This window comes from Staurois parvus, unplaced genomic scaffold (genome assembly GCF_062004578.1).
Source record: "Staurois parvus isolate SC_StPar_1 unplaced genomic scaffold, SC_StPar_1.0 ptg000437l, whole genome shotgun sequence".
In the NCBI taxonomy this organism is placed as follows: domain Eukaryota; kingdom Metazoa; phylum Chordata; class Amphibia; order Anura; family Ranidae; genus Staurois; species Staurois parvus.
In genome coordinates, this window is record NW_028318233.1 from 1,400,651 (window position 1) to 1,627,085 (window position 226,435).

The window sequence follows — 226,435 nt, forward strand, 5'->3', positions numbered from 1 at the left end:
AGTATAGCCTCATCAGTGCAGCCTATCAGTGCCCATCAGTGCAGCCTCATCAGTGTGCATCAGCAGAGAAGAAAAATTACTTATTTGCAAACTTGTACAACAGAAACAAAGAAAACTTTTTTTTCAAAATGTTTGATCTTTTTTTTTAAGCAAAAAATATAAACCCAGTGGTGATTAAATACCACCAAAAGAAAGCTTTATTTGCGTGGAAAAAAATGATAAAAAAATCATATGGATACAGTGTTGCATGACCGCGCAATTATCATTTAACGTGCGACAGCCCTGAAAACTGAAGATTGGCCTGGGCAGGAAGGGGGTAAAGTGCCCTGTATTGAGGTGGTTAATGTGCATTAAAAAAAATACAGCATGTTGCATTTTATGAATATAAATGTACTGGAACGCAGATAAACACACATGTGAAGCTGCACACTGCAGTTTAAATACGCCCTATTTGTGGTGGTTGCATTGGTTTTCTTTTTTTCGCCATTTTGTTTCCACCTGGTGATCCAGTCAGTAACACACTTCCTGTTTATGGGTGTGTTCAGTATGTAACAGGGGCGGACTGACAACTCATGGGGCCCTTGGGCAATAGGGGATCATGGGGCCCCTGTGTCCTTGCCCAAACTCAAAAAAGCCTATGAAAAAGGTATCAGGGGCATCTCATGGGGCCCCCTACTGACCCCGGGCCCTCGGACAGTGCCCGAGTACCCAAATGGTCAGTCCGCCCCTGGTATGGAAGGAGGCGCAATGCAGACACCCCTGAAGAGCAGTATTGTCAGTCTGGGGAGAGGGTAGTGTAAAGCTCACTAAACACATTGCAGTCTGATTGTACAATCAAAGGTAGATCTACCGACAACTATGTAGGGCAAGACTCTGTCTGATTGGACACAAATTGGTTAGATTATCCTCATATTACATAGTTGTGGTCAGGGACGGACTGACAACTCATGGGGCCCCCAGGCAATAGGGGATCATGGGGCCCCTTTGTCCTTGCCCAAACTCAAAAAAGCCTATGAAAAAGGTACCAGGGGCATCTCATGGGGCCCCCTACTGACCCTGGGCCCTCGGGCAGTGCCCGAGTTTCTAAATGGTCAGTCCGCCCCTGGTTGTGGTAGATTTAAGGCTGATTGTATAGACATGGTATGGACAGATTGTAACATGTATGATGACCCTTAAGCTGGCCATACATGGATGGAAATTTTGATCCAAGCATGGGCTAGCCGACTGTACACAAGTTGATCAATCAATTAACTGTACAACCAGCCTGTTGTGTTTTTCCAGAACGATCTATGGCTGGCAGCTCTGATCATTGTATTCTGCCAGTGGGAAAGGCTCCACAGAAGAGCACAGCAGGAGTGATTCCCTCATCCACTTCAAATCTTTTTTTTTTCTTTCAAACCCTTAGTTGAGCTGAAAAAAACAATCAATCATGTATGGCCTGCCTTAGATACAGTAACAGATTTAGGTGGACTTGACTAAAAAATGAAAGCTGAAATCCAGATAAATATGGCCATACACTACACAATTTGATTGTACAATCTCTGTACAATATCTTTTACCAGCACTAATGTGTGGACACACTTAAACAATTCATTCAAATAGCATCCTATCAAGCAGACCCCTGCACCACATAGCTGATGATAGATATAAAGGAGATTCTACAATCAGATTGTATAGTGTATGGATAGCCTAAAACTCTTTTTTTTTTTTTTTACAGCAATAGTGTTTTTTCCTTGTGGGATACGGTTTTATAAAAATGAATACAAGCTGATCATTGTAAGCACCCCTGTCAGTGGGAAATGGTGTGTCTCATCCCTTAACTGACACTCTAGCTGGACAGCTTAGTCTGTTAAACGAAGTTGAGAAATAACAGACTTACTAACTGGATCACCAGATGAGTAATAAAAAAAAACTAAAAACATCCAAGAAGTAAGCTGCAATAAATTTTGTTTTTTGGTTTTATAGTCACTATACACATTAAAATCTGCCCATACAATCTCTGTACAATCAACCTTAAATCTACCACGATGATGTAATATGAGGACCTACCTAAACAATCCAATCGTTTTGTATCCAATCAGGCAGTCCCTTGTATAACATTGTTATGGTAGATTTAAGGGCTCACTGGCCATACACTATACAATCTGCTTGTACAATCTCCTTTAGCCGCTTCCCGACCGCCCTATAGCAGAACTACTGCTACAGGGCGACAGGGCTGCGCAAAATCACATATAATTATATGTATGTGTGTGATTTTGTATTTATGGGTAGGGGTAGTGTGCGCACTCTACCCACTCCGCCATTGGCAGCTTCAACTGTCGATCATCAGGTCTCAGCCAGTGATTCCCCACCGGCACCCGACAATCACTGAGTATCACTGACGGGGGAGAGGTCTGTATGTAAACAACACAGATCTCTCCCCCTTTAGCTCCAGCATGCTGCTTTGTATGGCTCTGCCTAGCAGAGCCATACAAAGCAGTGTGCTTACAGTGGAAAACATACACAGTACACAGTGAAACAGCACACAGTTAACCCTTTGATTGCCCCAGATATTAACCCCTTCCTGCCCAGTGCCATTAGTACAGTGTCAGTGCTTTTTATTAGCACTGATCACCTATTGCGCTATCCTGATGATATCGTGGAGTAACGCGTAGAGCGCAGTGATGTACTTCTGGTTAAACATTTCCGGCAGACGCCATCATTGAACACCCAGCACCTTGCAGTACACCCACAGCACATGGGAGACCAGCTGTATGAGATCTGCTATACTGTGAGTGTTCTCTTTTGGCTTGTTTTTATCTGCTATATGGAATAAACGGCATTTCACTATGGAGGCTCTCTTCATCTACCTCTCTATGGCCTTGTGATTATCCCGGGGGTATTACCATCTGAGGGCATAAGTGAACTGGCAGAGGAGATCGAGTGGTACTACAGGAGTATTATTACAGAGATCCCCAGTCTGGTGGAGCTATATTACCTAAAGCATTGTGGCCCTTAGGGGTCGCATGGTTAAGGTGAGGAGGCACTTTAGCCATTTTTGGATTACGATATACACGTGTGGCATGCTAACACGCATCATGTTTGGAGTGGAGAATTGAAGCACTGACATCGCAGTGTTTATTTGCACATGAAATGTCAAGCACTTTGTTATTGCACTGTATTGTGGATTTTACTTTTTACCATTATTTATACTCCTACTGAGCACCTGTCACTTTCAGTTAGAATGTGCAATGTTATTGTGTATTATTTCACTGTGCATATATTGTATTTTGGCACGATTTAGTCAGCAAACGCATGACCTGTTTTGCACTTTATTGTGGATTTTACTTTAACCAATATTCATACTCCTACTAAGCACTTTTTACTTTCAGTTAGAGTGTGCAATGTTGTTGTGTATTATGTATACTGTGCATATATTGCATTTTGGCACGGTCTAGTCAGCAAACGCATGACCTGTTTTGCACTTTATTGTGGATTTTACTTTTAACCAATATTCATACTCCTACTAAGCACTTTTTACTTTCAGTTAGAGTGTGCAATGTTGTTGTGTATTATGTATACTGTGCATATATTGCATTTTGGCACGGTCTAGTCAGCAAACGCATGACCTGTTTTGCACTTTATTGTGGATTTTACTTTTAACCTATATTCATACCCATACTGAGCACGTTCCACTTTCAGTTAGAGTGTGTAATGTTATTGTGTATTATGTTTACTGTGCATATATTTTATTTTGGCACGATCTAGTCAGCAAACGCATGACCTCTTTTGCACTCCCAGCACTTTGCACTTATATATTTTTTTGGGGGGATTGTTTAGCATTAGTTATCAATACCTTTCAATACAGTGTGGTCACTTTATATGTATTTTTATATCATTGCACCTACTTATTTAGTTTTTCATGTGAAGCGCTTCACCAATATTGTTTTTTTAAGCCACATTTTTAGCACCCCCATAAGCTTCAAAGGCAGCGAATTGGGCATTTACATGTCGCTGTCCCAATGCTTTGCTTTGTGCCCATATAAAACTATCACTCCCCCACTACATGGTTGTGGAATGTGGACGTGGCACTTACCTGGTTAAAACAGCTAGAGAGGAGGTGTCACATTGCCTGCTTACTGCCTATCAAACGCCTCTAAAAAGTAATCCGAACGCAGATCACTTTTCAGTGGTGTAGTGGTTTAGATGCAAGTCTAAATGTAGCCTAACCACTTGCCCTCTAAAGGATTTACCCCCCTTCATGACCAGGTCATTTTTTTGCGATACGGCACTGCGTTATTTTACCTGACATTTTCAATGCTGCACCCAAATTACATTTTTGTCCCTTTCTCCCCCAAGAATTGAGATTTCTTTTGGTGGTATTTGATCACCTGTGCGTTTTCTTACTTTTTGCACTATAAACAAAAAAAGACTGACAATTTTGAAAAAAAAACCACCTATATTTTTGACTTTTTGCTATAAAACATGTCCAGTAAAATTAAAAAAAAAAAATCAAATTTCATCATAAATTTAGAACAAAATGTATTCTGCTACATGTCTTTGCTTAAAAAAATCCCAATATGTGTACATTCATTGGTTTTCATGAAAGTTATAGCGTCTACAAATGACAGTATAGATACTGGAATTTCAAGTTATTTTTTTTATACTAGTAATGGCGGCAATCAGCGACTTATAGCGGGACTGCGGCGGGCATTCTGACACTGGGGGGAACTGACTTGGTGTCACTGACATCCCCAGTGACACCAATACAGTGATCAGTGCTAATAATAAGCATTGACACGGCACTGGGCAGGAAGGGGTTAACATCTGTGGCGATCAAAGGGTTACCTGTGTGCTGTTTCACTGTACATTGTGTGTGCTTTCCACTGTAAGCACACTGCTTTGTATGGCTCTGGCAGAGCCATACAAAGCAGCATGCTGGAGCTGAAGGGCGAGAGATCTGTGTTGTTTACATACAGACCTCTCCCCCGTCAGTGATACTCGGTGATTGTCGGGTGCCGGCGGGGAATCACTGGCCCGAGACATGATGATCGACAGCTGAAGCTGCCAATGGCGGAGTGGGTAGGGTGCGCGCCAGGGGCGGACTGACCATTTGGGAACTCAGGCACTGCCCGAGGGCCCTTGGTCAGTAGGGGGCCCCATGAGATGCTCCTGGTACCTTTTTCATAGGCTTTTTTGGGTGTGGGTGAGGACACAGGGGCCCCATGATCCCCTATTGCCCGGGGGCCCCATGAGTTGTCAGTCCGCCCAGAAATACCAGAAATACAAAATCACACACATACATATATATATGTATATATTTGTGATTTTGTGCAGCCCTGCCACCCTGTAGCAGTAGTTCTGCTATAGGGTGGCCGGGAAGCGACTAAAGGAGATTGTACAAGCAGATTGTATAGTGTATGGCCAGCTTAATACGGCTTTAACTAATAAGTGATTTACTGCTTACTCATCAGCTATGGCAAATTCTAAAGTCCGCAGAGCAACAACGCTACAGATAATGACCTCAGTCACTTTGGGGGCATTTGAATAATTGTTCCCAACTTCTAAGTGAGAATATCAAAGCAGCCAAGCCCAAGGCTTCCCCTGAATGAAGACAGCTCCTTGTGATATAAGCAAACACAAATAAGGATGACAAGGATGTGTTGTGATATTAGTAATTGACTGGACTTGGACATGATCTAGATTGCTACTTGGAGTATGTAGGTCCCCAGCATCTGATTAATGACCTCAATTGAACATCTGTCACGCTGGAGTCAATTATTTCTCAAGTGCATCCTATTGTTGGAGGATTATGAAGCTTCATTTCTCATGTCTCTGCCTCTGTAGGGCTAATGATCTGTTGTCCAAACTCCAGAGCATCAATAATTGTTCTGATGGCTTCATTAACTCCAGGTCCTGCCTACAGTCCACTGCTAATATGCCTAAGACATGGCAAGTCCATAGAGCAGCCTGCGAGGAAGGACATCTGTGATTACATTTATTCATGTGAACATTAGAAATGGTTGATGGATTGTCTGAAAATAAGGGTCGATCTTGTATAGAAGTGATCTCCGGTGTGGGGTGATCCTGGTCCAGGACAATACAAGTCCTAGAGCTGGACAGGAGATGGTGTTCTGCTGCAAGTTTACTTATTAATGAGATTGCACAGAGTGTGCTGCAGAACAGATGGCTGAGCCCTGCCTGGGCAGCATCACATAAACGTTCCAGCAGATCCATGCTGTATCCTTCCAGATTTGATAGATTTCCCAGAATCCTAGCATATAGGTCCCAGGGTGGTAATGAGCTGGTATGGGAGCTTAGGGACGCCTGCCCACCTGCCACCATCTGCTGAGCCCCAACATGCACAATATAAATAGTGGACACAATAGTCAACCATTGAGGTGTTCAGTCCAGTGCTGGGATCACAGCATATACCACGCTACTGCCTGTGTTAGAGACATCGCTGACTGTGCCAGAGACATCTATACCAGGGGCATCTATACTACCTATATGATGTTCTAGAAGTTCACAGCTACCTTTGGAGATATCCCAGGACTGCTGGAGACATGAAATCTGATGCATCATCTCCTCCTATGGATCCCACTTCTGGGTGCCAGGGACAGTCCAAGGGGGCATCGAGGTGCCTACTGAGGTGTATGCCAACCAGAGTGGAAGGGTCAACTAAGAGGAGGCTGGCAGCCAATGCCAGGGAAAGGAGGAGGATGCAAGGACTTAACACAGCGTTTGACAGTCTGAGAAAAGTGGTCCCTCAATGGGGAGAGGACAAGAAGCTGTCCAAATACGAGACCCTACAGATGGCACTGAGTTACATCATGGCACTAAACAGGATCCTAACAGAGGCAGAGAGATACAGGGACGGAGGGGACTGGTCTGCTACCCATCACTATGAACACTTTCATCAGGACTGTCAGAGCTACCTGGAACTGGCTTCTCCAAATGACTGTGATCACCTCATTTCACAGACCTTTCCCCACTAGGGAAGGTGGCAGGAACTGTCCATGTACTCAACAGGACTGGTACATTACCTGCACCCCTCTATATGCAGTGCTTCCTATAGAGACTGTTAGGAAGATCAGATATGATCAAGTGTGATCTATAGACTATAGAAACTGAATATATCTAATATAGACCTCTGGTTGAGAATATCGATGCTTTGGGTTATTGTAACATTTATCTTTGCAAGATAACAATCAGTGTAGCATTCTGTGTTGGGACAGAAGGTGTTTATGGGTTAATTCTTCTTATTTCTGGCTTAATTCTTATTATTGCTGGGTTAATTCTTCTTATAACTGTGATCACTTCATTTCACAGACCATTCCCTAATGGGGAAGCTGTCAGGATGTTCTATGTATTAAATAGGACTGGTACAACACCTGCACCCCTCTGTTCTAAGAATATAGATGATAGGAGCTGATTTATAAATGTAGGTCACATGCAATAGAATGTATCTATTATAGATCATTGGTTGAGAATATTGATTCTTTTGATGATTGAAATATTTATGTTTGCAGGGTAACAATCATCATTGTAGCATTCTGTGTTGGGATGGAAAATATTTCTGTGTCAGTTCTTCTGATGACTGTGATGACTTTACTGTACAAACATTTTCCTACTTGGGAGGGTGTCAGGACTTTCCATTTACTCAACAGGACTATTACAACACCTGCACCTCTCTATATGAAGAATATAATTGATGGGGGCTGATTTATAAATGTAGGTCACATGCAATAGAATGTATCTATTATAGATCATTGGTTGAGAATATTGATTCTTTTGATGATTGAAACATTTATGTTTGCAGGGTAACAATCATCATTGTAGCATTCTGTGTTGGGATGGAATGTATTTCTGTGTCAGTTCTTCTGATGACTGTGATGACTTTACTGCACAAACCTTTTCCTACTTGGGAGGGTGTCAGGACTTTCCATATACGCAACAGGACTGGCAAAATACCTGCACCTCTCTATATGAAGAATATAAATGATGGGGGCTGATTTATAGACTATTACATTACATGACAATGTATCAGGGGTGGACTGACCATTTGAAAACTCGGGCACTGCCCGAGGGCCCGGGGTCAGTAGGGGGCCCCATGAGATGCCCCTGGTACCTTTTTCATAGGCTTTTTTGAGTTTTGATCCCCTATTGCCCAGGGACCCCATGAGTTGTCAGTCCGCCCCATAATGTATATATCTATTATAGACCTAGATTATTGGTTGAGAATAATCATGCTTTGGGTTATTGTAGCATTTATCTTTGAAGCATAACAATCATTGTAGCATTCTGTTTTTGGACAGAAGGTATTTATGGGTTAATTCTTCATTTGATTACATAGACCTTTTCCTACTAGGAAAGGTGTCAGAACTTCCCATGTACTCAACAGAACTGATATAACACCTGCACCCCTCTATATAAAGAATATAACTGATGGGTGGGGGGGGGGGGGATTTTATATACTATCAAATCACATGAGATTGAATATATCTATTATGGACCATTGGTTGAGAATATTAATGCTTTGGATTAATGTAACAGTTACCTTTGCAGTATAACAATCATTGTGCATTATGTGTTAAGACAAAAGTATTTCTGGGTTAATTCTTCTTATTGTGATCATTTAATTACACAGACCTTTTCCTACCAGAGAGGGTTTCAGGACTGTCCATGTACTCAGCAGGACTGATATAACACCACCAGCCCTCTATATAAAGAATATAAATAATGGGTACTGATTAATAGGCTATTACATCAGATGTATCTATTATAGGCCATTGGTTGAGGATGTTGATGCTTTGAGTTATTGTAACATTTATCTTTGCAAGATAACAATCAATGTAACATTCTGTGCTGGGACGGAAGGCACTGTATTTCTGGGATAATCCTTCTCATTGCACTGACATGTAGCCATGTCCAGCCTGTTACTTCAGTCACAGAGAGTTAGAATGTAGCGTTTGCTGGTGAAGAAAGGATTTCAGTTTGTAATTGCATAATAAAAGAAGTGCTTTATAGAATGGAAGAAAATAAAGGTGTCATTATAGTTCATACTTTGGTATCTATTAGCCATTAAAGAAAAGTTTTCTTTTTTTAAAAAGCACTTGTCAGAATTATTTATGTTACTAAGGCAGCCCATACACTGATAGTACAATTTCCTTTCGATTTCCCATCACCTGTAGTACAAGAGCCTACCTACGACTGATTGAATGGATTGTTTAGGTTTGTCCCCATATCGGGGGTGTATTTACCACAAGGCACTTGCCTAGTGCAGCATTTTTCAGGGGGGCAGCACCTCCCCTCAGAAGAAGGGATGAAAGAAGGGACATGCGTGCCATGAGAACTAGGTGGGATCTGAGAGAGGCTGTGGGTTGCTTGATGGTGTATGTAGAGCCTGACTCTCGTTCCCAGGGATGTCTGGAGCTGTGAAGATGAGTGTCTTTCTATCGCCGAGGGGGGTAGTGGAAGGCTGTCCCAGTTGGGGGGCAGGGGTGTTGGTCAGTGTCCATGGCCCTATGTATGAATGGACACTAAAAGAAGCGGCTCAGGAGCGAGCCTGCTTCGGTGCCCCCATAGCAAACTGCTTGCTCTGAGGGCACTTGGCAGGAGGATGAAGCCAGTGCCACTAGCAGAAGACCAGAAAAGAGCAGGATTGGGTCTGCTCTGTGCAAAACCACTGCACAGAGTAGGTAAGTATTACATGTTTTTTATTTTCTTTTTATAATGATGCCTTTAATATCACTTTAAGAGGCGTAGTTCTCAATCAACCAGACCAGCCATTCTCAACAAGGACTTCTCTTGTGCAATGGCTAAATGATCTCCTGCTTACACTGACCACCAGTCTAAGGTGGTACTTCTGCAGTGACCAATAATGTAGGAGGACCAGGGGCGGACTGACCATTTGGGAACTCAGGCACTGCCCGAGGGCCCGGGGTCAGTAAGGAGCCCCATGAGATGCCCCTGGTACCTTTCATAGGCTTTTTTGGGTGTGGTTTGAGTGTGGGTGAGGACACAGGGACCCATAATCCCCTATTGCCCGGGGGCCCCATGAGTTGTCAGTCCGCCCCTGAGGAGGACATCAACATTTTTGATTGTGGTTTTGTAGAGCAGGGAGTTACAAAAGGATCTACCCTGGGTGTCAAATAACCTAGGTAAGTCATATTCTTTTTCTTTTAATTAACACTTTCTACAACTTACTGATCATATTAATGTTCCGTGAGATGAAGGTTTATTCATTATTAGATTGGGTTCCCCTAGACTTGAACATTATTTAAATGGTTCCTCCACAGTGAAAAGGCTGAGAAAGGTTGATTTAGACAAATACCACAAAGAGTATATGTATAAATATGGCTGTATACCTTTCACTCTATACTGCACATAAAAGCTAACCACAACACAGTGAAATGCATGCACTTTCAAGTACATTTAACATGCATTTTAATGCGCATTGTGTTGCGTTTTTATGTCCATCAGCATGGGTTTTATGGCATCTGTTGTGAAGTGACAGGTCCCTGGAAGGGTGAAAATACTTAGGCTAGGTTCGCAATAGTCTGTACAATAAAATGCAGCATTGTACCATGTAGGCTAGTGCCAGTGTTGGCTGCAGTAGAGAGCAGTGCGGTAAATGTTTCAGCGCGTCACGCTGCTGACTTGCTTTTTTCTTTTTCTTTCTTACTTTAACCTAGTGACACTTCATAATGTCACTGCACAACAGTGTGGTGCATCATGCTGCTGTGCGGTGATATATTGTGCCATCCAGTGCACTGTGGAAAAATGTAGACATGCTGCATTTTTTTCCTGCTGCACCGCCCTGCACATCACACAAGTGGGTTAGCGTGAACAGGACACATAGAAAACAATTATTTTTTGACTTCCATCTATCAGCTGAGGCAATTTTTAACTCAGGCTGCAGAGTTTGACAGGAAGCACCTACTGAGTTCAATGGGAGCACACGGCAACCACAAGCCACAAGCTCAGATTTTTTTTTACTACAAAATCCTCCTTGGAATAAAAAAAAAGAAAAAGAAAAGTAGACATTCAGGAGGCAGCAGGATAATCTCCTGAACCCTCTGAAAAGTGATCCACTGCAATGTTTCAGAGGATGCTAAGTATTGCCACCCATTTGAAAGAAGCCTAAGAGAGTTAAAGTGTACCTACCCCCTGAAAAAAGTAATAAATTGCAGAACACCAGTGCTTAGATGTGGTGACTTCAATAGTTCTCTTTAGTCAAGGCTTTTTATAACCTAGTGATCATGTACTATATAGAGAAGCAGCATTGTCACCCTAGGACAGGAATTGTGTTAGCCCTGCAGGATCAGCAACCCCACCACCACCACCACCACATTTCAGCTTTATTATAAGCTTACCTGCAGGTAAAATATACAAAGTGACTTTACTACCACTTTAAGGGTACAGGGTCTATATATGGAGGGGGTGGAGCTATCAATGAACTGTCCATCCTCCATTCATAAATCCTGTTGCATTCATTGGAGCTATAGTATAATTTCTGTAGATGGAGCAGCTGGGTGGAAAGGGAAGACAGGGTCGGGTTCTCTGGATGAGAGCTTGTGACAGCCTGTTAGTTGTATTAACCCCTCGCTGATCCGGAGGATTACGATGGGGGTGGATTTGGGGGGGTGGATAGGCTCAGGACACAGGAAGACTTTCACTAAGAAAAGAGGAATCAGCACAAGGGGCACATCCTACTGACTGTAGGTCCCTTGTGCTAATATTTCTGTTTGTCATTTTGCTGCCCCTAGGCTTTAATGGAACAACTCCAGCCAAATATTTTTGTTCCAATTTGCAGGCAGGGTCAAAGTTTAACCAGTCCAAAAAGTGAAGAAAAATCCCATTGCTGACCATTGCCGCCAGTAAAGGAGGTGAAAGGACATCGCCTGATAAGGACATCATGATTTCACCATCACATTGTTGAGATTTCCTCTCAATTACTGTAACAATTCTATAAATTTCAGTGTGGACACTATTATTAAAAAAAAAACTGACTAAGGTTCTACCCTTACCCACTATTAAAAAAAAGTTCTGGCTGGAATTCTACTTAGTTTTAATTTGTGATATTATCATTTCATACCCAGTGCAGTTATGTGCCAAAAGGTGTGCTAAGTCTTACAGTTTTTTTTAAATCAGCCATATCTTGAGTAGAAAAGCCTGTCCCCTTCCACAAAGCTGAAGATTGGGTCCCTCACTCTCTGTGAAGAAGCACTGATCTCCTTGCACAAGTCTGACATGCCTGCTTCTATGAATAAAAACATGTATATGTACTCCCCCCTAGGCGTTGTAATAGATTTGGGTCCCCCTATAGTCCTGCACAGCCAGGCAACACACATTTTCATTCAGACTTGCAGCCTGGAGACGGTAACCAGTCCTTGAACTTGTTTTGATGTTTTATTAGGGGATATTAAAACTTGGATGGGGTAAGGGGTGTATGGGATGCCCAATGGAACTCGAACTGAGAACAAACTTCCTGAAACTATTTACAAGTCTGCACAGCAAAAAAAATCATTTTCTGAAGAACTAGCCAGCCTCTCCTGATGTACCATGCCAGACCCCAGACTCTCCTTAATCCATCAGCTCTAGGTGAATCCCTGGGCAGGAGATCCAGTGTTTGCCACTACAGTGTGAACAGTCCCTGATAAAAAGCTAATCCAGTTTCCCACCAGAGTGCTCCTTTCCTTTTACTGGCCCAGGAAGTGCAGTTTTACTCATGTGGTCTCTCTCCTGCGCTGCCGGTGGGTCAGTGGCTGCTACTAGGCCTTCTAGCTGGGCCGTTCCTTCCCTACCACACAGGTGGTTCTCTCTCAGGGGGCTGGTGAAGTCCCAAGTTTTCAGCCTTACAAGGTCCCCAGCTTGCAGGTGAATCCCTCTCCATTTGGACCTCCTCACGGGCTCATGCCTCCAGGTTCACATCCTCTCTTTCTCCCTCTCCAACCACCACACTCCTTCTCCTCTGCTGAGCAGGCTCACTTACTCTTAAAGGTTGTCCTGGCCCCTTTCCAAGCCTCCTCTTGGGATTGGCCAGGATGTTCCAAGAGTACAAACCAGCCACTCCTCAGATCTGCCCACTGTTTCTAGACCTTTCTCCAAATTTCTAGAGTAGGAGGAAATTCCAGAGGGCTGGTCTGCAGATCCTCTCAGCTCTAACCCAATTTTGACCCCTGCTAGCTATTAATCCCAGGCTGCTACTCAGCCCTAACAACAGGAGTGTAGCTCTTCCTAGCTAACTAGGAGGGCGCTACATATAAATGGAGGCCAGGTGGATGACTGAAAAATCTTCTCCTTCCATTCATTGATTAGGATGGGTTGTGTTGTCTCTCCTCCAGCTCCTCCTTCTGCCACTGCAGCTCTCCTGTATTGGGACTGCCGAATTGCCACTGTGCAGTGTTTATAAAACCTAACACTCAGTGCCTGATGATCTATAGAAAAATTCCCAGCAGCTGAATATAAACTGCCCCATGGGCAGACCCAAATCAACAGTACACAAAAATTAGTATATGAATGTTTTCTTTTTGGGGGGGATTTCATCAAATGCGGAGATCAACGTGTGAAGGATATTGGAAGGATTATTACAGTGCCTTGAAAAAGTATTCATACCCCTTGAAATGTTTCACTTTTTGTTATGTTACAACCAAAAACGTAAATGTATTTTATTGGGATTTTATGGGATAGACCAAAACAAAGTGGCACATAATTGTGAAGTGGAAGGAAAATGAGAAATGGTTTTCAGCATTTTTTACAAATAAATATCTGAAAAGTGTGGAGTGCATTTGTATTCAGCCCCCGAGTCAATACTTTGTAGAACCACCTTTCACTGCAATTAGAGCTGCAAGTCTTTTTCGGTATGTCTCTACCCGCTTTCCACATCTAGAGAGTGAAATTTTGCCCATTCTTCTTTGCAAAATAGCTCAAGCTCTGTCAGATTGGATGGAGTCTGTGGACAGCAATTTTCAAGTCTTGCTACATGAATATGCTTTGATCTAAACCATTCCATTGTATCTCTGGCTGTATGTTTAGGATCGTTGTCCTGCTCAAAGGTGAACCTCCGCGCCAGTCCCAAGTCTTTTGCAGATTTTAACAGGTTTTCTTCTAAGATTTCCCTGTATATGGCTCCATCCATTTTCCCATCAACTCTGGCCAGCTTCCCTGTCCCTGCTGAAAAAAAGCATCCCCACAACATGATGCTGCCACCACCATGTTTCATAATGGGGATGGTGTGTTCAGGGTGATGTGCAGTGTTATTTTTCCGCTACACATAGCGTTTTGTTTTTAGGCCCAAAAGTTCAATTTTAGTTCCATTTGATCAGGGCACCTTCTTCCACATGCTTGCTGTGTCCCCTACATTGCTTCTCGCAATCTGCAAATGGGACTTCTTATGGCTTTCTTTCAACAATGGCTTTCTTCTTGTCACTCTTCCATAAAGGTCAGATTTGTGGAGTGCACGACTAATAGTTGTCCTGTGGACAGATCCGTTCACCTGAGCTGTGGATCTCTGCAGCTCTTCCAGAGTTACCATGGGCCTCTTGGCTGCTTCTCTGATTAATGCTATCCTTGCCCGGCCTGTCAGTTTAAGTGGATGGCCATGTCTTGGTAGGTTTGCGATTGTGCCATACTCTTTCCATTTTCAGATGATGGATCGAACAGTGCTCCATGAGATGTTCAAAGCTTGGGATATTGATTTATAACCTAACCCAGCTTTAAACTTCTCCACAACTTTATCCCTGACCTGTCTGGTGTGTTCCTTGGCCTTCATGATGCTGTTTGTTCACTAATGTTCTCTAACAAACCCCTGAGGGCTTCACAGAACAGCTGTATTTATACCGAGATTACATTAACACAGGTGGCTAATTAGGTGACTTCTGAAGGCAATTGTTTCCACTAGATTTTAATTACGGGTATCAGAGTAAAGGGGGTGAATACAAATGGATGCAACACTTTTCAGATATTTACTTGTAAAAAATTCTGAAAACCATTTAGCATTTTCCTTCCACTTCACAATTATGTGCTGATGGTCTATCGCATAAAATCCCAATAAAATACATTTTTGGTTGTAACATGACAAAATATGGAAAATTTCAAGGGGTATGAATACTTTTTCTAGGCACTGTTTTTGTATAACTGCAAGAATCTTTTGAATTAAGGCTAAGGGTAGATATGGTAAATGGCCACATATCTTTTAATTTTCATTTGAGTATGCCAATTTAGTTTATTTATTAGTTCACATATTTTAAACTACTACACTATATGCGATTTGTTTTTTTTTACATGGTGGGAGAGGAGCATAGTGGGATCACATTGAACACTGACACTCAAGAGAAGACAAGTTGAATGATTGAAAGACTTTATTTCTTTGTTGTCTGGTGAGAGCATGAGAAGAACACAATAATTCTTATATGGAAGTTTGATTTTTTTTTATTTTTATTTTTGATTGATTTTAAAGAGATCGTGGACTTTATAAGAAGTGCTGGTTTTTGTGCACTGTTTGTTTACCCTCTCCCATCTCCTCCCAGCAAAGAATGTGGGCAGGGGGCAGGTAAGCAAACAGCGCAGTGGCAATGTGACAGCCGGTGGCATCTTTAGTGTGGGCCCCAAATGCTGCAATCCTATAGCCCTCTATAGCCCCCCTATAGTGCTTGCATTTATTTGGGGAGTCGGAGGGAAGAGATTTTTGCTGACACATAATGCTCATACATTTTGTTGGGGGCACTATTTGGCATCTTTGCCCTGGATGCTAGATGACCGTGTCCCAGCATTGCCCCTGTCAGAACATAATAGCTCAACGAGGGAGATTGTGGCACTAACATTACTTAGTTAGCATGGCGACTGCTCAGTTTTTTTCCCTTCAGCCTGCTGGGTTGAACGAAAAAAAGAAACTTCTCGTGTGCACCCAGCATTAGGCTTTAGGGGATTCTTGGGAAAAGCTAAAGAGTAATCAAAGGGCTATCTTTACAGAAACAGTGTAAACAGAAGGTCTTAATATATTCCTTTTAGTCCTTTTAGTGGTTTTCTATATGTTCTATAGGGGTCAGGAAATACATAGGAAATACAAGTGTTTCACTTCTGGGTTTATGTAAAGTATAACGAAAGGCAAAACTTTAAAAAAATTTGATAGAGTGGAGAGGGATTAGATCTCCTATCAGTTTTTATTGCTCTCTGTGCCCCCGTTAGGCAAATTCACCTTCTCTATTTTTCCTGTTTACCATGATCATTGAAAGTAAAGAAAATCCCAAATTTTGGGTTATCCCAAGAAAAGTAATAGAGGGGAAATCTTTCAATAGGGACATTAGTCATGGTGATTTGGGGGTCCCCAAGGGATTCCTTTAATTTGCAGGGATTTTTTCTTCCTGTTTGGCTGTGGGACAGGAAGTGAAGGGAAATGTCCAAAATGGGACACAGATGGCGAAAAAACCTCTGACAGAGGTTATAACCCTCCCTTACTCTATCCAAAATGAACAAAAAAAAGTTTTGCCTATAGTTATAGTCAAAAAAGAAAAAAGAAATACAAATGGGCTTTAAAGGCACAGAAACTGGTGGGCTTTGGGATATTGTCTGCGGGGATATTGTACAATGATCTTTTAATTGAATGATGTTTTTGTGATGCGTTGTCAAATAAAGTAATTTGGATTTTATCTATGTGTATGTAGTTTCTGTGCCTTTAAAGTCCATTTGTATTCCTTTTTCCTTTTTGACTAGCCAATTTAGGACATGGCACTAGTGTATATATACTGTGGCAGTGACCCAGTACCCGAGGGTCCCCCAATCCCCCTTTTTTCACTTTTTGCCTATAGTTCTACTTTAAGAAAGAAGAAATAAAGAAATATGAGGGGTGCCATTGCTCACCTCCTGAAACTGCTATTTTCCTGTCTGTCTGCTTCAAGTCTTGCTGACCAGAGACAAGTATGCAATTGGCCACTGGCATATCACTGCACCTTTTTTAAAAAGTCAAAATTTTCTGTTTGATGGTAAATATAGTTAATTGATGGTATAGGATATTTGCACAGGTGAAAAATTTTGCACAAGAATCTGTGCAAAATAATTGGAGTGTACAATAAGACAAAAATAAGACAAACAACTGATGATAAAACAAGTCTAAAAATATGCAGTATGTTGCCGCTTTATTTCATAATACATCTGTTTTTCCATTTCATATGGACAAACTTTCCAGGACTTAAATAGTGGGAGATGGCACGGTTAACTGAAAGCATCTACAGTGTCAGTCTCACTACAAGAACAATGTAAATATCTGTTAGATACAAATGATACACATCTTCATATTAATAGAACATCTATTGATCTTTATTCTGCCTAATAACATAAATAATTAAATAAGGTAAATACACAGCATTACCATGTTAAAACAGATCCCACTGTCAGTGACACAGCGACACAAATCTGTGTATATTTCTGGTGCGCTCAGCTTGTAGAAAAGATAAATTCATTTTATATGGGTGAACAATGGTGCCTATAAGCCCCATTTAGGTTAAACGTTTAAATACTTTTAGACTATTTAACACGGGCAATAAACTAAATCCATATTTTAAAAAAATAGAAAAATTGACTTTTGTAAACTTTCCGCTGTAATTTTCTTCACAGTTTTAGTGTTACTGTAGCCAGCTGAATTCACAGCTCATCGCTCTCTACCACATCACGGACTGGAGACATAAAGCTCAGCGGGGTTTCTGCAATTGGGTACGGGTTCAGAATATCCAGGTTTGGCATGGAGAATGTTGAGTAGCGGTTTGAAGGAGGTCGTATTTTTTTAATTGGCTGAGGAATCTGCTGGTGCCACTGAGCTGCAAACAATTATGGAAAATACTGTATTACTTTCAGTTTCAATACACTAGCTATTACAAAGAGCAACACATTGGGGTTATTTACCAAAACTGGAGAGTGCAAAATCTGGTGCAACTCTGCATAAAATCCAGCTTCCAGGTTTTATTGTCAAAGCTTAATTGAACAAGCTGAAGTTAGAAGCTGATTGGCTACCATGCACAGCTGCATCAGATTCTGAGTGCTCCAGTGTTAGTAAATCTCACCCATATTGTTAGGCTATGGTCCCGCAGGATCTGACCGTGTGGAAGGGTGAAAGGCAGGGGCGGACTGACAACTCATGGGGCCCTCGGGCAATAGGGGATCATGGGGCCCCTGTGTCCTTGCCCAAACTCAAAAAAGCCTATGAAAAAGGTACCAGGCAGGGGCGGACTGACAACTCATGGGGCCCCTGGGCAATAGGGGATCATGGGGCCCCTGTGTCCTTGCCCAAACTCAAAAAAGCCTATGAAAAAGGTACCAGGGGCATCTCATGGCGCCCCCTACTGACCCCGGGCCCTCTGGCAGTGCCCGAGTTTCCAAATGGTCAGTCTGCCCCTGGTGAAAGGTGTCAATCTGCAACACATAGATTTCTTCTATATTACTTTAAGCCCACCTTTAGCCATGCCAAGTTTTGGTTATAGTGAGCAAAATTTAGAGCTCATGTTAAATTGTTATTGCAGTTTGTGTCCTCATTGGGGAATCTTCTTTTACTTCTAGTCCTAGCAGACAAGAATAGGCAGATCCTGGTGTTACTAGGAAAGGAAGATTCCGAGAACAATATAAACTGGATAAACTTTCTAACCTGCCCTCAATCTACTTAATAATTTTGTTTTTGCAGTTGTGTCTGTCCTTATCAGAGATATCCAGTGAGTAAATGAAGGTAAATCTCCCCAAAAAAGGGCACAGCAATAAAACAGAGTTTCTCACCCATCATCTGCACTTTATAGATAAACTAAAATAAATATAATGGCTGGGAATGGGCTTTAAGAGAGACACTCCGATAAACTCTCCACACAATGAAATACATAAGAAGTCACTACATGAAATTTAATTTAATTTGATATGTAAATATATCCCAGGTGACAGTAAAATTTATAGTACAGTGAAGATATGAACATATACACAGTGAACATATGAATAGACCAAGTAGCTCTCTCTCTATCCAGCTTTTATGGCAATATCTAATAAAATGTTCACCTATCATACAACTCTCTGTGGTTAGGTACAGTTCCCATACCACTCTTCTTGGTAACATGCATCTCTTATATTACATTATCACATAACATGCAGGTCTCATAACACTCTTTATGGTACATTTTTACCGGTCCAAAAAATTACTGCATTTTTGTTAATATAACTTAGTTATACTCTGTTATTTTCATATATTATGTACTTAAACCTACCATATATGTCAAGTCTAGCAGTACAGGACACAATCCCTGCTTCATTCTTTGCCGACAATGTATACCACCCTGCGTCCTCTTTTTTAGCTGGCTGGATCAGAAGGCACACATACCCTGTGGCATCCTGGTGCATACTACAAGAACAAGACATATCTTTCTCAAAATATTGAAAAAAAAATATTACTAATTAATGTAGGGCAAATATAGATGGGAATTTATAATCCCCATTTATCATATGTCATAACCCTGTTGAATAATATTTAGCAGACCACAGGACCTCAGTACTGTCAAGTAAAGTAAAAGGTGTAAAGTTTTACACCTTTTGGTCAGGAGAATGTTGAGTGAATCATCTTTTGATCCCCAGGAATGATAATAAGAAATCTCAGGAAAAAATAGATCCCAACCATGATATCTCTCTTGATCATTATTTTGATCACATAGTATATGGAAGTAATTAAACAGATGTCTGTTGTAGTATTATACACAATGACAGTGAATAGAACATTTAATTTCAAAACTGCATTTAGGAGTAAAATATATCCCCCTTAGAAATAAGTATACTTGTCTAAACGTTGCTATGTATATTGGTACCAGCACACACCCTTAAGTAGTGTTGTTCAACCAACAGGTGGATGGAGGAATCCTCCTGCTGAGCTATTGCAATCTGACAGTGGGGAGATTTCCCCACTGTCAGTATACACTGAGCAGAGCTGCTGGCTATAGCCGGCAGTGCTGATCAAGCAGAAAATTTCTAACTTGGCAGTTGTACAGAAGTCAATCAGTAGAACAACCACCCTTTGAATTCTGATTAATGTATGGCCAGCTTTAGTGATTCTTTCCTGGGGGTGAAAAGTTATTGTGACATTTTGTTAGCCAGTCTATTGTTGTTGTTGCAATGGTTTCCAGGTACGCATGACTCCCTGGCATCAGAAGTGCCGATAAACTATCTTCCTTTCATAACATGTGTGATGGGAGTCACTTTGGGTGGGGGGCCCATGGAACCCAGCTCACTTTGGAGAGGTGGGGAGACCCCTGTCTCAGCTCATCATATCCCTCTTATGTGTAAATCACCCTGTGCCTGTTAGGGGTACAGGGTGATCTGTCCTAATATTGTGTGGGGGCTGTTGATTGTTTAATGGGATGTATGTGTTTATGTGTATTAGCTTAGTGGGGGGGGGGTGTCTCCAGCAGCCCTCCCTCCTGATGGGACTGTCTGCTGGTGTGAAGTTTGAATACCTGTGTGTCTCTTGTCATTATGCAGGGAGGGGGGACTGTCCCCTGAGTGTATCTTGCATCTGTGTTCAAATAAACTAGTCTATCTTCTGGTTTACTTCAAGACTGGTGTCGTCTAGTCTTGTATGGTCGGCTGTGGTGTCTGTTGTCAGTGTTCGGACGGGGAAGCAGTATTCTAATGGAAGTACTCAAGCGCAGTCTGGGTCGGTTCCATTACAACATGCATGCTAAAGATATATTGGGCTATATAATTATGAAACAGTCACATGTAAAAATGATTAACTGCTGGTTAGACTGCATCCTTTTATGAATTTGTGGCTTACTTTAATCCCACCCAAAAGCTTTATTACAAAAGTATATTTGTATTAACACATGACAGCCAAGTTAACACAGATAGTCATGATAATGAACAGTGTCAGTACATACCTTATCCTATGTTTGTAGGCTGGAATGGTTTCATTGTCTTTCTTCCAGTAGAAGACAGGGGGAGGCATCCCAATAACTCGACTCTCTAACCTAACTGGATGACCCTCTGGCACCCCAGAGTTCTGCAGCTTTTCCAAAAATATGGGTGGTCTCTGCACTTCCTTTGCTGAGAGAAATTGGGAAAATTGCAGGAAGGTAAAACAGGTGTATTTTTTTACGAGAAATGACTCATTTATAGGAAATGTCTATTTTCATACTTGTAAAATAAATATAATCTATAATAAGTAATTTTATACAAGCCATTTTGTAATACGAAGGCATAGGGATGACCATCACCCTCAGTGCTGGGAACACTGTGCCAACAACTACCAGTGTTAAATGCCCAGTACTAATACCTACTATAATATTAAAACTACTAAAGAGACACTGCCATTTTCCTCTGAGCCTATGATATTCTCCTCTCCAGCCACTACTTTTGTCCTAGCCAGTAAAAATGTAGTGCTTTCTGGCATGGTGGGGCCAATGACCTCCACTCATGGTGCAGTACAGTCAATAGTTAGGCCTAGTATTGTCACATGTCAGATGGGGTGATGTCACCTGACACCAGTCAACACCAAGTTTTTGGTGGTGGTTATGACAGGTAATTGAGGTAGCTGTACACAGGCGCTGTGACCTAATGGGCAAAGTGATAGTGCCACTTTAATTTAATTTTAGTAATTTTGTAGAACATTATGCTCTGGGAAATACAACTCTCAGGATAATTATCAGTAAGTACTACAGGTCTGTCTGTGCTTGCAGTACTGATTTCAAATAGAAACAGATACAAGCCACAGTTACTGCATTTTGTAATACACTGGTTAAAATTTGACCTGCAGTTATCAATGATTTTAGTTTTTTTAGCAAGTGACTGGTAAAGCCAATCAGTGCTTACCTACTATTCACTCTAGATATAAAATAACATATCACATGCAGTCTTACCCATCACACTCAGCTCTAAGCTGAATGAGTTTTGTCCTGTCTTATTGGTGGCAATGCAGGTGTATGTCCCGGCATCAGCTTGTGAAAGAGGATCGATGAGAAGTGAGTGAATTCCATTCTCTCTGACCAACATTTTGTGAGTGGCATCTGATGAGACGGGTATTCCATTAAGAAGCCACATAATGTCTGGTGGCGGTAGACCACTCACCTGTTAAAACAAGTCACTTTGGAATTCCTTTCTTTGAATTAGTATAGGAAAGACATTTACTAGAATACCATTTAGTAGACCTCTATATTTCTTACCTTGCAGTCTAACCTGCATAACCGCCCTTCATGTGCCACCATATCTCCAGGAGCTTGGAGAAAGTATGGCCGGAAGAATCTCTCCTGTACAGATTCACTTTCCACTTCTGCCTGACGTGGCCGCACCCTAAGCAAGCGATATGTAAGTATAGTAAAATAGATGCATGCATTGCTTGATAACAAGACAAAATGTAGCAAAATGTGTAGAGATTCTTCGACCACTTAGGATTCTATTTATAATGGAAAGAGGAATCTGCTCTCCACAGGTCAATGCTCTAATTACTTCACATTGCACTTGCTTTTTTTTGTTTCATTCACAAAATACACGGGATAGAGTCATGCCTGCAGTGTCCTTCAGAGTGTTCTCTGCATAGCAATGACACCAAAAATTGACAAGGTTCTAACCCTCCTTACTTTAAGATGTGGATGGTTGAAGAGAGCAAATATGGCAGTCAATATGCTTGCTGAGATGCCAGATATTGTTAAGGGACTGCGAGAAAAGAACATTTTTAAATTGTGCAGCTAAATGATTGATTGCATTTTCTTCCAACCTTCCTGGCAACTATGTAGGCCTTTCTGAGCATTCTCCACACATGATCTATAAGTACATCATCTCCTTTATGTATTGGAACAGAAATATGGTAGCTGCCATTGCTGACTTGTTTTTAAAGTTATGTGTTTTAGGATTGTCGATCTGATTCTGGCTTCACTATGTAATTAATTACTCAGCAGAGCAAAACTGTGCTTTGCAAGGGTTTTCACCTTCAAAAGCAGGTCAGAGAGTGCAGGTTCCATATTACTGTCCTGTGTAAACGAAGTATTAATATATGTACCAGCAAAGTAGCACAGACTGCAGTTATGCATGGCAGCCAATCGTATTTCATCTCTTTCCTCTTTTGACTCTAGTCGACTGAAGTCTGAGTGTTTGTTCTTCATTCCAGAACTTTACACAGAATCAAAGCACTTTACACATTATCACTACATTTGTGTTTTCTTTAATATGTAAGCCTATTAATACTCATATACAGAAACAAATATCAGACCCTATTCAGTCACATGACTGTTGCTCTGCAGGAGGGGAAATCTTTCAGTAGGGACACTTCCAGTAAAAGCTGCCTGAGAGATTTGAAAAGCAACAAGTCCGATACCAAGTTAGCTCAATGTCTTCCCCAAGTTGACCTTTTGCACAAAACCCACCCACCTCAAGCAACTAAATAGCTCACTAAACAACAATCCTCCCCAAATTTTCCAAGCACATACTGTATGTCACCCATATACAGTAAACAACATTCTTTTAACCACCCTAAGGCCACCACGGTTTTTCCAAGATTGCACTACCAACAATTGCACAAGTGCTCAGAGATGATTTAGAGGCAGATATTACTTCAAAGGAAATTCAAAATCCTATCAAGTTTTTTATGCTTAATAAACAACTCTCACCTGTGGAGTCCACCATAACTTTGTGGAAGAAATTCTTCTGTATCCTTTGCTTTATGTCCTATCTGACAGCCACATTTAACAGCTTGCTCAAAGGCAAACCTTTCTGCACAAGTTTCCTAACAGCAGCCATGTGCATGATCCCCAAGCCATCTACTGATTTCTCTAATTGATCAAATCCCCCCACCTCCCATCTCACTACTGAATTTAGATGTCAAACTATTAGCCAAAACATTGACCTCTTGCCTCAGTACAGGTCTGCCCACCCTCATTTTCAAAGACCAAGTCAGCTACAGTATATTCCTGGCCAAAAGGCTAATGACCATATTTACAGAATCCTACAGCTTATTCAACAGTCTAAGTCACACTAATTACCCTCTATGTTACCTCCCCTCAATATTTTCAAGTTATTTGACTCCCTCTCTTGTGACTATTTTTTCTATTTCTTAGAACAATAGGGCTTTAGAGCTTATGGCTTGGAGTCCTATATCATAATCTACCAACTCTTATTCTGGGTGTTGGCCATCCCATTCTCCTACTCTTGGTGGAGCATGCCAGGTTGAAGGAAAGAAAAAATTGCATAATGTAAGGCATGCCTTAGTCTGGGAGCCTATATGACTGCACCTATTTCATTTAACAATCTACTAAGGCTCCACCCAGCCATGAGAAAATATTCTCCAAAGAAATCCTATTTCATTACCTGAAAGTCTGGAACAATATTAACCATGCCTTTTATATACATGGGCCAGACGGGAGCAGTGCAGGGGCGGGTGGCCATTTATAAACGTGCCCCTTGCTTCTCTGCTTGTGCGCTCTCCCTGGGAGCATGCAGCACCACGATCCTCTGTGTGAGGTCCCGATCATGTGATCACCGATTGGCCAATCAGTGATCACATGAATAGTAGTAAACAAGATGCCACTTCCTGACATCATTGCTTACTACTAGTGAAATCTGTGAATGATCACAGAGATCACATGGTACAGGGCTATTGACAACAGCCTTGCACCATGTAACAAACTGTGACCAATCACAGCTCGCACAGTATTTCTCAGTGGCTGCAAGAATGCAGCCAGAGAGAAAGAGAAATTATTGCTTTCACAGCCTTTATGGGTGTAAAAGCAATCAGTGTAAAAAAAAAAAAATTTTCATCACCCCCCACAAGTAATACAGTGTCACTATGGTGACACTGCACTACTAGGGTGACAGTATGTAAAAAAAACAAAAACCATAAATAATAATATAAAAAAAAATAAAAATGTAAAAATATTTTTTCAAAAATTATAATTTTTGGTTATAAACTGATTTGGGTTATTTTATTTCACTAAAAAGATAACTGAGTACATTTTGGCCAAGATTTATGAAGAAAGATTATTTATTTGCAAAATTTTATAAGAAAAACACTTTTTTTTCAAAAATTTTTGACTTTTTCATTTATATAGCAAAAAAATAAAAATCCCAGTGGTGAATAAATACCACCAAAATAAAGTTTTATCTGTCTTAAAAAAAATGCTAAAAAAGTCTAATGGATACAGTGTTGCATGACCACGCAATTGTCATTCAAAGTGTGATAGCGCTGAAAGATGAAAATTGGCCTGGACAGGAAGAGGGTAAAAGTGTCCGGACTTGAAGTGGTTAAATGCTCCAGTAAATGAATATCCCCAGTTTGCCTCTATCCTCAATTCTAGGTAATCCTCTTTTTTTTTTCCTTAATATGACTCCCCTGTTAGCTTCTGTTTTTGGCACAGTGGCTAAATGGTTAGCACTTCCACCTGGCAGTACTAGGGTCATTGGTTCAAATCCCAACCATGGCACCACCTTCCTGGAGTTTCCTGTCTAAATTGGCCTAGTATGTGCATGTATGAATGTGAGTTAGGGACCTTAGATTGTACACCCCTTGAGGGTAAGGGACTGATGTGAATGTACAATATATATATGTAAAGCGCTGCGTAAATTGACGACGCTATATAAGTGCCTGAAATAAAAAATAAATAAAATAAGATGCATAACCCCTAACCTTGGGACAGTGCTGATTGGCCCTGTAATAATCACATGCACTCTCCCAAGAAATAAAAACCTCTCTAGCAATACACACCAAACTGAGCATGTGCAGAGTGACTCCACACAATATGTCTTATCAGGTGATAAGAGGGGGACACTGGAAGAAGGGGAGGATCAGAGAAGTCAGGATCAAACAGCATTTTTACACAATGCAGAGGATTAACCCCTTAGGTTCCACAGTGAGTATAACAAGCATGCTTTACTGCATATACAGACTGATTTTACGGTTTTGGGTTTATTAACACTTTAAAATTGTCTCCTGGATCTACAGCCTAATGATGTCACACAGTTTTTCCCTCCCTAACATATGTCTCAAGCTAGGAAAAGGAGCTTAGTTACCTCTCCCCAGTGAGAGCTGAAGTAAAATCTGGGCCTCCACAAACAAATGAACTTTAGATTCATCTGTTATGGAAACTAAATTTTAATGTATCAAGTTGATGGTACTTTGTCCTGGTGCAAATCTCTCACTCTGTACCCGGCTTATTGTCTGCTTGTTTTAGAGGTTGCCAGTCTCATGGTTCCTTTATGCACACATGGTGGGACTGCCCTATTAGCGGAAGGTTCTGGGCCCTTGTTTACATTCTCTTAGCAACACTGCTGGGTTGTCCCTTTAGCAGACACTCAGTGAAGGCACTTCTAAAAAAGAAACCTTTGAGAAGCTTAGCCTCGGAAACCCATCTAATTAGATATGCTTTTAGCAGCCTAGAAAGAAATAGGCCATCCCATTTCCAGGCTTCCAGTACACCTATATGTGCCCCACAAAACTAACAGCAATATGAACAGATAAAATAGCACATTGTCCCCTATATGTGACCCTCCTTCCTGTACTTTCAACTTCCTACCCCACTCTCTTCCTTGGCCCTATCTTCCATGCCATTCCTGTGTACATAACACTCTACTGCCCCAATACTTGCCCCCCCACTTCTTTTTAGGTTTGAGCCTTTCCTTACACTTTTCTACAACCCCTTAGCCTGTTGATTCTCATTCTATAATCCTTCCATGCTCTGTTGCCTGTGTTTAAGCCCCACTGCCCCCATTTTTAATGCTCACTCCCTCCATTCCCACACACACCATTTATGCCGACCTCCTTACACCAGCACTATCCCTGTTAATGCACTTCCAGTCTGAGGTTTTGTAAATCATAATGGTCCTCCTTAGCTCTCTCCTATTTGTACTTGGAGTCTGTTTCTGCTCCTTCAGTTTATCTGAAATGATTTCTGTGGATTTCTTTTTATATATAATCTTGTACTCGGGGCGGACTGACAACTCATGGGGCCCCCAGGCAATAGGGGATCATGGGGCCCCTGTGTCCTTGCCCAAACTCAAAAAAGCCTATGAAAAAGGCACCAGGGGCATCTCACGGGGCCCCCTACTGACCCCGGGCCCTCGGGCAGTGCCCGAGTTTTCAAATGGTGAGTCCGCCTCTGCTTGTACTATATATGTATACAATGTTTAAATGTAAAAACAAAACCTTAAAGTTGTTGTAAACGTACATTTAAAAAAAAATTACAACCCCTAACAAACAAGTTCATACATACCTGCTCTTTGCAATGGAATTGCACAGAGAGGCCCTGAACCTCCTCTTCTCTGGTTCCCCACTGGCATTCCTGGCTCCTCCTCTCTATCCAGTGCCCCCATAGGAAGCCACTTCCTAAGGGGGCACTTGTGAGGGCTCGCTCATGAGCCCTGCTGTCTACGTCCATTGATACAGACTCGGCCCTGGCCCCTGCTCCCTCACACTGGCTTTGATTGACAGCAGCAGGAGCCAATGGTGCCCCAGAAAAGCCTGTGAGAACTGAGTGGAGAGAAGAGCTCTAGATGTGCACAGCGCTGGATCAAAAGATGGCTCAGGTAAGTAAAAGGGGGAGTGAGAGGGGATACTGATGTGTAAACATTTTTTTACCTTAATGCAAGGAATGCATTAAGGTAAAAAATGGTTAGGCTTTATAACCACTTTAATAAAAAAGAAAATCTGTCATTGCATTATTTTGGAGAGATTTTCTTGTATCTTGGGGAAGTAAATGCAATTCTTTCCAGTAGGACACATATACCAAAATGAACTATGACAGTGGTTTTATCCATTCCTTACTCTCTCCATAACTAAAAAAAGATTGGGTAGTCTACAGATGGCTGAACCTAGATGAACAGCAGTAGATGGAGTATCTGGGTTTCCTTCCAGTCCTTGTGCCAGTGCCTCCAACAAGCTTTCAATGCATTCTTTTATAGTACCTCTAATGGGTCCTCGTGTTTTGGATGCCCCTCTGTAAATAGCAGCACAAACTACACAGGTAAAACATAAGTCCCTGCACTTGGGAACCATGAGTATTCCACTCTTATAGGTCAGTATGAAAAGTGATAATCAATGTTAGGAGTATGTAATAAAGACATTACCTGTGGGCCAGTACAGTAGGAATTGAACGAGGACGTAGTGGAGCTGACTGTACAAGTAAATGTCCAGAGCAGCTGATTCTTCCCTGAAAAATAAAATATAATCTATATTAGTATTGGTGAAGGATAACATAAGAAAGTGTTAAGGTTGTACTTGATACTGAGTACGACATTTAAGGGCATAGTTGTTACGCAGTTATCTGCTCATCTATGGGCACCCTTTCAACACTACGCAAATCTGTGTTGAGTACTTCTGATATAACAGAAGGCTGCCAATTTTATTTATGAATTCCCAAAATAAAGCTGTGGTCTTTATTATAAAACTTTGCTTAACCACTTGCCTACCAGGCACTTATACCCCCTTATTTACCAGGCCAATTTTCAGCTTTCAGCGCTGCCGCACTTTGACAATTGCGCGGTCATGCAACATTGTACCCATATGAAATTTTGATCATTTTTTTTCTCACAAATAGAGCTTTCTTTTGGTGGTATTTAATCGCCACTGGGCGCTTTACTTTTTGCGCTAAAAATAAAAAAAGTGTAAAAAATTTGAAAAAAAAAAAAGTTTCTTTGTTTCTATTATAAAATTTTTCAAACAGGTATTTTTTCTCCTTCACTGATGTGCGTTGATGAGGCAGCACTGATGGGCACTGATAGGCGGCACTGATGGGCACTGATAGGCAGCACTAAAGGGCACTGATAGGCAGTACTAATGAGGTGGCACGAATAGGCGGCACTGATAGACAGCACTAATGAGGTGTCACGGATAGGCGGCACTAATATGCAGCACTGATAGGCGGCACTGATAGGTGATACTGATGATGGGTACTGATAGACGGCACTGACTGGCATCACTGCTGGGCACTGACTGGCGGCACTGACTGGCACAACCCCTGGGCACTGACTGGTGGCACTGACTGGCAGCACTGCTGGGCTGCACTGGTGGGCAGCACTGGTGGGCAGCACTGGTGGGTGGGCACGGGTGGGTGGCACTGGTGGGCACAGGTGGGTGGGCTCAGGTGGGTGGCACTGCTGGGCACAGGTAGGTGGCACTTCTGGGCACAGGTAGGTGGCACTGCAGAGTGGCACAGGTGGGTGCACTGCTGGGCACAGGTGGGTGCACTGCTGGGCACAGATGGGCGGAGCTAGTGGGCGCACTGCTGGGCACAGGTGGGCGGAACTTGCGGGCGGCACTGCTGGGCACCGATCATCAGGGCACTGATCATCAGTGCCCTGATGATTGGTGCCGATCCCCGCTCTGACAACTGCCGGTTCTCGGCAGTACTTTCCTCACGATCTGACAGCGTGAGGAAAGTGCAGCCGAGAACCGGCACTTGCATTTTCCTCTGATCAGCGTGTCATTGGACACCTCTGATCACGTGGTAAAAGGCTGCTGTGATTGGCCTTTTACCACATCACGTGATCAGCTGTGTCCGTAGGACACAGAGATCACGGAGATCGCCGGGTGCGCGCCCCCTGGGGCGGGCAGGAGAGCGCGTTCTGGGAGGACGTCATATGACGTCCACCCAGAACTGGCCGGCCGCAGTGCAGCCGTCATTCGGCTATCTGCGGTCGGCTACTAGTTAATGTGTCAAACTGTAATTTCAGTATAAAATAACATTCCCCTTGTTAGTTGTTTTATATGGTCAGTTTTAATTATTACATCCGAAGACTAAATATACGAGGGCTGTTGAAGTCAAACTGGTACTTTTGAGTTTATATAATAAAAGAACAAATTTCAAGTGGAAACTGCATTTATTTTCCAACATAGTCCCCTGCTACATTTATACACTTATCCCAGCGTTTAAAGCAGAACTCCACCCAAAAGGAGAAGTTACGCTTGTCTGCCTCCCCCCTTCCACTGCCACACTTGGCACTTTTTTGGGGGGAGCGGGTACCTGGTTTTGACAGGTAACCGCTCCCACTTCCGAGTCAGATCGCTATGGTGATGTAAGTTTGGCCCCCCTCCTAACCTAGCAGTCTTGTGGGACACTTCACAGGTCCTAGAAGACTGTGACCCATTCAGAAGGCACAGTATGCTTTGCGCATGTGCAGTAGGAAACTTCTGGTTTCTCTTATTGAAGAATCGGCTCAGTTGAGGACATCACTGGACCCCTGGACAAGTAAATGCCCTTATATTAAAAGTCAGCAGCTACAGTATTTGTAGCTACTGACTTTTAATGTTTTTTGGGGGGGGGGGGCTCGGAGCTTTGTTTTAACTAATGCCTGGGAAGCTTCAACATAGAAAGATTTGTCAGTACTCCGGAACCATCCTTGGACTCCCTGCTTCACTTCGTCATCATTGTGTTCACCAGTCTCACAGAAAGTCTCTTGTGCAATTTCACAACAGGCTATGCACTGATTATCCAGGATCAAGTGTTCTACATGCTGAATGCTCACAGGATGACTGCTGTAAGCTGGGAACCACCATGGCTGGGATCATCACTGACTGACGTACGGCCATCTTTGAAACATTTACATTATCAAACTGCGGCTCAGCGTCTGATCACTGTACTGTGCTTGAAGTCTTCTGTAGATATCCACCGGTTTTACGCCTTCGTTCACAAGAATCCTCATAACCACGCGCTTTTCCATACATGCTCTAACACTGTTGTCTGCCATCTCAATTAACGGTCAATGGACTGGCCTGCGACATGTGCGCTGCCTATCAGTAACAGGACACATTTGCCACCTACTACTGTGTGTAGTAGTGCCATGCTAGCATCCCTTTTTATACTTGTAAAATGAAAAGTCCCAGTTTGACTTGAACACCCCTCGTATTATTCAGCCTGTGCCTGGCATTGCAAGTAACAACCTTGCCATCTTGTGGCCATAATGACTTGTGATTTGTCTTTGGCTTCATTTACACAGCCATCTAAATTTCAGAGTTTAGCTAAGTTCAGAAGACCTTTCTAAAACCAGCTGGACTCACACAATGCAAAGTAATCCTATTCATACGTTATTCATACATCATGATTAGCAGCGTTTATGCTGGCCATACATTCTACAATTTTCCTATTCAATTTCGTTTAGACTTACCATCAACTATGTAGTGCAAGGGCCTGTCTGATTGTATACAAATTGAAAGTGTTCAAGTTTGACCTCATATGATATGACATTGGTAAATCTAAAGGAAAATTGTACAAGAATGTTGTATAATGTACGACCAGACTTAGTTGCATACAGTTTAGTTGTGTTTAAAAGAAGGAAAGTGATACGTCCAGGGTTGACTATCTGTAGCTATTTAGAGGTATTATTATTATTATACAGGATTTATATTTGCAGCCCATTGCTCATTGTGTTTATCTGCAGATAGCTGCCGTGCGTTTAGCAGCAGAAAACGACACACTTCCCCTTTTCTTTATGAAATGTGCTGGGTTTGCAAACAGGTTGTGAGTTTGCAGCCATTTTTCTGTGTACATAGAGGAGAAAAGGCAGCTTGTGGTTACCTGTGCCTGTGCTGACATTCCCAGCAGGATCACTGATTACCTGCAGCAGCTGACATCACCCCTCTCTGACACAATGGTAAGCGCCAGCTTTGCTCTGCACTCCATTTCAATTCCACAGCTCCATCAAATTGATCAGAAAACTTCCCACAAAGTGGAAGAGGAGGTGCTTACATCCCCTCAAGAATGGGGTATTTGGAAAAAAAAGGACATAAAAAAACCATACTGATGCACCTAAACACAGCTGAACTCATTTACAAGCCGCAACTATTTGCAGGAAATATTTCAACTTTGTCAAGTGCAGCTTACTGGCTTTTAACTGCTGTCAGATACAAAAGTCCATGTGAATGCAGCCTTGTATTCAAATGTTCATATGGTTTGCCTAACATTTTCCCCCTAAAGAGTTAAGATTATAATGTAAATTAACATAAAATGATACAAATGAACCACTATTTTACTGTTTGTTTTGTTTTTATACAAGGTTCAAGCAAAACAGAACAATAATAAATGCAATAAATGTACGAAATCTATTTAATGTATATAGCAGGTAACAGTAGTATGCTATAGTATGTACAAAATTACTGGACCAATGTTTTGTAACTAGTTTAGATGTAAATAATACTTAGGGTTAAATTAATGAAAAATGAATTTGTATATAGAATCTAATAATCTGGAAAAAAATGTTTTTTTCTTAGAAATGCTAAAAAATTTGCATAATATTTAAATTTCACATAAAAACTGTTCTTATTACCTGAGGATTTGCAGCCATGATTGTATAATTTCCGTCATCATCATTATTGGCATATTCTATATGTAAAGAGCAGGATCCATCTGCTTCTCTCCTCATTTTACAGTGAACATTTTTCTTTGAAATCTGTTTTCCATCTTTAAACCAGTATACCTAAAACAGTTACAATATCAAAAACATAATATAAAATTAGCTTTAGCCTGTTACAATTAAAAACTAGTATAGGTGCTCAAAGATTTGTAAATTTGGTGCTGTGACCTCTAGCTCAGTATAGTGCTGGGAGCTCAGGCTGTAGTGGATTTTGCCATATCTGTAGCACTACCCCCATAGGAGTTGCTGAATTTTTGGGTCCCCCTATAGTCCTGCACAGCCAGGCAACATGCATTTTGCACATACTTGCATTCTGTAGACAGTAAACAGTCCTTGAGCTTGTTTTTTTAGTTTATTAGGGGTATTGAACTTGGATGGGTTGTATGGGATGCCCAAGGAACAGTGAACTAAGGACAAACTCCTTAGCAAATATGTACAAGTCTTCACACAGCAGAAACTCTTCTTGGAGAGCTCTCCAGCCTCTCCGGGTGTACCACCCCATATCCCAGATAATCCTCTTATTCAGCTGCCAGAGGAAATTCCTGGGCAAGGGGATCCAGTGCCTGCCACTTTAAGATGAAACAGTCCTGGGTAAGGAGCTAATCAGATTTCCCACCAGAGTGCTCTTTTCCCTACTCACTCAGTCTCTGTCCTGCAAGCTGATTTAGGTAGGTGGCTGCCTTCAGGCTGGCCCCTTTCCTGGCTATACAGGTGCTCCTTGCTCTGGGGGCCGGTGAGCCTGAGCTATCCTACTTTCCAGCTTCCTGCCTGTAGGTAGAACCTTTCCCACTAGGCCCCCTCCCAGGCTCCTGCATCTCAGCTTTCCTCACATCTTTCACCCGAACTCTCCTGCTGCTGAGCAGGCTCAGTCATACTTATGGATTGCTTTGGTCCCATTCCAAGCCTCCTGCTTGGAGATTGGCCAGAGTCCCTTGAGCATGCAGACCAGATCCTCCTCACCTCCACCCACTGCTTCTAGGATCTTCTCCAAGATTCTAGAGCAGGGGAAAATATCAAAGGACTGATCTACAGAGCGTCTCAGCCCTGACCTGAATTTGACTGAGCTGACTATTATCCAGGCTGCTACTCAGCCCTTCTGACATAAAAATAATCAGCTAGCTCCCCCTAGCTAACTAGGAGGGTGCTACATATTTATTTATGGTTAGTGTATACAAAGCTGGTCTTGTTTTTGGTAGATGCTTGAGAGTTAAACCACTTAGTAGTGTGGGAATGTTTGAGCACTACAATAAAATCCTGGATCTGCACATCTGCTGCATTATCAGGTATATGTTTGATGAATATTTCATTTATTTTATATCATGGAAAAAGCAACACAGATTTTTTCTGTTGAATATCCAAGACCTACAGTATATGAAACCAAGAGCTGACTCTGCAAACCAGGATCTGGCTCTTTAAAACTAAAGGATAAGTTCACCTTTTTACCAAAAATAGTAAACGCACACTTTTTTGCAGGTAAAAAAATGTGCATTTATTATTTTTGGTTGTAGTAGCCTGGAAACCATTGCACCACTGATCAACAGACAACTGGTGCCATGCAGGTCTCCTGCAAATCTGTCAGTATATCTGCTTGCCGGTACGGGATGTACGAGCAAGCAGATATACTGACAGGTAGACTCAATTAACTACCATGCGCTCCACAGCGCCATGGTAGTTCATTGAAAACTACAAGCTGATAGCCGCTAAGGCTGTCTCAGAGGACTGTGAATGAGTGAAGCGGCCGGAGCCCCGCATGGCCATTTTTTAAAAATTTGACAGATAATGAGGGGGTGGGGAGAGAAGATCCCCTGCCAGTTATCAAAGTGGGGGAGCGGGGGGAGCTGGGCTAGTGTATTCATAACCATGAACTGAATATGGGTGTAACACTTAACATGTTATGAAAGATGAATTCATCCTTTAAGCAGATGGAGGCTGTACAGCTAGCACTAGACCATAATTACAATTAAATCCCAGTTTTCTGAATGGCATGAGGCCTGCTTCTATGGCTCATGTCCAGTGATTGCTATAAAGGCACCTCTGAAGTCCTAAAGCGTACCTAAAAGCATTTTTTTTTACTTTTGGATAGAGTGGAAAGGGATTACAAACTTTGTCAGGTTTTTACTGCTGCCCCAGTTAGGGAGATTCACCCTCTCTATTTGTCTTGTTTACCATTAATACTGAGAGTGACAGCAAAAACAAAATCCTTGGGTTATCACCAGAACCAGAATAGAGAGGAATCTTCCAATGGGGACATTAGTCTTGTGACCCTGGTGACAACCAGGATTTTCCTCATTTTGAAGAGATTATCTTTCACTTTCTGTTTTGGCTATGTGACAGGACGGAAAGGGAAACCTTCCAATGGAACATGGATGGCAGGAAACAACTCTAACAGTATATCCAAAATAAACAAGAAGTTCTGCTTTAGATCTACTTTATTTCACACACTATTGCTATACATGTCTGGCATTTATACCAACAGTTTCTGTTTAGTTGTGATGATACAGATACTGAAGATATTCTAGGTTTGGTTCTTAATGCTGAGGTAAAAGATTGGTCTAATTTAACAGATATTCACAGATGTAGATACATCTATGCTATACTTTTACACTGGTGTAATGGTAACAGTCAAAGGGCAGCTTATCCATTCATTTAAAAAGAAACTACAGTGGTTTTAGGTTAACTGTATGGGTACAAGCTAATAAACATATTGTATATCACTATTCTCATTTGTGTAAAATCTCCATTTTAAACTTAAACATTGGATTTAGGTTGTTTTTATTCTTTCATGAGTGCAGTGCATGTTTTGCTGTCTTAGAAAGCCCAGCACTAGCTTGCTCTTGTCTATTGCTCTTGCAGAAAGGAGATCCAGAGGAGGCTGTGCAGGAGAGGAGGAGATGGTGCGCCTCTCCTCTGAGCCTTTAAGGTCTATGTGTGTCCAGAGATTCTGGTATTCTGTACAATACAACAGAAAATCATCAATCTGAAATTCAGGAGCATCAGATTTGAACTTTCCACTAGTTTGCTACAAAAGGGTAACATTTATATGCAGTTATATCTGACTATATGGATATAAATAAAACATATCTTCCATTCCTGAACATATTAAATTAGAGAAAACATATGTAAAACACCATTCTCGTTAAGTGCTCCAAACCATTTCACTTACTTTAGGTATAGGTATCCCAACAACTTTACACATAAATGTGACTGATGCACCTTCTACAACACGGAAGTGTTTCAGTCTACGATCGAAGATAGGTGCAATGCATTTTCCTGTCGGGATCTCATCATGTTCTACTTCATCATCTGATTCATCTACCGGGGTGCGCTCCAAGCGAAACTCTATCTCATTCATCAGCCTCTGTTCGAAACTGGATATTTTATATTCCTAAAAGTATGGAAATTCAACACCATTCAGTTTCCTTAAAGCATTCTACCTTCTTTTTATTATAAATACAAAGATACGCTTTATTTGGAAGGATTACATTCCAAACATCACTAACAATCCCAGACAAAAAAAGAATGTCCTACACCAAGGTGTCTTTCTGCCAGTCTGCCTCACGTAGAATCACCAATGAACTGAAAATCCTCTACTTTTAAAAATGCTACTTGCCTGACTTTTGTACTGATTAATAGTCTTTAATTTTTGCAGAGTCACCGACCTGAAACCATAATGAAGATATGACTTTTCTAGTACTTTCCTCATATGCATACTTATTCTGAACCACTCAAAGAAAATGGGACTTAAGGTATCAGAATAAAGCCGACCATATATGGTTCGAATATCAGTCAGTTCAGCAGGGACAGGCTGAGATTTGAACCATCTATGGGCAGACTGACTGTACCTGTACAATACAATAAACATTGATACATATACACTATACATTTATTGACTTAGGTACAATCAGCATGTCAGATTTTTACATGCAATTATCTGCAGCAGCTATAGCCACTAGCAATAATTACTGTGCTCACTGCACCCCCTCTCCCACCAGCAGAACACAAAAGCTCCGCAGGAGGGATTCCCCCATCAACACTGACCTGGGGTTGCAGGAAAGAAAATTGCATCATCTATGGCCTGCCTTACAGCCAAGCAAATATTACCAATAAAGTTTTCCCTGCAATGGCAACTCCTATATTTTTCTCATGATAGGTTAATTTTAAAATAATACCTGGTGATCCTACCATGAATTCCTTGTTCAGGCACTTCCTGTTATAAAGTGTTGATTTGTCCCTGTCTCCTAATTGTGTGCCTGCATTTTATCCCTGTCTTATGCACCTCGGATTGAGACTATAAGTGGTCATGCTGATATACAGGCATTGTCCACTGCTGTCATTATCAGGAAGCCAGTCTAGAGGAGCTGACACTAGAGCGAGTGCATGAAGATAGGAAGTGGCTACACGAATCTAGGGGTGGGATCATCAAGTTAGGGTTTAAATCAACTTTAAAGCAATAAAGCAGAGCTTGACAAATTTTGCTAAAAAAATTAGGAGCTGGGAAGGGGGGGGCAGTGTGACAGGTGGGGTGCAGTGTCACACACACCTTGGGAAGCACCAGTCCTCCCAGCTCTCACCTGTTCAGCAGCGGCTCTTTCAGATGGTGTCAGTGGAGAGGGTCTGGTATCAGGAGGTTAGCTGAGACTGTATCCCTTCTCCACCAGGATCTCCAGAGGCAGTTGCAACAAAGAGCACCCTGACCTCCTCCTCCTTCGTGGGACCCTCCGCTGGCACCCCCCTGTCCTCACCCACCCTGCACCGCCCGGCACACACTGCCACTCCTCATCGGAGCCTGCCTGACAGCAGGCCCAGACCGCTCCCTGCACATAACTGGGATCCGCCACCTCTCCAACCTCCTCTGCACCCCAGTCTGTGTGTGGCTGCCCCTGTTCGGAATAGACAAGTAAGAAAACTTTTGTTGATCAGTGGCTGCAGCCACTGATCAATGTATTTGTACAGTGTAGGGTCCCTCTGTCAGAGTACAATATCGTAGTAGGGAAATTCATCCATCTACATCTTTTTTTCTGTTCAGCTTGTTCGGCCTGTCTATGGCCAGCTTTACACAGAAAAAAACAGAAATACAGAAACAAGCACCAGAACAAAACTGGATAAAAGAGTCCAAGGTAATTTTAACTGTAGGTAAATAAATCAAATAAAAACAGTCAATGTGTTTCAGGGTCAACAACACTCCCCATTCATCTGCGTTCAACACAGGATCGGGGGTGGACTGACCATTTGGAAACTCGGGCACTGCCCGAGGGCCCAGGGTCAGTAGGGGGCCCCATGAGACGCCCCTGGTACCTTTTTCATAGGCTTTTTTGAGTTTGGGCAAGGACACAGGGGCCCCATGATCCCCTATTGTCCGGGGGCCCTATGAGTTGTCAGTCCGCCCCTGCACAGGATACAACTTGGCTGGACTGGAGAAAACAGTGACTTCACATATCTATATTAGAACCAGTACTGAACTGTCCTCCTGGGATAATATCTTGACAGCAGTTGCTAAACCCTGATGAAGGGGAATGTTGCTGCCCCTAACATTTTATATGACGTATGTACCAATAATGATCTTGGAACTCTTTCATCTGGTTTTGGTCTGATGCTCCTTTCTGTATTTTCTCTGTTTTAGCTACTGTTGGGTGCCCATTAAGGGAAGCCTTGCTGCGTGAGACCTTCCTTGCCAAAGTTTTACATGCAATTATGAAAGTTCCCTGTATCTCTTTGAGTATGTTATTCTGGACTCATACAGTCGTGCCAGCTTTTGTATATTTAAGCAGAATTCCGGCAATTAAGTTATTTGTAAGGATTGCTGAGATTAGCACTCACCACAGTTATGTCATAAATACCAATACTTTTCCAAGCTGCGCTCTATGAAATGTTAGTCTCATGTGTGAATAGGAGGTACACTTTAATGTCTAATGGCTATATATTAGATTTACATTACACACCTGTTGCCGAGGGGGTGCTTCGTCTCTAAAAGAGAGTTTCTTTTCTAACTCCCGTACCACCAAATCCTTAGTTTCCCGAATTTGATCATGAGGTGTAAATCTTAAAGGATTCAAATTTTTCTTTAGAGTAGTTTGAAGAGGCCTGGGATTAAACAGACATTGTATTGTTACAATAGTATTACCTGCTACTTGAATCACATCTAGTTCAAGGCACAGAACAAAATGGTTCAAATCTGCATTCTGGTGACTAAAGATATTAGACATCAACCAATACAGGGGTTTAGACATGACTATTTGATCAAATTTTGTTTTTTTATCTAAATTTGTATTTGTTTTTTTGCATAGCAGGGAAAAGAGAAACATTCAACACTGATAACAAAAAAAAAAAGTACATGCTCATGTAAATTATAATATAGTTTATTTGACGTCTTCATATATTAAATTTTTGTATACCCATGAAGAAAGATGCTGTTTTGTAAAGACTAAAAAAATAACATTTGTGTGCATTCTTGTATTTAGTTTGAAGAGTATAGTCAAACGGTAGTTTGCCCCATGTTCTGCTATTTAGGGTGCTTAAAGGGGGAAAGTGGGTGTTTATGTTAAGGATAGGAAAAGGAGGTTAAAGTAAACTATGTAAGAGCAAGATAAGTATGAGTCTGATGTTCTATAGATCATCTGCATATTTAAAATGTAGTTAAAGCTAAAACTTTTTTTTAGTGTTGGAAAGCATTAGAACACCTTTCAGGTTTAATGCTATCCGGTGCTCTGTTAGAGAGATCTCCCCTAACTCACTGTCCCAGGACAACCTTTTCCTTAGACAGGAGGTAAAGGAAACACTCCAATAGCAGCAAAGACAGAAGTAAAATGCTTTTTTAAAGTTAAAGTGTTAATAAAGAATGCTTTTTTAAAATTAACAATAAACATGTTATTCTCACCTGCTCTGGGCAGTGGTATTGCACATCTATGGGGGCACATCGTGTCTGCTCGCTCCAGAGCTGTGTGTCTATGGAGTCGCACTCCATAGACTCACACTGCAGGGGTTAGCCCCACCCCCCACTTTCTTCTGAATGCATTTGATTGACAGCAACAGAAGGCCAATGGTTCCTGCTGCTGTTCGAGTCCCTGTGTGATCTGTTAGATAGTAATAACTGATGTATAGTTGAAAACCCTTTTGATTGATATGCCGCACACAAGGAAGTGGATTTCAGTCGATAGTAAAATTACAATTGTAACTTCCAATCATAAATTATCCATCACATCTCTGTTTCCACCATGTAATTTCATTACTTTATCATTTAGAAATACAATCATATTTATGAGCAAAGTATCTCAGTAATGTCGACTGATGCAAAACAATTAATAATATTCTGTCCAATCTACTCAGTTTTATTGAATCTGATCCAAAATTGAGTCTAAATTGATGAGAAGGAAAGTTATGACTACGTCGTTGTTTGTGAATTTGTTTTGATCAAAATGCATTATTTATAGGTAAAGTTGATCCAGGGGATATCCGATTGCCTCTCAGGGGATCTGGAAGGAATTTTTTTCCCTGCAGGAACAAATTGGATCGTGCTTTGCTGGGTTTTTTTGCCTTCCTCTGGATCAACTGTGGGTATAGGATTATAACTTTTTTTTTTCTGTGGTTGAACTGGATGGACTTTTGTCTTTTTTCAGCCAGGCTATGTAACTATGCAAATCAATTGGATTAAAAATTCAAAATGCATGTAGCCTCCATTACAGAGCCCTGGATAGCAGTTATCCCTGATAGGGCTTCTACCCTTTCTCCATTTTATTAGTGCAAAAAAAAAAAGCTTTGAGATAGATACAATTTAATTGCATTCAATAAATAATTCACAATATGGTGGAGATACTAAAGGAATAAAGTGTGTAGCGCCCTCTAGTGTACATAGTTTGTAACTGTAGTTAGAGGCTTGCTGGAAGCCTAGGTGTGAGTCAGAGAGTTTACTTTCGGGCCGACTGAAGGGCTCTACAAGTCAGTCCTCTGGAACCTCCCCCTGCTCTAGAAGCTTGGAGAAGTTTCCAGAAGCCAGTAGATGGAGGCCAGGAGGAGCTGATCTGCATATTAATGAGAGTATGACCAATCCCAGGCAGGAGGCTTGGCAGTGTGGCAGACTGGCCCATAAATATGAGAGAGCCTGGCCAGCAAGGGAGTTGGGTGGAAGATGGATTACTGAGGATTGTTGCTGTTATTCTATTAGGGGACGCCGGAGGAGGGGGGCTCTGCCTCCAGGCTGGAGGTCAAAAGGAAGCTGACAGATGGAGCTCCATTGCCTTACAGTTCATTAAAGAAGGACAGCCTGTTAGCCTAGAAGGGAATCAGCCCAGCAAAAGCCTGAAAGCAGTTCATCCAAAGCTGCAGAACACAAGGACAGAGTGAGTACCTCTATACCCAGGGCCTACAGGAGAGAGGACTACTAGGTGCAATATTTAACCAGTTCTCCCAGGGACAGTGCTGCAAGCCTGTTTCGGAATCTCTTGCTTCGGGATACTCTTCAAAAGACAGCCAGGTGGATGGATAATTCTAGCTGGGGTCTGAAGAGGTTCATTTAGAGAGGACCAAGTGCTCCTCACAGAGCCTGTGTTACTGATCCGTGAAGAGACTTTTGTCACTCTGGAGGGAGTAGAGAGTCCAAGATGCTACAGTTTTGTTAATTTTGTCCACAGAGTTACTGTTCTAGTCACGTTGGGCATCCCATATACCCATAGCCCCTCTCCAAGTTGTTTATCCCCAAATAAAACAACAAAAACAAGCCAATGGACTGGTTACTGACTCTGAATGCAAGTTGGAAAATGCGTGTCGCCTGGCTGTGCAGGACAAAAGGGGGATCCAAAACCAGCGTCTCTCAAGGGGGTAGCATGACAAGTGAATGGTCACTGAGCTTTGTGAATAAGATGAAGCAGTGTTCACTTCCATACAAAAATAATATTCTAGTAAAAATCCTGTTTTTTATATCTTCCCTGCATGTGGGTATCAAAGGTGAAAATAGGTTAACTTTATTTAATAACATTAACTTTGAAGGGTGGAAAAACCCATTGCTAAGTGAACAGCCTCTTGTCTACTCCTTTAGTAAATTAAAGTCAATGACCTTTGGTAGTCATCGTCATTCAAAAAATTTGTTTAACCTGCCTGGAAATTATGACAGCTGTATTTGTGCGTTCCAAAGTTGGTGGACAAACCTTGTCTAATGGCTTTGGCCATCATTCTACATACAGTTCATGCAATCTCTCTGTGTCTGTAGGGTGTGATGAGTTTTTTTTATTATTACAGCTAAACTCCATATAAACAGCTAAATACACCCTACAAAGCAAAGCAGGGCTTACATTTACTGTACCTTCAAAATGCAAAAGGAATTTTATAGGTGAAAACAATTAAATCTCATTCTTTTTTACATTGTATCTATCTCGTTGAGAATTAAGAGCTGCAAATATAAATTTCCCATTGGATTCCAACCTCATTTATCCTTTGGCAGATATTAACAGACAAAGAATTTATAGTGAGAGACAACCTGGAATACTTACGTGGAAGTACTCTTTGGCAGGCCCATTGAATTTGTTGGAACTGGTGTTGGAGGTAATGAAGGAAGAACAGAACTAAGAAAGGCAACAGGGTTTTGAATGCGTGGAGGAGAGACAGGAGATTGTAATATAGTCTGTGCTTGGAATTGGTTCTTGCTTGGCAGTGTAGAAGGTGATGAAGATAATGTTGAATCTGTAGCATTGAATGGAGAGGACAATAGTGTTGCTACCTCAGGGTAAGTGTTGGTGGTATTCTGAGTGCCAGCTGTCCATGGCCTTATAGGTGCAACAGTGTTAGCTGTAGGCACTGGATATACATTTACTAGATCTTGATTTGACAGATGCTGCTGAGGACGAGCAAACATGTAAGGTGATGTAGAATTTTGGAGAGCTGAATTCACAGGGGCATCTCTTGCTGTGGAATTGGAGCTTGCAGGTTGAAATTGCTGCTCACTGACAACCTGATTATGCAGCTGCTGTAATTTCATCGGGTCTCTGTAAAATACACATTGATTGATATTTAATAGCAAACTCTTACTTGGATACTGATAGTACAACTGTTCTGAAAAGAATACTTCTTAGCTAAGTATTTATTTTGCATAGGGTACATTCTATTCCCCTTTAGTAAATAAATGCTATTCTCTTTATTACTCAAGAATTGACACTTTTCTCTTTATCATTCATGGGCCAAGTAGGCAGGGCTGAGTCCAAAAACTGGACATAGAATGGGGATGGTGGCTTAGAGATTTCAATCCCAACTTTTAAAGTGTATGTAACAATGAATTTTTCCCATGTGGGTACTTTTGGGGCACATGTTAGATATGCCATTGAAAGTGTTTTGTTACAAGTTGAAAATAAAATATACCTGTTGATCTTCCGGCAGATCTTGTGAGCAGATAACTTCCTGTAAACTCTACCTGTGTTCACTATTATCAATTACATTGTTCTCTTTGGACTACAGAACTACACCTCTCTATGTTTTGGAAAATAATGTAGGGTTGGGTTCCATAGCCATATTTTATATCTGTTGTCCTGATACAGAAGGGTGAGTAAGCATTTTCATCCTTGGACAAGAAGTGTTTTACTGACAAAATCACCAGGTGAAAATTGAGGGAAAAAAGCTTGAAGGTAAACTATGCAACCACCAGATCTAGGGACTACAATATATAATTTTTTTCTTTTGGGTTTAGATATGCTTTAGTTGAAAACACTGTCAAATGCCCTATTTTTTCTAAAAATTGGGACATGGTTTATTCTTTCTAAAATTGGGGCATTTTATGGTTTCTAAGGTGATCATATTTAATGTTACATTTTGTTATCACACGTGACTTTGTATATTCATGTAGATATCTACATTACAGATCAAACATTTTGGAACAACCCATTTCCCATTTTTATTTAAGAGCCAGTTCACACCACATGCAGTCCAGTGTGATCTTGTTTCTGCATAAAAAACGCATTGATAGTAGGTTACATGGCATTTCCAATGGCATAGTTCACACCAGTGAAAAAGAAACACAAGGATGCGCCTCTAAGTGCAGGATTAAAAGATAATTTAATAATCCATACATGGAGCACTCACATGTGTGAAGAAGTTAAAAAGCCTTAAATGACAGGGATCATCGCCACTCCCCTGGTAGCGTGATTGCCTCAGTATCCAGAGCCAGATGGAGCCTGAGATCAGAAGGACATCCACTTTGCATGAAAGCCTTAAATGACAGGGACCATCTCCACTCCGCTGGTAGTATGATTGCTTCGGCATCCAGAGCCAGATGGAGCCTGAGATCAGAGGGACATCCAGAAAATGGTCCCATTTTACAAGGCCACTTACAGGAATAGGGGATGCCCAAAAAATGTGATAAGGTGTGGCAAGTCTGGCTGGATAGCCCTTCCTCCTTTGCCTGAATTGGGTCTCTCTTAAACTTCCTATACTTTACAGTCTATTATTTGACAAGTATTTGGAAGCCCCCTTTGACAATTTGCAAAAATGTTTTTTTCTTTATCTTTGGCCCGGGCATATAGTACATTAGAATTCCCTTATTTCAAGGATGACACTATATATGAGTATCTAACCTCTTGAGGTATTTTTTTTCTTGTTTTATCCTTAGTGTACAGGTAGTTTATTGCTGACATCTCTTCTAATTGTGGCTCATGAAGATTCCGGTATCCAATATAGCTATTGCATGGCTGGTTGGGGTAGTCTGGTTTGAGGGGTGGGGGGGTGGGTTCAGTTTTGTATCAGTTTTCTATAGGTTTTGTTCTGTTAATTGGCCCTGTGTCTCCCCTGACTTCAATTGAAGATGTTTTCTGTTGTTTTACGGGTTTTGTACGTGTTGTTGTATGTATACGTAAAATTCAATAAAAATTATTTTATAAAAAAATGCACAGGAACACGTCAAAAATGCGCATACAGAAAAGCATCTAGACTGCGTTTCTATGGTGTGAGCCGACCCTAAAATTAAATTATAAAACAAATAAACAACTGTAAATAAAATTAAATTATGGTATATTTTGGTTTACCAAAATGTAATTAAAATGTTTGACTTGCCAAAGTAGATACTTTGTGCAGATACTGCAGCCAAACATCCTTGTGGCATTCTTTCTACAATGGAAATCAAATATTGGGTGCAAAAGAGCCCTGGACTGGACCATAGAACTCCCTCCTTCATTTTTGACAGTGGGTGTTACACAATGAGGAACTATTGTTTTGCCTTTTTAACAGACCACAAGAACCTTGTTAGATTAACCGAAGAGTGAGAAATTTTGATTTCTTGGTCCAAAAGACCTTCTTCCTATATTCGGTAAACCCCTGGCTATGGCTAAAGACCCAGATAGCCTTTTTTTCTTATTTTGCCATTTTAGTAATTAATTTTTTTTCTCTCCCAGAAACTTGTCTGTGGATTCAGCTGTAGTTTTGGGTCTGCCAGACCTGTTTCTCCATTTTCCAAATACATTTAATTATGTAGAAAGCATTTTGTATAACTCTAAAAAATGTCATTATATTTCAGTTTTTGGTAACCTTTGACAGTTTTTTGCTGACCCTTATACCATTACAGGTTATTGATTGAATTGCTTATATTTCTATAAAAAAAATTGGAAAAATGTTGTTTTGATCAGCAGTGAATGTACTTTTTAAAGTGGCAAACACCACTGACTTTATCTACCTCTGAACATGGTGGCTACCATTAATAATAGAGATCCTAGAAGAGTAACACAACAACCGTATTAACTGGAGAAGATGGTTGTTAGTTATGGTCAACAAAGACAGTATGAGGATCAAGACCACATGCTATCAGATGATTGCATACTCTGACATACAGAACAGCATTTCAGAATGAAAATGAGTACATATGTAGTGTATGTAATACAAAATTACTTACAGTTTAGGCTTAGCAAATACTGGTGGAGGTTCCTTTAAAGATGCTGCAAAGGCTGCATATGACTGACCATTTAACATATCCTGATTATTTGACCCATAGTTCTGTGCAGTATTGAAACCATCTTCAGATGAGCTTTCACTTCCTTTGTCATCTTCTGGTAGATTAAAATGAACTCTTAAGCCAATTTTAGAACTTGGTCTTGGTTCATTGTGGTTCACTAGAACTCCCTCCAACTTGGGTTTTGGGGGTGATTCAACCACAGGTGGTAGTGGTGGTAGCGGTGGTAGCGGTGGTGGCGGTGGTGGTGGTGGAGGTGGTGGAGTTGCTGGCAAAAGTTCCCGCTTAAAGGCATCAATGTTGATTGTGCTAATTGTTATTGGAGATTTATTTGTATTGTCATTGGAACCTGCAACAGAAATATATTATCAGAAATGCATGCAATATAGCACATAACAGATAAATTTTAAATACTCTACAATAACAGACATGGCAGTTTGACTGTCATTATTTATTTATGTAATGTTCTTTAGGGCCTGGGTCAATGGGCTGTTTGCTTGTTTGATTCAAATGAGTTAGCATTCCCATTCAAGCTTTTGGGAATACAAAGATCCCTTGAAACGTGTACACTGAAGGTCAGAAGAAGGTGAATGTGATGAACTGCCTGGCACTCCGCTTGAGTGCCTCTGTCAGGATATAATAGAAGTCTATGGCTAGGCATAGCAAGCCCACAGGAGAACTGAAGGTACATTGCACTGGGTAAACCGCAGCACATCAGTGTGAAAGCAGCCCTATACTATTATGCAGAGCTGGGACCAGGGGTGGACAGGATGGGCAGATGCCCTGGGCACAGCAGAACAAGGGGGGCAGAGAATGAACGTAGGGCAGGACACCCATTCTACAACATGCATTAGTAGAGGGGGTAAAGTTCTGCATCCTTGCCCTGGGTGCTGGATGGACCTGTCCCGGTACTGCTATTATGCCCAGTGTATTGCTTCACACAGACCTGAAGATCTCTTCTTGCCTGTTGCTGGCACCATTCTGGAGACCACTGGGATAAGAGGTGGAGTGCAGTTGGTATCACTCCGCATGTGACAGGAGCCAGCACTACAGAGGAGGCATCGGCTTATGCTGCTCCTGCTCCCTACTACAGCTCCAACTTCACAAGTAGTCCCTCTGCATTGTACTCTATCTGATGCTCTGGGGTGGTTGGTCCGCAAGTCCAGACCGTGATCTAATGGTCACCTGGCCGCAATCTACTGGTAGATTGGGATCCATTGGTTGCTGACAGTGTTATATACAGTGTTATATGACCAAACAATTGCCAATTAAAGTAGCACAGTGCTGAATAGCAAAAAATTGCATTGGTAATGAACAGGATAAAACCTTCTGGAGGTCAAGTGGGTAGTCATTGATGTGCAAACTAAAATCCTGTCTTTTAATTTCCCTTGTACATGATTGGATATTCAAAGGAAACACAGTTTCCCCTTATTTACAACGCAAATGGAACATACTGTACAACCTGCAAAATTAAAACTCGCTTTGTTAAGTGAACAGCTTCTGCGTCTTTAGTAAACCACCCTACTACCCTCATGTGAGAAAAACCCTGATGAGACAAAAAAAACTTGCTTTTCACATTAATGGAATTAATGGCGGCATAAATCTTTCCTTGTTTTAAAAAGTCAATGCTGTGCATTGCTGTACGTCACAGCAGAGATCAAACAATAATGTTATGGAAGCTGTATGCAAAGGAATGTTGGTATAATTACAGTGAAATGTAGGGAATCCAAGATGAGGGGCTGTGCAGCAGATGGTTCTATAATCAGGAATAGTGACTGATATATGAGGAGCATGCCAGCCTAGTGCAGAAGACAAACATGATAATGAATTATGCATTTGGGTACAGCCTGAGTCAGCAAGCAGTGTGACACAGCAATAGATCAAGCAGAGTAAATCTATACGTTTTAACATGTTATTAATCTTTAATCCAGCCATAAATTGATACTTTCATTATGGTTGGATGCTGGTGATCTGGACTGAATATTTTATTGAAGATTCCAGCTCTGAGATGTAACTGGAGGGTCTCCAAACCAAGGGGTTTATTTACTAAAGCTGGTTCACTCACAATCTTGTGCACTTCTACATAGAAACCAATCAGTTTATGGATTTTATTGCTAAAGCTTCATTGAACAACCTGACGTTAGAAGCTGATTGGCTACCATGCACAGGTGCACTAGATTCTGAGTAACATAAACCCCTAAGTCTCCCTGCTGCTTTTTTCTCATGGAGAACATAAATAAAATCCTAAAGATGGAATACTTTGGCATGTGGAAAGTCGAGAAAATGCTAGTTCTGTATTACTTAATAATAGGTGTGGTAGTACGCCAATAGGCCCAACAACAACTGTCCAAAACGGAAATATGGGTTTTGAACAGAAAGACTTTTGGAAGAAACATTTAACTTTCATATCTATAATCATTTAATCACTATCCAACTCGAGGCCAACAAGATTATATTATCTTACCCATCATTGGATGTGGAGGTGGCAGAGGCGGACTGACCATTCAAACAGTCGGGCACTGCCCGAGAGTCTGTGGGTCAGTAGGGGGCCCCATGAGATGCCCCTGATACCTTTCATAGGCTTTTTTGGGTGTGGTTTGAGTGTTGGCGAGGACACAGGGGCCCCATGATTTCCAATTTCCCAGGGGCCCCATGAGTTGCCAGTCTGCCCCTGGGAGGTGGCATTCATTTTTTCACCTGATGATCCTGCTAGAAACATGCTTAACGTCCTTTCATGGCTACGTTCCTTCCTTCACTGTATGTATGCATTAGTCATGGTTACTATTCAGACTATACTACAAACATGTCTTCCTCTTGTGATTTCCATCACATGCAGATGATGGGACAAGCAGTGTATCAAAGGAAGATTTCAGTGTTTGTGCTTTCAGTTCATTTTACAGAAAGAGACATGGACACTGTATTTGTGGCAAGAACATTAGGTATTTTTCTGTATTTGCTGAAAATGTTCATAGCCTAAAAAAATGAAAACGAATGCAACAACCACATTGACTGGTAAGTTTCAATATACAATTTGTATTCTTGGGTTTAGATATCCTTTAAGTCAGGGTCCCTGACACTCTTGAGAAGAGGTAAACTGGAAATTACTTCTCCCTTTCTATAAACTTACTCACCTTAGCAGAAAGTGTCTTTTGTCAAAAGTTTGACAAGATTTGGTCTAGTTGGTTAAATGCACATTTGACTGTTTAGACTAGCTGGAGGCTCTGACTGGATCTGATACCAATTTCTCAATTTCCCCCCTCTTTTTCTGACCTCCTGTTTCCTCTCTCCTTGCCCCTCTGTCAATTTTCATCCTATTCCTGCCCCCCCCCTTCCTCCTATGTCCCCTGCTTTACCCTCCCCCCAAGAATTATTGAGCTGACTGTAACATTCTCATCCGTCTGATATTGCTCCTTGAACGTATGTCTGCATTGTAATTCTGCCAGTCACTCCTGCCTGGACTCCTTGTAGTACACCTGAATTTGAACTACTGTGCCTCTTACTGCATTGTACCTGGAATTATCTTTGCCATTCTACACACCCCGGTCACTTTATTAAGCACACCTTGCTAGTGCCAGAGAAAGTCTCCCCCACACCATTACACCACCACCACCAGCCGGAACCATTGATACAAGGCAGGATGGATCCATGCTTTCATGTTTATGCCAAATTCTGACCCTACCATCTTAATGTCGCAGCAACTAGTCTGCCCATTCTCCTCTGATCTCTGACACCAACAAGGCATTATTTGTCCACACAACTGCCACTCACTGGATATGTTCTCTTTTTCAGACCATTCTCAGTAAACCCTAGAGATGGTTGTGCATGAAAATCAAAGTAGAACAGTAGTCTTTGAAATACTCAGACCAGCCCTTCTGGCATTAACAACCATGACACGTTCAAAGTCACTTAAATTCTCTTTCTTTCCCATTCTGATGCTCGTGTTGAACTTCAGCAAGTAATTTTCACCATGTCTACATGCCTAAATGCATTGAGTTGCTGCCATGTGATTGGCTGATTAGCGATTAGCAATTGAAAAGGTGTACCTAATAAAGTGGCCGCTGAGTGTATGTACCATATACACTGTATGGTTCGATTTTATGTTGTTTATTGTTTGTTGCATAATTTTTGTACCTGTGCAATCTCTCTGCAATAATAATTATTTGTTTAAAAAAACCTGGAAATTACATTCTTATCAATATACAAAAAGAGCTTATTTGTGTAAAAAATTGGCTTGGTTCATTACTGCTGGAGAAAAGAGAACAAGCACAACATTTTGTTGCCAATAGCTACCAATCAAGATACAACTGCATCAAGTTTTAATGTAAACTCATTTTTATAACACTTTTACCTTTCACAGTCAAATAGGCAGTGCTTGAAGTGGTTCCATATTTGTTGCTTGCTGTACATGTAAACATGCCAGAATCTTCAGAGAAGACTTCTGCAATGACTAAAGTGCATATCTCTTCTGTGGACAGAAACATAATCAGTTTTGTATCACTCACAGTTTCTATATTTGATGTATTAGCAAATGAATATCTAGTCACACACTAGCAGCGTTTTCATAGAGCTTCATTTTATGCATGCTCTGTAACATTGGAATACACACAAGAATGATCAGTAAGTGTATTCTACGGCAACGTGTGGAACCCTGATAAATATAAGGGGGTAGCTGTGATGAGGGCAGAAAGGGGAAGACATGGGTCAATTTTAATAGGAATTTTACAGACCTGACACTCCAAGTTATAAGAAATATATCCCATTCCAGCTATTTCAAATGACAGATTCCATTCCGACACAGAGTAAGCAGAGTAAAACAGTCTGTGCTGATCTTATTTTATTATAGGGACAGTGCTAGAGAAAAAAGATTACTGGATTTAGCAAATACTAATCCTAATAAGCCTATTTTCCCTCCAGCAATCTTCCAATAGTCATTTCCACCTTGGATATTTTTAAGCTTTGTTAAAGTGGCAGCAAAGAAAAGACATGCATGTTGATAAATGGCCCTTGCATGACTTTGGGAAGAAAAAGGACAGGGAAACAAATAGGCAACTAATAAAAAGGACTAAAAAAGGGTTAACCAAGGGCCTTAACAGCCGATATAGGAGGGATTAATTCAGAATCACCCTGTATTAATATCGGCTACCATACGATTGCCGACTCACCCGTAAACATAAATGAAATGGGTGGGTGTGGTCACCGAAACTCATGCTCAAGACATAGGTGCATAGAGCAAGGGTTATGCAAAAAGGTAGTTTCATATGAGACCATGCAGCTTTATCAAAGGGCTTTATTGAAAAAAACAAGACAAATGTGCATTGCACAAATATACATACAGAAGCTGAGCACATCACTACCGTAGCTTCACCAAACTAAAAAGACAACGTTGGCTCATCACCTTAGCAGCTGCTCATACAACTTCCAACATATACACTATAAAGGAGGGGGTGAGAAGGCTAAAGATGCAATTAGTGAACATGTGGGGCAATAAACCAGGTATTAAATATAAGGGTTAGATGATAGTCATTCAATAGTGTCCCATGTAACGGAGATAGGAGTCAGGTTGGGACCGGTTGTCCTATAGCCATATATAATGAGCAATTTATAGGACGCCTGAGAGTCCAGTTACATTTTGCAAATAAGGCTTGTTTTTTTCAATAAAGCCCTTTGATAAAGCTGCATGGTCCCATATAAAACAACATTTTTGGGGAACCCTTTCCCTGTGCACCTAAACAAATAAGCAAGCTGCAATCAGATACAAATCAAGCAATAGAAAATGAAAGAAATGAAAAGTCACATGATAAACCATTCTTTGTTTTCCCTTTCTTTTAAATGATCAAACCTACCAAAAATTATATTTTAGCTATAGCTGGAGCCTGGCATCAGCCCCTTGCTTCTCATGTGTCTTGGACCTTCAAACAGTGTAAAATGCCATAATTTCATGGTTACTGAATACCTGAGCGTTTTTTGGTGTTCCTACTCGCCTTTAGTTATTCAAGATACTCCTGCTGCATTCTCAATAATATACAGTAGATACAGAAAATCCAACAGACAGAGTGGGATTCCATATAATGGGAATAACGTGTACACACCCAGGAAATTGCTGACCTACGTAACGTGGCACCTCCTAGTGGTGGAGGCAACACTACCAGTGACTAGGTCCTTTCTCATAGGCTCCAAAGGCAGGAGAACTCACAGGGTTGGTGAGGGGAACGATGCCCAAGAATATAATGAACAGGAAAAAATGTCTGGTCCCCAGGGGATCTTGGCTCATAGAGGAAGAGATGTTTGGACCCAGGACTGACGAGTAAAGAAAATGATGCACAAAGCAATGTTTAAATTTCATTTTTAGAGTCCCTGAGAGACATATTAGATCTTTTACCCTCCAGCAACTACCAAAAAATTATATCAGCTATGGGTAGACTGACCCTTTATTATTGAAGAAGCTGTTTTTTTTTAACCACTTCCTGTCTATAGACATACCCGTACATCCTTGGATTGGAAGGATGATATCTCGGTCTTCACTGCAGCTGCAACATTTATCAAGGTATAATTTTTATAGGGTCAGTGACTTCCTACAAAGTAAAAGTAATCCAAGCTGCTATAGAGGTGCTGGCTTACTTTTATAGGTGGCAAAAGGGTGTCCCCCCCTTCCCCGCTGCCACCTTTACTGGGCTCACTCATTCGATTGGGAAGCTCAGTAAGGATGCAACCAACAGCATTCATTTCCTGGGGCACAGTGAGAGGAACTGATGTTTTTCCTCCCACTGTGTGACATCAGAAACCAGAAGCGACAAGGATTTCATCACTTCTGATTTTGGTACAAATCGATATCAGATACTTTGGAGGCCAGGGGAGAGATATGGTGTCTAATAGATGAAAAGGAACTGTCATGGCCCATGCTATCACAGTGGATGTTGTTCAAGATAGAAATAAAAGTGATACAAGAAAATTAAAGGGACAGTATAAAAAAAAATAAAATAAACAATAAATTTAAAAAATGTAAAGCGCCCCGGTTCTCACATGCAAATGCACAGATTGGTCCCGAAACATATGTATATGAAGATTACAAGTGAGGTATCTATACAAATGTCAGAGCGAGAGCAATAATTTTAGTGCCAGATTTCCTTTGTACCTCTAAAATGCTTTTAAAGCGCCAACTATGGAAATTTTTAGGTACCGTAGTTGGGTGCTGTTCCACAAGCATACACAATTTTGAGGCATGACACGTTTGGCATCTATTTATTCAGCGTAACATTATCTTTTCTATTTTACCAAAAAATTGGGTATTATATTGTGTTTTTGTGCAATAAAATTCATTAAAGTGTATTTTTTTTAAAATTTGCATTTGAAAAAACACAGCACAAATATCATGTGACATAAAAATATGCAGCACCCATTTTATTCTCTAGGGCCTATGCTTAAAAAATATATAATGTAGTTTTCTAGCAAAAAAATGCTGATTTTTACATGTAGAAGAGGAATGTCTGAATTGGCACAGACTGGAACTGGTTAAATAGGTTGGCATAAAGAATGCCTCACACAAAATATTGGTTTGTCAGTATATCCAGGCAGTCAATCACTAATAAAACATCAATATGTGTGTCATGTAAATATGAATATATAAGACCTTTTAAGGATCATAGGGGATTGCTTTTCAAGGTTCAAGCTATTACCTGGTTCCGCCATAGATCGAGGCTCTGGAAAGAGACAAAAATGTAAAAAAAAAAGCATTTATTCTTATCTAGGTTAGGTTAGGTTGTCAATGAGAGCGAATGGGCTAATGATACAAACAATTTTAGCCAAACTTTTAACTCAGACCACTATTCTATACTAAATGGTCAACAAAATTAAAATTAATAAAACGTTTGTGAATACCTGGCAATCACACCTATATGAGGCTATGGATGTTCCATAATCCGTTTCCAATTATAGGGAATCTGTGCCAATTTAGGCAGAAAAATTGTAAGTTTAGGTACTGATGTTGAACAAAAAGACTTGGCTTGCAACGGCATTCCTATCAATCCAAAGGTATTCAAATAGGGTTAATGTCTGGGCTCCATACAGGCTATTTGAGTTTCTTCACAGAAAACTTGTTAAACCATGGCTTTGTAGGCCTAGGTTTCTGCAAATTCAGTTCAATAATTAGGACTGTCTACATCTTTTTGGCCATATAAGATTGTACAGGTCAATATAGTTATGGTAATTAGGCTGACACATTGTTTGTTTTTGCAATATGTTTGTAATTTAAGCTTCAAACTTACTAGATAAGTAGTCTAAATGCTGTAGCTTATAAGTATGGGATGAACAACATCACTAAACATCCTATGCAAACCAACCAAGAGGCTGAAAGTAGTAGAAAATAAAGACAGTATTTTGAATTACATACTTTTTTGCAAAATTCGAAAATCTGGAGAATCTTCAATCAGAGTTCCTTCCCTGTACCATTCCACCTTTGGAGATGGAGATCCTTTCACTCTGCTCTCAAACACAACTAACTGACCCTCAGAGGCTGTTATGTCCTGCAGTGTCTGTTAAATGGGGAACAAACGGAAATAACAAACAAAGGACCATGTGTAGGGTGTCTAAATATTTTTTAGTAACACAAAATATAAAATAAGACAATGACACTAGAATACGGTATTCACATATTTCAACAGAGATGCATAAACCTGCCATTCCAGATAATAAAACATTAGTAAAATACACTCTTGGGATAATATTGTACAGACAAGACTATTACATGTCTGGAAGAATAGGATTAATATCTCTTTTTCTGTTTTACTGTGGAAACAGGCAGATGATGGATGCTCATTAGGATGGGAACTTTTGGGCCTATTGATGATAAATGCTCTTTAGTTTAGGTGGGTGGCAATGCTTTCTGGGAACATACCAACTACACCTAGCAGATAAAATGGATAACGTATCAGTAGTATGCCAGTCTGGGTGTTATATATAACTTAATATTTTAACAAAACAAAATATGTATTGCTTGTGTCAAGCATTTGCCTATATTTTATGTCTATTTACAGCAGATTATACATTTACCTTGGTGAAAACAGGAGCAGCCATTAACGGTCTTCCATCCAGCCCTTGTAGGTATGTATTCGGGCCCTATGAAATAATCAGAAAGGAAAATAAATAAAATATACCAGTTGCTTTTCCCAAAATACATTTTATATAGTGTAGGGAAAGGTTAAATCCCTGCTAGGGTTTTATTGCTGTGTGTCTCTATTGAGGGTATTCACCATCTCCTTTTGCCTTGGTGGTCATTATTTTCAGAACTTAATATCTACCCAACAAGCTGGACAATTAGCTATGATGGCTGGATCTTTCATGTTTAAAAATGTATGAGCTTGTTAACTATTTGCATATCTAAGTCCAGAGCAGGCTGAATTATTGTGTATTTTATAATCAAGGATACCCACTGCATTTACATGAGTTGTATGCTTAAAGTGTTACTAAACCCACAACAGTAAAATCAGTCTGTATATGCAGCAAAGCATGCTTGTAATACTCACTGTGGAACCTAAGGGGTTAATCCTCTGCATTGTGTAAAAAGGCCATTTGATCTTGTTTTCTCTGCTCCTCCTCTTGTTCAGATGTCCACCTGATAAGACAGACTGAACCCGTAGCCACATGCACATGCTCAGTTTAGTGTGTATTGCTAGAGAGGGGTTTTTTTTCTTGGGAGAGTGCATGTGATCAGCACAGAGTCAGCACTGTCCAGACAGAGGGTCAGGGGTTTTGCATCCTCCTAGAGCAGAAAGGAAACTCCTCCTACAAGCTTTAACCAGTACTTTGTTGAAGTCACAAGACTGCTCTAACTGCTATTGAGAAAAGGTATTTAGCAGTTTATATTTTTCTAAAATAATTGCATTTCTATGTTCTGTGTACTGTGGGAGACCAGATATAGTGAATGCAGGGTCCTGGGATTAGTAACACTTTAACCAATCCAAAATCACTAGATTTAATCTTCACCAAAGGAAAATGTGTGTAATAGGATGTAAATTTTATGTGAATTATGTAATTTGCTAAACCTGGGACTATACCAAACTAATGAGATTTTGTACAAGTCATTTTCCTGACTGGTGCTAATGACAAATAGGGAAGCTTTAGAGGCAGAAAGGGGTGTTGCAAGACTTAACCACCTAGTGACTGAGGGTAAAACAAATGTTAATGCCTGAAGGCAATTTTGCAACTTTCACACGTGTTAGTAAAACCGTACATTTCATCACAACTACTTTGTGTATCCATTTGGATTATGCCTTGTTTTTTTTTCAGAACAAATTGGACTTTCTTTTGGTGGTAAATGGTAATGGATATCTCCTGATTTTTTTTTTATTATCAAAGGAAAACTGTCCCAAAATAGTAAAAAAAAAATCATTTTTTAAAATTTAGCTGTATATTTCTTGCTATTACAATAATTTACCACCAAAAACAAGACAGAATAAATTCTCCTGTTCCTGATGATCGCAGCGATACCATAAATATGTATGTTAGTTGTTTGTAGTATAGCCTAGAAACAATAGTGCACATTTTGCTTTTTTTATCCTACCTAAAACTCACTGACACTAACTGACCTGATACTAATTTATATTTTGGACCTGAGCTTTGACCCTTACTTGACCTAAACACTAGACCTGGCACTGACATATATCAAAATTTGATCTAGCTAATTTTTTCTTTATTTTTACATATTGTTATTATTTTTTTTTTTGCACACTTTTGTTTATTTATATCTTTTTCCCTAGAAGGAGAGAGAGAGACCCTCCAATTAGAGAGAAAGAAAATGCAGACGAGGGCTGCACAGTGACTGATCACTGCGACAGCCAATAAGAAGCTATCATAGCAATCAGGTGATCTGGAAATGGTAGTCCTGGGTCCCCATTGTTAGTACGGGACCCAGAGCTCCTGGTTAGAGCTGAGTCTCTGTGCTGGGAATGTGCTGTGAAGTGTGCTTTCAACACAAAGACAGATACGTGTATATATGAAGCCCCACAGATTAAGACCCACTTCTGTGAGGCTGCATATATGCATACAGTCAGCGGGAAGGGGTTAAGGAGTAAACCCAACATTTAATTTTCCTGGTATGTGCCATGCACTTTTATGAAAAAGTATTCTGCTCTTTTTGTATTGCTTCCTTTGGGTGACATACTTGGTGTTCCTGCTAGTCCCTCTGTTTTCCAATTAAAAACTGACTACACAAGGCAGGATAGAACAGCATGGTTAGTTCTCTATCTGAGCTGGGAGTTAATCCAATGGTCAGGCTTTTGCTGACATGCCCCCCCCCCCCCCCACCGTAGAGCCATTCATCTGGAGGATCAGTGCCCTGTTGTTTCTCCTTCCCTAGCGCTAAGCTCCTGCTGCAGCTGAGGCATGTGATCACTTATAAAAAAGGGAAACAAAGGTATCTATAATATATATACAGTATATATATATATAATATATATATATATATGTGTATATACACGCACACATACAAATGTTTTGCCATTCATTTCTATCTTAAACTGAATGGGTTGTTTTATAAGGTAAGGGTTCACATATACTTTAACTTTTACAGCAACGATTCAGTTATGCATGTACCCTCCCTCAACTTCCTATATGTGTGACTCGTAATTTACTCATTTAAAATAGACCATATTTTTCTATTATTAACTGCTATATTTGAACATATCACATACAATTTACCTGCTGCATCATTGTTGGTGGTACGTTCTGTACAACTGTGATAGGAACATTTATCTCCTGATGAACAGCTTCCTTTGGCATCTCTGGAGTAACTGATGACAGATGTTCAGCCTGTGACCTTCACAACAATACAGCAAAGTCAGTGACATGTTGGTATACATTCATCTGAATATTTTGGTTCAAAATGTACTAACAAAAAGACATAAATAGACAAAAAAGTTAAAGCTAACAGATCACAATTATAAGCACAGCTGCCAATGTGAGACATATTAGAATGACTGCAGTGACAGTTTGTGTAGGCTATAAATGCGGTGGGCCAATTTACAGTTAAACATTTTTAAAACAAAAATGGAAAATGTTAAGATTTCCAAAGTTGTCAGGGGCACCATCTGTGTGAAAATCACAGGAGAATTGTTTAAAAAACATGTAAATTTAATTAAATGAAAGTCTCAAAATAATAGTAATGGCAATTTCCAAAAGTGGCCAAGCTACAATGGTAAGGAAAAAGAGTAATTGGATGTGAAAGCTCACCAAGGTAAAAACTGAAACTAACAGGACAATGTCAATGTCACAAAAGTCCAACCTCTAAAATAACCACAGAGACAGATCAGCACTTGAGCAGGGCTAATCATCAATAAAGATACTTTATAAGTGTACATTTGTATGTGTGTATATACCATGATCAGTCTTAATTTCATAACAGTTAAATGTTTATTGAAAAATAAAATACATTTTACTTTATTATATAACTTAAATGTTAAACTTATATACGGTAACTTAAATGTTTTTTTCCATTAACAAGTAAGATACACAATATAAAGACATGTGAGTGGGTAAGGGTAACTTAATGCATTTAAGTCAAGGAAAATATAAATGAATGTATTTAAACATATAGAGTAACAAAATATGAAACTGCTTAGATTTTGATGTACTGCAAATAGTAGGTGGTATATGTATTTTTCTTATGTTGGCAAAATATTTTATTTGGGTGCACACATTGAAATATATGGACAGAGGTGCATGTTCCAGGTCTGACAGTATTGCCCTCTGAAGGCAGGTTGTAGACAGACACATGCCTAAAAGGGATAGGTAGTAAGATATGTACCCATCTTCTCTCACACTGTTGGAATGCCAGAACTCACCTCAGTGTTCTTAGCAACTCTGATAACCTGTAAGTTAAAGTGAAGCTCTACCCAAAAGGGGAAGTTCCACTTTAAGACATCCTCCCCCGCTCCTCTGATTAACTTGACATGTAATTTTGGAGGAGGGAGAGCAGGTACCTAGTTTTGACAGGTACATGCTCCCTCTTCCATTCAGATTGCCTAGGCGATCAGAGCGGAAGTTATCTTTAACAGCTCCCCGAAGTCTTCTGGGACACATGACTGACTGGTCCTAGAAGATTGTGGGACCATTCACAAAGTGCAGCGCAACTTGCGCATGCACAGTGGGCACCCAGGTGTGAAGCCGAAAGCTGTACAGCCGGTTCCCCACAGTTAGGATGCCAGCACCCGGAGACTGGTGAAGAAGTAGACCGAGTGAGGACAATGCTGGATCCTGGAACAAGTAAATGTCCATTTATTAAAGTCAGCAGCTACAGGATTTGCAGCTGCTGACTTTTGCTTTTTTTTTTACAGACTGAACCTCCACTTTAAGAGTTTCCTTTGATCCATTGAAAAGGGATCCGTTTTTGTTTGCACATATTGGAAAATCTTTCTGTGCAGTAGCAAATTTTTCTAATGCTCAGATGTACATAACACCCCTTAGTAAACATCTACATAACTATGGCTCACTTGCACAAAAATATTGAAACATGCTGGAAATTCTCTGTGAGCAAAAATGAGTGCTTATAATGCTCAGAAGTGCTCAATATCCTTACCAATTAAACTTCTACATGACCTAACAGTTGTTGTTCTTCAAGTGCAGCGAAAATGATATATACCGCTTGCAGCTATCACGTTATGTATTTATTTAGGGGCACACATGATTTTCATTTTTTCTGGGGCTGTCGACTGGAAAATGTCCCATTCCGAAGCTGCCTAGGAGAGGATCCATTCTGAGGCTTCTGGCGAGGGGTGGTCACATTCTGTTGCTGCTGTTAGGGGAAACCTCATACTGGTGCTGCAGACTGGAAGAGATCTCATTTTGGAGCAGCTGATTGGGAGAGACTGTATTCTGGTGCTGTTGCTTTGGAAAGATCCTATTCTGGAGCAGCTGACTGGGAGAGATACCATTCTGTAGATGCTGACTGGGAGAGATCAAGTCTGGTATGACTGACTGGGAGAGGTTCCATTCTGGTGCTGCTGATTGGGAGAGACACCATTCTGGATCTGTTGACTTGGAGAGATCACACTTTCGAGTTGCTGATTAGGAAAGATCCCATTGTGGATCTGCTGACTGAAAGGAGTATACCATTTTGAAGTTGCTGACTGGGAAAGAGCCCATTCTGGAGTTTCTGTTTTAGAGAGGACCTAGTCTGGTGCTGCTGACCTGGAAAGGTCTCATTTTGGAGAGGTGTTGGTGAAATGCACATTTTTGAGTATTATCACCTAGTCAGCTGACTTTGTAACATGTAAATGATACGAGTTTCTGATAAATGGAGTGATCCGTCCACCCTATTTTGTACACTTATCTCCTGTCCAAACGACACCTAACATCCTAATAATTGCTGCCTCCTATTGTAAGAAAGAGGCCCCAAGAAATATCCTTCCAAGTCTATGTCAAGAGATATCAGCCTTGAAGGGAACCTATAGTGGATAAATATGGAGTCTGCCATTGCTGAGCTCCCTTTGTGAAAATGCTCTAGCCGTTGTGCTTGTCCAATAGCTTTAAAACTTTAAAAAGACTCTGTAACTACAGGCAAGGGGGTGAACTGAACTAATAAAGGTATAAAGTACAGGCATTAGAGGTGGACATATCTGCAGCATGCTCTCAAACTTATCTGTCATGGTCAAATCTCAGGCCATACTGACTTCCTATTAGTGCTGAAGCTTGCCCACCCCTTACTGCCTCCTGCTCATTCCATAGTTCTTACCAATAGGGGTATGCAGGAACAAAGCTTAGCAGCAAGCTCTAACATATCCCTAATGTGTCAGAACAGCCCAGGCTTCAGCTGTGACAGGAAACTTTGGAAAGCCGCCACAGGTATATAGTACCGCCAGGTGCCTGAAATTTATACCTGCAGCACTTTGCCCACCTTGCCCTCAGTGATAGAGTAACTGTAAGTCCCCTGCCTACAATACAATAAATATGCAGATTAGAAATTCTAACCTCACTGACTTTCCTGATTTGCATGCTTTTTCCAAGTCAGTCAGCCAGGTAACTCTCATTTTCAGAAGGTCAGTAATGGCAGCCACTACATATCTCTAGATACATGCTTTTTTTTTATAAAAAGAGAATATATTAAGAAATAACTGAACACCACATACGTACTGATCCATGTCAGTCTTGCTCGTGTCACCTTCAGAATCAGAGGATGACGCTCCTAAGCAAAAAAAATAAAAAGAGAGAATTGTGTTACATTTATTATTAGTATATACAAGTACCATTAAATGAAAATGCTGTACAAGACATGCACGATTGTTTCAAACTGAAATATTATCTAGGAGCTTTTTTGTAAGCCAGTGAACCAGTTAGGCCCCATTCACACTTGCGATTAGGGACAGAGTGCAAATATCTGTGGGAGACTCAGCCGATTGTATGCGCACAGCCATGGGTGGAAGCTCTTATATAAAGCAATGAGGAGTTGACAGTGCCAGCAGCCCTTTACATATAATTGGACATACAACAATTACCTGCATCTAGATATCTACCCCTAGGATGCACAGTTTGAGGCGAACAACTGTGGCTAAAAACTCTAGGCAAGGCAATGAGAGGCTGACAGTACCCCTAGCTATTCACTTGTTATCAGACATGCAGCGATTACCTACAGATGATTGCTCCTGGATGAAAACAGAGGCCGATTATCCTCAGGTAATCTGTGATTGTACAATTCAAACATCATGCAAGCCTCCTGTCTGCAGCTATTTGCATACACCCTGCTTTATCTAATTTACAAGTAAACCTAAATGCACTGTTTAATTGGGCAAATATATGGCAAATGAGTTATATTGTTGATAAATGTAAAGTTCTGTGACTGTGAGGCTAAAAACCTGTAGGCATCATACATTCTAGGAGGAGTGCAACTGAAAGAGTCAATCATGGAGAAGGATCTGAGTGTTCCAGTAGATCATAGACTTAATAATAGCATGCCATGCCAAGCTGCAGTTTCAAAAGCTAGCAAAATATTTTATTGGTTTAATTGAAGCATGGACCCCAGAAAGAGCGAAACATAATTTTTCCCCTGTATAAAGCATTAGTAAGAACTCATCTGAAATATGCAATTCAGTTTTGGCCATCTGTTCACAAACAGGATATCAGAAAACTGGAGAAAGTGCAGAGATGGGCCACCAAACTAATCAGAAGTATGGAAGATGTTGGCTTTGAGGAAAGATTAGCATAACTGAATTTATTAAAGGGGGTGGGGTATGACCACCACATATAAATACATAAGTAGTCTATATAGTGAACTTGGTGCAGAGCCATTCACTTTAAGGTCATTACAAAGAACAAGGGGGCACGCTTTATATCTGGACAGTGAGAGCTGTGAAAATGTGGAATAGAATCCATAAAAAAACTAGTTCTGGCCAAATCAGTAGATTGTTTTTAAAAAAATAGATGGATGCTTTTCTAAATGCACAAAATATAACTGGATATTAACATTTATAGGCAATAACACTAGAGACTGTTGGTTTAGGGAAAATCCCATTGGAGGCATCAGGATTTTTTTCTAAAGCAAATTGAACCATGCTTTATAGTTTTATTGCCTTCCCCTGGATAAATAGTGTGCATAGGATTCCATATATGGAAGTTTTCTAGTTTTGCAAGTTATTTATTATTAATTTAGTTATTCTATTTTTTTCTATTGGTTGACCTGGTTGGACTTGTGTCTTTTCTTTCAACCTGACTAACTATATAACTATGTAAAACTCTTCAGACTTCCCTGACTGAAGCATTTCAGGTCAGTGACTTGTTAGGTATTAAGAAGATATCATAGAGCCTTCACCTTTAAAATATGTAAGTAGTAGTAGCAGCTCCTATAATCCTCACACATTCTATAGCCATTCGTTAGCTCTTCCACATTCTGTTTCCATTTATAAAGGCATTTCAGCTTATAGGCACAATGAAGAGGACCATGGAGTATGCAGAGAGGGAGTATTTATACAATATACATTGGGTCATTGTTAAATTATTGTATGGAAAGTGAAACCTGAGATTAGATGGAGAATTGCGTCACTAGCTTGCCTGGTCAACCTTGTCTACTATTTGCGTTCATCTGAATCATGTTTCCCCATTGTCTATATTTAATCTGTTCTGGAAAATGAGCATGGAATTATGGAGTGTCATGTCTAATACAACAGCAAAGATGCTAGATCTTCTACAAATGAAATGATTCATTTTTACATTGATTACCTTCTACATAAATCTCTGCAGAGGTTGAATCTGTTCCATAAATATTTGATGCAAAACAAGAGTAACGTCCAGTGTCCTCTTCAAAGGCCTCAGTAATAACTAAAGTATTCAGATTCCCGTTTTTCTGTATTTGGATATATGGAGAGTTTTCAAGTTCTTTCCCTTCACAGTACCACCTGCAAAAGTGAAAAAAGTAATGCAGTATTTTTTTGGTTTTATGAAAGCAACAATAAACAACCATCACAAAAGAAAAAAAGGATAAAAGTAATGGGTCAGTCTGCCCAAAACTTCACAAGGTGGGCAGGAAGCAAGTCAGATCCTATTCTGGGAACATCTTTGGGCTGAAAATAACAAGAGATTGAAGAAGACACTGGTTGACTTAGCCCACAAGATTCAATACTTCAGTCATAATTCAATAATAATTTTAGGTGAGCTTAAAGATAAAAAGTGGATCAACATACAGTCATGGCCAAAAATATTGGCACCCCTGCAGTTCTGCCAGATAAGTCACCACTTCACCCACAAAATTGTTGCAATTATAAATGTTTAGACATTCTCATATTTATTTATTTTGTTTGTGTTGGTATGACACAAAAAAGTGGAGAAACAAAAAGCCAAATCTGACACATTCCACGCAAAACCCACATAAAACACATTCCACGTTATACTAATACAAACAAAAGAAATAAACATGAGATCATCTAAACATTTGTAATTGCAACAATTTTGTGGAAAAGTGGTGCATTATCTGACAGTAATGCAGGGCTGCCAATATTTTTGGCCATGACTGTATGTATTGTTGTGCTATAACTAAGAGAACATCTGCAATATGTACAGTACCCATTAATGCTATTTTTGTTTTGTTCTGTTAATGGCTCTCGTGCATTATAGATGGTTTATATTTCTAATAAAGGAAAATATCACAGTTTCTGATTATAAACCTTAGCCTACCTCAGGAGAAAAATGCTGGGAAAAACCTACATTTTGCCTTTTCATTTAATTAAGTAACCAAAGCAGGACATCCCACTGTCAGTGTGATCTGAAATATCCACTTGTAAATATATGATGTTACCAGAAATTACTATTTACTATGACAATTACAGTTAATCACACCACTGACCCAGTTTCAAAAACAATTAAGTTTAAAAACCACAGTTGATATACTCTCTATCTATCTATCTATCTATCTATCTATCTATCTATCTATCTATCTATCTATCCTATATTTGAGAGTTCTTTAAATGGATAGACCCACACCAGCCTGCTACTGGACAGTGAAAAGAGAAGCAGCCCAGTTAGTGCCTCAGTGGGCTCATCTCTCTGGCACTCTGCTTTCCATTCCTATCAGCATTCTTTGTGTAGGCAAATGAACTGATTGGATATTTGGCAGCTTCTTCCTCTTATACACCCTCCCTCATGTATAATAGCTACTGTAAGAAGCTGATATCAGGTCAAATTCAGGAATTCAGGTACTAACACTTCTTGCATTTAAAAAAATAAATTTACTGATGTGTTAATAATGACTGAGCTGCATTCATTTGTGTACTTTATATGAGCCTAGATAGTCTTCCAGACAATTATCACCATTAAACAATATCAGATGATCACAGACTGGCTCTCCAGACTGAAGAGATAGTATGACTCAAACTTACTCTTCTATATTGGCGTGTCAAGGAGAGCTGAAAGATATACATTAGAAAATTGGATCACTGAACACAGAAACTGTTTATTTACACATTTTTGTATTACAACGTAGAATCAAAAGCCTTCAATAGTATTACCTTTTTAAGCATTTTTTTTATTTTGTATGCTGCTATTTCTTAATGGAGACTCTGGGTGGTCACACTGGGACAGCCGTGTTATTGAGCTGTACTATCTTCTTCTAACTGTGCCTGATACAGCATTCAGGGGTCTGCAGTGCTACAACACCATATGAACCATACGAACTGCAAAATTACGTTTGCCTGCCTTTGGGGTGGACAAGTTACAGATCTCTGAATAACAGCAAACACCAGCAGAGCAAGTGTCTATGACATGATAGTAATTATAGTGATAAGTGTGCTTAAATAACTGCAATGTGACAGACTGCTGCATCAACAAGAGACTGAACACAAATAAATCAAACTGTGCCGTAATTAGATCCTAATTCAAATATGAAAAGCATGGAGAGTCTTCAAATAACATCTCAAAATATTCCTAGGGCCATTGCTAGGGCCAAAGGTGTGAAATAAGGAATTAGATTGTTGTATAAAAATATTAATGATAATAAATCAGTTGCACTCACCGATACATACATAAAAGTTGTGTTGAATATGCCAGAAGCCTGTTTGTATGAAGCTTAGTTTGTGTCCTAATAACTGTATTAGTCTTCTGGGTAATTGACCTCCACAGAGAGACCTATTGTCTTTCTAAGGACAGTCTCTGCACCTAGAGGCATTAAGAACACAGCTGCTTGAAGAACCCTGAACCCTGCAGAAAAATCTTGTGTTGACAGCATGTGAGTAACAATGGAGTAATAATATTTTTATATGCTTCCATCTTCCAGGGACCCAAAATCTCCATCTACTGCTACGGAAGCATTGATATTAGATCCTTTGAAATCCTTTGACTATATGGCATAGATGAGATAGACAACTAGGTTTTCAGAGATAAGAAATGAGCAGAAGACAATTGGGCACCACTTCCCATTTTGAAATGGTATGGTTGACACATCACACCAAAACAGCATTTCAGGTTGCCAGATTGTGGTTATATTTAGAGTCCACTTACAATTGTGTGGTACATTAATTCAAGTGTATTAATACGTAATGACATTTGTTAACACAAAAACAACTCAATTATCGGGCATGCCACAACATTTTTGCCACAGCAACTTTTTCTGTTTGCCATCTCACTTATCGCACTAATTTTATGCACTGTTATTCTTTATTCCAGGAAAAGGCCTGAAAAAAATGATTCTTTATCTTCAATTTGTTGTGAGTTTGGCAGAATATAAGTGCACCATAACCTTTCCAAACGTTTTTTGTAACTTTATAAAATATTAGGTTCTTAGATGTAGTCCTGTATTCTTTGTTTGATGTTAATTTTTTAACAATGGTAGAAACCACTAGTAAAATGTTTTAGTTACCATACAAATTGTGTAGTGTTACCCTGGAAGGAGCCACTTGGTAATTTTGGTTCTCTGTTCTGCGTCTCAATTCCAAGAACAACCTCGTCCCCTCTGATACACCTGGTTGAATGGAAGTTACTGCAAGCATGTATAAGAACGCAAGTACAGATACCTTTAACTCAGCTGTAAATTAGCACTAGTAAATAGACACAAGACTGTTTAGTGGTAGATGAACTCAATGTATTGGTACGTGTTCTGTATATCATATATCATCATTGTGCTGAGTAGGGAGCCATCTACTTGGCATCCGCTACAACCGCACCTTTTTTAGTTCCTCTTCAACAAGAACAGGAAGAGTTTGTTAAAAATAAATATTGCTCATCCACCATTGCAGGTCCATTTAGCTTCCAGAAGGAAACCAGTGAAGGCCTCCATTCTCCCTTCAATACAGATATGCCTGTAAGTATTTTCATTGTGCTTGTTAAACTCGCATACATAGCTAGATCGCATTTAAATATATTCAATGTGATTTTTGGGGAGCTGTTTGTAAGAAATGTGTTCTTTGTACGCATTTGTAAGAGACATGTATACAAACATATTGTAATTTCAGTTTATGTGATTGTATTGCGGTTTTACAGAACTATTCACAGAAGTAAATTCAGTTTTGGAATGAAACACAACACTGTTTCTGTCAGTTTTGTTAGCTAGCTATCGGCTAACCGTTAGTAGGACAGCATGGTACAGGTTAGAATAAATGGTGGTTCAAGCATAAATGAGCATACAGAAGGTAGGTTCAGACACAGCACACTACACAGTGTAATCACTATGCCAAAGTAACTTAAAATAGAATTCTGTACCACTAGACTGCAATCAACTCATCAGGTCAGCAATAAACAACACTTCAATGTGAATCAGAGCATCAGAGCTAGAACAATAATTCTAGCACTATACCTCTGTAACTCTAAACTGGTAACCTGTAAAATTTTTTATAGCGTCTCATATGGAGATTTTTAAGTACTGTACTTTGGCGCCATTCCACGAGTGAGCACAACTCATGGAATGGTCCCAAAAAAGTATGACATGTTAGTATCCATTTACTCAGCGTTACATCATCTTTCATACAAAATACAAAATAATTACAAAAAAATTGCAATGACTACCATTTTATTCTCTAGGGCCTATTCTAAAAAATATATAATGTTTGGGTGTTCTAAGTAATTTTCTAGCAAAAAAATGATTTTTTTTAAGGAGAGAAGTGTCAGAATAGCCTGGTCCTTAAGTGCCTAGGAGAAAGGCTAGGACATAATACAATGTGCCCTGAGAGGTAAATCTTAGCATAAACAATTGGTAAGGGTCTCCATGTTGCAGCTATAAAGGGGCAGTCTTTAGTCCTAACTCTTCAGCTGGCTGGTGGTGGGGCCCAGTTGTACCATTGGTGCACATGAAAATAGTCCCAGTCAAACCTGCAAGCAGCAATAGGGCTACTAGATGGCTGTATTGTCAGTTCTTAAAGGGCTCAGTTACTCTAACAGCCGATAATAAATTCCTACAGCAGCAGATAACCAGTCTCAGCGATATTGCCGCTGACCATTCAGTCACACAAAACAATCAGTTCACTCTCTGTTCAGCACTAGGGTGACTCTGGTTCTCGGCACCCCAAACTCAGCACTCCGGATCCTGCTCAGGCCGCTGATATGAAGCAGTGGTAGAAGCACAATGGACAGCGATGTGCTCTCTCTCATTACCCTCATGGCAAGAGAAAATATGTCCTGTATAGCCTGCAACTCTTTCCTCTCTTACTGGCAATCTCCTGTCTGAGGAATGTAGTTCACAAACTTTTGATCATAACAGCATAGTCTCTCCTTTATACTACAGTTCCCACAGTGTATTGCTGCCTGATTCAGTCTACTGAACACTTCCTGCTCAGCAGCTACCTCCTCTTGATGAAACAGCAGTTAACCAGTTCAGCACTGCAGTTCAGCAGCTGTAGAGAGCAGCTGCAGCTAGTGCTTCTCTCATTGTCCCCAGAAATCTGAATTTGAAATGTACCCGCTCCCAGTTCGTTGCGATCACCTAGGCGATTGGAAGTGGAAGTTGTCCTCCCTCCCTCCCTCTCCACAGTCTTATGGGACATGTGACAGGAACCAGAAGACTACGGGACCATTCACAAAGCGCAGAGCTACTCACGCATGTGCACTGGTCACCCAACTGTGAAGTCGCAAGTTGTCACAGCTGGGTGCCCACACTGAAGATGCCGGTGCTGGGGACACAGGACAGCCGTTGAACCCAGCTGCGGTGAGGACACTGCTGGATCAAGGGACAGGTGAATGTCTGTTTTTTAAAAGTCAGCAGCTAGGTTGGAGCTTCATGAGTCATTTGAGTGGCAACAATGGCTTCAGGACATTCACCTAAAGTATCGTAAGTCGTTTTTTTGGGGGGGTTGAATTGTTCACTTTTCTTTCTGTTCTTTGGTTTCGGAAGGTCCTTCCCAAATTGGCTCTTCCTCTTGTTCTATATGTGGTTGATAAATATCTGTATCCTCTGTAATCAGGGAAGTTGGAGCATCTTATTGACTTTCCAGTGATTGATGCTGGGTTATAAATTCTGGGGTCTTAGGCCTTAGGGTTCCAGTATCTGTTTAACTGGGAGGAGGAGTGGCAGTCTCTGACAGAATAGATGGCCACATCCAGTCCATCTTAACATCCTTGCTGTTTTCCCCTTCATCTGCAGGGCTTTTTTTTCAGAGAATAGGTGCAGGAACTCTCCCTTTCCGAGTCACCCCTTGTCTCCGTCCCGCACTGTCCCTTGGTTCCACCCCTTACCTATGTGCCAGTACCACCCTTTTAGACAATACAGACCCAATTATCAATTTGTATTGAATGTGTTCATGACAACAAGAACAGCAGTAAAATTGATTGACCTACAGCCAGTACTAAAAGACCCCCCCCCCCCGAAACAATGGAACACCTGCAACAAAATAGCCTCCCAGCAACAATAGACCCCCTGGTAACAACAGATCTCCCCAGACCCAGCAACAATTGACTCTCCAGCCGATAGCAACAATAGATCCCTCCCGGCAACAGTTGACCACACAGCAACATAAGACCTGTGCAAAAATAGACACCCTCCCGCGGCAATAGATCCCCCAGCAGCCAGCATCAATGGACCCTGCAGTACATCTCACCACCCCTTGCCATTACATACATTTAGTGCTGGAAGTACCGGAACTGTGTTCCCCCACGTTCCCAGTGAAAAAAAGCCCTGTTCATCTGTATTTGGTGGCAAAGACTGAGATTTGGTCACTGAACCTAGTCCTCGAGAGACAGTCTGAGTGGGCAATGGATCTGGTTGATGAGGCACGCAAACTGTGTCTGCTAATGGTAAGAGGTGGTTGTTACGCCAGGTCTTTAAAAAGCCTGTACTTCCTTTCTAGGCAAACCTGGTATACCGGCAACTGCTTACAGATGACATAGATCTGAGACTTTCACCAGTCAGCTAGCTCATGCTTCCCAGTGATGCCCTGATTCCTCAACAGCACTCTATCGCCGGGTTGTAGGTCCAACATCCCTACATTCAGATCAAAGTTTCTTTTGTTTCACTGCCCTCAAGTGCCTAAGGCATCTCTTATGCCATTTTCAGATTATTTCTTAATTGGTCCACTATGGGATTCCATCGATGTTTGGTCTGAGAATGTGCCAAATACTAGGTCAATTGACATTTAAACCTCCCTCCTAATCATGAGCATATAGGGGGAGTACCCTGTGGCATTGTTCTGTATTGTTATAGACATGTACGACTGCTAAAATATGCCAGCTCCAGTGCTGTCTCATCTCTTCAGCATCCTGAGCACATCTAACAGAGTGCGACTGAATTGTTCCGGGTTAGGGTCTCCTTGCAGGTGGTATGGAGTTGTTCTGGATTTCTGAATGCTTATTAGGTTCAACAGTCTCTTAATGAGCCTACTCTCAAAGTCTCTCCTTTGGTCAGAGTGACTACATTGAGGAAGGTCATAGTGGACTGAGAACTTCTCTACCAGAACTTTGGCTACGGTAGATGCTTGCTGGACATCAGTTGGGAACACCTGAGTATACCGGGTGAAGCAGTCGGTCACCACCAGAACATTTCCCTGTCCACTCAAATCAGGTTCCAGACACAGAAAGTCAATGCACATCAATTCCATTGCTCCCTGGCTTTGGAGATGGCCTCTGGGGCAGCTCTGTTGGATAAAGCTTTCCACTGTATACATTGTAAGCAAGCGTGACAGTGTCCTTCGATTTCAGCCCATATGCAGGGCCAATAGAAACAGTCTCTCACTATTTTGAAAGTTTGTTTGGGCCCTAAGCGACTATGATTATCATGCAGAGTAGTCAACACAGTCTATATATGCTTTCCTGGCAAGAACAATTGTGAATTATTCAAGGGGCTCCTTCGGTAGGCCACCCTGTCGTGTAACTGCAGTCAGTCCCATTCATTGTGAACTAGATTTGCTTCCTTTGGAGAGTCTGTTAGCAGCAGATCTGGACAGTGACCTTTCAGGTCCTTTGATGTTAAGCCACAGAGGGGGTACTCTTTCTTTGAAAGTTTGGGTAGGCCTTCATCTCTTATTTGGAAAGGTCACAGTAGTACTTGGGGACACCTGCAAATGAAACTCCAATGGCTTCAGTCACACTTGCTCTTCTGGCCTGATTCTCTACTCCTTGAAACAAGGCTTGTATCCCTTTCAATGTCAGCTGAGTCCGCTCTTCAGTGGAAGTCCCTGATTCATAGAATCTCCTTGATATTTTAAACCAAAGCAGAACCTCAATGGGGCAGCCAACCACCTTTACCCACATTACCTGTTTAGATCTATGGGCAATTATATTACTATTTATTGGTGCTTGTTATCAGCCATTATTGCAATGTATGCAATGTATGCTATGCCTATATGGTACAATTTTTTGATACACCTCCTGCATGGTGGTGTAACCAATGTGTCGGTGCTGCAAATAAATTAGACTCTTGTCACTATGTCTGCAGCACATTACTATTAAGACCGGTCCTGACGTTGTTTTTATGTGATTTTTGGTCTGTTCTTGTATTATCTCATACTGAGGTGATGGTGAACCACTGTATTTACCTTAATTGTCCACATGTCTATTGTGTAATAAAGCATAATTTTTGGAACTACTTCTAGTGTTGCATTCTGTCCATAATGTAACCACTTTTTGTGAATCTCTTTTCATGCTCCCCCCTTTTTTTTCAGCCAACCACCTATGCCTGGCAGCATCCAGCTTGGCTGTCATAAGTATATATGTGACTGGGTTATTGTCCATTTTGACCATGAAATCTGCACCATACAATGTTTCAGTTTATCCACCACTGCCCACTAAGGGCAAAGAACTGTAGCTTGTGGGTGAGATAGTTCTTCTCAGAGGGGCAAGGCATTGGCTCATTGGCTCACATAGGTAACAAGGCACAGGCGTCCATCATGCTCTTGGTACAACATCCCATCTAGCCCATCGTGACTGGCGTTAACATGTTGTTTGGATTGGCATAGGCCAGAACAGGGGCATTCATTAAGCTCCTCTTCAGCTGACAGAAGGCATGCTAACACTGATCAGTCCACTGGTCTTTAATTGATTCCTGAGACTTCCTGGGTCCTCCAGTTTGTTTGGCTAGTTTCCGTAAGTCTGGGTCTGTCATCCTCACCCTCACTCTTCGACAACTCTTTGAGGGGTCAAGCTACCTTAGTGAATCCCTCAATGAATTATTGATAGTATGAGCAGAGCCCCAGGAAATACCTAAACTTGGTCACATAGGTAGGTCCTGGCCAGGAGGTGACAACTTCCAGTTTTTTGGGGTCAATGGCCACTCCCTCTGTCAAATTTGAAGAAGCCCAGCAGATGGATGAAGGCAATCTTCTCTCTGCTTTCCAGATGCATTGGGATCTGGTAGTATCTACCCTTCAGGTCTGCTACACTGAACCACTTTGCCCCTACCAGACATTGTAAGGCATCCTGTATCCAAGGTGTGGTGTACTGGTTCGGGTTGGTTCTCCTATTGAATTTGCAGTAGTCAATACACATCCTCAGAAAACCATTCTTCTTTTGTGACTCTCAAATGATGCCCATCCTCTTCAACTCCATCAGTAGCTCAAAGAGGTCTTCCAAACAACCCAGTGGAATCTTTTGGGATCTTTCTCTCAATGGCTTGTCTTCCTGGTGAATTTGGTGCTGTGCACTTTTTGTACACCCCACAAATCTAAATCAATCTTCTAGAACATTTTTCACCATCTCAGGAGTTGGGCTTTGGCTTTTTCTTCCCACACAGGTGAGAGCAGGGTGTTCTGTGGGTAGAACCTCTCTATGGGAATCTCATCTTCTGCTTCCCCCACCAAATCAGAGGGCGAGATTGGGGTGGCTGGATTCACTTGTCCTATCAGCATTCAGTAAACTAAAGGGAGAATCTCTGTGATTGAAACTAATATATGAGATAGACTCATTACATGCAAAGCAAGATAGTTCAAGCTGTGATTTGTCATAATTGTGATGATTATGGCTTACAGCTCATGAAAACCCCAAATCCACAATCGCAGAAAATTAGAATATTGTGAAAAGGTTCAATATTCTAGGCTCAAAGTGTCCCACTCTAATCAGCTAATTAAGCCATAACACCTGCAAAGGGTTCCTGAGTCTTTAAATGGTCTCTCAGTCTGGTTCAGTAGGAATCACAATCATGGGAAAGACTGCTGACCTGACAGTTGTGCAGAAAACCATCATTGACACCCTCCATAAGGAGGGAAAGCCTCAAAAGGTAATTGCAAAAGAAGCTGGATGTTCCCAAAGTGCTGTATCAAAGCACATTAATAGAAAGTTATGTGGAAGGGAAAAGTGTGGAAGAAAAAGGTGCAGAAGCAGCAGAGATGACCGCAGCCTGGAGAGGATTGTAAGGCAAAGGCCATTCAAAAGTGTTGGGGACTTTCACAAGGAGTGGACTGAGGCTGGAGTCAGTGCATCAAGAGCCACCACAAACAGACGGATCCTGGACATGGGCTTCAAATGTCGTATTCCTCTTGTCAAGCCTCTCCTGAACAACAAACAATGTCAGAAGCGTCTTACCTGAGCTAAAGAAGAACAGACCTGGTCTGTTGCTCAGTGGTCCAAAGTCCTCTTTTCTGATGAGAGCAACTTTTGTATCTCATTTGGAAACCAAGGACCCAGAGTATGGAGGAAGAATGGAGAGGCACACACTGCAAGATGCTTGAAGTCCAGTGTGAAGTTTCCACAGTCTGTGTTGATTTGGGGAGCCATGTCATCTGCTGGTGTTGGTCCACTGTGCTTCATTAAGTCCAGGGTCAACGCAGCTGTCTACCAGGAGATTTTCATGCTTCCTTCCACAGACAAGCTTTATGGGGATGCTTACTTCATTTTTCAGCAGGACTTGGCACCTGCCCACACTGCCAAAAGCACCAAAACCTGGTTCAATGAGCGTGGGATTACTGTGCTTGATTGGCCAGCAAACTCGCCTGACCTGAACCCCATAGAGAATCTATGGGACATTGCCAAGAGAAAGATGAGAGACATGAGACCGAACAATGCAGAAGAGCTGAAGGCTGCTATTGAAGCATCCTGGTCTTCCATAATACCTCAGCAGTGCCACAGGCTGATAGCTTCCATGCCACGCCGCATTGAGGCAGTAACTGCTGCAAAAGGGGCCCAAACCAAGTACTGAGTACATATGCATGCTTATACTTTTCAGAGGTCCGATATTGTTCTATGTACAATCCTTGTTTTATTGATCGCATGTAATATTCTAATTTTCTGAGATTGTGGATTTGGGGTTTTCATGAGCTGTAAGCCATAATCATCACAATTATGACAAATCACAGCTTGAACTATCTTGCTTTGCATGTAATGAGTCTATTTGATATATTAGTTTCACCTTTTAAGTTGCATAACTGAAATAAATGAACTTTTGCACGATATTCTAATTTTTCGAGTTTCACCTGTATATGAGCAGCTGACACTAACATTTGTGACACCAAATTCAAACAAAAGAGCAAGTAATTTATGATAACAACAGATAAGTGGAAAAATACTCTAATCAGAAATCCTTGCAGAAATAAATACAAATCTGATAAATCAAGATCAAATAAAATATTATGTTCCAAAGCCATCAACATAATGGGGTTGATTTACTAAAACTGGAGAGCGCAAAATCTGGTCCAGCTGTGCATGGTAGCCAATCAGCTTTCTAAATTCAGCTTGTTCAATTAAGCTTTGGCAATAAAACCTGGAAGCTGGCTGGTTTATATGCTGAGCTGCACCAGATTTTGCACTCTGCAGTTTTAGTAAATCAACCCCATAGTGTCCAATAGTGTGCATACAAAATTCCAATAAACATGATAAGCCTGTGATACTTCACTCTATAATGCAAAGTCCCTTCTAAGAAATAGCATCAAAGGATCCAATTCCTGCTGTAAGGTGACTTGAAATAGAAAAGCACCCACCAACCAGTGCTCACCACAAGTGAGTATAAACACTTTCCAAACTGATATGACCATCATATTAAAAATGATCAAACGTGTTAAAAATCCCCGGTCTCATGTACTCCAATATACAGTGAATGGAATAAGTATTTGATCCCTGCTGATTTTGAATGTTTGTCCACTCACAAAGAAATGATCAGTCTAAAAATCGAATGGTAGGTGTATTGTAATACTGAGAGACAGAACAGCAACAAAAAATTAAAAAGAAATACATGTCTAACAAATTATGCACTGATTTGCATGTTCATGAGGGAAATAAGTATTTGATCCCCTTCACAAAACATGACTTAGTACTTGGTGGCAAATCCCTTGTTGACAATCGCAGAGGTCAGACGTTTTCTGTAGTTGGCCACCACATTTCCCCACACATCTCAGGAGGGATTTTGGCCCACTCCTCTTGGCAGATCCTCTCCAAGTAATTAAGGTTTGGTGGCTGACGTTTGGTAACTCGAACTTTCAGATCCCTCCACAGGTTTTGAATCGGATTAAGATCTGGAGATTGGCTAGGCCACTCCTTAATGTGCTTCTTCTTGAGCCACTCCTTTGTTCACTTGGCCGTGTGTTTTGGGTCACTATCATGCTGGAACACCCATCGACGACCCATTTTCACTGCCCTGGCTGAGGGAAGAAGGTTCTCACCCAAGATTTGACGATACATTGCCCCGTCCATCGTCCCTTTGTTGCGGTGCAGTTGTCCTGTCCAATTAGCAGAAAAAAACCCCCAAAGCAGAATGTTTCCACCACCATGTTTGACAGTTGGTATGGTGTTCTTGGGGTCATAGGCAGCATTCCTCCTTCTCCAAACATGGCGAGTTGAGTTGAGGCCAAAGAACTCAATTATGGTCTCATCTGACCACAACACTTTCAACCAGTCCTCCTCTGCATCATTCAGATTTTCAGTGGCAAACTTCAAACGGGCCTGGACATGTGCTTTCTTCAGCAGAGAGACCTTGCGGGCACTGCAGGATTTCAATCCCTGTCCACGTAGTGTGTTACCAATTGTTTTCTTGGTGACTGTGGTCCCAACTGCCTGGAGTTCATTGACAAGATCCTCACGTGTAGTTCTGCGATGATTCCTCACTGTTCTCATGATCATCGACACTGCACGAGGTGAGATCTTGCATGGTGCACCAGACCTAGGGAGACTGACAGTTGTTTTGTGTTTCTTCCATTTGCAAATGATTGCACCAACTGTTGTCACCTTCTCACCAAGCTGCTTGGCGATAGTTTGGTAGCCCAGTCCAGCCTTGTGGTCTACAATCTTGTCCCTGACATCCTTGGACAGCTCTTTGGTCTTTGCCATGGTGGAGAGTTTGGAATCTGATTGTTTGATTGCTCCTGTGGACAGGTGTCTTTTATACAGGTAACAAAATGAGATTAGCAGCACTCCCTTTAAAAGACTGCTTATAATCTCAGCTTGTTACCTGTATGAAAGACACATGGTAGCCAGAAATCCTGCTGAATGATAGGGGATCAAATACTTATTTCCCTCATGAAAATCAGTGCATAATTTGTTAGATATGCATTTCTTTTGAATTTGTTGTTGCTATTCTGTCTCTCAGTGTTACAATACACATACCATTAAATTTTTCGACTGATCATTTCTTTGTGAGTGGGCAAACATTCAAAATCAGCAGGGGATCAAATACTTATTTCCTTCACTTTCTGCTTTGTGCTTGCACATAATAATCATCCTTATTCATGGAATTTCTTCTGATGCTTTGAAATTGACTCTAAGGAACTGACTTCAGCCAAAAGGGGTGGTGACAACTACCAAGAGGAATAAAAGTATTCCTATCAGTGTCCTTGAAGTGCGTTGTGGTAATACTGTCCACAATATTAATGTTAATATCTAAGAAATGGACCTCCCCAGAACTGGCCTGAATATCCAAATTAAGTTTTCCAAGAAACACGTCACCATCCCATTCAAGAATGATGGTTTTTGAACATAATCCCAAGGATCTAGGCCTGTAATTTTGGTGGTGAGTCAGTGATGTTGCAAACACTGACTGAAATCTTCCCGTGACTTTGTTGCAAGGCCCTAGTCAACACTACTTCAGGGATTACCTCCACCCTGGTTTCCTTTCCCTGAGACTCTCCATGATATCCCAATGGAGGCCATGGTAATATGGGGATTTTTGTGTGCCAAAATATCATACAAGACTGAAAAAAACATTAACAAAAGCACATTTTTATTTCCTCATTACAAGATTAGTAAAAAAAATGTTGCCATCAATGGTATTTATAAAGCCAAAATGTACAATAAGACATGCATAAGGTAGAACGTATGGTTCGACATTTAGTAGTTTGTTCATTATGACAATATAGCTGACAAATAACAAAACACATATAACACATATAATAATACATATATACACACATATATAATGAATCACTTTTTGATACGCCAAATGATGAAAATAGTACTGTACGTCCAAAACAAGTGAAAGAGGGTTGGCGCTAGGGAGAAAGGAAAAAAAAAAGGGAAATGTAACAACATAAGTCTGAGGTGATCCAACAGGGAGGTTGTGGAACCAATAATCTGGGGGGAAATTATTTTTTTTCTCTTTTTTGTGTTGTTTCTTTGTTCTGGGTTGATCCTGGGCAAGTTTCTGTCCAACATTACTATTTTGATCGCAAACACTTTCTATTTACTTTTAAAACTGATCCTCTAATGAAGAAATAAAAAGTGCATTTATTGATGTTTTTTTTCAGTCTTGATTGATATTTTGACACATAAAAATTCCCATATTACAATGGCCTCCATTTGGGTATCATGGTGATTCTGCATCTTTTTACTAATCATCTGATGTTCTCGGAGAGACATTCACCCTGGCATTGGACAGCATGCTCAGACTGGTAGATCAAATCTGAACCCATTTCCATTTGCCCAACTTCCTCTTGTAGCAAGGCAAGATTATCATAAGCTAAACAAGTCTGTTGACTGAACTTAAGATTTCTGCCTCAACAGCTCCTCTCCAGCTCTCGGTGATGTGCTATTTCTTTTGCACTTCTGGGACATCCCATTCTTCCAGGAGCTGCATGGCCTGCTCCATCCAATTTTCATACTCTTCTTCCTAAGGAGGCACCGGTCGTGTCCTCTAAACTTTCTTTAACCTGCCCTTAAATGGACGACATTAGTCTGATTGCACTTGGTTATAAAGTTCTCTAGGGGGGTGAAGAAGTCTGCCGCTATGGTAACTGAGGTCACTGGCATAGAAGCTCCTTTGGTAGGCGTGGCATGGCTTGAGCTCTCTGGACTTGGATCTGAAACTCTCATCTGAACCAGGAATGCTTCAATGTCATTAGTCAGCTGAAGACTAGCCCCCTGGAAACAGGAAGGGATCCACTCCAACAGCAAAAGGCCATCTTGACCCATTTTCATATCTAGTATGAATACTGTCTGATCAGAAAATAGAGCTGGTACTGCTTGGCAGTATTTCTGGAGATTTCCAGAAATAACTACCGGTGGCCATTTTGCTCCTCACAACACTGGATTGCAGTAGCAGGGTCAATATTAGCTTTTTTGGCTCGTTGTTTTGGTAACTTGCTTGTAGAACACAGGTAACCCATGCGAGCCTCCATGTGTAGCGCTACCTATAGGAGCTGCTTGGTCATTTGGGTTCTCTGCTCTGCACCTGGAACCTGGTTGAATGAAAGTTACTACAAGCACTTATAAGTACACAAGTATAGATACCTTTACCTCAGCTGTGAATTAGCACCAGGAAATAGACACAAGACTGTTTAGCGGTAAGTGAGCCCTATGTATTGGTATGGATTAGAATGAATGGTGGTTCAAGCATAAAAGAGCATACAGAAGGTAGGTTCGAAACAGTCCGCTAGACCGTATAATCACTATGTCAAAGTAATTTAGAATAAAGTTCTGTACCAGTGACTGGAATCAACTCATAACTAAGAAAGTCAGCAATAAACAATGTATATAACCATAACTCTGTGTAGCAGCTGTAAAGGGGTAGTCTTTAGTCCTAAATCATCAGCCGGCTAGCGTTGGGGCCCAGTTGTACCATTGGTGCACATGAATATAGTCCCAGTCAAGCATGCAGGCAGCAATAGGACTAATAAATAAATTCCCACAACAGCAGCTCACCAGTCCCAGTGATATTGTCGCTGACCATTCAGTCACACACACAGCAATCACTCCACTCTCTGCTCTGCACTCAGGTGACTCTGACTTTAGGCACCCCAAAGTCAGAACTCCAGATCCCGTTCAGGCCGCTGATATGCAGCAGTGTTGGTGCACGCAGGACAGCAAAGTGCAATCTCTGGACCCCCTCACAGCAAGAGGAAGCTATGTCCTATATAGTCCAGGAAAATGCAACTCTTTCCATTCCTCCTGGCAATCTCCTCTCTGTATATCACAATCTTTTGATCACCACAGCATAGTACACACTCCAGACTACAGCTCATACAGTGCTTTGCTGCCTGATTCAGTTAGTTGAACTCTTCCTGCTCAGCAGCTCCCTCCTCTTGCTGAAACAGCTGTTAACCAATTCAGCACTGCAGGGAAGCAGCTACAGAGAGCAGCTGCATCCAGTGTTTCTCTCACTCTCATTCTTAGCCAAGCACCTGGCTACAATTACAAATTACAGTGGAAAGAACAATAGATAGGAATAGAGTACAGAAAATCCACAACCTTTCCATTCTGTAACTTGGACAGAATATTTCTTTATCTGACTTGCTTTTTGCTAAGCATTGCCCAACGTTAAATTGCAGTCAGCTACTGCAGAGAAACCACAGCAAACACAGAATTATCATATACAACAATTAGTCCTGTTTGTAACTGAACTGTGGTGTTCTGCAGAAAACGTAACAAGCATGGATTTTACTTGTTAACATGCAGTTTGGTGGTACATACACATACACTATATTGCCAAAAGTATTGGGACACTCCTTCAAATCATTGGATTCAGGTGTTCCTATTGCCTCCATGGCCACAGTTGTATCAAGCACCTAGGCATGCGAATTGCTTCTACAAACATTTGTGAAAAAAATGGGTCGCTCTCAGGAGCTCAGTGAATTCAAGCGTGGTACCGTGATAGGTTGTCACCTGTGCAATAAGTCCATCTGTCAAATTTCCTTGCTACTAAACATTCCACAGTCAACTGTTAGTGGTATCATAACAAAGTGGAAGCTACTGGGAACAACAGCAACTTGAACGATGTGGTACCTCCAAACTCCATATGGCCTTCAGATTAGCACAACAGTGCATAGAGAGCTTCATAGAATGGCTTTCCATGCCCAAGCTGCTGCATCCAATCCTTACATCACCAAGCGCAATGAAAAGCATTGGATGCAGTGGTGTAAAGCACACCACCACTGGACTCTACAGCGGTGGAGATGTGTTCTCTGGACTGGCAAATGATGCTTCTCTGTCTGGCAATCCAATGGACGTGTCAGGGTTTGGCGGTTGCCAGGAGAACGTTACTTACCTGACTGTATTGTGCCAAGTGTAAAGTTTGGTGGAGGGGGGATTATGGTGTGGAGTTTTTTTTCAGGGGTTGGGGTTGGGCTTGGCCCCTTAGTTCCAGTGAAGGGAACTCTTAAGATTTCAGCATACCAAGACATTTTGGACAATTTCATGTGGGAACAGAGTGGGAATGTCCCCTTCCTGTTCCAACATGACTACGCACCAGTGCACAAAGCAAAGTCCATATAGACATGGATGAGCGAGTTTGGGGTGATGGAACTTAACTGGGCGGCTCAAAGTCCTGACCTCAACCCGATAAAACACCTTTGGGATGAATTAGAGCAGAGACGAGCCAGGCCTTCTCATCCAACATCAGTGCCTGACCTCACAAATGCGCTTCTGGAAGAATGGTCAAACATTCCCATAGACACACTCCTAAACCTTGTGGACAGCCTTTCCAGAAGAGTTGAAGATGTTATAGCTGCAAAGGGTGGGCCAACTCAATATTGAACCCTACAGACTAAGACTAAGATTCCATTAAAGTTCATGAGCATGTAAAGGCAGGTGTCCCAATACTTTTGATAATATAGTGTATATGATAATGCAGTCAATGTAGTGTTTAACACACCTTATTATATAAACTGGAGATATATTTTTCTTTTTGTCATGCAAAAACAAGCAAAAGCACACAGTGAAGTACCGTATACATACATCGGTGTGTGCTAAAAACATTTGTCAACCTGCAGAAACACGCATCATGGTACTTATTAACACTCACAGTGACTACATGCATTTTTACTAAACAAAAACTGATAAAAGTGATTTAACTCTCCTGCATACCCCTGCTACTGTCCCTGTTTTCTTCATTTATTTGTAGTTGCACAGTGGAATTAACAAAAAATGAGCAAAGAGTGGTGCAAGCACAAGCTTGCACTACTCTTCTAAACATAAAAAATGGAGCCAATGCTGCTTCTAATTAATAAAAGGGTCACAATCCCTTTTGTTAATTAGGAGAGATCAGTTCTCTGTTCTGCTGTGTCGGTCAGCACAGAGAACGAAGAACTAGAGATGCATGCTTTGATATCTCTGATGTCTGAGCCCCCTACTTGGCTCAGAGCAGGAAGGTGTTGGAGGGTTGTTTACTCTGTAAGCTCTGCTTGTGTTGTGTAATCACTAAACAGGCAGAGTGAGGGATGTGTGCTGTCAATCACACCTGAAAGGAATCTGCAGCAGTTTCTATATGGAAAACTGCTCTATTTCCTCTGTTAATATGGGAAGACCTGTGCTAGTTTCTATTTCACTCTGATATAGAAACTGGCAAAGGTGGTTCAGATAGACCTGGAACAGGCCTATTTCCTATGTAGGCCATACATGGGTCGAATTCCGAACAAATTTTCTTTCGAAAATCGTAACTAAGAATTTTCTTTTGTATTTCGCACCGTTAGTAGGATGCAGCATCAACGTTTTTTTTTGCTGCCATCAAATTTGAGTGATCAGGCATGTTGGAAATGTTTTGAAAAACTAACAAGTCTCTAATCAATGTTGGGAGAATCGTGTGAGAAATATAATAAAGAAACAAAATAAGTTGTGACCTGGAAAGAAAAGAATATTCCCAGCCATGAAAATTATTTTCTGCAACATGAGGTGAAATTGAAGATTTGTCGAATTTTGAAATCAATGGTGGCACCATTGCATTACAAAATGCACTAAATTTCCGATTTTCTAAAGAAAACTCCTGACAGTAAACACCACTCCTGACAGTTTTCTGCACCATAATAATGTTCAGGAAGCTTAGTTAATTCCCTTGGTTGTTTTACCTGTGATTCTGTGAAAGCATCTAAAAAGAATGGACTATTTTTAGCTCTGGAGTATTAGATTGAGAAACATTTGTCAACCATGCATTTTCCTACATACAGTAATATTTTAGTACAACCTTAATAATATACAACACTGCATATCTAAAGTTCAATTGCTTCTTAGATAGATCTAAATAAACCACTCATTTTACTAGCAAGATTTACTAGCAAGAACAGCTGTCAGAAAGCATCCGTCCTGGAAAACCACAAATACACTGCTGTTAAAAATAATAATATAAGAATATAAACTAAGTTCACATTGACGGACATCCTTTTGAGCCTAAACTGATCTTAATACAGTCATAATCAAGTGTCAGTCTTATTACTTTAAAAAGTACACCCTATTCATATATATATATATTTATTGTACAACTAGATTCACGCTGTTCTGTGCACACAAAGTGAGCATAGTAACACACACGTGTAGGTATGAATGGCCCCTTATAGTTTACCTTTGCCTTTCACGTAAAACTGCTGCACATAGATATGAACCATGAACGGACAAATTATAGAAACATATTTTTTCATTCATGGAACATCCTTCATTAGTTATAAGTGCAAAAGATGTTTTTTTGTTGCCTGTTCAAGTACTTTAACCTCCCTGGCGGTATGATTATTTCAGATTTTTGGTGCTGAAAGCGGTACCATTATTTTGCATGGAAATATGTAGTTTTTTTATTGTAGGCTGTAATATTTAGGAATAACTCACTGAAATCTGTCCGAACAAGAGTCTATTAAACATCCCGGGTATGATAAAATTTGAAACACAAAATCATAAATTATAATTTAATAAATAATCATTAAAAATAATAATATAATAATAATACATTTAATTCAATAATATAATCAAACCAAAAACATTGAAATTTGAAATATAGCGCCAAGTTCGCACATCACTGAGCAAAGTCGCAAAATTGTTTTCAGTGTCTGATGACGAATTTCTCCACGAATCATTATCACTCAATTCTGCAAGTGGTTCTGATTTACTATCACTGTTCTCTAGCCGGTCTAAAACCGCTTTTGACATTTTTTTTAAAATTTTCAAATTTCCCCCACGCCGCCGGCGGCCGTAAGTCCTGACGTCACAGGGACCTGAACACAGAAGCCGGATGCCGGCATCAGCCAGAGGAGATGGCCGGGGACGCTGCAGGGGGGACATTGCGGGAACGAAGGACAAGGTAAGCTCTGCAGGGACTCCCTATGCAGCGCCACATGGTAAGCCCAAATGTAGCTCGGGGTTACCGCTTTTGGTACAGAAACTTTACCCCGAGCTACACTAGGGAATACCGCCAGGGAGGTTAAAGAGTAATTCCCCTTTTGTTTAGAAAAAAAACCTTCCCTTCTGGGCAGTGGATGTATGTAAGATTTATGCTGCCCTAGGCAACACAAAAATTGACGCTCCCCCCCCCCCCTGCAGAAAGAGCCTGACATTAACCAAGAGCATCCCTGCCCTCCACCCAAACCTTCCACTACCACTGCCCCCCACACCATCCCCCATGGCGAGAGAGAGAAAGGAACTCACCTTCACAGCTCCAGACATCCCCAGGAATGAGAGTCGGGCTGTACATACACTGTCACGAAACCCACAACATCTCTCAGAACCCACCAGGTCCCCATGCCATGTGTGTTCCTTCGTCCATCCCTTCTTCCAAGGGGCAGTGCTGCCCCCCCTGAAAAATGCCGCCCTAGGCAAATGCCTTGTGTGCCTTGTAGTAAATACACCCCTGCTTCTGGGGGATCTATGTACATTGCAACAAACTTTGTTGCAGATTCCTACCTTTTGTTATTTTGAAGATAGAGCTGTTTGTTTGTCTGTGTCCATGTGGAAAGTGAAGCTATTGGGCGTGATTTCCTAATTATCAATCAGCTGCTGCACCTGCAGGGTTCTAATGAGGAAAATTGCAGGGTCAGCATCCCTTTGGATGTGATATCCTATTGGGAGCATCTCAACAAAAATGACATTTTTTGTTGCAGGGGATGCCTGAAATCTGACTTGTATCTTGTGTCATAATTGTATATGCTATATTATTTTTTTTTAAATTTGCTATTTTTTCCCACAAAAGTGGAGTTACCCTTTAAAGTATATGGAAGGAAACAGAAAGGTGCTTCTAAATGCAGTATTCCACTTGCTTTATTAGAACAGGACAACGGTTAAAAACACTTGCAGAATTAAGGGTGTAAATAGGCTCATCAGAATATTACTCCTGTGCGGTGTTCCTGTCACTACATGTCTTCTCTCTCATGCTGTGCTGGCCAGCAACTGCAGGGGGAGCAGAGAGCACAGGTCGCTGCTCTTCCAGGATCACTTGTGGAACGCACAACGTCTGCATGGAATGCATCGGTCAGAAGTGACGTCAGGAGGGGGTAGTGATGCATTTTGTAGCATGCATGGAAGGCTCCTTCATTAAGAGGGTGAGGTCTTGATGAAGGAACCTTCCGTGCATGCTCTGAAGCGCATCACCGCCGCTCCTGACCTTCCACGAGTGATCCCAGAAGAGTGGCAGACATCTTGGATCTGTGCTCTCTGCTCCTCCTGCAGGTTCTGTCCAGCACAGCATGGTAGAGACATGCAGTGACAGGAACCCCGCACAGGAGTAATACTCTGATGAGCCTGTTTACACCCTTGATTCCATAAGTGTTTTAAGTATTCTCCTTAAATAAAGCAAGTGGAATACTGCACTTAGAAGTGCCTTTCTGTCTCCTTCTATATACATATAGAGTTCTGCTTCTACTCTTAAGAGCTTATGATCTCCAGCAAGCTATGGGTCTGTCTGAGCAGAGGTGCCCTCTGATTTCTCCTTGTTTGAACCCTTTTAAAGTATATAGTTTTGCACTGATTATTGCAGAATGCCTATTTCCTATTTATTTTTACAAATTGTTTATTTATCTAAAAGGCAGTCTCCAACATTTAAAGAAGACAATGCAAAATTCAATACACCTTTTAACATGGAGTGACCATATATATATGTATGATAAATAAAGAACTGCAATGCAACACAACAGCATAAGGTCCAAAGCCTATATAGGTTCTACAAGTCATTTAAAAATGATACAAATCCAAAGCTGACCAGAGGTACATCCCGATTGATAAAGATTATGTGGAACCCATATTAGCAAAACTGATGTATATGTAAAGTCCTTAGGACAACTATCTTAATTTTAGTGTGTTATATGGAAAGAAAGAAAGAAAGAAAGAAAGAAAGTAAGAGCAAAAGAAGAAAAAGATGATAGATGAAAAGAAGAGAGACAGGTAAAGAAAAAAAAAGAGGGGGGGAGAGGGAGAAAGGGAAGGGGGGAATGGGTTTTTTTTTGGGGGGGGGGAGTTGGGGAGCTCTGGGGAAGACTATCCCCGGCTCTCTCAACTGGCAGAGCTTGTGTCAAGAAGAGCCTTACCTTCTTTGCAGTAGACAAACATGTTCCACAATGTCCAGGTTTTGGTATATGATGTGCTGAGAGAGCCAGATCTTCCATAAGATTCAGTTTTTCTACCTTAGGACAATGGTCGGTGGTTGGGTGCATTTCCGGGTAAGGAAAATACATGATTTACCTGCATTGACAAAAAGACGAAGTACGGACTTCTTATAAATTTTGGCAGAGACATGAAGGAGAAAGAAAGTTCTCCGAGACCTTATAGTCAGTAAATTTTTGGGCAATCTTCTGGATCTCTTCAAAATAATGATGCAATTTGGGGCAAGACCAAAAGATGTGGAGCATCATCACCCATTTCTCCTGGAATTGCCAGCAATAATCAGAAGTATTTGGAAAGAGTTTATGTAAAAGTGATGGTGTGTGATACCACTGGGTCAGAATTTTGAAGTTGGTTTCCTGAATTCTCATACAAATCAAAGATTTTAAGGCAAATCTTATAATATTAGTCTGTTGAACTGTTTTGAACGTTCCACCCAGATTCCAATTTTCCAATGGAGGGCAGGTGTTGGTCTTCGGAGGGCATCACCAATAGAGAATAAACCTTTGAGAGCGCATGAGGGAGAGTTTCCTGATCGGAACAGTACTCCTCTTATGTGGTGAGTTGGCGACAAAAAGTGTGTGGGGGTGGAAGAGATTGCAAAAAGTGATGTAGCTGTAAAACCTTAGAAAAGTCCAAACAGAAGGGACCTGTGGAGTTCATCAGCAGTCGAAGGGAAGGCCAGTCTTCTGCTGTCAGAAAGTGGGATGCCTGGAACTGCCCAGATACCAGCAAGGTATGAAAACATCCAGCTTGAAGGCTGGGTAGAAAGTGTGGATTGCCCAGGATAGAAAAAGTGTAGAATCAGTGGATGTCAGCTTAGCAGAAGAGAAAAGCCGAGTTGTGGTTCCTAGGGTGTGATTTGAAAGCCGGAGACAAGGCTCCATAACACTATGGTGCTCTATGTAAAGGGACATTGGTTTGTGCCTGCTCCAGTTTGGGCCAGAGCTTAAGGTCCGAATGCTGACACCATTCAACTAATCTGTTTAAGTGAGCTGCTTGGTAGTATTTTTGTAGATCTGGGAAGGCCAGTCCACCGTGGCGTTTTGGCCATGTCAATAGGTGGCGGTGGATTCGAGGTTGTTTGTGGGCCCAGATGAACTCAGCAAAAATTGATTGGATTTGTGTAAAATATTGAAGGGGTATAGCGATAGGCAGGATCTGGAAGAGGTATTATTATTATTATTATTATTATTATTACGAGTTTATATGCCACATCCTCAAGATAGTGTGAACCCTGCAGATGGGAGGGTATAAATGTACCAAGATTTTTCAGAGCTGAGTCTGTCCACTTAAAGCAGAAGTTAAGCTGCAAGATCCGAAGGAGAGAAGGTGGTATCGCCACTCCCATTGCCTCTGGTTTGGTGAAGTTAATTTTGAAGTTGGACAAAGTTACATAGAATTCAGATTCACAGAGAAGGTTAGGGAGCGCTATCACAGGGTTGGTGAGGGAGAAAAGCGTGTCATATGGATATGCTGATATCTTGTGTTGGAAGTTCCCTACAGTAAGGCCTGTGACATCAGGATTCATGCAGATCTCACAAAGGAAGCGCCCTAGTGTAAACACAAAGATAGGAGAAGAGAGGGGGCATGCCTGTCGAGTCCCATTGGTGATAGGGAAAAGGTCTGACAGAACTCGGCCCTGACCGATGCCATCTGTGAAGAGTAAACATTAGATATCCAATTAAGCATTGTGTCCCCAAGTCCTATGTGACACAAAACTGCAAACAAAAATCGCCAATTAAAAGGCCTTCTTGGCAACAACGCCCAAAAATACACAAAGTGTATGAGTTTGGTTGGCTATGTGGATCAAGTTCAGAACCTTTACTGTATTGTGCAGCACCTCATGCATTGGAATGAACCCAACTTGACCAAAATTAATCAGATCTGGGAGGTGCTTTTGAAGACAGAAGGCCAAAAGTTTAGTAAACAACCTTGAATCAACATTCAGCCACGTTGTCGGACTGTAGTTGCCACATGAGGAAGGGTTTTTACCCTCTTTGGGGGGGACCGAAATGTGAGCTTTTAGGGTTTTGGGTAAAAAGGAGGTTGCAGAACATAATGCATTAAACATTTTGACCATGTTGGGGCCTAAGGAGGGGAATAAGAGTCTGTAATATTGTAATGTAAGGCCTGGAAGATTTGCCCATTTTGGTGGCGTTCACTGCAATTTGAAGTTCCTCTAATGTAATGGGAGATTCAAGATCGACCTGAATAGGAGAGGTTAACCTGGTAGACAAGGGGCAGTCAAGTAGGACTAGAATACCTATTTCTGTGATACAAATTTTGCAAAATTGCTTCCACTTGTAAACAAGTGTGGACCGATAGATACCCATGTCTTTTTTCCGCTGTAATTCGTTCCAGTTGAATAAGCTTCAATAACTCCCCTTCTAAGGTCCTCTAAAAAAATTTTCACCAAGGTATATGGCAAATTCATAGCATACAGCACAGCAGGTTCAATCCATGCTTGACTCATTGATTGGGACATCTGACTCCCATTAGTCTGTTTTCCAGGTGTCACTATACTAGAGATTAAAGTGCAATGTCTCAACAAGGGTTTGTCAACCAACCATTCTCAATCAGGGTTCCATGGAATCCGAGGGTTCCGCTAGGATTTGCTAGGGGTTTTCTGAGCTTTGGCTGATTAACCTCTCACCTGATGGTGCTTGCATAGTTCCAGGACTAACGCCACTTGGCAGAGCAAATGATCTTTTTAGCTGTCTGCAAATGTGGGATTCTGACCACCACTGAAAAGGGGATATTTTTCCCAATGACCATCAATGTATGTAGTGGACATTTACTCAACATCCCCAGTGATTTTTTTTAGCAGGGGCTCCATGAGACCTTAAAATTATTTTAAGGGAATCCTTTGGGCTAAAAAGGTTGAGAAAGGTTGACTTTCTTGATTAAACAATTTAACATGCAATAAAGCAATGTAACATGTGTGTGTTCACTATTTTTATATATTGACTTAAATAAAGATAAGATCACATTTTAGAACCCATAATTACAGGAATCCACAGAGTTACAAACTTTTTTTCACAACTGTAAAATACTGTCATAGTATCATGTATTTAATTATTTTCTCCTGCTCTTGAAGATTTTGTCACAATCTGCAATGAATTTTTGGGGATTTGGGCATATAATTGGCTTTTGATGTAAAAACACAAATTATTATGCCCTATGATAAATGTTTGGTGCCTACCAGGTGGCGGCTTCTTTGAGCCATCCAGTACAGTGTTTCTTTCCTTGCCACATGGACTGCCTGGATGGACTACTGCAGGGAGAGGAGAGCAAGAGGGACAGTAAAGGCTGCTACTGCAGCCAAGGAACTGGACCAACCACTATAAAATGGGCACGAGAGACTGGTGATTGGCAGGCTGCCACCATGGATGTGTGGGTTAAATCTGTCCACTCTATGGATGGACAGTTTGGGAGCCTGGGGAGCAGGTGTGTACTGAAACAGGGAAGAGGGACCTACACAATACAGCAGCTCCACCGGGGATTCGTTTTACAAATATAATGTTTTATGCATCACCAATGGACCCTCAGCAAACAGTAATAGAGCAGCAAAAAGACAAAGCAAATATGTAACAATTTATATGCAAATAGAAACTGTAACAACGTTTATGCAAATGAAAATATCTACAGCAATCACATATATGCCAAGAAAACAGCATAAACAGGTTGTGAACAGTTATCTATTTTTGTTGAAGAATCACTTAAAAATCAAGTAACATCACAATACAAAACAGATGCTGTCTTCTGAAGCATAATATGTACTATTTAAATTTTGTAATAAGAGTTGTTTCACACTCCCACTGATGAAGGGTCTACATCTACATGCATGAAGTATTCTGCTCGTTTAAAATCATTAATTCAAAGACAGATATTGCAAAACTTTCCTCCCTACATCAGCCAATACAGTTGTTTTTTTTCTGACACAAGAAAGCAAATTTGTGATTTAGGTGATCCATGGGCAAATTATGATACTCACCAGTCTTATGGTCAGTTTCTAAATCATACAGAAAATTGGATGAAATATAGTTCCATGAAATGTAAACTATTCTTAAAATATGTGAGAAAATATAGAAACAATAATTCAAGCTAGTGGAACTAAGCATAAGTATTGTGTGCAACTGTTCAATTACCATAATTCCAAAATACTGTATACATTTTTTCTTTACGCAGGCATCAATTTCAGAAGATTTTTGTAAACTACTGGCAACATTTTTAAGCCATACTAAGAGAAGGAAAGGTTAAATAAAGGAAGGTGGCCCTGTGATGTTTTTCTTTTTTTGTACACTGCAGTTTTCTTAACAGCCTGTGCTCCACAGGGTATTGCAACATTGCTTTTCCATAAAAGTCTAGGGAAATCCTAATACCATGTGACAGAAGTGAGTGTTCTGCCAAAAATAATACAATTTTTTGGCAAAACATCTACCTATGTAACATGGGGGAGCAGAACTGAACAAATCCTTCGAGCCAAGTATCTGATAGGCTTTCAAAGGAAAAAAACAAACTGCTGATGCCTTCAAGTAGAGTCAAAGGCAAAATGTTTGGTTTTTTTTTCATTTTGGAAAGGGTAGTAGAGGGTTATAAGCCCTGTCAGTTTTTGCCCATTGTGTCCTATTCAGGAGATTTCCCTTCACTACTTGCCTCATAGCCAATTAGGAAGTGGGAAGAAATCCCAACAAAGTGAGGGAATCCTTTCTCACCAGGGTCAACAAAACTAGTGCCCCCATTTGAAGATATCCCTGCTGTTCCTGTTCTGGTGATTGGTAAAAGGACAAGTAGGGTGAGATTTACTAAAACTGGTGCACACAGAATCTGGGGCAGTTGTGCATGGTCGCCAATCAGCATCTAACTTTAGCTTGTTCAATTAAGTTTTCACAATAATATTTGGAAGCTGATTATTTTCTATGCAATGCTGCACCAGATTTTCAACCATGAAGTTTTAGTAAATATCCCCCATAGAGAGGATGGCTCTCCCTAACAGAGACACAAACATCAATAGAAATCTGACAGGTGTTCTAGTCCAGCTTCACTCTATCCAAAACTAAAAAAAAGTTTGTCTTTAGTTACACTTTAATGTTGGATCCTTTTTGGTAGTTGTGTGAATTAACAGAAATCCATATTCACAAGATCACTAAAAATCCCTTCAGGCTTCTAGATTTGGCAAACTGGAAATTACTTTTCATAAACGCATTTAAACGACTAAGAAACAGTGATTCTCAAAAGACCTCCATGGTAAGTGATATTGTGAAATTCTACAAAGCATAGGGAAATGGGTCACCTTACTAACTAGATAACATTACCTACCCTACAGAGGTGGTCATAGCATCCACCAGCAGAAGAAACATATGGCATGCCTTGAAATTTAATATTAGTAAAACATGTGTTCCTTCCCGGAATGTAGCTGATAAAATAGCAAATGATGATCTGTTCAGTTTTTGAAAAATCCACTTTCCTCTGTATCTTTTTTCTACACGTATTAAGTGAATAGCAACTGATCAGAACGGGCATTAAAGCACCATGAGTCAGTGAAAGCTCCACTGGCCTGAAATGATATGCACTAAAATATGATCATGGTGTTTATCTTTCCCAATCTAATAAAAGAAAACATGTTTGGATGGAATAAAGTTTCATAATAAACCTTAAGTGCAGTGTACAGTACATGTAAAATGTTGAGGTTTCACTGGCTGACAGGTGGTAAAGAAAGAAACCTGTTGTGATCTTTTTCTGTCAGTCATTGCTTACTCATTTGGAGGTTATTTATTATCAAGGGTCGTTTGCTATCTCTGCTCATCTATTCATATAGAATTATGTTGAGCAATCAGAAAACATAGTTTCTACATACTAATAGAAATCTGGTGTCTGTGAATCACTAGAGATTTTATTTTGTTGCAAATTTTTTTAGATCACGATGACTATTAGTGTACTATACATTTTATCATACATCATTTTTTTTGGCCTCAGTGTTAGAATAGAGTTTTGCTTAATTTCAAGTTAACTTTTTACTTGCAGCACTTTATCCTGGAGCTGCAGGGTGGGCTGGGGTCACAGTATACTACAAAGACAGATGTTTTTCCAAGCATGAAAGCAAATTCACAATTTACCCGAAGTTCCATTTAAATTATAAATTTATTCATGCAAAAAATTAGCTGATTTGGTTTTCATTCTCATTTAAAAACATCAAGAGTCAGTAAGCAGTGCAAACCATTTTTATTACTAATGTAATGCAGTCACAAATGCAACATAGTGAAAACACCTACAGGTGTAGTGCATAACTAAATTATTGACCAAATTTAACAGTGAAATAGGTTTGCTGCTTAGTCTAGGTGCTAACTAGTTCAGTATCTTAGTAAATACCTAAAAACAAAATGCAGTTTTTTGTATGTGTTTAGCAAGCAGTCAGAGTGTGTCTGCCGCATGTTACAATTGCTGACAACACACTCAGAAAAAAGAAAATAATAGGGCAAAAGCAGTGAAATGCTTTATGAAAATTGCCTTCTTAATCTTACTAATCACTCCTTCCATTATATTTAGCAAGGGCAGTTGGGGTGATCACAGTCACTTATCAGTGGTTGTTCATGTTCCAGTGACTACTTAATATTGATTCACCCATCAGCCCTCCTGCATGCACACTTCCCCTTTTGCCTGCACGTCATGCTCATGTAGTCAGCAGTCAGCAGTTGTCAGGTTGTTGACTCGCATGCTCCGCCCCTGCTAATGCCATCCAGTCAGGGGCAGATTGACCATTGGGGAACTCAGGCACTGCCCGAGGGCCCGGGGTCAGTAGGGGGCCCAATGAGATGTCCCTGGTACCTTTCATAGGCTTTTTTGGGTGTGGTTTGAGTGTGGGTGAGGACACAGGGGCCCCATGATCCCCTATTGCCCGGGGGCCCCATGAGTTGTCAGTTCACCCCTGCATCCAGTACATACATGCATTACTCTTACAGAAAGGGTTTGCATACCACACTGAACAAATGGCTCTTATTCATATTAAATGTGTGTTAGTTCAATGAAACATTCATTGCACATTTTTCCCCTGAATCCTGTGTACTATCAATGAAGAAGGCTCTCTCAGTTCCTTGCTATTATATGAAATAAGATTATAACTTGATCCTTTACTGTATTCAGAACGTGAACACAGCTAAATGACTCAAAGGAGAAAAACCCAACCTCCCCATCTTTAGTTCATACAACTCTGTATGAAGTATAATTTTAGAGATGCAGTCCACTCTGAGCAGCTGCAGCCAGGATGACTATTTGAATAGTGCAGAATACGCTGTGTTGTGGTGTGGGTATTTCAAACATGAACATTTTACACAAATAATAAAAAAGTGACACAAAAACTTTTGTAAACATTCACTATTTTCCTTAAATTATTCTCAGTGGCGTTCCTGAGGGAGGAGGTGGTCTGCACCAGGTATTGTCACTTGGAAGGGGCCCTGGTGCAGCTGCTGGTGACATGCAGAGTGGTACTGGTGTGCTAAGTACTGAATACCCTCTGCAATACAGTACCTAGCACAGAAAGAAGCTGGGACTGTCAGGTGCAGTGACCTCTGTCCGATAGTAGATTTTCAGTTCTTTGAAAAAGTATTTACCCCTTCCTGATTTTTCTGCATATTTGTCACACTTAAATCATTCAGATCATCAAACAAATATCAATATTACACAAAGAAAACCAAAGTAAATACAAAATACAGTTCTTAAATGATGATTGCATTTATTAACAGAAAAAATCTGTTCAAACCTGCCTGGTCCTATGTGAAAAAGTAATTGCCCCCCCCTTGCAAAACCATGAATGAATTGTGATTAATCACATTTTTTGGAAAGCTGAGTTAAATTTCAACTGCCACACCAAGGCCTGACTACTGCTAGACCTGTTGAATTAAGAAATCACTTACATAGAAGATATCTGACAAAGTGAAGCATGCTTAAAAGATCTCAAAAAGCAACACAACATGCTGCAATCTAAAGAAAATCAAGAACAGAAGAGAACGTAATTGACATATATCAGTCTGGAAAGGGTTACAAAGCAGTTTCTAAGGCTTTTGGACTTCAGCGAACCAGGGTAAAAGCCATTATCCACAAATGGAGAAAACTTGGAACTGTGGTGAACCTTACCAGGACAGGCAGGTGCTCCAAGGGCACAAGGAAGACTCACCCTCGAGGTCATAGAAAAATCCAGAAAAACATCTAAAGAACGGAAGTCTTCACTTGCCTCAGTTAAGGTCAGTGTTCTTGATTCAACAATAAGAAAGAGACTTGGCCAAGGTGAAAGCCACTGCTAACCAAAAAGAACATAAAGGCTCACATTTGCCAAAAACATCATGATTATCCCCAAGACTTTTGGCCAAATATTCTATGCACTGATGAGACAAAAGTTTACCTTTTTGGAAGGTGTGCATCCCATTACATCTGACATAAATCTAACACAGCATTTCATAAAAAGAACATCATACCAACAGTCAAACATGGTGGGGTAGTGTGATGGTCTGGGACTGCTTTGCAGCTTCAGGACCTGGGCAACTTGCCATAACTGATGCCATAACCATGAATTCTGCACTCTACCAGAAAATGCTGAAGGAGAATGTCCAGCCATCAGTTCGTGACCTCAATCGCACTTGGGTCCATCTCTGAATGGTTTAAAAAACCCCAGCAAAATTGAGATTTTGGAGTGGTCTAGACAAAGTTCGGACTTAAATCCGATTGAGATGTTGTGGCATGACTTTAAAGAGGCCATTCATGCCCAAAACCCTTCAGTGTGGCTGAATAAAAACAATTTTGCAGAGAAGAGTGGGCCAAATTTCCTCCACAGCGATATACAAGCCCATTGCAATCACAAACGCTTGATTGCAGTTGTTGCCATCAAGGATGGCACAACCAGTTATTAGGTGTAGAGGTGATTACTTTTTCACATAGGACCAAGCAAGTATGGACAGCTTTTTCCCCTTAATAAATTAAATCATCATTTAAAAGTTGCATTTTGTAGTTATTCGGGTTATCTTTGTGTAATATTAGGATTTGATTGATGATCTGAATCATTTAGGTGTGGCAAATATGCAGAAACAAAATCAAGACGTGGGCAAATACTTTTTCACAGTGCTGTATATTTCATGATGGTGGGTACAGTGTGTGAGTGTGTGGAAATGGTATTATTACTTTGGCCTTTGAACATGTTGATGGAGCAGTATGCTGAAAAGGAGCTCTGTCACCAAGTCCCCATCCGCTGCCATCCGGACTCCAAGGGGGCCCTGGTGACCCTGCGTCCCCGATGAGCACCCAGGGAGGGATGCCGGGCCACTTCTGGGACAATCCCGGGGCCTCGGGAATTGCGGCCTACCGCGCCCTATGAAGCCGCGGCCTCGATTTAATCCACGGCTAGCCTGGAACGCCGACCGTCGGATCAGAACGCCGCCCCTCCGTCCCCCGGACCCTGCTGACTCCCCGCTCCCTGGGTGGACTCCCAGCGGCCCCTGGCTCCCTCCATCGGCCCCAAGGGCCCCTCCAAGCAGCCCAGCACAAGACTCAGGGTGGACTCTCAGCACGCTCCCAGGGTGGACTCCCAGAGGCCCCAGGCCCCCTCCACTGGCCCCAGGGGCCACTCCAAGCAGCCCAGCACTAGACCCAGGTGCAGGAAGCAGACTCAGCAGCAGGCCGCAGTGGACTCACGACCAGCAAGCAGGCACCCTAGCCCTCTCCACCAGCGTCATGAGCCACCTCTTGCAGGACCAGGTTGCTGTGGCCCCCGACAGGACCCCGTATGGTATCACCACCACCCGATCCCCACATCACACTTAGACATTACCCTGCGGCATGGCGCGGCCACTCAGCCCGAGGCTCAGGCGCCCCAGCTCTCCACCCAGGCAGTAGTGAACTCCAGAGGCTCCCTACAGCGTCCCCTGCATCCGGTAAATCATCTCCATCCACTTCCATCCCCACACCTGCACCCTGACAAGCCACCTCCATCTCCATCCATCCTCATCCCTCCATCTCCATCCATCCTCACCCCGGCGGTCTTCCCCGTGGACACCCACGGCCGTGTCACCAGGGGTCATCCGTGGCCTGGTGCATTGGCTTCTCCCCATCGGCTTCAAGGGACATCAATTCTACAACTGTCACCCATCCCTCTCCTCCTCAAGCCAACCCTCATCGTACAACCTGGAACTTCCACCTGGACCCTGAACCCTGCCAAGCAAGTCTCCGCAAAAGCATGAACATCCTCCTGCAAGAAACAGCCACACAACGCTCCAGATCTGACCACCCAGACACCACTCATGCCCACCCCAGCCCAGCGTGACCCAAAGGACAAGAACTCTAGCTGCAGAAGGATACTACAACAAGTAACTCTACTACACACTAGACAATCTGCAATCAAGCGCCCTTCGAAACCCACTCCCTACACCCTTAAATGCCTCCTCTACTCCTCCTCTTCATAGTCCTTTCTTGTGTTCCCAAAACCTCACTTCTCCGTCCCTCTGCTCCACCCAAAAACCTATACATCTCTCCCTCACTGCTCCCATCTCCTCACTACTGCTCTCATCACCTCTTGCTAATACTCCACTCTCCTGCTGACCCTAACGCCAAGACTGGAAGGCATGTGCGCCCGTATACATCCTGCTCACATGCCACCTTCCTCACCCTTCTTCTCCTCCTAACCTCTAGGGATATCTCCCGAACCCTGGTACTCCTCTACTTCGCCCACACACAAGACATCCTCTTTCCCCTGGGAATCACCGCAATCCTCTCAATCTTATATCTGTCCCCTTGCTCCCCAAAACCACCCTCCCGTTCTCCTGTGCACTCTGGAACACCCGTACGGTCTGCAATAAACTCACCGCTATCCACGACCTCTTCGTGTCCCGCTCTCTTAACCTTCTTGTCCTCACCGAAACCTGGCTCCAAGCAGCTGACACTGCCTCCCCCGCAGCACTCTCCTATGGAGGCCTCACCTTGACCCACTCACCCAGGCCCAGCGGGCGGAAAGGAGGCGGAGTTGACCTACTTCTGTCACCTCTAAGCACCTTTCAAGTCCTCCCTAACCCTCCCTCTCTATCCTTCTCTTCATTCGAGACCCACTGCATCCAGCTATTCTCTCCAACCTCCCTGAGGGTTGCAGTGATCTACCGGCCTCTCGGCCCTGTGTCCCGCTTTCTCGACGACTTCGCCGCCTGGCTACCCTACTTTCTCTCCTCTGAGTTACCCACTATCATCCTCGGAGACTTCAACATCCCTATTAACGTTAATAACCGGCTACATCCCAACTCCTCCACTTAACCTCTTCTTTTGAGCTAGCGCAGTGTATTCAGTCCTCCACTCATTCCGACGGAAATACCTTAGACCTTGTCTTCTCCCACCACTGTACTCCCTATAACCTCTCAAATATCCCATTTCCCCTCTCTGATCACAATCTCATCACCTTCACAGTCTCCTTGTCCTCAAACACCTACCCCTCCAAACGTCAAACTATCACCGGCAGAAACCTCTGCGACCTGAACCCTCCCCCTTTCCACTCTGCTGCTGACCAACTTTACGACAGTATTCTTCCCCTGTCCTGCCCTGACCTGGCCACTACTGTTTATAACAACTCGCTATCAGCTGCTCTAGACTAGCTAGCACCCCCAACAACACAAAGCATTAGACCCCGACCCCTACAACCCTGGCAGACTGACCATACCAAAAATCTCAAACAACGCAGTCATGCACTGGAGCGACTATGGGGCAAAACCAGATCCCAACAAGCGTTCACCTGATATAAATCTGCCTTCCTAACCTATACTTCCTCCCTTCACGCTGCCAAGCAAGCCGACTTTGTTACCCTCATTAATACCTTCTCCTCCAGTCCTCGCCGGCTCTTCTCTACTTTTAACTCTCTACTCTCTCCGCCCCCACCTCCACCCAGTACCTCACTCACCGCCCACGAGATTGCTAACCGCTTCAAAAACAAGATCGATGCGAATTGTAGGGTCATCGCCACTGCTCAGACTTCCACCCCACCTAGTATCCCTCACACTAAAACCCCCTCAACGCTCCACTCCTTCGACCTCGCCACTGCCCAGACTCCCACCCTACCTAGCATTCCTCACACTAAAACCCCCTCAACACTCCACTCCTTTGACTTTGCCACCACTGAAGAGGTCACTAAGGTCTTCTCTGAAGCCCGCATCACCACCTGCCCCCTTGACCCTGTCCCCTCACAACTCCTACGATCACCCTCTTCCTCCATCCTACGCTCCCTCACAAGCATCTTTAATCTTTCCCTCTCTACTGGCACATTCCCCTCGCTTCTAAAACACGCGCACATCACTCCCATACTTAAAAAAACCCTCCCTGGATCCCACCGACCTGAACAACCTTAGACCCATCTCCCTGCTGCCACTTACATCCAAACTCCTAGAGCGCTTAGTCTATAATCGCCTGAGTTCCCACCTCACCGACAACAACCTCCTTGATCCCCTACAGTCTGGCTTCCGCCCCCTACACTTCACCGAAACTGCCCTACTCAAACTCACCAACGACCTGCCAACCGCCAAAGCTAATGGCCACTATTCAGTGTTCCTACTCCTTGACCTCTCTGCGGCTTTCGACACGGGTGACCACCCCCTCCTCCTCAAAAAACTACACTCTGTTGGCCTCAGAGACTCCGCTCTCTCCTGGCTCTCTTCTTATCTATCACAGCGCTCCTTCAGTGTTACCTATAACGCTGCCACCTCCTCTTCACTCCCTCTCTCTGTTGGAGTCCCTCAAGGTTCTGACCTCGGGCCCCTTCTCTTCTCCATCTACACCTCCTCCCTTGGCCAATTGATACACTCTCACGGCTTCAACTACCATCTCTATGCCGACGACACGCAAATCTATCTCTCTACCCCCAACCTCACACCTTCAGTCTCCACCCGTATCACAAGCCTACTGAGCGACATATCGGATTGGATGTCACTCCACTTCCTCAAACTAAATCTTTCCAAAACTGAGCTCCTAGTTTTACCCCAGCCCGCACCCCCCCTCCCCCGATTTCTCCATCAAGACCAACAACACCACCATCAGTCCCTCCCCTCAAGCCAGAGTACTAGGTGTCATCCTAGACTCCAGTCTGTCCTTCCAGCCCCAGGTCCATTTGCTGACAAACTCATGTAGACTTCACCTCCGCAACATCTCCAAAATACGTCCGTTCCTAACCCCGGAAACCACTAAGCAACTCATTCACTCCCTCATTATATCAAGCCTAGACTACTGTAACTCCCTCCTCATCGGCTTACCTCACCGCAGGCTATCCCCGCTTCAGTCTATCTTGAATGCTGAGGCCAGACTCATCCACCTTACTAACCGCTCCGTATCCACCACCCCTCTCTGCCAATCCCTCCACTGGCTTCCGATTGCCCAACACATAAAATTCAAAATGCTAACATTGACGTATAAAGCTGTTCATAATACTGCCCCAAACTACATCACCGATCTGGTATCCAAATACCACCCAAAACATACTCTCTGCTCCTCACAAGACCTCCTACTCTCTAGTTCCCTGGTCTCCTCCTCCCATGCCTGTCTCCAGAACTTCTTCAGGGCTTCCCCCATCCTCTAGAACTCCCTACCCCAATCCATCAGACTATCACCTACTCTCCTCACCTTCAGGCGCACTCTGAAAACCTATCTCTTCAGGGAAGCCTACCCCGCCCTCAGTTAATTACTGAACTCCTCCACTCTTCCTATCACTCCATCCCCCACAGCTATTTCCTCCTGTACCACTACCCCCCCTCCTAGATTGTAAGCTCCAAGGAGCAGGGCCCTCGAACCCCTCGTGTATTGAATCGTATTGTTACTGTACTGTCTCGTGCACTGTCTCCCATTATAATGTACAGCGCTGAGCAAACTGTTGGCGCAATATATATCCTGTATAATAATATTAAGAAGAATTACAGCTTGTACTGACCACCAATGCTGAGGTATATCATTACTTCCCCCACCCACCCATGAGATGGGATTGTTGCAGCCACTTACACCAATGTTGGGCTTATTATTGCTGCCTCAGACAGCAGTGATGTGGCTTATTTTAACCCCCAATTTAATGGCCATGCCTCCAGATATTTGAAGGCTGCATTTTTCTTCTTTATCCGTTCAAGGTGTCCCTTCTAACAATTTTCAAATGTTGTCAGCTATGCAGGTGATAGCATCTCTAAACTCCCGCAAGTTGGGTGGACTCATATATTATGTTAAATCTGTTCATGTTGCTGTTTGTCCTCTACCGGCCAATTCTGCTCCCACCACCAAGTGTGCATGATGTTTAATTTCAAGATTATCACTGAAAATCATTTTGATGTGGGTGAAGGGAGTTAAAAAATAATGATCCATCCCAGGTGCCAGATATACTAGGTATGCCACTGTTCATGCTAGCCTCCCTTTAAAGCGAAATCTGCTTTGCACTGTTGAGTGACCATTGTGTAATAAGGTACAACTGACCAATATACACCTCTGCAATGACATGACAGTCAGCATGCAGTTAAGCTTTCACAAATCCTCAATTGGGTTGTTTTACCAAAAGGTAAATGGGCTGTTCACTTGTAGGGAATTATCACTCTGCAAGAAAATTTTTCCTCAGCTTTGTGAATACAGTGAAAATTCACTTTGCACAGAATATCCAACGACATACAAGGAAAAAAAACCCAGTATTTTTGCTTGCATGCGATTGGCTGATGGAAGCCAGCAGAACTTCTCCTCATTCACTAAACTAAAGAAAGATTCTCTTGCAAAGTGAACAGCCTGTTTACGTTTAGTAAATCAAACCCAATAGCTCAACAATTATGGCACAAATATGAATCACTGTTGGAAAACAATTTCAGACCAGATGCAGATAATCTTACTCTTGCAAAACCTTTAAAAAACAAAATACCATTTCAGTAAAGCCTATATTTTGAAAGAACATAGAATAGAGTAAATATAGCTCTAAATTAGCAACCCAAAAGTACTGTACTTTGTTGACTTTTGGAACACTTTTTGCTAGTATTGAATTTTAATAATGCATTTGCATTATTTCTTATAACAGCATCAGTTAATATGCAGTAAAGGTGTTTTGCTTATACATGTAATGTGGTAATTGACTCTACCTGATTAAGATGGGATTGTATATTATTCTCATTTACATCTTATATAAAAAAAAACAACACTTTTATACCTTACTTCTGGAGCAGGAATTCCAACCACAATGCAGTCAAGTTGTACTCTGCTTCCTTCTGTAACTTCCCTACTTTTTAATTTCTGAATAAAATTTGGAGGCTGCCCAATAGTCTCTTCCAAATAAAAAGAGGAAGCAGTGTTGGTTTCTACTTGCAAAGACTCCTTATCAGTTTCTGGTCCAGTGGCTTCCAAACTCTCAGGTTCTTCAGAGACAGTCAGATCTATTCCTGTATCAACTGGTGGACAAACAGGCCTCTCTCGGTTTTCTGACTGGCTGGTGTAATTAGAGAGGTCTTCTTCAAGAGTTCCACTTTTTAAATCACGTTTTCTACTTCGATTTTTTAATGTCTTAGGCCTTATCCGTTTGGAACTGTTGGCTTTAAATAGTGAAGAAAGCTCTTCTATGAAGTCTGCCGCTTTATTTAGAAACTCTTTCTTAGACTCTGACTCACTTCCATATGGATTATTCCTCTGTGGCCTTTTTGTATCTTTACTGTCTTCCCCAGAGTTGCTTGTACCCTTTATGACATGTTCTTGCCTAAAGTTAGTCTGTTCTTCTTGGTCAGTGGTTAGAGGCTGGCTTACTGGTGGTTTTACAGAAGATTTGGTTGGTTTTCTTAATTCTCTTGGAGGACATTTAATAACAGCTGGCACTTCTTTTTGTTTCCCATCCTGGTCAATTGATTGTCTTGCCAAATGAACACTTTGGTCTAATTCCTCCTGGCTCAGGAAGGCAGAAAGATCAGAAAAGTCATCTGTTCCCCCTATATCATCAACTTTGCCAGAGCAGAGACTGTTCTCTTGATGCGTTAGAGTTTCAGCTTGATAGCTCTCTCTCAGAAGCTGAGAAATTGATGTAGAGCCTTCTATATTATCGTCTTGCATGCTGTTAATAAAAAGAACAAGGACCAACCATGTAAATATAATGGTGGCTTATTCTTCAGTAATAAATACTTAAAACTTCTGCATGCTAATGAACTAAATGTACAGTAAACATAAAATAAATGTAATAGATTTTATATAGGAACATTTAAGGGCAATATCTCTAAATATACATTGTGGGTTATGAAAACCTTATACAAATATACAGCTTCTAAAATACTACAAACATAACTGATGTTTGACATGATACCACTGTCTTCATAAAGTTATTTATATATTATGTCCTATTAGGTAGGACCTCCTACAATTTAAAAAAATAAAATAGCTGGTTTCAGAGTTTACGACTTCCCACCACATGTTTAAATATACCATGAGTGAAATTACTTCATTAAAGTTAGTCAAAGAACAGAAACATTTTTGTGGAAATATCTAACTTGCAAATGTAATACAGTATCAGCTTGCCCACAGACACTATTTTAACATAGAAGAGTGACAGCAAAAGAAAGAGAAGAAAAGATGATCCATTGAGTCTGCCCCATATTTTTTTTTTTTATGTATTCATGCCTTTATTTACTTTTTTTTTTTAATTTTTTGTCTGAGTGTAGATCTATGTTTGTCCCAAGCATGTCTGAATCCACTTACTGTTGACTAAATCACTACCTCTGCTAGAAGTCTTTTCCAAGCATAATCTATTCTTTCAATAAAATTATATTTTCTAAGACTATTTTTGAATTTTCCTCCTGCTAGTTTGAGGTCATGTTCCTGTTGATCTTGACTTCCTTCTGAAAAAACAGCCCTTCTGAACCGTATTCACATTTTTATTTGTATTTAAATGTTTCAGTCATGTATCCCTTTTCCCTTCTTTCCTCCAGACTGTACATATTACTGAAGTCTCTCATGATATGTTTTATCCCTCAGACCTATCATCATTTTTGTTGCCTGTCTCTTGACCTGTTCTATCTTATCAATATCTTTTTTTAAGTGAGGTCTCCACAACTGGACATAGTATTCTAAAAGGGGTCTCACTTTAAATCTATATATGGGTATCAGGACCTCCTTCCTCCTGCTGGATATCCCTCTAGTGATACAGCCTAGAATTCTATTTGCTTTTCCCATTGCATTGCTACAGCATATGCTCATTTTGCAGTCATCCAAAATAAGTACTCTCAAATGTTTTTCCTCTGTAGTGCATGCCAACATTGTACCCCCAATAGCAGGGACTGACTGGCAACTTTTGGCCCATGGTGTAGAGACTTTGCACCCCGTCTGTTCTCCCTCTTACCTGACTCCTCCTGACCCCCAGGCTAAAGCTCCACTCCAGGTACTCTATGCTCACCCGGCAGATTGGTCTGGACAGAGTCTATTGCACTGACTCCGGGTTCCCGAACTGGCCAGCAGGGTGCAGCCGGTGGCTGCAACGAGAACCAGGGTGGCTCTGTCGGGGCTGGTCAGGGGAGCAGAGACTCTGATAGGGCAGAGAGCTAGCTTCTGCTTGGACATGGCATATACCATTCATGCCGGAGGGGTGGCCTGTGCTCTGTCCTCATCCTCCTCCCTCACTTGGTAGGACACTGTCAGGGACTTTTTACTTCTCTTCACCAGGAAGCCTTTAGGCATGTTTTCAGTGGAGGAGGTGCAGCCTTTTTACAGGGCATCAGAATTGCCCCCTCCCCACTGGACCAATCCGACTCTGCTCAATAGTGTAGTCTATCAAGGGATTATTTTTCCCTAGGTGCATTATTTTCCATTTAGAAACATTGAACTGCAGTTTCCACTGCTTTGACCAATCTTCCAGCAATGTGAAATCATGTTCCATGTTACAGACACTTCCAGAGATATCAACTCTATTGCACACCTTTGTGTCATCAGCAAAAATTAATACTTTACCCACCAAACCCTGGGTTTGGAAGAAGGCCTAGTACAGAGCTCTGTGGTACACCACTAGCAACTGGTCTCTGTTTCAAATGAACCCCATTTACAACCCCACTCTGATATCGATCCTTTGTACAACTACATATCCACTGAACCACCCCAGGGTTAAGTCCTAGCTTGTACAACTTTTTATTAGATCATTTTGTGGAACTGTATCAAATGCTTCATGAAATCAAGATAGACTATGTCCACAGCACCTATCATCAGCTACACGTTCTAATTCCTTGAATCTCCTATATGCTGATTTTTTTTTCTGCTTTATTATCCTACTTACCTCTTTATTTAACCATATTGTTTTATCTTCCTTTTACTCTTGCTAATTTACAAAAACATATAGATTTACTGTCCCTTTATATCATGTGTAACAAATTCCTTTTATTACATATACAATATGTGTATTAATTACCATGCAGTAATATCAGTGCTCAGAAGTAAACCAGTGCACATAAGTCCACACAAATAAGAAACTGACCTGCACAATCTTGAAGTAGGTGATCTACAGGTACCTTCAATTCCTCTCACAATCCCTGTGTTCTGTCACCATACATAAAACTCTATCAGCTTAACAGAAATATCCCTCAATCATTCGGACATTGAATAGTGTGCCGCATCCCTTATTTCTGACTTTCTCACTTTTTATTTATATTTGTTTGTCACATTTTGACTTGTATTTTATTTAACTTTACACTGTTTCACACTGAGCACAGGAGGTTTTTTTGTATACATATTCTTATTGATTTTCCTGACATACAGTACAATCAAGTTGCCTCCAGGATGGTAAACTTTAGTACCCACTGATTACTGACACCTGTCGTTTTACTCCAGCTTAATTTTTTTTAGAAATTCACCCATTCCAACAAAATATGCCTTTTGAAATCCAAAACTTTCGTTTTTGAATATGATTTTTTGGGTCTTGTTTTAATATAACACCAAAGACATTGGTGATCACTAGAACTCAAATTTTTTCCCACCTCAACATCAATCAATCAATCCTCGTTTGTCAGTATTATGTCAAGAATATGATCTCCTGAAGTTGGGCATTTTCCTATCTGTTTCAGAGAAATCCCATTTAGAGCCTCCATTACATTTCTGCTCCTGCTTGTAATTGCGGCTCAAGAATTCCAGTTGATGTCAGGCATGTTGAAGTCATAATTAAAATCTTTCCTGTAATTGCCATTTGAGTTATCTCATCAATCAACAAATTATCATAATCTCCAGACTGTCCTGGGGGTCTGTATACTACACCAATTCTCTGGTTGGGAGTCAGACCCAGAAGAAGGTTTCAAGTACATTTATTTTTTTTTTAATGAACTTTAGCTTTAAGCTATTTTTGACATATAGGGCAAATCTGCTTCCTCTCTTTCCTACTATTTCTTTCCTGTATAGTGTATACTCTGGTATCATAATTTTCCAGTCATTTGAATCCTCCAACCATATCTCTGTAATCACAGCAACGTCCAAATTGTCTCTAGACATATGATCTGTCAGTTTATAAAGCTTGTTGCCTAAACTATGAGCATTAGTGCACATTATGTAACAAACTTTGCTATCTAATGCTGTATTTTTAACATCAGAAACTTTAACTGAATTATCTACCCCATCAGCCAAGTCCCTAACAACAGAAACTCTCACATTTGGTTTAACCTGCTTATATCTCTGCCCCCATTTCTCAGTTTAAGTGCATGTCCAAAAAAATCCTGGATTCCATACTAAGAAGTTCAATGCCCTTGTGTGAGGGATGCAGACCATCTCTTTTGTACATCTCAGTATCAGACCACCTACTAGCATCATGATTAATAAAACCTTCAGCTTTGCATTAATCTTTTGATCAAACATTGAACTCTGCTACACAAAGGATTTTCCCTTGTTGTGTATTATGGATAGGTAAAACCTCTGAAAGTGTAAGAGTACACCCTAACTGGTGAAGATCCTGGACCAAATTCTGAATATTCTTCTGTATAGAATGCACATCATTCTGGGACAAATCATTGTGCCTTTTATCTCTTCTGACAGCATTCCACACCATTTCCTAAAGAAACACCTCTTACAACTGAATCACCAATAGACATGTGCACTATGGAAAATTTTGCTTTGTTTTTGTATTAATTTGTTAATTGAAGAATTAATTTGTTAATAGACCTACTTGTTTTCGGAATTCACTTTGTATCTTTGGTATTTGTTTTGTTTCATTTGGAGCAGAGCTGGCCATTAAAGAGTGGGCAGCCGCCGCGTCCTTAGCAACCATGACTCACCTGCTGTCAGCGGAATTTCCTACTGTAAGTAGAATGTAGACAAAAGTTCCAGTTAAAAAAAATAAACACTGTGTGGTTCCCCCCCTGGGAAGCCAACACCAAAAAAAAAAATGACTCGGGGTACCCCCCCAAAATCCATACTAGACCCTGAGCATGCAGCCCGGCAGACTAGGGCCAATTTAGACAGGAGCTAATTAACCTACCAGCCTACAGAGTGTGGAAGGAAACCGGAGTACTCGGAGGAAACCCACAAAGGCCCAGGGAGAACATGCAAACTCCAGGCAGGTATTGCCATGGTTGGGATTCAAACCAATGACCTTAGTGCTGCTAGGCAGAAGTACTAACCAATCTGCCACTGTGCTTAGTGTATGTCTAGGCTGCATCAAACTTTGCAGTTGCTGCCGATGAAAGTAAAAAATTGTAGATAAATGATTAAAAGTACAATAAATGGACTTTGATCCAACATATTTTAGTTACCTCACTTTTCTCACTCCCCGTGTAGTTGATAGAACATAGAGTAATGGGGAAATTGATGCAATATGGAGAGATGGCACGAAAACTTACCAGAGAAGCAAAACCTTCCCCACTCTACACAAAATGTATATAGAAGAACAGACTTAATCTCCATTTCAACAAAGCTCTCCTAATATCAAAGCAAAACAATTTACAATTAATCTGTTTAATTTATCTTCAAAAAAATAATAAAAAAAAAAGTTATTCCTCTTATTTCCCCCATATTTCAGATAAATAGGTACTGCTTAACCACACCTGTCTGATCATGCCTAACACTAATCTGCTCACAGTCTCATCTCTGCTCAGCCTACTGAGCCATAACTATACCTAATTATGGTGGGATAAAACTTTCTGTGGTCTCCTCCAGTTCACCCACAAAAACACAGCTTCAATAAGAGAAAAGTGAGGAAAAGATACAGAAGGAGCACAGAGGCAAAGAGCAAAGAAAGACACAAAACAGACCAATTCAGCATTTTACTTCAACCAGTTGAATACATTCCAGGTCCATCAAAACAAAAGGTGTGTCTGACTGATATTTGTATTTAAAATGCAGCCACAGCCTGAGTAGAAAACCTGTCTACTGCCAACATTCGGCAGAAAATAACCCTTGATCTCTGTGTGGAAACAGTGGTCTCTCTGTAGAGGTCTGCCCCCTTGAGAGCTAGAGCTCTGCAAACAGCAGGGAACAAGAGCCTCAATAATGTTCCCTGCTAATTGGAAAGTTGTTTGGAGGGGGATGTCTATAGAGAAACCACTGCTTCTATATAGAGAGCAAGGGTCCTGGCGTGCTGGCAAGGGAGAGGCTTTTCTAATCAGGCTATGGCTACTTTTTAAAGAAAACAACCTTTAAGACCTTTGCAGTCCTTTTGTTTTGATGCAACTGAAATGTATTTAGTTGATTTAAACTGAACGTTTAATTGGGCTATAGTGGATACATACTAGTTTTCTTCATCTCAGGACCCCTTTACACAGGTCAGTTTATCACCTGTGCCTCCATATGTAAAATTTCTCCAAACAATATCTCCCATTTTTAAGTAACTGAACTATTAAGGTTTATGTTACAGTATTACTGGTAAAGCAATGCACTTCTATGATGAATTCACTTTAGCAAGCTGAAGTGGTACCAGAAATGTTCCTCTAGACTGCTGGTTGAATGCTATTATATAGACCACAGGGACAAAACAGAGGTAACTATGTTTGCAGGGATGACAGAGAGAAGCACTATTTTTGGGGCACAAAACTGATTTTACCCCAAAGAAGAGATTATTTTCATTTGTGTACACCCTTCCATACAGTACCCAAAATGCTTTAATTATTCAGAAGCCCAACTGCAGCTTTAATAAGCCTGTTGTCTAACCAACTGTTCACATTCTGTGTCTATGATGTGCAAAGACATAAGTCATGTACATAGGGTTTATCTGTGAGCTTGAACTTTAGATGACACATAACTCCTTAGGATAGATGAGGCCTATGTAGGTGATTGGTTTCGGCAGCTTGTACACAGATATGATCAGCATGCAAACATTTTCTTCCTTCCGTTCACTAGTGACAAGACAGGAGATTTAATTACATTCTACAAATTTTTACTAGAGTAGCACATTTTATTTCTTGCCATGCAGAAATATTTTAGATACAAAAATGCTATCAACAGTGATTTACAGGGGACCTGTCACTGGCTTTCATAGACTTATATAATAAAAAAAAAGAGTAACACAGTGTTAAGTCATACAAGGTGTATACAATTTACTGTATGTGCACCCAAATATCTAATACCATCAAAAATTACTTTAGGATAAAACAAAAATATTTTTTGAGCAATTAAAATGATAACAGACAATAAAACAACTGAATATATTTTAAGCAATACAATAAAAAGGAAAGTCCAAGTTTTGGTTTACCCTTTAAAACTAAAACTAAAAAAAAAAAAAAGCGTGTCATTATCTATTTATTTTATTTATTACAAGTACTTACTATACATAGCGCCATCAATTTAGGCAGTGCTTTACATCTATACTGTATATATTGTACGTTCACATCAGTCCCTGCCTTCAAGCAGCTTACAATCTAAGGTCTCTAACTCACATTCATACATACACATACGAGGGACAATTTAGACTGGAGCTAACTAACCTAGTAGCATGTCGCTGACTCTGGGAGAAAACTGGAGTACGCAAAGGAAGCCCGCGCAGGCACAGTGAGAACATGCAAACTCTGTGCAGGTTCTCACTGTTCAAACCGACCCTAGTACTGTTAGGTGGAAGTGCTAACCAATTAGCCATTGTGTTGTCATAAGAACAATGTATCACACGGTAAATATGCAAGGTGTTTTCTTTTCCTTTGTTTATTATTTAGGGTTTATTCAAATCTGATTATAGAAAAATAGAGTTAGATTAAAAAATAAAGTTAGGGTAACAAGAATCAGCATGCTATCCATCTGATATTATACTACTGTAGAGTCCCTGGATGCCAGTGTAGAGTACCTAGTGCTCAGCCTGCTGCCCAAGGGCTGCATGTGGCCCTTTGGTGCTTATTGTGCTGCCCTTCTCAGAAGCCCATTGTAGGAGCATTTATTTGGATAGGGGCTTTAATGGTGGTGATCTCTAGAACTCTCATATAATATGTCACCTATTCTCAATTGTGTACTGTAGCATGTCGCTCACAACAGTTGTAGCATATTCCTGGTTGTCACGATCGCGGCGTCAGACCCCAGACCTTCTCACCAAACTCGTGACCGAAGGATTAGCCGATCTAAAACTGCGATGTCACATGCGTAACAATGCCACACTCAGCTGCACCCTGCACAATGATTTTCCAGCTAATTGGACCATAATCGATGTACTGGCAAAGAGAAAACTTGGCGATATCAGCTATAACACTATGATGATTGAGGTAATCGTCTGCATAACACGGTTATACAGAGGGTTAAACAAACACAGTAGCGTTCTCTTTAGAGGCAGGAATTCGTAAATTGCAATAAAGCGCTATAGAAACAGTTCAACACTTTCAGAAGGAAAGATTTATTACTAAAAAGGTCAAACGGGTGCAATAAAAATATTTACAGAAAAGAGGTAACAAAGATATATATATATATATAAACATACAGAGACCAACAGCACAGCAAAGAGATAGAGAGAAGTGAAAGGGTTAAGGTACTTGCCAAAGTCCTGGGTTAGCAGATCCAAGTTTCAGAGCAAAAGCGCAAGGGTCTCCCCAGGTGGTATTGATGTTAAAATGGGAGACGTCTTCAACTCACTTCTCTTAGGCCTGACAGCCCAATTTGTAGTTCCCCAACAGGGGGTGTCTCTGACGTCAAATACCAATACCCTGTGTAGGGCGTGGAGGTCTGGGTTTCGACCTAAACTAGAGCCAAAATCTCGTGTAGTTCATATTTGGGCTCATAACTTTTCCTATGCACAAGTGACATTCCACCCGCGGGTGGATTATTACGCAGACACGTCTGAGGATTGATTAGAGATGAAATACGTAATTCTATACTGAACGGTTCATGAGATCTATTTTTCTGCTTTCCTATGTATTTGAGACAAGGCGAGTGACCTATCAAACTGTTCGCCTTCTCGTGGCCAATCTGACGATATGCCCGGTTTTTATGTTAGTCTCTCATATTCCAAGATATGAGACATAGGGGAAAAGTGGATTTTGAAAAGTGTTTATCTGATTCTGTCACCTACGCTGAGTTAGGTTTATTAGGTTGAAATCTCTTTGAACTCCTGGGAAAGCTTGCCTTATCTCTTATGAGGTGTTACAATTTGCAGGTTCTTTGGACAGGGAGGCCCCAGCTCCCTTGGGGGGCTTTATAGCTCCTATGACCCTCCTGTGACATTCCCAACTCACACACATACTGGCCAAATGTCGCTGGGCCTCTCTAAGGAGGGAGGGGGGAAGAATGAGGGAGAAATATATTTGTCAGGATGGTTAATCCCTTTGCCAAGATGGAGGTTAAAGCCAAAATGGTTGAACCGCGTCCATCTCTAGGTATATGCTGTTACACTGGTCTCTGACGATCTCTAGTAGCATATTAGCAGTTTCTGAAAATCTTCTGTAGCATTACATTTATTGAATGTTAGATGTACCCCGTGGAAATGTGTATAGCCCCTATATCTAGTAAGTTGACCACCGCTGCTCTAGATCAAAGCATTTTTCAGGTTTTGCAAATGTGACTATCCTAATTCTTTTTTTTGATACAGATATACAATTCTTTAAAAAGAAAATCTATATGGTTTGTGGTCCATTTTACTTTAAATTATTCAGGATTTCGGCATGTTGAAAATTATATTTTATATCTATTACTGTACCAAAACATTTATTTTTTGTTTGCAGATAACCATTTTCCACATGACAAAAGAACCTTATTGGGGTCATTTAACCACTTTACCTCTCACACCTGTTCACCCACTATGATCCAGAGCAATTTTTAGATTTCTGTAATGGACCTGTTCAGCAATAACGTTGTCATTACTAAAGGTAACAAGGTAATACTTGTAGTATTTTTTAAAGGACAAATAAAGCTTTCTTTTCATGGTATTGTCTTGCAGCAATGATTTTTTGCAACCTTTAGACGATAAAATGCAATAATGCAACTAAACAAAACGCACTTTTTCTTTTTTTAAGCAGTGCTATGTGCTACTGGACATAAAATGTGTGCATTTTATTCTATAAGTTGTCCTATTGAAAATGACAAAGTTATTTACAAATTAAAGTAGAACTGTGGGTAAATCTTTTTTTTTCATTGAGGACAGAGTAAAGGAGAGTTATCACCCCTGTCAGTTTATTTTTTCCCATCTATGTCCAATTGGGGAACTTTACCTTCACTTTCTGTCCCACAGCAAAAACAGGAAGTGAAAGAAAATAACTGCAAATTAAGGGAATTCCATTGGGGCCCCCAGGTCCCCAGAGCTAGTATCCCCATTGGAAAATGTTCCCTCTATTTTTATGGGGATAACACAAAATGTGGGGTTTCTTTTACTGTCACTTTCGATAATAACAGTAAACAATACGAATAGAAAGGGTAAATCTCCCTAATGGGGCACAGAGAGCAATAAAAACTGACAGCTGTTCTAATCCCTCTCCACTTCATCCAAAACTAAAAAAAATGTTTTGCTTTCCTTTTGTTATACTTTAAATAAGGATATATTTTTTTTCAATTTTGCATCCTTTTAAATGAGAAATGTGTAAATATATGTTAAATGGGTAAAAATATTAACAAACAAAACAAAAATGTGTAAATATTAATAGTTACTTAAATAGAAACAAAAAACGTCAGCAGGAAAGTAAAAGTTGAAGAGAGAAGGAGACTAATGAGTTAATTAGATTAGCGCAAACTAAGGGTTAATAAGGAGTTAAACAGAAGAAAATGTTATTTAAAAAAAAACAAAACTTTTTTTTACTTGTCAGGTTACTTTAAAGCAGAGTTCCAGCCGTTTTTGTGTTTATTAAAAGTCAGCAGCTACAAAAACTTTTAATAAACACACACCTAACTGTCCCAGGGTCCAGCGATGTTCTCACCTACACCGTCCCTTCTCCCCTTCTCTACTCCACGACACTGGCATCTCTACTGTAGACACCAGGCTGTGACAGCTTGCGGCTTCACAGCCTGGTGTCCACTTCGCATGCGCAAGTCGCGCATTGCCTCCTGATTGGTCCGGCAGTCTTCTGGGGTCTGTGAAAGTTCCCAGGAGACTGCAGGAGGAAGGAGGGGGCCAAACTTCCAGGTCACTTTGCCTTGGTGAACTGAGCCGGAAGTGGGAGTGGGTACCTGTCAAATTCAGGTACCCGTTCCCCCCTACCCCCCAAGAGGTGCCAAATATGGCAGTGGAGGGGGGGAGGCAAATAAGTGGAGCTTCCGCTTTTGAGTGGAACTCCGCTTTAAGTAACATCATCTGGAGATCTCAGTTCATTCCTTTGATCTGCAGATGAATGAACAGAAAGATACAAATGTTATAATATGTTACTTTGTATATTTGGATAATCTGTCTGGAGCAGTTTTGTTTATAAACACTGATTCAGACAGCTTTTTTGAGAACTTGAGCTGCTTATTTCTTCTCTGAGTATAGTGTAATACCAGATTTGATTATTCACAGCTGACAATTATGGCATACTGGGGAGGGGGTCCCAGAGAGACTAGATGTGCTACACACATCCTGTGTACAATGGTGAAGTTTTTCTTTTATCGAAAAAAATGTCATAGAAGCAAATACACATAGATAAAATAGAGATATTTTCAGAAGAGTCTGTGCAAAGGCCCTAACCTTGGTACAGAAGAAAATTGCAAAAGTATCAACAGAAAATGTATACTCTTAAATATATTGAATTAAAGCATCACAATGATGACTTTTTTTTGGATGTTTGTAGCACATCCAAAGTCTGCAACTAGTTAAAAAGCAGTGGTGTGGCTACATCTTGGCCATACTACTGCTTAAATAAAACCCCAAAACACTACACATTTACTGTATATAGCACAGAAATGTGGTTTACAAATTTGCTCTGCACCTTGCTGGATTGGGAACTCTGAAACTGACAGAGAACAACATAACTAACATAACATATGCACATTGGCGCCAGGTGGGCTATTTAAACTGTACTAGTTCATGATGTCACTGCCGCTTGGTCTGTATCATTCCCGGTCTATATCACAAAAAGTTTCTGCCATCTTAGACCTGCCTGTGCCTACTGATAAGAAAGTAGCTAAACGCTTTATGGGTTTTGCAAACTTCTATCAAAGGTTCATCAAGGGATTTCCACAATCATCACGCCAATCATGCATTTAAGAAAACAAGGCATGAATTTCCACTGGTCACTGGAGGCGCAAGCTGCTTTTGATAAACTGAAAAAACTATTTACCTTGCCACCCATTCTGAGTCATCCTGACCCAGCTTTACCCTACATATTTGATATAGATGCCTCTGAAAACGTGGTAGGAGCGGTCCTATTGCAGCATCAAGAATTCAAGACTCTACTACATCAGTAGCATTTTTCTCCTGTAAACTCTCCTCTGCTGAAAGAAACTATGATGTGGGTGATCGTGAATTGCTGGCAATTGGAGGAATGGAGGTATCTCCTTGAAGGGGCAGCTCATCCCATTCTAATCTATACAGATCATAAGAAAGTTAAGTACTAAAGACAGACAAATAACTGAGACCATGCCAAGCCCGGTGGGCCATTTTCTTCTTCAGATTTGTATTTCACATTATGTACAGGCCCGGGTCCAAGCACATCAAATCAGACAACCTTCAAGGATGTTTGATGATCCAAAACAGCCACCCTCTTCTGATACTGTTTGGTCAACCGGGAACCTACTACTACAGGCAGATCTCCTAACCCAGATTAAAGAATCATCAGTAGGAGTGCCATCCCCTCCTGGAGTTCAGCGGGTGGGAAAAGAGGGCTTGCTGTGGGCTGAAGACAAGATCTTCATGCCTGCAAGAGTCCAGGTTACTGTGCTGGAACTGTGTCATGACCACTCGCTATCAAGTCACTTTGGGATCCAAAAAAAATGACAGATTTGATATAACATCTGTTCTGGTGGTCTGACTTGGTCAAGGATTGTAAGGCTTATGTAAGCTCCTGTGACAATTGCAATCATAACAAGAACAGCAGGAACAGAATTTGGGGATTGCTCAGGCCTCTTCCAATTCCTGATAGACCTTGGAAAATGATTGCCATGGACTTTATTAAGTAACTACCACCATCTGAGGGATTGTCTGCTATCTTTGTCGTGATTGATCGTTTTTCCAAAATGGCTTCGTTTTCCTCAGCGTACCACCCACAGACAAATGGACAGACTGAGAGAACAAACCAAACATTGGAGCAGTATATCTGCTGCTTTACATCATTCTCACAAGATGATTGGGTGTCTTTATTTCCCTGACCGAGTTTTCTTACAACAACTCAGTGCATTCCGCAATCAATCTCAGTTCTTTGCGAATTATGGGTTTCACCCATCATTTTTGTCTAACGAATTACTGAATCCGCAATCCCAGCTGTCCAGGACACCCTAAACGTCTTTCAGCAGAATAATAAGATCTATAACTAAAGCGCGGAAGATAATAAAATGGGTGTTTGACAGAACATGAAGACAAGAACTGATTTTGGAACCTGAAAAGCGAGTTTGGCTGTCCACTGCCAATTTGAGACAGGCACGTCCCATGAAAAAATTAGATCCTAAGTTTGTGGGGCCTTTTCCTGTCAAAAGGAGAATTAATAATGTCTCTTATGAACTATTGTTACCTGATTGCTCTAAGATTCATCTGGTATTTTATGTGTCCCTGTTGAGAGCAGTGACCCCTAATCCCTTTCTAGATCGCAACACTGGTCCTCCGAATCCAGTAGTTATTGATGGTGAGAAGGAATACAAGGTGAAGGCTATTCTGCATTGTAGAAGGAGAAGGGACCAGTTGAAGTTTCTGATCAAGTGGAAAGGGTATGGGAATGAAGAAAACTCTTGGGAGCCAGAGACTAACATACATGCCAAGAAACTGATTCAAGAATTCTTCCGCAGACATCCTGAAAAGCGTACCCAGTTAGGCATCTGGAGGTTGCCTGTAGGGAGGGGGCAATGACAGGAAAGGCTATGGAACCAAAGGAATCCTACTTGTGGTCACACAGCGGGTACGTGTGTACACACGGCTGTACATTGGTGCAAGACAGGCTATATCAACTGTACTAGTTCACAATATCACTTCTGCTTAGTCTATATTGATCCTGTTAACCTGCTACCTGTGTTCTGATCTTGTGTTGCTGATCCAATCTGCTTTGACCATGCTTGTATTCTGCCCTCACCGACCCTTTGCTTGCTTCTGGACCATGTCTCTGTCTGCTCTCACTGCCTACTTTCCTACTGTTCCCAACCCTGGCCTGGACTCTGACCATTCTTCTGCCTGTTGCCTTGTACCTGATCTGCCCACCAGTTTCTGACCCTGCTTGCCTGACCCTGCTATCATCTGCCAGCCTGCTGTCCTACTGCTCAGCATCTACAGTCCTGCCTGAATCTGGTACAGACAGACGACACATCTGTTTCTGGCATCCACAGCCTGCTGTCCTGCTATTCAGCATCTACAGTCCTGCCTGCATCTGGTACAGATGGACGACACATCTACCTCTGGAATCCACAGCCTGCTGTCCTAATATTCAGCATCTACAGTCCTGCCTGCATCCGGTACAGATGGACAACGCATCTGTCTCTGGCATCCACAGCCTGCTGTCATACTGCTCAGCATCTACAGTGCTGCACGCATCTGGTACAGATGGATGATGCATTGGCTTCTGGCATCCACAGCCTGCTGTCCTACTAATCAGCATTTACAGTCCTGTCTGACTATGGTACAAATGGACAACGCATCTGTTCTGGCATCCACAGCCTGATGTCCTACTACTCAGCATCTACAGTCCAGCCTGAAACCAGTACAGACGAATGACACAACTGCATCTGGTATAGCAGATCTATCAAGCACTCATGCCACTCCAAACTCTCGTGCCTCCTGTCTACTCTATCAGGGGTACTGAGAAGGAGATGTAAGAGATTGCCTTCCTCTCCACATCAGGCTTCATCACCAGGTATGTGACACAAGGCAACAGCAATCTCCTTTCTGACACAGCTGATAAATAATGAATCACTGCCACGTCATTTAGATTTGTATTAAAATATCACCTTGAGCTATTGATCTATGCAATTAACAGTCTTTATAGAACAGGCAGTAAAGAGAAATGTGAAAAGGAGCTGAAAGCGCAACCTACTGCCTGGATACAGTATATCTTCGTATTATTATTAATAATAATAATAATAGTAATAATAAATATTTACCTAAGAAAAAGAAAAAAAATAATGTTTTTAGTTCTAGTTATAATAAATAAACTATGCACAAAGAAAAATATGGATATTATTCTGCTAATAAACAATAAAAAAAAAAACTTAAACAAAGTAATCACGAAATCCAGCTGTAACTAACCATAAATAATTACTAGCTAGTTACCAGCTTAAATGTGTTAATCATTGAGTTTACACATTAGAAACCCCTGTCAGGCACTATACAGTGTTCTGATAATACACTAAAGTCAACTCAGACTTGATATACAGTAAGTGCTGTCCATTCATCTCTCAGTCTGCATGCTGATTTGCAGGGGGTCACATGATGCTAGTGGCAAGAAAAATGAATGTATCAATTTTAAAAATCCAGGTATGCCTTAAATAATATACAGTTTTCTTGGATTAACCCTTTCATGACCAGTGGCCACTGATACCTAGATGCCCAGGTCAAATTTAGCAGCATCGAGATACATTGATTAACAATAACTGTATGACTAATTTGCACAGACAAAAGCACAAATGTGTTCCTTTATTTTTTCTATTTTTATCAATTTAATATTATGTTTAATACTGCAATTACATATGACAGTTACATTACTGAATAGCTAGCACCCCAAATGGACAATGCCGCCTGTAAGTGGCAGTGTTCATCTGCAGGCTAAATACTTTCATTTGATTTTCATCACAAGATCAGAAACCACTCTGATTGGCTCAAAATTGTCACTGGGGACCCTGGCTGTCATTCACAGCCAGGACTGAGAGCCAGCAGCCTAGCAAAACTGTCAACTGGAGGCTCTCAAAGAAGAAGTTTATTAATGTATAGATTGTGAGCAAAAGGGGGTTAAACAAGTGTTATTAAAATAAATATAGTGGCAGTACCGTGTTCTACCAGGGTGCAAAAATAGATGTTAACCTAGGATTCTTAGCCAGGCAGGTTGAGGGGCTCCAGGAGAGTTTGCTTAATACAGAGGAAACTGGCTTTTCAATTTCCTCATCATTTAGAAAAATCCATTTTGAGTCCTAGAGCCTTTAGATTTCATAGAGATCTGGGTGAAATTAAATCTCCAGTCCTGGTTTGCAGAACCACCAGCACACTAATAGGTGTTCGCTGGGCTTTTTGTAGAGAACTGACCATGGGTCTGGGCTCCACCCTCCTGATATGTCCAGGTGTGTGCAAGGGAACAGACAGAGGGGTACATGTCTGCACTGGAATAGACAGAGACCCAAGTGTGAGTGCCAGAGCAGCAAGGGACCATGCAGAGAGTGTTGGTGAGAAAATGGTCTGTAAGAGATAGACAAGGACCTGAAGTGGAAGGCCTGAGCGACAATGCAGTATGTGAAAGCCAGGAGGCAGAATATCTATTTCTTTGATGAAGAGAGCCTGGAGGGTGGATATTTAATTTTTTTGTTAATGGTAAAACCCCCTTTGAGGGAAACCTACTGGTTTTGTTTTTTGGAACTCTGTTTGAACTTTCTTTTAAATAAAAGTTGGCCCACAAGCCCACAAATGACAATATCTGTCGTGGACTATACTCACTGGTGAGCGTTACACTAGAGCTAGACAACCCTGAACTTTACAATATACTGTATAAATATACAGTATATGCCTACATTTTTACTTTAAAATTAAACAGACCAAAAATGAATTATTATACATTAAAGTGATTGTAAACAAAATTTTTTCTTTATTTAACATAAAAAGATGTTATGCTTACCTGCTCTGTGCAATGGTATTGCACAGAGTGGCCCCTTACTGCCTTTTCTGGATTCCTCTACCAGCACTCTCTGCTCTTTCGTCCTACAGGTGCCCCCTCAGCAAGCCATGCACTGAGGGGTACCCGTGTGGCCATGCTCCCGAGCCAGGCTGTGTGCATCCATAGACATACACAGTGCAGCTCAGCCATGCCCCTACTCCCTCCTCGCAGGATTTGAATGACAGTAGCGGAAGCCTAAGGTTTCCACTGCTGCCTATGTCTCCTGTGTGCAGAGGAAGAGAGAAGAGTGGGATTGCAAATGAGACATCACTGAATCAGTGGGGGGGGGGGGTCAGGTAAATGTTTAGGGACAAGGGGGAAAAACAGATAGTGGGGCATTGTATAAAGTTAAAATGTTTAAACCTTAGAACCACTTTATTGTCAGGTTCTGGATCAACTCAGGTTCAGAGATCTAACCTCTGAACTCTTGAAAAATCTCACATAATTTATAAACTTTTCTTATGCTTGCAATTTCCCAGAAAAACGTTTTGGCTGGAGATGAGCTTTACTTCTCCAGTATCTACTGGAACTAGAGGAGAGGAGAGGATGCCACCACTCACCTAAGGAAATGAAGAATACATTCATGAAATGTGTCGAGTTATAAGAGGCACTCTTGTTTTAGAAATCTGACTGTGTGGAAAATGTATATTGAATAATTATATTTGTATGATGCATACTTTATGCTAATGTATGCTAGTTGAAACAAATTTTAACTAATTATTCCATGTACAGTAGGTACAAAATTTTCATCTATTGTTTAATAAACAGATTTTTTTGTATAAATCACCAGTATGTTATGCCTCATTTAAAGTCTCATGGGCAAATTATTTGCTTTGTGTATTAGTTGTTTCACGATAGAGGTGTTGTATTATAGGCACCAGACCATAATTCTGTTTGTTATAGATTTGAATGCTCGGCCCCGCCTCCCTCTCTTTTATCATTGGCTCACTGGCTGTGATTGACAGCAGTGGGAGCCAGAGGCTCCTGCATCTGTCTCAGCCAATTAGAAGAGAGAGTCCTGGGATAGCCGAGACTCCAGTGCACATTTCTGGATCGAGACGGGGGCTTAGGTGTTATATTGGGGAGGCTGGGGGGGATGCTGTACACAGAAGGTTTTTTCGCTTCATGCATAGAATGCATGAAACACACCAGAAAGCAATATATAAAATACCCAACCTATAAGCAATATTAATGCAAATTATTACAATTTATATATAAGTGTTAAAGTGGTGACACATACAAAAAACGGAGGAATCGGAGGAGGTTATCTATGTTCTAGAGGAGGCAATATCTGGAGGCTAATAAAAGGGGGTCCAGGAGCCCTTAATAATCCTGAAAAGTGTTATACTCACCAAACATCTGGTGAGTGCGGTTCATGTTGGTTTTGCACTGGTGGATGGTGGAAGGACTATTATTGGCACTGAAGAATTTTTAGCTTGCTTTTTTTTATCATGGGACTTTTTTTGGATATGTCACTGGACTTTATATATATTTTTTTTGTTTTTTGTATGTGTCACAAAATATTTTGTTTTTTAACACATATATAAAAATTTTAATAATTTGCATTAATATTGCTTATAGGTTGGGTATTTTATATATTGCTTTCTGGTGTGTTTTGCGCTGTTTTTAGTTGAAAGAAATATTTTTTGGTTTTATACTTATGCACAGCAGCATCTCACGTGGTTAAGTGTGTGGGGAAGGAGGTCCTGGGCGCTGAGTTTTTTTCTTTTTTATAGAATGTATGAAGTTAACAAATTTTGAGCCTTTAGAACCACTTTAATTTATGTATTTTTTTATCTACTTAAAGTTCAGATTTAATTTGTAACTATTTACAATGACGGCTGCCTTCTACGTCAAAAATATCTACCACTTATGTTTGCCCTTTTATTTCAGAATTGAATACACAGTAAAGTTGAGAATAGACAAATGTTTACCTTTTGACATGCTAAGATAATGTCACACTCACTATCCATTTGCTGTTGCCAAGCCTGAGGTATCCACAGTCTTTCCTTCCAGCAGAAAATCTTTAATTAGTTCACATATAACAGGTGCCATCTCTCTTGTGTTACTGTCACTCAATGACATTTGCAGCCCTAGCACTGATAAAGGTAGGAACAGCAACATATTTGAAATGACACTGGCTCTCTGGCATCATGTCACTAACTATTAAAGGGAAATGATCACTCTGTAGCCTTGTATCAAAGAAAAACAAATGCCTGATTGGAGGGGGTATGTAAAGAGGCTGTTGTCTGGAATAACTCCTGGAAAGCACTGAACATCTGATTGATGACATTTAGTTTATAGGTCACTCACAAAGATCATCTGATGCCATTCATGCCATCCACACAAGTAACACATATTTGCCGAAAAGGGTAAAAAATTACTGGTCAAAAAAGGGATGAAATTCCATTTGTAAACTACCAGATACATTTGGCAGAGATACAAAAGCTTTGAGTATGATGGGAATACCTGGATCCGAAATAGTTAAGAAAAATAGAATTGCAACCATGGTCAAGAGTTATGAAAATTGTGTTCATGAGGCAAACAGACTCCCAAAGATGTTTAGAAATGGTCATACAGTAGTACAACTCCCAAAGATAGAAGGGTTGACAGAAAGATATACCACAAATAAAGATTGTTTCTCATGTACAGTAAGAAGCACGCAGAGCTGAAGAATGATTTTGACCACACAAAGCACAAAAACTGATCTGTGTTAGACTGGTCAGTTTTCATCCTTTGGCTGGCCATTCAGAGGTACAGGACACTGTGAAGACACATAATGTGCCTGTATTGGGTAGTTTGTTCAGCCAACATGGCCCCCAACCAATCACAGCCTGCCTATGGCACATACTCCCTCCCAATCACAACCTACCGCTTGGACATACATACCTCATACTGTAATACAGGAACGCTGTGTGTCTGCATAGTGTCCTGTAACCCCCCCCCCCCCCCCCCCCCCCCACACACACACACACACACAAACACACTATCAGAAAGAAAGGATGTTCGGTCACATGAAAGAACTTTTTAAACTTGTAAAAAAGGTCAGAAAGATCAGTCCTGAACCTAAGTAAAATCAATTATGGTGCTTACATAGTTATAACTGTATTAGCAAGTGTCTATAACATTATATTTTCACAACTACTTTAAATGTGACTATGATTAGTAATCATGTGCAGGTGTGCAGCTTACATTTTTAGGATCAAATTCATTTCTCCCACTCATAGCTTTACTTTTCAGGATAACATTTTAACTGGGAACTAATTTCTATGACCAAATGTGTGGAGGACTATTCATTTCAATGTCTATTATTTTAGAAAAGCTTCTTCTAATTGTTTCTATACATTATGATCTTAAAAGTGGGTAGTCTAATGATAAAAACCCTTTTCATAGCTGGCAGTGTTGGGGAACACAAATGTGTTAAGGATAGTTTATATACATTTTTAGCCGGATTAAGTTTTTTAAAATCTGGCAATAATTTGTATAATGAGATATCCCCAAGCAAGCAGGCCCAATTTTTTTGTCTTTAATGGAGCAGAGGACAGGATCAAAGTAGAGAACATGTTTTCAGTGAATAAATATACTGTAGATGTGTGGGTAACTGTATAGTAACAATACAATTAGTTGCTAGCACAAAATGGTGTAAACGCAAAATTAAATACAAAGGTGCCGTGCTTACTATACCTAATACCAATAATATTAAATCAAATATCAATATTATGAAATAAATGTGAATGGCTCTGTGTGTCACTGACAGATAATGATGAAAAAAACAATGGAATAATGTAATCAAAATTATAAAATACACAAAGTAATAATATTATTGCCTCTGATGGCATCATTCTGACTTAACATGTAGGCAGAGCCTATTGACTTGGGAGAATGAGTGCGAGACCTTACAGACTGCATGATCCATCTCTGAGTGGTGTTTGGTCTTTCAGTGGCTGCAATGGAAAGGCATGTGAGTGAGCACAGCAGCAGTTCTTAATGCACTTTTTTAAATATCCATGTGAGCGCATATGCATTTGTTTTTTTTAATAAAATCAGTTTGTCAGTGAGCACTATGGATTGTGTTTTGTTTTACTGAGCTCAAGATACGGATAACTAGTAGGATTGACATCCTGATTGTGCACCTTTCCTCCATTGATTGGATCCATCTAGTGGACCTGGGCGTGGGCTGCTTCAAGTGATTTTGACCTCTGTAATGAGGGTTAGATGGTCAGGTGAGAGCACACCTTTGGGACACTTGATGGAGGATTGACTGCACTGACAGCTCATGATGTTTACAGTCAGGAGCCTGTAGAATGAGCTTCTTATCAGGTGATCTCTGTGACAGCCAATCACAGTAATCATATGAGTGGAAAGCTCAGAAAATGCCTCTAGTGTCAAAAATCTCTTAAAGGGCCAGCAGAAACTGGCAGTAAGGGGTTAATATAGTGTGAAGTATTTAAAGGGGAAGTCTATGGAAGCTGTGCCCATAAAGACAAGCACAGGAAATAGGACTAGTCACCAACATTGCTTGTAGGTTCCCTGTAGTTGATCTTTTACTCATTGCTGACTGACCACAGTGTGTATCTGTGCAGAGGCAACTGTCTTGGTATAGGATAAAGGCTTTGCTTCAGAGTTGCCTCCCTGTTGACTGGTGATCCAATGTCTGGTGGGAGAATATTCAAATATCAGCAGGAGAGCTTCAGAAAGCAAAGAGCTAAATTAATTTAAGAAGCAAGGAGGTCCTTGCACAGCAAGTATTCATGGACAGCTTTCTCTCCATCAAGGAGAACAGTGGGCAGCACAGTAGTGACATTACCATATCTCACTCCAAATCTGGAAAGATTAGCAGTCAGAAGCAGCAGCGCCTTAGATGATTTCATATTGCAGACATACAGCTAGGAGATTCAAGGGTCAAGAGCACTGCCATTTTTAGGAGGAATACAAGATAAAGGATACATTTTTCAAAGTACTGCTTAGTTACAATTAACATTTCCAGATGTTCCCCTTTAAGATAGCAAATCTTTATTTTTTGGGTTCAGGCCCATTTTAATGTGAGTATGGTTTGGGAACCGGTGGATACTGAACAGTATTTTTTTTATATGAGCTTATGTGTGCTTTACTACAAACACTACAGAATTTAGGGCCCATTCATACCACACAGTTGCAGTAGTAATGCACTTGCTCAGTGCATTGGTGCACTGCAGTATCATCCCAAGACATCCGCCAAAGGACTTGTATTGCAGCACAGTGCAAACCATGGCAATGCATTAGCATGTGTTGCAGCATGATGATAAAAACTAGTGCAGGTTTAATATTGGTTTAATTATGTGAGGAGAATATTCATGATATGCACCATGAAGTTGCTAATAATGACCACAGAGAGTTCATCCTTACCAACTCTTTCAACTTTCCATTAACTACTGTACTGCATATAGCACCAGTTCATAGACATGACTTTGTTCACATGTAGCCAAGAAGTGACTTGGCATTTGCTGTTCATCTGTCACTGCATTAAAGACACCTTCTGAGAACAGTTGGTAAATTAACTCCAGAGAGATTATATTAGACTTGAAATAAGTAAACTGTCCCTATTCTGTAACAGAAGAAATTCCAAAGTCACAGAAGACTTCAGTGGCTGATTCCTATTGAATGGAGTGAACAACAGCGGTGCAGTCAGTAGGATAGAGAATTTAATTTTATTTTGCAGGGCAATACACAAACAACAGTGAGGAGTTAATTAAACAACTGATCGCCTCATCACCAAATAGGTGTTGCCGTCTTAACCATGACTATTGCGACAAAAACAAATAGTAAATTCCCCTGTATGAGACAAGCGGTTACTCTGACAGCAAACAAGGCTTAGATCAAGACGTAGTCTATATTCCAAATTGTATTTACTGGTTATAAAAGGTAAAGTGCAATTTAATAGACACAGTGCTAAATTCCCACAGAATTCAAGACATAACAACAATTTAAAAACAATGTCACATAATAGACGTCCAGACATCAGAATTATATTATATATATTTTGCACAACCAAAAGGCACAGGTGTAAATACCGCCTCTGGTATCAATAAATCAAACACTGCAAAAAATACATGCCCCAGGGCCCAAGATACAATTCCTCTCTTGTGCTGGAGTAAATTAGTGGTGAAAGCCTCCTCATATAAAGTGGTATTACATAATAAATGTGGGAATAATATTATCCCTGCATATCAGGGTAAGTGCTGGTAGTCATGACAGTTAATGAAGTTGGATAGTAGTAATCTTTAGGAGGAGTTATCCATAGAAGTGAATAATATCCCAATTAACAATCTGACCACCAGATAGATAGCCAGTTTACATAGTCCTTTTAAGTACAGGGATCAAGTTGGTAAACTCAAGTTCACTGTCACAAATCTGTCTGCATATGTTGGAATTTGTGGAATAACCCACTAGGGGAAGAGTAGGTAAAAGGGGAGTCAAGCCTGCATGTGATGTTGAAAGGCTCAATGACTCTATCCTTGTTTCAGTTTTTTAGGGGAGCCTGACCCAAAGTCTCAACAAGATACGTAGTTGGTAAATCCACTCAATATCACTGTATGCCAAAGATGTTACTTCAGTTCAAAGAAGCTCACACTGTGATGTAGAGGTACAGTCTTAACGCCCTGCAGACCATCCCCACATGGTACTGCTAAGAGACTTCCGCATCTTGTCGTGCACGAGGCTATGGCTGTCCAACACTTTTACTCCACATGATCCATCGCCATGATGTCCGGGTGTGGGGGCGTGGTATGGTGACATCACGGGACACTCAGTGACGTCAACGTGTTTCGCTTACGTTCAAGCGTAGCTTCATTAGGAGAGCATTTCAAAATTCATGACAGGGTCACTTTATTAATTTGAACATGGGAAACTGTCCAAATAATGCAGTGATGTACTGCAAATATTTTTTGACTTTGCCCAAAGACTATTTAGAATCTACAGTATTTGATCCATGATATTAATTAGGTGGAAATATATATAACACCTTTCATGCAAACAATTTTAAGAATACCTACAAATTGCTTCGCACAAAAGTGTTTTGAGATGGTATCATTTGTTCAGTGGGCCAGCCTAAACATTTGTTGGAAAAGTCAGACCACTGCATCAGTTGTTTAGCATTCAGCAAGGACAATTCTTTCCAGGTTCCTTTCTAGTGCTCGGTCCAAGTTCCAGACAACTGGCTTTCAAACACGTAGATGCCATTCCAGCACATTATCAAGCTCTAATTAAAGTCAAGACTTTTCCAGCAATCTCATTCATAATGATACATGCTTGCTTATTATATTTGATGAATAGAAATGAATGAAGAAAGAAGAGAAACAAATACTGTGCACACTATAAAAGTCCAGATACAATGCCTACTAGTGTATATGTGTTAACATGCAATTTAAAATTAAAACTATAAAGACCTGGGTGGATGTAAGTGTTCTGATTCAAGAGAGTACAATGTACACATAGGAAATCCATTGAGTTGACGAGTGTGGATTTCTCTCTGCACAAAATATTTGGGGTTTATAAAACAATCTTCAACAATGCATTAACTATATTACAGCATACATATTTTTTCTGTAAGTGATTTAGAGGACACCTGTCATTAGTGCAATAGGTAGATTGCCATTGCTGACCTCTCCTAAAAATACTTTTTTGGTGTTCCCGCTGATGGTTTTTGCTTTAATACTTTCTGAGTCATTGATATAGAACAAATATAGATATAAGAAAATATAAATGTTATCTCATTTTCATTGGATTCATGCATGTTACAGGACTGTGGTTCACAACTGCTGGAGCCATACATAGGCAAGCAACTAGTATCAACTAGCATTTAAGAAAGATCTGTCATGGTAGCCCACATATTTTTTTCATGCATGGGTGTCATTAAGCCACCTTCCTCACTATCAAGGTAAGGGAGCACTTGTCTAACCACCAACAATTTAAGGTGTGTGTGCGAATGAATGGAAAGCTGTCATGAACCAACACCAGGAATGGCCAGATTGTCGTGGCTATACTCTGAAAACTGGGACCAGACTGTGTATGCTTTAAGTGACATTTATTTACAGAGAAACAAAATCCATCCAAACACCAGCACACAGCAAACATAAAAATATAAGTGAACCAAAAACCCAGTCACAGAACAACTGACTAATAAGTAACAAACAGAAATCGCAATTAACAACTAAGTATATACACTGCTCAAAAAAGATTAAAGGAACACATTGAAAATGCATCAGATGGGGAAAAATATCATGCTGGATATCTATACTGATATGGACTGGGTAATGTGTTAGGAGCATAAGGATGCCCCATCCTTTGATGGAAATTAAAATTATCAACCTACAGAGGACTCAAGTCAAAGACACCCCAAAAATTAAAGTGAAAAAATAATGCAACAGGCTAGTCCATTTTGCTGAAATTTCATTGAAGCAACTCAAAGTGATACTCAGTACTTTGTATGGCCCCCACGTGCTTCTATGCATGCCTGACAACAGCGGGGCATGCTCCTAATGAGACAACGGATGGTGTCCTGGGGTATTTCCTCCCAGATCTGGACCAAAGCATCACTGAGCTCCTGGACAGTCTGAGGTGCAACTGGGTGGCATCGGATGGACCAAAAGGTGATATCCCAGAGGAGTTCTATTGGATTTAGGTCCGGTGAGCATGGGGGCCATTCAATGGTATAATTTCCTTCATCCTCCAGGAACTGCCTGCATACTCTCATCACATGAGGCCGGGCATTGCCGTGCACCAGGAGAAACTCAGGACCCACTACACCAGCATAGGGTCTGACAATGGGTCCAAGGATTTCATCCCAATATCTAATGGCAGTCAGGGTGCCATTGTCTAGCCTGTAGAGGTCTGTGCATCTCTCCTTGGATATGCCTCTCCAGACCATAACTGACCCACCAACAAAACGGTCATGCTGAACGATGTTACAGGCAGCATAATGTTCTCCACAGCTTCTCCAGACCCTTTTACATCTGTGACCTGTGCTCAGGATGAACCTGGTCTCATCTGTGAAAAGCACAGGGCACAAGTGGCGGACCTGCCAATTTCGGTTAACAATGGCAAATGCCATTCGAACTCTATGGTGCTGGGCAGTGAACACAGGGCCCAGTAGAGGACGCTGGGCCCTCAGGTCACCCTCATGAAGTCTGTTTCTGATTGTTTGGTCAGAGACATTCACACCAGTGGCCTGCTGGATGTCATATTGTAGGGCTCTGGCAGTGTTCATCCTGTTCCTCCTTGCACAAAGGAACAGATACTAGCCCTGCTGATCGGTTAAGGACCTTCTATGGCCCTGTCCAGCTCTCCTAGAGTAACTGCCTGTCTCCTGGAATCTCCTCCATGCTCTTGAGACTGTGCTGGGAGACACAGCAAACCTTCTGGCAATGGCATGTATTGATGTGCCATCCTGGAGGAGTTGGACTGCCTGTGCAACCTCTGTAGGGTCCAGGTATCGCCTCATGCTACCAATAGTGACACTGATCCTAGCCAAATACAAAACTAGTAAAAAACAGTCAGTAAAGATAAGTAGGGAAAAAAATGTCAATGGCCTCCACCTGTAAAAAAAAGTTCTATTTTGGGGGTCATCTCATTGTTGCCCATCTAGTGCACCTATTGTAATTTCATTAACACCAAAGCAGCTGAAACTGATTAACAACTCCCCTTTGCTACTTAACTGACCAGATTAATACCCCAGGAGTTTAATTGACTTGATGCTATACTCTGATTAAAAAGTGTTCCTTTAATTTTTTTGAGCAGTGTACAATATATACAAAATAGGGAACACTACAAAGCAGGGAAAACTGAACTTGCAGAGAGCAGATGGGGAGGAGAAAGCAAAACTGGGAACAGAAATAAGGGAGAGCAGGTACAATACAAGGTCCAGTGTACAGGGCTGGGGCAGGAACAGGATAACGGCTAGCAGTATCTGACAGCAAGGACCTAAATACCCTCCCAGCAGGTGGCAATTGATTACTATGGTCTACTGGGAGACACCTTCTGGTGGACCCTGGAACTACAACCTTCCACTCTGAGAAGCACAGTGCCACCAGCAGGCGATCAAGGTCCTGACAGGCCCCCTACCTTAAGGATCAGTCTCTGGACAATCCACTGTGCCCCCCGCAAGGGAACGGAAGCTGACTAGGTATCCCATTAACAGAGTACAACTGGGTAACAGATAAGGAATCAGCAAAGTCCAGCTGGGCAGTGGTCTGGGAACCAGCGAAGTCTGGCTGGGCACTGGCCCACGAATCAGCAAAGCCCAGCTTGGCTGTAGCCAGAGAATCTGCAAAGTCCCGATGGACAATGGATCAGCTAACTTAACAGCTGGCAGGAGATATTCACAGGCAACGTGGCAGCTTGAAGCACATCATCAGAGGCTGACTTGACAGCGGACCTTTAGTGGCTGGCTTAGAAGCGGACAGCGGATCACCAGAGGCGGGCATGGAAGCAGACAGCGGATCACCAGAGGCAGGCTTGGCAGCAGACAGTGGATCAAAAGAGGCGGGCATGGCAGCAGACAGCAGATCATCAGAGGCAGGCATGGCAGCAGACAGCGGATTACCAGAGAAAGGCTTGGCAGCAGACAGAGGATCACCAGAGGAGGGCATGGCAGCAGACAGTGGATCACCAGAGGCGGGCATGGCAGCAGACAGTGGATCACCAGAGGCAGGCATGGAAGCAGACAGCGGATCACCAGAGGCAGGCTTGGCAGCAGACAGTGGATCAAAAGAGGCGGGTATGGCAGCAGGCAGCAGACAGCAGATCATCAGAGGCAGGCATGGCAGCAGACAGCGGATTACCAGAGAAAGGCTTGGCAGCAGACAGAGGATCACCAGAGGTGGGCATGGCAGCAGACAGTGGATCACCAGAGGCGGGCATGGCAGCAGACAGTGGATCACCAGAGGCGGGCATGGCAGCAGACAGCGGATCACCAGAGGCAGGCTTGGCAGCAGACAGCGGATCAAAAGAGGCGGGCATGGCAGCAGGCAGAAGACAGCAGATCATCAGAGGCAGGCATGGCAGCAGACAGCGGATTACCAGAGAAAGGCTTGGCAGCAGACAGAGGATCACCAGAGGTGGGCATGGCAGCAGACAGTGGATCACCAGAGGCGGGCATGGCAGCAGACAGTGGATCACCAGAGGCGGGCATGGCAGCAGACAGCGGATCACCAGAGGCAGGCTTGGCAGCAGACAGCGGATCAAAAGAGGCGGGCATGGCAGCAGGCAGAAGACAGCAGATCATCAGAGGCAGGCATGGCAGCAGACAGCGGATTACCAGAGAAAGGCTTGGCAGCAGACAGAGGATCACCAGAGGAGGGCATGGCAGCAGACAGTGGATCACCAGAGGCGGGCATGGCAGCAGACAGTGAATCATCAGAGGCTGATTTGGCAGGTGACAGTGGACCTTCAGTGGCTGACTAGGCAGCAGACAGCAGATCACCATAGGCAGGCATGGCAGCAGACAGCAGATCACCAGAGGCATGCTTGGCAGCAGACAGAGGATCACCAGAGGCGGGCATGGCAGCAGACAGCAGATCACTAGAGGCAGTTGTGGTGGCAGACTGAACCGTATCAGCAGGCACTGAAGCAGAATGGACCTCATCAACAGGAATTGATGTAGACTGAACACCAACAGCAGGCAGCATGGAGGCAGACTGGACCCCATCGGCAGGCAGCTTGGATGTGGACTGCACCCAATTGGTAGGCAGAATAGAATAAGGAACTGGCTGAATAATGGTTGAGGCAGCAGTGGATAGTGGCAGGGTTGTATGAGTAGAAAATAACTTTTGTTTCTTTTTTGGTTTAAATGCTGGAGTCCAGCAATTGGTTACCCTCAATGGGTTAAAAGCAGAGAAAGTGCAATTAAGGGAAGCAGGGTACTGGTATACAGGAGATAAGGAACACTCAGAAGCAGTTGTGGTTGCAAAGGGTAATGAAGGAAATGATTGTTGGTGTTTTGCAGCAGATCTGAATTGGTGTGAATCAACTGAACCTGGTGATAATATCTCTGACCAGGCCTGGAGCAGAAGCTGAACAAAGTTCAGTTTGCATTTCCCTTGGTTTACTAAAGAGTGCACAGCAGTAATACAATCTAACAGCACCTGTTGTGAACAAGCTGAGTAGTGCTCAAAGATATACTGTAAGCTGTGTCACCTTCCAGCAATCATACCAAACGCTCAACCTGAGGCATATTAATGGGAGGAGTAAAATCATCATGGCAATGAGATATAGCTGGCAAAGCTAATTCAGAACAAACCTTTATTTTGTCCGAATGAAAATCTGCCCCGATCAGCTAAGGTATTCACAACCTGAATGCATTCCAACAGTTTTTCACTGGCCCAAGCTGGATCTACTGTATGTAACTATATATAAAAAAATCATACATGGAATTCTTCTTTAAGCCCTACCTTTTTGAGGGACATTTTGGGCTAGTAGGAATGCATGAACAGCAGTAAAGAATACTGATGGCAGAATTCTCTAAGTCTACCACTACCACTATTATCAAAGTTAAGAGTCATCAGAGAGTGTACTTATTGTACTTTTCCAGTGTTCCAATGCATTTAAACTGTACCCTCTCACAAATATGAAAAATACAGATAACATACCATAACAGAACACACCCTGGGTACGGTTTTGCATGACCGTGCAATTGTCATTCAAAGTGCCACAGTGCTGAAAGGTGAAAATTGGCCTGGGCAGGAAGGGGGTAAAAGTGCCTGGTAGGCAAGCAGTTAAAAGTAGCCAAATAATTTCCATTTCATCAAAATACTATCCTAGATTTTTTTTTTGTTTTCCTTGAAATTAGAACCAGGACTGAAGCAAAGTTGAACTTGGCCAACTTGATGTCAATTTACAGTCAAGCTTAAATGTGTAACGGTGTACTCATGCATTGTAAGCAACCCTATAATAACATTTATATTTCATTGTAGAGTATCAGTTGTCTACATATCAAATACATCACTCCAGATATATATATATATATATATAAAAACAAAAATTAGGCATAACACAGTGTGTACCACCATGTCATTTGTATCAAAGCCCTGCCATTGCATCTCCATGACTGCCTAAATAGCTTACTTGACTTCTGTTTGAACCAATTTTTCAACATGAGCAACTGTCTTATTTTGTATTATCACAAATTTACAAATAACTCAGGACTTCATGTGTAAGGTGGTTATCGCAGAAGGTGATGAAGGTGAAAGTAAAAGAAAATCCCAAATTTTGGGTTGGCATCAGAACATTGATAGAAGTAAAACTAGGGACACAAGTTCTGGTGATCCTGATGACTTATCAGAATTAACTCACTTTGTAGGGATTTCCTCTCACTTCCTGTTTTGGACAGAAAATGAAGGGAAATCTCCCCAATGGGATGGCAAAAAAAACCCTCACGTACTCTATCCAAGGCATGTGGGCACATTCCCCTGAAAAAAGGAAGTTAATAAAAATGTCTGTCAACACCTCTGAAAGCTGGTGTGCACAGTCCCTAAGGACCAGGCCTGAAATATTATCTGAGTCTGCAGCCTTTCGGGGTTAACTTTCTGCAGGAAACCTCTGCTACAACCCTGAAGGGTAGTTCACTTGGAAAGGGATGAAATGAAGTCAGAGGAGGATGTTGGAATCTAAAACATAGGCATAAACAGTGTTCAGAGCATCAAGAAGAAAAGGAATAGCCATGACATTTGGCATCTCTGCTGGTGTAATCTGTGATGCTCTTAGTGTTTCTCTGCATACTCCATGGGTCTTTGGTGGGGAAGTGACCCTGAATTTTGAGAGAACAGTTAGCCATGGTTCTCCTTATACTCCTTGAAGACTTTCTAATTCAAGGAGAGAGACCAAATAGCAAAGGATAAATACTGTAGGATGAGCAAAAGTTCAGATAGTGTGGACTTCTTATGAGGATTGCAGAGGACAGGATCAACATCTCGCATGAAGTGTGAACATGTAGGGAGTAACTAGCATGAAAAATGGTCTGTAAAATGTTCCCCAGAGAGTAAACCAGATTAAAAATGGGGCACTAGGGTCAACATAGTAATCAGTGCTGGAGAAGAGTCAAGAGCTACTTGAGGACTCATTATAGTCAGTTCCTCATTTGGGAAGGGAATAGCAGGAACAGAGTGTTGTTGACCTTGAGATTCAGAGATCCCTTAGAAGACAGGTAGGGAGGAGGATAATTAGGCACTGCAAGTAGTGAAATCATCCTGTATAACAATAGACTCCCTAGGTAAAAAAGTAGGAGAGGGTAAGAATTTCCTAAAACAAGTTCCTATAAACACAGGAAACAACAATTAGGGAATAAGCACACTGAGGTGCAGTAATAACAGAAATAAAGAGAAGGTATGCTGAAAAAGATGGAGCTTTTTAGGGTCTAGAGTGGGAGCTACAGCAAGAAGCCTGAGCATCAAAATTGAAAGGGGTTAACTTTCCAAAGGACCAAAAGGAACAATAACCATTAATAAAAATGGGAGTGTATCCTAAAACAGAATGCTATTAACTTTGAGATCTACAGTTCAGGAGAGAGGCAGACTTTGAATCTCAGATAGTACTGCTGTAGTGGTTGAGGATTAGGTTTCTTCTGTACCATCTACAGATTTTCTGCATTAAAGCAGGTACCCAGCAAGAGAACCATGGAACAGTTTGTGCACCACCTTTGTAATGTATAAACACAGTCTACCTCCTTGAGTTCTCCGCAACAGATGATTATGATCTGCTTGGAAGCAGCCGGAGTCAGTTGGCTTGTTAGCGTCAAAAGAGATTGAAAGCTCACTAAATCAATTTAATTCTTTTTCAGTTTGATAATTTTGCCACAGCAAATGATCAGTTGAATGATCATGCCAAAACATGTATGGACACCTTTAAGTGGTGTTAAAGGCATGAAGGTTGAAGCTTAATGCATTCGCTCCATTTAGGGAAAAAAACCTTCCACACTCAGCTCCTCCCCAGCTCCCTAAATACTTACCTGAGCCCAATCTCAATCCATCACTGTGCCCAAGAGCAGCATCACTAGTCTCTCTCTCAGAGACAGCAGAGGGAGCCATTGGCTCCTGCTTCTGTCTATCAAATCCTGTGAGCAGACAGCAGGGGTGGGGATAAGCCAGGCTGTGTGTATCATGGACACACATAGCCTAACTCAGGAGGGAGCCCGCACATCTGCTGCCATAGCAAGTGGCTTGCCATATGTTAGACGCAGGAGAGGAGGAGTGGATAGGCCTGGCGTGGGACCCCAGAAGGGGAGGTTCAGGGCTGCTCTGTGCAATACCACTGCAGAAAGCAGGTAAGTATAACATGTTTATTATTTGATTAAATAATATATCTTTACAACTACTTTATGACATCTTGTTAAATGAAGACCTGCATGACATTATAGACCAGCCATTCTCAACAAGAATTCCCTGAAACACTAGGGTTTTTCCAGAGGTTGCTAGGGGTCAGCTATCACTGACTGACCTCCCATTTGATGATTCATTCATAGTTCCAGAGCCAATGCCACTTGGAAGAGTCAGCTGCATGACACCAATAACCTTTTTAGCTGTCTGTAAGAGAGGCATTCTGACCACTACTTTAGGAGGCATTCTTTCCACTGGCCCCCAAACGTAAAAGTCAGTCTTCCTACTTACATCCAATGAATTTGTTTTAAAAGTATTACCTGAAACCTGAAAAATATTTCACAGGTTCTTCAGGGGAAAAGGGTAGAGAAGGTCTGGAATAAACAAATAATAGACTGATAGCTACTGTATGTGAGTATTTCTATCACTGTGCATCCCAACTAAGCATTCAAATTGACTCAGCTTAGACAGTGCTATATATGATATATGGTATGCTATGTACCATGGACCATCACAAATCTAATTGATTGTCAAGCACAAATTAAAGCAACAAATAAAATAATTTTTTCAGTAAGCTAAAAATTGAAAAGAAACCTAATGTTAACTTTGTTTGTGTGTTCTGTATTTCTGATATTCCAGTAACCTGCTAAGGTTACATACTGTATGTGCTCCTCCAAATATTATAAGCCTAGAAAATATATATATGGGGGAATTCATAAAGAGTTTTATAGACACCCTTTAAAATTCTGTTGGGGTGCAGCACCGAAAGTGTTGGTGCTTGCCCCCAATTCCTGTACCTGTCACAGCCAGGTACATGAATTTGTATGTGTCTGCACTGGGGAACAACACACTGGACACACCTTCCTCAATGCACTCACTCCTGCCCTCCCTCCTCAGCCACTGCACCTGTCACACTGATAGGCACTTGACCAAGTAATGTAATACTAGGGGTGGGCAGAGCCTTTTAACTGAGCAACCAGTTTCCCATCAGGTCTCCTCCACTTTCCAGTGACAGCACATAGGAGTGGGTGGATCCATAGCTGCTATTCAGTCTATTAGTGGTTTTTGAATCCGCCCACTGCTGTGCACTGTCACTCAAAAGTGAAGGGGACCTGTGGAGGAACTAGTCTCTGATATTATTATTATACAGGATTTATATAGCGCCAACAGTTTGCGCAGCGCTTTACAATATAAGGGAGACAGTACAATTACAATACATTTCAGTACAGAAGGAATATGAGGGCCCTGGTTGTGGAGCTTACAATCTAAAGGAAGAGGGAGGCGATACAAAAGGTGATAACTGTGGGGGATGATCTGGTGGAGGTGATTCAAGTACAGTTCTTAGGTGGAGGTGGGGTAGGATTCCATGAATAAGTGAGTTTTCAAAGATCACCTAAAGGCAGACAGGGTGGGGGCTGACTGGACATACAGTGGTAGGGAGTTCCAGAGGATGGGAGAGGGAGCTAGAGAGGAAGATATCTTGGGAGGAGCGGAGTGGGCGATATCTGCGGATGAGGTTGGCGATGTAGCTAGGGGCAGTGTTGTGGATGGCTTTGTAAACTAGCACCCTGGCATGAGGGGAAGGACCAATGGTTGTACTGTTGATCTTAATGGTAAATTCATGAGTGGGGGATTGGGGGGAGGAAATATTACAAGCTCAGTTTTGGAAAGATTGATTGTAAGGTAGTGGTGTGACATCCATGCTGATATGTCGTTTGGTAGATTTGTGATACGTGAGGAGATTGAAGGAATGAGCTGGGGATTGGAGAGATAGATCTGGGTGTCATCAGCATAGAGGTGGTATTGGAAGTCATGGGAGGTTATCAAATGGCCCAGGGAGGAGGTGTAAAGAAAGAAAAGGAGAGGCCCAAGGACAGAACCTTGGGGTACCCCAACGGAAAGAGGGAGAGGAGCGGAGAAGGAGGAGTTGTATGTGACACTGAAAGTGCGCTGAGAAAGGTAAGAGGAGAACCAGGAGAGAGCAGAGTCACGCAGGTCGATGGAGTGGAGTTTACTGAGGAGGAGCGGGTGGTAGACAGTGTCAAAGGCAGCGGAAAGGTCAAGGAGTATGAGTATGAAGTAATGGTCATTGGCTCTGCCCACCCAGTGACAAGTGGCCATTACTCCATACTCATACTCCTTGAACTTTCCGCTGCCTTTGACACAGTTGACCACCCATAGGTGTGAAGATTCCTTGGCCTAAAGCTAAATGTGCACAAAATAATGGGGATACAGCTGATGTCAAGGCCCATATTTATTGTATCCCCAGTTATTTTGTGCACATTTAGCTTTTGGCCAGGGAATCTTCACACCTACAGCTAAATGAGGCATGCAATACAGCACTGTGCTGGAAGCTGTCATATACATCACAGCTTCCTAGCAGAGGCATAGCCTACTTTGAGCACTGGTGTACCTCTGTATGCCAGACCAGAGTTGGTCTTAATTAGTACCAGTTTCCTAAATGGAGAACTGAGGGTAATTATTTAAGAATCTGTCATTGCCATAGTGATAGATGTTTAAAGTGGCATTTGCCGCACATCTCGGTAATGTTATCAATTCAATTGCAATTTACTCTTGCCAAGCTATGGCAACATTAATAAATACAAATGATAAAGCAGTAGAAATATTGGTGGCTTATAGTCTACTTTCTCCTTATGTATTTTACCTGGTTTTACTTACTTTATTAATTTATATATTATTCAAAAATTCCACATCGCTTTACAGGGTGCATAGACCAGCTCCATCAGCCCCTGCCCCCAAAGGAGTCTACAAGTTCTCAGTTGCAGAGACACATACACTGGAGCTAATTTGGTTAGACACTGGTGAACCTATTAGTTTGTATTTGAGTTGTGGCAAAATATAGCTCTTGGAAAACCACACCAACACTAGGAAAACATACAGATATGATAAGGATATTGTCCTGTGCACATCGCCCCATAGCAACTTATTACCCTGTTTCAGGAAATGTGTCTACCTTAAAGCTTAAAGTGTATTTCTGCCAAATTTGGATAACACTTTACATTTGTTAATCATCCCAATTACAAGAAATAACTTAAAAAAATATTTTAAATGCTTATAATTGCTCTTTTCTAACAACTCCAAAGATGAAAATTCCTTCTCAACTTTCTGCTTTTATATTTTCTTTATAAGGGAACTGGGGAGTTTATGGTGTTTACCACAATTAACCATCTCTGTGCTGTGCTGGCAGAACTTCATTATCAATTGTAAAGTAGATATGTATACTGTCCTAAAAAAGGGTTTAGGATATCAGGGCTTGAGTTCTGCATTGTATGTTAAAAGACTTTTTATCTAAACTGTGCTTGAAATGTCCCTAAATGAGCAAATTGCAAGTTGTTCTGAACAATACAAACTGGGCCCTTTTTAAAATTCTACTCCAAAGAAAGAACTAGAAAGGTAAGAAATCTAATTGTAAAATAATTTTTGGGTATGCAACCAACATATGGTGTTGGGGGGGGGGTTTCTCAAATCTGGCTGCACTTTAAACTGGTGGAAGGTGACTTGCACTTTAAACTGATTTGTAACTGACACCATGGATTACCGCACCTCTTTCCAGTTTTATAAAAACAACAATCTCACTATGGAATTCCCAAATATATGGAAAACATCTATCCAAAAGAAAAATCACGTTGGTTTAAATTAATCATTGAGACATTTTTAAATATTCAATAAATAGGAGCAAGTGCTTTCTTTTTTTCACAAGGTTGTGTTTTTCTAAGTTATACACTTTTTACATGTAAAACCAAGAACAGTTATGAATTACATTAAGCAAAAGTGAATTTGAATCATTATCCTGCATGCCGTTAAGCGATGATGGGGGTGCTGCTATTTTAATGAGGGTTGCATTACCTAGACCAAACATCTGCTGCTGTTAATCAACGGTCTGCTGGAGATGGAAAGGCACAGAGTCCCCAGGAGCTCTGCCCTTTCCTATACGACCAGTGCAGCTGTTGTGTACTCTAATCTACAGTGCAAATCACATTGGTCTAAATATAATCAGCAGGGTCGGTTTACACAGCCTAGTATAAAGTAAGTCTTTATTAAAAATAAAAAGTCAAGGTCCATTTCCATAGATAATCACATGAAATAACAGTACTTATCAGTAGCAAATTTACTTAGTGTTAGTTACCACTACTAACCATGCTAGTTCACTGCACAGACTGCCAAGGAAAAAGCTGTATTTATAAACTGCAATTCTAAGTAAACTCACAGTACTATTCCATGATCAGTTACCAAGTGCACAGGACTAGTTTGTTAGCATGATTTTCAGTATGTATATTACATTACATCCTCGTCTATGTCAAGAAGTTGCAGTGAGAGATCACTGGGGTTTATTTTCCATAATTACCTAGAAATATGTTCCTGTGTCCAGCCCTGGCTGTCTCCTGTTAAGAGATAATATCCAAAGGGGAGTTAAAGAAGCTGAAATTCAACAGTCCTGGTGATCCAAGGCACTTATCCAACAGAACAAGAAGGGTTATCCTGAAATTTTGCGAAAATGATTGTATGAAGCTAAGTCAACCTGTCACCACTGAAGAAGCAGCATTTGTCAGTGGCAGGTCCGGTGTTATTTTGGGCACTCCACACCATGTGCCTACAAAGCAATTCACCTCATTGGACAGGAAAACTTCAGGCAAGTGCTCGTCATTCTTGCAATAGCTAGTTTTACATGGGAAATACACTGTCTGCTTTATTTCCTAAATTATTTCCTCTTCCGACTAATTTATTTGCATATGCATACAGATAGTTTTCAAATGCATTTTGGACAGGGTTTAAACTAATAGAAATGCATGATAAAAGAAAGTCAATTATTATTTATGGGGATGTACTTAACTTTTTTACAATGTAATTAACACTCTGCATTTCTACTTCCCTTCTTATGAAGCAGCTACATTGTATACTGTAAAAAGCATATATAAAGCTGTGGATATAATATCTCCAAACACACATGTTGACCAACCATCACAAACACCCATCTCTATGAGCCGTTACACAAAATCTCTCCATACCCACACATAAACAGCACCAAACAAAAGAGTCAACTTATTGTTATACAAATAGATATAATAATTATATATATAAATAAATCTTTATGAGGAGAGCATAACAGGATTGTGGGAAATCCTATGAATTCTTAGCACTCTAAGGAAAGTAAATATATGGTGAATTGTGGGTGTGGCTAAACTGCAGAGTGGGAGGGGTTTAAATGGATATGGTCAAATAAAACCTGATCCTATTGTGCTCTGGGTCAAGAGTAATTAAAGCTGAGTGCTGGTATCAGGAGTAAACAACTCAGCGATTGTAGGGGGTAGCAGTATGTATTGCACAGAGCAGAGAGGTAAAGCTTAACCACTTGCCATCCTGAGGATTTACCCCCCCTTAATGAACAGGCCTTTTTTTGCTATATGGCGCTGCACTATTTCAACTGATAATTGAGCGGTCATGCAATGCTGTACCCAAACAAAATTTACATCCTTTTTTTACACAAATAGAGCTTTCTTTCGATCACCTGTGTGCTTTTTATTTTTTGTGCTATAAGTCGAAAATTGAAAAAAAAAAAAACAATATTTTTTATTTCAGCTATAAAAAATATATAGTAAACTCAAAGTTAGTCATAAATTTCAGCCAAAATGTATTTGGTTAAAAAAATTTCCAATAAGTGTATATTGATTGCTTTGTGTGAAAGTTATAGCGTCTACAAACTATGGTATAGATACTGCAATTTACGCCATTTTTTACTATACAGCGCTGCGCTAGTTTAACTGACAATTGCGCGGTCATGCAATGCTGTGCATAAATTAAATTTATGTCCTTTTTTTCACACAAATAGAGCTTTCGTTCGGTGGTATTTGATCACCTGTGTGCTTATTATTTTTTGATTCTGCAAACACTGTGCTTTTGTGTGCAACGTATCAAGTGACAGTGAACTACTGACACTGCACTTCCTGGGGGAAAAGGGAGGTAAGTGTAGGGGCTAAACGCAGGTGCTGGGGCTGATCCCGCTAATGCTGCGCGTTTGGGGACGATATACTAATGTGAATGCTGGTATAGTGCTGATCTGATCAAAGATATTGATCCGTTCAGACACTATACTTTCAATGCAGGTTTATTGTGTATGTGAGCGTGTTCCTGGCAATCAAGGGGTTAAATGTGATTACTGGTGTACTAACGGGCAATCTGACGCTATCTAGGAGGGGTGCTAACTGACGCTAACGCTATTTATTATTTATTTCAGGTACTTATATAGCGCCGTCAATTTACGCAGTGCTTTACATATATATTGTACATTCACATCAGTCCCTAACCCTCAAGGGGCGTACAATCTAAGGTCCTTAACTCACATTCATACATACACATACTAGAGTCAATTTAGACAGGATCCAATTCACCTACCAGCATTTCTTTGGAGGTGGGAGGAAACCGGATTACCCGGAGGAAACCCGCGCAGGCACAGGGAGAACATGCAAACTCCAGGCAGGTGGTGCCATGGTTGGGATTCAAACCAACAACCCTAGTACTGCCAGGCGGAAGTGCTAACCATTTAGCCACTGTGCTGCCCCTGCTGAAGCGACACTAATACAGTGATTAGCAAAAAATCTGTACACTGTTCTAATCACACTGCTGACAGGGCAGTGAAGGGGTTAACTGGGGGGGCGATCAAGGGGTTTAATGTGTCCTAGAGTGTTCTAACTGTAATTGTGTAGTGCTTTTATTCACAATTTATGTTGATTCTTCTCTCTAAGACGGAATGTGCCCAGAGAGAGAAGATTTCATCAGTTCCCATCCTGTGTAACTGTCAACACAGGACAGGATAGGACAGGGATCGATCATCCGACTTGGGCTGGACATCACTGGCCTAAATCGGATGATTGATCAAATCAGGGCACCCCCCCCCCGGATTGCAAAAACCTCGGGAGCGCGAATCACGTGTATATACGTGATTTTGCATACAGGGGCCGCCCTGCAGCAATAAATGTACTGTGGGTGGTCCTTATGCGGTTAAGTAACACACAGGGAGCAGAGCTCAGGTGTAAGTAGTGCACAGAGTGCAGAGCTTAGGAGTAATGCCTGATACACACAGTTTTTTTTTCAAATCAGCAGGCTGAATGAAAGAAAACTGAGATATCCCTGTACTAAGCGATGCTAGTACAGTGATCTCTCCCGCTGTGCCTTTGTGATCTCACAGGGGATCTCCCCCCCACCCCATCAGAACACGCTAATAAGAATGGATGCTTGTTTTCCAGCATTTCCCATTGGTGAAAGCTGATTCTTAGACCAGCTTCTGTTGGAAGGACAACTAATGTCTGGTAGTTTCTGTTGAACCGGCTGATACTAGGTGTTATGTGGCCCGTGTGTACCAGCTTTTAGTAATACATGGAGCACAAAGTTCAGGAGTAAGTAACGGGGGGGAGGTTGGAGAGGGTTGTTGGGAAAGAGAATGAGAGACGGAGGGAGAGAGAATAGAGAGAGGGACGGAGTAGCACGTCGCTGCCTAATTCCAGGTTTAGGGCACGTGTGTGATTGTGCACAGAGGGAACCTGTCAGCAAGTCCCAGGCCAGCCAATGATTCACGGCTGGGACCTGCTGATCAGTTGTGTACAATCACAGCCCAGAGCTCTGTGTTGGGAAACACACACAACTATGTATAGAAGGAGCGATCTGTCAATTTCTCATCCCTTCAAAGCAGGGATCATAAACCTAGAGATCTAATAGTAAAAACAGCACACTTTACACACATTACACATAGTTAAGCAAATAATTAATCCCTTGATCACCCTAGATATTAACCCCTTCCCTGCCAGTGTCATTAGTACAGTGTATTGTATTATCACTGATCACTGTATTGTCACTGGTGATGTCAGCGGTAGTTAGTTCCCTTCAGCATCAGTTAGGGTCAGATTGCCTGGCATGCTGTCGCAGTCCTGTTATAAGCTGCTGATTGCAGCCATTAGTAGTATAAAAAAGATAAAAAAAATAAAAATTGCAGTATACATACCATAGTTTGTAGGCACTATAACTTTCACGCAAACCAATCAATATTCACTTATTGGGATTTTTTTATCAAAAATATGTAACAGTATACATTTTGGCCAACATTTATGAAGAAATTTGACATTTGTATTATTTTTATTGGATATGTTTTATAGTAGAAATTAAAAAATAGTGGGTTTCTGTATGTGTTGTCGGGGGCAGGGAGACCCTGTTTATATGGACCACAAATAGGAAAAACATTCAGGATCCGCTGCACTCGTCAATCTTTATTGTGTGGATAAAATCAGCATCACAGACAGTGTCGGGGACATCAATGGTTAATGCGTTTAAAAACAAACTAGCGCTTATTCATAACCACTAAACACCAACAAAACTGAACAGCATATATAGCTGTCAAACATCTGTGGTAGTGAGACCTTGTAGATCGCCAACTTGGGGTTCCCCAGGGCACAGAGTCTAAGCCCCAGCCTGCTTCTTCACCAGAGCCCTTGATGTTGGGGATGGACCAGGTTGCAGCGCCCAGGTATGCCCAGCTGAGGATGCAGAGTATTGTAGCAATAGACAACAGGTAATCCGGTAGACAAGCCAAGGTCAAGATGGGTGGAAAACAATCACAGTCAGTGGATGAAGTTGGTATTGTTACATGGGTAGTCAGACACAGAATACAGGAGTAGACACAATCGGGAGCTCAGAGAACAAAGAAGTTGCTCAGGCAAAGTGGGTTAGACTGAGAATGTATTATATAGATGAGCAAACTAGGAGGCGGCCCAGGAAATGATGGAAGGGAAGGAAATAAAGCCCAGAGAATAGCAGGCAACGCTCATAGATGAGCACAGAAAAACCACACATGTGAAAGGAATCAGGGCAGGAGAAGCACTGGAGCAAGGAGGTAAGAATACACAAACAAGAAACTGCAGGCTATCTTATGACAGTACCCCCCTCTTACGAGGTCTTTCCACTTGTTTAGGGCCAGGCTTAAGAGGAAACTTCTGATAAAAAAGTTCCACCAAATGGGCTACAGAAACATCAGTAGAAGGAATCCAACACCTCTCCTCAGGACCATATCCAGTCAATTAGATACAAAAGCTTCCCTCTGATGAATTTGGAATTCAAGATTTGCTTGACTTCATACTGATCCGTGGTACTCACTGTTGGGGAAGGATGACGATGAGGATGGGAAAACCTGTTGATGATGTATGGTCTCAGAAGAGGAATATGAAAAACATAAGGGATCCTTAGATGTGAAGGGAGGCGAAGTTTGAAAGCAACAGGATTAACCTGGCAGAGGGTGGTAAAGGGACCAATGGAACGAGGAGCAAATTTCATAGAGGGTATGAGAGAGATGGATATTCTTGGTAGAGAGCCAAACCTTGTCACCACAGAGACATTTGGGACTCACACAGTGATTACAATCTGCAGCTACTTAGTACTTGGAAGCTGCCAGATGTAAATTCTTGGAAACCTCTGTCCAGGTAGAACTGAATGATCATTGTGGCTCTGCAGCCACAGGCACCCCAGAAGAGATGGGAACAGGAAATGGTATAGAAAGATGATGACCATATACAGTGAAAAAGGGAGACTCACCAGTGCTGGCACTGGTGTGGTTATTAAGGGCAAACTCTGCCCAGGATAAAAGGTCTACCAGTTTGGCCATTTGACTGTGGATGAAAGGCTGAGGAGAAGTCCAACTTGATTTCAAAGGATGTGGCCACAGCCCTCCAGAAGCGAGCTGTAAATTGCACACCTCTATCAGAGATGATGTGTGAGGGCATACCATTAAGACAGAACATTTCCTTAATGATGGAAGCCAAAGTGACAGCAGAAGGTAGTACTGTAAGTGGAGTTAGGTGACACATTTTAGAAAACCTGTCCACAACCACCCAAATAACATTGGAACCTGCTGAGGGGGGTAGCTCAGAGATAAAGTACATGGAAATGCAACACCAAGGTTCATCTGGAACAGGTAGAGGTAAAAGGAAACCTGCTGGAGCAGATGTGGAGGACTTAGACTGCACATAAATGGAGGAAGCATGAACATATTCTTCAACATACTTCCAAAGTGAAGGCCACCAGTAATGACACTGCAGGAAGGCACAGGTGCGTTGCATACCAGGATAACCAGAGAGTTTAGAGTCATGTGCCCATTTGAGTAGCTTGGAGTGAAGGGCGGGGACCACAAAGTTCTTTCCGGGTGGGATGCGTTTAAACTGAAGATGAGTGGTGACCAGGATACGATTGGTAGAAATAATAGGTTCCGGTTCAACATGACACTCAGAGTCAGAAATGTCAAATAACCTGGACAAGGCATCTGCATGAGCATTTTTGGAACAGGGCCGGAAGGCAATGTCAAAGTGAAATCTGGCAAAGAAGAGAGCCCAACGCGCTTGTCTGGGATTGAAATGTCGGGTGGATTGCAGATACTGGAGGTTCTTACGATGAGTTTAAATCAGGATACGATGTGGAGATCCCTCCAGCAGATGTCGCCATTCTTGCAGTGCCAGCTTTATAGCCAGCAGTTCCCAATCCCCGATGCTGTAATTCGTTTCGGCATCCGAAAACGTCTTAGAGAAGAAGTTACAAGGACAGAGTTTACCATCATGCATCTGGAGAAGGACAGTCCCCACTCCCAAAGATGAAGCATCTACCTCTAAGAAGAAGGCTGAAAAATGTCCAGACATACGAGAATAGATGCAGAGAGAAAGGTGGATTTTAGTTTGTGGAACGCCTTGATTGCCTCAGGAGGCCAGGTTCTGGCGTTGGCACCCTTCTGGGTCAAAGAAGTGATTGGGGCCACCAGCGAGGAATAGTCAGGAATTGTCAGGGCTCCCAGGTATGACCAGAGATCTGTGACTGACGCAGGGAAATGCAGACTTCAGATATGTGATAAACAATATAATTTATTAACACTAACAATACAAACATAAACGCAGTGCAATACTAAACATAATACAGTGCAAACAAACCAAACCAAACCACCCACAGATAACAGTACATACAAGCAAGCGTCGTCAGGCAGGCCGGGTCAATATCAATTGGGCAGGTAGGTACAGGGGGAGCAAGCGGAGAATGGTCGGGGTCACAGGCCAGGTTCAGCAGGTAGCAAGCAGCGTAGTACAGAGGGTCAGGCAGAGGGATGGTCAGGAGCGAGCCGGGATCAGAGCAGGAGAAGTCAGCAGCAGTTCAGATCAGGCAGGGTCAGCAAAGGAACAGAAACAGGATGCAGGACACATACAGGGCCCAGGACAAACACAACACAGAGTCTGCAAGTCTGGCCATCCCTTAAATACACCAGTATCATCAGTTCCAGGTGTTAGCTGGCTGCAAAGTTGAGTCTCTGATTGCTGGGAGCACCCGCTGGCCAGCCCTGGTACTGCAGCTCATAAGGCAGCTGAGTCCCACTATTGCTAGCCAGTCCATTCCTGACAGTACCCCCCCCCTCAAGGAGCGGCCTCAGGATGCTCCAAACAGTCCTAGCTGGGCAAAATGTTCCACCGCCCGGGTCTGGTAACTGGCGGGATATCAAAGACTGGCACACCGGGCAGGACTCCGGGCAGAGGCACATCGGGCAGAGGCACACCGGGCTGGACTCCGGGCAGAGGCACATCGGGCTGGACTCCGGGCAGAGGCACATCGGGCTGGACTCCGGGCAGAGGCACATCGGGCTGGACTCCGGGCAGAGGCACATCGGGCAGAGGCACACCGGGCAGAGGCACATCGGGCTGGACTCTGGGCAGAGGCACATCGGATTACCAGGCGAAGCAGCAGGCAGCGGGCCACCAGGCGGAGCAGCAGGCACCGGGCCCCCGGGCGGAGCAGCAGGCAGCGGGCCCCCGGGCGGAGCAACAGGCATCGGGCCCCCGGGCGGGGCGACCGGTGTCGGGCCCCCAGGCGGGGCAACAGGCGTCGGGCCCCCGGGCGGGGCGACAGGTCTCGGGCCCCCAGGCGGAGCGGCGGGCGCCGGACCCCCAGATGGAGCGACAGGTCTCGGGCCCTCAGGCGGAGCGGCGGGCGCCGGACCCCCAGGTGGAGCGACAGGTCTCGGGCCCCCAGGCGGAGCGACAGGTCTCGGGCCCTCAGGCGGAGCGGCGGGCGCCGGACCCCCAGGTGGAGCGACAGGTCTCGGGCCCCCAGGCGGAGCGACAGGTCTCGGGCCCTCAGGCGGAGCGGCGGGCCCCGGACCCCAGATGGAGCGACAGGTCTCGGGCCCTCAGGCGGAGCGGCGGGCGCCGGACCCCAGGTGGAGCGACAGGTCTCGGGCCCCCAGGCGGAGCGACAGGTCTCGGGCCCTCAGGCGGAGCGGCGGGCGCCGGACCCCCAGGTGGAGCGACAGGTCTCGGGCCCTCAGGCGGAGCGGCGGGCGCCGGACCCCCAGGTGGAGCGACAGGTCTCAGGCCCTCAGGCGGAGCGGCGGGCGCCGAGTCACCAGGCACGACAGTGGGCTCCGAGTCAACTGGCATGACCGCTGGCACTGGGTCAGACATTGGATCGTCTGGCTGGACAGCGGGCATCGGGTCATTTGGCTCGACCGCGGGCACCGCGTCATCTGGCAAGGCAGTGGGCTCCGAGTCAACTGGTATGACCGCGGGCACTGGGTCAGACATTGGATCGTCTGACTGGACAGCGGGCATCGGGTCACCAGGCATCAAGTCATTTGGCTCGACAGCGAGCACCGCGTCATCTGGCAAGGCAGTGGGCTCCGAGTCAACTGGCATGACCGCGGGCACTGGGGCAGACATTGAATCGTCTGGCTGGACAGCGGGCATCGGGTCACCAGGCATCAGGTCATTTGGCTCGACAGCGGGCACCGCGTCATCTGGCAAGGCAGTGGGCTCCGAGTCAACAGGCACGACAGTGGGCACCGGGTCATCAGGTACCGGATTGTCTGGCTCGACAGCAGGCATCGGGTCACCAGGTATGACAGCGGGCACTGGGTCACCAGGCATCAGGTCATTTGGCTTGCCAGCGGGCACCGCGTCATCTGGCAAGGCAGTGGGCACCGGGTCACCAGGCATTGGATCGTCTGGCTTGACAGCGGGCATCGGGTCACCAGGTATGACAGCGGGCACTGGGTCACCAGGCATCAGGTCATTTGGCTCGCCAGCGGGCACCGCATCATCTGGCAAGGCAGTGGGCACCGAGTCACCAGGTACGACAGCGGGCTCTGAGTCAATTGGCACGACAGCGGGCACCGGATCAGGTACCGGATCATCTGGATCAACAGCGGGCATCGAGTCAACTGGCCTAATAGGATCGTCAGGCTGGATCAGTTCATCATGCTGGGTAGAGGCATCAGGCTGAATGCCGGCGTCCGGCTGAGTAGAGGCTTCAGGCCGAGTGGAGGCTTCAGGCCGAGTGGAGGCTTCAGGCCGAGTGGAGGCATCAGGCCGAGTGGAGGCTTCAGGCCGAGTAGAGGCTTCAGGCCGAGTAGAGGCTTCAGGCCGAGTAGAGGCTTCAGGCTGAAGAGAGGCATCAGGCTGCGTACAGGCATCAGGCTGAGTACAGGCATCAGGCTGCGTACAGGCATCAGGCTGAATAGAGGATTCAGGCTGAGTAGAGGCTTCAGGCTGAACCACGGAAGGCAGGTTCACCGGTTTTGATACTTGCAGGATGGTATTGGTTGGAAAGAATTTTCGCTTTTTTCTGGTTTTAACTACTGGAGCACTGCAAGTAAACGCAGGTCTGCAAACGAATGGAGCAGCTGGAGACAGAGAAGAACTGGAGGATGGAACAGGAGAGGGAGCAGTTGCTACAGAGGGCTTTCTTACAGGGTTAAAGGCAGGATAGGTGCAGCGAGTGGGAACAGGGTACTGACATGCGGTAGATAGCCAAGTATACTGGGCTGTAACTGGAGGAGCTGTTGGGAATACAGGAGAAGAGTTAGAAGCAGGACTGGGTTTTTGTAAGCTGACTGAGGCTGGGTGCAACAAGTCTGTCCATGTCTGCAGTATGGGTTGAACAAAGCTGAGCTTACACAAAGCCTGTCTGACCAAAGACTGCACTGCGTTTATACAATCTCTTAGTACCTGTGGTGAACATGTGGAATAACGCTCCAGAAAGTAACCCACATCATCCTCTAATAACCACACCAGGGACTCTACCTGGTCTGCACTAAATGGTGGCAAAAATTCATCCCTGCATTCGGGGGTACCAGATGAAACCAACTCTGCACAAACCTCAATCAAAGGCTGCACCTCAGAGAACTCTGTGCCCTGATCTACTAGAACATGAGCGATCCGTATACATTCTAGCAGTTCATCCCGGGTATACTCCTTCAGAGTTTGATAAGCATACTCCCTGTCATCAAACACTAGCAGATATAAATACACAACCTCATCCAGATCCATCCTTCCCAGCAACAAGCCAAGATGGCTTCCCTGTGCAGCCACTTCTGGTCAGGATTGGCCTTGGTGTAATGTCAGGGCTCCCAGGTATGACCAGAGATGTGTGACTGACGCAGGGAAACGCAGACTTCAGATATGTGATAAACAATATAATTTATTAACACTAACAATACAAACATAAACGCAGTGCAATACTAAACATAATACAGTGCAAACAAACCAAACCAACCACCCACAGATAACAGTACATACAAGCAAGCGTCGTCAGGCAGGCCGGGTCAATATCAATTGGGCAGGACCCCATGACAATACTTGGCCGGAGTTCCAATCTAGATAGGGTGAGTGTTTCTGCAACTATGGAAGTCCAAGAAAGACAGGACTTGAAGACTTAGGAAGGATCAGAAAGGAGATTTCCTCACGGTGAAGAACACCAACATGCATATTTATGGGGTTAGTTTGGAACCGTAGAGATCCTAAGGAAAAGACAGAGCCATCAACTACAGATAAGGGCGTCATCAAGGGGACAAGAGGAATTCTCAATTCAGCGGCCAAGGATTGCTCGATGAGGTTCCCGGCTGCCCCAGAGTCCACATATGCAGAAACCTGATATGAGTTCAGGGCCCGATGAATGGAGACAGGTATGATAAATCAAGGGAAAGTGAGGGAATTCAAGTTCTAGTCTAGATCACCTCCCTGAGAGTGACCAGGATCCGGGAGCTTTCTAGATGGACAGAAAGGGACTTTATTATATGACCTTCTGCTCCACGGAAAAGGCATAGACCAAGTCTTACCAGACAAAGAATCAGCGAGCGCTCAGGGAACCAATTGAGCCAGCTGCATATGCACTGAAAAAGGAACCCTAAAACTTTACAAATAATCAGAAAAAACAGTGCAACGCTATAACATTACACAGTGTAAGCTAAAAAAATATTGAATAATAATTCTCAATGATAGTAATAAATCAATAAATCATTAATAAATAGTGATAATAAATATAAGTGAATAAAGCGCTATGATGGGCGCAAAAAAGTATGTGAAACTGTTAAAAGTTTTATAACAAAAAAGTGTTCATGAAATAGTGAAAGCTTGACACAATCAGGTCAGCACACAGTGCTCCAAACAGGTCCTGATGCAAAAGTGGTATCCAATAATTCCATGCGACTTTATCCATGCGGAAGATTGTAAGAAATGCGCACTCACTAGATGCGCATAAATAAAGCGCAATATGTTGAACAAGAATATGCAGGAAGCCCCCTTTAAATGGATCTGACAGACAGCATGGAACCAGGATCCCTCCTCTGGACACAAGCCTCCTCTGCAACCACGTCATTGAATCATATAAGGACTGACAACAAATAATCTGGCCTGTTCTCAGTTTAGAGAGAGAGAGGCCAGGTTATTTGCTGTCAGTGCTTGTACGAAGAAGAACTCTAGATGAAGACCTGCCTGGCACATCAAAGGTTTTACAGAAAGCTTGCTGGAAGGCTAGAAGACTGGAAATAGTAGGATCTTGACGCTCCCACAGTGGTGAGACCAAAGCCAGAGTTTCACCAGAAAGGAGTGAAATCATGTACACCACCTTGGAATGGTCAGTAGAAAAATGGTGGGCTGCTAGCCCAAAGTAAATTGAGCACTGATTGATGAAGCCCCGAAAAGCTTTGGGATCACCAGAGAAGTGAGGCTGTGGAGGCAGCTGGGGTTTTGAAGGACTGTATTCCACTGGAGGAACAGCGGGAGTCGGAACAGCAGGAACCAAAACAGGAACAAAAACAGAGGGTGAGGAAGTGGACACAACCTGCATCTAATCCAAATGGGAGGAAAGTTCCTGCAGACACTGCATAATTTGTTCTAGATAGGCCTGATAGACATCGACTCTGCGCCAAACACTGAAGTTGTTCCAGAAGAGGCTGTGGTGTCTCTGAGGAGCTCATGGCCTGAGCAAACTGTCAAACGTCTGCAGTAGTAAGCCCTTGCAGATCGCCAACTTGGGGTTCCCCAGGGCGCGAAGTCTAAGCCCCAGCCTGCTTCTTCACCAGAGCCCCTGATGATGGGGATGGACTTACAGCAAGCTGGAACCAGGTCACAACCCCCAGGAATTATGATTTATCGATGTATTCACTTATTTCTCTAACAATGTTTTTTACATGGTTCCAAGACCGTTGAATGTGATCATCTTATGATTTTTAGTTTATTTTCTCTCTGTAATTATCTCTGTGCCTGCGTGGGTTTCATCCGGGTACTCAGGTTTCCTGCCACACTCCAAAGACATGCTGGTAGGTTAATTGGCTCCTGTCTAAATATGTATGAATGTAAGTTAGGTATCTTAGATTGTACGCCCCTTGAGGGTTAGGGACTGATGTGAATGTACAATATATATGTAAAGCGCTGCGCTATGTAAGTACCTGAAATAATAATAATAATAGAGTATATAGTTGTGGAAGAGAAAATCCTTTGTGGATTATATAGGCATTTAACTTGTAGTATTTGGATCATGGCTCGGTACCATGTAAAAGTGGTTCCGCCCTGCCTTTATTGATACTATCCTTGCCGTTGTGGCTGGGAGGAGCCTTTGGGCTCTATGTGCGGGCATTTCCATTAATAAACAGAGGTATATATGTTGTTCAGTTTTGTTGGTGTTTAGTGGTTATGAATAAGCGCTAGTTTTTAGCGTGAAACGCGTTAACCTTTGATGTCTCTGACACTGTGTGTGATGCTGATTTTATCTACACAATAAAGATTTAAAAGCATGTTTTTCCTGTTTGTAGTCATACAGACGAGTTGTGTGTGCACCTTCATTTAATTTGGCCAATGGATGGTTCACACTAATCACCTGGAGCAGCATTTGTTTGTCCTGTTTATATAAAGTGTAATCAAGACCTCAAGTAAGGGAAACATTTTTCAAATGGGAACACATCCAAACAAATATCTTACACAGGTTTATAATCCTTCCCCACTGTTTCCAAAACAAAAAAAAATACTAGAGCAGGGTGTTGTATTTTCATATTTTATGCATGTATTTTCATATTTTATGCATCACCCAGAACAAATATATGCAGTAATTTAACTCCTGTCAAGGCATGGCTACATAGGTTCTGCAGAAGCACCTTTCACCCTGCTAGACAATAAGGTAGGATTTCCATGGAGAGTTTTGATTTCATGTACATAAAGTTTTGTGTGAAACCAATGCTTTCAGTGTCTACCTACAGTACAATCTGGCTAGACAGTATTATTATTATACTGGATTTATATAGCCAACAGTTTGCTCAGCGCTTTACAATATAAAGGGAGACAATACAGCAACAATACAGTTCAATACAAGAGGGAAAGGAGGGCCCTGCTCCTTGGATCGACATCAACAGGATGTTTCATTACTGAATTGTTATATTGGACTACAACATGAATATATGTAAATGTGAAAGCTACTAATACAATTGAATCAATTTTGGTAATATACAGTATATACTGTGTAAGATTTGACCTTTGGGAAATGACAGATTTTGGATTTTGTCCTGGTTCATTCAGAAGCGATGAGATCCTATGCCAGGAAAATATCTTGGAACTAGGAAAGATAACACATTCTGACTGGATCATTGTCCGTGATCACAAACTGAATCTGAGCCTGTCATTACTAAAGAATGAAGATGGCATCTAAGGTATAATCTCAGCCAAACATACCAGTGAGAGTAATGCTTCACAGTGCGTACCCAGTGGCTCAACATGCCCTACATTTCTACCAACTAGAGACAACTATAACTGTTATTTGCTGGAGTGTTGAATACACTGCACATTTATAATAATGAACATAAGACAGAAGCACTCATTGTGAGCTTTAAAGAAGCCAAGCTTAGCATCAGGAAGCTGAAGGCAGGTAACAGCACTCCAGAATTCTGCTGACTCCCAGAAGTGCCATGTCAGCCTTGATGCTGGAATGTACTCAGGTTTCAGCAAAGATAGGAGAAGCACAGTATTGCAGATTACTGTCTCAGCCAAGAGTACCAGCAACTGTTGTTTCTGACAGTGCATACCCAATGGCTTACCATTCCATACTAGTCCACTGTCTGGTGAAAAAGAAATAGATAGTGCACATCAACAAGGCCAGAATATATAAAGCAGGTGCTGGGTTAGTATCCAAATTATACCCTTTAAAACATTGGGAAGAACACAATACAAGGAGGATTGCCTGGCAGTACTAGGGTCGTTGGTTCGAATCCCAGCCACTGCACCTCCTGCCTGGAGTTTGCATGTTCTCCCTGTGCCTGCGTGGGTTTCCTCCGGGTGCTCCGGTTTCCTCCCACACTCCAAAGACATGCTGCTAGGTTAATTGGCTCCTGTCTAAATTGTCCCTAGTATGTGTATATAAGAATGTAAGTTAGGGACCTTAGATTGTACACCCCTTGAGGGTTAGGGACTGATGTGAATGTACAATATATATGTAAAGCGCTGCGTAAATTGACGGCGCTATATAAGTACCTGAAATAAATAAATAATAAGATTAACTTAACCAGATCAATCATGGGCATACAGTACAGTCACCTAGCCCATTTGTTCTTAATATGACCGTGTATGACCCAACAGTATGAAATCGGTATCGACCGGTAAGTTCTATGCTGCATTTATATCATATCAAGATCTAAGCTGTTACAAAACTTGCTTGGAAATATATAACGTTTTGCAAAGCCTTAATAAAAACAAATTTTACAAAAAAGAATGAAATAGGGGAGTGTCTTCTTCCCCGCAATATGTACATAAATTCTATCCACATCTGTGAAGAATGCAAGGCTTAACAACTATATAAGGTAGCAATGTGGATGTGGACGAGGAATTACATTGCAATATTATGATGGGAATTTCCAAACTGGAAACATAGATGACTCCTAACAGGTAGACACAAGTTAAATCAAAAGGTTCATAGGGGGTTCCCGAGAGCCCCAAGCCCATCAGATTCAGGCTCCAGTGCTATATATTAGGTACTGGATTTTTGCAAACACTTTCAGTGTCTACCTAAGGGCATGAGGACCTTTTAATATCTCAGTCCCCTACTCCATCCTCTGCCACCTTTCCATGCCCATTAATGTGCTTTTAAAAAACTGCATTGTAATGAATGGTAACACATTTTATATGTGTGTTTTTATTCATTTCCAATGGCATCCCCACACACACACACATACATATACAGAAAAAAGGCCACACAGATGTGAACGCTCTGGGCCTTGTGGTGCACTGAACTGCCAAAAACAGTGCAGGTGCGCTTTTTTTTTTTTTATGGATTGAATCTTGTTTGCTGCCTACTGAAAATAGGAGAGATACCCTAATGCAATGGGTGTCAAGGCACAAAAAATGTGCATTGATAAATGTATTAACAAACACAGAGTTGTGCCTGACCCTTAAGCCAGCCATAGATGACGCAATTTTCTTTCAAGAAGATCACTCAGTTCCCCCATCAACATAGTCAGTGTTGATTAGAGAATCCCTCCCGCAGAGCTACTGTGTTCTCCTAGCAGGTAGGAACAGGGGAGAGCAGGGGGGAGCTGTTTGTGGTAGGAGAACACATTGATTATTGCAAGCGGTTACAGCCACTGGCAATAATCACATGAAAAATCCGAAAGCCTGGTTGTACCCAAGTCATACAACAATCGAATTTGGTATAATCAGCCTGCCCATAGATGGCTCGAATCTCAGTCGGTCCCTGCTGAACCGGCCAAGATTCGAACCGTCTATGGCCGGCTTTAGTCTTCTACTACATATTTCACTGAAATTATAGACAACATAAAATGCCTTCACGCTATTGTATCAGACCAAACCCTCATGCTCTCATAGCATCCCATTTTCTCTGCTGCAGCAATCCTATCTGTGGTTTATTATGAAACCAAATGATGCCACACCTATTCAACTTTCCTCCTCATCTCTGTCAATCCCAGTTACTACCAGTTACCTGAGAGAATCTAACTCTAATCTAAAAAGATCAATACAGTCATTGATTTCCTTTCTAGGTACCATCCCAAATGCAACCTCTGTTCAGCACATTGTCTTCTCTACTCCTATGCTGTAGACACTTCTTCACAGCATCACATCCACGACTTCTCATCTTTCTCTCTGTCTTTCTCTGGAATTCCCTCTCTCATACCTTTTGACACTTGAAGTATTTGTTTGCATACAGTGGAGTTTATTTACTAAAGGCAATTAGAATGTGCACTTTGCAAATGCAGTTGCACTGTTTTTCTCCAGAGCTTAGTTAATGTGGTGAATCTCTACTGATTTCCATCATCTAATCATGAGCAAGCAAAAATTATGTTTTTTTTTCCTTGCAGCTGAATGGGTATTCTTTACAAAATGAAGCTTCATAACATTCACTAAGCTCTGGGGAAAATAAGTGTAACTGCACTTGCAAAGTGCACAGTCTATTTGCCTTCTGTAAATCAACTCCAGTATGTAGTAAAGCACACAGGTAGTTCAGATCTTGCACATATGGAGCCTGATTAACCTAATTTTTTAAACTTTTTTACTATAGCAACCTTTCTCAACTAGGGTTCCTCCAAATGTTGCTAGCAGTTCATTGAGCAATGAGCAATTTCTGCTTTCCAATAAGTAACCACTGACACCAACGATCTTTAGAGCTATCTATAAGGGAGGTATGCTCCTCACTGATAACCACTGTAAGGGACATTGTTCTCACTACCAATGTTAGGGGCTTTATTCCCACTGAACACCAATGTAAGTGGCATTCTTCCCACTGACCACCAATGTAAGGAGCATTCTTCCCACTGATCAGCAGTATAACGGATCCCTTCTCTACCAATTACCAATTTAAGGGGGTCATTCTCCACTGACCAACAATGTAATGGAGTACCTCTCTGGCCACCAATTTAAGGGGAACAACACTAATCACATGTGCAAATGGGAACTTTTACTGATCATCAATGTATCAGAACACTTTTCTGTTGACCACCAATGTAAGGGAATATGTTTTAACTGACCCCCAGTATGATGGAACACTACAATTTAATTGGTAGTTTCTTCTCTGGCCATTATTGTTATTTGTTTCATTTATTTCATATGACTTAAAAATAATTTAGTTTTATGGAACAGTCCGGGGTTTCAAATATGCCACATTGCTTATTCTTTTATTTTTTCTTACATCCCCAGGCAGGGGCTCACTGAGACATGGAGGGTTATTTTAAAAGTATTTCCATGTTAGAAAGGTTGGGAAAGGCACCACAATAGTAACCAAATAAAATTCACACTTACAAACGATCATACTCTTATGCATTTCTGAAAATAATTGTTAGAGGTGGGCAATACAAACATAGGCAGAAGAGACAGTTCTTTGTTCAAACACAATAATTTATGACGCCCAAACTTCATTGAGGTATAAAACAATTTTATAACCTTTCTACGCCACATAAAAATAATAAAAAAATAGACAACCAATGTATAGCATTAGCTGATATTTGCGGACTCTTCTCAGTTAAATTGTTGGACTTTGACTGGAACATGCAAAGACAGTCAAGTTCTTGGTTTTAAACCACTCTGTGTATCCTTGACTGTGTGTATTTAGGGTCATTGGCATGCTGTAAAGTGAACGAGACTCAGGTGTTTTAAAGACTGAAAGGTCCTCCACTAGAACTGATCTGTATATAACTATATCCATCTTGACTTCTAACCCAACCCTGATGAGTCTCCTGTTCCCTGTACCTGAAAGCATGTCACAAATTTATGCTACTATCACCATGCTTGGGAATAGTGTTCTTAGGGCTTTGAGCACTGTTGGCAGTATGGTATGCATAGCATTTTGTGCTAAGGCCAAAAAACTTTAATAAAAAAAGGAACACAAGGGGGCACCAACTAAGTGCAGGATCAAGGGGCTTACTACGATTAAAAAGCCAAATGCAAATTCACAGAAATATAAAATCAAAGAGCTTATTTGCAGCCATTTCACCTTGGATGGAAGCCATCCACTAGAAGATCCGCTTATGACAGCAAACAGCACATTGTCAGTGAGGAAACCCAGTCCAATGTTCCAGGAATTGAAGAGAGTTACTATGAAACACAGGGCAGGATGTGTTATCACATATGCTAAAGATAGTTATTAAGAGGTTGTAGAATAAATTATCGTATCACCCAATATATGGTTTCCATTCAGTAGCCAAAAGAGGCATGCAAAAAAAGGGGGTTTGTGAAAAGAGATTCACAGAAAAAGCGGCTACATTATGAACAGAATGTGACACTCAGAAAAATTTCCAAAAATTATGCTTTATTATACATATAAATATGACATGTGGGCAATCGCCCTGGTTTACCATCACCTCAGTATGAGACAATACACACAGACCTAAAACCATATAAAATGACACCAAGACTGGTCTGAATACATGTGCAACAGAGAAAATGACTACAAGAGTCTAAAGTCCCTGTAGCACAGACGCATAGGTGAACACTTCCCAAAGGAGGTGTATCCAAAAATTATACCATAGGTATACCATAAAACATGTTGTAATAATGTAGACTAAGCTACTACCAAAATGGTTATATCCCAACCAGGGAATTTCAAAAAATTATACTATGGATATAGGTATCACATGTATGCAATGCAGCAAGCACAGTATGCGTAAAAAAGAGAAAAGCATGCCTCTAGGCCTATATGAAAGAAGACATAATATCATATATATGATGCAGTACATTCCTATGCCGGCACAAGTGGTTGGGGCCCATTCATCTGTAATATAAACAGCTGTTTTCTAGGGCTCTTGAATGAGAATATGCCCCATTTATTCCCAGGATGGAAGAAAAGATGCAAAAAGCAGCACACTGCTTGAAATGGTTTCTTCACCACTACATGTGGACTACACACCACTTTCTGTAAGAAAAACAAGACACATCCCAATAGATCTTCTGCCTGTTGGAATATACGTGGTATATCTTGTTTCCTATATAAAGCACCATGATGTCCCCATCCTGTAGTGAAACAAACAATATGTGGAAAGTCACTGAAAGAGCTTACACTCTATATAGGATATATAAGTCATATAGATCACACTGGACCATATATCTAATGTCCTGTAACAGTCCACTCACCACCTGTGCAATGGATAATAGGAAAGGAAAGAATGTCCTTCATAGGTACTGCCATACAAGGCCAGAGAGGCCAAGGAACCACCGCTGACATCCGCCGATATACCGCGGGTTCCAGCCCCTTCTTGGCGCCTGTGCTGCTTAGGCTTGCCTCATGGCATGTGAAGATGGCTTCCTCCTTGTAGGTCAGCGTGCGTTCCACCTAATGCGCATGACCGGAAGTGACGTATCTGACGTATGACGTCAACGCGTTTCGCCGATGGGCGTATCTCACCCAGCTTCGTCAGGACCTGGGGCGGGCTGGTTGCTATGGTAACATGTTTCAGAGCTTCTATTGGCTCCTTTCTCAATCCATGGTTTGAAAAGATAAGCTCTTTGATTTTGTAATTCTTTGAGTTTGCATTTGGCTTTTTAATTGAAATAGATTGTAAAGATTGTACGCTCGAAAGAGCAGGGCCCTCGAACCTCTCGTATATTGTTTTGTTACTGTATTGTCTCGTGTTCTGTCCCCCAATATATTGTACAGCGCTGAGCAAACTTTTTGGCACTATATAAACACTGTATAATAATAATAATAATAATAATAATAATAAACCTCTTGATGCTGCACTTAGCTGGCGCCCCCTTGTGCTCCTTTTTGTAATTTCAGAGAATTGTTCCTGTCTCAGGTGGAGAGGCCTACTAAAGTGCAACACCTTTCTTATAGGACTTTTATGAGCTCCTTATGAACATTTTATGAACTACCTATGCTATACAAGTGTATCTTCACATCTATCTAGGGGGGCAGATACTAACTTATGTGGATGGTGTATTAGCATTTGTTTGCGCCACAATTTCATTTGTTGTTTGTCCAAAAATGTTTAATTATGGTCTCATCAGACCAGGGAATCTTTTTCCACACAAGCTTCTTAGCAATATCAGTGCAGGGTTTGATGTGCTTTTTTGTTCAGCAATGGTTTTCTTTTTGTCAGACTTCCCAAAAAAACACAGCTTTGTGAAGCTTTTGGGTTATAATTGTTCCACAGACAGCTTCCTGCATCTCAGCTGTAGAGCTCTGCATCTCTTTCACTTATCTCTCAGAGTAGAGTGCTCCTTTCCTGATCAATGAGTTTTGGTGAATGAAGTTGTGCCATATGCTTTCCATTTTCAAGTTAGGGGATGTTTAAAGTCTAGGATTGTTTTATAAACCAGCCTCAGTGAAATAAAATCTCAATTAAATCCTTGTTTATTCTAAAAGCATATATGAACATTGCTACACTCTCCCTAAACCACCTCAACTCAATCTGCTGTAAAAATTTCTGAATGATATAAACAAAAATGTTATATGCAACATAGAGCTCTATTCATTATTAAATAAAAAAAAAAAAAAATATATATATATATATATATATATATACACACACACACACACAAATATATATATATATATATATATATATATATATATATATATATATATATATATATATAAAACCAATGAATCAGTATTACCATAACAAATAATCTATATAAATAAAAAGAAGTGCATTAAATCAATACTTCAACAAATATATAAAAAATAATTAATAACAGAAGATGTGCAAATCTATAAAGGTGCATCAAATCAATACATCAATAGTCCATCAATAGTCCATCCAACAAACAGTGAAGTGAAAAATGAATAAAATGTGCAAAATCAATCCAACTGTATATAATATAATAAAATAATTATAAGTCCATTAAACCATGCATTGTTTAATCGTCTTCCACGAGATAAGAAATGTGATAGCAAATCTTCAATGTTGCAATGTGCCTGTGCTTCACAACTTTCAAAATACACACCATTGGTACAACTCACTCACCAGATTTGACTGACCACTTGTTACAAAATGGTCAAACAGTGCAGGATAACATTGCTTAAAAGCATAGGAATCCCTTGGTTTCTGTATTCTTAAAAAAAACTAATGAAAAGAAGGTTCCAATAAAATAGTACAAAAGAAGAAAGAGATCATGGTGTAAAAACAACTTCTTTATTAACCACTTAAGCGCTAAAAGATGTTACCCCCTTCTTGATCAGGGCATTTTCTGGTATTCGGGACTGCGCAACATTAACTGGCAATTGCGTGGTCATTCAACACTACCTGCATGAAATTTATATATTTATATTTTTTCATACAAATAAAGCCTTCTATTGGTGGTATTTGATTAACATTGGGTTTTTGTTATTATATAAATGAAAAAAAGGCCAAAAATGTAAAAAAAACCTCCCAAATATTTTTTATTTTCTGTTATAAAACATAATCGATAAAAAAAAAAAATTAAAAAGTCTTCATATTTCTTCATATATTTAGGCCAAAATGTATTCTGCTTCCACTCAAAATGTTTCACCAAAATATGGCTTCTTCAGGAGTCATACAAATACTGCATAAGATGTCAGAATATACATTGATGAATATAAATAGAATATATATTTTAATGAATAACTAAAAAAAAAACTATATATGACAGCATAAACACTGATCATGCACATCAAAAACCACAAACCTAATAACAAATTGATAACAAAAAATATGTGTAATATAGTTCATCTTAGGGGATATCTTACCAGGATGCTCAGAGAAATTGCATAACTTGAACAACTTGGAAAGCTAATACATCAACTTGAAGGGCTTGTGCACCAACGCCAGGGACAACACCAAGATGGTATCTATGGCCATATGAGAGACAAGTTCCCTGTATTTGTTCCTGTTAAATTATTTATATATGCCACAATTTAGGACTCTGCTCTACAAATCAGTTCCATATCAAAACTGTATCCGCAAACCATATTACCTTCAAACAGCAGGAATAGTAATGAGTTCCCACACTCCTGGGATAATGACACAATCAAACCACACTATATATATGGATGTTTCATAACCTCACCCAATAGAATGACAGAGAGAATCAATAAACCAATAATTGGTTATAACACTGCAAAAAAAGTGGAGATATCACTCAAGTAAATGCAATACAAATCCATATATGAAGAAGCCTGTCAGGAATGGACTTGCCAATAATGGTGGGACTCACCTGCCTTGTGGGCTGCAATACCAGGGCTGGCCAGCGGGTGCTCTCAGCAATCAGAGACTCACCCCTGCAATCAGCCAAACACCTGAAGCTGATTGCAGGGGTTGTATTTAAGGAATGGCCAGACTCACAGTCAGGGCCTTGGTGTGTGTTTTTCCATGGGCCCCTGTACCTTGTATCCTGTATTCCTGTTCCTGTTCCTGTCTGACTTGTTGCTTACCCTGCCTGATCCTGACCTCTGCTGACTTCTCCTGCTTGATCCCTGGCTTGTGACCCTGACCATTCTCTGCCTGACCCTCTGTACCGCGCTGCCCGTAAGTTACTGAACCCAGCTTGTGACCCCGACCACTCTCCCGCCTGTTCCTGGTACTCCGTTTGCCCGTTTGCTACTGACCCGGCCTGCCTGACTACTCTTTGTATTGTATGTATTGTTATCGGTGGGTGGTTTGGTTTGGTTTGTTTGCACTGTGTTTATGTTTAGTTTTGCACTGCGTTTTGTATTGTTAGTCTTAATAAATTATATTGTTTATACCATATCTGAAGCCTGCGTTTCCCTGTGTCAGTCCACACACCTCTGGTCATACCTGGAGCCCTGACAAAGCCCCATCTACCACCAAAGTCCCCAAATAGATCTTCTTACCAAGTCCAAGAATACACAAACTAAGCTATCCACACATCCATGTCAATGTGGTGCAAGCTGTGGTCACATATCCGTGGCATGGAGGCACTTAAATATCCCTCCATGCCGTGGATATGTGACCGTGCCTTGCACCGTGGCTTATTATTTTTTAGGAAAACAGTTTTGTGAGATATTATTTTCGGCACCTTAAAGATCCCCATTTTTTGTTTATTTTGATTGTGGTATTCTGCTACATGTCTTTGGTTAAAATAAATCCCAATAGGTGTAAATAATTGGTTTGTGGAAAAGTTATAGCTTTTATATTTTATATATACATTTATATTTTATATATATTTTATTATATACAACTGGATAGATTTTTCACAATTTAATTTTCACTGTATTTTTAGTTGGATGGACTATCCAGTCTAGTCTATCAGTCTGACAGCTGCTACAGCTTGATGGTGCACTTAGCTGAGTGAACGTTTGGGCCCAAGGATGAATGTCAAGAATGCAAGAAGTATAAGTTCCGGGTAGTCATCCCTGGGCACATACTGCCCTAACATGTTTTCGTAGTATTTAGTATCAGGTTGTTGTACCACTCAACAGATATTGAATTTTCTCTCTATAGAGACTGAATGATAAATTCAGATTTTTTTTTTAGTTCTGAGACACAAATGTACATGTTCCACTGCTCTTTTGTTTCAAATGTCAACTTTTTACAAACTAGCTGTGATGGTCCTTTGCATTGAATTATGTACAAAATACCATTTATCACCAGCTAAAATGTGGCAGTGGACTCTGTGGCTCAGTGATTTGATCCACAATGGGCTGATTTGATTTGACTTCTGCCTGTCTATGGTCACCCAACTCCTGTTATTGAGGAAGCACATAATCATGTGTCTGTTCATGTATCTGTAAAGTTGCCGGACTGTCTAAGTGCCATAAATCTTACCTACACAGCAAAGATGTGTTTGCCAGAAAGTGAGAGTGAAAGAAGCTCTTACAAGATAAGTAAACAAATTCCTGGTCTATAATTACTTTCCACAAGAAGTATGATTGCACCAGCAGGGGGCAGAGTGGTTATTCTGGAAAGGAGCTGAACAAGGCTTTACATGTAAAGTGAGTATGCAAAAAAAGTTTCATCATTGCTCACACAAAAATAAAAATACACATAAATGATATGTGACATATGATGACTGTTTATGGGCCTATTTATAAAACTGAAGAAAAGACAAAAGGAACAAAGTTTGGAGATGTTGTAAATAGGTAATTTTTAAAAGGTATCATCTTTGCTTATGTATTTTGTATTTTCTACATATTGGCAGTGACATTTCACTTTTATTAGACCCTGCTCTCTGCTTTTACATAGTACATAGTTGGCAATGCTGAATGAAGACACATGTGGCTAAGAATTCCAATATGCCTGTATATTGTGTTAGTTGAGAATCACAACCAATAGTTTTCTTAATTTATCTCCCCTTTCTTCTAATACAACCAACTGTAGAAGGGAGTTTCACATCTTTACTGCTCTAATAAAAGAACCCCCTACGCAGTTTAAGTCTGAACCACTTCTCATCCAACTTTATTCTGTGACTGCATGTCTTCTTCAGAAACCTTAGAATTAAAAAGTATGGCTGAACCAGAGTTTTATAAAGTGGTAGAATTACATAGTTACATAGTTAGTCTGGCTGAAAAAAGACAAAAGTCCACCCAGTTGAACCATTCAAAAAAAAAAAAGTTATAATCCTATACCCACAGTTGATCCAGAGGAAGGCACAAAAGCCCAGCAAAGCATGAACCAATTTGCTCCTGCGGGGAAAAAAATTCCTTGCTGATCCCCCATGAGGCAATCGGATATTCCCTGGATCAACGTTACCTATAAATGTTAGTATCCAATTATATTCTGTGTATCTAAGAAAGAATCCAGGCCTTTTTTAAAGCAATCCACTGAGCTGGCTAGAACCAACTTGAGGGAGTCTATTCCACATTTTCACAGCTCTCACTATGAAGAAACCTTTCTGTGTTTGGAGATGAAATTTCTTTTCCTCCAGACATTGAGTGCCCCCTTGTCCTCTGTGATGACCTCAGGGTGAATAGCTCTACACCAAGTTCACTATATGAAGCACTGATGTATTTATACATGTTGATCATATCCCCCCTTAATCTCCTCTTCTCAAGAGAGAATAAATTCAGTTCCTCTAATCTTTCCTCATAGCTGAGCTCCTCCACGCCTCGTATGAGTTTGGTTGCCCTTCTCTGTACTTTCTCCACTTCCCCAATGTTCTTTTTGTGAATTGGTGCCAAAAACTGACCTGCATATTCCAGATGAGGTCTTACTAATGATTTGTACCGGGGTAATATGATATCTCTCTCTGGAGTCTATACCTCTTTTAATACAAGAGAGGATTTTGCTCGCTTTAGAAACCGCAGCTTGGCATTGCATGCCATTATTAAACTTGTGATCTACCAGAACCAAATCCTTCTCCACCACTGACACCATTGATTGTAAAAAGGTTTATCTTTTGAATAGGAGTGGACCAAAACCAACTGCAAATAGGCTATGTCATCCTTTAGATTTCTTATTTTGAAATTAAAGTATGTGTATACCCTAAGCCTTTTGCTTTGAATAAAACAAGAAAGGGTGCAATCCACTATCTTTTTTTGCTGTCCATGTCCCATTGGGGGCTTTCTCTTTGCTTCCTGAGGATGCAAAAGGAAGTGAGAGGAAACCTTTCCAAAATAAGGAGAGTTTCAGGCAGTTGTCACCAGAATATTTTTTGTGCACAATATAGTAAAACTTCCTAGTGCCACATCTTAAAAAATTTAAGAAAAAGGTTGCTGGACAAAAATTGTACGGCCAGACTAGCAGATTATATAGGCACAAAGGGGGTTATGTATGTATTGTTTGTTTTGTAAATCTTTTTGTGACTATTTTATGTCAATAAACTGTGATCTTTATATATGATAGTGTGGTCTCTCACTGTGCCCATAAAATCTGCAAGTTTGGCTGTACAATTTTTGGCCTGCAACCTTTTTCTTATATTTTTTGTACACATTGGAAAATTTCCTCTTACATTTTGCTCTCATGACAACTCTACACTTAAGGATTGCCCTTATTTTCTGTCTTGGTGACCGTGGACACCAATATAAATGGATGTAGGCTGCAATAACTATTTGGCAGAGGGTCCAACTCTTTCTCACTCAAAGACAAACAATAAGATTCCGTACTTACCATGAAATCTTTTGAGGGACACAGGAGTAGTTCGTAATCTTAGAACAATGGGTTATACTGCCACCTTCTGGAGGCTGGGACACTGTGTAACTCTGCCTCCAACCAGTATGCCTCTGTTCTCTGTACAAGCAGTATAAAAGGCTGTACACACAGAGGGGTTTAAATGGTACATTCATCTCTGACTTTATGCAATACTATGCAATACTAATTGGCCAATTTCACTGCTAATGCTGCAGCTTCTGTTTGTACTTATTAATACTTTGGCCAGTTATAGTCTGTAATTGAGAGGAGAGCACAGTCTGCTGCAGTCTGACACTGACTACTAACTGTATGAAATTAAACATATAGATAAAACCAGTTGACTGTATGACCAGGTAGTGTAAGAGTAATGATTGCTACTGGATTCTCCAGTGTCTGGAGAGAAAAGGTGGTACTAAAGGACAATCGCCTTAACTCCATTGATACTGTGGTTGTACAGGCAAAGTTATGCTTGGCTGCATTACTGCTTTTTATGTGGACATATTAATTCAATCAAATTCATGGGATATTGTTTTGGTCAGTTAAGTAGCAGAGGGGGTTGTTAATCATTTTCAGCTGCTTTGGTGTAAATTAAATTAACGGGCAACAATGAGACGACCCCCAAAACAAGAATAGTTTTAAAGGTGGAGACTACTGACATTTTTTTCCTTACTCATCTTTTTCTGACTGTTTTTCACTAGTTTTGCATTTGGCTAGGGTCAGTGTCACTACTGGTAGCATGAGGCAATACCTTGGATAATACCACTACCTCCATGAGATCATATCTCACCATAAATGGCACACAATACATCCCTATGTGGCAGATTGGTTGTGCATGTATGCACTATATATAATCAGTCATATCTCTCTGGCAGAGAAGATGGTGTTTATAAAGGCAAAATTAAACAAGAGTGGGATATAGTATACACTATACAATATTCCTAGCAGATTTTATGCATTTTATGATATTTTTCAGCTATCCTATTCATTCATATTATTTCGTCAATTTGCTATGTTTTTATAATTCAGAATGACTTATATTTGATGTATTTGGTCATCTTATATAAGGACTTATGGAGTCCCTTTATTGGGTACTATCTATTTTGCACCTGGAGTACCTACACATGCCATGAACCTATACCATCTCATCCGTATAACTCACCATTTCCGGTGTTGAATCACCAAATAGGAGATGTGTTATTAATATTATTATCTCCCTGGGATTGTTTAACCACTCTGTAGTGGCATACCAGCGTTTGTTTATACGCTGGGACGGCAGCGCTTACTGCCATCGTTTATGTCATGCTGGCAAATGAATGGTGCCTCTAGATGCAAATTACCAGTTTATGGCAAACGGCGGTGGGGAATTTTATAAATCTCTAACTTCCTCTTCTGATAAACCGCTGTCCAGCTGTATATACTGATGTCTGTTTTACCTTTTGTTTCACCTTTTTATGTAACTTGTCAGCCGGAGACCCGGACACTCGGAGTACCCCTTTAGATCGTGGGTATATTAGCTTCATTCCCTTTTATTCTCACCCTAACGGGTGTTGACTGGGAGGGGGGAGGTAGTCATAACACCTGATCATCAGAGGTGTTACTGTATCCACCTCCCTGGGAACAATGAGCCATTCTTTTAGGCTCAATTGCGCTGTTTTATGTGCTCTGTCAGCGTGGCTTGATGTGCCTTGGCTGACAGTTTTGTATATCCACGAAAAAATGGCGCTTCGATATGCATGCATGCGCAGTCGCGTGGTCTTCCGAAAAATGGCGGCGATTCGATGCGCAAGCGCGAATTCCCATGGTCTTTTATTTAAACAATCGGCGTCTGTCACAGAGCTGTCAGTATCCCCTCTGATGATGTGCCTTAGCACGAAAGGCCTCAGGAGGAACTGACAGCCTGTGACGCCTGATCTTGCCATCCAGACCACGTGGAGGTCTGGCGGCCAACTATTGCTAGGGTCAGTAACCTGCTCTTTTTTGCTTATATTAGCTCTTCACTGTGTTTTTCTGGCAATTTGCCAGCATTGTCACTGACCTGATTTTATAGATTTTAATTTACCAATAAAATACTCAGCATACTACACTATGGGTACTCTCCCATTTTTTGCCCCTCACTGAGGGGCCGACAGACACAGCTACATATTCTATCCAGAGGAGGGAACCCTGTACCTGGAAGAAATGTGTATCCTTGCTGATCCAAACCTAAGGAGGCCCTGTCAGCCCAGCAGATCGACTGATGACACCTCTTCCCGGAGGATAACGACATCTGTGGGATTTTATACACACATGCGCATTTCCTATGCGCGGTCGGTGAGTGCGCATTTCTGCCATTTTCCGGATCTGTTATAAGCTGTGTTCACCACATTCATGAATCAATCGCAGGATTTTATGAACATTTATCTTTGATCGAACAATTTAGATCGAATCTTGTAGAATTTTATATCGTGTTATTTAGCGCTGCACTTTACTCATTTATTTATATCAGAGGTGGTTGTGATCATCTTCAGTGCTTTTAGCTGCTTATTTTGATAATTGACAATTTATTAGTAGCGCTCACTTTGTTTTATAATACCTGGACCCTACAGAGGTTGCACAGGCTCATCAATCACATCACATCAATAGGTGCCATTGCCAGAAGGATTGCTGTGTCTCTCAGCACAGTTTCAAGAGCATGGAAGAGATTCCAGGAGACAGACAGTTACTCTAGGAGAGCTGGACAGGGCCATAGAAGGTCTTTAACCCATCAGCAGGACCGGTATCTGCTCCTTTGTGCAAGCAGGAACAGGTGAAGCACTGCCAGAGCCGTACAAAATTACCTCCAGCAGTCCACTGGTGTGAATGTCTCTGCCCAAAGAATCAGAAACAGACTTCATGAGGGTGGCCTGAGGGCCCAACATCCTCTAGTGGGCCCTGTGCTCACTTCCCAGCACCATAGAGCTCAATTAGCATTTGCCATTGAACACCAGAATTGTTAGGTCTGCCACTGGTGCCCTGTGCTTTTCACAGATGAGAGTCAGTTTACCCTGAGCACATGTGACAGACGTTAAAGAGTCTGGAGAAGCCATGGAGAACGCTATGCTGCCTGTAACATGGTTCAGCATGACCATTTTGGTGGTGGGTCAATGATGGTCTGGGGAGGCATATCCATGGAGGGACGCACAGACCTCTACACAATTGCACCCTGTCTGCCATTAGATATTGGGATGAAATCCTTGGACCCATTGTCAGACCTTACGCTGGTGCAGTGGGTCATAGGTTCCTCCTCGTGCATGACAATGCCCAGCCTCATGTGGTGAGAGTATGCAGGCAATTCCTGGAGGATGAAGGAATTGATACCATTGAATGGACCCCTCGCTCGCCTGACCTAAATCCAATAGAACACCTCTGGGATATCATGTTTTGGTCCATCTGATGCCGCCAGGTTGCACCTCAGACTGTCCAAGAGCTCAGTGATGTCCTGGTCCAGATCTGGGAGGAAATCCCCCAGGACACCATCCGACGTCTCATTAGCAGCATGCCCCAACATTGTCAGACATGTATACAAGCACCTGAGGGCCATACAAACTACTGAGTACCATTTTGAGTTGCTGCAATGAAATTTCAGTAAAATGGACTAGCCTGCTGCATTATTTTTTCACTTTAATTTTCGGGGTGTGTTTGAATTCAGTCCTCTGTAGGTTGATAATTTTTATTTCCATCAAACGATGGGGTGTTTTCAGAGTGTTCCTTTAATTTTCTTGAGCAGTGTATATTGCATGGGAAACTCCCAGCATCGGTTTTATATTTTAGTGTTTTCAAGGTTCACAAAAGGTAGGAACCATTTGTCAATAAGGCGACATAAAATCAGCATCAGGGTCAGTACAGACGGAGAGAATTAGCATTAGGGTCACAAGCAATGGTCCACAACAAATAGCAGTAAAGGTAGCAGACAGACAGGATTATAAATGGAGCATATAAGCTGACAAGGAACCAAGAAACACAGTGGACCTAAATAATGGGCCAATCACACTGACTGGCCACATGATCAGATGCAGGTTAGACTCCTGCATTTCAGTTTTGCAAAACTATAACAAATCTATTCATTAAAACAAGGGCTGCAATGGCAAACCTGGTAAGTCACACTCCAAGCTGTGGGGGACCCCAGTTCAAGACCCAGCAGATTCAGTTCCTGACAGCCCCAGTAGGGTCAGAACTAGGTTCTGTATTAAATGGAGCCAGCGCACATTTGAAATATTTTCAAGTAAATTCTATTATTTGCTCACAAAGTCAGAAGTCATAAAAGACTTGATAGACACAGTGCAGGTCTCAGGCTGAGCTAGCAGAGCTATAGAAGCTTCTGATGAGGATGATCCTATAGAAATAGGGATCTCAGGATGCAAAATACTTCCACTGATTCCTTTTGGGGATACTGGAGAACTGCAACCTGAAACATATAGGGGAGTATGGAACAAGGTTATCCATTGCAGCGGGACTGTTCTCTGGGCCCATGACACACAGTTTTGTTCTGGAAGCAGGGCAGGATCCTGCTGCTGGAACACAGCACTGTATAATGTATGCAGCTGATGCTACATATAATTTATCTAGCTCTGACAGCAAGTGCATCTACTAGTTAAGGATATAGTTAATTTGTGCCACACCCACAATTTGTCACAGCGTGTCAGACACGTTTTTTATTGTCCTATGGGTACCTAAGGCTGAACACCCCCCCCCCAGGAAAAAAAATTATGTACAGCTCCAATTCAGGCACTACCCACATTCTACTTCCTGGACGATGGAGATGTACTAGAGAAAAGTTTGAAAACTTAGTTTTTGAAGAATTCCACAGATTACTTCCTTGAATGCAGTGTGACATATTCGCTATGTCTTGTGAATATGCACTGCGGTGTCGCCCATTTCACAGAGCCTGCTATGTGCACTACAACTGTTTGTCTGGACGTTCTGAAGAGCCAGTACAGGAAACATACAACATGTGACATCATCATTGCTTGCAGACAACACGGTGCCATGGTATATGCAGTCCTTCAAAAGTAAGCCAAAGGAATGGACAGAGAAGTCGCAAAGCATGCAGGGAATCCTCAAAGTTAAAGAAAATATAACCAGCAGCTATTGAGAGCACTGAACATGAAAGGAGAATTTTCTAAAAAGTTTATATTGGATTGTCAAAAATAACTATCATTTGTACTATAGGCATTTTCCACTTGGATCGGCAATGTTGCAAAGTGAAGTGGCCCCTTAAGATGTTCTTATACCCAATCATTTTACTGACCTACTGCCAATTAACCTAATTGGTTGCAAAATGTTCTTCCAGCTCTTCCTTGTTACTACTACTTTGCCAACTTTTTGTTACCCTGTCCCAAATATTTTGAGACATGTTGGTACCATCAATTTCAAAACTAACTTATTTTTTTCTTAAAATGGTAAATTTTCTCATTTTAAAAATGTGGTATGTTTTCTATTTTCTATTATGAATAAAATAGGGGTTTATGAGATTTGCAAATCATTGTATGTTGTCTGTTTTTATGTAGATTTTACACAGCTTCCTGACTTTTCTGTAGTCGGGGTCGGATTAACGTAAGGGTTATTGGTGCTGCAGCTCCAGGCCCTGACCTTAATATAGGCCCAGATGCCCAAAAAGAACAGGCCACCCTAGGGGCGACCTGACCATTTTGAGCACATGCTTACCCTGTCAAGTCTTCATGGAAGTTTACAGTGGGAAATCCTGCCCGCCCTGTCAAAATTATTGGTTGCTAGGACCGCCCAGAGGGGCTTGCAGTGCCCTCTGTGGGGTCTGAGGTATGGCAGCCTGCTATTCTGGGACTTGTAGTGCCCTAGATTGTGGGGGACTGAGGAATGGCCATTAAGGAAGAACTCTGGGAACCCTGATGTAAGTGTATCTCTGCAGGCTCTAATATATGGTGGACTCTGGGAACTCTGATGCAAAGGGGAGCTCTAGTGATCAGAGACCCCCTTGTAAAGTTCCCTTTTACAACAGAGTCCACATCACTCCCTTTTACATCAGAGTCCCCAGCATTCCTTCTTAAATCAGGGTTCCCAGAACTCCCCTTACATCAAAGTTACATCATATTCTGTAGAGTTCCCCTTTACATCAGAGTCTGCAGAGTTCCCATTTACACTGTAAAGGGTTCTCAGAGTCCCACTTCACATCAGAATCCCCAGTGTCCCCCCTTACATCATTGTGCCTCTCTTACATAAGAGTTCCCCTTTATATCAGAGTCCACAGAGTTCTCCCTTAAATTAGATTCTACCCAGCATTCCCTCTTTAACTTCAGAGTCACCAGCATTTTCCATTACACCAGAGTCCACAGATTTCCCTTATACATCAGAAATCCACAGTGAACCCTTTACATTAAATCAGGGTTCACAGAGGCCCCCTTAAATCAATGTTAGCAGAGCCTCCTTTACATCAGAGTTACATCAGAGTTTGAAGAGTTCCACTTTACATCAGAGTCTGCAGAGTTTACCTTTACACTGTAAGGAGAAGCTCTACAGACCCTGCTGTAAGAGGGAACTCTGCAGAATATGATGTAACTCTGATGTAAAGAGGGCTCTGCTAACCCTGATTTAAGGGGAGCTCTGTGAACCCTGATTTAAGGAAGGGAATCCAAGGTAAAGAGAAACTCTGTGGACTGTGATGTATAAGGGAAATCTGTAGACTCTGGTGCAATGTGAAATGCTGGTGACTCTAATGTAAGGAGGGAATGCTGGGGAGAATCTAATTTAAGGGAGAACTCTGTGAACTCTGATGTAAAGGAGAACTATTATGTAAGAGAAACACTCTGGTGTAAGGGAAAACACTAAGGATTCTCATGTAAGAAAGGACTCTGGGAACCCTGATTTATAGGGAAATGCTGGGGACAGTGATGTAAGCGGGGACTCTGATTGAAAAAGAGGGTTCATCCTGACTGCTGCACTCTATATGCTTTTTTTTGTAGGTTAGTTACTCCTGACACCTGCACTCTATACATTATATTGTACATTACATAGTCCTGACCAACAATTGCTGGTTTTAATGAAGTGCTTCTTTAAGGTAATGTTCAGTTAGACAAAATAATATCCTTTTTTGTGTGCACAAAAGCATATTAAAAAAAATTATCCTTTGTCCTGAGGTTTATACGTGTCTGTGAGGCTGTCACTTGTGGTACAGTAATTAGGAGTATTCTTTTGGGGTGCATGGACTGTATTATATGTGTGCAGTATACATATCAAGTGGGCACAGATTATGTTTAATGATCCCCTTTTAAGCCCCTTTACTGTTCGCAAAATAACGCCATGCATATCACTCGCTGCGAAGTGCTACGCACCTTGCAGAACTTATTTTTGTTCCTCTCTCTTTCACCCTCTCTCTCACCTCGCCTCTCTCACCCTCTCAATCTCACCACCTCTCTCTCTCTCTCTCACCCCCTCTCTCTCTCTCTCTCTCTCTTAACCACTGTTTCTCTCACCCTTACCCCCTCTTTTACCCCCTCTCTCATACTCACTTCCCTCTCTCACCCCCCCTCTCTCTCAACCCCCTCTCTCTCACCCCCTCTCTCTCACCCCCCTCTCTTTCACCCCCCTCTCTCTTACCCCCCTTGCTCTCACCCCCCCTACTTAATTTGTTTTCATTTTATTTATTTTCATAAAAATGCCCACCAAAATCCTAAGCACCAGGCCCACGATGCTTTAATCTGGCCCTGACTGTGGCTCCTGGAGCTGTCAAATGCTAGAGCCTGACAGATGCTGCAGTTCTGGAGCAGAGGGAGACAAGGGCCGCCGGAGAGGTAAGTACCTGCTCTGTTTCAGGAAACTTCCAACAGAATTTGTTCAGAGCCTAAATGGTCAGAAAAAATATTTCTCATGCTAGGTCTGCTTTCTATACTGTTTCCTAATCATAAGACTTTTTAAAAATATTTTACTGATAACGTATATTACGATATATCGGGAATTTATTCATATAAACCTGTGAAGTTACAGAAAATTCCACTTAAAAGATAACAACCAAAGTCCAATTCCACCATTCAAGAATACAAGGAACTGCATAAACGAAATTCAATGTACAATATGCATTGCATAATGTAAACCCAATATACACTATGAATTCTCTTTTCAAAATCATTCTGCTGAAGCCAGTGTGTCGTCTGTATAAACAGTCCTGTGTTTGTGTCATGCTGTCAGTATGTACTAATAATCTATATATAGTCTCAGCTCCTGGACCACCTAATGCCCAGCTTACTGAGGAAGATGGCATGGCGTTACATGCTAAAAACAAAACATTCAAATCCAGCAGTTAATCAAATACGGGACTTTTGTGTTTGCCAGCTTCGCTCCTATGTGATGCATTATCTGCACACATTCACGTGCTATAAATTGCACATTAACATCTGTTGTCAACATACCGCAACTCCCAGGAAATTGTTCCTGACCCTTTTTTGGGAACATGTGGCAATACAAGGTAGTGCATTACCATACACTGCCCTGGTTCATTGGGGAGATATTCAAAATTAATAGCACTGAAATGCACTAAGGCATGCATGGTGTGCCCACCGCGCATTACTACAACATAAATGTGTGGTCCAACATTCCATGATGACTGCAAGAAAAACGCTTTCTACTTTCAAATGCGTAAAAGAGCCTATGGCTGCCCCAAAAAAATACAACACAAATGTTCATTTAGCGAGTCTTCTAAAGATAACCTTTGATAACCAAATTAAAGAAAATATATCAGTACTGTACACCATACAGTACTCAGACTTTGTTGGTTGTGGGTGCTACAACAACCAGATGGATAAAGCATATGCAGCCACTTGTGAGATAACATAAATATTGCCAGCACACCTTTATCATGCGGATATGCAATAGTACCACCAGCGGTGAGATATTGGGTGTAGATAAAGCAGCTGTATACCAATCCTTTGATGGGTAATTCTCCAACCACATTTTATATTATACAGCACTGACCGGCTTTTACTTTTATCAACAACACACTTAAGTCAAAGAATATTGTGCATGCTTATACACAAAATACAAATAAAATGTAAATCAGTATTCAATAAAGTGTCCAGGCAATATAACAGTCTTTCATATGTGCATAATAAATAATGCCATAAAGTGCTATTGTGCTGTGCCAAAAAAAAAAACCAGTGCTAGCAATCTTCAACAAATGTTTCAGTGATCCACCACCACCACCACGCCAGAAAACTCACCAGCTGTACATAACCACCCACTACAGGTAAGTCATATAACGCCTGTTCAACAAGGGATCGATCATCCACAGCAACTTTAGGATCTTCAAAACTTTTCTCATCAAGATTAAGATGTACTCACAGATGACACATATACAAATGTGCTCAAAAGTTTGCATACCCTGGCAGAAATTGTGAAATTTTGCCATTGATATTGAAAATATGACTGATCATGCTAAAAAATGCTCTTTTATTGAAGGATGATGATCATATGAAGCTATTTATTATTAAATAGTTGTTTGGCTCCTTTTTAAATCATATTGACAGAAATCACCCAAATGGCCCCGATCAAAAGTTTACATACCCTGGAATGTTTGGCCTTGGTACAGGCACACAAGATGACACACACGGGTTAAAATGCCAATTAGAGGTTAATGTCCCACATCTGTGGCTTTTTAAATTGCCATTAGTGTCAGTGTATAAATAGTCAGTGAGTTTGTTAGCTCTTACATGGAAGCACTGACTAGGCTAGATACTGAGCCATGGGGATCAGAAAAGAACTGTCAAAAGTTCTGCATAACAAGGTAATGGAACTTTCTAAAGATGGAAAAGGACATAAAAAGATGTCCAAAGCCTTGAATATGCAAATCAGTACTGTTAAATCACCTATTAAGAAGTGGAAAGTTCGAGGATCTCTTGATACCAAGCCAGGGTCAGGTAGACCAAGAAAGATTGCAGCCATAACTGACAGTTGAATTGTCCGGGATTCAAAGAAAAACCCTCAGGCAACCTCAAAAGAAATACAGGCTGCTCTGGAAAAAGATGGTGTGGTTGTTTTTAAGAAGTACAATACGGTGATACTTGAACAAAAAAGCTGTTTGGTCGAGGTACCATAAATAAGCTTTTACTGCACCAATGCCACAAAAAAGCCCAGTTACAATATGCCTGAGAACACCTTGACATGCCTAACTAGGCTTTTTTGCGTCATTGATGCAGTAAAGTCTTCTTTCTGGCACCTCGACCATGCAGCTCATTTTTGATGAAATGTCATCATATTGTGCTCCTTCAAAACAACTACACTGTCTTTTTCCAGAGCAGCCTGTATTTTTCTTGCAGTTACCTATGGCTTTCCCTTTGTATCCGAACAATTCTTCTGGCAGTTATGGGTGCAATCTTTCTTGGTTTACCTGACCTGGGCTTGGTATCAAGAGATCCCCGAACTTTCCACTTCTTAATAGGTGATTTAACAGTACTGATTGGCATATTCAAGGCTTTGGACATCTTTTTATGTCCTTTCCCATCTTTATAAAGTTCCATTACCTTGTTACGCAGGACATTTGACAGTTCTTTTCTGATCCCCATGGCTCAGTATCTAGCCTAGTCAGTGCTTCCACAAAAGAGCTAACAAGCTCATTGACTATACACTGACACTAATTGCAATTTAAAAAGTCAAAGATGTGGGACATTAACCTCTAACTGGCATTTTAACCCGTGTGTGTCACCTTGTGTGTCTGTACCAAGGACAAACATTCCAGAGTATGTAAACTTTTGATCCGGGCCATTTGGGTGATTTCTGTTATCATTATGATTTAAAAAGGAGCCAAACAACTATTTGATAATAAATGGCTTTATATGATCATCATCCTTCAATAAAAGAGTATTTTTTAGCATGATCAGTCATATTTTCAATATCAATGCCAAAATATCACAATTTCTGCCAGGGTATGTAAACTTTTGAGCACAACTGTACGGAGCATATAGGAAACAAGGAAGATTCACCATAGTTTAAAACCATTGACTTTTATTTAAATAAAAAAAAAACTAGGTAATCCTACTCACATTCGATAGTGCTATGCCTTGCACCACGGGAAAATCATATTAAAATTAATATGATTTAAGGTGTATTCCAGCATTTCATTTATGCAAACCAGTCCCTAACAGTCTTTTCCTACTTTCTCCTGGATGTACAAAGACATCACTTCCGGATGTACTGTGTGTAATGACGTCAGTTTCGGTTACACCCAGACGCGTTTCGTCCCGACGTTCTCAAGAGGTGCGGCACTTGTTTTATTTAAGTGTGTTTTGTTTCAGTGATATATGGACTAATTTAACCAATTTGATTTTAACACTAATTTATTGTGTAATATAGATTCAATTTGTTACACTCCCTATCACAAAATTTTGATTTTGAGAAGATTGTATTCACATTATCTCTTTATTTAAATTTCTTTATTTAAGTATACTTTTTATTAGAATATGCACTACTCCGGCAATTAAACATTCTATATTTAGTATTGCAATTCATAGCAATGACAACATTTTAGCTGGAGGCATTATTTGGTCTGATGTGCAATCTCACCTGTACTGATTTTGGAGGGAGACAGAAAGAAAGCTGAAATGCTAACAATAAAAGTTTGAGAGGGAAGGCAGATCAGGTAAGACATTGCATTACAAGATCTAATCATTGATGGGTCGGGTGAAAAGGGAGGAGGCAGACTTGAAACATAAAATTGGCTGGGAAGAGGCTGACCTAGAGCTAATGGTAGACCAAGAATACAGGATGCTAATCTGGAGCATGGCTTAATACTGCAAATTATATAAAAAATGATGTGACTCTAGTGTATGGGACCATCAGAGTATTTATAATAATATACCTGGCATGTTTTAGAGTGACATGCAGTTCTAGAGGTAATAATATCGCATTATATTATCTCAATTTTCCAAAGCATTATTCGAAACAGAAAACCCTATTTACAGTGAAAAAAAGCATTTGTTTTTACGGCCTCGAATAGGGGCACTTCAATAAGTTTGAAAAGAAATTTCACTAAAAATTCAAAGTATATTTTTACATCTTCATGTTTATAAAATATGTAGCTAGGCAGTTACTGTAGATCAGGGGTAGACATCCTTAAAGAGGTGGAGATCTACTTGAACAACATGGGAGAAGTCAAAGATCATCGAGCACAGTGTCAGCCAGTGTCACCTCCTCACTCCGGATTTAAACCTCTAATTGCCATACTATGTGTCACAATCACGTGCTTTCAGGAAATCATGGGTTTAAATGAGGTGATGAGGAGGCAACATATCGCCTTCTCACCACCTGTCAAACACACTCAGATCGCTTTGCAGAGGAGCAGTAGTGTCTGTTGCAGTTGTGAATGAGCCCTTAGTTGCATCCAGCAGCAGCACTCTTAGGGCTTGTTGACATGCAAGGTTGGGGGAGGGGGGGTTAAAACCCTGCAGTTGAGTCATGGCTTTACCACCCCCAATTCCTACCCCATTTAGCTGCGGAGACAGCAACCAAAGATATACACATGTTGCAGCAGGAATTACACCCCCTGTTGCTTTCGGTGGGTGCTACTGCCTGTCATTCGAGACCCATTCAAGAAAATGGGGCCACTCTGCAAGTGCCTCACAACTGCAAGCTTATGCGGAGTCAAAGGGGTTAAACCATGTGGTGAGAAAGCAACAGAATGCTGCCTGTTTAACCCCAACCACAACAGACATCAACTTATGCAGCTCTTGCTCCCTTCTACAGCTCCAACTTTACAAGTAGTCCCTCTGCATTGCACTCTGATGCTCTGGGATGGTGGGTCAGCAAGCCCAGACCACGGTCTACCAGTCACCTGTCAGAGATCTACTGGTTGCTGACCCCTGCTGTAGATTGTAAAATTACCTCTGCATAAATGATGAAATGAAAAGGTACAATATTGACCTCGCTGCTAGCTGTATACTGTCCAGACACCAACAACACTGCTCACATGCCATGGGCAACTACTTTATAAATGCTCTATAACACACTACACTCAATGATTAAATCAGTTTTAAACCAGACCCTCTTCTGCCCAGTGTTCTATAATGGTATTTTGTGTGCCTGGCATTAGAAAAACACCTTACTCATCTAACAGAACTAGTATGGTTTAGCCCCCACTGCTAAACAAAAAGGAGATGCAAATGTATACAGGTTCTTTTCTCCAAGGATTTAGCAACCTTGCTACTGCCATGGCGGACATATACCAGTGCAAAAAAATGAAAAAAAAAATTCTGTACATCAAGCAGAAAGTTTTCATGGCTTCGAGGGCAACAATAAAAATACAAAAATCCATGAAATAACATTCTTGTGGGATGCCTTAAAGTTGTACATGGTGTTGTGTAACAGTATGATTTTCATGGACATGTGGCTGTAGATTTTTTTTTTTCTGTTGTAATGATCTTTGCCTTACATACAGCAGCAACACCCCATTCTGATTCATTTCAATTAAAAAAAGGCTTTTTCCAGGTAGTTTTAGTGACGTGTTTTTTCATCAAACAGTAATCGTCCTGCTTTAACCAGCAGATGGAAATTGACTAGTAGGGCTTTCCCTCCTCTGTGAATTTGGGAGTTATACCTCTTTTGTGTACCATTTGACAATAAGCACAGCATTTTAAGGCTTCTTAAAACAGTCATGGCATTACTAAGTCAGGTATAAACAATCAATGCTTTTTCAAGGTACAAACCCACAACTAATAAACACTATGAAACGCAAATCTATGATTAGCGTGGATTATAGAACCATAAATGGCACTTGTGTAACATACAAAGTTCTACCAGGTGTAATTAAAGAAGACACATGACTGAATCTAATTGCAATATGACAATGGGGTTGATTTACTCAAACAGGATAGTGCAAAATCTGGTGCTGTATTATATTATACTTCAGTTTAAATCCAGCCATGAAAAAAAAATAGGGACATTAGAATGGAAGTTCTGCTGAGGCAAGGATTGTTGAAAATACTTAAGTTCCCTGTAAAGCAATACCGTATATTTCAGTATTGCATACATACAGCAACACAGTGGCTAAGTGGTTAGCACTTCCATCTAGCAGCACCAGGGTCATTGGTTTGAATCCCAACCATGGCACTACCAGCGTGGAGCTTGCATGTTCTCCCTGTGCCTGTGTGGGTTTCCTCCCGTACTCTAAAGACATGCTGGTAGGTTAATTGGCTCCTGTCTAAAATGGCCCCAGTATGTGTATGAATGAATGTGAATTAGGGTCCTTAGATTGCACAATCCTTGAAGGCAGGGATTGATGTGAATGTATAATATATATTTAAAGTGTTGCATAAACTGACAGCACTATATAAGTACCTGTAATACATAAAATAAGTGATTACATCAATACTGTTATTTTAAATGCTTAGGGGAACGGACAAATGCATAGATCACCCACACTCTACAGCCCAGATTCTCTGAACAAGAAAGCATTTTTACTTTACTAAAAGGGCTTAACGCGAATGAAAACTAAACATTCACTGTTAGAAATTTGTCCATTTGAGAAAAATATTTAATCCGCTTTTTCAAATTGTCTTGTTACTGCAGTCGAAAATGAACAGCAATTAACCCAGCTAATGATTAGAAAATGAAATGAATATTGTTAATATGAAAACACTTGACCAACATTTTACTATTGTATGGCCAGCTTAACTTTCTGTGTAAGTCTATTTGAATGTCTTTCACCAGTGCAGAAGTGTATTCTTTACCTTAAACAGTTATTGGAAACAGATGTCCATCTTAGAAATGACCTTTGCAGTTGACATAATCTAGTGATGTGTAAGGTTTCTTATTCCAGTCTGCATAAACTATGTTAGTCCAATAATTAATTAGAATGCAACCTTCCATTCCTGTTGCTTATGAGGTTGTCCACCACAGAAGGCTCTCAAGTTCCCAATGTCTTCCTTGTAGTCAGGTATCGTTTTTCAGAGGTTAACTGGCCAACACCCTGCCCACATCGGTTATAAAGCTGCTTAGCATGATTTACAGGCAATTTACCAGCCACAAGCTTTACAATCATTGTGTTGGCTTAGGTCAGCAGTTTGCAAGCTTGTGAGTCCCACATTCATGCTATTTCTATTCACCTATTCTCCTGTTTCAGACTCTCAGAAGTCTAGTAGGGCATGTTGCTCCATATATATGCACTTTCCAGAAGCAATAATAAAGTAAATTATTTTGTGACTAACATTGTATTTCAACAATGAAGATCCTTTAGTTTGTCTACAGAGCCAGTTCACATATATGTGGATTGGATGTGGTTTGAACCACATCCAATCTGAATAATATGTGAAATAACATTGCTTCCTATAGTGCCTGTTCACATATGTTCCATGCACTAGCAGTGAGGACTCAGTGCGGTTTTAAAAAGAGTCCTGTACAATTTCTGGGCAGTGAGGTCCAGTTAAGGTGCAGATTTTAGGCTATTGCCTTCTACTGGAACCATTTCTAAACTGCATATGTGTGAAAAGGACAAAATCCTGACCGAATCCTGTCCTGAACCTGATGTAAACCTGCCAAGAACCGCTGAACAACTGCTGTGCAGGGGCAGACTGACCATTTGGAAACTCGGGCACTGCCCGAGGGCCCAGGGTCAGTAGGGGGCCCCATGAGATGCCCCTGGTACCTTTTCCATAGGCTTTTTTAAGTTTGGGCAAGGACACAGGGGCCCCATGATCCCCTATTGCCCTGGGGCCCCATGAGTTGTCAGTCCACCCCTGCTGCTGTGTCAATTAGCTGTGAAACCTGAGCTTCAATCCACACTGCACATGTGTGAATAAGCTCTAAACTATGAGATTGCATCTGCTTTTGTCAAGATTTCCCTCTAGTGGTCAGACTGGATTAACCAAGCTATCCAGTTATGGAAGAAACAGGATGTGAGTATAAAAAACCCCAACTTTAAAGATATATTTTCTTAAGGTTAGTTTAGATTTTTCTGGTCTATCACTATTGATTTTCCATAAGATAGGACCCCACTGGAACTGTCGCTTGGTGGTGCTACCTTCCTTCCCCAAAAGTATAGATATGGGAGCTTGGCCGATTCAAATGCAAGTGCTGTGTGGCCATCCTAAAGGGTCAAATTCATTAAAAAAGCTGGAGATGGGTAAGTTTTGTAAAAAACGAGTTTTGCTTTAAATGTTTATGTCATACTTCTTGTATTTTTTTTTGGCTTCTGAATGCTCCAATGATCTAGGCTTACACACACTTAAAAGTATAAACACACACATGCTGCAGGTACACTTTTCCAGTAAAAAATAAACAAATAAATAAATAAATGGGAATTTTATAAAAGTCCATTAAAATATTGGCAACTGTCTGAAATAGGCCAAGAAGACTAGTAGACCAGAGAAGCGTGCATCATGCAGGTAAAACTCCTTCTACTGCAGTAGAAGTAAAGACAGACACACGTTACCTCTGCAGGAACCACAAGAATAAAAGGACAAGGAGAAAATATAGGTACAACTCATTAGGGGACTTATACCTAGGCATGGACTACACCAAACTCAGGCATCCTTTTGAGTAGGAAAGTCACAAACAATAATATGACCTATACTTGGGGATAATAATGCAATAACTGCCAACACAGTCACACACATAAACAATACAGAGAAATGCAGTTGGACATGGTAAGTGAGTGATGAGTATGAGATGTCAGGTATTGCTTTGAACACAATGGGACTGACTTACTAAAGGCAAATCAGCTGTTCACTTTACAAGTGAATTTTTCATTAACTCGGTTAACCTCCCTAGCAGTATGATTATGTCAATATTTCTGTGCTCAAAATGGTATATTGTTTTCAATGGAAATATGTTGTTTTTTTATTGTAGGCCTGTAATTCTTAGGAATAACTCACTGAAATCTGTCCCAACAAGAGTCTAGTAAACATCCCATAGATCATAAATTATAATATAATAAATAATCATAAAAAATAATAATATAATAATAATAAATTTAATTCAATAATGTAATCAAACCAAAAACACTGAAATTTGAAATAGAGCGCCAAGTTCGCACATCACTGAACTCAGTCGCAAAATCGTTTTCAGTGTTTGATGACGAATTTCCCCACGAATCATTATCACTCAATTCTGCAAGTGGTTCTAATGTACTATCGCTGTTCACTAGCTGGTCTAAAACCGCTTTTGACCTAAAGGGACGCTTTTTGGACATCATGGACGTTTCTCAGTTTCTAGGCAGAAAGAACAGTAAAAATGAAGGCAGGGCACAGGACAAAGCACTCGGGACAAAATGTATGTTAAATGGTTTGATACAGTAATGTAATACTATCAGATTTTAGTGTATTGAGTGAATGTAAAATTTTTACATTTTTGAAATTCCCGGCAGCTCCGCCCCCCGTACGTACCGATTGTCGCAGGGAACAGAACCCAGAAGACGGATGCTGGCACCGGCCGGAGGACATGGCTGGGGATGCTACAGGGGGGACATCATGGGACCGCAGCACAAAGTAAGTGCTCGAGGGATTGCTAGAGAAGCTCTGCAGTGTTATCCCGAGTGTAGTTCGGGGTTACTGCTTCTGGTACTGAAAGTTAACCCTGAGCTACGCTCGGGATTACCGCTAGGCAGGTTAATGTAATGAAAACTAACTTTGTAAAAAATCCCCAATAACTTGCAAGGAAAATAAAAAACAGGAATATTCCTTACATGTGATTGCATGCTGGAAGTCAGGAGAGCTACACCACATTCACTAAGCTAAGGGAAAAATTCCTTACAATTTGAACAGCCTATTACCTTTAGTAAATCAAGCCCAATTGCTCCATATCTGATCTACAAAATTGGTCATTCCTAAATATTGGAATCAGTACAAATCTCCCAGTTTGTCAGATTAAATAAATTAAATCAACCAATCAGATTAGTTTGTAGAAAGAGGGACTCACCCCTCTTCTAGGAAAGATAAACATAACAAAATCTAGGTCAGTTGGATCAGCTTTAAGATGACTAATAGTTACTCCCAATTTCAAGGCAACAACTCCCTTTCCCCATCTTTATCAACCAGTTACAGATGAAATTCATTTATATTATGCTCACTGTGTAAGGGAAGTTACACGATACAGAATTTTCCCCAACACTTCACTTTCACTTTGCAAAGAATACCCAATCATGTGCATGGAAAATGCAAAACAGCGTTTTTGCTTTCACATAATTGGATGATGGACCTCAGCAGAATTTCACCTTATTCACTAAGCTGTGGGGAAAATTCTGTTGCAAATGCAACTTCTCTTGCAACGTGAACCATCTATTTGCCTTTAGTAAATTAACCCCAATGAATCCAGCAAGCTGGTGTAAAGAAATATAATCAAACCTAGTGAGAAGAATAAATGAGCAGGTATTTAAATACAGTAAGTTATAACCAATTCAAAAACTGAGTACTGGGGAGATTCAAATGTGCATACAAAGCAAGTGTGTGAGGTATGTGTCAAGTGCAGTTGGTAGTCTCTGTAGTGTGGTCTCTCTAATGCTGCCAGCACTGTTGTATTGTTGGTACAATGTGGTTTGTTAGTGGGTCATGCAAATGAGTTATTTCACATTACATTCTCCAGTTGTGCTACGTGGAACATGCTATGAACATAACACAAACTCAGAAAATCGCAGACACAGCTACCACCCCTGCAGAATTCACCTAAATTAAAACCTTCTGAAATATTATATATCAGGGTCTATTTTATAATAGACCTATCCTATACTTTATAAATGTATATCTTTATAAAGTGACACTGTGTACACTGTGCAACGATTATGACCAAAAGTGTTTGGGGTCATCTAATGATTAATATATTAAATGGTTTTAGAACAGTGAGAAATATCATGCTGTCTCCAGATATGTTATTTACAAATGAATGAAGAAAAAACACTCACTCATCTCTAGTTTCCTTTGGATGAGAACTTTCCTGACCCTAAATAAGAAAACAGATATTATTTGGCATAATGTATTGACCTCTCCCAGAACCAGAATTGCTAGGCACAAAAGCTATGTACCTGTAGGTATTAGCTATGTACCTGTAGGATATTATCCAAAGAGTGAATCAGTATATCTTTCTGTAATGATGAATCCAAGTCCCTAGGCTGACTCACCTGCAGTGGATTTTACAAAAGGTACCCTCTTTAAAAAAGCTGGACTTTTTCTTTGTTCCAAAGACATGCTGGTAGGTTAATTGGATCCTTTCTAAATTGGTCCCAGTATGTGCATATATGAATGTAAGTTAGGGACCTTAGATTGTACGCCCCTTGAGGGTTAGGGACTGATGTGAATGTACAATATATGTATGTAAAGTGCTGCGGAAATTGACGGCCCTGAAATAAATAATAAATTCTGGCTACAGCAGAAGAAGTGGGGCTTTGTACCAGAGTGTGGTAGAGGTAGTCAATCTGGTTTGGAGAGAATAGATGATTCAGCCCATCGGAGTCTGAAAATGTTGGCTGAGTGGACAGACCCTTTAAAATCACCTTTCACTCTAAATATGTTCTCAAATCTCTTACTTCATTTAACACTAGTCATTTTTTATACCTTTTTTGTTTTAAACTACAGTAGCTTTCTGATTTTGCTTTAGCCAGTACAAGGATTCCAAATGACGTTAGTACAGGCAATGGAAGGCAAAATCTGAGAAGGGATTTGAAGAGCCACACTGCTATTAACAGTACACATTCAGGACTATATTTCAGGTAATTATTCAACAGGCTGGAAGTATTACACATCCACCACATATTGCTTATTAGCACTGTAAGCATATTGTGAGACTGAGATAAATTTTGTTTTCTTTTTTCATCCACCTTATTTTGCAGCAGATCAAAATCATATACAGTATGTATTATTCTGGCATAAGCCTTTCTTCTGTCATTCCCTTTAAGGCAAAGTCTGCATAATCAAGTTGATTCAGATAGCAATGATTTTCAATATTATTGGCTGCATTTTGGTAGACGTTAATAGCAATTCTGAAATTAAATGCTATTAATTAAATAAATACTATGAGTATTTTATGTAAGATCTGAATACACAAATATCTACTGAGGTACTACTATATTATGGTCAGTGTTATCAGTATATTTATAATGCTTACATGCATGACATTAGTGAGACAAAACATTTACCATGAAGTTGGACTACTGATTATGTATATATATCCTCTTGTAGGAATAGAACCCAGCTTAAAGGTGTGATGAATCAAGACTCCAGTTTACCTTGTTTATATCTGCTGAAAAAAACACAAGCAATAGTGATAAATTAAAAGGTGCTCATAGACGGTAATCCAAAGGAATTTTCTCTGCTGAATTTTACAAAATGCAATACAACCAAATTATTTAATCTAAAATGTACGTTTATCTAGCTGGGTACAACAATTTTCATAAAGGCTTTTCAGTCTAGGGCAGTCCAGACATATTGAGCATGGTAGCCAACATCACTGCATGTAACTTAATATTGGTAAGCCTTGTTGAGTAATAAGGTTTATGAACTGCTACTATTTGACTGTAAATGGTGGAGAACAAAGTTCAAGCTATATATACAGGATGCAATATGTGTTCATCTACCCATAAGAGGATACGTCTGTAAGGTTCATATCTGTACGGGTGGCCCCTGTTGTGGGTCCGCACCTGTCCCTGCACAGAAAAATGCACTGGACGCGTGTGGGTGCCATTAACCCTAATGGTATGCTGCATGCACAGGAATAAGTTCCCGCACTGGGATTCGCACTGCACTTGCTGTTCCCATTCGGGCTGTGAATTTTAAAACTCTGCAGGGATATTTTCCTGCATTTCAGGAGGCATAGGAGCACATTGAAATCACAAATCCTCATATGTGTGAACCTAGGCTAGGTTGACACTAGTGCGGGTGGTTGAAGGTGCAGGCATTGTGGCTGTTCCTGCATCCAAAGCCACCTGCAGCCAAAATGCCCTACTCTGTAGAGATGCACGGGGCTGCCATTCATTCTTTATGGCACCCCATGCATCTAAAACCGCAGCACATTTGCGGATATAGGAACAGTTGGAAAATTGCATCGTGCAAAAGCACCATACAATTTCCTGGCCACTGTGGCTTAGTAATGGTGTAGCAGACATGGCAACCCATTCAAATGACTAGGTTGTCATGCCCAAACAAACGCACCTTGCAGAGCCACAATAGTTTGACCATAGCCTTTACTGCTGAACAGCCCTAGGAGCACACACCAGACTGAGGATACTCTCATTTACCAGAGTGGCTGGACAGGGCCTGAGCTTTTCAAGCTCCGTGTCTTTTAACACATCAGTCAGGATAACATTGTCACCTAAATATTATCTACAAGTGATCTGACCTGGCCTAAATGGCTTCTATGGTAAAAAAAACTAGTGCTGAACTGGAGGTTTTAAGCCAATCTCTGCGCCTTTGTGGAGCTTCTTGGATACTAAACTTAGGTTGCACATGGGGCTTCGACTTCTGCAGGTTTGACAGTTGAATGACAGGATGAGGTTTAGTGACAGGAGGGAGTGGGGCTTAATCTACACAAATACCAAGAGATTGGTTTGAAGACTCATACAGTTCCTTCCAAGCACTACGATGTGTCACACTCAGCACCGATAACATTTTAAGCACTGCGTGAGGTTCAATTTTAATCTTGTAGTCAATATTACTGTTAGTTTTACTATGCATCCCACCTAAATCCAGAGCTTTACAGTACACAGTACAGGTTAATTTTAGTGTGAGAAAGATGAAAATACATTGGGGTGGATTACTAAAGACAAAGAGACTGTGCACTATGCAAGTACATTTGCACTCATATCCCTCGGAGCTTAGTGAATGCGCAGAAGCTTCACTTTGTAAAGAATATCCAATCAAGTGCAAGAAAAATTTTTAAAAAACGGCATTTGTGATTGCACATGATTGGATGATAGAAATCAGCAGAGCTTCACCACATTCACTAAGCTCTGAGGAAAATGAGAGCAACTGAACATGCAAAGTGCACAGTCTATTTAGAATATGTTCCATGTTCCATTTGTATTTAAGGAAGAACATGTAACATGTTCCAGCGACTGCTCCCTCTCCCCCCCCCCCCCCCACCTCTAGACAGCGGGCAGAGGTTCTTCTCCCCGAAACTGCTGTCACTTTTTAAAAATGGAGCAGACTCGTAGTTTCAATGGGCTACAGGGGTGCTGAGAAGCCCTCTTGTAGACAACTGACTTATCCTCCAGCTTTCAAGCAGAAAGCCCATATAGAGGTACAAACTGGAAGCCGGAGGACATGTCTACAGGAGCCTGCATTGCACCCCTTATTGTGGGTGCAATGCTTTATAGGCTCTTGCTGGAGAAAATAATAAATGCACATATAGGCATTTATTATTTTTTCTGTAAATGTGAATTTAGTCTTCAATACATGCTATTGCATTAGCTCTTTAAAGCTCAAAACAGTTCCCTGCCTAGCCCCTAAGTGACTATTCGGTGTTGTCCAAGGGATACTCAGCTTCACCCCAGGATTTTCACTAAATAGCAAAATCATGTCAACAGTCACTGGGTAGAAGTATGAGCTACAGTATATGCTGACCTCCATAAAGGTAAGGAGTACACTTTCTTTGCTTAAGGTGTTAATAAACCCAGGACCCTGCATTCACTATATCTGGTCTCCCACAGTACACAGAACATGGAAATGCAATTATTTTAGTAAATATAAACTGCTAAATACCCTTTCTCATCAGCAGTTACAACAGTCTTGTGACTTCAGCAGAGCATGGGTTAAAGCTTGTAGGAGGAGTTTTCTTTCTGCTCTAGGATGTGAAACCCTTGACCCTCTGTCTGGACAGTGCTGCTTGTCCCTGTGTTGATCACATGCACTCTCCCAAAAAAAAAAAACCTCTCTAGCAATACACACCAAACTGTGCATGTGCATATGACTACAGATTCAGTCTGTATCAGGTTGTCATTTCAACAAGAGGAGGGGCAGAGAAGAAAGGATCAAACAGCCTTTTTACACAATACAGAGGAATAACCCCTTAGGTTCCTCAGTGAGTATAACAAGCACGCTTTACTGCATATACAGACTGATTTTACTGTTGTGGGTTTAGTAACTCTTTAAATGATACAGTATGTAAACCCAAGACCACAAATTTTCAGTTTACTAGTAATTATCCCTAGATGTTGCTGCTGCAGTCATTTTCCATTTTCAGGCTTAACACATTTTCTGTGAATACAGAAATATACCTGATGTTGACAGAAATCTTGCATCCTTGTAAACTTCCTGTGCACTGAACCAAAATATCAAACAGTTATATCAACCTTTCCAGCTGTCTTTTGTGAACTAAAGGACACCTCCTTCCTGTGTAACGAAGACAAAGAGAGGAGGAGGTGTTTGTAGCCCAAAAGGAGAGCAGTCTAGGATGACAATGCTACTCCTCCATACAATACAGTGAGTGAGTGAGTGTTGTCTTTAGAACAGGAAGTTTGTTATTGGCAGGATCACCAGATCAAAATAAAGGGAAAAAGAAAAATGTAGCCACCAAATGTATGGATTGATAAGCTGCAATATATTCAATTTTTGTTCTTGGGTTTAAATACACTTTAGATGGAAAACTCCTCCAGAATAATCAATTTTTTTAACATTCTGTCACTTTTCAGGTGTTGATAAACCACAGCTGTCAGCATTCAATCCTGACCAAGAAAAAGCATTAGGAATATCAAGTTACATCTGTACCTGATCCCAGCAACCTCCTGTATGTTCCTGGGTGAAGAAGACTCATCGTGTGAAATACGGACAGCTGCACATTCTTATTTTGTTACATTATAGCTGCACATAAATATTTCTGGACTCTGAAGTCATTCATGGGCTTACCTCAAAGAAATAGGTATTACTTACTCAGGGAGTATTTACTCTATAAATGTGACATTAATATACTGGGCATCTATCAGTGAACTTTGGGTACTGCTAGGAAATACTCTATAAATCCAGCGCTGATTCATACTCAGATCACATGGCAACAGTCTTAATGTCAGTGACGACATGGGCATACATTCAGCATCGGAGGCAATCCCTGCATAGAAAATCTCAACTAATTAAGGTGAAAAATAAACTTTTTGTATAAACAGGTTTTGTTACAGGCTTTTTGGTGCAATTATGAAATCAATGTTACAGGATATCCGAAACAAAAATGTAATATTGTGCAGCTTACCTAGGGGTGGACTGACCATTTGGAAACTCGGGCTCTGCCCAAGGGCCCGGGGTCAGTAGGGGGCCCCATGAGATGCCCCTGGTTCCTTTTTCATAGGCTTTTTTGAGTTTGGGCAAGGACACAGGGGCCCCATGATCCCCTGTTGCCCGGGGCCCCATGAGTTGTCAGTCCGCCCCTGAGCTTACCAGTACATAGATATGGTGGCTGCATTTGTTTTCTTTTTCAAGGTAATAACTCCCATTCTGTCTCTTCATGTGTACCTTCATATCTCACTGTATTTACGAGGATAGCCATGACAGTCACATAGGCCAAATTTCAAACATGCCTGCCTTTGTTTATCTCTATTACAGGGGACTCCCAACTTTCTAAATATAGGGCCAGTTTACTGTCCATCAGATTTTCAGGGGGGCCAAAATGTGGCCATTTGGAGTAGAAATTGTCCTGGCATCAGTGGGAGTAAACAACGTATCTTTGGTATTATGGGAGGAATAGTGCCCCTTCATTGGTGTAAATGGGAGGAATAGTGCCCAATTGTTGGTGTCAGCAGGAGGAATAGAGCATAATCGTTGGTGTCAGTGTGAGGAATAGTGTCCTATTGTTGGTGTCATAGGGGGGAAATATGGCCCCATTGTTGGTGTCGGTGACAGGAATAGTGCCCCATCATTGGTGTCAGTAGGAAGAATAATGTACTATTGTTGGTGTCAGTGGGGAGAAATAGTGCCCCATCAATGGTGTCAGTGGTAAGAATAGTGTCCCATCTTTGGTGTCAATGCCTCATTGTTGAAATCAGTAGTAGTAATTATGCCCCATTGCTGGTGGGAGGAAGGAATAGTATCTTGCATCAGTGGGAGGAAGAGTGCCCCTGGGGCCGGATAAAGGCAAGCAAAGGGCCACATCCAGCCCCCGGGCCGCAGTTTGGAGACCACTGCTCTATTACATGGTGAATTGTCAGGAATAGAAGTTTACACAAGGAAGAGAAATACAGTATGTTTCTGCTTTCTTTTTCAGCTCACAGGAAGTGACAAGGACACTGCATTTCTGAAAGGATCTACAGGTACTGTTTGTACTGGCTAAAAATATTCTTACCTTCAAATCTAATTAAATCCAATGTAGTCACTACTCCTAAGGATTGGTTAACTGCAATATATTAAATTTGTGTTTTTAGATTTAGATACACTTCAGATATATTTCCTCATTTATCTATTTCACACAAAGGAAATCTCTAATCACATCTGAGCACAGCAGGCATACTTTGTGTTGCGCATTTTAGGGCATTTGTGGTGCAATAGCACATAGACTTGACTGGGCTGCCTGTCGTGCGGCAAACATGCCACAGTACCAATTTATGACACTGAGCCAAGCGCATCTTGTAGTGCATGTTTTTGCATGTTTTTCCTGCAGAAAACGTGCAACAAAATGCATGACCGCTATCAGCATTTGGGGTGCCATTAGGAAATAATGGCACTGCAAGCATGTCAAACGTTTTACAGTATTTTCCCGTGTTTCTGAAAACTCAAGCATAAAGACACATTTCTGCCTGCATTTCCACTATGCCTGCTTTACTGGTAGCCAAGAAGGTGATAGTGAAGATAGACAATCAGTTACTGGTACACTACAGTCAAGCATTAATATTCTTCAATTAAACTGACGCAAAGGACAAAGTCTACCTGCTGCATGGCTATGATTTTAATTCAAGCATTCATCTTCAGGAGGAGTGGAGGAGGTCGGCATTTAGCAAGGGGTGGGGCAGGCTTCTCTCAAGAGGTGGGTTTTCAGGGTGCGCCTAAAGGAGAGGAGAGTAGGTGATAGTCTGATGGCTTGGGGTAGGGAGTTCCAGAGGATGGGTGACGCCCTGGAGAAGTCCTGGAGGCGGGCATGGGAGGAGGAGACTAGGGAACTAGAGAGAAGGAGGTCTTGAGAGGAGCGGAGAGTGCATGGTACTTGGATATTAGGTCGGTGATGTAATTTGGGGCAGTATGATGGACAGCTTTGTACGTCAGTGTTAGGATTTTGAATTTGATTTGTTGTGCAATCGGAAGCCAGTGGAGGGATTGGCAGAGGGGGGTGGCGGAAACGGAGCAGTTGGTAAGGTGAATGAGTCTTTCTGCCGTATTCAGGATCGACTGAGGCGAGGCAGGCCAGTGAGGAGGGAGTTGCAGTAGTCCAGTCGTGATATGATGAGGGAGTGGATGAGCTCTTTAGTGGTTTCTGGGGTTAGGAACGTGCGGATTTTGGCGATGTTGCGGAGGTGGAGTCTGCATGAGTTTGTTAGTGATTGGACTTGGGGCTGGAAGGATAGGTTGGGGTCCAGAATGACAACAAGTACTCTGGTCTGTGGGGCGGGCCTGATAGTGGCATTGTTGGACGTGATGAAGAAGTCAATGGGGGGTGGTGTGCGAGCTGGGGGAAAGACTAGGAGCTCGGTTTTGGAGAGGTTCAGTTTAAGGAAGTGGAGCGACATCCAATCTGATATGTCGGTTAGTAGGTTTGTGATTCGGGCAGAGACTGAGGGGGTGAGGCGAGGGGTTGAGAGATAGATTTGTGTGTCGTCGGCATAGAGGTGATAGTTGAAGCCATGAGAGTGTATGAGTTGGCCAAGGGAGGAGGTGTAGATGGAGAAGAGAAGGGGTCCGAGGACAGATCCTTGAGGGACCCCAACAGAGAGGGGGAGTGAGGGGGAGTGAGGGGGAGGTGGTAGTGTTATAGGTAACGCTGAAGGAGCGTTGTGATAGGTAGGACGAGAGCCAGGAGAGAGCGGAATCTCTGAGGCCGAGGGAGTGTAGTTTTTAGAGGAGGAGGGGGTGGTCGACTGTGTCGAAGGCCTCGGAGAGGTCAAGGAGTAGGAGCACTGAATAGTGGCCATTAGCTTTGGCGGTTAGAAGGTCGTTGGAGAGTTTGAGTAAGGCAGTTTCGGTGGAGTGTAAGGGAAAGAAGCCGGACTGTAGGGGATTGAGGAGGCTGTTGTCGTTGAGGTGAGAGCTTAGGCGATTGTAGACTAAGCGCTCGAGGAGTTTGGATGTGAATGGGAGCAGGGAGATGGGTCTGAGGTAGTTCTGGTCATTGGGGTCCAGGGAGGGCTTTTTAAGTATGGGAGTGATGTGCGCGTGCTTCAGAGGGGAGGGGAATGCGCCAGAAGAGAGGGAGAGATTAAAGATATGGGTGAGGGAGCGTAGGACGGAGGGGGAGGGAGGTCGTAGGAGTTATGAGGGGATAGGGTCGAGGGGGCAGGTAGTGAGGCGGGCATCAGAGAAGACCTTAGTGACCTCCTCGATGGTAGTAAGGTCGAAGGTGTGGAGTGTTGAGGGGGCTTCAGTGTGAGGAATGTTAGGTGGGGTTTTGTAAACAAAACAGTTCTCCTCCCTGTCAGCTCATGCACACTGCTTTGGTTGGCTGTGCAGAGCACAGCCATCCAAAGCAGTGTGCTTACAGTGAAGCACACGGACACAGCACTTAGTAAAACAGTACACAGTTAACCCTCTGATCGCCCCTCATGTTAACCCCTTCCTGCTCAATGCCATTAGTACAGTGTCAGTGCTTTTTTTTAGTACTGATCTCTGTATTGGTGTCACTAGGGATGTCAGTCACACAGTCCCGCTATAAGTCGCCGATCACCGCCATTACTAGTAAAAATAAAAATCCTAGTATATATACCACCATTTGTAAACGCTATAACTTTCACGTAAACCAATAAATTTACACATATTGGGATTTTTTTTAGCTAAGACTTGTAGCAGAATACATTTTGGCCTAAATTTATGACGAAATTTGATTTTTAAATTTTTTTTACTGGACATGTTTAATAGCGAAAAGTCAAAAATATTGTTTTTTTTCTCAAAATTGTCGGTGTTTGTTTTTTTTTTTTTAGTGCAAAAAATAAACCGCACAGGCAATCAAATATCACTAAAAGAAATTCATAGGAGAACGTAAATTTCATTTGGGTGTAGTGTTGCATGATCGCGCAATTGTCAGTTAAAGTAACGCAGTGCCATAATACAAAAAATGGCCTGGTCAGGAAAGGGGGTAAATCCTCTGGAGGGCAAGTGGTTAATGTAAACTGGTAATATAAAAGCAACATACAATATTTGTCAGTATTTGTCATGCCTTTGTATCCAGGCAGTTGAGTTAAAGCATCGCAGAAGCAACTGTTGTCCTTGTTCAGAGCCCCGCACATGCACAGTGCACTCTCTCCCCTTTCACAGCCATTGAGATCAGAGGAGCAACAGGGCAAAAAGTGCATGTGTGGAACTACACACAGGATTCTGTGATGCTGGAGGTGAGCATCCAAGCATGGAACAAAATATTGATAGTTTTTGGGCAGGATACAGTGGGGAAATAAATGGCCTACAGGTATGACATAAGAATAAAGATTTTTGAAGTATATGTAAACTCTCACCTTGTAAAACAACCCATTCAGTTTAAAACAGAATTGAAAGGCAAAACATCTGTGTATTAATCTAGAGTCCATGCACAATGGGCTTAAAAAAACTCAATTTTCCTTGGCAGAAAAAAACACTTACATAGAGTGTTTTTGTACAGGTGTTTAGGAGCGTTTAGCATTTTATTCTGCCACAAAACTCCTCTCAAAAAGGCAAACCAGTGGCCAAGATGCCAAGATACCAAGAGGGAGGTCATAAACTTCTCAAGAGATGGTGCAGGACACCAGAAGTGTTTCATAATATGTTCTCCCAGGTCCCAAACACATGTTGGCGATGCCAGAAATCAGAGGGGTCATTAATCCATATATTCTGGGAATGCCCTAAACCAGAGGTGCTCAACCTGTGGCCCGTGGACCACATGTGGACCTCGGAGCCCTTTGATGTGGCCCTCTACCTCAAACCAGGGAGGCACACTTCTATTATATCTTGTAGCTTTGGTGCATTTTCAGAAAGTGCATCACACTCGCAAGATATAATAGCAGTCTATGGCAAAGTGCAGCTAACTAGCAGGAAAGCCGCAGGTGCACTGCGCTGTACCCATGGTGCCAGTAAACTGCACTGCACCAATGTAAAAGCAGCCTTATAGGAGGTTCAGGACAATAAGGACTTGTTTACATTTGCAGTTTGGGGGGCTGTAAAACCCAGGAGTTGAGAGGTGTTTTTATCAAACACCCCCAAACACCAGTGTAGCGTCAAGGGTCTCAATGGTGACCATTCCCCTTGCTCCAGGGGACCCATGCGCCCTCCCTGTCACATTCTGTTTTACACTTGGACAGGCAGGGCAGCAGGGGTGACATATACAGGAACCAATTCTCTCCATTTTCCTCCTGAAACCAGTGAAATCCAGTTTCTCCTCCTCTCCCTCATGCCAGCATTCAGCGGCTGCAGAAGGAAAATGTTCATTATGCTTATCATTTCCTTTCATTTTGGTGCACGACCAGTTACCAAATCACTTAAGTGACCCTCGCTCTTCAAAAGGTTGAGAACCCCTGCCCTAAAGTGAGGGATTTCTGGACCATGGTGGAACAGACGATAAAATAACAGGGTTAACCCTTGAAGTAAACCCAGCAGGCCACCCATTACACAATATACCACTTTCCATTAACGGGTACAATAATTCTTTATTGAAACATTTCCTCAACACAGCAAAAGCGTGCATTCCAGCATAATGGAAGAGCATTATACCTCCCAAAAGGACGCACTGGCTCGCTCAAACTACTTAGATCCAGGAGATGGAGAATCTGATCATGTTGGTGAAGGAACAAGAGGAAAAATATTGGAAAATCTGGACTCCTTACTTTTTTTACAATAGCCAAACATCACTAGCTTCTCAACCATAAATGGAGGTGGGGTATTCTAGATCTCTCTCTACTTCCTGGAGGCGATAGGATCCTCTAAGAAATGGATAAGTTGGAAGGGTGGGTTCCCCCCGCCCCAAACCTCCCTCCTCCAATCATCCTTTTTTTCTATTTCAATACATTTTATTTGGTTTTAACAAAAACAGGTAAGCAAATAATTCACCCATGCAGGGGCTAGCAGTGATATGTACATTAGCAGTAAGCATACATAAAGGCAAAACATGGCAAAACAAAGACATTAGATGTCAGTCAAAAACTGACACAACAGCAATAACTCCATACACACTGTTGGCTACAGAGAGTGGAGGGCTAGCTAGGAGAGACCTGCCTTGCGATAGTGGGGCATCCTCAGGATCCATTTAGACCCATATGAGTTCCCCATCTGTAGCTCATGTAGATACAAATGGGTAGAAGAATGAAACATAAATGAAAGACGACTAGGCTAAAAGATGAGGAGATCGAAGAAAAAAGTCACACACCTGTGAAACAGACAGAAAGAATCAGGGGAAAGAAGAGTTGGCCAGAGTGCCAGAAACCAAAGAGAAACCAGAAATGAGGGGAGGGACAGGGACTCAGGAGCACCAGGAATGCCCATCAGAGTAGGCCCAGACCAGCTGGAGGGAGAGTGGGAAAGGTGTACATCAGTCAGGGTTCCCATATTTTAAAGAACTTATTCTATCCATTTTGTTGTTGAACCTGGAATTAAGGGGGTCTGTGTCTGGTTTCCAGAAGTTGATTACTGAGGATGTTTGCCTGGCATTTTTCCACACCTGGAATGTACACGGAGGACAGGGCTAGTATGTGTAGATCTGCTCAAGCTGAAGTCTGACCTGCCTCTCTTTGAGCTGTGGGACTTCTGGCTCCCACTGGTGATTGATGTAAGCCACTGCCATGGCATTGTCCAACTGAATCCTGATTGGATGACTCCACAGTTGAGAGGTTCAGCATTAACATGATACCCAAGCTGCCTTGAGCTGCAGACTGTTATGCAGGAGATACAGTTCTTCTAGTGACCAAGTCACTTGTACTGAGGGAGAGTCCAGGCTCTATCCCCAGACCAACAAGCTGACATCTGTTGTTAGCAGAGGGGAAAAAAGGACTTTGCTTATTCTAGAGCTGCACGTGTGACCTACTAAATCTTGGACAGGGAGGTGTCCAGAAACAGGCACAGTTACTCCAAGCAATGAGTCGCTTCTAACTCAAACTTCTGTTGGTTCAGGATCCACCCAAATTGCTGCAGAATTGACAGAGTCTAAGCTAACTGTTTGCTTAATAGAAGGTCATCCAGATATTCCACTATAGGGATGTCCTGAATGTGAAACAAGGGCTAGTCCCATGGTGAAGGCTCAAAATGCAGTGGACAGACCAAAGAGAAGGGCGATTCTGAATATCCCATAGCCCATGGGATGACATTACTACAGCACACTGCAGGAACATCTTTTGCTGAGATTTGGACTATTCAGTATTCTCTGGGATCTCACCAAAAGGAGGATACTGTCACCCTTGCTTAGGTGCATAAGGTTTTTTTTCAATAATAATTAAAAACGTGTAGTTACTGAAAAAATTTCCAGTGTAAAACATTTAATTATATTTTGGGTGGACAGGACTGGATAGGACTTAAAATGATGCAGGTTGTTAAAGGTCTCCATGAGACATTAGATAATATTTCTAATATTTATATAACATTAACATACTATGAAGTGCTTTAACAAGTACATAGAACCTTTATTGGTCTTGTCCTATCCCTGGCACAGCTATGACACTAGACTTTGTACTTGAATTTGGCTCATGCTGTGCCACGTTTAGAATGCACTCGAGACACTTTCGCAAAATCTTTCTGAGACAGTTTTTTCTCTGTACATCAAAGGAGCGTTTGTTTTAATCAGGGCTTTTTTTTTCTCAGAGAATAGGTGTAGGAACTCTGCCCTTCCAAGTCACCACGTTTCTGCCCCTGATCCACTTCTGAGCACCGTTCCTTGGTTCCACCCCCTATCCCCCTCCTGGTACCACCCCTTTTAGAGAATACAGAACCAAGTATCATTTTGTGGTGTTGGTGATTTTCATGGAATTTGTTAATGATAACAAAAAAGGCAGTAATATAGATCCCCTGTAGCTAGCAACAATAGACCCTCCAGCAACAACAGATCCACCCCAGCAACAATAGACTCCCAACAGCCCGCATCAATAAATCCTCCAGCAGGCAGCAACAATAAACCCCTCCCAACAACAACTGACCCCCAAACAACAAGAAATCCCTCACCAGCAACAAATTTCCTCACCAGCAACAATAGATCCTCTCCAACAACAATAAATCCCCCCTTACATACAGTACATTCAGTACTGGAGGTGCCGGAACTGTGGTCCCCTACGTTCCTACTGAAAAGAAGCCCTGGTCTTAATTAGCTCCACTTTTACATTTGATGCATTCGATTTGATGCATTTAACAACTACCTGAATCTGGTGCACGAGTCACTGTCAAAACCAAAAGTGCCGCAAATGCTTCATGAATTTAGCGCAATACAAGAACAGGAGGGATTAATGCCAGAAAAGTGGCGCAGCAGCTGAATTCCTTCCACATGTATTTCCAGCTCAGTTTGGAGTTGGAGTCTTGAACAACAGTGTTAGAGAGGAGAATATTGTCCAAGGTATGTTCAATGTTAGACAACTCCTCCCACCCACTCTACAATACACTGGTAAGTCTGCGGAGTACCATCAGTGACAGATTATTACAACCACGATGAACCACAGAGCGACACAGGAATCATTTTTGCCTTTGGCCATCAAATTATATAATTCTTCTCTGTGAGTGCTGGATGTGAGGATTTAATCTGGTTGATGCCCTGGATTTTTAATGTAGTTTTCATAGGTATTAGATTAATTTTGATTTTGGGTAATGCTAGAGAAAGTGGTGGACTATTTGCATTGGTAGTCTGATTTTCTGTTACTTTTTAATCTGTGTTATTTATTCTTATGTTGTATTTTAATAGTATGGATGGTTTATTAGAATATAGTTTTAATTTAGCTTTATTGCTGTTATTGGTAATTTTATTGTGTCATTGTGTCTTCCGTTCCTTGTGTTCTTGTGTTGTCTTCATTGAATGTGGCTGTATCTTTGGGATTAATAAAGTATTCACATTTGGATTCTGAAGAAATTGAAGAATTGATAACACAGTACAGCAACAGGCAGTGATTTCTGCTTTATTCAGTCAATAAATGTTCTAAGGTTAAGAAAAAGGACATCAGTGCATGTTACTATATTGTGCATTAAGACTGTTGACCTGTTAAAAAAAACTAGGCATGACACTGAATATCTATATATCTGCTTTAAGGGCTGGTTCACACCAGATGCAGTCCAATGAATTTTTTTGCTACATAAAAAATGCTCGCACAGTGTTTTCTATTTATTCCAACGGCCTTAGCTCACAGCAGTGCAGTCAGTTCCAGTTTCTGATGCAGAAAAAGAAGTAAAACATGCTGCATTTTTTCTGCACAGAACTGTACTGGAACACAGCAAAATGCATACAAAAACAAACTGGAACAGAGTGTGGCAAAAATGCATCCAGAACACATTTGGAGTGCATATTTGTGGTGTGAACTGGCCCTTAGTCGGCTTACAACTCATTTGTATTATCCATGTTTTTGTTTGATGGCAATAGGCTTTTATACACCTTAGTGGTTTCAACATAGGAGTATATTGATAAAGGACAACTGTCCAGTGACACTGCAGTTCATCTTAAAAGCTGTGCTCATTAGGTGATAACTGTGCCAGGTGGTAAATGAAATAATTTATTTTGGAAATAGTTCTCTAAAGAGCAGCTGATGATAAATGCTGCCTAGGTTGCCTTCTGCCTTTGTTTTTTGTTTTTTTTGTTTTTAGTTCAACACATTTTATGGTATTTTGGCAGGGTGACATTAAAGTGATTGTAAATCTTTGTTGTTTTTTTTTTAATTAAAATAAAAATCCTGTCATACGTACCTCTGTGTAATGGTCTTGCACAGAGCAATCACAATCCTTGTCTTCTCGTGTCCTCCGCTGGCACTCCTGGCTCCTCTTCTTTATCCAGTGCCCCCATAGGAAGCTGCTTCCTATAGGGACACTCAGGGGGTGGTATGTGGAGGCACTCATATTATTAACAATTCCTGGCCAGGGTTGTGAGAAAGAAGCCCTTGTCCTCATCTTAAACATGGGGACATGGTGCTCATGGGGAGGTAACTATAAGGGTTGGAATTGTGACCTGGCCCCATGCATCACTGGGCACGTGTGGCTCCCCTGTCACATTTGTCTACACCTGGATGCCAGGGTGGCATATAGAACAACTGATGCTCTGTATTGTCCTCCCTGCAGCCGCTGAATGCCTATGGGAGAGAGAGGAGGAGCAGAGGACATTCAAGCTGCAGGAAGGAGAATGCAGTGAAAAGGGCCCCAGGCTCAGAGGAAAGGCCTGGGGTCAAGAGGCCCTTCATGGTTTCTAGCACCGGGGCTCTGAAGGTTCTAGTTACATGTCTGATACAATATAACAACTATTCCAACAGCTAAGATAAATACCATAGGAAGAAGTGGTGTTTTCTCATTTTCTATCCAATGCTCACTGTATTGTACGGGGAATTTGTTAGCTTCTGTGCATTATGTCTGTACAAACAATCACAAATGCAACATATTCTACTCACAAATGCAACATATTCTACTAAGCACTTTCATAGAATGTTGTTTAGGAACATACTGTAACTATTAAACTTAACATATGTTATATCTGATTTATACGCAATTCTCTATACATGGCATCCAAAAAGTGTCCCTTTATGTCAAAAGCGGTTTTAGACCAACTAGACTACAGCGATATTAAATCAGAACCACTTGCAGAATTGAGTGATAATGATTCGTGGGGAAATTTGTCATCAGACACTGAAAACGATTTTGCGACTAAGCTCAGTGATGTGCGAACTTGGCGCTATATTTCAAATTTCAGTGTTTTCGGTTTGATTATATTATTGAAATAAATTTATTATTAGATTATTATTTTTTATGATTATTTACTATATTATAATTTATGATTTCATGTTTCAAATTTTATCATACCCGGGATGTTTACTAGACTCTTGCTCGGACAGATTTCAGTAAGTTATTCCTAAAAATTACAGGCCTACAATAAAAAACAACATATTTCCATGCAAAAAAATGTACCTTTTTGAGCACAGAAATATTGAAATAATCATACTGCTAGGGAGGTTAATGTCTTTGTGCAAGAAAATGCCTATAAAATTAGATCCAGGTGGTACAAAATGCCAAAACTTCACACCAGTGGTTTCCAATCAGTGTTGGCACCAGGGTGGATAAAAATCAATGATTTTTTTTTAAAAATCAAAAAAATCTGATTTTTTTTATTTAATTCGGATTTTTTTTAATAAAATGCTTTTTGAGGAAAATATATTACCATCCAAGGTTATTCCATCATGAAATAAAGATTAGTTTTTTAATTATGTAGAATAAGGCTGTACATGTTTAATTTTTTTGGTAAATAAATTCCATTAATCCATTCACAATGTCATGCTCTTCCAGAGGTTTTTGTAAGATTATTGGGCAGTTTCTCTGCCTACAAGATATTATCACAGATGCTTGGTTTACTTTTGCAGTTCTCAAAACTGAATTTGACTCAGCGGAGATCACATGCCTCTTCTTCACAGCAAAAATGTTATAACATGAACAGAGTTAAGAAAAAGACCTTAATCCTAACTTCTACAAACCTATGAATACAGAATCAACCCCTTCAGTGCTAAGTTTCAAGAAGTTCAGCGAATAGAATAGAAACAATATTTTTCTGATTGTTTGGAGTGGAATAGATCTGCACAAGAAGAAAGTGAAACTAAGTGTGAGGAGGAAGGGGCTGACAGTCTAAGTTTCTTAAAATATATATATTTTGTTTAGCCAAATTAGTTAACAAACATGGATGTTTTTGTTTAAGCAAATAACATATGTTGTAATGTTATTTTCAGTTGAATAAATCTATTGAAATTGTTATTATTAAGGTAATGATTATTTTTCTCCTTCCTAAGTACAACAGAAAAGTTGTCCAAATATGAATGATTAACCTATTAAACTGGGGATAAAAAAACTAATATGAAAAGTTATTATTCTAAAAATCTTCATCTACTTGCATATTAAAGTTATACCAGCAAGAATTAGTCTATGTAGAAAACTATGATTTAAATCAAGCCTTACTGACTAGTGATTTAAATCGTGATTTAAATCAGTTTGATTTAAATCAAATCCACCCTGGTTGGCACTGTCTTGCAGAAGAGGGTTCCTTTTTACACATATCGTGAACCTGTCCACATATTTCTAAATACTGGCAAAGAGTTCATGAGAACATTTTCCAGGTGACGGGTGCCTCCTTGGCCTTTATTTCACTTCAATATTTGTTACACTTTAACAAACAAGCATTGTAGACCTATAAGAAATTAGTAGTGACCCATATGATAAATGCCACCAGGATGTGCATACCAGCTTATTGGCTGGATACACGGCCTCCAATCATATGTGATTGGTTCACTAGACTAAGACGAAGAAATGGAAGAATTAATACATACAGTATTTCACAAGGCAGAATGTCCTCCTTCATGACAACTTGGGCATGTTGGCTCCATTTTAAGACTACAGAGCCGTATAAACAAGTTATGTCATAGACACAGATGGGAGCAGCTATATACGGAATTGATGAAGTTGGACAGAAGGGGGCTGGAAGTTGTGATCAGGGTTCACATGCATTGGCGGGGAATGAGGACTGTAGCTCACAGACGATGGGTATCCAGATTTTAACCCAATATTGTGGTAGCTCCGATGTATAAAACATATCCTCTTAGGATGGTGATATCAACCAGTCTAGCTTCTCCCATTTAGCATTGCTTTCAATGCCAAAGGGGACACTTAGTCATTCTCCTTCCCTTCCACACAGGATACGGATCCCTTCAACTTCTTCTCCCCTTCTCATTTTCTCCCCCCTCCCCCTTATTTCATTTCCCCCTTTTCCTCCCTTTCCCCCCTATATTTTATTTTTTAATGCATTTCTCTATTAACATAAGTATGAAACATGGGCTTATATTAAGCAATGTCTGGATGATGAAGCATCTACCCACGGCCTCATGTTGTAGGGCAGGAATATGATACTCTTGTGCAGAGGGCTTGAACACAGTCGCTATGCATCCTAAGAAACTTCAAATCCCTCCTGCATGTGCCTTTTTTACTGTTGCATTATTTACAGTATAGTATCTAACATACATGTTTCATTACTGCCTTTGATTAACAGTTTCTCTTTCATTTTTGGTATTTTTTTTTTTTCAGTTGGAGCTCTTTATGTGGATTCAGTTTTCTTCTTTGTTTTTCATTGTGTTGTCCTATACTGTACTTTATTGTACTGTATGTTGATAACTTTGCAAAATAACCAAATAAACCCTACATATGTATGAAGGTACCTACTGCACTCAAATTTCTTAGAATATGAGTTTTTGTTATGGACACCAAAATCACTTTTAGCCCTCTTTTTGATGCTTTCATACATTGATACCTATATATGTAAGTGCACATGTTGCCATCAACAAAAGCATACTCTTGTAGTACAAAGATTATCATATGGCCATATGGCAGCAAAGATAAGAGGACACCAATTACCTATCTAGCAATACAAAGCAACTTGCATGTGTAACCCATATGTACTGTTGCAGCATTTCAAAAATAAATAGGTAAATCTGTTAGATCAAAGCAAGATAATAGGATGTTTGGTGAAAAACAAATACAAAAGAACAATCAGAAAAAAAGTCAGATTATGTATAAGGGAAGCTATAAACTGACAGATAGTGCAAGCAATGTAACTGATCCCAACTTGGATGGCAGCAACGTAACCATGGGTTGTGTAAGAGTTCATTGAAAGCCAAAACACAAACCCCTCTAAACCTCTTAAAGTGTTACTAAAGTATATTTTTTTTAACTAACATAACAAACATGTTATACTCACCTGCTCTGTGCAATGGTATTGCACAGAGTAGCCCCGATCCTCCTCTTCTTCTAGGGTCCCCCACAGGTGATCTTGGCTCCTCCTATTCTTCATGTGTCCCCATGGCAAGCAGCTTGCTATGGGGTCACATAGTGTCTGCTCGCTCCCGAGCTGTGTGTCTATGGACAGCAGCTTGATTGACAGCAGCAGGATCCAATGGCTCCTGCTGCTGTTTGAGCCACTGTGTGAAGAGGAAGAGGGGGGGGAAGAGATGCAGCCATGCACAGCACTGGATCTATTCAGCCCTCTCTTCCCCTTCACAAAGGGAAGGGGGAGGACAGAGAAACTGAAAACATTTTTTACCCTATTGCACAAATGCATTAAGGTAAAAAAAATCGCTAGGTTTAGTATCACTTTAAGTGCTGATAAGTGTATGTAAACCTTAACATTGAACTTCTCTACTTTGGTCCCTTAATAGGTGGGGGATCAGGATTTCTGTGGTCCTATTTTTAGGGTGACAACACTTAATGTGTTTTGTCACCCTAGGACAGGAAGTGTGTTACTGGCAAAGAAAACTAACATCCGAGGACACCTAAAGTATATGTGAAGCCTTACCTTGTAAAACAACCCATTTAGTTTAACCACTTGCCCTCCAGAGGATTTACCTCCCTTCCTGACCAGGCCATTTTTTGCATTAATTTCCCAGATTAACTTCCCAGATCTGTGACTTTTTAAATTGCAATTAGTGTCTGTGTATAAATAGTCAGTGAGTTTGTTAGCTCTCACGTGGATGTACTGAGCAGGCTAGGTAATGAGCCATGGGGAGCGGAAAAGAACCTACATAACAAGGTAATGAAACTTTATAAAGATGGAAAAGGATATAAAAAGATATCCAAAGACTTGAATATGCCAATCAGTACTGTTCAATTACTTATTAAGAAGTGGAAAGTTCGGGCATCACTTGATACCAAGCCAAGGTCAGGTAGACCTAGAAAGATTGCAGCCACAACTGCCAATAGCAATGGCAAAATGTCCTGCCATTGCTATTGGCAGTTTCTGCCATGGCATGCAAACATTTGAGCACAACTGTATATACAAACACTGAACTCACACAAGAAAAAAAAAGCACATGTGCACTCCTAACTTCAGCCAGGAGAGCCCACCCACACTGATGCCTGGCTGTTCTACAAGATCCAAGGTTCAGTCCTTCAGGCTAGGAGACAGTGGAGGACTTAAAGAGCTAAAAATTATATGGTACTGGGGTTTAGATGACGAGCATATAGACAAGAGCCGTCAACCAGCATTTTCAAATGTGGGTTAGCAATGGTAGCTCCTCTTGCTTTTCTCAGGAAACTTTGCTTTGATGTGTAGTTACAGAACAACCACCCTGTCAATGATATTTGTTCTTTACACTAGACCTATCCAAAAAATTCATAGCTGACAACAATCAACAAGGTAGTGTCAACCTTATTAAATCAAATTTTCTAAGAAAATCACATACTGTGCAAGATGAGATGGGAGTATCAGCAAGAAGCAACCATTATTACTGTCCACATGTAGGATAACAAATAATTATAATTGATGAAATCAGATGAAATCATATGTTCAAAGCATTACTATACACTGATAAGATTATTTACATTCAGATGCCCTTTTTCATATGTATGGCTAAACCCATTCAAAAATACTCCCTTTTAAACAGTTTCTACATAAGTTCCCACAGCACCTCCTTCCTGGAGTTTGCATGTTCTCCTTGTGCCTGCGTGGGTTTCCTATGGGTACTCCGGTTTCCTTCCACACTCCAAAGACATGCTGGTAGGTTAATTGGATCCTGTCTAAATTGGTCCTAGTATGTATATGAATGTAAGTTAGGGACCTTAGATTGTACGCCCCCCTTGAGGGTTAGGGACTGATGTGAATGTACAATATATATGTAGAGCGCTGCATAAATTGACGGCGCTGTATAAGTACCTGAAATAAATAAATAAGCTGATAACTTTGCGCAGTTTGTGCAGCACTTTACAATATAAAGGGAGACAGTACAGCTGCAATACAATCAAAACAAGATTAGTAGGGCCCTCTTAATCCTCTTGTTTTGATTGTATTCTAGCTGTACTGTCTCCCTTTATATTGTAAAGCGCTGTGCAAACTGTTGGCGCTATATAAGTCCTGTATAATAATATTAACTTTTAGAGACTAAGATGTATGCCTGCTAATGTGCCATTATCTGTAAAGGAAATCACTGTACCTCTGTGTGAAGCAGCTGACAGCCTGTCCGGCTAAGAAACTGTAGTGGGTGTACCATATGGATATCTTTATTACAGCAAACATTTGTGTCAAGCAGGAGGGGGAGGGGAGCACTAGGCTATAAAAATAACATCACTTTTGATTGCTTGATAAAAAAATGGACCGCTCACCTAAAATGAACTCCCAGGAATACAAAGGGTCATATAGTACATCAATATTGCACATTTGAAAAAGAAAGGTGTTTGAATATTAAAAGCACAATATGTAAAACATTTTACTCTGCTAGTGCAATGTAATAAAGAAATGAAAGACACAAACAATAGCACTGTAAATAATACAGACTGTTAACTTTCAGGCAGATCTTTTCCTATCAAGCATTGACTTCTGACAAATACAGTTACAATTACTGTACAAACAACAGAATTTTCAAAGAAAATGTTTACTGCACGTTATAATTATTATGTAATATTTTATATTATTATATATATTAGATAATTTAGACTACTGGATTGCTATTAATAAACTCTATGCACAATAAGTATTATATTGTGCATCAATTAAGTTAATTTCTAAAAATGCAGGGAACATAATATTAAAGCAAAACCTTACAAACTGTCCCAGAACAACAGAAAATATTCTAACTTGTATCTTCAGCAAACACACATAATGTAATTATAAATTCTTAAAATGCCCAAAATCTTCAAAGAAAGTCTGATCTAAAACCTCTAGGAATATATTTTTTCAGTTTCACTACGTAAAAATAATTCCCTGTATCAGGCAACAATCACACACACACAGCTATAATAATGACTGAGGAATAAAAATCTGCAAAGTATGTTCCTAGAGTTTATAGAAATGAAATCTTGCCAGTGACACTCACCCAGCATCTGCACTTCCTCTCTCTTTCATGGTCCTTGGTCTCGTGCCTTCCTCTGTCAGGACAGTAATGGCTGCTTTCTTTTTTTTGCCTTTTTAGCATGCTAATTATAGGTGCCCTCCTCAGCCTGCAATGGAAAAAAAAAACATAATGTCATGCCAAGAACTGCAGTGTACACACCACTTGTTGAAGCTGCGTACATAGCCTTCAAATTAAGGATAAGTCCCCTGACTGTAATAATTACAGAGAAATTAACAAAGAATCTATTTAAAGGAAACGTATACTGCTATAGAGTATATAACAATATATGTTGTAAGCTATTTTTTAAGTAACTTTTTTATACATTTGATTGTCTACATTTTAGTTATTGTATCAAATAAAGAGCGTATTTAAAAATATTTAACTTACATTAATTTAAAATTTTCATTTAAGACTGTTCACTTTAGATACTTGCACATGTATAATTAATCTTTATAGTGCAAACTTTGTTAGATATACATTTTAGTTAAAAATTACAGCAAGTCTTAGTATTTGCTACAAGTTACTGCTCTTACATTAGGGGAACTATTTCAGTTTATTATCTATAGATAAATTATGCAATTACTTCTACCCACATTCCCAATTAATTATTGAAATTTTAGGTAAAACTTTAAGGAGGTATTTTAGTTCCTAAATGGTGAGAGACAGCAATTCTACCTGCACCACAATATCATACATTTTTAGATGTCCTGAAATGCTTGTCTCCATCATTTTGTAAAAAGAACTTGTTTACAGCATGCAGATTTGTATTTCAATAGTTTTTATTAGTAATTTTAAACGTTTTAGACAAAGAAAACTGAAGCAAAAGGCACATCCATGCAGGGGCTATCAATGGCACATAAAGCACAAAAGAAACAATGCTGTAGCACCAGCAGTGCAAAAGGCACGCCCACACAGGGGCTATAAATGGCACAAAAAATGCAAAAATTCAGTGTTATAACACCAACAGAAAAGCAAAGCAAAGGCATATCTCACAAAAATCAGACAAAGACAAAGGGAAAAAAGAGCAAGGAAAGAAGAAGATAAGACCAATAGTGGGGATTCGGGAACTTTAACCTCCTTAGCGGTAATCCCGAGTGTAGCTCGGGGTAAAATTTCTATACCAAGAGTGGTAACCCCGAGCTACACTCGGGCTTACCATGCGGCGTTGCTCTGGGGGTCCCTGCAGCACTTACTTTGTCCTTCGCTCCCGCGATGTGTCCCCTGCAGCGTCCCCGGTCATCTCCTCCGGCCGATGCCGGCATCCTGCTTCTGTGTTCCGGTCCCTGTGACGTCGGGACGTACGGGTGCCGGAACCGGCGGGAAATTTGAAATTTTTTAAAAATGTCATTTTTGCTGTCATTGCTGTTTCAATGCATTTCACATATATTTTGTCCCTACTGCTTTGTCCTGTGCCCTGCCTGCATTTTGAATGTTCTTTCTGCCTGGAAACTTATAAATGGTGTCCAAAAAGTGTCCCTTTACGTCAAAAGCGGTTTTAGAACAGCAATAGTAAATCAGAACCACTTGCAGAATTGAGTGATAATGATTCGTGGGGAAATTCGTCATCAGACACTGAAAACGATTTTGCAACTTTGCTCAGCGATGTGCGAATTTGCCTCTGTATTTCAAATTTCAGTGTTTTTGGTTTAATTATATTATTGAATTAAATGTATTATTATTATATTATTATTTTTTATGATTATTTATTAAATTATAATTTATGATTTCGTGTTTCAAATTTTATCCTACCCGGGATGTTTAATAGACTCTTGTTCGTACAGATTTCAGTGAGTTATTCCTAAAAATTGCAGCCTACAATAAAAAACTACATATTTCAATGCAAAAAAAGGTACCGCTTTCAGCACAAAAAATCGGAAAGAATCATACCGCCAAGGAGGTTAATACCGATTAACAACCTGAACCCAGACTACCCTGGGTGACCATGGGAAAAGCATATGTCAACCACGGCTCCCAGATTTTCAAAAATTTGCATTGGGAGTCATTACAGATACTCAACATCTGTTCATTAACCCCACTGGCGGTATTCCAGAGTGTAGCTCAGGGTTAACTTTAAGTACCAGAAGCGGTATCCCTGAGCTACACTCGGGAATACCCCGCAGCGTTGCTCAGGGATTCCCTCCAGCACTTACCTCGTCCTGCGCTCCCACGATGTCCCCCCTACAGCATCCCCGGCCATCTCCTCCAGCCGATGTCGGCATCCGTCTTCCGGGTTTGGTTCCCTGCGAGCGTCGGGATGTATGGGGGACAGAACCAGTGGGAAATTAAAAAATTTTAAAATGTGACATTCACTCAATACCCTAAAATATGATAGTATTACATTACTGTATCAAACCATTTCACATACATTTTGTCCCTAGTGCTTTGTCCTGTGCCCTGCCTGCATTTTTACCGTTCTTTCTGCCTGGAAACTGGGAAACGTCCATGGCGTCCAAAAAGCGTCCCTTTAGGTCAAAAGCGGTTTTAGACCAACTAGGGAATAGCGATAGTAAATTAGAACCACTTGCAGAATTGAGTGATAATGATTCGTGGGGAAATTCGTCATCACACACTGAAAACAATTTTGCGACTAAGCTCAGTGATGTGCGAACTTGGCGCTCTATTTAAAATTTCAGTGTTTTTGGTTTGATTACATTATTGAATTAAATTTATTATTATATTATTATTTTTTATGATTATTTATTGTATTATAATTTATGATTTCGTGTTTCAAATTTTATCATACCCGGGATGTTTACTAGACTCTTATTCGGACAGATTTCAGTGACTTATTCCTAAGAATTACAGGCCTACAATAAAAAAACAACATATTTCCATGCAAAAAAATGTACCACTTTGAGCACAGAAATACTGACATAATCAGACCGCGAGGGAGGTTAAGCATCAGAGTGATCATCTGGTTCCGCAACCCCAGGGACAGATGTACTCTTTCAAGCTTGAGCAATTGTTCTAGTTGCCGACAGGAACAAATAAGAGGCCAACTTCTGCTTGTGAGCCAACAAGCCTAATATGGGGCAATGAAGCAAAGCATACCAAGTTCCCAGCATATGGAGGAGAGATGGAACAAGGTGTAGGCCAAATACACGAGACCAAAACCGAATCAGTAACGGGCATGACCACCATATATGTAACTCATCTCCACGTTGGCCACAACCCCGAAAGCAGCGATCACTATAGGTAGAGTTCGTCTGGGCTATACGAGCCGAGATCCCAATACCAATGGAACAGTACTTTGTATGCCACCTCCAGCATGTTTGTGTTGAATGAACATTTAGCTATAAACGACCTGGGCTCATTCCAGTCCTCCGGATCCACGACCGCCCCCAAATTGCACTCTCATTGAGCAACATAAGATAAAAAAGTACGCATTGAGAGCCCATTCAAAGATGCATAGAGGAGGGAAACAAGACCCGGGGCACCAGGGTGCTGTTGGCAAAGCTGTTCAAATGCAGATTTCTGATATGGGAAGGCAGAGGTACCATGCAGTGAGGTCAGCCAATGCCGCAATCGAAGATAACGAGCAGCAGGTCATCCCAGGATGTGTATTGAAGTCAATCAAATAGTAGATGTGCACTCATTCAGTAGGTTTTAGTGTAAAGGAATACACATCAAGGGGAAGGAACATAAGCAGTGTTTTAATTTGCCATCACTGCAGTATATTCTGATGAGGTCTGGAAATTTTGTAAAATTTTTAATATTTGTCCTGGGTAATGTGGATAAGCTCTTCCAGTTCTGCAATTCTATTAAGCTTTGTAAACCACTCTCTTAGTGTAGGGATCTGTTGTCCATTCCAACTATTCCAATAGCGTGGAATGCACATATGCGCCGCTATGATCATATGTATTGCCAACGATTTGTGGAAATTGGGCACAGGAGATGCAGAATGAAAAAGCAACTATTGGGCTGATGTAAAATTCAACTTAACCGAGGCCACTTGTGTAATAGTAGCATGTACTAATTATCAGTAGGGCTTCAGTAGTGCACAATTCCACCATAGATGCAGTAGAGTGCCTTCAGCTTGGAGGCATCTCCAACGTGTACTGGGAACCGTTGGGTATATTTTGTGCAAAAGATGAAGGGTCCTGTACCATCTAGAGTAAACTTTAAAGTTATGTTCCTGTTTGGAGATGCTTATGAAGCCCTTATGGATCAATGTGTGGATTTGGTTACATTGCTCCTCTGGTAAAAGAATACCCATATCTGCCTCCCATAACCGGACAAATCAATGCATGTTGAGACGGGAGTAATCAAGTAAAATAGAATAGATAGAGGAAATCAGGTGTCTCCGTGGGGCTTGAGAAAGGCAGAGTACTTCAAAAGGTGTAGGAGATCGACTATATGCTGAGCCCACATCCTTATGTAGCAGGAAGTGTTTTAATTGGAGGTAGGACCACCAGGGAAACAAAACTGTAGCCTGTGGGCCCATCAAGAACTCACAGGGTCATAAGAGGCCCTTCTGGAAGAAGTCTCCGGCTCTTCGGTAATTTATATTGTAACACAGTATATGAAAGTGTGTTTCTATACCTGGGGGAAAGGCTTGATTGTCGAGTACTGAGGTCACCGGGCCTGGGTTTGGGGAAAGTTTAACTTTCTTACAAGCAGCAATGTAGCAGGTGAGAGGTGGACCAATAAGAGGATCGTTAATGGTCCTGGAGCCTTTGTTAACACTAGGGGTCCCAGGGGCCATTGTAAGAGGGATTTCAGCCAAGTCCTGTTCCAGCTTTACCCAAGCTTTGGTGGAGGTATGTATATGCCAGTCTAGGAATTTAGTTAATAGGCAGGCTTTATGATAGGTCTTCATATCTGGAACACCAATACCACCTGCTAGTTTTGGGAGAGATAGTTGGGCCAAAACTAAGTCTAGGAGTGGAGCCTTTCCAAATGAATGCTGAAAAAAGTCTTCTAAGAGCAGTGAAGAAAGTATTAGGCAAGGATATAGGGATGGTTTGCATTAGATATAGGCATTGGGGCAAGGCTGTCATCTTCAGCACAGATGCTCGGCCAAACCACGAAAGATATAGGGATTTCCAGTTTTTTAGTTTTAATTTTAGTTTCCGTAGAAGTGATAAGAAATTAAGGCTATAGAGATTTGAAAAGGAGAAGGGTAGCTAAATATCTAAGCATGTAATACTCTCGGGTTTCCATTCAAAGGGATAATTACTTTTACACTACTTCCGCAGAGGAAAGGGAGAAGTTTAATGCATGAGATTTGGCTAAATTTAATTTGAAATTAGAAAGAGACTGATAAGTGTGGATTTCTTTAAGAATGGCAGGGATGGAGAGCAGGGGGCAGGAGAGAAATAATAAAATGTCATCTGCAAAGGCAGTTATCTTAAACATCTTATTAGGAGTGGATATATCCGTGACCTGTGGATTGGACCTAAGGTGTCTGAGGAAAGGTCCTAATTTGAGGATGAAGATAATGGGTGACAATGGGCAGCCTTGCCTTGTTCCATTGGAGATGGAGAAGGGGCTCAACAGGTGGCCGTTAATCCGCACCGCCATGGTGGGGTTGGAATACAAAGCGCCTATATAGGCTTGCATTAAAGGCCCCAGCCCTATCCTTTGGAGCACTGCTAACATAAAGTCTCAGGCCACTCAGTCAAACGCCTTCTCCTCATCCATTGATAGGAAGAAGCCAGGCGTTGAGGAAGATTTAAGCCAATGAATAAGATTCAGCGCCTTGATGGTGTTGTCCCTGCCTTCTCTTCCAGGGACAAAGTCCATTTGATCTAACAAAATCCAATGCGGTAGGTGGGGCAGTAGGCGGCATTAGGCAGTTGGCAAAGACTTTCGTGAAAAATTTTAGATCCACATTCAAAATGGATATGGGGTAATAGCTTTGAACTTGGGAAGGGTCTTTGCCCTGTTTGTGAATCACCATGATGTGCACTTCCAAGAGCTGAGAAGGTGGGAAAGGAACATCAAACAGAGAATTAAAGGCCCTCAAAAAATGGGAGATAAGAATATCAGTACAGCTTTTGTAGTGTTGAGTGGTGAGACCACCAGGACCAGGGCTCTTCCCCGGTTTCATATATTTGAGGGCGATTAGAACTTCCTTGGCTGTCAGAGGGGTGTCTAGGGACTGCCAGATTGTCTGCAAAATCGTGGGTAGGCCAGAGCATATTAGATAGTCTTGTATAGCCGTTACTCTATCTACCACGGTAGGGCAGAGCCATCCTGTGATGATAAGTTGTACAGGCCCTCATAATACTGAACAAAATAAGTTGCTATTTCTTCCGTCTTATGACAGGCCTTCCCATTCAATGTCTTAAGCATGTGAATCATAGATTTCGCCTTTTCCTTATGTAATTTGGTAGCAAGCATACGTTAGCTTTTGTTACAGTGTTCATAGAATAGCTTTGACTGTAGGGTATATTGCCTTCATATCTGGCAACATAATTTGTCTCTAAGGAGTTGGCGAGCTTGGGTTAATGTCTCCAGAGTCGTAATAGCTCCACCGCTTTTGTAGGATGTTTTCAGTGAGCGGATAAGAGCTGACAGTCTATCTAAAAAGGCTTGTCTCTTTTTTGAGTTTAGTAGCCAGGGCTATACAGTGGCCTCTGAGCACACACTAGTGAGTAAGCCATTGCGATAGTGAGGAGGAATCTGGAGTCACATTCAGAGAAAAGTAATCCTTTAGGCAGGAATGAATAGATGCAAGGTGGGTTGGGTCGCCTAAGAGTGTTGGATTTAATTGCCACAATTTGGTTTTGCTGTCCCTCTCTGGAATTGCAATGTTATGGCGATAGGATGGAGGTCAGAAATATTCATCTGCTCAATAGTGGCATGTGTAATGAACTTGAGGTCATTCTGAAAAAGGAAGAAATAGTCCACAAGTGAATATTTATGGTGCGGGTGAGAGTAGAAGGTATAGTCTTTCGTTGAAGGGTTGAGTACATGCCAAGTATCATGTAACACGGGGAAGATAAGGAGAGTTTAAGCTGTTTTAGGGCTCTGAGCGGGACAACTTATGTGCCAGATAAGGAGTTCAGTAAGGGATTTAAGGGTACATTTAAGTCCCCTCCCAGGATTAGAGTGCCCGAGGAAAAAGAAGCCAGAGCCTCCGTGACTTTACGTAGGAAGGGAACCTGCTTGGCGTTTGGACAGTATATGTTAGCTAATGTGATTGGATGATTATACAGTGTACCCTTGACAAATATATAGTGACCTTCCAGATCGATCAGCTTATCCGATACAATAAAGGGGAGAGATTTGGCAATTAATATCAAAACACCTCTTATCTTTGCTTCCACGAACAAGGCATGAAACATGTGTGCATATCTATGATTGAAAAAATGTGGGTTTCGTAGGAGATTTGAAATGCGTTTCCTGAAGGAAGGCTATGTGCGCCTTATGTTTCATCAGAGCATTGAGCACCATAGTCCTCTTTTCATGGATATTCAATCCTTTGACATTGAGGGATATGAGCTTAAGAAACTGCCTCATAGGACCCATGGTATCTGTGAGGGGGAGAGAAGAGGAGAGTGAAAAGATAGGAATGTAGTGAGAGAGAGCAGGAAAGTATAAAAACCGTTCGGGTGAGGAAAAGGGCACTGAACCTAAAAAACCCAAGGACGTGCCCCTGTCTCACTATTGAGTCCAAAAAGGGTCAGCAAGGCCAAAGCCAAGCTGTGTGTGGGGTAAGGTACTGGTCGCGCGAGGTTGGAGACAACCCGGCCACCGAGGAAGAAAATTGAAAGCAGGGTATATAGGGAGGGAAGTTGCTCTGCAGATCATGGTTCATATCAAAGGCTGGGCAGGAGCTCAAATGGGATGGATTTGAATGATACCCTGCTTCTTGCAACACCATAATGTAAATGCGTAGGTGTACAGAGACGTTGCACAATAAACCAACATTCAGATAAGTATATAATTTGATGAAAAACAAGAGCTATGACAAGCATTAGCCGTGAAGAGGCATTTTTAGGAGAAGCAAATACTGGGTCATACTGGTACAGTGACTGCAATAATCCATAAATACAATGGTCCAACTCAGAGGGGCACCAGAAGGGGATGTTGGGTATATTGGTAGGTTGTAACTCATCCCACTGCAGAGAAGCGGTAAGAATATGTCACTATTTAATGAAAAGGAAGGCAATAAGATTGTTAGGTACGGTGTATCGGTCACTCTGCCAGATAATAGACTAGAGTTTCCATCCAGTATGGACATGGTGCCTCCTTCACTGATCACATTATTATTAATCACACCATTAACAAAAACATAAGAGACCACTCTCGTCCCCGAGACATAAATGCCAAGAAAAATTAACTGTAACGGCTAGAAATCCTGAAAGACATAGTAGATAGGTACTGTCATCCTGAACCAAGCCCATGGGGACATATGGCCCATCTGTTCGATGAGTAGGTGATTGTGGCGTGTATCAAGTCTCATCCATGGGCACCATATTTAAGCCTATAAACGAGTGTGGTAAATAGGCCCCACTGCACTCTTTGCTAACAGGTAAGGTGTGGGACAGTGGCTTAGTGCTTAGCACTTCTGCCTTGCAGTAATTGGGTCATGGGTTCAATTCCCAACCATGGTGCCTCCTGCATGGAGTTTGCATGTTCTCCCTGTGTTCGTGTGGGTTTCCTCCGGGTACTCTGGTTTCCTCCCACACTCCAAAGACATGCTGGTAGGTTAATTGGTTCCTGTCTAAATTGTCCTAGATTCATCCCTGGCCATGTGGGATTTCCTGCATGGTAGGGGTTGGGGAAAGACCTGGCAACCTACCCTGTAAAATAATTGCTAAGAGAATTCATAAAAAAGTCGCTTACAAGTGACGGTCCATGCAATTGCCAAGGGTCGGATACGACTGAATGGATAGATAGAAGGTGTGAGAAAACTACAGCACCCAAAAATAGGCCTCCTACAGGAGAACTCTGGTAAACCTTCAGGCCTAAATTAGTAAAGTGCCTACCATATTATGGTACAGTTAACATATTTCAAGTTTAAGCACAGTCTGTAAAGGCATATACCTGCGTCACGCTCCCAGTTTGAGGATCGGTAGATGGCTTAATGAACTTGACATCCATCTCAGGTCATCCGACAGAGAGGGAAGGAGACAAGAGAGTTGAGCTCTCAGTAAAAAGGTGCGATAAACAAAAAGCGAAAAATTAGAAATAGAAGCATCAGTCAGTTTCTACTTCTGGAGGTTCAGCGGGATGTCTCCTGTGGTATGGGACCTCTGTGACGCAGTGTGCGGTTGTCTGTCTGGTATTGGAAGGATTTCTTCCACAACTCTGGAATGCAGAATTCCTGATACCATTCGGGCAGGGGAACAGAAGCCATATTTAACAATTCAAAAAAATGAGGCAAGTCTTCCAGGGTAAAAATGCTATATGACCTGCCATGTGATGTAGCTGTGAGCCCAAAAGGGAATCCCCATTTGTATGTTATGTGGCGATCTCTTAAAGCTTGGAGTAGCGGGTGAAGGGCTCATCTATGTTGCAGTGTGATGGGAGAGAGGTCTTGGAAGATCTTCACCTCAGAGCCATTAACAGTAAATTCCTCTTGTTCTCTGGCCCTCTGCGATATCTTTTCCTCCAACTTAAGGTCAGCAAATGACAGATAATGTTCCTAGGCGGTTCACTCTCTCATCCCCTGGGACGTAAAGCTCTGTGGGCTTGGTCTAAAAGGACTGGGGAATCATGAGGTCTCTCCAGCAGAGTGTTGCACATGGATTGCAGGGCGGCGGGTATTTGGTCATGCTCCACTGCTTCTGGAATGCCACAAATCTGTAGATTGTTCCGGCGTCCCCTGTTGTCAAGATCCTCTAGTTTACGGAGCATCTCCATAAGATGGAGGTTGTAGCGGGCCACATGAATTTGGAGGTCTTGTATATCCGCGTCATGGCGGCCGGCGAAACTCTCTAAAATTAGATTATCAACAATGTCTAAATGTATAAATAACACAATTACATATAGATGTACACATTACTAAAACAAATATAACTGCATTGATATACTGTATAAGTGAAGTTAATGTCCTCCAGAAAGTATGAACCCCAATATCCAAATGTGACAAAAGATTATAATAATCTTCAAACACCAAATAAAGTCCTCCAGAAAAAAAGCAGAGATGTGCAACAAAGGGAACCACAGAAGATCCAGATCCCAAGAGAATAGTGGTATAGCATGCCACCAAAGTGCAACAGGCAGAGGCTTACCAGAGGTATATAACCGCTAATGTATAGTGGTTAAAACACACTTTAAATGATAATGGGCTTTCGCTGGCTTATGGCATTCCTCCACTTTCAACAACAGCCTTGTTGTCTCTAGTAAGTAGCCAAATAATCCTCCACTTATCAAGGAGACATCCGCTCATAACAACGTCATCGGCATGTACCAGACACCATGTATAAGGAAAAAAAAGGAATACCCTCCATAGTGAAGATCCATACAAAGCTAAAAAATTTATTAGACCAATGCATGCACAATTTACAAGGTAAGAAATTCCAATCACCAATATTCAAGATGGCCACGAGTTTCTCACACATGCATGGTTCATCGTATGTCCTGGCCTCGCTGTAAGCATTTCATCATATGTGATGTCATCAGTAGCTCAGGGGCCCATGGGTGATGATGTCAGGGGGTGGGGCACAGCTATCATTCGGGAGGAGCCTTCATCAGGTGCGGACCTCTTTTTTTTTTTTGGCTCGTGACTGACATCCATCATGGTTGATGTTGGATCTGTCATGGGACAATTTATTTTTTTTACATTTTTTGTTTTTTGAATAAAGAACTTGAATAGGCATACTCATTCACATTCGAGGGGGGCAGGATCTGGGGGCTCTCTTGTTAAAGGGGGTTTCCATATTCTGATATGCACCCCACCTGCAGACCCCCACAACCACTCACCAGGTGCTTTGAGAGGGGATCCTCCCTGCCCCAAAGCAACCCCCCATGTTGAGGAGATGTGACCTGGTATAATTCAGGGGTTGGGGCGGAGCTCACTCGCCCATCCCTTTCCTGGTTTTTTTTTTTTTTAATTTTGGCGTGGGGTTCCTGTAAAATTCATACCAGACCCAAAAGGCTGGTATAGACTGGGGGACCACCATGCTTTTTTCCCTGAAATTTGTAACTGGCGGCAATTGTTTTGTTTACCTTCAGCATGACATTTACTGGTTGTTAACCTGTTCCCACCCGCCCAACAGCAAAATGATGGCCAAGCGGGACTCAATCCGGGTGTGTCATATGACGTCCTTCCCAGATCATGCCATCAACATTTAATTTTGCTGATATGTGCAGCTTGTACCGTGTACTTGTGTTAAAACATATTTGTTCTCTTTGTATCACTTCCTTTGTGTTGAATACCTGATGATCCTGACAGTCTCCCTTCTTTTCTATTTCAAACTGACCAGCCTTTCTGTTCTCCAATGATCAGACTTGTGCTGGCATTGCCCCTCTGCACAGCCATTCACTGATAAGATCAGTGTACTGCTCACCACCCTTACCTCTCTAAGCCCCTTATGCAGCTGAGAACAAAGAGTATGCAATCACTTATTTATAAGTATTTATAATGTTTTTTATATAAATGTATATTTTTTTTATATATACAGCACAATCCCATTTGAAAGGCATAGTTCCAGGGTCAGATAGCACTTGAGGATAGGAAACAGTGAAATGTATGTCCCCTGGGTGTGTCCAGGAGTCCTGGGGATTGAGGGAGCCCACTGTGTTGTAGGAAAAGTTATTATAGGGTCCTGCAAACATTGCTGAATAAGGTGGGCCAAAAGGGACTTCATTACAGAACTATTATTTTTTGGACTGGAGTTCCACATTATGATTTTATCTGCTATAAATCACACCCTTTATTTTGGCAAAAACTAGTTCTGCGCCAAACAATGTGGACACAATTAATGTGTATATAATGGAATATGGATATGTTTCACCCCACCTATCGGGTGACCAAGCTCCGATGGGCGGGGTGAAATATATCAGAGGGTGTGGCTGGAGCGGCGCTCTCTGAGACCACATTTATCTACATACTAATGCACTGGTTTGATGAACGGCGCTTTTTCTTCTTTTTTGATAATGCTCTTACACCTCTGAATGGTGCAGACATCAACTCCCTTCACTGCAACCGGCAGGGAGATCTCAGTCTTAGCTTAGAGAGGCACTGCAAGTTTTAGTTGGACAACGTTTTAGAGTGTTAGAGATCAAACCAATTAATATACTTTATTTACAGTGTATTATAAAAATATTGGAGATAACTTTCAGCTGGTACTAGCACCTGTTTCAAATTTATTTAAAACCATAACTACATTCAGAAGTACTGAGGTGCCTCAATAGATAGATTCTGGCAGTGGGATCTATGTGGAAAACAACTGGACCAATTTTGTTATAATTCTAAAATAACTCCGAAAAGTTTTAAAATTCAAATATGCAGGAAAAAAGGAGGGCTGCATCCATCACGTACATGTATAAAGAAATACTGGCTCTTTCACACTACGCCCTAAAACACCCAGACTTAGGATGTTCCAACACCGGCACTTTTACTGGTCCCAGGATCAATCAAGTGTACCGTGCCTGAAACCACTTGGAAGAGGTGGCTCCTGGCATGATTTACTTGAATCTGAAAATGGTGATCTGAAACAGTTTGCTTCAGTGTGAGTGCAAACTGTGCTAGAAGTACAGAAGTATGTACTGAAACAGGGATCATAGTGGGTTGGTTAGCATAAGTGTGCCTGGGAACACCTCCTAATAGTACAGTGTGAGTGAAGACCAGCAGGGGAGGGGGGACAACCAATTTTGCGCATGCTTCAGGTAAAACAGTCCCGGTGTGGGTGCACACTAATCAGCTTGTATAGTGAAAAATGTCTAGCTCCTCTTCTGAATGAAAAAAAGTTTGGAATTAACAAATAGTAGCCATTGAGTCTGTCTACAAGATTCAAGCCCATCTAATTAATTTAGAATAAAAAATGAATCTTAAACTTTTCAGGGAAGGAATACATTTAATTCAATAAAACATACTGCATTTGCTAATATGACAATTATGTGGGTATCCTAATTAGTGTGTAGGTATTACTCTGTGATTGCAGCTTGGCATAACACCAGGGTGCACCCTTAATCAGCTTGTACAGTGAAAAATGTCTAGCTCCGCTTCTGGGTGAAAAAAAAGTGTTTGGAATTAACAAATAGTGACCATTGAGTCTGTATACAGGAGTCAAGCCAATGGAAGTAATTTAAAATCCAATATAAACCTAAACTTTTCAGGAATAGGGTTATTTAATGCAACTAAACATACTGCATTTGCTAATATCACAGTTATGTGGGTATCCTAATTAGTGTGTAGGTATTACTCTGTGACTGCAGGTTGGCATAAGGCCAAGATCATCTTCATTGATTAAATGGTTAGCACTTTACTACGACATAAAGCAAGTATCATAGCTATTCCTTTCATTGGCAGTTCATTAAGATTTGACAGTCTTTAGCAAGTCCTAACACTGCATCTCATCATGATTCTAGCAATACCTTCTGGGGAAGGAGGAGGCCTTTCCCCAAAAACACATTGGGTTTAGTTGATGCTCTTAACCAATAAACAGTTTTAAAAATGTCTTATATGAACTCTTATACTAGGCTTTCCTCAATACCCATCCCAGATACTATTCACATGCAGGCTGGAGGCTTTATTGACAAAGTAAGCTTTCAGTCTGCAGATGGCATTGCAGATGCCACTGCAACACAAAATTGGCAGTATGTGCCTGTTTAATACTGTAATTGTACCATACAATTACAGTATTGCAAAGAAATTATCTTTGCTACATTTTTTTCACATTCGTCAGCCTAAAATTGTGAGCAGGGTGACAGCACCTTTTATGGTCTGGGGAAGAGTTAGCATATACAACAGGAGTGCATTTACAAAATTCAGCAACTTATTGATGGAATATGCAGTGATCTAAAATCTTCCCAGGAGTTGAATAGGTGAATATGAACCACCAACAATCATGTTGTGGTTCATTTATATAAACTATACTGACCAATTCATTAATGACAACAATGGTCTGAAATTGTTCACAATTCATTTGTAAATTGGGTTTAATTCACAAAAGTAAGACACCAGGATAAATATCATTAGTATCAAATAAGTGAGTTATTTTGAGTACAATGCAATTTGAAAGTTACAATCATATGGAGGACTGTAAAAATACTTATCTTTGTGTAAAGTTTTGTAAATTGAGCCTATTGACAGGTATGTGCATCAAGGTCCAGGAGTCACAGGGGTCGCAATTGCGACCTGGCCCAATGTTTCAGGGGGCCCGTGCAGCCCTCCTGTACACGGCTGCACATAGAGGAACTGATCTCTCCATGTTCCTGCAGCCGCTGAATGCCTGAGGGAGGAAGAGGAGGAAAACCCAGCATTCAATGGGTGCAGGAACAATGAGAGATCGGTTACTCTTTATGCAGCTGCCCCTGCCGCTCCTCCTATCCAACTTTTTCTGCTGCTCCCCATGTGCTCTCCTGCACCCTGTGCTTATTTCCCCGGCCCCTGTGCTCTTTCCTGGCCCCTCCTCGTCCCCCACAGCTCTGCCAGTTTCCCCCCTCCACTCTCCCTCTGGCTGCTGGTATATGTGTCACTTACCAGCCCCTACCTTTTCTGAATGACGAGTCAGTGACTGGTACCGATTACTGGTTCTGTTAAATCATAACTGAAACATAGTTAACTATGTATACTATGATTCAGTTTATGAATGGAGAGGAAGCTCTATACAGCGTTATTCCTGTCCATTAATTCTGTACAGCTGAGGCTGCAGAGAAGGAGATGGAGGTCTGTGTCCTCAATCTTTTTTCTCTGTTTCAAAGGTGGATACCTGTTCAGACCCATGATATCTCACAAAAGCCCCGCAACAGGGCTCCTGAAAAAATTGTAAAAAAAAAAAATGTAAAAAAAAGTTTACAAATGGTAAAAAATAGTAACAAAAAATTAAATAACAAAAATAAAACAAAACTACTGACGCCAGTGGTAGAGCTACCAGGGTCACAAAGGTTGCACTTGTGACCAAGCCCTGGCATTCCGCCACCAGGCTCGGAGGGAAGGGCCCCAGCCAAGAGACAGGGGGGCTCTTCATGGTTTCTTGCACCAGAGCCCTGAAACAAAAGTTAAAACAACCACTCTCTGATGACTGCTTGCCTGTGTAAAAGTCTCTTTGGTGTTTAAAGTCTCCATGCAATCTCCTAAAAAAAAAAGTGACACCAACACAGTACCACAGGCATCATAACATGCCTGCTTCCACATTGCCACTTTAAGTGTGCTGATAGAGCCTGCTATGCAATTACCACAATTCTTAATGTCTGTATTTGCATAGAGCTGGGCATGTCCCCCACTCCAAGTGAAATTTCCATATTATTATAAGATTTTAAATCAACAACATAAGAATTCAGAGAAACAATGAGGAATAGATATGTGAACCACCACACTTACCAAAAAATTAAAACCTTCCCCTCCTGTGGGACAGCCACTGCAGTGCAAGGGTTAAACACTTTTTAATGTATAGGGGGAAGGAAAAGCAGTTTTACTTACCCGGTCCTCCAGTCCTCTAGCAGACGATGCTCCCCCATGCTCGAGCAGTGGACTGTTCTTCAGTGTCTTCCTGTTCATTGCAGGGCTAGGGGCCCTGCATCAGTCTTGATAATGTCACAGGACCTTAGACCACTAGAGTGCAGTAGAGAGGAGGCTTGCAGCACAGAAGAGCCTGTTGAAGCAGAGGATAGGGTAGGTAAACCTGCTTTTCTCTCAGAAAGCATAAACAAGCATGTAACCCTTGTGGTGAAAACAGTCTAAGAAAGAACTATTATTTTCTTCTTTAACGTTCTGTTGTGTCTAGGAAAAGTGAAGGAAATTACCCCAATTGGACACAAATGGCAAAAGAAACTGACAAGGGTTATAACCCTTAGTCTAACCAAAATTAAAAAAAATCTGCCTTTAGTTCTTCTTAAAGGGTAAGTTCACCTTTCATCAAAAAATAATAAATGCACATTTTTTTGCGGGTAAAAAAAAAATGTGCGTTTACTATTTTATGTTGTAGGAGCCTGGAAAGCACTGCAACAGCAATCAGCAGATCGCCAATGCCATGCAGGTCTCCTGCAGACCTGTCAGTGTATTTGCTTGCTCGTACCTCGTATGGGCAAGCTGATACTTACTGACAGGAAGAATCAATGAACTCCACACCGCTCACAGAGTCATGGTAGTTCATTGAGAACTACAAGCCAACAGCCGCTAAGGCTTTCGGGACTTGTAGCTTCTCATTCACAGAACACTGTTTTTTGACAGCTAGCGGGGGGGGGGGGGGACAAGATCCCCTGCTAGCTGTAAAAATGGTAAATCAGAGGGGAGCAGGAGCTAACATGTAACATATTATGAAAGGTGAACTTGTCCTTTAATGTAGTTAAAAAAGTGTATTCTTACTACTCAGGGACAGGTGTGTGCACTGTTATTCTCTCCCTGTCAAATTAGAAATGTCAGCTGTGTCAGGGTCTTTTCAGGCTCCTGGGGAAAAGTAAACTGTCAAGGAATAGATCTTTTAGTTTTTCGTTCATAAAATCCTGACAGCATCTTTGTTGTTTAGAAGTCTAAAGCCTGGTACACATGATGACAATATTGGATGACATCTCTGAACAATTTTCTTATCGTGTGTATGGGCCATAATACATGTTTGCTACTAGCATCGAACTCAGGTATGAGATAAAATACAGTAACAACTCGGTTTAAGAATTTAATTCGTTCTGCAGGACTTTTCTTATAGCGAAAAATTCTTAAACCGAAACGCTGTTTCCCATAAGAATGCATTGAAAACCAATTAATCTGTTCCGGAGATCAGAAAAAAGTAAACACTAATAAATACCGCATGAGTTATTTTATCAAGTCATGCGGCATTTTAGTAGTGACAACCATGTGTTAATATTTCACTATCAGAGGGGTTCCCCACTGACAGCTGAATGTAAAAGAATTGCCGGCAATTAAAAAAATAATTTAAAAAACTGTGTGGGGTCCCCCTTCCCATCCATACCAAGCCCTTCGTGTCTGGTATGGATTTTGAGGGGAACTCCCACGCCAAAATTTAAAACAAAATGGCGTGGGGGTCCTCCCCAAAATCCATACCAGACCCTTTTCAGAGCATGCAGCCTGGCAGGTCAGGAAAAGGGGGGGGGGGAATCAAACAATGTTTCTTTTTAGTTTCTTAAAAGAAACAACATTTCCGTTAACTTTGGGGAAAGTGACAGCTAATTCTGTGAGCTATAGTGAAAAAAAAAAGAGCCAGCAATTGCATTTAAAAATCAGCACTGACATACATTTCATATTGTGAAAAAAATTCATACAAAATTTGTAAACCGAGGCATTATTTTCAGTGGATTTTCATTTGTAAACCAAAAATTACTTTAACTGAGGCGTTCTTAAACCGAGGTATTACTGTAGCCTAAAGTCCAACACTCAGGCTGACACTTCTGTTTTACAACTCCGGTCACATCAAGATCGACTTTGAAATCGTGTGACTTACAGTGAAGTCGCATGATTTCAAAGTCGGGTGACTTGCCGATTTGAGATGCGATTTTCAAGACATTTGACACAGATGTCTATGCAATTTGCACCAAAAGTAGTGCACGCACTACTTTAGAAATTGGTGTGGCTCCGACAAAGTTGGAACCACACCGATAAGACCGCTCTAATAGAGGACAATAGGGTGCAACTTGGCATACAATTTGCAAATCGCATGCCAAGTCGCACTCGATGTGACCAGGGTGTTAAGGTAGAAACAATGGAAATAAAAAATTGAGTAATCCCTACAATCTTGAAGTAGTTTAGGTGTTGAGATTTAGATTTATTATCAATACCCATTGGCAACTGGTTCTTTTTTAAAGATGAATCTTCCGACATTGAATATAATGTGACAGCAGACATTACAGTATGAATTCTGTGGTGCCACCTGCTGTTGTGTACTGCAATATAACTACACTCTTAAAAGAAAAGGTGGAAAAAAATCAAATGATATTCGGTAAGGCAACCAAAGCAAGATCGGTACAGATTCCTGTAATAGATTTTCTTGTTTACCATTATGTTACATTATTGTACTAGGAGAACTCACATAATACAGCTGAAGGTCTGAACCTTACTCCTCTGATTATATAAACTCTGAAGTCTACGTTTCAACTGACGTTTGCCAACTTGTGCTTGCATTTTCTGCTAACAGGTGCTAGTATCTGATATGCACTGCTCACAGCAAAACGAAGCCCCATCAATCTGACTAATCAGAAAAACATCTGAACTGCATGGAAAAGGTTAACAAAACTGCCTATCCGATTTCAAGATGCTGAGGTCATAACAACATGTGCCTCTGCCTGTCATACAGCAAACTTCAATTCCTAGTCGCATTATGTTATCATTCTATTTAAAGTGGTATTAAAAACAAAAATGTTATATATTTCCACTGACCAATCGTTAAATGTGGTGGCTGTATTCATTTTCTTTTTTTACCTGGTGATCCTACCAGTAACACACTTCCTGTCTTAGGGCGTCTCCACTCTTCAAAGGAGACACCTTTGGACAGCAGCATTGTCGCATTGTCAATCTGGGGTGAGGGTAGTATTGGATGTACTAGCAGATTTAGATGGACTTGATTAACAAGCTATAGCAGTAGACATGTGCGGTTCGTTTTGTTCTGAATTCAAACACATTTTTCTTTAGTCGGACATTCGGATGTCTCAGAATTTCCAAATTACAATAGTAGCGAGTCCGAAATAAGGAAACGAAATTCAGATGAAATTCTAATCAAATTCAAATACAAAAAGAATAGAATAGAACATAAAAGAATAGAATAGATTTCAATATAAAAGAATAGAATAGACAAAAAAAGAATAGAACAGAAAAGAATAGAATAGAATAACAAAGAACAGAATATACAGTGCCTTGAAAAAGTATTCATACCCCTTGAAATTTTCCACATTTTGTCATGTTACAACCAAAAATGTAAATGTATTTTATTGGGATTTTATGTGATAGACCAACACAAAGTTACACTTAATTGGGAAGAGTAAGGGAAATGATAAATGGTTTTCAAAATATCTGAAAAGTGTGGCGTGCATTTGTAATTTGCCCCCTTTACTCTGATACCTCTAACTAAAATCTAGTGGAACCTTCAGAAGTCACCTAATTAGTAAATAGAGTCCACCTGTGTGTAATTTAATCTCAGTATAATTACAGCTGTTCTGTGAAGCCCTCAGAGGTTTGTTAGAGAACATTAGTGAACAAACAGCATCATGAAGGCCAAGCAACACATCAGACACATCAGGGATAAAGTTGTGGAGAAGTTTAAATCAGAGTTAAGTTATAAAAAAAAAATCACAAGCTTTGAACATTTCACAGAGCACTGTTCAATCCATCATCCAAAAATGGAAAGAGTATGGCACAACTGCAAACCTAACAAGACATGGCCGTCCACCTAAACTGACAGGCTGGGAAAGGAGAGCATTAGAGAAGCAGCCAAGAAACCCAGGGTAGCTCTGGAGGAGATGCAGAGATCCACAGCTCAGGTGGGTGGCAAGAAGAAAGCCATTGTTGATAGAAAGCCATACGAAGTCCCATTTGCAGCTTGGAAGAAGCCATATGGGGGACACAGAAAACATGTGGAAGAAGGTGCTCTGGTCAGATGAGACTAAAATTTAACTTTTTGGCCTAAAAGCAAAATGCTAAGTGTGATGGAAAACTAACACTGCACTTCACCTTGCACACACCATCCAAACCGTGAAACACGGTGGTGACAGTATCATGTTGTGGGGATGCTTTTCTTTAGCAGAGACAGGGAAGCTGGTCAGAGTTGATGGGAAGATGGATGGAGCCAAATACAGGGTAATCTTGAGACTGGTATGGAGGTTTACCATAATATGGCAACAGAGTCTATCCTATCCCTCCATTGTCATGAAAATAACGCTAAGCCCTTTTTTGCCATGACAACAGCATAGTGGCTGATCCCTCTTTTGACATGGCAGCTGAGCTGATCCCTTCATCACTATGGCTGATATCTTCATCATCATGGCACCAGAGAGGTAACCAAGGCTCTTAACACCATGGCAATGGCAACAGTAGAATTCATGTTGATGGGCTTTGTACTCAAATGCTGTGTTTTCCAATTGAGCGCAAGCAGCTGCTTTTGAATGGAAAAATCAAGAAAAGTCTGTGTTTGACCTGCTCTGCTTGCCATACAAATACAGCCAGAACTAGAACCTCTTATCCCGTACAGCCAAGGAAGCTGCTGCCTTAGCCTCGGTTTGATCTGCAGTTACAGTACTATCATGCAGCAAATGTATTCCATTGTGACACCAACTATTTAATGGTTTCATAGTTTGGTTGAGAGCACAAGCAACTGTGACAGTTATCTTTCACAACATGCTTTGAATGTAACTGTTTTGAGAAAAAGTTAAATTGATTGGTTTAGTTCTGCTTTAAAAGGAGATACTACAACAGAGAAATGGCTCTGTTACAAGCGTAATAGAGAGACTGCCCTGCTGCCAAGGTGACTGATGATTCAGCCCCAGTGCCATAGCAACTGAGAGATTTGGAATGGTGGCAACATAAAAATGGAAAGGCCAGCCTTGCCGCCATGGTGACTGAGTGATCTGTCACACAATTGTTGCTATGGTAATTGAGAGATCAGCCCAGTCACCATGAATCAGTCAATTTTCTGTTGTCTTGGCTAGCAAGGGATCAGCCAGTTTAGGTTGCGATAGACCGCAGGGGTATCAAACTGGCGGCCCTCCAGCTGTTGTGGAACTACAAGTCCCATCATACCTCTGCCTTTGGAAGTCATGCTTGTAACTGTTAGCCTTACAATGCCTTATGGGACTTGTAGTTTGGCAACAGTTGGAGGGCCGCCATTTTGACAGCCCTGCAATAGAGAGAATGGTAACTGTTGGTGTGGCAATAAAAAGACTAACCCTATCGTCATGGTGACCAAGGGATTTGTGCCACTGCCATGGCAATGAAGGAATTGGCTCTGATGTTGTGGTGCTATTGGATTGGCCTTTTCAGCATGGAAACTGAAAGATCGCCATGATGTTACCACAGAGACCTCTCACTGCATTGATGAGATAATAAGAAAGAGCTTGGCCTGGTTTTCATAGTACCCAAGAGACTAGTTACTGTGCTGTTGCCATGGCAACTAAAGGATTTACCTGTTGCCGTAACAATAGAAAGATCGGTCCTTGTTGGTGAGGCAAAGTTTAACCCTATTGCCATAATAATGAATTAAACTAAGCCATTGCAATAGCAATGAAGATATCTGTCCCCCTTTTAATTTGGAGAGATTGGCCTCATTGCAAAACCAACAGAAAAACAGGGATCTGTCACGATGCCCATGCTATGGCAACTGCTGGGTCAGCTTTTTGCTGTGGATGTACCTTATGAAGCCTGTCTGGGAAAATTCTAGGACGTTGCTAAGTAAAGCCTAGTGTACTGCTCACCATCACTATCACAGGAGTGTGCTTTCCAAAGCTGAGCTCAGGGCTACTGCATCAGGAGAGAGAACATGCATGTGAGGGGTTTAATCAGAGAAAGAGCCCACTCCTGTGATGGTGAAGGTGAGCAGTAACACTAGACTTATTTTAGAAATGTACTTAGCAAAGTCCTAAAACAGGGGTCTCCAAACTTTCTAAGCAAAGGGCCAGTTTGCTGTCTTTCATACTTTAGGGGGGGGGGGGGCTCAACTGTGCCTAGTGGGAGTAAACAATGTCCCATCTTAGCTATTAAGGGTAGAAATAGTGCCTCATCGTTGGTGTCAGTGGGAGGAATAGTGCCCCATCATTGGTGTCAGTGTAAGGAATAGTGCCCCTTCATTGGTGTCAGTGGGAGAAATAGTGCCCCATCATTGGTGTCAGTGTAAGGAATAGTGCAAATGGTTTAAAATGTGTTTTAGACACAATGTCTCCCTCTCAATGTGACAGTTCCAAATGAAGGAACACAAGTGACACAGGGCTACTGACATGAGTGAAAGATAGGCCCAGCTTGTTACTATTACAGTAATGGATGAAGGGTGAAATGGAGGAAAGAGGACCATCCCAGATAACAATAACGTCATCTATATATCTGCCATAGTAGATGACATGTTCAGCATAGGGGTTATCTCGCCAGATGCATGTCTCCTCCCTCCAACCCATAGTTAGGTTGGCATAGCATGGTGCAAAGTACATACCCATGGCGGTGCCATGGACCTGGAGATAATAGCTCCCCTGGAACCTAACCACTTCCAGTCCGGACACTTTTACCCCCTTCCTGTCCAGGCCAATTTTCAGCTTTCAGTGTTATCGCACTTTGAATGACAATTGCGCGGTCATGCAACACTGTACTCATATAAATATTTTAGCATTTTTTTGAGACAGATAAAGCTTTATTTTGGTGGTATTTATTCACCACTGGGATTTTTTTTTTTTGCTATGTAAATGAAAAAGTACAAAACTTTTGAAAAAAAGTATTTTTCTTATAAAATTTTACAAATAAATAGTATTTCATCATAAAACTTAACCAAACTT

The 226,435-nt window shown here is 41.4% G+C and overlaps 3 protein-coding genes across 8 annotated transcripts; 2 read left to right on the forward strand and 1 right to left on the reverse strand.

Annotated features, from left to right (window-relative positions):
• The first annotated feature begins 6,272 nt into the window (after nt 1-6,272).
• ATOH7 (atonal bHLH transcription factor 7) lies at nt 6,273-9,091 on the forward strand. The gene has a single exon (XM_089687757.1). It carries the CDS (start codon nt 6,546-6,548, stop codon nt 6,975-6,977), a length of 432 nt encoding a protein of 143 aa, XP_089543883.1. The 5' UTR covers nt 6,273-6,545; the 3' UTR covers nt 6,978-9,091.
• Nucleotides 9,092-17,075: 7,984 nt separating this feature from the next.
• On the reverse strand, nt 17,076-204,006 carry MYPN (myopalladin). 5 transcript variants are annotated; one of them, XM_089687758.1, is made up of 22 exons: nt 203,882-204,006; nt 182,936-183,039; nt 181,706-181,743; nt 99,999-100,886; nt 62,438-62,613; nt 60,359-60,410; nt 56,930-57,047; nt 54,284-54,349; nt 53,625-53,766; nt 52,912-52,935; nt 49,587-49,703; nt 45,182-45,587; nt 41,805-42,296; nt 38,265-38,406; nt 35,489-35,710; nt 32,239-32,388; nt 28,045-28,127; nt 22,158-22,284; nt 21,855-22,062; nt 20,877-21,042; nt 19,218-19,351; nt 17,076-17,795 (listed from the first exon to the last, which is right to left on the reverse strand). In XM_089687758.1, the coding sequence occupies exons 2-22, from the start codon at nt 182,936-182,938 to the stop codon at nt 17,623-17,625; spliced, it is 3,927 nt and encodes a 1,308-aa protein (XP_089543884.1). In that variant the 5' UTR covers nt 182,939-183,039; nt 203,882-204,006; the 3' UTR covers nt 17,076-17,622. The 5 variants fall into 5 exon arrangements, with proteins under 5 accessions (XP_089543884.1, XP_089543885.1, XP_089543887.1 ...); XM_089687759.1 differs by having other exon boundaries at nt 182,936-183,036; nt 203,882-203,896; XM_089687761.1 differs by lacking the exon at nt 181,706-181,743.
• LOC149454147 (uncharacterized) lies at nt 134,290-200,215 on the forward strand. Of its 2 annotated transcripts, XR_016314364.1 has the most exons (5): nt 134,290-134,456; nt 180,176-180,296; nt 186,425-186,651; nt 187,984-188,029; nt 200,106-200,215. XR_016314364.1 is itself a non-coding variant. In XM_089687763.1 (3 exons), the coding sequence occupies exons 1-3, from the start codon at nt 134,310-134,312 to the stop codon at nt 186,502-186,504; spliced, it is 348 nt and encodes a 115-aa protein (XP_089543889.1). In that variant the 5' UTR covers nt 134,290-134,309; the 3' UTR covers nt 186,505-186,831. The 2 variants fall into 2 exon arrangements, 1 of the variants encoding a protein (XP_089543889.1); XM_089687763.1 differs by lacking the exons at nt 187,984-188,029; nt 200,106-200,215 and having other exon boundaries at nt 186,425-186,831.
• Nucleotides 204,007-226,435: the final 22,429 nt, after the last annotated feature.

Coding starts and splice junctions, on each gene's coding strand:
- LOC149454147 (XM_089687763.1), top strand. CDS start 134,310: ATGGGAGGTTATCAAATGGCCCAGGGAGGAGGTGTAAAGAAAGAAAAG. Junction 134,457..180,175: donor CTGAAAGTGCGCTGAGAAAG/GTAAGAGGAGAA, acceptor AATTCCCGGCAG/CTCCGCCCCCCGTACGTACC. Junction 180,297..186,424: donor TCATGGGACCGCAGCACAAA/GTAAGTGCTCGA, acceptor GTCACTTTTCAG/GTGTTGATAAACCACAGCTG.
- ATOH7 (XM_089687757.1), top strand. CDS start 6,546: ATGAAATCTGATGCATCATCTCCTCCTATGGATCCCACTTCTGGGTGC.
- MYPN (XM_089687758.1), bottom strand. Junction 62,614..99,998: donor ATTCCTGCTCCAGAAGTAAG/GTATAAAAGTGT, acceptor TCACTTTTGCAG/GTGGTACTGTGAAGGGAAAG. Junction 22,285..28,044: donor CCTACTGTACTGGCCCACAG/GTAATGTCTTTA, acceptor TCGCTTGCTTAG/GGTGCGGCCACGTCAGGCAG.